Source organism: Callorhinus ursinus, unplaced genomic scaffold (assembly GCF_003265705.2).
Source record: "Callorhinus ursinus isolate GAN/ISIS: 27379988/994484 unplaced genomic scaffold, GSC_fseal_2.0 scaffold59, whole genome shotgun sequence".
Lineage (NCBI taxonomy): Eukaryota > Metazoa > Chordata > Mammalia > Carnivora > Otariidae > Callorhinus > Callorhinus ursinus.
In genome coordinates, this window is record NW_027397121.1 from 6,445,363 (window position 1) to 6,710,553 (window position 265,191).

Sequence of the window (265,191 nt, forward strand, 5' to 3'; positions counted from 1 at the left end):
AAATGGTGACCTCTTGCTGTCCTTCCCCCTGCTCTGCCTAGCATCGCTATGGGATTGTAGCACCCTTTCCTTTTATTTTGCTTTTAATGACAAATTTTGAAATATTTGAAACTTATGGAAAAATACAGAAAATGATATAACATATCTATCATCCTCTAACAAGGTTATTTCCTTGAAATATTTTGGCTTGTTTTTTTCAGATCATGTATATATATATTTTAAGATTTTATTTATTTATTTGAGAGGGAGAGAGAGAGCGCAAGAGAGCGCGTGTGCACCTCCATGAGCTGCGTGGGGGAGGGGCAGAGGGAGAGGGAGAAACAGAGTCCCTGCTGAGCAGGGAGTGCAATGGGGGGCTCCATCCTAGAACCCTGAGATCATGACCCGAGCAGAAGGCAAATGCTTAATTCAGCCACCCAGGCACCCCTCTCTCTATTTTTTTTGAAAAGAAAATGTCATGGAAAAGACTAAAGCCCACCCTTGACCTTCCTCTTTCTCCCTTCCCTGAAGTATTCTTTCATTCCCAAACATGCTTGACAACTTACCAGATAAGTATATATCCAAAAACAATACTGTTTTGTGTTCTAAAATTCTGCATGAATGGTATCATAACATTACATATCATTTTGCAAATTGCTTTATCTCAACATTACGCTTCTGAGATCTATCAGTGCTGATGTATGTAACTCGAATCCCCTCATTTTAATCTCTGTGTATCTTTTATCTCATGACAACCACAATTTATCTACCTTCCTGCTAAGAATAGTTGCTGGTAATATTTCATGATTATAATCAACACCGCAGAGAACCTTCTTGAACATGTCTCCGTGGACACACAAAGAAGAGTTTCTCTACAGTTGTTATCTGGAAGTAGAAATTTTGGGTCATAGTGTTTATGCATCTTCAGCTTTACTAAGAATTATCAAACTGTTCTCCAAAGTGGTAGCACCAATTTATGCTCCCACAACCAACTACAATTGGTTTCTTTGCGTGCTCCACGAGGCGTATTAGTCTTTGCCAATCTGTTGGGTATGAAATGGTATTTTATTCTTGTTTTAATTTGCATTTCCCTAATTAGTAGTTAGACTAAACAACTTTTCATGTGGATTGGCCATTGGCAGTTACTTTCTTTGAAAGGCCCATTTAGATCTTTTGCCTATTTTCCTTTTAAGCTATTTATCTTTCTCTTACTGATATGTAGGGGTTCTGGGTATCTTTCGTTGGGTACGCTGATTGCAAACCTTGTTACAGTCCTCTTTTCATCTGCTCCTGGGCAGGGACTGAAGACTGGTGCTGGGATGGATTAGTGATGTCTGCCACAGGTGTGTGAGAGGAAGCTAGAAGGGTTTTGGGTTCAGGCTACAGTGTGGAGGCCCAGTTATTAGAGAAGGGTCATTGAGGAAACTCCATCACAGGACAAAGCTCAGTAATGAGACCAGGGCAGGTCTAGGCAAGTCAGGCCAGCAGGTGAGGCCCTGGTCACCCAAGTCAAACCTCTAAATCTTTCTGAGAGACCTCGGAGAGGCCCATGGCTGGAATTTCTCTAGCCCCTTAAAACTTCGCTCGTTGAATTAAAATGTAGGATACATGTATCCTTCAGTAAAGGATACCGTGGGAAAGAGTCACAAGAGTCCTATTGTTAGATTTGTGGAAGGGAAATTGTTGAGGATGCTTGCACTACCTCACATGATGTTCTCTCAGAGAGGATCAGGGAAGAAATCTCTCTCCATGTTAGTACAGGAATGGCCAGCTTTCTTCTGAATAACCTTATTGTATTTGTGTTTTGGATCTGATGATGTTATTACTTCCCCTTTTGCCCTGGCCACCAGGAAACTCAGAGCCCAATCCAGAGACCTGTGGAGTAACAGGGTACAAGATTAAGGCCACTTTACCCCAATTTTGCCTCTTACTTGATTTAACAAATCTTGATTTACATGTATTTCTTTTTGTTACTTAGAATCCTTTTGGGATGAGATGGGGTAAAAATAAATAACATCACCCTCACTCTGCCACTGCTGTACTGTCTTGGGATAGAAGGAGGCTGTATTTTCAAAATAAACTTAAAATTGGCTTGGGGCCACTCTCTGCCTGGCTGGCAGGGCAGTGGGCCGCGAGTATTGATTCTCTATCCCCATTACGTTGGCTCATAGGAGAATCTGGGATTCCCCTGGTCCCAGAAAAACATGGGCGGGGGCTGCTCCTTGTCCTTGTCCCGCTGCTGTGGGGCCTGGCTCTTGACCATGTCAGGCGCTGCTCCTCTGAGAGGAGCTTGACCACAGGGCCTGTGGCCGCTGCTGGCAATGCCTGGCCTGCCCTGCCCTTGAGTTCCACGACACACATACCTTTGTTCTGGACAAAGGATGTTTGTATATGGAACAGTCGTGGAAGCTGGAGATAATGCCTGTCTCCAGAGCAGAGCAGGTTTGTTTACTGTCTCATATAATAATGGCTCCTTCCAGGGCAAAGGTTGGGCAGGTTTGCTTGTAATTCCTTATAAAAGACTCGAGTTCACAAGCCTGGGGGCTCCTCAGCTGTGATGCAGACCCACTGTGTGCTGGCACCCGCCTGGGCCGCTTCACGCTGCCCCCTGGGTCTTGTGGGGCAAGAAGAACAATGCAAACATGAAACTCACGATGCCTGCTGTGCTTTAAGTAATCAAGTCCTAAAAAATAAAAAGTAGTGAAGTCCTTTGTCTCTGACCCACGGATCTCCTGTCTTCTGCCAGTATCCATGAAACTGTGGCAGACTAACTTGTTAGCTTGCAAGTAAGGCGAAACTTCAGACTTTTCACAGCTTTTCCCAGGGTCCTGGCTAATACTACCTGTAGTGGCCCCTTGACATGCCTTTTGGTTGCTCCAGAATTAAAACATTTTTTAGGGGCGCCTGGGTGGCTCAGTCGTTAAGCATTTGCCTTCGGCTCAGGTCATGTGGGATCGAGCCCCGCGTATCGGGCTCCCTGCTCTGCAGGAAGCCTGCTTCTCCCTCTCCCACACCCCTTCTTGTGTTCCCTCTCTCGCTGTCTCTCTCTCTGTCAAATAAATAAATAAAATCTTTTTTAAAAATTATATATTCATATATATGAATATATATAAGATATATTCATATATGGGGCGCCTGGGTGGCTCAGTTGGTTAAGCGACTGCCTTCGGCTCAGGTCATGATCCCGGAGTCCCGGGATCGAGTCCCGCATCGGGCTCCCGGCTCAGCGGGAGCCTGCTTCTCCCTCTGACCTTCTCCCCTCTCATGCTGTTTCTCTCTCTCTCTCTCTCTCTCTCTCAAATAAATAAAGTCTTTAAAAAAAAAAGATATATTCATATATATGTCCCTTATATATATGTTCCATATATATATGAATATATATATATATAAAGTGTATATATATTTTTTTTAATTTTTTTTAAAGACTTTATCTATTTGTCAGAGAGAGAGAAGAGAGAGAGAGCAAGCACAAGCAGGGGGAGCGGCAGGCAGAGGGAGAGGGAGAAGCAGGCCTCCTGCTGAGCAGGGAGCCCGATGTGGGACTCAATCCCTGGACCCTGGGATCATGACCTGAGCCGAAGGCAGACGCCCAACCGACTGAGCCACCCAGGCGCCATATATATATATATTTTAAAGGTTTTATTTATTTATTCGGGAGAGACAGAGTGTGAGTGTGGGGAGGAGCAGAGGTGGAGGGACAGGGACAAGCAGACTCTGCCCTGAGGATGGAGCCTGATGTGGGGCTTGATCTCATGACCCTGACATCAGAACTTGAGCCAAAACCAAGAGTAGATCGCTCAACTGATTACACCACCCAGGCATCCCCTTTCTAGCACCTTTGACCACACTCCCTAAATTTGGAGAGGACTCCCTGTTCAAGGAAGAAGTTAGAACCATGAGTCTTTCTCCCAACTAGAGCACGGGCCAGGACCAGGATCTGCCTATCAGACACTTGTGAGCGGCTGTGAAGGGCAATAGGGTGGTGGGTGGGCAGGAGGGAGGCAGGCACTGGTGTCCCTTTCTTGGTGAGGACAGTGGTGAACTGGGCTCGGGCTCTCCGGGATGCAGTCGTAAGTGGCTGAGGTTCTGATGCTCAGCCCTAGGGTCAGCAGAGTGACCTTGGGTACCTCACCTGAGCTGACCTGGACTCTGCCTCCCCCACCCTGGGTTCCACAGGTGTCCTCACTTCCTTCATCCTTTCGTCTTCACCGGGGAGGGGACTTCCTATTTGGCACATTCCTCATTGTTTATTTGTGACTTCTCTCTTTTTCCCTTGGTCAGTCTCACCAGAGGTTTGCCAATTTAATTGGTCTTTTCACAGAACCAACTTTTGACCTCATTGGTTTTCTCTCTCTTGCATTGTTTTTTGTCTATTCATTTCTGCTCTTATCTTTGTCATTTTTTGACTCCTGCTGTTTTTGAATTTATGTGGCAGTTCTTTCTCTAACTTGGACCGTTAATGTGTTATTTTCAGTCTTTCTTCTTTTTTAAGGTTTCAATGTGATATGTTTCCCTCTACTCATTGTTTTCACTAAATTCCCCAAGTTTTAATGTATTTTCATGAATGTTTATTGTAAAGTATTTAAAAATTACTTTTAATTATTTGACACATACAGATTATTCTTGGGTATTTTTTAAAAAACTTTTTGTCACAGAAAAATATATATAAAAGAGAAGAGAATATATAATGAACCCCTAGGTACCTACAGCCAGGTCCAATTGTGAACATATGGCCAGTCTATTTTCATCTATATTCCCATGTGCTCTCTCAACTCAAACTTAGTTTATTTTGAGAGTGTGTTTTAAATGTATGGGGAATTTTTATTTATCTTTTTTGTTAATACATGATGACATAATTACATTGTGGTCAGAGGCTATGGTCTTCATGATACTGAATTATTAATATTTCTTGAGACTTGCTCTGACTAGTATGGGATCATCTTGTGTGAATAGTCTATGTATATTTGAGAACAGTACCTATTTTGTAGTGCAGGCTTGTTTACATGTCCTTTAGATTGAGTTTGTTAATTCTGTCATTCAAATCTTCTATATCTTTGCTGATTTTTTTGTCTTCTTGATTTGTTAATAATTGGAAAAGGTCTATTGAAATGTTCTGTTAAGATGGTGGATTCTTGGGATGCCTGGGTAGCTCAGTCAGTTGAGCATCTGCCTTCGGCTCAGGTCATGATCCCAGGGTCCTGGGATTGAGTCCTGCATCGGGCTCCTTGCTCAGCAAGGAGCCTGCTTCTCCCTCTGCCTGCTAGTCCCCTTGCTTGTGTTCTCTCTCTCTCTCTGACAAATAAATAAATAAATAAATAAAATCTTTTTTAAAAAAAGATGGTGGATTCTTTAATTTGTCTCATGGATCTGTCCATTTTTTGCTTCATATATGTGAAAACATATCTAATTAGGTGTTTAGCGTTGTTATATATTTGAACCAATTTGACTTTTATCATTATGTAATGACTTTTTATATCCCCAATGTTTTTTTATCTTAAAACTGATCTTGTCTGATATTATTAAAGGTATATTAAGTTTTTTGTGGCAGGAGGATGTTAATATTTGCCTGCTATATCTTTTCCATCCTTTTACTCTCAAACTTTCTTTGTCTTATGCCTTAGATGTGTCTTTCGTAAATAACACATAGCCGGATTTAAAAAATCCATATGTAGCTTAACAGAATGTATAGTTGAGCAATATATGAACATCCGTCTTGAATAATGCAAGAAAGACCTCAGAATCCTTGGATGCTGGATATCCTCTCCTGCCTGACTTATTTTTGTTCTGTATTTTAGGTCTGTCTTTTTTGGTTTGCACCCTCAAATTCTACCTTATTATTATTTTATATGATAGGGTTTGTTTGTTTTTTCACACGGTCATCATTTGATTTGCTCACTGTTTCCTCATGCCTTTTAGTCTCCTCTTCTGGGATCATATTCCTTTCTCCTGAAGTACGTCCTTTAGTGTAGGTCTGATAGTGGTATGCACTCCCAGTTGTGTTTTGTTTGGAACTTTTGAACAATTATATAAAAAATAACACTTGTATACAAAGATGCATGAGACAAAAATGGACAGAATAATTATAAAATGAGCACTAGATCCCCAACATGTTCCTTTTGAATCATGCCTCAGTAACTGTCTTTTTATATATAATCTAATGTAACCGAGGTTGGTTTTGCCAATTTCAGACTTTATGCAGGTGGAACCATACTGCACGTGTTCTTGTGTGTTTCTTTCTCTCAGCATTACGCTTGTACAGTTCATCTTGGTTGTTGCATGTCAGTACAATTCACTCATTTTTATTGCCATATTATATTTTACCATACTGATATGTCATAATTTATTTATCTAGTCCCCTGCTGATGGGCATGTGGATTGATGTTACATGCAAAGCTGCTGTGAGCACTTTCAGCACATCTCCCCTGTGTGTGTGTGTGCATGTGTGTGTGTGTGCGTGTGTGCTCGCAGATACATGTGCATGAACTTCTCAAGTCCAGTGTATTTACCTAAGAGTGGAATTATTGGCCTATAGATTAGGCATATTTTCAATTTCACTAGATAATGTCCCAGGTTACACTCATTTACACTCCAGCACCCACTTACATTCCCACCACATCCTTGACAACACTTGGGCTTGTCAGATTGTAAAATTCTCCCTGTTTTTGTTTATATGTAAATGATTTTATTTCAACCTGGTTCTTCTTTTTCTTTTTTAAGTTTTTATTTATTTATTTATTTAAGTTATCTCAACACCCAACATGGGCCTTGAACTCGTGACCTTGGGATCAAGAACCACATGCTCTCCTGACTGAGCCAGCCAGGCACCCCTCATCCTGGTTCTTGAAAGATGATTTTCCCAGGCACATAATTCTAACCTGACATTTATTTGCCCTTAACATTTTGCAGATATTATTCCACTGTCTCTGACATCTGTTGTGATTTCTGAGTCTAGGTGGATCTGTCCTTTTTTTCTGGCTCCTTTAAGATTTCTTTATCTTTGGTTCTGTGGTTTTACAATCAGGTATCTTGGCATGGCTTCCTCTTTATTTGGCTGGGTGGAATGTGTGCTTTCTTAGTGGCTTTATATTGTTTATCACTTCTGGAAGCTGCACAGTCATCTCTTTAAATATTTCATTTTCTCCTTTTCTCTATTCTCCCTTTCTGAGATTCTGAAAAATATATGTTAGATTTTCTTACTCTATCCTCCACAGCTCTTAAAATCTCTTTTTGAAAATATTTTGTTTATTTATTTTGAGAGAGAGGGAGAGAGCGAGTGCACACACAAGCATGGGGAGAGGCAGAAGCAGAGGGAGAGAATCCCAAGCAGACTCATGCTAAGTGTGGAGACCAACTTGCGGCCTGATCCCACCACTCTGAGACCACAACTCAAGCCAAAACCAAGAGTCAGACGCCTAACCAACTGAGCCTTAAAATCTCTCTCTCTTTTTTAGAAGTTCAGAACTTTTTGGGGTGCCTTGGTGTGGCTCAGTTGGTTAAACGTCTGGTTAAAAATCTGCCTTCAGCTCTGGTCATGATCCCTGGGTCCTGGGATCCAGCCTCTCATCAGGCTCCCTGCTCAGTGGGGAGTCTGCTTCTCCCTCTGCCCTCCCCTTGCACTCATGCTTTCATTTTCTCTCTCTCTCACATAAATAAATAAAACCTTTTAAAAAATAAAGAAGTTCAGAACTTTTTGTTTTTGTTTTAAAGATTTACTTATTTTAGCGGGAGCAAGCACGTGCATGCTGGGGGAGGGGCAGAGTGGGAGGGAGAGGGAGGAGCAGAACACTAAGCCTGAAGTGGAACTCCATCTCACAACCCTGAGACCATGACCTGAGCCAAAATCAAGAGCCGGATACTCAACTGACTGAGCCACCCAGGCACCCCTAAAATCTCTTTTAAACTCTTCATTTTCTTGCCTCTCTGTGCTGTTTGCCAGGTGATTTCTTTGGATGTAGTTTTAGCTCGCTAATTCTCTCTTCAACTGTCTCCAATATCTTTTCAGTAAGGTGTTTTTATTTTATTTATATTTATTTATTTATTTATTTTTATTTTTATTTTTTTAAAGATTTTATTTATTTATTTGAGAGAGCACGAGAGGGAAGAGGGTCAGAGGGAGAAGCAGATTCCCTGCTGAGCAGGGAGCCCGATGTGGGACTCGATCCCGGGACTCCAGGATCATGACCTGAGCCGAGGGCAGTCGCTTAACCAACTGAGTCACCCAGGTGCCCTATTTATTTATTTTTAAAGATTTTATTTATTCATTTGAGAGAGAGAGAGAGAGCATGAGAGAGCATGTATGTATGCACAAGTGGGGGGAGGGGTAGAGGGAGACGGAGAAGCAGACTCCCTGCTGAGCTTGATGCAGAGCTGGATCCCAGGACCCTGGGATCATGACCTGAGCCGAAGGCAGATGCTTAACCAACTGAACCACCCAGGTGCCCCTTCAGTAGGTTTTTAATTTCAACCATTATATTTTTCATTTTTTGAAGTTCCATCTTAAAATCCATCTGTTCATTCCTAATTGTTTTTTGTTGAATGACTTCTTTGTGACCGCATCTTTTATTTATTTATAACGTTTTTAAAAGATTTTACTTTATTATTTATTTTTGAAGATTTTATTTATTTGAGAGAGAGAGAGTAGAGAGCCCAATGTGGGGCTCAATCCCAGGACCCTGAGATCATTACCTAAGCCTGTCAGATGCTTAACCAGCTGAGCCACCCAGGCGCCCCCAAAGATTTTGTTTTTAAGTGGTCTCTACACCCCATGTGGAGCTCGAACCCACAACCCTGAGATCAAGAGTTGCACGTTCCACCTACTGAGCCCTCCAGGTGCCCTGCATTTTTATTTCTTTAAGTCTTTCATAAATGTTTGTTCTATATTTTGTATCTGAAAATCCTTCAATCTTTAGGGATCTAAACCTGCAGTTCATTGTTTCTGCTGAGTCACAGAGTAACTTGCCTCCTTACATTCCTGTGATCTTTGTGAGTTCATTGCTGGCTTAAAATTGGTGGGTCTCAGTTGAGGATTGAGGAAGCCGTCCTACAGACGGCATGTGTTTTTCTACTTCCGCTGGTACCAGAAGGGCCATGATCTGGGGTTACTTCATCTTGCCTGGACTGAGGGACTCTAACACTCCCCTTCCCTGTTTTGGGCTTGGCTCAAGGCTCAGCTTTGCAGTAACAGAAGGACATTTATCTGGCTGCCTGCCTGCTGCCCCAGCCCTGGCCAGGCCCCAATCCCTTGTCCAGGAGGGGGTGTGCTTAGGGACATCCCCTATCTCTTGTCAAATCAGCTATATTTCAAGTAGATGTTTTTTGGAGTTTAGCTCTTCTCCTCAGCCATGACGCTATAATGCTAGAAACAGAAGACTCCTTATGTTCTCTAATAATTTCCTCTCTGTAAACCCTCCTGCATGGGTTCTGTTGCCTACACGAAAGGCCAGATATTAAGAGTGATTTCCTCCTGGTGGTAGAAAGTGGTCATCTATGCTTCTGTCTGCAAGAAGAGCAGCGCCTTCTTTTGGAGAACTACTGGTTTCTCTCCCTGCCCAATTACATGACTGGTAATTACAGAACTCTGTCCCTCAGACAGCAGGGAGGGTCACATAACCCAAGATGGCCAATAAGAGTGCTTCCCTGGGGATTTCTGAATTTGAGCGGGAAAAGGAGCTTCTTCCACTTCGGGGCATGGTAAGGGTGTGAGCTCAGTGAGGCTGCAGTCATACGTCCCACACACGAGGAGAAAGCCTGCCGAGCATGGAGCCAAGGTGCTGAGAAATGAAAGAAGATGCAAGAGAGGGTGGGGATTGCATTAGTCCCGAGCTGTCTGTGGTCTGATCACGTGCGCCAGCAAATCCCCCCGCGCTGCTCAGGTTTTCTGCCTTTTTACAGTCTAGCCTCTTCCGCCGTGGGATGATAGATGGTTATTATTTTGTTTTCTGCCTCCCTGTATTTTAAAAATGTTTTACCATCTAGATTTTTTTTTAAAATAAAGCAAATGTATTATTAAAAAATCCTGCATTGACTTTTTTTGGTGAAGCAAATAACCTCACCCTAATTGTTTTGTTTTTTATTTTAGATTTTATTTATTTATTTATTTGAGAGAGAGGGTGAGCACAAGCAGGGGGAGGGGCAGAGCAAGAGGGAGAAGCAGACTCCCTGCTGAGCAGGAAGCCCGATGCCGGGCTTGATCCCAGGACCCTGGGATCATGACCTGAGCCAAAGGCAGACGCTTAACCGACTGAACCACCCAGGTGCCCCCCCCAATTGGTTTTTGTGAAATGAAATCTCCACATGTTGGATTTGGCTAAAGCAAGGACTCAGTGAGTGGGTGAGGAGTCACGTGTCCCTTCTGGTAATAGTCAGTGAGACACACAGGTCTCTCAGAAAAAAAAGTGCAACCTGGCTTTGGTTGTGCCAAGTGTCTGTGGTGGCCCTGATGGACGGGGCAGTGGTTTTGGGGCTCCCCACGTGGGTGCCGCCCCCTGCCTCACTGCATGGTGACATTTCAGGGACTGCCTCTGTTAGCTGGTATCCTCAGCACCCAGCACTAAACTGGCAAGAGATGGTTTTTGATGAAGTGACTTCAGCCAGGCCTCAGATTCCGAGTCAGGAGTCCCATATCCTTCTTTGACTGGTTCTGATACCAGCAAGCTGTGTGGTCTCGAGCAAGTCTGTTTCCTCTCCTGTAAAATGGGCTCCACGCTTGGTCTTCTGCAGGGTTGTAAGGACTAGGCAGAGTACAGAGTCAACATGCAATGAGTTGTCTTTTTTTTTTTTAAGATTTTATTTATTTTTCAGAGTGAGGGAGTGGGCGAGAGAGAGCACAAGCAGGGGGAGCAGCAGGCAGAGGGAGAAGCAGGCTTCCGCGGAGCAGGGAGCCCGATGCTGGACTCAATCCCTGGACCCTGGGATCGTGACCTGAGCCAAGGGCAGATGCTTCACCAACTGAGTCACCCAGGTGCCCCTGCAATGAGTTGTCTTGATGGGGGAAAGATCCAGTGGCAGGTGCTGACCAGCTGTGAAAAAGGATGCTGAAAGTCACTGTTCCTGCTGTCACTTTGGAATCAAAGTTGGGACAAAGAAGCATTTGGATTCCCATTCTAGAGAGAGGAGACACTCTTGGGCAGCAGACTTTCCCCTCCAGGGGCTGCTGTAAAGCTGCTGAACCTGTTCTGCTTCTCCCCGCAGTTCTGCCAGGTCCCGGCAGGGATGGTGCAGTTACTGAACCAGGTGACTGGGGAGCTACGACCTGCCCTGCGCCTCAGGTGCCCCGTCTGCAAGACGGCCCCCACCTCCGAGGGTCGCCGTGACGATTAAGGAGCAATATATGTAAAAGAGAACAGTGACCAGGACCTAGGGAGCAGTATATGCCAGCTGTTATTATTATTATTACTATCCCTACCCTTACCTGCCCCCCAACTCTTACCTGGGTCTGTATGAGCAGGAGCCTAGGAAATCCAGAGCAATCACTTGAGTCAAGGGCACAGAGGAGGGGGCCGGCCACGAAGAGGAACACCAGGGATTCCTCTCTCAGAGGTGGGGGGTGCCTGTGGGAAGGGGAGCCTGACATGTCACTCCCTGGCGGGACATCTTCTTCAGTGGCCCAGCTGAGCCTGCTCCTGCCCACCTGAGCAGGGGAAAGAGAAGTGGACATAGGGGTGGCAGGGTGGAGGCGGTAGCAGGCAGGTCGAGGATGAGTGAGTCTCCCCTGGACCCAGAGGGGACCCTGTGGGAGCGTGAGGGCCATTTTGCTTGTCACCTCTCCAGGAGGCCTGGCCACTGGGCAGAAGACCCTCAGCACCGGCAGTGGTGGGATGGGCCCCAGGTGGTGGAGGCGTGCATAGGGCCCTGAACAGGGACCCAGCCAGACCTCTGCCAGCCCACCGTGTGTCCTACAAGAGGCCCAATTCTGGACACCAGCCACAGGGAAGGGAGACTTTGAAACCCCAAGGAGGCGATTACACCAGGGGGCAGTGAAACACAGAGCCCCTCCTCATCTTTCTTCTCCCTCTTTCCCACGCAGCCTCCCCCCACCGTGAAGGAGGAGGGAGAGTAGCTGGGATTAGCTGGGAGGTGGAGTTTAAGTTGGCACTACATGGGACTGGACTCTTTTGTATCTGAAACTCAGAAAGCCACAGGACTTGCCAAGATGGTGGGAACGGGTGGGAAAGGGAAGCTGAAGGCTGGATTTGGGGGGAAATTGTGATAGAGTCCCGCTGAGCTGAGCACCTTGGGATCCAGTGACCAGAGCAGCCTCCTGGAGGGCACCCATTCTGTGCCTCCAAGTCCCCGGCTCAGCAGGGGGTCCTCCGTGAGGAGGGGCACAGAATCAAGGGGGTGAGTGGCCCCCTGGATGAAGCTGAGCCCCTGCCCTCCCTGGGCTCTGGGTGGCGGCTGCTAATGTCATCAAGGGACCTCTCCCAGGCTGGCAACCCCCCCCAGGTAGTTGTATCCTGGGGGGCCACTCTCCCTCCTGCCCTCCCATTCTCCCTCCACAGGGTCAGGCCCAGACGAGGGGGAGCCCACAGCCAAGGTTCTTGGAGCCCAAAGGAGCAAAGCCCCTGGACTCAGTGTGGAGGAGAGAGGCCCCAGCCAGGGCAGAGACACTGGGTGGCGGTTGCCCCGGTGATTCGGAGCCCAGGCCCAGGCACATGGTCAGGGAGCAGCAGGGTGGTCTCCTTTACTGCTTTTGCAAGGCCTTTTAACTTAAGCCAAATCCAACATGTGGAGATTTCATTTCACATTTCATTTGCATAGTGACTGAAGGTGGACCTTTTTCAGGAGCTGTGTACACCTGATGGACAATGTTTCTGAAGACAATCTTCCTGAGCCTGTTGTCTCCCTTGTAATTGGGGGAAATGAAGTGTGACGGATAATGAAACGGTGCACAGTGCCTGGGACACAGTAGGCGCTCAATAAATGGCCACCCCACCTGCGGGGGTCCTAGCACCTGTATAAGGAAGGAATAGGTAGAAAGGAGAAAGGACAGGCTTGAAATGGCCCAAAGGGATGTGAGAGCGCCCTCTGCTGGTCACTGGTGGTTGGAGGCCAAGTCGGAAGCTGTCAAGGTGAAAGGGGCAGCACCCACCACTGGAGAAACGGATCCGCGTCCTCCAGGGCCCAGCACCAGGGCCGGCTGGGGACAGAACTCTCCCATCCACTGTCCTGAGATCCCTCATGAGGAGGAGGGAGCAGCTTCCGTCCCTGTAGGGACAGGTATCAGTAGCCACCTGCACACATTTGCAATGGAAGGGATGCCCAGCCCCCAACCCTGACCTTTGCACTCTGAGGGTCTCCCGGCTACCAACACTCACTGCAGGTGTAGGTGGAGGAAAGGGGTGTGGGAGGTGAGAGAGGAGGCTCCACGTGGGTCTGGAACGCCCACCATAACCGGCTTCTCCAAGGTCTGGGAGCCTTCAAATGCCTGGGCCGCTCCCATTCACCCCTAAACCCATCCGGGCCAAGCCTGGTGCTTCTCCTCTTGGTGCCCGAGGTATCCTGGGTTCACCCCGCACAGTGGACAATGTCTGCTCAGAATCTCCCTGCTCTAGAAATTCCTGCTGTAACATATAGAGTAGCCATGTTCTTATACGACTCCAACCCCTGGCCACAGTTGGCTGGTTCTGGAGGAGGCACCTGATCTGGATCGGTCCAGACATAGTCCCTTACGCCTGGCCAAAGTTAACTGGATCCAGGAGAAGAGAATAAATCCCTTCCTTGTGGACTTTTTGAAACTGGAATCTAAGGAGCGGTAGTCAATCCCCTTTTCATGTGGGAAGCAGTAAGAATTCAAACTCAGAAGCTCTTGGAGTCCATGTGGGTAGAACATCTGTGGTTTCTCCCTCATCTTCAGGTGATAGCCTCCTCATCTTTTGGGAAGTGCTGGCCTCCCCTCCCTGTGGTCTGATAGGACTGACGGACCAGGGGCTGGGCCCATCAGCTAGGCTGATCAATCAGATTCTCTCCAAGGGCTCTGGAGCTTGTACAGAAATGCACAGGGAGATCAGATGGTTGGGGTTCAGCCATTCCCCAGCAGGGCCCCAAAGATGGGGATCCTTGAAGCCCCCGTTCTGTCTTCCCTGAGACCTGGTTAGTCAACTGTGTTTTTTCCCCAGTTCTCTAAGCCAGGAGTTTCCAAGAAATTCTGCCCTTCTTTCTCTTCTCCAAAGCCTCACCCACCACACACACGTTTTATTTTGAAAAATTTCACAAGTTGCAAAGTTGAAAGAAGAAGAGTACAACGGAATTCTTATTCCTTTTGCTTAGATTCACCACCTGGTAACATTTTACCACATTTGTTCACATAGACGCTCAAACTTTCTTTTTCCTTCTTTATCGTTTGCAAGTAACACTTCATCCCTAAGTCCTTCAGCAAATTCTCCCAAGAATAAGGACATTCTCCTCCGTAGCCATAATACCGTTACCCCATTATGCGGTCGTGCAAAGTTGTGCACGTCATTCTCTGTTCCACAACGAATCATCTCAAAACTTAGTGGCTTAAAGCAACAACTGTTTTATTCTCTACCTTGGTTCTGTGGGTCGATGAGGCTTGGCCAGGTGACTGTGGCTCAGATGTCTCTTGCAGTTGTAGTCAGACGGCTGCCTGGGGCTGGAGCTAGAGCTACCTTCTCCTCGCTCACGTGGCTGGTGGATGAGACCGTCTGCTGGCTGGGACCTCTGCTGGGGTTGTTGGTCAGAACACCTATGGGTCGTTCCCCATGTGGTCTGGGCTTCTCCCGGCATGGTAGCTGGGGCCCGGGACACAGTACGCGGAAGCTGCTGGGTTCTGCAGGCCTGATCCTGGCACAGCATCACTTCTACCATATTCTACTGGGCAAGCAGTCACAGAGCCCAGATTTAGGACAGAGCCCCATCTATTGCTTAGAGGAGTGTCAAAGAACTGGGGGGCTATGTTTTAAAACTACCACAAATCCTCGTAAATTTAACGTCGACACCATAACATCACCTAACACAGTCTCCTTTTAAGTTTGTCCCCTCGTATTTTGTCCTTCACGACATTGCCAATTTTGAACAGTCCGGCAGTCTCTGTAAGAGTATCTTCCAATCCATATTTATCTGGCGGTCTCCTCCTGAGCAGATTCAGGTGAAAGTATTCCTGGGAAGAATACTACCTAAATGGTATTGTGCACTCCCTGCAGCATACCTGGGGCACGTAATGTCAGTTTGTACCTTTGCTGGGAAGGCTGAGCTGCGTCACCAGGTTAAGGTGGGGCCCACCGTTTTCCCCCGGTAAAGGTACCTTTTCCTCTTTCTCTAGGTGTTATTAAGATTTACCGCACGGATGGCCATTCCAGGTCAACTTTCCTAAGTATGTGATATGCCCCTTCAATATGTAGATTATGTTGTGTATTTCTAGAAAGTTCTTTCTTTTGGGGGTGGGGGGGTTCTACCTTTTGTTTGATATGAGTTTTCAGTTATTTCGTTTCCTTTGGGCACTCCAGTGACTTGTATTCCCCTTGTATATCTTCTTCTGCCATGTCTTTCTCTCTGACACTCTACTTTTTTTTAAACTTTGTTACTGATTTTTTAAAAAAGATTCATATATTTGTTTCAGAGGGGGGAGGGGCGGAGGGAGAGGGAGAGAGAGGATCCCAAGCCAACTCTGTGCTGAGCAGGGAGCCCGATGTGGGGCTCGATCCCACGACCCTGGGATCATGACCTGAGCCGAAGGCAGACGCTTAACGACTGAGCCACCCAGGCGTCCCTACTTTGTTATTGATTTTACTTTTGTTTTCTTGGTTCTTTTCTTTCCTTCTTTGATATGAACGCCTCTTATTATATTCTCAGTTGGATTTAATTTGTCTTGAGTACCTTGCAATTTAATCATCACTTCTGAGAAGACTTCGACTTTTTTTTTTTTCAATTTCTTTCCTGATTTTTGTTAACTCTTATTTCGGTTTCTAATTTTTTGACCCATTTCTGCTGGATGCTCCCAAATTTCTGATTTAAATTGTTTTCTTTTTTTATTTTTTAAAAGATTTTATTTATTTATTCATGAGAGACAGAGGGAGAGAGAGGGGGGGAGAGAGAGAGAGAAGCAGAGGGAGAAGCAGGCTCCCAAGGAGCAGGGAGCCCGATGCGGGACTTGATCCCAGGACCCTGGGATCATGACCTGAGCCGAAGGCAGACGCTTAACCATCTGAGCCATCCAGGAGCCCTTAAATTGTTTTCATCTCTGCAACTGGTCATTTAAGAATACAGTCCAAGTTGAAGTGTTACGTCAGAGTTGTCCTCTGCCTGGTGGTGCTTTTCTGGAGGAGACTTTTAATCAGCTGAAATAGTTGTCTTTTAAAAAAAAAAATTGTGGAAGGGGCGCCTGCTGGCTTAGTCGGTGGAGCGTGTGACTCTTGCTCTCGGGGTCGTGAGTTTGAGCCCCATGTTGGGTGTAGAGATGACTAAAATAAATAAACTTTAAAAAGTTATTGAAGTGTAGCTGACACACAATGTTCCATTAGCGTCAGGTGTACAACAGTGATTTGACAATTCTCCGCGTTCCTCAGCGCTCACCATGGTGAGTGTAGCTACCATCTGTCACCACACAACGTTACTACATCATCACTGGCTATATCCCCGACGCTGTACTTTTCATCTCCGTGACTTATCTGTTTTATAACTAGAAGTTTCAGCTGAAATGTTTTGATTCTCATTTCCTGTTTTTCTCTTAGAGTTGGATTTGTATGGATGTTGTCTGCTTTTTTCTGTTCACGCTGAGTTATCGTCTATTTTCTTTGACCAGCAATAATCGGCATTAGCAGATCGGGTGAGAGGTTTGGGTGACTTCATTTCTTAGTTCAAGAGCACCCTCAGGGCACCTGGGTGGCTCAGTCGGCTCGGGTCATGATCTCAGGGTCCTGGGATCGAGCCCCGCATCGGGCTCTCTGCTCAACAGGGAGTCTGCTTCTCCCTCTGCCCCACCCCCTGCTCTCTCTCTCTGTCTCTCTCTCAAATAAATAAAATCTTAAAAAAAAAAAGAGTACTCTCTTCTGTTGGAAAAGTGAGGTGACATTTTGAACAAACCGATGAAACCTTTTGGGGAGGGAGGATTGATATGTTTGTTGATTTGCTGGCTCTTCTTGTTTCCATCAACTTACTCCCTTACTTCGAGCCCACAGCTCACGCCCTTCCCTCCATCCACCAGCAAGCCTCCCAGGGCTACCTTCCCCTCCCCAGTTGCCCCTGTCACCCAGAACTGGTGCCTTTTCAAGACAGCTACTCCGGCCCCGCACATTCAAAAACACCTTCCTTCCTTTCTTTCTTTTAAAAATTTTATTTTTAAGTAATCTCCACATCCAACGTGGGGCTTGAACTCACGACCCTGAGATCAAGAGTTGCACGCTCCTCCAACTGAGCCAGCCAGGTGCCCCCAAAACACCTTCCTTTCAATTCTGCCAGATGCTGGTGCTGTGATCTACTGGGCGTCAGACCTCTTCGCAGTATTTCCGCACCAGGGCAGGGCTCGCTTGCTCTTAGGATCATTTTATTTGTGTCCCCATCCAGGCTCTTGCTGCCCTCTCTTCTTTTGCCCGGAGTCTCCACCTGACCTTCTCTACTCTGTGGGGTCCAGACCTTGTTCTGCTGCTTTCGGAGGTTTCTTTCTCTACTTGTAGACTGAAGTTCCCAGCACTCTGTTTCCTGGTTATGCTGAAGGTAGGGGGCAAGGGTGTCTTTATTGCTGTCCTTCTTCCTTCTGTGTGGCTTTGGGAGGACGTGTGCAGAGAGTTGGATTTGGGCTGCTGTCATTATCCTAAGGGAACCTGAAACCCAGCTCAGGTCCTCTTATTGAACTGGCTGTGACCACTGGTAAGTTACAGATGAGTTATCAGGTCAGTTCCTATTAGTTAATTTTTGTTCAAGTTGGCCAGAGTTATCCTATTGCTTCCAAAGAATCCTAGCTGTAACATCCTGTTTCCGGCCACCCTGGATGGAGCTGGGTTGCAGGGAGAGGCAGATGCGAGCTGGAGAGAGAGGTAGAGGAGCTCTGGAGCCCTGATTTTAAGCCGTCCTGAGGTCCAGGGGGCATTTCTGGGAAGCGGGCGGCTTCATAATTCTGTATGTTTACTGAAACTTTTACTGAAGTAAAACACACTTTCACAGAATGAACACATCCATGCCATTAGCATCCAGATGAAGGACAGAACATACAAGTCGCCAGAAGTCCCCTCATGTCCCTTTTGGTCACTACCCCCCCAAAGGTAACCAGTATTCTGACTTCTCTCACTATAGGTTATTTGTCCTGTTTTTATACTTTGTATGAATGAAATCACCAGAATCACACAGTATGTATTCTCAGGTCTGGCTTCTTTTTGCTCAATATTATGACAGTGGGTTTCACCCACGTTGCTGAGTAGATTTGGGATCTATTTTGGGGATTCATCCAGTGCCCTGGGAACCACTCCCTTTGTCTAACGAGCATAGCTGTGACTGAGAGCCCTTGAACTCCGTGGACCCCCACCCCCACCCCACCCCAGCTTGAAATAGCGCACCTCTCGGTCCCCGCACCCCTTGCCATTTGCGCTTCCAAATTTGGAAACAACTCTCCCTGGAGTGCCCGCCTGCATCTGCTCTCCATCCTGTCCCCTCAGAATGCAGTCTTCGGCCCCTGGGAGGACATGGCTGTACTATTAGTAAAAATATCATATGGATAACTGCGTGTTGGCCACAGACTCTTTCAGTTATGCGGAGTGGAAGTCTGCACGGGAACGGCACGGGGGGGGGGGCTCCATCCCAGCTCTCTGTTAAGCTCTTCGGGATGGGGACCATGCCATGTACCTTTGGGGGACCATGGTGAGGATGACAGGGGCTTCCCCATAACAATGGCGTTGTCAATGTGCCCGTGATGCCTGACTCTGAGGTCCTGGGTAGGTCTGGACTTTGCATCACCCGGGATGAGGAAGCCTGCGCCCCCCACAGGGACTGATTTAATTGGTTTGGGAGGCGCCTGGACATGGAGAGTTTTAAAAGTTCCCCAGGTGACTCTAGTGGGCAGTAAGGTTGCCAACCACGGGCCCGGCACATAGGGAGTGCAGTCAATGCTGACTTTGGGCAGAGAGAGAGGTGAAGCTGGTTTGGAAGGCTGGGGCGTGCAACTTCCTGTGGCTGGCGCCCCCCTCACTCCCCTTACCTGCCTCCTCATTGCATTCCTCCCCTCCATCATCCCTCCCACCCCCCAGGCTTCTGCCCACCTAGGAATCCAGGACATCCCTCACCTGCCGCTTTCTGCCCCCGGGTCAACCCGGATCCCTCTGGACTTGGCGGGGCATCAGAAGAGGCCCCCTCCCTCCCTGCGGTCAGAGCAGGTGAGCCGGGCTGCCCATGAATCTGAGGGGGCGGCAGCTCAGCTGGGAAGCAGCCTTGAAATAGACCCCTCGCCGCCCCCGCTGCCTCGTCCCGGAATCCGCTCAGGTGAAAAACAGGCCTCTCAATGCGGGCGTCTCACCGGGCGTCGGAGGGAGGAGGCGCCGAGCCCTCCCCGCCGCGTGGATCCCGGCCTGCGTCCGGCTCAGAGCCGCGCTGACCCTCCCCGGGACGGGCCAGCGCTGCAGTGAGGGCGCTCGGCCACCGGGCGGCGCTGCTGGTCCGCGCTGCGGCGCCCTCGTGGCGGCGGGGGCTCCCGGCCGGGCTGGTCGGGGCGGGAAGGCCAGGGCGGCCGCTCTCCCGAAGGGGGGGCTCTTCACGCTCCTCCCCTGTCTGGAGCGCCCTGAGATGTGGTCTCCCTGAAATTCTGGGGTGGAGTGGGGCTGAATGGGCCCTTCCCGAGGTGGCTGGGAGGGCGCGCGTGCATAGGCCGGAGCGTTGAGCCTCCTGCAGGAGCCGGCAGAGAGAGAAGCGGGGCCACCATCCCTGCTCTCCTGGTTCTTCGTTTCGTTGCGCGTTTCCCACCTGCTTCCTGATTCTGAACTTTGGGATGGGGGGAGGTCAGGACCATCTATCCATCTAACCGTTCATCTGTGTGTCCGTGCACCCGTCTACTCAGGCACCCGAGGTTGCTCCGAGGCTGTAAATCCAGCGGACACAGGAAATAAGAGGGGCGAGAGATGATCCTTCCCTGCTGGGGAAGCGGACCACTGAACTGCAAGCTGGAGAATTCTCCACCAGGGGTGATGGTTAGGCTGGGCCTTGAAGGTCAGGGAGGGGGTCTCTGGACAGAGAAGAGAAGGTGATCCAGCCATGCAGGTGAGATGGAGGAGGAGGGCCAGGGTCTCACTTGGGCTGGAGGGTGCAGGAGAGGGAGGGCAGCGGGAGGACCCGTGCCAGGAGCTCCACCATCTCTGGGGCCAGTCATCGGAGCAGCCCTGCGAAGGGAGCCATATCAGCCCCTCCTTATCAGTGAGGAAACTGAGGCTGGAGTGGTCAAGGGACTTGCTGTGGCCCCGCAGTGACACAGTGAGTGTCCTGGCGGGGGCTGAATGCAGGTATATTAGGCTCAGGCAGAGAATGAATCTGGCCTTGAACCACAGAACACATTAACTGGCCATAACAGGCCAGGGTCAGCCGAGTCAGCTCACAGTCCTGCACACCCGGATGCTGGCCTGCCAGAAACATAGAGGGTCTTTCCTGGCCCTGGCTTCTACTTTTGTGCTCCTGAGGTTCCCCCTGGCCCCTCTCCTCCCCACTCACACCCTGCTCTTGGGAGGGGGTCTGCCCTCAGCCACCACCTCTGCATTGTGTGGGGAAAGCCTTTGGCCCTGGAGAGGCGAGTTAGGCTCTGCCAGCAGGCGGGGAACACTTGGTGGGACCAAGCCCGTGCCTCAGGGTGCCCACTCCTCCTGTGACCCCCAGAGGCTGGGGCCAGAGAAGCCTTGGGTCCAGAGGGTAGGGGCTCAGAGCTGGGGCTGTGCAGAGCTGGGTCAAGGACAGAGGTCAGACTAAACTCCACAGTGAAACTGGTATGCCGTGCTGGCCCAGTGCCCCCCCCCTTCTGGGCCTCCGTTGCTCCTCTGTACCCCAAAGGGGTGGTACAAGCCCCTGAAGCGGGGAGGGCTAGGGGAGGCCCAGGTGTGGGGATGTCGGGGTGGGGCTTCATGCGTGGGGGGACCCCAGGGTTCCAGCTCAGCTTGAGAGGCCCCTCCGCCCCACCTCCCCGCTCTCCCACCTTGCCCCTGCTTATCCCCTGAGTCTTCAATGGTGGGGGGGGTCTTAAACCCCACTCTAGCTGGTTGGAGTTCTATTAATATTTCAGTTTGATAAATTAAAGATTCTTTCTACCCTCCTTCGGATGTCCCAGGAGGGAATTAAAAGCACATCCGATCCAATCAAACGCCATTAAAATGCAGCCCACGAGGGGAGGAGCTGGTGGGTGTGGGCTTTTCTTTCCCAGCACTGCTTTGTCCTCTTTGGCGTGGGGGGGTGGGGGCGGGGGGGGGGGGGGGGGGGGTGGGGCCGAGGGGGGGGGTGTCTGCGTGATGTGTTGGTCTTTCGGAGGCGGGTACAAGAGGCAAGAGAAAACTGGAGCAAAGGAGGAGGGCAAAGGGGATTTTGCCAGCCCCCCCAGGAATTCGGCTGCCTTGGCGGGGCATCGGGTCCCGCATGTGGCTCACGTTTCCAGGATAACGGAGGGTGTGGGGTGAGGAGGGGCTGTGCCGCTGTGACCCCAGCCCCATGACCTGGTCACGACTGGCCCCCCAAGGGATGTTGGATGCGTTCCAGGTCAGCTCCGCCTCCCGGTGCAGGAGATACCTCGGCAGTGAGGACCAGAGCCTTGGAGACAGCAGGAATGGGGTCGATGCTCCTGAGGCTCTGATAGCCGGAGGTTCTGGGGGTCATTTCCAGTTTTCTGTCCCATCAACTGTCTGGGTCCCCCTTCAGAGGGAGCAAATGCTGGGGCTTCCTTCCAGCACTGTCTGGGAGTTTCCTAAGGCTGGACTGTGTTGGGGGGGGGTAGCAGGGACTGACAAAGGGGCTCGGGGGCAATTTCTAGCCCAGCTGTCAATCAGTTAGCCAGGCTGTGTGGCCTTTTCCTCTTCCCAGGGGCCTGGGGCCCATTTGGAGGACAATCTAAGGCTCTAATCACAGAGTCCCTTACACTTGAAAAGACTTTCTTCTCCTCTTCTTTCCTTCCACCCCCAAATTGGCCCGAGTCCCAGCGGCATCAGGATCCACATTTGAGGGGCGCCTGGGTGGCTCAGTCATTAAGCGTCTGCCTTGGGCTCAGGTCATGATCTCAGGGTCCTGGGATCGAGCCCCACATCGTGCTCCCTGCTCAGCGGGGAGCCTGCTTCTCCCTCTCCCTGCTTCTCCCTCTCCCACTCCCCCTGCTTGTGTTCCCTCTCTCGCTGTGTCTTTCTGTCAAATAAATAAATAAAATCTTAAAAAAAAAAAAAGAGGATCCACATTTGACAGGAAGGACACAGAGGCTCCCATGGGGCAGGGGACAGGCGTGGGACGCCTTTAGAACAGTGGTGCTGGGGCCGTCTGCGGCTGGGCAGTCCGCGGAGTGTGTGACTGAGATCGGGGAGCAGTGTGGAGGGACGCCCTGGAGAAGGCACTGCAGGTGGGGCACAGCCAAGCAAAGACATTCCCCTTCCAGCTTGGGCCTGTCCCCCTCCCACCACGGCCAGCTGGACTGCGTCCCCTCCTGCGCCTGTCACCTGGCTGCCCCCTCTGGGGCCCAGAGCCGGGCCACTCAGCCAAAGGAGCAGGCCCGCCACGAGGCAAGGCCAGGCGGGAGGGGCTTTTAAATGTTAATTGTATTTTGACATCCCGGCTTGTGACATCCATCCTAATGACATTTGGCTCACAGCTGACAGCCCCCGGACATGTGGAGAGAGAGGGATGATAAGTAGTTTTAAATTGCAGTGTGGCAAAGAGGCTGGAAAATCCTGAGTCTTAAGACAAAAAGAGAGAGGGAGAGGGTGGGAGAGGGGAGGAGGTGAAAGTGGAAATCAGGGAGGAAAAAGAGGAAGCCTCCTTCTCTCTGGGTAAGGGGGCGGGGGGTCAGCCGTTCATTTTGTTTAACAAACGAACATGTACTGGGCGCCTACCGCATATCCTACACTTACCCTACACTGTCTCAGCACCAAGGATCAAAAGCCCAGTTGGGCTGTGCGCCCCACTGCCCCGCCTGGCTCTCAGCTCTTGTAATTCCTGCTCCTCTATCAGGGTCTAGGTGACGCTCTCCCTGACCTCCCTTCCCTGCCACCCTTGAGCTTGAGGCAGCACGGATGCCTCCCCTGTTTTTCCTTTCTCCTCTCCCCTCCCTCTTCAACCATAAAGGTGGGGAAAACCAGGCTGAGGAAGGGAAGGGTAAGCTTCATCTTTCAGGCCAGGGAGCTCCAGGGCAGAGGGAAGGAGCTAAAATTGACCTTGGACCCTTTCTCTCCCTTCCTCCGCCCCACCCACAGCTCTTGACCTGCGCACCTGCTTGGTGAACCTCCCCTCCTTCCCAGCCGCCTCCCTCACCATGCAGGCAGGAAGAGACAGAGACCCCCTAGCCCAGTGTTTCACCTTCTGTTCTGTACCCCCATTCTCGTGGCGTGCTCCTGTAGCATGTGTTAAGCTCTCTCTAGCAAGCTGGTGCTGAATGTCCCCTAAATCCTCATGTACCTCATCTGGCTTCTGCCTCTGGTCCCACACAGTTGGGTTTAGCAGAGCTGTGTTCAGAATCTGCTTTTTTTTTGCTCTCTGCTCTGTCCGGTCCCCTCATTCCCTTGGCAGGGGCAGGTGGGAGGGCGTAGGTACGACTGTGCTGTGTAACCTGGAAAGTCCTTGGTCCAGATGGGATGGTTCCAGGCCCTTATCAGAAACCGTTGGGGCTTAGAAAGAATTTAGAAAGAAAACATGGCACAAATACTATATATTGTACAACACCTCAGGAGGCCTTGGAGCAGTATCCCCAAAACAAATATTCTGGCTCCTATTCCTGCCGTGAAACAGAGCATCTCCCACCGAGAGAGCCAGACAGTGGCAATGACTCGCTCTCACATCCGGTTTTGCAGCCAAATGAGTTTGTGGAAAACTTAGGGACAAACTTGTGGTTTTCAGAGCCTTCTGGACTTCGGAACTGTGGAAAGGAGATTGCAGCTTTAGCCAGCTTATGACTCCTGAGGAAGTCCGGAGCTCATCGGAGCGGTCCCGGTGGTTGGACCCACACTGGCCTATGGGAAGAGCAGATTCCTGGGCCCCTCTTCTGCTAGTCCCCAGCGGTGTCAGGAGGGGGTCACTCACACTTTGTCCTGGCCTGTCCCACAACCTGGGCTGGGGGAATTTCAGAGCACCCATGCCCTTGAGACTCAATATCTCCGTGGGGCAAAGCAGAGGGGCTGGTGTGACCCTGGGAGGCAGGAGAGGAATGACTGACCCCAGGATTCTTAACCCCAGGGTCCCTGCCTCTGACCCCAGCTCTTCTCCACTCCTCCCTGCCTGCAGCGTGACTTACGCCCTGCTAGAGAGGCCTGGAGCCCCGGCCGTCCTTATTGTCAGCTCTTCATCCTGGGAATGTTCTGCCGGGGGACGGTTATTGTTTAAACAGACTACCCCTTCATCTAATGGCCTGGTTTAGGGGAAACCAAAATTGAAGCCCATTGACGCGGGGACCATCTATTAGGTGTCCCAGGCCTGCCAGGCTCTCCCCTGGCCCCTGCACCTTCAAGTTCACTTTGATTGGATTTCAACAGATTCCAAACTTGAGGATTTTCAGAAGGCAATCGCCCTCTCCTGTTAGGCTTCTTTTGCAATGCAGAAATCAGAGGAACAGCTTGGTGGGTTTCAGGTGCCAGTACAGTGGGTGGGAAGGGGCAGGATGTGAGAATAAGAGCTGGAAGGAAGAATCTGCTGCAGCACGCTGGAGTTAGATCAGACTTCCGGAAGAACTTCCAGGTCACAGAGACGGGAAGCAGAGGTGTATTATTATTTGTATTACTATTTTCTTTAGGACTACCTGCCTCTTTCTCTCCTCCCCACTGAGCCCCTACCCCCGATGCTGAGATGGTGTCTCCTTTTCTCTGGGTAAAGCCTGTGCGCATGGGATTGATGGATTAGAATGACCACCGTGCTTACCCCCCTGGTGTCAATCAGGTCAGCCTTTTTAAAGGTTTCAGAATGAGACCCAACCCTGAATCCCAGCATTCTTAGAGAAACCTCACCCGGCTCCTCATCTCATTGATAAGGAACCCAATGCTCAGAGAGGCTGGGCAACTCACTCAGGTCACACAGTCTTAGCACCAAGGACCTAGCTTCTTGCTTCCAGCCCTGGGCCCCCTCCCCCCACCTCAGCCGCTGCCCGTCAGGGTACAGCTTGCTGAATGGGGCATCTGGGAATTCAGGCCCTTGTGCCACCTGGCTGGGGCTAGGACTCTTTGTTTCCTGACCCCTTGGGGTCACTTCTGATCTCTCTTCCCCTACAGAGGTGACTCTGTAGCTCCCTTGTTTCCACATGATGCCCCCAGCTCCCCCAGGTCGGGGGACACCAACTGAAGTTCCTTGAGGTTGTATGTATGTGTCTGGGTGTGTCTGGGCCTGAGGGTCTCTGCGTGTGTGTACCTGTCTGTATATATGTGTGTGTGTGTCTGTGTATCTGAATGTGTCTCTATGTGTGTGTGTCAGTGTGTTTCTGCGTCTGTCTCCATGACAAGTCCAGTCAGCCCAAGTCAGCAGGAGGGAGAAGGAGGGTGTCCCAGCTTGACCAAGCTAGGGCTCACCGGAGAGAGTGGGCGGCCAAGCACTCTGGGGAGGGGTGCGGGGAGGCCCGGAGTGGCCCAGGACGGCTGCCCAGAAGAATGAGGCTTCAGGCTGGGCACCTTCAAACTGGACGAGTCCACAAACCCAGCCATCTGCCAGCCAACAGCGTTTCTTTTTTTAACCCCTGAAAAATATAGCCTGCCCAGCCTTCTGCGACACAGCTGGTGGGGGGCGGGGGGGCAGGATAATTATGGCCAGAGTGAAGGCGACACCGAGGGGCAGGGGGTGGGAAGAATGGCTTCATTCGTTTGGCTTCTCCATAAACCATGGCCCATTTATTTTCAGTTTAATTGATTAACTAATTTTTTAATTAATTCCATACAAGGATATCGAGGACTATACCCTGTGTTAAAAATGTGGCTCCCACTTACTGGCACCTAAACACAGGACTGGGCGCTTTGCACACGTTCTTTCATACCCAGGTGGTTGCCTTTATGATAACTTTCCATGAATTAGACGAAGGACCCCCTTTTTGCCAGACACAGCCTCAAGGTAGGACAAGCCACTTGCCAAGCCCCAGGCAGGCTGAGTTTGAGCCTCCCAGCATTCCCTAAATGGGTGGCTTCTTGCACCCCAGCCCTGCCCTGTGAGGGCAGCTTCATGGTCCTTGTTCTCCGGGGGGGAAACTGAGGGACCCTGGGCAAGGAGGACCCAGGCAGCCTGTGCCCAGGGGCCAGGCCTCTCCAGGAGTGACTCGAGTGCCCACAAGCCCAGAGCAGTGCAGGTTTGGCTGGGCAGAGCCACTGGATGGCAGGAGCTTTCGTGGCCTTAGCTTCAGTCTCTGTAAAATGCGCCATGCTGAGGTGTGTGTGGCCACCGGGTGCACGCCTCAAGGGCAGGACGGTGTCCAGTCATTTGTGGATTCCCAGGGCTGGGAATGGAGCAGGATCTCGGCCAGTGCTGGTTGCGTTAAGAAAAGGCATGAGTGAATGCATGCTCTAGGTCCTTCCATCAGAGACTTCGGTCTGTCTGGATAAATGAGACATGTATTCGGGGCCATTACATGTGTCAGCAAAGAGAGTTCATGCTTTGCCAACATTTATTCTTTCACCGAACATTCATTGAGCTCACACTATGGGCCAGGCAGGGTGCCAGGCACTGGGTGAACCATGGTGAACAAGTTGCGGTTCTAGCTTGGCATAGTCTGGAATTCTGGAGGAGGGGATGCCTGAGGGGGTCTTCCGGAAGGAGCAGGGGTGTTGGATGAGGGGCATGGAGGGAGGAAGGGCAGGCCAGTAGGGGGAGGGTCATTCCTGCTATCCTCAGACTCCCCAGACATTCCCTTGACCTATAAGGGTGCTATCTGTGGAAATTAGGGGTTGGGCTGTAAGGGGTGGCTGAGTCCCCCCCAGGCCCAGGCACATTTGAGCGCGGGGGGTGGCACCCTGCAGATCAGCCAAGAAGACTGGGGTGCTGATGGGGAGGGAGGCCAGTGCCAGCCACTCTCCCCCCAGCTCCCTGGCACTGTGCTGAGCACCCTCCCTGGGACAGATCAGCCAGGACTGGGGTGCTGATGGGGAGGGAGGCCACTGCCAGCCACTCTCCCCCCAGCTCCCTGGCACTGTGCTGAGCACCCTCCCCGGGACAAGGACAGTCACACGTCACAGCTCTAATTGAAGCCGCTTCTGCAGTCTGGGACGAGATGCTCTTGCAATCCTAAGAGGGCTGCATGGCTCCCTCCCTCTCTTCTTCCCCTGCCTGACTCTAAGGCCAGCCCTCTCCTGGGATTTTTCACAGCCACCGCCCCCTCCCCCCCAAGGAGGATTGCTGGGGCTCCAGCTTCTCCCTGACTGAGGGATTCTTTCCCGGCTTGTGTTGGCCTACCCGCCAGGCCACCTGTTACACTTTGCAAACCAGTGCTGGAGGGAGACCAGCAGGCTGTGGACCATGGGCTGGGGTTTCCCCTAGCCTGGTGGAGTTCGGGGAGGAGGGGGCCTCAGCGGAAAGGGGCCCTCCAGACAAGCTGTGAGACTAGGGGCAAATGGAATTGCCTCACGGGGCCTCAGTTTCCCCCCTTCGTGCTAGGCTCGAACCGGGAGTGGTGGGGCGTGCAAATGAACATGCCACATGGGGGCATACGCCACGTGCATGCGGATGTGTGAGAAGAGGCCCTGCGGGTGGGGGTTCTAGTGACGCACAGGGGTGGGGAGGAGCGCAACCCCTTTGCATCGCCGCGCCTTGCTGTACTTCTCAGGGTGTGTGTCGGAGTCTGTGTTCCTTGACCCTCGACCCTTGGAGTCGGGAGGGCCCCCCCCCCCACACGTCCTCGGGTGGCTGAGCTGACACCCGCAGTGTGGGGGGGGGAGGGGGCAAGGAAGGGGGCTTCCAGGAGAGGGCGCCGGTGGGGCGTGGTGGGAGGGGGAAAGACTGCGGGGCGGGTGTGGCGGGGTGGAGGGGCGCTTTGCGAGCTGCGGCCTTCCGGCGGCGGAGGTGCGGGGTCGGAGGGTGGGCTCTCAGGTGCTCTCTCTTTAAAAGGCCGGCGGAAGCGCGGCGCGCTCGGCCCGCACTCGCCGCGCAAACTTGCCGGGCTGGGCTCGCGCCTTCCCCGAGTGCGGCAGCGGCAGTGGGCGCGGGGGCTGAGCGGCTGCCGTCCCCTCGCCCCCTCGTGCTCCCGGGCGCTCCCGCCCCCTCCCGCAGCCTCCCCTCTCCGCGTCTTCCTCGCTCCCCCTGTCTCTCGCTCGCTCTCCAGCGCGCTCTCTCGCTCGCTCTCATTTTTTTCCTGCTGCTGCTGCCGCCGCCGCGGCGCCGCCGGGCGCCTGCATCTCGGCCGGCTGCGCTCGCCGGTCGGCTCCCGCTCCACTCCCTTCCGCGCCCGGAGCCCCCGGCTGGACCCCGCTCCCCAGAGCCGCCTCGCCCGCTCCCTTCGGCTCGGACGCCGGGCTCCGCGGGGCCGGAGCAGGGCTGGCCGCCGCTCCCTAGCTCGCTGGCTCGCTCTCGCCGGAGCAGCAGCAGAACGCCGCGCGCTTGGAGGCAGCTCTGGCCGGGCAGCCTCCAGCTCATCCCCGCTGCGTCCGGGACTCCGGGCGGCTCCGCGCCCGGCTCGGTCCGCAGCGTCAGCGCCGTCCGCCGCGGCCCGGGCTCTGGGCAGCGCGAGCAGCCAGCCTCCGCCGCCGCCTCTCTGCGCCCCCGGGGCAGGCGGGAGCGCAACCGACCCCTCGCCGCGGCTCAAACCTCGCAGGCGCGCGGTGAGTTGTGGCCCGCCGGGTACCGGCGGAGGGGACCGTGCCCTCCGGCCTCTGGGGCGCGGGCTGCGGCGGGGACATCGGGGCTCGGGGAGGTGGCCTCTGACGAGCTCCCGCGCTCAGGGCTGCCCGGAGGAGGGCCGGCGGACCCGAGCTCTCGGGGCTTGAGGGCGCGGGACCGAGGCTGGAGGGTCTCCCTTCGGGGCTGGGGCAGGCTCTTCGAATGCCCCCGAGGGAGGCAATGGGGCAGCGCCTTTTTTTTTTTTTGGGGCCTGGGGGAAAGTGTCTCTGTGTAGGGGGGGTATGTCGGGTTCTGCCGGATGGGGGGTCGGGCCAGCTCTCAGGTGGGGGCGGCGGCGTTAGCGCGCCCCCTCTGCGGAGGGGCAGGGCAGGCGGGGGCGCGGGGCGTTATTTGCACCCCTTCCCCGCCGACTCCCGGCGGGAGGGCTGGCAGCGCCAGCCTCGCGCGCTCGGCTCCTTTCCCTTGCACCGCGTCCCGCTTCCCCGGCCGCCCCAGCGCCACCTTCGCCACCGGCCGAGCCCGGCAACCGCTCGCTCGGGGCCGCGGCGGGTTGGGACGGCGCTCCAGGGTCTGGGGTCTCCCCGCGGCCCCGGGACATCAGGGTCAGGTGCTCCTCGGATACTCGGCACCGACCCTCTCCGGGACCCTGGTGAACCCGAGCCTCTACCGGGGCCGCCGGGAGAGTGGCCAGGCCGTGTGTGCGTGTGTGTTGTGTGTATGTGCGTGTGTGTGTGTATGTGTGTGTTGGGGGGGTCCCCTCCGAGGTCGGGCTTCCCCGGCGCCCAGGAACTGGCAGCGCCCCCTCCCCGCGCGGGGGCGGGGCTGCGAGGTGGAGGCCCGGACTGAGAGCGGCGCCCCCGCACCGGGGCGGTCTGAGGCTGTTTGTGCTGAAATGGGGCGGCGGTAGCGGCGGCGGGAGTCCTGAGGCCCAACGTACGAGCGCCCCCTGCCCCCAGGCCACGAGTGACACCCCCTCCTTCAGACTTAAGGTCCTTTTTGGAGAAGATTCCTTGTTTCCTTACCCCTCTCGTCACCATGCCTGCCCCTGGGTGCGGGGAGAGCTGCTTTGCGGGACTGAGCTGGGCTTGCCGAGTGGGGTGCCCGAATCCACGTGTTTGTTGGAGCGGTGGTTAGTCTGTCTGACCCTGTGTCTTCTGTCAGAAAGCTGCCGTGATGGGGGAGGGAGTCCTGTGTGTGTGTGTGTGTGTGTGTGTGTGTGTGTGTGTGTGTTCCCATCATAGTCCTCCATTCTGGGGTGAGAGTGGGGGCCCAGGGCAGGCAAGGCGGCCAGTGCTCCAAGTCTTCATACTGCACATCCCCTTTCCACAGCCCGCTGCTCAGCCTCACATCCCTGGGGCCAGCTCATGGTGGAAATTAAGAATGTTCTAATTCCCATCTTCCCACTCCCCCAGGGTGCGCGCTGGGTCTGCCCCACATTCCTCCCTGAGGGTGCACAGGGGATGCGGGGCCTCAGGCTCTGGGTCTGCATGAGCTCCTCAGAGGCCAGTGCGTGGGTGGTGGGGGAACTTCAACCAAGAGGTGAGGAGCGGCAGGGAGCCTTTTCTGGTGACCTCTCCTGGGGTGGCAGACAGAATTCCCACAGAGGTGTCTGGAGGCTCCAGGTGTCACCTCTCTTGGGCAGGCTCTGGGGGCCAGTGGTGAGGGCCCCTGAAGAGAACATGTCTACAGTGGAGAGTGGGGGTCAGAGCCCTTGTCCCTTCCCCTGGTCCCCTCAGAGGACCACTTGGTGGGCCTCTTTAGGCATTAGTCAGCGTCCTGTTCTTGGTATGGGGTTGGGGGGCCTTTGGGGTTGGTGCCCCTGAGCCTCTGCTTAGCCTTGGATGGGCATGCCTGCCCACTTATGAATTAGGTGACCCCTGTCTTCACCTTCCTCCAACTTCTGTCTGTTAGCCATAAACTTTCCCCCACCTGTCACCACCTTCAATCTCTCAGAGGCAAAAATACCAAAAAGTTAGATCCCCCTGAAGTCCTGGTTACTACTCTGCATTTAAGAGAGGCCCAGAGAGGGAGATGGCAATGCTGAACCCCAAAGAATGCTCTACTGGCAGAGGGTCTCAGGAGAGAGATGTATGGGATGGCAGGGGGCAGGCAGCAGGCGCAGAGGAGTCCTGAGCAGGCAGAGGGGGAGGAGGGGAGGCGGGAGCACATCAGGAGTTGAGCTGCTTTCTCGGGCCCCAGTGGCCTAGTGTAGGCTGCTCCTGTCTTCCTCCCTCGTCCCTCCTCCCCCACCCTGCGTCTGGGCGGCTTCATTCTGTTGGAGGCGTGACGTCCCTGGGAGGAGCGGCAGACAGGCCCTGAGGTAGGTGAGAGCACCAGTGACGGGGTGAGCAAGAGTGAGCAGCAGCCTGCTGGCGGGAAGTGTGGGGGGTGGGCCCAGGCCAGGAAAGCTCTGAGGGGCCGTCCCCCCAACTTCCAGGATGCTCGGCCCCACCCGAACCCACCCTGCTGCGGGGGGCACTGCTGGCAGGAAAAGATGGGGCCGGGACCTGTGGGTTTCTGCGCTTGATAATTACAGCCAATAGACACATCCTCTTCCCTAGACAAGTGCGGAGCCGGCAGCCCCTAATTACCACCCGCCCCAAGACATCTGTCCACCCTGCTGTCCTCCTCTGCTCAGCCGAGAACCCAACTTGGCAATGGGCAGGCCCCACTGGCAGCCTGGGCAGCTGGGACCCGCTGACTGCAGGCGGGAAGGTTATCTTACTTCTGCAGAGTGGAAGCTGCCTTTGCTGCCCGGAGCAGGCGGCGGAGGGAGGGGGGGGGTGCATCGGGGCTCGGGCCCTGCTCGCAGGGGCTGCCAGAGAGCTGCCAGCTGGCTGGGCCGACCTGAGGGAGGAGACCCAGGGGCTTCCCATGGAGGGCCCCCCCGGCCTGGAGCCAAGGACGCTAGCTTTCTGTGGCTCCCACCCAGCCTGGTGTTGGCTCCTGGAAAGAGCAAGGAGGGCTTGTTTTCATGTCAACTCTGCCCTAGTTAGCAGGGGACTATCAAAAATTAATTGAGAGATTTCACTGCCTTTGGCCCTTGCAGCAGGACAGGCCGCCTTTTCCTGGCTCCTGGGAACTCATTGCTTTCCAGGCCGTCTACCGTCTCTGGCCTCCCTCTGGCCTCTTGCCCTGCCTCTCTCCCAGTGTCCCCCTGCTGCCTCCCAGCCCAACCCCAGGCCCGCAGCTCTGCATGCCAGGCAAGCTTCCTTCTCCCAGCCAGTCCTGGAGTCAAGCTCGGGCCGGGGGGGGGGGGGAGCTTCTGCCTCCGCTCCCCCCACCTCTCTTTCCCTGCCCAAGCCTGCTCCTGAGAAGAAGGCATATCAGCAGAACTTGCTTGGGAAAGACAAGCCTACCGTAGCCCTGCCCACCCCTCCTCCTAGCCCGCGGGCCTGAGAGGGCCTCTTGCGGCTGTCCCTTGTTTCTTTTGGCTCCTTGGAAAAACGAGCGCCACAAGGATAATAAAAATCACCCCTTCAATTAAAGCTGATGACTCCCGTCGAAATGTTTTATTATTAACCTCACCGTTTAGCAATCTCGAAGCAGCAGTGAGGCGTAAAGATGTGTGTACCCACGTATATTAAATAAATTGGGGAACGCAGTGCATAATGACATTATCTGGACCCCGTTCAATTAAGGTAGATATTATCTGCAGTAATTGGGAAATGCCAGCCCATGCCATTTTGGGCTAAGCCATGCTGACTAGCTGGCTGTGGTGTCTAGTGAAGCCTCCTTGTTCTGGAGAAAATACTGGCTGTGGCCGGGAGAGTCCCAGGAGAGCTCGGTCAGCTGCTGGTCCCAGTCTGGGTCCTGCCCTGTCCCCTCCCCTCAGGGGGACAGGAACTAGCCCCCCGCACTTGTTTTCTGGTGGGGGCTGTGACTTCTAGTAAAAACACTGTCATTGCTGTGGCTGAAACCTTTACTGGTGATTTTAGATCTTTGGAAATCAAGATTGGGGACTTGACCCGGATTCTTAGGTTTCTAGTGAGTGATTACTTCTCAGGTGTCACCGCCCCTTCTCCCTGCCTGGCTTCAGTGTGGCCTGGGGAGGGGGGTGTCACCCACCCCCGTGGTCATGTTTGTGGCTGTGCCAGACAGTGAGTCTGCCGTTTGACTTGCTAGGCCAGTCTGGGCCCTGGCCTTCCAGGGCAGTGCTGGGGGGGGGGGGGACTCTGATTTAAGGAGGGGGGACAGGAATAAGGAGAGAGGAAGAAAGCCCATTAGCCGGGAAGCCCACGATGGCACCGGCTGCAAACAAAGACACTTGCCCACTTGGATTGTGCCAGAAGACTGGGGAGGGGGGCGGTAGGAGGGGGGCAGGGCGAGTTGGGGCAGGAAGGAGAGGCCTGGGGGTCTGCATGGAAATGGGGGCTGGAAGTAGGGGCTGGCTCTGGGGGAGAGGGAAGGTCAGGGTTGGGCCTTTCATGGGCTGAACTGGTTGGGGGGGGGGAGGGGCAGGGCTGATGAGATGGGCCTGCTTTGCCCGCCAGGGCTGTGAGCTGCTGTGGCCTTAGCAGGTGGCCACTCTGAGTTTGTCATGAATCCTTGCCTGTCACGGTGCTCCAAGCCCTCCAGTGGGCCCCCATTTCTCCAGCCACAGAGGTCTTGTTAGATCTTGTACTCGAGGCCCTCTCTGACCTCCTCTCCCACCTCTCCCCCTTCCCGCTGCCCTCCAGGTCCTTGAACAGTGAATGCTAAGCATGAGCTCAGGGCCTTTGCACTTGCTTCCCTCTACCTGGGACACTTCTCTCCCAGAATGGCTCACAGCTTTTCTGTTTTTAGTTGCTGCTTCTATGCCACCTCCTCAGAGAAGCCTTTCCTGATTATCTTTTTTCTGAAAACGCTGCAGGGTCTTGACCTCTCTCCTTACCTGCCTTAGATTTCTTCCTAACCCCTGGACTCCCCGAAGTGCTGCACATCTTTGTGTGGGTTTATTTATTGCCTGTCCTGTGCCACCCCCTAGGTTGACCCCACAGGGCAGGTGCTGGTGTCCATCACTCCTAGCAGTTTCCCAGTGCCCAGAACAGAGCCTGCACACGGTAGGTGCTCATCACGTATTCGAATGACACGGTCAATAACCGGTTGGTCGTGGCAGAAGGGATTGTATTCTATGCCTGACCACACAGGGGCTTGTAAGAATTCGGTGCCAGGTCTGAGTCCTACTCTGCTGACACAGGATGCTGCTGCAGACCCTGCCCTGGGCATCATCTGTGGCTGCCTGCTGGCTCTGGGCAAGGACCTGCCTGTGTCTTGCTGCTTATTGAGAATTTCCTGCATTCCGAGCCTTGGGCTAGGCACAGGGGATACAGAGATGAGGGTGGCCCACGCAGGCCCTTTAAATCTTCCAGGCTTATCATTGCCAAATAAGAGAGAGAGAGGCGTGAATGTGCGAGAAGGAGGGAACAAGAACTGGAATAATCAAGGCAGGCTTCTTGGAGGAGGAAGGGTCTCAGTTGCTACCTGAAGGGCAGGAGTCACAGGGAGGAGCCTGGAGGGAGTCATAGGGTGGGGGAAGCGCAGCGATGGATTTGAAGTTTTCCCTTTAGTGTCTGTGGGCATTAAGCTGAGGAATGACTTCCGCATCCCTCCTGTCCTCCAGCCGTTTCTTCTTTCCTTCCCCACACATTGCGGTGCCCACCACAGGTCCAGCACGGAACCAGTCACTTCTGAATCAGGCCCTTGCTGTTCCAGTAGAGCAGGGAGAGGATGGCTTGGGAATTGAGATGTGTGGTTTATGCACTTGGGAGGGTTCCTGCTGCAGGCTGGTGAGCTGGAGCTGCTTGGGGCTGGGAAGGGAAGGGTCACGGAGCCCAGACCCCCACTGTGCCCTCCTCCTGGCTCTTCAAACATGGCCTGGCTGGCCCGGGGAGTGTCTGGGAGCAGGGCTTCTTCTCTATTAATGTTGACATTGATGACCTGGGAGAGGGGGTGGGAAGAGCCCAGAATCCTTCACTCACATCACATCATTCATTCACTTCCACAACCCCTGGTGGGGGGTGCCAGGCGCTTGCCAGGCTGGGATGCAGAGATAGCAAGTGGAGTCTGACACGATCCCCCAAGTTGTGGTCCCTGTGGAGAAAGAGTTGGGCTGCTGGGGTTTGAGGGAGCTAATTGGCCATCCCCCCTTTCCCCGTGGACCGGGAGTCACACGGGTGGAGATCGAACTATGGGCCTTGTTGCTGTGCAGCAAGGTGGGGGGGCAGCTTCCTATTACCTGCTCCCTGGGTCTAGGCCCTGTCCATTTGGGAGGAGACTGTCCAGCAAAGCACACCTCTGCTGGGCCAGTGTGGGGTCCCAAGGGGGATAGGAGGAGGTTCTCCCTCACTTTTCCCATTGGGGAGCGGAGCTGCCAGCCCCTTCCAGGGAAGTGTGAGATGTGGGCGATGAGGCATCTAAACAGCTCGGGAGATTCAAAACAGACTCCACTCATCCATCCACGATGCCTAGCTCTTCTGAGCATCTGGACTGGGCTGCCTGCAGAGGCAAAAGGGAAGAGAGAGAACTCAAGTGCTGGAGGGCGAGTGGAAAAGCTGAGGGGAGGGAGGAGGCCTGGCTCAAGGAAGGCAGAGGTTGGGGGTGTTGCTGGGGGCGCGGCAGGTGGAAGAGCCCAGAGCTTGAGAGCAGCTCTGGGTGTGGCCCCCATCCCCGGGAGCAGAGTGCAGGGTCATTCCCTCTGACTCTGTCCTTGACTCTGGGGTTTGGGAGAATTCTCTTTCCTTAGCTTTGGGAGAATAAAAAGCAGCTTAGTGAAAAGTAAATCAGAGGTTAGTAAATCACAGTGGCTCTCTGTGGATCTGGTTGTTCCGTGGTTTGTGGTTCTTCCTGGCTCCGGCCCTGGTTGTGGAGGGAAGGATTTAGGTTAGATGTAAGGAAGCAGGGGATCCAGCTCGTCGGGACTTGGAAGGGGTCACTGAGGCAGGTTGGGGGAATTTCTCCCTGCAGATATCAGAGAGGCCCTCAGATAGTGGGGTGCCTGGGCTGGGGGGGAGGGTAGACTGCAACCACCCCCCACCCCAGCTCTCCTCACATCCCCTTTCATTGAAGAGGATGTTCTGAAAAATACTGTTGTGTGTGGAGATGACCATGTGCTCTTCCCTCTGCTCATCCCTCCCTGCCTGTCTGGAGCCAAGGATCTGGCAGGGGGTAGAGGGAAGGAGAATACAGGGGTTGAGGGGAGAGGTGGGGGCGGAGAGGGAAGGAGAGAAGAAGCAGCCCCCTGGGAGTGGGTGGGCACACTGGTTTAGACCTGCGGCCTTCCTGGTGATTTCATCTGGGGAGGGATATGTCCCCCTCCACCAACCCCCAAACGTCTGAGGTGTGAGCTTCCCTGGCTGTTTTAGATTTGCGGGGGGGGGGGGGTGGTCTGAGGACTCGGAGCCTCCCCCTGTCTGGTCCCCCTTCCCTCAGGTGGAGTCAGCCCTGTGGGGTCTGGAAGGATGGCCTTGCCTCCCCTTGTTGCCCCACCCCCAGGCTCTGTTCCTGGTGGCTCCTTTCACTTGGAGTATTTTTACTTTTCCCTTGTTCCTGTTACAGGATCAAAGGAAGGAGGGGAGGCTAAAAGAGACAGTGGTTTGCCCAGCTCTTTGGAGATGTTCAGTAAAGGCAGACCTGGCAGGGCTGAGGGATGGAGTGGGACCTACTGTAGGCTGGGGCGGGGCCCAGTCCTGGTGGAGGGAAGCCTGTGAGCAGTCTGACCAGCTTGGGGCAGGGCCGGGGCCTTGAGGTCTTGATTCCAATCCTGCAAGGATTTGCTTTTCTTCTCTCCGAGGCCTCCTTCCTCCATGTTGCGGCTGACTCTTCCCATTGCGCACGTGCACGCGCGTGTGTGTGTGTGTGTGTGTGTGTGTGTGTGTGTGTGTGGTGTCTGTGGCGTGTGGTATGTGTCTGTGTGCCGTCTGTGTGTGCGGTGTGTGTGTGTGTACACGTGCCTCTGTGTGCACGTTGCTTCCAGGAGAAGCCAGTGTCGAGCCCTCACGAAGAATCTGGAAGCCTGAGCAGGGCCCGACTGTCGGAAGCTGCTGTTCGTCGGTTTCCCAGCCTGCACTGGCCCTGCTGCGGCCTCGGCACACAGCCTGTCGTGATGCCAACCATCCCTCCATTTTTCATCCAGGCCAACCAAGCCTGGACCTGCAGGGTGTTCGGGAGGACCCCTGGGCCGGCGCGGGGGGCACGGGGGGCATGGGGGGCCTGCACAGCGCTGTGTGCCTGGGGCGGAGGTCGTCGTGCGAGCATCGGAGCATCGGCTTCCTCATCTGTGTGGGAGGGGTGAGCATGCCAGCCGGCTCCTGGGGGTGGGAGCGCCACCCGACAATGTAAGCCAAATGCTTAGTATGGTGCCCTGCACAGCGCAGTACGCTGTCATTGCTCCCCAGGCCTTCCAGCCTTTGCACAAGACAATGCTTCTTGGTGCAGGCTGAGCCACCCGTGGGACGTGGGACGCACACAGGCTGGGAGGGGACTCCTTCCTATCCCTGTCACAGCTGAAAATGCCCTGCAGGGGCAGTAGGGCCCCCAGACCACCTCCTCCTCCAACACTTCTGTCCTAGAGATTTGGGAACCAAGGCCTTTCCAGAGGATGGCAGGGTGGGTGCAGGACTGTGGGAGTTGCCCGAGGCTCCTCCAGTTGCTCCTGTGGTGCCCTGAGTCCCCCATAGCCCCTCACTCCCTGTGGTCCCCGGGGTCCCCGGGGAAAGCGATCTGATAAACTCAGGCACAGGAAGGTGGAGGTGGAGATGACAGTTCCATCCAGGGGTAGCTGCCTCCTCCCAGCCTCTTAACAGCTCTTAATTCTCAGCCTTCCCCCAAGCCCTGATCCCCGCCCCCCCGCAACTGCTAGGTCACTGGCTCCTGGCTTCATGGGGGACAGTGGGATTAGGAAGCTTTCCTGCAGGCTCCCCCAGGTCTCTCCCCAAGTCTTGCCCCCTCTTCACTTGCTCTGTGACTTTGGGAGAGTTATGGGACGCCTCCGGGCTTCCGGTTCCCCTGCAGAATGGGGTGCCGGGGAATTAGTAGCTGTGTTCTTGGCCTCTGAGGACCTAATGGGTGAGGGAACATTTTGATGAGGGGTCAGAGGTGAGGTGAGGGTTCAGAAGGCGCTTGCCAGAGAAACCCAGGAGTTGAGGCTGGACTCTGGGGTGCTGTACCCTCCTCCCTCTCCTTTTCCCAGAACTGGAACAGTCAGGGTCTCTGCGGTGGGAATTACAAGTAGGGGACAGGTGGCTCTGAGACTGCTGCTTGGCCTGGACGCAGGGATCACAACTCTAGGAAAACCTCCCAATCCAAACGCAAGCCCTTCTTCTAAATGGCTAGGGAAACTGAGGCATAAGATGGGCACGTGGCTTGCTGGTCTTCCTTTGACAAGTCCATCAGGAGGGAAACCTGGGAGTCAGCCCCCCAGCCAATCCCTGATTCAGCTTCTCGCTTTTCTCCCTGTGGCCTTTTAAGTTGAGGGGAGGGAGGTTGCTGCTAGCTTCGAGCGGGAGGCTGGGGCAAGGGAAGGAACCCCAGGGGAAATTAGCCCAAATTAGCAGTGAGAATGAGGAAGAGCTGGTGTTCTCTCCTCTACCCTTGCAGATAAATATTTAATCACAACAACAATAATAATGACAATGATCATAATAATGTGCAGTAGCTCAGGCCGTAACCTGAGCCCCACTCTCAGAGGGAGGAAGTGGGGGAGAGAGGAGGAGCAGTGGAGAAATTGAGAGAGAAAGACTATGAGAAAGATGGTGGGGAAGGAGGCCAAGCAAATGAAAAGGAGGTTTGCCTTCTTGAGCTTGGAGCCCCTGGGGTTACCCTCTGTTCCGGGGTGGCTGGGCAGCTGGGGTGGAAATGTGAAATTTCATTGCCTGATTCAGGAGGAGGATTCTGAACCTGGACAGCCCCAGCTTCTCCCTGGCTGCTCACTCTCAGCGTGAACAGCTCCCAGCTTCGTTTCTTCTGCAGGGGGCCTTGCAGGCTTTCCTTATTCCTGAGTCCCCAAGGAGCCTAAGTGTCTCTCGTTCTAGAGCGGGGAGCTGGGTTCCGCGTCGTGTTTTGCTTCTCACTACCTGTGTGACTTGGGCAAAATGCTCTCTTGCTCTGGGCCTCAGTTTCCTTATCTCTAAAATGGGGTCGGACCCTGTGGAACTGGTTTCTTGCTACTCCTTCATGTGGGTGAGTGTTGAGGAAGACCCCTCTTCCTCCCAAGTCAGTTCCAGGCTGTTCCTGGGGAGTGTGCTCTCTGACGCCTGGATTTCTGACGGCAGTGGGTACAGACCTTGTGAAATCTTCGAACATGACCTAATTTCTGCCTCAGGCTCTCCCACTTGAACCAAAGTTGAGCAGCAGCTGAGAGAAAACCAAGTTCAGATTTGTGGAGCCTGTGGCGATAACCTCCAAGCATCTCCTTCTCTCAGGCTCCTGATGAGAGATCAGAATAGCTAATGTCTTCTTTGGGCTTCTGTTTGATTCTCTCTCTCTCTCTCTCTCTCTCCCTTCTAAGGTTGGTAGGAGGAGAGCATTGGAGCTGTTTTCTCCTTGATGCCAAGATACGTCAAGCTAGGAGCACTCTCTTTTCACACTCCTCCATCAAGAACAGGCCTGCAGGACGTGGGGACCAAGACTAGCGCTTTGCTTCTCCCTAGCTGCTCCCGGCTGCCTGGGAGCATGGCCCGTGTCGGCAACTGAGCACTGCCTGAGTGGCGAGGAGCACCAGCATGGGTTACCCCGTTGGCCGCCCTCAGCCACCCTGCTGCTGAAGCTGCCCTGGAGAGACTTGTGGGAGCTGACCCACCCATGCTCACCCAGGCTGTGGGGCCAGGGGCCTGCCAAGGCTAGGAGTGGGGCCTGCCGTTCATGGGTCTCTAGGGATTTCCGAGATGCCTGGGAAGACAGGCTGGGGCTGGTGGTGGGCCCGGCTGCCTCTTTGCCTGCTCCTTAGCCTTTATGGCCCCTGGGTTCCTTTCTCCCTGGGGAAGCCCAAGGGCCACCCCCACATGAATTCCATCCGCATAGATGGGGACATCACACTGGGTGGCCTGTTCCCAGTGCACGGCCGGGGCTCGGAGGGCAAGGCCTGCGGAGAACTTAAGAAGGAGAAAGGCATCCACCGGCTGGAGGCCATGCTCTTTGCCCTGGATCGCATCAACAATGACCCGGACCTGCTGCCCAACATCACGCTGGGCGCCCGCATTCTGGACACCTGCTCAAGGGACACCCATGCCCTCGAGCAGTCGCTGACCTTTGTGCAGGCGCTCATCGAGAAGGATGGCACGGAGGTCCGTTGTGGCAGTGGCGGCCCACCCATCATCACCAAACCTGAACGTGTGGTGGGTGTCATCGGTGCCTCGGGGAGCTCAGTCTCCATCATGGTGGCCAACATCCTTCGCCTCTTCAAGGTTAGTGCCTGGCTGGTTGGCCCCAGAGGTGGTCTTCCGACAGCCCCAGTCCTCCACACCCAGGGTGCTGGGCCTGGCTAGTTTCTTTCTCCTCTTCCCTCCTGGACTCTGAGGAAGAGGAAGAGAGTCCCCCCCCCCCTGCCCCGGAGCAGTATCTGAGAATTTGGGGGCAGTCCTGTGGTCAGAGCTTAGGTTCAGCAGAGTGAAGGTGTGAGGAGGGCCCCAGCTCCATGGTGCTGACCATGGTGCTGAAACAGCTCCGCCGCCTGGAGCTTCTTGATCAACTGAGCTGCTCTGTGGGGAATTCTGAACCAAGAGAGGAAAAGGAAGTGCTGGAAAACAACAGAAGGGAGGAGGAGATAGGTGGACAGATATGTAAAAAGACAGACAGATGGATACATAGAAATACAGGTAGACAGAAAGGGAAACAGAGTCGAAGAGATAGATAGGCAGAATGGAAATACGAATGTTGGAGATTGCCAGAGACATAAAGCCAGACTTTTGTTTTGACATTGTTTTCAAATAATTGCAATTCTCAAGAAAGATATGTTTTTCGTCTAGTAGTTGAGAAAGCCCAGTGTGGCCCTCCCACTCTACCCCAAGATTATGCTTATAAAATGTCTTGATTTTTTGGAGGGGGCATTGGGCTACAGCACCTGCAGAGGATGGACAAGGACAGGGAAAGGGCCTGGCAGGAGCAGGCAGTCTCTGTTTCTCTTGCTCCGTGACTGGAACCAAGCTTCCCTTGCTCATTTCCTTCCTTCTGCCCTTCTTTCTTGCACACCTTTCTCCCTTTCCTTCTGGAATCCTTCCCCACCCCCTCCCTGCTACCTCCCATCCTCTCTTCCTGGGGCAAGAGCTGCTGATTTGCAATTCAATTGAAGCCAAGTGCTTCGCTAAGCTGCTAAAACAACTGAAAGCTACCGGGTAGAGAGAAAAACATTACAAGCATTTTACCAATAATTATGAGCCGCTCTTCTCTTGGAGCCTGCCTTGTTTGCTCTGTTTGTGTGTGCTTGTGCTTGTGTGCATGTGTGTGTGTGTATAAGGGGTAGGTGTGTGTGTGTGTGTGTGTGTGTGTGTGTGTATGTGTGTGTGTGTGAGGAGGGGGTAGAATATGCTGGAGGAGGAGGAAGGAATGCACAGAGGAAGCCGCTGGGTCCCTCCTTCACCCTGGTGTCAGGTTCTCAGCCTCTGGAGGTGGCCCCTTCCCTCCTCAAAGTCTCCAGAATTAGGCGCAGTGGGCTGAGAGAGGCTGTCTGGGCCCATGCAGAGTGGGAAGTGCTGAGGCTGGAACCTTTCTAGAGCCCATTTGCCCAGTCCCATGATACATAGTACTTGGGGGGCATTTCTAGGGGCCTGGGTAGAAGTGGGGATGAATGGTGTAGAAGGCCATCAAGTTGGGCAGGGGGGTGGGGGTGGGTGGGAAAGAAAGGGAGTTAGAGTTGTCCTGTCACAGCATGGGGTGGGGGTTGGAACTTTCCTGGGTCATGTGCCATGTGGTCCTCACCTATGGGCCTTCTTCCTGGAGTGTTGGTTTTACGTGATGATCCAGATGGAAATACTATCTTAATTTTCAAGCAAATGGATGTATTATGAAGAATGCCAAATTAAGATGAAACAGAAGGCTTGAAGGAAAACTTGCCCTTGCAGTAGACAATCTGAACAACCCCTATGGGGCTGTGCTGCCAGACGTCATTCCTTGTAGATGGTTTGGGAATGGGTAGCCTGGTTCAGGTCTCCCACCTGCGCTGTTTTGCATTGAGGAGTGGAGACCCAGAGGGGAGGAGGAAGCAGGGCTCAGATGCCCAGGCCCTGGCCTGGCAGTGGCTTAGGCTAGCTGAGTCATCGCTTCAGCCCACCTGCCCCAGGCCTGAGAGGTGAGGCCACCTGGGGCCATCAGCAGAGGGGATGAGCCCCAGACTCCTTGTCAGTCTGTCTGGGTGGGGCCTAGACCCCTGTCTTAGAAAAGGCCAAGAGTTTCCTTATTGGAGCTTTTTATTAAACGCTTTTGGTGACTCTGGGTGTTTCAGAAGACAGCCTGATGGGGCCCTTGTGGCTGTGACCTCAGTGAGTGACCGCCCCCCCCCCCGCCATCTCCCAGGGGCGAGCCAGTACCCACTTCATAGGGAGGTGGAGAGGCTCAGAGGAGTGGAGAGATGTCACAACACAGGGTAAAGGCTCCAAGAATAGGACCCATGAGCGTTAGGATTAAAGCATGTTCTTGGAAATGTGGCTATTTTGGGGTGAGGCATCCAGTGACCCCACATGGGAGTGCACTGTGACTTCTAGTCCCTCTCTGGTTGGGGAAAGGTCTCTGGTGGGGTGAGGGTGCCTCACCAGCCTAGGGGCTCCCAGGTGTTCCTTTATCTCTGCCCATCTGGTCACCTAGGAACATGGCCGAGGCCTCAGTTTCATCTGCGCCTCCTCAAATTGCAGAGAGATGAGGGGGATGGGGCAGGGGGTCAGGAGTCTCCCTGGCTGCATAGAAAGCGAGATGGGACTGGGAGGTAGAGGCCTGGGGAGGAGAAAAGGAATGGGGGACAGAAGGGGGCATGCTGGAAAGGGCAGGGCAGGGCAGGGGAGATGGGGAGAGAGCCAGAGGGAGCCAGTCATCTGTGGTCTGCATTCCCTGGGTTCCTTTTAACAGCGTTAATGTTCCAGGCTGGCGACAAGAAGCCTCCTCAATAATTAAACTGATAGAAATGAGAGGCTGGGTGAGAAACTTAAAAGCCATTTATAGAGGCAAAAATGTTGAACTTTGGTGGTGGTGGTGGTGGGGTGGGGGAGTCAGGAGCAGGAGCCCCTGGCTGGAGAGCATGAGGGAGGGATGCCCAGGCCGGGGCAGCTGCTGTGTCGTGTATCTCTGTCAGACGGCACCACTGCGGCCCCAGCCCCGCTCTGCCATGGCCAATAAGTGGGGGCCTGCTGGGAGCTTCCACCTGAGGCTCTGATTATAGCTCCCCTTCCTCCAAAAGGTGAATTTCCTGTGCGCAGCTCAGAAAGGAGCTCTGGGCTTGGGGGTACAAGACGTGATTTCCTCCCTGGCGAAAGGTAACGGGGTGCTGTCAGGGTCAGGTTGTGAGCAAGACTCAAAACTGGAAGGGGCCAACTCCCCATCATACAGATGTGGAATCTGAGCCCCGATTAAGTGTCAGGGCAGGGCTGGAAGTCAGGTCCCCTGCTCCCAGGCCTGACTCCTTCCAGAATGTCTATCCACATAAACTGGGTTGGGAAGTGGGACCCAGGCCTTCACGGGGACCAGAAGCCCTGACTCTGGGCAGTCGTGAGTCTGACTTGACGGCTTATATCCCTTACTTCCTGTTCCCATCCCCTTCCTTCATCTTCACGTTGGCTCTCTCTTCCTGGGACCGGGAATATCGATGGGTGTACAGAATACGTTTTGGAAGAGATCCTAAAGGCTGACGATGTGGCCCGCGCAATACTATGTTGGGACAGCCCAGGTTCTGGAGCCAGTTCGGTCTGGGTTTGAGTCTTCTTTCCACCGGACTTCCCTCACCTCCGTTCACCCTATAGGTCATTTACACCACAGCGTGAATAAGCCAATAAGATCTTTTCCCGAGAGCAGCCATTGCTGCAGGGAGAAAGAATATATCAAGTGCCTTGGAAGGAAGCGGTTTTCAAATCCCAGACTTGTAAGAGCGAGAAGGATTCAGAAATCATTGCATTGAGTCCCTCATTCATTTGCAGCAGACAGAAAAGCTGAGGCTTGAAGAAGGGGGGTTGGCTATCCAGCATGGTTAAGAATCTGGATGCTGGGCCCAGATAGTCTTTGCCACTGTGGTTAATGGTTTCTCCTGTTTGTGCCTCTGTTTCCTCATGTGTAAAATGGGGATGAGAACGGTCTCGTAGGCCAGGTGGGAGAATTAAGAGTTAATGTCCAGAGCAGGCCTAGCACAGTGCCTGGCACACAGTCAGCCCGCAGGAAATGTCACTGCACAGCTTGTCGCGGGGCCTGAAATCAGCATGAGAGACTCCATTGATGTGGAAGAGGCTGGAGCGGGTGGGCAGTGACAGACGGTGACCTTTGAGGCTGATCCTGGAGAGGCCCCACCATCTGCTGGGTCTCTCATGTCTTCCTGCAGACCGAGCAGCCAACCTAACTTTCAGAGAACGAGCTATGTCTTGCTGTCACACAGTGGGGCATGGGAGGAAGGAGTGGGGTGCAGTGGAGGGAGGGTAGAAGGGGGCAGGCGGAAGAGGGGGCGGAGGGGACACCGGTGAGCAGGGGTTGGGGGGAGGGTGGAGATGGGCAGGTGCCCCAGTTTCCTAGGAGAGGCTGGGCCAGGGGCGCTGCTGAGCCATATTATCCCTTCTGTGCACCCCCCCTCCCCCGCCTCCCTGCCTGGCAGTGTGATGCTCTTGACCCACGTGGGGCTGTGAGTGCTGTAAAGGTTTGTGGCTTGCTTCTGGAGAAAGCTGCCTGCCTGGTGCTTGGCTCATCCTACTCTTCAGCGCCTGGCCCAGGACTCTGGGGGAAACTTTGTGGCTTAGATAACATAAGATGTTCTGTTGAGGATGTGGCTTTGTGTCTTCAGACTGTTTTCACTGCACAACCAGGAGGAACTTTTGAGAGAGTCCATCCGCCCTCCCAACAGCTTGCCCCTCTCCCTTGAAAACAGCTTCATCCTTCCAGCGCCCAGGCCAAAAAACTTGGTGACAGCTTTGACCACCCTTTTTCTACTGTCAGCAAACCCTATAAGGCTTTCCTTTCAGAACGTGTCCTGGATGTGACACCCCCACCTTCCCACCCCTGGGGCCTCTCCCTGAGACCATTGCAGGAAACTTCTCTTTTTCTCCCTGATTCGGGCCCCTCCACAGCCAAACCTTTGCTCAGGGGCCACAGAGATCTTTCTAAAAGCCAGATCGAATCTACTCACCCCTATTATACCTTTCACTGGTTTTAGATCAAAATGCAAACTTCCAAACCCCTGCCTCTCTGAGAGGCTCTGTGCTACCTGGCACCCTGGCCACACCTTTTGTCTCTCTTGGGTATACTCCACACACCCATACCATTTTCCTTGTGGTCCTTGATGACACTATTTTCCCTACCACAGGGCCTTTGCACCTGCTGTCCCCTCTATATGGAATGTTCTCCCTTGACTCTATGAGGCTAGATCCTTCTTATTCAACCTTAAGCTTAAATGGACTCCCTTGGGACGCCTTAAGTGGCTGCCTTCAGCTTAGGTCATGATCCCATTGTCCTGGGATCGAGTCCCACGTGGGGCTCCTTGCTCAGCGGGGAGCCTTCTTTTCCCTCTCCCTCTGCCTGCCACTCCCCCTGCTCGTGCTCTCTCTCTCTCTCTCTGACAAATAAATAAATCAAATCTTTAAAAAAAAATGGACTCCCTTCAGGGAAGGCCCCCCCCAATTATTCTGTCTTGTTTCTCCATCTTTCCTTTTATGGCACTCATCACAGTTGGTACTCCTGTCCATAGTTCCTCGTTTTCCTGTTTGTTGTTGGCTTCCCCCTCTAGACTAGGGGTTAGCAAACTACAGCTCAAGAGTCAAATCTGGCCCACCACCCGTTTTTGTGTGACCCATGAGCTAAGAATAGTATTGGTATTTTAAATGCTTGAAGAAAAAAATCAAAAGAATCATATGTCACGACACAGGAAAATCACGTGGGATTTAAATTTCAGTGCCCATAAATAAAGTCCTGTGCCAGGGCTCATCTTGATCCTCACAGCAACCCCTGGGGGTACAGTTGTTATCCCCGTTGTACAAATGGAGAACTGAGGCCCAGAGAAGCTAAGCAAGTGCACATGAAGAGGTAGCAGGAGAGGGAGAAGCAGGCTTCCCGCTGAGCAGGGAGCCCGATGCGGGGCTTGATCCCAGGACCCTGGGATCATGACCTGAGCCGAAGGCAGCCGCTTAATGACTGAGCCACCCAGGTGCCCCAAAGATTTTATTTTTTATGTAATCTCTACTTTTAAGTAATTCTCAGCGTGGGGTTGGAACTCACAACCCTGAACTCGAGAGTCACGTGTTCTACCAACTGAGCCGGCCGGGGGTGTCGGGCTGCTCTTGAGCTGCTGCCGTCTGGGAACCGAGCAGATGAGACAGAGGACATTGGCTGACCCTGCTAGACTCTCAGCAGCACCGGCAGGACCCCCATGTCCCTCCAAACTCTGGGATATCATCAGGGTCGTCGTGGTCTGCAGAGCCCTGCATAAGCCCCTGGTTGTGGGGATGCATGTAGCCTGGGCCCGTCTTACCATTGGGTCAAGCCAGTGCCCACCAGTGCCCACCACTTTGGTGACCCCAGGGCCCCTTGGATGTATTTCCAACCCCCAAACACCTCCAGCTCTTCCCTGACCTACAGAATTCCTTTCACCTAAAGCTTTGTTCCCTGTTGGAGGGTATCTAACCCTGTGCCATTTGAGTCTGTTACTAGAGATTTGTCCCAAAAAGCTTCCACAATAAATGTTTGGGGGTGAATGAGGGACCCTCCAGAGGAGGTGTCTGAGGTGGAGTCATCACAACATTTACATAACCCATATCCTGTGCCAGGGCTCGTCCTGATCCTCACAGCAACCCCCGGGGGTACAGTTGTTATCCCCGTTGTACAGATGGAGAACTGAGGCCCAGAGAAGCTAAGCAACTTGCCCCAGGTCACACAGCTGGTGTGGTGGAGCCGGAATACAAACCCAGGCTGTCTGGCCCCGAAGCCACCCATTTTGCCAGTCTGTGCTCCTATCTCTTGGCCATCAGATAGACTTGGGTTTTAGACCTGGCTTGATCCTCACTGTGGGGCCTTTCTGAGCCTCAGTTTACTCACGGGCATGCTAGTATTCACCTGGCAGAGGTACTAAAGTGTACAAAGCCCTTAGTAGGTGCTTAGGGGGGATGCTGGTGTTACCTGAAGGTTTTTTTTTTTTTTAAGATTTTATTTATTTATTTGACAGAGACAGACACAGCGAGAGAGGGAACAGAAGCAGGGGAGTGGGAGAGGGAGAAGGGAACCCAACGTGGGGCTCGATCCCAGGACCCTGGGATCCTGACCTGAGCCAAAGGCAGACGCTTAATGGCTGAGCCACCCAGGCGCCCCTACTGGAAGGGTTTTCATAGATGTTAGTGTTTGTGAGGTGCTGGGCCACTGGAGGGGTGGGGGAGGAGTGGGCAGTGGGGCTTGCTGAGGGTGACTATCAGGGGCTGCTTCCTCAGGTGGGGAGCACATAGCCCTTGCTTTTACTGCATCCCTCTTTCCCCCAAGCACTGGGTGTCCCTCTGTAGTGAGCGTCCCGGAAGGGGGACCTCAAGACATAAGGGTCAGGTTGGAGCCTGCACAGACAGGGGAGGGAGGTGGGGGCAGGGGACACTTGGCACCGGGAAGCAGCTGCAGCCCCAAGGGGGAGGCTCAGAGCCCCCCACCCCTGCGACTACTTCTCTGCCCATTCTCTCTGTGCCCTCTGAGTTCTGTCCAAACCACCTGGACGTTGCCCATGGTGGAGGGGTTCAGGGGTACCCCCGCCATACAGTCAGATACTGGGGAGACAGGTGGTGGGAGGACGGGTGGGTAGGGCTGCTGGGGTAGAGGCTGTGTGGCTTCAGTGGTTCTCAAGCCCGGCTGCTTATCACGGTCCCCCAGGGGAGTTTACTAGAGCGTTGAATTCCTCAGCCTCCAGGGGGCTGATGAGACCTGAAGGCCAGGCCTGTGTTTGGACACCTGCCGGGAGGCTTGGTTGACCACCGGACCCAGGTGCTCTGAGTCAGTCTAGTATTCCCCCTGCCTCCACCTGGCTTCCCCAGGGGACACCCTGCCCATCCTACAGCCTTCTCAAGCCTGCTGCCTCCCAGGTGCCCGCCCCCCCTCCGCCCCCGGGCTTGCAGACCAGCTCTGAACACAGGAGGTTTGGGGGTGGAAGGTGGGATTCTGCTCTGGCGACTGGACTGGCAAACAGGCTCCTTACTGTGAAACTAAAAGGAGGGAGAGGGGCCTCCAGGGCGACTTCCCAGAAATGCACGTGAGGGAGGCCTGGGGTCTCCTGGAATCCAGGTAGGAGCTGACAGGGTCCCTGGGCGAGGTGTGGGGCTTTGCGGAGGGGCTGAGGTGGGACTGAACCTGGGGATGCTCAAATTCACAACTGCTGGCATCTGGCTCTCTCTCCTGTCTGGACCTCGGCTTGCCCATCTCTAAAAATTAATTCATTCACTCACTCATTCACTCCCTGACTCAGTATTGAACGTCTCCTCTGTGCCCAGCACCGCCAGAACAGTGTTCTCCATCTGGCCGGACACTGAAATCACCTGGGGAGTTTTAAAAAAATCCTAGGATCTGAGCCCCACCCCAGGAATTCAGATTAATTGGTCTGAGATGGGGCTTGGGTTCCCCAGGTGATACCCACGTGCAGCCCAGGTGAAGAACTACCGCTCTAAGCAACCTTATAAAGCAGGACACAAAATGGAGTAAGGCCTAGCCCTAGTGGGCTTCCATGTTTGAGAGGGAAGGCAGGCAGTGAACAAGTAAAACAGATAAATATCTCACGGGGAGGGGCAGTTCCCTGCAGAATGAAGCAGGGAGGTCACTAGAGAGGTGAGGGAGAGGGGGACCAATTTAGATGGCATGGTTGGGGGTGGCATTCCTGAAGAGGGGACATTTGTGCAGAAGCTCGAATAGAGTAAGGGAGGGGGTTGCCCTATGGATATCTGGAGGAAGAGTGTTCTACGTAGAGGGAACAGCAAGTACAAAGGCCCTGGGGCAGGACTTTGCCTAGTTATTGACCTAGGAACTCAAGAGGGAGGACCAAGACAGTCCTGGGGACAGGGAGGGGGGACCAAGGGGGTTCCAAAACCCACATCCTGATCCTTATTACTGCAAAGCATGTTGTGGGAGGGGGATCAGCAGGAGTCTGATGGCCTTGGGCAATCCCTGGGCCTCTTAGGACCTCAGTTTCCCTACCTATAAAATAGGCAATTGGTCCCTGCACTGTCCTTGTGGAGCCACAGAGGCGATGCGGGAGGATCTACAAGGGCAGAGCCTGAGCGAGAGCTCATTCTTTCCCTGGGCTCCCATCCTGCTGCCTCCTCCCACCCATGCCCGCACTGTCCCCTTTCCACCCCACCCCCCACCCCAGCCTGAGGAAGGAGAGCTGGAGACAGGAACAAGGCAGGGCCAGCCAGACCAGGAGGCAGCAGGATGCAGTGGTGAAGGCATGGGCTCCGGGGCCAGGTGGCCTGGTTTCAAACCCCTGCTCTGCCATTTATTACCTGGGGGGGGGGGGCACCTCTCTGTGCCTCGGCTTCCTTATCTGCGAAATGCCGAAACCCACGTCACAGAGCACGGGGAAGATTACGTGAATGCATTGCAAGTGCTCGGGGCAGAACCTAGCATGTAGGCTGTAGATGGCGGCCGAGTGCCTGGTTGTGGCGGGCAGCCAGGAGTAGGTAGCTCAGATCTTGGCCCCAGGTCACTCCGCCTCTCTGGACCTCGCTCATCTCATCTGTGAAATGGGCAGAATCACATGTACCTTTCAGGGTGAGGATGTGGAATAGTGTAGTGAGGAGCTGGTGGTGTGGTGGGTGCTCAGTAGGGCTCGGGGATGTTAGTCCTCATCTGCTGACAGAGCATCCAAGAGGGGGCTCAAGCGGGGGGGTGTGTGGTCTGAGCCATGCTGGCTGGGGAGTTGGGCAATGCTGAGGGGCGGATCGCCGGCTTCTGGCAGAGGGATGACTGGTGAGTGTATCTGAGTGTCCTCAGTGTGATGGTCCTGGGGCTCTCCTGACCCTCACTGTGAGGTGTGGGGGATGCTGGTGTGATCTCTGGCTCCCCACTCAGGGGAGGGCTGTGGGGCCTCTTATCACTGAGGCCTCCCATAGCTCAGGGACCTGCCTTCTGGGTCTGGCTCTGCTGCCAACTCACTGTGTGACCTTGGGAGGAACGAGGGCGTTGGATCAGGCGGGCTGACCCCACTCCTCTACCCCGTGGCCTCTCCTGCGGAAGGAGCGCTGAGCTTACTCCCCAGTGGTCAGGTTGCCACAGGATTGCCATGGCCCCCGTGACCTTTCTGGTCGTCTCTCCAGGGGAGTCCCTCCTGCCTCAACTCTGCATGTTCTCTTAGCCTGTGTTGTGCTTTCCAAAACCTGCGTCGGGGATGTTCCTGGCTGTGTGCTCCTCCTGGAATGACCCTCTTGACGTCTGATGGGCAGAGTCAGACTCCTTTAAAACGCTGACTCAAAATCCAAGACTTTCCTGAGCCTTCCAGGACGGAGGTGATCCTGGGGCACATGGGGCCCTTTGTGTGGCTCTTGTGGGTCTCCCTCAAGTCCATGGGCTTGTCGAGGGCAGGATCAGGCTGGAACCCTCCTGGTCGTCCCTTTCCCCCTAGTGCCAGGCCCGGTCTGTCAGTGCCAGGGAGTTCCACCAGGTGTGGACCCGTGTGAGGGAGCTGCGCCTGCGGCAGGGGTGGGGCCCACACTGCCTGAGGAGTTTCGCTCACGGTACCTCCCCCTGCCGAACCCTGAATGAGCTGTGTGCTTTTCGTTTTCCTCCCAATTTATTAAACTAGCATTTTTATGACCCAGACATGTTGGAAATGAAAAGAAGGCAAATTCTACTTTATATTCCAATTGACCTTTACGCTTGCCACTTGGCTCAGGGGCCTGGGCTGGGGCAAGGTGATGAGATGCAGGCTCCAGCCTCCGGGCTCTGGGGTTGCGGGGCAGAGTGGTACCACGGAGCTGTGTTGGGGGCAGGGAGGCAGGGCCACCCTTGGTCCCCAGCCCCTGCCTCATTCTGTGGGACTCTGGCTTTCTCAGCTTCCCTCTCCTATTCTCCCCACATCTCTCTCTTTCCTGGCCCCTATACCTTCTCTGGCTCTGCCTGGGCCACTCTCTGGAGCATGTGGGGGCCTCATCCATGGTTAAGGCCAAGAGGTAGGAGTGGCCCCCGAGCTCACCTGGTCCTGCACAGGTGTGCCCCAGCCTCACGGCCACTCTGGCCACCTGCCTGCCTCACCCCTTGATTATGGCCATCGGCATCTCGGGACTGAGCGCTCCCTGGTGGGCACCTGACCCCTCCAGACCGCCCTTCCCTACTCAGATTGTGCCCCCCCCCCCACATAGTTCCAGAAATTTCCCCTTGATTGAAAATGTGGCCTGGCTGTGGGCAGCTGCGGCTCCGGGCTCTGCTCTCCTCGCCTGTGGGGTGGCCGTGGGCAGGCCCTGCGCGAGGCCCGGGGTGGTGGGGAGGCCGGCTCAGTCACTGGGATGTGACGCTGTTTCAAAAAGGGCACATCCTGGCTCTGCCCCTCCCGGCCGTGGGGCCTGGGGCAGGTCCTGTGAGCTCTTTGGGCCCACTTGCCGATCTGTAAAATGGGGAGGACGGTTGTGAGCATGAAATGGAACAAGGCAAAGTGACTGGCCCAGCGCCTAGTGTGTAGTAGGTGCTCAGGAAACAGTAACTGCGCGGAAGCGTGCGCACACAGGAGCGGGAGGCTGGATTCTTCTCCCTGCTCCCTTCTTTCACTCTCTCACTCCCGGACCTAGTCCCCCCCAGGCTTTAGTTTTTCCTGGGGCTCACTGAGAGGTGTCCCAGGATGACGCGGGAGGCAGGAAGCGCAGGCGCAGTGCAGGTGGGACCAAGCCTGGCTGCCTGCTCCCCAGCCATCCCCAGGGGCCTAGGAGGAATTTAAAACTCATTAAGGCTGAAGTATGCTGGAGGAGCCCACTGAGCACCACCCCCCGCGAGGGGCCCTAATGGTCCTCTGGTGTCTCTGGCCAGGGCTGCGGGGTAGAGAGACAGCACTTACATCATTCTCCATCCCTCCCCCCAGGGGCTTTTGGGGGAGGCCTGGGGGGAGACCCGGCAGCATTAACCTCAGTCAGGGTCAGGACTGTGGATGTTTGTGTTCAGTGCAGTTGCCTCCTGCCCTCTGAGTTCAGGTCCTGAGAGCTGTCAGGGGATCCAGTGTGCCCCTCTCCCCCCTCCCGCGATAGCAGAATGGAGAGGGGCGAGGCTAGACCCTTAGGAAGGACTGTGGGTGGAAGACAGCCCTCCCTCCCCCCTCAGGGGAGACATTTGAGGGTTAGGACTGGGCCCCGCCCCTCGGTGTGTGCGGGAGGCTTGGCTTCCGGGAATCAGGTCTGTTCTGAGGGGGAATGGGGGAAATGGGGTGCACAAAGCTTTCACAAAGGAGCCTTTTATCCAAGATGAGTGGCATCTCCCATGTGGGCCTGACAGGAAAGGGGTTCCTCTCTCTCACGAGGCATCATGAATTTTATTACCCCCAAATTTCAAGCGTATGGAGAATTATAGAGCCTAATAAACTACCTTGTGCCCACCACCTGGCTGGGTCAAATATTGATGTTTTGCCCCAATAGTATCAACATTTGTTTTCATTTTGAGAATGAAAACATGCCAAAGGTCATCAGAGGCCCTGCGTGTACCTCTGTGAGCCCCTCCTCTGCTTCCTCCTCAGGCAGCCACTGCCCTGTCCTGTATGGATTGTTTCTTTTTTATTTTTTAAGATTTTATTTATTTGTCAGAGAGCACAAGCAGGGGGAGCGGCAGGCAGAGGGAGAAGCAGGCTCCCTGCTGAGCAAGGAGCCCGATGTCGGGCTTGATCCCAGGACCCTGGGATCTCGACTCAAGCTTAACCGACTGAGCCACCCAGGTGCCCCTGTTTGGATTGCTTCTAAGTCTTTTAATTACTGTGCACTTAAACATAGTTTTGTTTTGCATGTTTTATGCTTGCTGAAAATGTGATCGTCTTGCATGTCCTGTGGCTTGCTGGGTTTGCTCGGTATCACGTTGCTCCTTGGTGGCCTGGTTCCTTTTCTTGGCCATGTAGTTCCCCGCCGGAACAGTGCCCTGTGCATTTACTTGTTCATTTGCTGTGGGCACCTGGCCAAGTTCCCTGATGATCTTCCTGGTTCCACCAACGGTGTTGCACAACCATCCTTGCCAGTCTGTCTTTGTGTTCTTGGGAGAGTTTCTTGTGGGTCATACCCAGGAGCGGAATTGCAGACTCATGGAGAATAAGCCTCCTGAACTTTTCCAGAGGCTGCCAGGCTGTTCTCTACATTGTATGCAAGGGCGCTGATTTCCAAACCTGCCTCCCCATTGGAACCTCCTGGGGCTTACTAAAACACAATTTTCACCAGGTGCCTGGGCCTACACAGCCCTGCTAAGAGGACTCTCAGGGTGTGAAGTCTTATTTCACCAAGCTCCTGGGGGCTTTGTGGACCTGCATTTGGAGGTGCCTCGCCTGGGTCTGCCACTCACTTGCTGTGCAACTTTGGGTGAGTTGCTGGATCTCTCTGAGCGTGGGTGTCCTCCTCTATAAAATGGGGATAATGATAAATGGTGAGGACTCAGGGTTGGCCCTTGCCTCCCCGGGGATCAGCTTGATGTTTTGAGGCCTGTGATGTGCCCAGGGTTGCCATAGCCTGACTAGGCTCTTGTGTCATCCAGGGGAGGGTCATACCTTCTTGACTCCATCTGTGAAGTCAGGCTTGGCTTCATTGTTTTACTCAGCAAACATGACGGACCTCTGCTTTGTGCAGACCATGCTTTAGAAACCCGGTGTATGGGTCAAGGCCCCTGACTTCGTGAGTCAAGGGGTCAGTAATTTCATGAAAATGAGATGAGGGCTTTCATGGGGTGGATGAGGTGCCCTTCACCAGCCTGGTAGGGGGTATCAGAAAGGATTTCCTGTAGGAGGGCAATTAGCCGAATAGCCAGGATACAGGGAACTGGGTAGGGGGCTGTGCTGGCCAGCAGGGGGCGCCTTCCAGGCAGAGGGACCAGGAGTCCAAAGGCCTGGTGGCGAGAGGGAGAGCCTGGTGCTTGTGTGGAGGTCGGCTGTCTCGCTCCGGGCGCTGCTGAGGCTCTGGGTGACACGGTAGGACCCGGGGCTTGACATGGGCGCCGACCTCCTGGCAGTGGTCGCTCTGACTGAGGCCTCAGGTGGCAGCTGGAAGGGGGTTTATGGGAAGCCTGAAGTGTGAGGAAACGTTAAGTGCCTTCTAAGTACTTTGCTTATTTTAAATTGCTTAAGTGGTTTCTAAGATGGTCCTAAGTATCCCGGGGACATAGACACAAAATCAATTAGGAAAGTACAACAAGCCTCGATGAAGGGAGAGTAGCCCCCTCGCCTGCCTGCCCTCCCCCACGCCCACCTAGGCCTCGTTCTGGCCCTGGCCAGTCAGCCTGGACCAGCACCTCTCCGCTCACCGCCAGCATCAGGCAGGGAAGCCCCCAGCCTCTGTCCTGGGCCTTCCTGGCCTTGAGTCCTGGCTTCTTTCTCAAGCATTTTGAGAGGTGGGGGGAGAGGAAGATGTGTGTGGAGGGGTAGGGGTGGGAGGCAGAGAGAGGGGTTGTATGTGGAGGGGCCTGAGAGGGTCTCCTTTAAAGATGCTTCTCTCTCCTGAGTGTGCCTTTTATCCAGGGGCCCTGGAGTCCCCTAAGCCTATAGTATTATTTTTGAAGTGCATCATACATTCTCACAGGCATTCGAAGGAAGCCAAGGACATACCCCAGCCCCACCACGGAGGCAGCCACTGCTTCCTTCCAAAGAGGGCTCGGGGCTGGACTCGGGGCTGCCGTGTTGCACACTCTGGGGGCGCCATTCACTAGTGTATCAGGGGAATGCTTGCACACTTCTGTTTTCCCTCATGTTCACATGACTGCAGCACCTGCTTGGTGACCTTGGGGATTGTTCAGCGGCGAGGAAGGAGCTTGTCCTTTGTATGACCACACAGTCCTCCATGCTTCCGGTCTCCTTGCGACAGACACTAGGTGGTTCCCAACCTTGCCAGTTTGTGAGCAGCCTGCGTTTGTGCATCGACCCCTCTGCACATCCCCAGAGTGCCGGCTCAAAGGGGCAGTTGTAGTTGTAATATCTTGGCCTCCTGCCAGCCAGGGTGAGGCCACGACTCCCTGGGGCTGGGTCTCCACCTTTGCTGGCTGCCGGGAGGGGCTGGGAGGAGGCCCCATGGCTGATGCTGACCTGGCCTCTGCAGCCTTGTGTAGCAGATTGTGGGGAGCAGGGACCCCAGTCCTTAGCTCAGGAGCTGCCCAGAGGAGTGAGTGGGCCCTCCTTCACTGTGAGTCTGTGTGGGGCAGGGTGGGGGCAGTCCCAGGCCTCTGTGCAGGTCCAGCAGGAGCAGGAGGCCCTGGGCCCCTGGGCCTCCATCCCACACATGCTCTGGGAAGGTGCTGAGAACTGGCGGGGGTGGGGGTGACCATCGCTGTCCCGGCTCAGCTGTCTGCCGGCCCATCCCCCCGCCCCCATCATTCAGGTGTGACTACTAGCAAAACCACTTTCATGCCCACACTCTGCTGCCTTTGGACTCCACGACTGCCTTGTGTATCCACGTAACAGATGCAGCTCGGAGGGGCGGTGACTCCTTGGGTCCCGCAGCCGCTCAGGGCTGGAGTTTGGCTGGTCCTTCGCCTCCCTGGCTCCTCAAGGAGCACTCCCGTCCCAGGCCCGCACATTATGCTCATCCCTCCATCTGCACCTTGGTTTAGACACTTCTGTCTGCTGGGCGGGCCCACCTTCTGTTCTAACCAGCCTTGGGCCCTTGACAAAATCACTGAGACTGTCAGCTTCTCCATTTTTCCATCTGCACAATGCATCCAGACCCAGTTTCACTGAATACTTTCTGAGGGTGGTGAGGCAGGAGCTTTCCCACTTCTTCCCAGAGGGCCTCAAAACTCTCCTTTTGGGGGGCTTGAAACTGTTCTTGTTTTCTATGTAAATTTTCCAGGTAATACTTCCTCTGAAGTATCAGGGAATCAGCTGCCTTCTTTCTTCCACCCCAAGGTACACAGTGATATGCAAGAAAAGCCTTGTCACCCAGAGCACATTGTACATATTTATTATATTAATTTTGCATAATTCACCGAACTGTCTTTGAAAGAGATGTGGCTTCCCTTATGGAAAACCTTCTTTTTTTTTTTTTTTTTTAAAGATTTTATTTATTTATTTGAGAGAGAGAGAATGAGAGACAGAGAGCACGAGAGGGAAGAGGGTCAGAGGGAGAAGCAGACTCCCCGCCGAGCAGGGAGCCCGATGCGGGGCTCGATCCCTGGACTCCAGGATCATGACCTGAGCCGAAGGCAGTCGCTTAACCAACTGAGCCACCCAGGCGCCCCGAAAACCTTCTTTATTCTTTCCCATTCTTCACATCCAGTTTCAAACCTCCTCCTCCTCTGGGACCCTTCCTGCCCTTACCAGTCCTCACCTGGACAGGCTCCAACTCCCCTTAGTCCGTGCTGGTCCCAGAGTTTTCCTTCCTTCTAGCCTCCCCGCCAAGAGAGACCCTGAAGTTAGGGACTGTGTCACCTATTTCTTTTGTGGGTCTCCACAGAAGCTAGAGGGATGAGTTGAAAAAATATGTTTTTTAAAGATTTTCTTTATTTATTTGTCAGAGAGAGAGAGAGGGAGAGAGAGAGTGTGAGCATGAGCAGGGGGAATGGCAGGCAGAGGGAGAAGCAGGCTCCCTGCTGAGCAGGGAGCCCGATGTGGGCCTCCATCCCAGGACCCTGGGATCATGACCTGAGCCGAAGGCAGACGCTTAACTGACTGAACCACCCAGACCTCCCAAGTCGAAAAATATTTTTAACAGAAAGGTGTCAATGTGAAAAAAAAAAAAAAAAAAAAGAAAATCTCTGTTCCTAAAAGAAATCAGGCACAGAGCCAGCTGGAACTGAGGCAGCAGGTACTTGCTTTGACAATGAACTTTCCCCTATTTCATGAGCGATCAAATGAGTGGGTTTTGCTCCAATTTGTACAGTGGTCTTTGGCAATGTTGAAGGAGGAAGTGGCTTTTTCCTTAGCTATTGTTGGGTTTCCAGTTTAATTAAAAATACATATGTTTTCTGTACAGCTTGAGATTCAGCATGTATGATTTTGGGAACTTTCAGGCACCTGCTGTTGGCAGCTTCTGAGCATTTCTCAGAAACTGTGGTAGGGCCTTAGGGCCCGGAGTAGAACAGGAATCAGGGAGACAGGGGTCACTCACAACCACTGATAGTGTACGATCTTTCACAGTTACTTCTTGGTCATTCCACATGACCGACAGTCCTACAAAGATGTCCTACTTTACATGAAGAAACTGAGGCCCACAGAAGTGAATATAGCTAGTCAGAATCAGAGCTGGGCTTAGAACCAGATTGCCAGCGCAGTGCTCACCCCTGCACACTCCTGAATGTCATGGGCAGGTCCTTTGAGGCCGCCCGCTTTTAGTGCAGGAGTCTGCGGGTGGTGTCAAGGGGGTTTGTGGGCTGGCATCATGTCGGTCTTCCCTGGGCTCCGTGGAGCACAGGATAGTCAGCCCTGGGTCCCTATGTATGAGTGTGGCCCCATGGCCCCTGACTCCTTCCTGCTGGTGCTATTATAAAAGCCAATGCATTCATTGCAGATTTGGAAGAAAACAGCAGAGCATAAAGACGCAAATGAAAATTGCCCACTCATCCCACCATCCAGAGTGACAAACCTGAAGCGTGTGTGTGTTTCCTTCTAGCCTTTCTTGTGTATAATTTATGAAGTTGCGACCATAACATCTCTGTGGTTCTGTAGCCAGCTTTTGCCCACAAGCCTACAGTTGGGAGCATTTTCCACTCCCCTCAGTCTTTGAAACATGGCGTGTAATGGCTATGTAATCCCCCATCAGGGGGCCCTATGGTGTTTTACGGCTGGCAGGGTGTGGTTTCTGGGCTGCTCCCTCGGCCCTGTCTGTGTGCTTTTCCAGTGGACTGTCTCTCCATGAGGCGAAGGGACAGTGAAGGCTTGGGTGCTGGGTGGTGGGGAGCAGGAGGTGGGTGGGTCCTACCTAATTGGACCGGTTATCCTGGGAGAGACAGGTGCTCAGGTGAGCTCTCTGAGAGGGCAGATGGGAAGGTGGACATGGCAGGTGGAGCGTGGGTGGCAGAGCCAGGTGGCCCCAGTGATGCTGTGGGCGTGGGACACCAGGGCCTGGAGAGACATGCTCAGCTCAACTACAGGCATGGGGCTGAGAGGCTGTGGCTCCCACTTTATTCCCGCTCAGGATGGAAACCCCCCGAAGCCCCAGAAATGAAGCTCAGGGATTCCAATCTAGGGTGGTGGAGGAGGGAGGGGGTGGGCAGGGGGCCAGGCTGCCACGGAGGGGAAATGACCTCATTTGTACCATGTGCTGTGGACAGGTGGGAAGTGTGGCAAGGGATGTCTGGAGAAGGAAGTAGAAGACCCTGGGCTCCCAGGGTGGCTTTGCCTCAGTGGCCCATCTGGCTGCCCTCGACCCCAGTTCTTCCCTCGGGCTCCTGCCCCTTCTGCTTCGGTTCCCCTGCGCCACCCCCTAAACCTCCCAAGGTCTGATCTGCTGGCTTCTGCTTCTGCTGTTCCCTCAGTCCCTGAAGAATGCTTTGTCCACCTTTTCTTTCCTCTACACTAAAAGAAAATTGGGGCACTTGGGTGGCTCAGTTGGTTGGGTGACTGCCTTCTGCTCGGGTCATGATCCCGGAGTACTGGGATCGAGTCCCGCATCGGGCTCCTGGCTCGGTGGGGAGTCTGCTTCTCCCTCTGACCCTCTCCCCTCTCATGCTCTCTCTCACACACACTCTCTCTCAAATAAATAAATAAAATCTTTAGAAAAAATAAATAAAGGAAAATTGAAGTCTAGCTTATATACAGTAAAATACACACGTTTCAGGTGTACCACTTGATGTACTTTTAATAAATGCATGTACCTGTATGAACATCAAGACCGAGAACATCCTCAGTACCCTAGAATGTTCCCTTGAGCCTCTCCTAGTCAATAGCCTTCCTTCCCCAAGGCTAATCACTAGCCCGACTTCTAGCAGCATAGATTATTTGCATCTGGCTTTGAGCTTCATATAAACAGAATCATAGAGTAAGCTTTTTGTATCTGGCTTCTTTCACTCACATTGTCTGGGAGATTCATCTGTGTGGTTGGTATTGTTCTTTATCCTCGCTCTGTACTATTCCATTGATTGCTTAGTTTATAATTTTTTTACCCATTCTGCTTCTGCTGGACATCTGGGTTGAATCCAGTGATTGGCTATTATGAATAAAGCTACTCTGAGTATTTGTATATACATCTTTTAGTGGACATAAGCACTCATTTCATATATATATATACATGAACACGCACATGTACATGCGCACAAATGCGGAATTGCTGGCTCATCAGCTACGTGAATGATTAGCTTAAGAGGCACTGCCAAGAGGCACCTGGGAGGGGTGCCTGGGTGGCTCAGATGGTTAGGCGTCTGCCTTCGGCCCAGGGTCCTGGGATCGGCCTCGTGTGGGGCTCCCTGCTCAGCAGGGAGTCTGTTTCTCCCTTTCCTTCTCCTGCTCCCCCTGCTTGTGCTCTCTCGCTCTCTCTGTCAAATAAACAAACAAAATCTTAAAAAAAAAAAAAAAGGTACCTGGGAGGCTCAGTCAATTAAGCGTCTGCCTTTAGCTCAGGTCATGATCCCAGGGTCCTGGGATCGAGCCCCGTGTCAGGCTCCCTGCTCAGCGGGGAGCCTGCTTCTCCCTCTCCCTCTGCCCTTCCCCCTGCCTGTGCTCTTTTGGACTCCCTCTCTCTCAAATAAATAAATAAAATCTTAAAAAAAAAAAGAAGGCACTGCCAATCATTTTCCCAAAAGGATTATACCTTCTTGCTACCTTTTTTTTTTTGCTTTGGAAATTATACCTGTGCTTCAAGGCCCATCTCAAATGCTACCTTTCCCATCATCTTGTTGGATAGCAACACTGGTCATTTGGGTGTCAGCTCTACAAGTCAGGGTTGTGTCTCTCTTCCTCCCGGTTGGAAACATAGTGGGTGCTTACTAACACAAGTGGTTGAATTTATGTGTCTGGCCCTCAGTCAGAGCTTCACAAAGGTCATCAAATGTGGGTGATCAGCTGGGAGATCCCACAGGTGAGGAAGCGGGCTTATCCAGGAAGCAGCAGAGGCCTGCCGCAGCGCCTATCCCCGAAGCCGGTGCTCATTCCACTGTTCTTGGCGGCATGTGTTTGCAATTTCTTGCTCTTTTTCAGCTCGCCCACTTTGATTTCACTCGGCCTCATATTCTAGTCCGGGGGTTGTTGAATTAAATCTCGTGGGTGACCTAGTTAGCTTGTGACCCAGCCAGCTCCTGAAGGATCTGCCAGCTTCTTCTTCCTCCTGAGACTGTGCCCCAGAATCAGGGATTTTCAGGTTGGGGTACAGGTGGTAAGGCTGCAGAAACCCACTCCTATGAAACGAAAGCCCTCTGCTAGCATGGCCCACATTTGTACCTCACTTTAACGTTTCCAGGTCCCTCTCCATTGATCGTGACACTCCCTGGGCATCACAGCCTGGGCATCGTCATTTGCATTTTCCGACTGAGGAAGGCAGAGCCCAGGGAGGTAGTGTGATGTGTCCAGAGTTCATCGTGGAGGTTGGAGAAGAGCTGGGTGCTCCTTGAACTCCTGCCTTCCAGCCACGGGCTATAAAGTGTTTCAGGGAGTGCTGGGAGCTGGTAGAGAATCGGAGTAAGGCTCAAACCCAGCCAGGCTTGTCCCAGGGCCGCTTTGGGAAGCTAGAAAGGCTCTTTTAGGACACTGATTTACTAAATGGTCTTTTCGAGCCCTGAACGTTTTGCCAGGTGTCTCAGGGGCAGCCTCCTAAAGGACGGGGGCACTGTCCGTGGTCCTGAATCAGGACTTGTCTGTGGGGAGGCGAGGGAGGGCAGCCGTGTTGGCCTTGGGGGCACTGATGGCTTCCCCGGGGGTGCTATCCTGCCAGTTTTGGTGGGAGCTGGGCATGTGGCCAGGCAGACGGTGCGGGTGCCTTGATATTTTAATTGAAGCCTGGAGACACGGTTGCTCTCTCTGCTGCGCTAACAATGTACAGAATAAATAATTCAGCGGTGGCTGTGTTGTGCCTGCTGTCCTCACCCATGGGGGTGGCCACACTTGTGCTCATGCACACAGGCTGCCAGGTGGGCCAGGAGCTGCTATTAAAGGCTGGGCCAGAGGCAGTGCATTGTCATTTTCACAGGGCCCTGGGCACCTCTCAACCCTGGTGAATCGGTTTCCTCCCAGGCATCCCCCAAGGAGAGGTTAGTGGAATGTGGGGCCGGCTGCTCCCATGTACTGCAGTTAAGTGGCACGTAAAGGTCTTGTTTGTCCTCAGACCAGCCTGAAATGCCAGCAAACTGGAAGAAAGGCACCTCTTAATGGGCACTCTCCCTGGACTGTGTTTGAACTGGTTCCATTTGATTCAGCAAATATTTATGGAGCTCCAAGTTTGTGCAAGATACGGGAGCAGGTGGTAGGGATGGGAGAGATTGCCAGAGTGAATAAATCTGGGTCCTTCCTGGATGGGAGGTGACATGCATGTGATTTGTCATAGCTCAAGTTGGGGTGTGGGAGGGCTGTGGTGGAGGAGCAGATGGGGGTCTGTGGGGCCTCAGAGGAGGCAGAGGTCACTTCTGACAGGGCATGCATGGTGGGGGGCTGCCTGGAGGAGGTGGTCAGTGTCCTGCAGGCAGAGAGGAAGCCATGACAGTGCTCTAAAGGGCAGGTGTAGCTGGAACTTTAGGTATGTCTGGTTGGATGCAATAAAGCTTGTGGCATTGTGGCGGGGGGAGTTGGGTGGTGGATAAGTGGAGAGTGGGGCTGGGGTAGATTGGGGGCTTAGACCAAAGGTGTGGACTTGATCCTATAGAACAGTGCCCTGGTTAGATTTGGGGAAAGAAGTATTCCTTTGGGTGTGGAGTGGAGTGTTGGCTATAGGCTGAGGCCCGAGTCTGAGAGAGTGCTTGGGAGCCAATGGAACAGTTCAGACTAGAGGTGATGGTGGCCTGAATGATGGCCTCGAGCATTCATTCGTTCATTCATTCACCCATTCACCAGTCAAATGGTGACTCAGATGCTGGGGGCCCAATTAGGAATGTATCAGTGAAGGAAAACACATACATACAGTCCTTGCTCACATGGAGCTGACCTTCTAGAGGGGGAGAAAGGTAGTAAACAAGGTAAGCAATAATTCAGGTGGTGACAGGCACTATGGGGAACATTGCATAGAGTCAGGAGTTTCGAGAGAGAGGAGGAGGGGAAGGGCTCTTTTAAACAAGGTGCTCAGAGAGAGGGTGTTTGAATATAGCTCCAGGCAAGTAAGGAAGGGGGCAGGTAGCTGGATGGTGTTTGGGCAGAGGGCACAGCCAGTGCCAAGTCTCTGAGGCAGGAACACTCATGGTGCATCTGAGGAACAACAAGCATGCTGTTCAGAGAGGAGGGGAAGGGGTTGGCAGGGCTGGATCGGCAGGGATTCCTGGGTCCCAGGACAGAGTTGGACTATTCCTTCCAGTTGTCATGGGCAGCCTTTGGGGGACTTTAAGCAGAGAGTGATGGGATCAGATATATGGTTTAAAAGGTGCTCGCTGGCTGCCCTGTGTAGACTGGATTTGTGGCATTGTCGGGGGCGGCTGGCGGGGAGGAGTTTCTTTGTAATAACTCTCCATCCTCCTCCATCCGTCTCTCTTCCATTCCTGCCTCCCCTTCTCCCAGGGGGGCAAGCAACCCCTAGTCCTCCTCCCCAGAAAGCCCCCGAAGAGGCTTCCTAGGCGCCTGGCAATTCTGAGGAGCCCTGCCCTGCACCCGGCTCTGTACCCCTGGTCCTCGCTCCCCCCCCGCCGCCCGCCAGGGCTGGGACCCTCAGCCACAGCCACATGTGCCTCGCCGATGGTCCTCTCGGAGCCTCAGCATTTCTCCCCTGTCAAGTGAGCATCAGTGACAAATACCTCCCTCACCTGGTTGATGTGAGGTTTAAATGGGAGAATGTATGTGAAAGCTGAAAATGGCAGGCGATTATTCTTATACTTTTCAAAGCTAGAGGGAAACCAAAGTGAGTGGTGGAGGGGGTACCCTGAGAGTAGTTATTTAGGAACCTGTGACTCTAAGAGGTGGCCTGGCAGAGGCATAAGTGGATTTAAAGGCTGCGAGGACCGCCCAACAAAGTGCCAGAGGAAGTTGGGGGTGCAGGGTGCATTCTTGCCCCGAGGGCGGTACGGTGATCTGTGGTGCTTGGTGCCTGAGTCCTGCACTCACGGGAGTCCTTCCTCAGCATCCTCTGTGCCCTGCGCCCCCTTCCAGCTCCTTCCTACCGAGAGGCTGGGGCCAGGAGGGTGTTTCCCGCTGGAACCGTGGGCATCAGAGTGTCCTCACTGGGGGGGGGGGGATGCTCATGCTTCCCGCCATCCACACCCAGGCCCTTCTCTCCCCACAGAGAAGCTGGTGAGTCCTCTGCCCAACCATAGGAAGCTCCCTCTGTCCCATCTCTGGAGGGTGGTTGAGTTAACTGCAGTTCATATTTTTGGCAGAGAGCTGGCAGTGAGACCTAAATTGGGAGTGCGCTAATTGAGGGGCTCCTTCTGGGGAAGCCCCTGTGAGTGGCAGCTGGGGGTCATGGCTCTGCCATGGTCCTCCCAGCGGCACGGCTTATAGAGCTGTAAGCAGGAGACACCGCCTCCCTGGGGCGGGGCAGAGGACAAAAAGAGAGAAGGCCTGTTTAATTTAATTCCATGTCTTATTGCTCGTTGGATAAATAACCTTCATTAAGATGGAAGGTGGGGGGATGGACAGGGAGAAGTTTGATTAATTTCGAGCTGGTTTCTCGTTTGTTAATTTTCTCCCAGTTCAGCAGGATTATTAAAACAAATTACAGACACTGCTCTCTCCTCCCTAGGCTGGAGTGGGGCTTGGCTCGCAGGGAGTGATCCCGCCCCCCACTTTCCACTATGGCTATTTAGGTGCAACTTGGGGTGAGGGAGGAGGCTTCCCCACCTCAGGGTCTCTGGGCAAGGCCCCCGTATTTCTTGTTTGGGTTTTCCTGTCCCCACAGCCTCATAGAAGATCTAGACAGCCAGGAAAAGGAGCATGGGGGTGCTTGCCAACGCATCCTCCTCCCAGCAGTGCCAGTGACCTGGGCAGTTGGTGCCTGGGGCAGGGGGCAGGCCTGCCAACCCCAGCCCCCACCCCCGGTATCCATGGGAGCAGGCCAGGCGGGCAAGCAGAGTAGGCGAGTACACAGCTTCTGGGCTGCCCCAAGCTAGTCCCTCAGTCCTCCTCCACCCCCAGGACCTGGCCACTGCCTGGTCTGGCCCTTTCCCGGCCCATCAGCTCTTGCCCACCTTGAGCTCTGCCCCTGCCAGGCTGGATCTCCCACTGGCTCCAGCCAGCCCTGCAGAGAAACTGCCACCTGTCGGGTGTTAATGGGCGATAGCAGGTCAGCACTTTTCCTGCTCACTCGTGGGCAGTTAAGAGTTCCAGCTGCTTGGTAGGCACCTGGGCTGGGCAGTGACTTTTGGGAGGGGGTTATGAACACTCTTTTGTGCTCCCCAAATGTACTATGAATGATGACGCCACCAGTTTTAGCTGTACCAGAGTGGTGTTGTGTGTGTGTGTGTGTGCGTGTGCATGTGTGAGCCTTTCTGGGATATCCCTGCGGCACGCCCATGTGTGCAGGTCCTCCGATTTGGATGGACTGACTCTGAGTCTGCTGGGCCTGCACTCCAGGGCTGAGTTCTAGCGTGTGTGTCTGTCCGGATGTGTGCGTTTTCTCTTTCCTGGCCCTGCCACCCTCAGCTGATATTCTGGAGCATGTGGTCGGACTGCCTGGAGCTGTCCGCCTGGCCATGGCAGCCCCCGGAGGACTGTGGAGAAGCCTCTCTCTACTTGGCTCCTTGTAGCCCGTGGGGCACAGGGTCCCCTTGGCGAGGGGCCATTTTCTGTGGGCTTCTGACTCTCCACACGCCCAGCCCACCCCTGCTGTCTTCCCGATCTCCAGGCGGGCGCTGGAGGAATGGGTCCGGTGAGGGACAGATGGCCTGCAGCCAGGGCCAGGGAGGGGAGGGGTACCATCTCGATCTCCAGCGTCTGGGGGCCTTGGGCCCTGTGGCTCTCGGGCTGTTGGGGCTGCCAATCCTGTGAGGCACAGGCAAAAGACTGAGCTAGACACTTACTCAAAGAGAGACACACGTTATATAAGGTTGGAGTGAGCAGGGCCGTGGGTAAGGGGACAGGGCATGGGGTGGGGCTGCCTGAGACGAGCTGTTCAGTGACAGCATCTCTGGGAAGGTGCCGCTTGATCAGAGGCGTGGATGGAGTGAAAGAGAATGCTCTGTAGCTGTGTGGGGAAAAGCCAGCGAGGCAGAGGGCTCTGCAGGTGCAAAGGCCATGAGGCTAGACAGTGCTCGGATGCTCAGGGGCTGTTTACGGAGGGAAGTGGGGGGGTTGGTCAGAGCTGAGGTCAGCAAGGCAGCAGGGCCCACACAGGTCTTGGCTTTCCTTCTAAGCAGGAGGCTGGGGGCTGGGGAGGGTGTTGGGGCAGAGAGTGATGTGGCCTGACGCATGTTTTAAGCGGTGGTGCAGCCTGGGAGTGCCCCCACTGTGCCCCCTGTGTGTCCACGTGGGCACACGTGTGACCTAGACCCCCAAATGGAGGAGAACAGGCCAGATGCCCAAGCAGGGCTGCAGGTGGGGATGTAAATATAGTAGAGTCAAGGAGCCCTGGGGGGCCTTCCAGCTGGGGGCGCAGGCTGGGTTTCTGCAGCTCCAGAGAACCACATAGAAACACATGAAAGTGACAGAGAGGCAGATTTCAATTCAGAGTCCCGAAAAGCCTGGCAGACATTGGAGCTGGGATGGGCTCCCTCGTGAAGTGGTGAGCTGCCTGTCCTAGGAAGTGGGTAAGCCCAGGTCCCTGTCAGGGGCACTGTAGGGGGGCAGTCCCACCGTCTTCATCTAAGAGTTTCTGGTTCAAGGCTCCCTCTTCCAGGTAACATGGGTAGGTTTGAAAGAACTCACTTTGATCGCAGCGATGGGGATTCTGGCCCCTGTAGCAGGTGTTAGAAAATGCTTGGAGGACTTGAGCCGAGCTTTATGCCCCTCTGAATTTACCTTGTAGGTGCCTGCTGCCTGCTGGTGCTGAGGGAGGGCCTGTGTTCTAGCTACAGGGGTGGCCGGACCCTTCGCCAGGCTCTGCTACCCGAGGCTGCCCCCAGTGGGACCTGCGGAGGCCTGGGTTAATGGGCAGAGCTTTGTCCACCCCAGAGATCCTGGGGCAGGGGCCTGAGTGGATGAGACAGGGTGGAAGGGGTCAAGAACCACTCAGGGCTTCCCTCCAGAGAGCGGTGTCAGCTCAGATTACCAGTTGCTGGAAACTGGACACATTGGGCCGGGACAGGCAGAGCCTGTGGGCATCTCCAGCCTGTCCCCTCATTGCCTGGACAGGACCCAGACGTGCTGGCTGTTCCTGCCATGGGCTCTGTCTCTGGCATTGGTGGGCCTGGGTTTCGATCAGTTGGCTGAGTGATTGAGGGAGGACGATTTCTCTCCTAGTCCCCAAGTTTTGCCAACAAAATGCAGATAGTAATGTCTCCTTGGAAGGATTTTGTTATGAGTAAATTAAGTGAGGTAATGGTAGAAAACAATGTCTGGGGCCAGACCCCTGGAGGTAACCTCAGAATGTACCAGTGACAGAGGAAAAGGGAAGGGGCCAGTACAGGTGTCTTAAACTTTTTTTTTTTTAATTTTTTTTAAATGTTTTATTTATTTATTCATGAAAGTCAGAGAGAGAGAGAGAGAGAGAGGCAGAGGCAGAGGGAGAAGCAGGCTCCCCGCCTAGCAGGGAGCCCGATGCAGGACTCGATCCCAGGACCCTGGGATCATGACCTGAGCCGAAGGCAGACGCTTAACCATCTGAGCCACCCAGGCGCCCAGTACAGGTGTCTTAAAGAGCAGGTTTGCTCAGTGGGGGGCCAGGGCCCATGCCACTAGGGACTGCTGGGACGCTGTGTAGAGCAGGTCCTTGGTCCTGGGCGGGGACTGTGCTCTCCCCGACTATGTCCGAATATCTGGCCCATTGTGGGCAGGTGGAATGTGGTCGCTGAACTGAATGGAACATCTGGTGGTTTCTGCAGAAGGTAGGGAGAAGTAGAAGGGTCTGGGGAGAGACCCACCCAAAATCATACCTGCCATCCTTCTGGAGATGCCGGGGCCTTCCAGGCTGGAGGCTGGATCTCTGGGCTGAGAGTCTCAGGAGGCAGCCACCCAAGAGCTCCGAGGGTCCCAGAGGGGATTCAGTCCGATCCTTATTTCGTTTGGTGGGGGGGCAGTATAGCCCATCTGCGAGGGCTCAAGGCCCTGCTTGGCCACCTGCCAGATGCCTATCTCTGGGCAAGTAATTTAACTTCTGTGGGCCTCAGTTCCCTCACCCGTGAAATGGGCAGAATTCTGGTATCTCTGCCTGAGACAGGATTCTGGGGACGAGTAAATAAATTAATGTTGAGAACTGAGACTGGCACACAGTAAGCGCTCAATACATGTAAGCTATTGTAGTTGTTACGATTCTTAGAGGAGAAAGCTGGAGCCCTGGATGGAGGAGCATCTAGTTCGAGGCCACAGAGGAGCATCTAGTTTGAGGCCAGGCGGTGAGTTGGCGACAGCCTGGAATTCGGATTCTTTCCATCACGGCAAGCGCACGGAGCTGTAGAGGGTGATGGCGGTGGAGGTGAGAGGCAGGGCTGGCCTTTACCTGCTCTGGGACTTCTCCTCACCCTGCCTGTCACTGGTGCCGCTGGACCACCCCTAAAGCGCCTGCTTGTCTTGAAGGAATGGGCTTGGCTTGGAGGAGAAGCCGGGATCTGGATAACCTGTTTGCCTGTCTTCTGGCTCCAGGCCCTTCCTTCGGTTTTGGTGAGCTTGGAGTTTAGCGAAGGGCTCACTGAGTGTCACAAGGAGGGAGACACTTGGGAGCCGGAGGGCTTGTGGGGAGGGTATACTTATCTCCATCGGCACAGGGGCTCCCTGGCCCTCTGCCCTCCGCTCTTCCCGGCACTAATGCAGTGGTGCTCTGCTGCTCTCCGTCTGTTTTCTGTACAGGTGCATCTCATGCTCTATTGTCCCATCCTCTTTGTGTTCTTGCTTTTCCTTGAAACTCCCTTGGGCTCTTGGCCACAGGGCCTTTGCTCTTGTTACCCCTTCTCCCCAGGATGCTCTTTCCTTCCCTCTTCACCTGGATATCCATCCTTCAGGTGTCAGTTTACTGTCTGTCCTCAGGAAGCCTCCTTGGGTGCCCTGACCAGATCAGGCCCTTACTCCAGGCTCTCGGGCCCCTTGCCTCGTCTTCCCAGCACATCTCAGAGGCTGTGATTGCGTCTGTGTTGGTATGCATATCTGGTTAGAGAGCATTTCTCCCACTGGACTCAGCTCCACGAGGACAGATAGTTGTCTGCTTTTGCCCACTCTGGCATGCCTGGTGCTTATCATGGTGCCAGACACATAGTAAGTGCTCAGTAAACATATTTGAATGAATGCATGTTGGGGTGGGAAGCCCACATCCCCTCTACCTTTGCCAGGGTCCAGAAGCCCTCATTTTGCAGGCTGAGATGGGGCTTCCGCAACAAATGTCCCCCAAGAGGGACCCCCAGGGTGGGACACCATCCGGAGTATGCCACATGGGGGCCCTTTCCTGACGGTGCTAAAGAAAGATGCTGGTTCAGGGTGAGGGGCTGCTGGTGCCTGAGGACAGAGGTGGGGGCAGTCAGGGATCAGAGAAGCCCTGGGAGAGTGGTGGCACCCCCTGCAGGCTGGGTGCTCAGCAGCCTGCTCACCCCGGGGCCCCACTGCACGCAGGGCTGGGTCAGAGGGGAAGGCAGCAGAGAGATCAGCTCTACTCGCACTCGTGGCTGGCCGGCAGCCCACCTTGTGGTCTTGGCTAAATTGTTGCCACTTGGCCTCTTCACTGCTGGGTTTCTTCATCTGGACCAGGCCAGTGCTTTGCAAACTCTTTCTTTAGAAACAGATACATGTCACCAACAGAATCATGTAGAGAAACTCATTTATGAGAATCAGGTGAAAGCAGACTGCTGCTTTAGTTCATCTATTCATTCGTTGGTCATTCATATTTATTCGCAGAATCCGTAAAATTAGGGCTTTGGTGCCAGGCACTGTCCTAAGTCCCGGGGCTATGTAAGTGAGGAAGGCAGACAAAAACCCCCATCCCTGTGGGACTGACATTCCACTGGGGAGGCAAATGATCAAGAGGACACATGAATGAAATGTATAGTATCAACAGGTGGTGATGAATGCACAGCCAGTGCCAAGGTCCTGAGGCAGGCTCCTGCCTAGTGTGTTGGGAAGAATAGCAGGAGTCCCAAGTGCCTGGAGCAGAGCAAGTGAGGGAGAGAGGGTGGGTGGTGAGATCCGGAGGCTCAGGGGGGTGGCTTGCGTAGGGTCTGGTGAACTCTGGCTGAGATGGGAGGCTCTTGAAGAGTGGAGGGACATGATCTAACTTGGGTTTTAAACGGGTACCCGCTGGGGAATGGGCTATGTGATGGGATAGGTCAAAGTGTGGGAGGTGGGGGACCAGTCAGGGGCTGCTGGGACTGTGCAGCCCGGAGACGCTGGAGCTGTGGCCTGGGGTGATAGTGGCAGCGTGGTTGAGCCGTGGTTGGATTCTGGGTTTATTTTCAACGTAGAGCCACCAGTATTTGCTGATAAATCAGGTTTGGGTGGTGAGAGAGGAATCAAGGACATGTCTGATCCTGTGGACTGAGCAGCAATTACATGGCTAGGAAGGACTTTGGGAGGATCTGGGGTTCCCAGTAGGTGGCCAAGGGGAGCAGGCAGTGGGTGGGAGCCTGGAGTTTGGGGGTGGGTCAGCAGGCTATAGGTGGCCTGGGAATGAGTGGAGAGAGGGGCTGGAGGACTGAGTCCTGGGGTTGCTGGCATTCAGAACCAGCCAAGGAGGCTGAGGAGGTGCTGTCTTAGCGGAAGGAGAGCACGAGTGGAGCAAGGAGCTGGGCAGCCAAGTGGGAGGGACTGCATGGTCAGATGTGCTGTGGGGTCAAGTGCTGTGAGGACTGGTCGCAGGCTCAAGCAAGAACCCCCAAACCACAGGGGATCACCTGGCCTTGCCTGCTTGGTGGCATGTCCCTCTTGCTCTGGTCTTGCCCCCCCCACCCCCAGGTCTCAGGCTCCCTTTCTCCCCCGCGGGAGCCCCAGAGCTCCAGTGGGGCCTCCCCTCCCCCGCCAGCCTGGCTCTGGCCCAGGCTGTGATATAAATTACACGGAGTGATGGTGATGTGACTTTTATCGGCTCATGTGTTCAATAATGTTAATACATCCCATTATATCATATTATATTAATACAGAGCCGTATATTACACGCGGCTCAGCACATTAACTCCGGAGAGCACTGGGGCAGCCGCTGTGGTTAATTTCCCCCCAGCCCGGCCACGCCCCCACGGCTGGTGCTCCGCGTGCATGAACTGGCGGCGGGGCGCGGGGCGCAGCCGTGGTTCCAGACGTTTCAGGTGCACCCCACTTGCTGAGCTTGTCCCAGGCTTGCGTGCACTTCCCGCGGCTTGTGGTTGTGGGCAGATGTCATTCCCGTGCTGTGGAGGGCCTTCCCTCTGACCTGACCTTATAAATCCAGCGGGCAGGGGTCGTTAACCCCTCCCGTCTTGAGCAGATAAGGAAACTGAGGCTCGGAGAGACGAAGCGGTGTGCTCACGGGTTGTGCTGGGGAGAAACCTGGGGCACAGACTCTTGACCCCCCATCCTGGCTGCCCCCCCCCCCGAACGTTGGGCTGGTGTGGACAAAGGGCAGGAGCCCGCAATGAAGGTGGAGGGCGGGCCAGGTGTGGCATAGGGCTGCTTATGAGCTCTCAGGGGCTGGAGTCAGACAGCCCTGGGTTCAGGTCCTGCTTTGCCACTTGCTCTAGTTTTCTGCCCGTGCTTTCATAGGCCTCTGTTTTCTCTTCTGAAAAAAAACGAAGGTAATGAATAGCATTCTCTTCATGGGGTTATTGTGTGAGGATTAACCGAGATAATCCCTGTGAAGTGCTCATTAAGGCACAGTTACCACCAACACCTGAGCAACCTCTTGCCTGCTGACCCTGCCCCCACGTCCAGCCCCGGCTCAGCCCCTCAGGTTGGCTTCCTGGGGTGCCGGGCCACTCTGGGCCTCCCACCCCTTGGAGCCCCTCACCCCTTGGACACTTGAGTGTGGCCCAGTGCCGCCCAGCTGCCTGGCTTGTGGGCAGTGCTGTGGCACAGAGAAAGCCCAGCTTTGCCATCAGATGGGCCTGGGTGACCCCGGGCATGCTTCTCAGGCCCCTGAGCCTCATATAAATGGGGCTACGGCTTCCTGTCCCGGGGCTGTGGTGAGAATCAACAAAGGGAGAGTCTGTATCAGCTAACTGCCCCTGGTGTGCATGCAAGAGGTGTCATCAGGACTCCTAGTGTCTTGGACTGCTGCTCTCTTTCTAAGATTTAACATCCATCCTCCCATATGAGCCTCGGAGTAAGGCTTACAGAGCCCAGGCTCTCACCGCTGTGCCCATTTGACAGATGAGAAGATGGAGGCTCACGGGGAGGTGACTGGCCCACGGTCACACAGTGAGGAAGTGGGCGGACGGTGTGGCAGCCTGTTTCCTTGCCTCTGGGAACTCGGGCTTTGAGCCCTTCTTGGAAAAAGGGATGCAGGCCCTGTGGCCCCAGGGGCTCCACCAGGCCCCTGGCCCTTCCTCTCTAGGCCTCTGGGCTCCTCTGTCCCCTGGCCTCTCCCGATATGTATCACTCTTGACAAGGTGATGGAGTCAGCATGTAAAACCTGCAAAAGTGAGTGTAATTTATTGATCTACATTTTGCTTATGAAACAGGACAAGTGCTGATTTGAGGATCTTGTTTGCTCTTGCCCTGGCGCCGCCCGCTCCCCCGCCCGCTCCCCCGCCTGTGCTCTTATCTGCGGTAATTCCCGCGAGCCTGCATCTGAACGGCTCCTTTGTCAGCCGGCCCAGGCCCTCCATTCTCGGCCCTCTGTTCTTCTCCAGGCTCCGTGCCTTATCGGGGCCCCATTTTTTCCTGGGCTCCGAAGAAAACATATAATGTTTAAAAGGGTGAGACAAGGGACTGAATAAAGCACTTTCTGGGGAAATATTTGTTCAAAGGCCTGTTGCCTGCATCTGTCTGGTTCTCTCCTGGAAAACATAATTCAGAACAGTCCTGGAAATTAATCCAGGTGTCCACGTGCTCTCCTGATAAGAGGCCGGGTGGGCCCTGGGGAGAGGGAGACAGAGGTGGGTGTGGGCCGGCTCCACAGTGATTGCCTTCTAGGGTGTCGTTGAGAAATCAGGGGGCCGAGGGGGCTGGGGACAGGGCTCAGCAGGCCCCAGGAGGTGAGGGACGCCCCTGCTGAGCCCTGGGGAGGGAGCAAGGAGACCTCTGAGCACTATCTGTGCATGCCAGGCACCGTCAAGGAGAGGCCTGCTTACCCAGGCAAAGCGTCAGACCACGTGAGAACTGGACCTCAGCCAGTGACCGGCTCTGGAACCCGGGCAAGGCCCCGGGGCTGTGCGGTTGGGTCTCCACAGCTGCCTCATGTGCTGGCGAGACTGCGGAGCTGGTCCTCAGGCTGCTTCTGGGGCAGGAATGCGGGGGGGCCCCTTTGCTTATGGGGCACCTGCCCTGTGCTGAGTGCTGAGCGCTGAGCGAGGCCTCCTGGGGGGAATAAAAGAAACGTCCCTGGATTTGTAGAGCTCATGGGTCGCAAGGAAGTGGATGTTAAGGGAGAAAGTAAATGCTGAGCGCGTTAGAAAGCGATCGTTGTTCTGGGGAAAATCAAAGCAAGGAAGGTGGAAGTGGGGTGCAGGGGCGCGAGGGAAGCAGGATGGGTGTTAACTAGGGCGGCTGGGGAGGGTCTTCCCAGGAAGGTGACGTTTGAACAGTCTGCTCTTGAAGGGAGGGATGTGAGGGAGCGAGCCTCGTCCGTGTCTTCGGGGAAGAGCATTAGGGCCGACAGGACGGCTGGCGCAGGTGCCCCGAGGCAGAGCGTGCCTGGTGTGTTCAGGGTTCAGCAAGGCCGGTGTGACTGGAGCCCCGTGAACCGAGCAAGGCCAAGACGGGAGTGGCTGGAGATGAGGTCAGAGGTCATGTGTTGGAAATGCTTCGTTGAAAGGCCAAGTGCTGCTGCTAATTTTGACAGACTGCCCCGAGCCGAGCTGTAAGAGGTATTTTATTAGCACCTGGCAGGGGCTCCCAAAGGGAGGCTGCTGTGTGAATTTTGCATGAAGAGGGGAGGTCTGTTGTATCTCCCGTCTCCTGCTCACCTTCAACACCCCGGTCCTTCTTGCTGCAAGATGATATGAGTTCTCGCCAAGCTGTTTCCCCCATTATGATGAGGGAAGAGGCCACTTGTGACTGTGGGGCCGTGTCACCCCGTGTGGGGTGGGACATGGGTAATGGTCCTAGCGAGGGACCCTGACCTGGCCGGAGGCGGGGCGGGGGGGTGGTGGTGGTCCCCGGCGATGGTGGAGCTGCCCACACATCCTGGCTCTGCCTGGGGCCTCGAAAAGAGAAGCAGGGGCCAGGAGCCCACTTTCTGGCAGGCTTGGGTGGGGTTGGTGATCCTAATTAAAAGCTTGGATCCGAAAGGCTTGATGATGGAATTTCTAATTAAATCAATTTCATCTCGTCTGGGAGACAGAGGTTTGCATATGATAAGCATGAAATTAATAATTATGTTTAGAAATTAGCTGTTGCTCAAAGCAGAGCCATTTACACAACCCTCTGGGGCCCCTGGCCCCCACCCCAGCCTGATCCTTTGTGCTGGAGACAGATGGGCCACTTCAGCCCAGCGTGTGACAGCCAAGAGTAGAGGGGGTGCTGAGCACCGGAGAGGAAGTAGGGCTGGCTCCCTCTGCTACTGCCCTGAGGACCCCACCCCACAAGAGGTGTGGGCAGCCCTCCTGGTCCCTGGAGGCTGTCAGCATTGCCCTCAGATTCTGTGTGTGCACTAGTGTGCATGTGTGCATGCACATGTATGTGCGGGCCTACTTGTACAAGGGGGAAGCTGGGGCTCTACATGACAGTAGCCTGGGCTCTGGAGCTTGTCCTTCTGGGTTCAAATCCTGCCTCGGCCACTTGCTAGCTGTGTGGTCTTGGACAAGTTTCTTAACCTCTCTGAGCCTCAGTTTTGGGAAAACGGGAAGAATGAGAAGGTCTACTTCATATGGTTGTTGTAAGATCAAAGGTGTGAAGGCATTTGTAACCATTTAGGAGAGTTCCTCGCACATAGTAAGCACTCAATAAATGCTAGTTTTCTTTTCTTTCTTTCTTAAGGTGTTATTTATTTATTTGAGAGAGAGAGAACGAGAGAGAGAGCATGAGCAGGGTGAGGGGCAGAGCCACAGGGAGAAGCAGACTCTCCGCCGAGCAGGGAGCCCGATGTGGGACTCGATCCCAGGACCCCAGGATCATGATCTGAGCTGAAGGCAGATGCTTAACCGACTGAGCCACCCAGGCGCCCCTGAATGCTAGTTTTCATGATGTTGATGATGATGACTGTGTGCGTGCATGCACGTGTGTGTGTGTGTGTGTGTGTGTGTGTGTGTGTGTGTGAATGTAATTCAGTTCAGCCCAAACCAGCATGTGCTGAATGTGGACCGGACATCTCCAGGCTTGTGAGGTGGAGATAAGGAAGACCTGTTCCTGGGCGTGCCGGGGCCAGAGTGCGATGCTTCTGCCACTCTGTCAGTCATCACTGGTGAGGCTGTGCTGAGAACAAACCACCCTCATGTCTCTGTGGCTTAAAATACATAAACTAGGTACTTACCGCCTCACACATCTGTGTGGGTCAACTGAGTGCTCTGGCCCATCTCCTCAGGGACCCGGGCTGGTCTGGAACGTTGCTGGTCTTGGTAGCAGAGGGAAAGTGTACCCTGTAGGGTCTCACAACTGCAGGAAAATGCTCCGGCCCTGAAGGAATGGCATTTTCTGCTCCGGCCTCATTAGCCAGAACATGTCACAGCTACAGCCAACCACAGGGGTCAGGGAGTTGGATTCTACTGCGTGATGCCAGGAGGGCAGGGAGCTGGACATGTCTCCCGTGGCTCTAAGGACGACATCAATTGTGTGTGTGTTTGTTACTGGTTATCCCTCCCACTAGAATGTCTGTCCCATGAAGGCAGGGATTTGTCTCTGTGTGTTCACCCCAGAGCCACAGAGTGTGCAAGTGCTGTGGAAACCGTTATCGGGCGGGCAAATGAATGAATGAATGAACGAATCAACGGGGTTTCTGAGGAGTGCGGGTGGGCTGGGTGAGTGTGGGAGGCGAAGGCTGGTGGCCTCAAGAGCAGCTGGGCGGAGGGATCACAGGGACCTGGTGGGCAAATTTGGCTGTCTTTTAAGATAGCGTTTGGCTCCTGGGAAAATCTGATGCCCACTTCTCAGTTGCGGTGAGGAGATGTCACAGGCCACAGTGTGTGTGTGTGGGAGAGGGCGGGGGTCTCCAGGCCTGGGGGGTGGCAGAGCCAGGGGGGCTGAGTGCCCCGGGCACTCAGGTGGAGACAGAGATGAGATGGTGGGTGCAGCCCCCAGCAGGGGCCGAGTGGCTGACTGGTGGTGCTGGGACACAGGCCAGCCCAGGGCCCTGCAGGGGTGCATGGCCAGGCCCCCGAGTGACTGGACGCATGGGGCTGGGAGTCGGTGGCAGGTCTGTGTCAGCAGAGTAGGGTAATGAGATCTGATTAATGAGGGCATCCTGAATTGAGTAGTGCAGGCCAGCCTGACCCGAATTCCCAGACGATCTGTGGGGAAGTGGCCAGTGGGCCCCAAGTGACCTACTGAGTGTGGGGAAAGGCCCCCAGCTTGGGGGCCAAGAGGAAGCCCTGGGGCAGGCCTATCAGGGTCTATCCTAGGTCCTTCCAAAGACCGCCCAGATGCCAGCCCAGCCCCGTGCCCAGCGTGCTCCCCCACCGCCCCCACTTCCCAGGCCTCAGAAGTCCGCTTCTCTGTTCTTTAGGGGGGCATCTCCATGGGGTGTGGGTGTATGAGGCCTTGTGGCTATCCTAAGCATTAGGGTCACTCTTTTTTTCTGCTCTTAAACCCTGGGGTCCTTGTCCGAGGTGGGCCCAGTCAGGGCCGAGGGTGGGGGGCCATCCACACCCCCCCATGTGCTGGGTCCACACCCCCCCACTCCTCTTAGGTCTCCCTGCACCCCTCAGGCATATCCCTGGCCTCTCACTGTGAAGGCGCTGCCCAGCTGCTTTGAACCTCCCTTGACCCTGGTCCCCCCTCTGTGCACCTCTTCAGCCTGTCCAAGCCCTCATCCTGCACTGCCAGGCTTTTCTCTCCTTACAGCTCCCCCGCGAGGCCCCCAGTGAATCTCTTGTTGTCCCAGACCCGGCATGTCAGCCTGGAGGCGTGTCTGAACCACCTTTTCCAGCCCCCACCAGGCTAGTTCTCAGCACCTGGCTGAGAGGAGGTGCTTGGTGCCCCCACACGAGTGGGTGAAGTGCCTACTGTGGGCCCAGCTCTGAGGGAGACACAGTCTTCCTCCTCCCCTGCCCTCCTGAGGCCCCGTAGAGGGAGGAAGAGGGTGGCTGGCAACACCTCCCGCTCCTCTGGGCACCGTGTCCGCAGCAGAAGCCCCTTGGGAGACGGCGCATGGCTCAGGCAGGTGAGGGGGCTGGGGACGGGGGACCGTGTCCCTCGGCCCTGTCCGTGCAGACCAGGCCTTCGCAAGCTGGCCTTCTCTCCTCTCACCGGCTCTCTGAACTCCTGTTCCTGCTCGTGCAGCTTTCATGTACCTAAAAGCCTGGCTGCCTTTCATCTGGGAGGAAAATAATGGACGCTGAGAGCCCGGCAGTCGAGGCCTCGAGCAGCCAGGATCAGAAGGGCAAGGAGCAGGAAGCCAACCGAGGGTTTGCCTGGTTTACTGCAGGGCCTCCCCGCTTCCCTGGTGAGAGAGGGGCCACAGTTAGCCAGCTGGGCGTCCCGAGGTCTGCGTGGGCCCTGGCCAGGGCTGGCTGCCAGAGGTGGCAGCAGGGTCCAGCTTCAATCTGTGGCTGCCCGGCCTGGCTTGTGGGTACAGCAGAAGGGGCAGAGTCAGCTGGGAGGGTGGGCAGGGCCTGAGGCCAGGATTCGGAGATGGTGAACAGGAAGGCAGAGCAGCTCAGTCTCTGCCTTGTTTCTGGTATCTCCTGGCTGCGATACTCAGAGGGTACTTTCATCTCTCTGAGCCTCCATTTTCTCATCTGCAAAATGGGCACAATGGTCCTAGCCTCGCCTCCCTCTCTCCTGCTAATAGCTAGCATTTGCTGAGGGCCCGCCTCTTCGGAGCACTTTGCATGTATGTGCAAATGCAGTCTTCTGTGTTGTCACTCGGGCTTCTTTATAGGGGAGGAAATTGAAGCCCAGAGAGGCTGCTTGCTTGCCTAAGGTAACAAAGCTGGATGACAAGGCTGGGTCGCCACACAGCCCCAGGCAGGCTGGCTGCAGGTTGTGCTGGAAGCTTCTGTGCTGTGCAAAGCATTAGGGAAGAGACAGGCAGGGGAGGTGCTTTTAAACACTAAAGCACACAGGAAGAGGGTTGGTGTTACTGTGGGGTGGCCCTGGCGTGGCCATGGTGATGGTCATGGACACCCAGCTGCTTGGCTCGGGGTGCTGCAGGCCTCGTGGAGGTCAAGGTAGAGGTTTGATCCCTGGCTGTTCTAAACAGCCTTGAATGAAGTATCGGCTTTCAGGGAACTATGCCCTCGGTGGCTCTGGGGCGCGGGGCAGGTTTCCTACCTGTCAGTTCCCTTCTCCTCTGCTGGGTGGTGTGGGACTTGGAGCAGCCACTCTCAGGGAGTCCCTTGATTCTGCTAGTCTGGGAGCCAGTGAGCCAGAGCCTGAGCCGTGGGCATCCTGGGGCCCGCCAGTGTTGCTGTACCTAGTGGGGATGTGGGGCTGCTGGCCGGGCCTGGGACAGCCTGAGAACAGATTCAGGCTCGAAACACACACGTGTGTGCCTGGACACACAGGCATGTAACATACTTACACATGCACACGCATGTGCACACCCACACGCGCACATGTATGTGCAGGGGCCTTTGCCTTGGCTGTTCCCTCTGCTTGGGATGTCCTCCCTCAAATACCCACATGGCTCCCTTCTTCACCATCTTGAAGTCTTGACTCAAATGTCGCCTGGTCAGAGAGACGTCGCCTGGTCAGAGAGACTTCCCCTGGCCCCTCTAACAGTCCCCTGCTCTGTTCTTCCTTTTCCTCCTGGGTCCTTATTTCCATCTAACAGCTTAGGATCACCTTTCCATGGCCTGCCTCTGTGTCGATTGGGAGCCCCACGAGGACAGAGTGTCCACCTGTCTGTCGCCAGCACTCAGAACTATGCCTGGCAGGCTGTCAGTACTCAGTGACTATCGGTAGGAGGAGTAAATGAATGAATGTGCTGGGTGCTCACGCGCTTAGGGCACATGCTCCAGCACATGCGCGCGCACACACACACACAGATGCACTTGGCATTCATCTTCATTGCTGCTCAAGCCCGGAAGCAGCTTTTGTCTTTCCCCACGTGGCATGGACCTCCTTGTCACTCCAGAAGCCTGAGAGAGAGAGAGAGAGAGAGAGAGAGAGAGAGAGAGAGAGTGCGATCGCGCGCACGTGCACGCGCATGGGTTTGGGTCTGGCTCACTGCCTCCCAGGCACGGGGTTGGGGGGTGAATGCGCATGGAGCGGGGAGAGATTTCTTCACTTCCTCCCTCTCTCCCGTCTCAGTCACTCATCCCTTGGGTGGGAAGTTCTGCTGGGTGCCAGGTCCAGCCACAGTGGGTCCCTCTGGGGTGCCCCACCTGGCCCTTCCGGGGATGCAGTGGGTGTTGGGAGTAGTCTACTTTTCTTTGTGTGTCCACAAAGTGGCCTTGCCCAGCATGATGGGGCCACCTTAGGATGCCTGCTGAGTTGACAAGTGGGCCAGGCATCCTCACACCAGGAGGACATGCCCAGTGCCCCTGCAGCAGCCCCACTCGGTGCTGTGGGAGGTCTGAGCAGGCTCTCTGGAGCTCAGGGAGGGCTGCCTGGAGGAGGTGACATGGGCTCTGTGGGCAGAGGAAGCCAGGCAGATGGGACCGAGAGTAGGCCAGCTGAGGTCGGTCAGGTGCCCCTGGAATCTGGGTTCTGGTTGACGCTGTGCTGGCATTGGCATGGGTGTGGCTGGAGGGAGGAGGACCTTGGAGGGCCTGCCCGGCCAGCATTCCAGAAGGAGGCGCCCCACCCCTGGGAGCATAGCTGTAACTGGGCTGGGAGAGAGCTGGCAGAGGGGCTGGGAGGTGTGGGGATAGAGGGCTAAGGGAGGTGTAGCAGGAGGGATTATAGCTCACCTCAGAGCTAACTTTTCAAGTGCTTACTGCCTGCTAGCCGTTCATGAAAATTCCCTCATGTGACCCTTGCAACCCTATGAGACAGGGATTGTAATTATTCCCATTTTGCAGCTGAGAAAACCGAGGTCTGGAGAGGTGAAGTAACTTGCTGGAGGCTTCCCAGCTAGTGGGTGGCTGAGCTGGGATTTGAACCTGAGCAGTTGAGCTCCCCAATCTCAGCTCGAAACCACCCTGCTAGGAAGTTTGGAGGGCCTGGAGCTGAGGAGGAGCCTTCGAGGGCGGGGGGAGGTGGGGCTGGCAGGGGATGCTGGCTTATCCCCCTGACCCTACTCAGGAGGCTCTCTCCTCCTCTCAACCACCTCGGGGCTGGGTCCCTTTTCCAGGGTCTGGGGAGTTGTTGGGGGCAGAACAAAGGTCCGTCCTGTGCGCCTGAAATCTGAGGCCAGGGCACCCCTGCAGACTGACCCACTTACCCTGCAGGAACCCCATGCTTGGCCCTCCTACCTTTGTGGGAATGGGGGTGTGCAGTGGGGCGGAGGCCTGGGTCCTAATATCTGGACATCCGTCTGTCCATCTGCCATCCCGGCCCATGCTGAGTGCCCGAACTACAGGAGAGGTGGGAGGAGGCTTGGAGGGAGGAATGAGGTGGTGAGGGAGCCGTCTTCTGTGTGAGGGGCCCTGAGACCTCCCTGGGCTTCCTGCCCCTCTGCTGGGTACAGTCCCTTTTGACTCCAGTGCCGTGTTGGGAGAAAACATCAGAAGTAGGAGACAAGCTTCTCCTAATCAGGAAGAGAGTGTGTTCCTGGGCGTGCGATGAGCCCTCTTTGCTGAGGGCCAGGCACCGAGGGAAGCTGACAAACAAATCTGTCTTCTCTCGGGACCTGCTGGGAAGGCAGGTCCTGGCCCCGCCCTCTCCAACACCTACTCTGGCTCCAGCTCCAAATTTGGGGCTCTTCTGTTCAGCGGCATGCCCCAGGGGTGCTGTCGATTTTGTTTTGTTTTATTGTTAAAAATGTGTTAAATCCAGACATTTCGGCCATGTGCAAAACCAATGGGGTGGTGAGCCCCCAAGTACATGGGACTCAGAGTTGTCTGCTCTTGGCCATCGTTCTTTCTTCTTCCATGTGCTCCCATTGTGATGCTTTTGAAGCGAACCCCAGACCTCATCATATCACCGCCCCCCTCAGTGTTTCAGTACAGACCTCTAAGGCAATAGGTCTCCACTGGGGATGGTTCTGCACCGCGGGGGGCCCTAGGCAATATCTGGAGACATTTTTGATTGTCGCGACTGGGAGAGGGGTGTGCTACCGGCATCTATGAGTAGGGGATGGGGATGCTGCCAGACATCCTTCAGTGCACAGAACAGCCCCCCAACAAAGAATCAGACCCCCAAAGTCTTAGTAGTGCTGAGGCTGAGAGACGTTGCTCTGAATGACAGACACTTAAACACCAACCAACCCCTAAAACCATGATACCCCTTGGCAGACGACGCTCCTAAAATTAACCACCAACTGTCCAAACAGAGACCACGTTCTAGAGGGTGCTGTGTGCATGCTCAGCGCTCTCCACGGCAGAGGGGACTGGCTAGTTTTCGGAGGCCACAGACACAAGTAGGAGAGGGGACGGATGCAGGTGCTCGGGAAGATTGTAGTGTGGTTTTCCAAGCAGGTGGTATGTTTGCATCATCCTGCATGCAAAACATACAAAGGGTACCAGGGGAAGGCTCTCCCCTCAACCCTGTCCCCCAGCCACCCAGTTCCCTCTCCGGAGGCTGTTTTGTTTCAGAGTGGGGAGGGTCCATCCTGCCCCCGCCCATGATAGGCAGGGTGCTGCTCACGCGCGGAGCCGGCCTCGCTGCTTTGCTTCTGCTGTGGGTCTTGGAGAGCTGTCCGAGCCTCGCCTGGAGAGCTCCCAGGATCTTTTTCACGGCTGAGTAGTATTCCTTGTAGGGCTGTGGTTTTTTTTTTTATTTGTTTGTTTGTTTGTTTTACCAGATTATTTCCAAAGGTTTGCTCTTACAAACAGTACCATGGGGGTTATATGCCATCTTAGAAAGACCACAAGAGCTACAGTGAGAGGGCTTGGGGTCACCCTTAGTTGCTCAGTGAATCTGGACAAGCTATCATCCGTTTTCCCCACCCCCATCTTTCCCTTTCTCCTGAGTGAGTTCAGTGAGGGGAGACAATGAGGGGCCTTCTGGACCCACCTGGGGGGCGTCACGGGGGGCCGAGCTGGGCTATGTCCTTGTCCTCATGGGCGTCCTTTGTGGAAGGCGGACCCCTGCTGTCCCTGGGGATGGGGACACCCTAGGCATAGGCCAGGTGGGCGACCACTTGTCCCGGGGGCACCCAGATCCTTTCGCCCCCTGGAACATTTCCCACCCGCAGTGGCCACAGACTGGCCAGGAGGTTTTTGTCCTTGGGTTGGATGTCAGCCATAGGAAGAAGGACAGCTTAAGGGCTCTGCATCTCGCCTTTGCAGGGAGAGGGCCCACGTGAGGTCTGTGGGGGCACAAAGGTGCTCTGTGGCTGGGAGCACCAGGGCCGGGGGCAGGGGCCTGGAGTCTGCTGTGGAGGCCTGTCTGGACCCTGTGTCCCAGGCTGTGGAGAGAGGGCCTTCCTGGGGGCCCCACCCACTCTGTCTTCCTGTGATTCCATCCTCAGGGTGGCCAGGGCTGTGGGATAATTGTGGGGACCCAGGTTCTGTCTCCTCTGAGCTGGGCAGGACGAAGGAGCTGTGAGTTCAGGGTCTGCTGGGTGCTGACATGAGGGGCTGCCTGGGGGAGGGTGATGGGCCAAATGACCTCTCAGGGCCCCTCTTGACACCCTCATCCCAACCCCATCCATAGGCTGAACTGTGTCATCCACCTAGGGATCTTCCCCTGCTGGGATCTTCTAGCCCTTTTGTAAATGGAGGCACCCAGAGGCTCTGGTGCGTGTTTATGTGTGTAATCCTATATGATCCCCTGGTGTGTGTGTGTGTGTGTGTGTGTGTGTGTGTGTGTGTGTGTGTGTGTTTGGGGGACCACCAGCCACAGGACCCAGGTGATGCTGGTTGGGACACTTTTCTGGAAGAGGAGGGCTTGATGCTGATGCGCCAGTCACTTCTCACCCTGATGTCAGTCTCACTCCCACTGGGGATGGGGGAGGACATGGGGAGGCCCCGGGGTGGAGGGAGCTGAGAGGAGGTGGGAGGCATTGGGACTCTGGGCTGGAGCCAGGGGAGGGCCACCCAACCAGGTGCTCACACTTCTGGGCCTCAGTTTCCTCCCGTGTCAAGCGGGCTAGGACCCACCCCGCCCACATCACAGGGTGTCCCTCAGGACAAGAAGGGCTGGGGCAGTCCCGAGGCTGTGCGGATGGGCAGGAGACTGGTGTGGAGTGGTGTGGTGCTGGCTGGGCACGGTGGGGGTGCCAGCCGCCCCCATCAGCGGCCCCTCTCGCCCCCAGATCCCCCAGATCAGCTACGCCTCCACAGCCCCCGACCTGAGTGACAACAGCCGCTACGACTTCTTCTCCCGCGTGGTGCCCTCAGACACGTACCAGGCCCAGGCCATGGTAGACATCGTCCGCGCCCTCAAGTGGAACTACGTGTCCACACTGGCCTCAGAGGGCAGCTACGGCGAGAGCGGCGTGGAGGCCTTCATCCAGAAGTCCCGGGAGGATGGTGAGTCATGCTCGGGAACGGGGATGTTGGGACAGTGGCCCAGCGCTGCCTGAGAGGCTCTCTGGGTCCTGCCGTGGGCTCTGCCTGCCGTGGGCTCTGCCTGCCCTGGGCCATTCCCCTCGTGGACCTCCATCTGTCTCCTGGGCCCTGGGGAGCCGTCCGTGGCCTTGCTGGCCAGCTAGGTAGCCCCCAGGGCTAGGGGGTGGATGGGAATGACTTTTGCCGACCAGGCCAGGCAGACGGAGGGACTGTCGATCTTTCTGGCATGGGAGCCAGTGGAACAGTGCTGTTCTCAGGCAGAGGGAGAAGGGGATGGGGTGGAGGTGGCTTTGTTTAGGGAGGGTCTCAGGGACCCAGGAGATGGGGCTCAGCCAGCAGGTCCTTGGAGCCAGGGTTGTGTGAGGCATTGGCTGTGTGGTGGGAGGGAGAGACCGGGGCGGGCAGCGTTATGCTGGTTCCTTGTGGCTTCAGGGAAGTAGGTGCCCGTGGTTGGGATGTGAGGAGCTGGGAAAGGGATGTGCTGTCCTGGAGGTCTCCCCCAACCGCCACCAACCCCTTACCACAAGCCACCTTTCCCCCCATGAAGCTCCCCACCTTCCCTTAACTGTCCTCAGAAGCTCCAGGGATAAAGTTTTAGATATCCACAAGCAATAAGAGGCTGGCACAGCAAGGGTTAACACTCCTGGCAGCCTGAAGCCTGGCCTGCTCAGAGGGTCAGTTCTGATGGCTGTGCTGAGGAAGGCAGCCTGCACACGGGGCCGTGGTGGTGGGCGGCCAGCCCAGCAGTCAGGCCCCTGGGTCGGGGGCTCCACCTGGGTCTGGGTGAGCCTTGCCAAGCGGGCCAGTTCATTGAGGGTGGGGTGTTTGGGGGAAGCAGACAGGCTTCTCCCCTCCTGACAGACCCAGCTCCTGGCAGAGGGGCCCTGGGCCTCTCCCAAGGCTCTATCTCTAAATAGCTCACTGGGTATATTTATACCCGCATGACCCCGGGACTCTAATTGCTTTTCCTACGGAACCACAGAGTATCCAGAGGCTGACGTTGGTAACACCCTGTGGGCATAATCCTGCTATAAGTCTCAGATAAGCCCCTTTAATTGTACAGCTAGAGCAGCTCGGGTGCCTGCAGCCTGGTAGACAGGACAGAAGTGGGGTGGCCCTGACCGATGGCCGGGCTTCCGGCCACTTGCCACGCCGGCGACTGGCCAGGCAGAGGGGAGCATGGGCTGGACGGGCTCCCACTCCCACCTCCAGGCAGGTGGGCGGCAGCTCCCTGGGGCCCCCTGGTAGTGCCACAGCCCCCTCCCTCTGGCTGCCCATATGTCCTTTACTGCTTTGCTCCGACACGGGCACCTCTCTCTGGGCTGGCCCCACCCACCGCACTCTGCCGGTTCCTATCCTCAATGGCTGGCATCCTTTCCCAAGCAAGCCCACCGCCCTCTGTTTCAGGTGCAGTCTCTGCAGGATTTGGGGACAAAAGTGCTAGAAGGAGGGACAGAAAGCCTAGAATTTTAGTGTTCAGTGGTATTCAGTCCCGGGCACGAGGGACCTAGAAGCCACTCCCAGTACTTACATGGCTTTCCCTCTGTACCTCACAGCTGCTGAGCACACGTTTGACCCCTGTTGTCCTGGGTAATCCTCCCTACGCAGTGAGGTGGACACCCCCCATTCTACAGGGGAGGCATCTGAGGCATAGAGAGGCCAAGTAATAACCAGCCCCAGGTCATACAGGTAAACAGGTAGAGAAGGGATTTGAAGCCGGGCAGTCTGGCGCCAGGGCTAGAGGTCATACCTGCTTTTGTAGTCATCACTCCATCTTCTGCCCCCGTTTCCCACAGATGGGGGCATGACAGACAGACTGATACACACACACATGCACACACACACACACACACAGCCTGGAGGGACACCTGCTGACATCTTAAGAGTGGGAGAGGCATGGGATTGGGGTGAGGCCTAGGTATTGCATTTTTTTAAAAAAAGATTTTATTTATGTATTTGTCAGAGAGAGAGAGAGAGAGAGAGAGCATAAGCAGGGGGAACAGCAGGCAGAGGGAGAGGGAGAAGCAGACTCCCCACTGAGCAAGGAGCCCGACACGGGGCTTGATCCCAGGACCCTCTCGATCATGATCTGAGCCAAAGGCAGACGCTTCACCGACTGAGCCACCCAGGTGTCCCGAGGTATTGCATTTTGGCTGAAACTTAGACTATTGTTTGAATTTTCCACAAGCATCTAATCAGGCATTTGGTGGTCAGAAAATATATAGTCTACGCAAGATTTTACAAAGGAATTCTAGAAAAAGAAGAGAACTAGCTGCGCTGCTAGGGCCCGTGGCTCGGGGCACTCCTGGTCTGGCACAGGTGTCCCTCACAGTGCCCCCTGCACCCCATCCCATCACCGAGGGCCTGACCTCCCATGTCCTGAGACCCTCCTCCTGTCTCCCCTTGCAGCCCCAGGGCCCTGGCTGGGCCCACTCTCGTGTACGGGCCTTTAGGCCTCCCTGCCCCCCCCCCCCCCGCTAAATGAAATTTGATTTGGAGGAACGTCTTTAGGTGGGTGAAAAGAAAAGGAGAGAGAAAGCCGTGCTCCAGCTGGTCAAATTGAAATCAGAATTGAGCGGCCTGTAGAAAGAGGCCGCTGTACCTTGTAGCCTAATCCCTGTGAAAGATTAAAGATGTCTTTGGCCGTATATAGTATTGATTCGTCCTCTGAAGTATAAATCATCTGTGAGTTGCTCAGAGGAGTGCCAGGCAGCAGGGTAGAGGGGAGGGCGTGCTTGCCAGGTGGAGGATGCACATCAGAGCTGAGGGGAGAGCTTGGCCAGTGAGTCCTGGGTGCCTGCTGTGTGGGCTTGGGGTCCTGCAGGGGAGCACCATTGCGTCCATTTTATAGATGAAGAAACTGAGGCCCAAAGGAGTAGGTCATTTCCCCAAGGCCATATAAGCAGGATGTGGGGGACCAGGGACTGGAACCCAGCTCTCTCTTCTGGGTGGGGAGCTCTTGTGTAGCACTCAGCATGGGTTGGGCCATTGGCACAGGGCTTAAAGAAAGCCCTGGCCAGCGTTTCCCAGCCCCCATCAGCGCTGCCCTCTCCCACCCCAATCATTCAGTCGTGTGGCTCATGCCCCAGGCCATGCTGTGGCCCTTGACTGAGCCCTGCCCTGTACTAGGCACCCTCCCTGCACTATCGTGAATCCGGGTAACAACGTTGTGGGTCCAGTGTTTCTGTTCCCATTTTACAGAGGGGGGAACTGAGGCTCCAAGGGGGGAGGTGGCTTGCCCAGGCTCACACAGCGAGGTATTGGAGCAGGACTTGGAGCCAGGCTGTCTGTCTCCCCTCACCGAGGTGGCAGCGTGTGGTTAACGGGCAGCTTCTGGAAGACAGATCTGGGCTCTGGCTTGGCTGCCTCTTGGCTGTGAGAGCCCAGGACAGTCACTCAGCGGCTCAGTTTTGGTTTTCTCACCTGGTCGCTGCCAGAATGGAACATGCTTCTGGCCCACGGGTGTGGGAGCTCAGAAACACACATCAGAGGGCTCTTTTCCAGGGTCCCGCTGCCTGGGCTGCAGCCCTCCCTGTCGCCTGGCCGCTCCTAGGGAGGCCCAGGGAGAGCTGGAGGGCCCGCAGGGACAAGGCTGGGCACTAACGGTAGCTACAGGTCATGTTCAGGGGCGAGGCTAGGATAGGACAGCTGGGCTGGTGGCGCCCGCGCAGCGAGGTGAGCTCCAAAAGCAGCTAGGGCGGGACACGCATCGGGGTGAGGGGTGCATGTATGTGATTTTCTGGACATGTGCCTGGGGGACCTGCCTCGGTAGGGGTGTCCGTGGACAGGCCTTTGTGCGTGTGCCTGCTCATGTGAGGCGTCTGGTGCATTTCCCCATCTTTGAACGCCAGGACTCCCTCCTCCTGGCCAGGCTGCTGAGTAAAACCTGGGATTAGGCATGCAGAGCAGGCCCCGCCTGGGCTCTGGAGATAATGGGAGTGAGTCACCCCAGGAGGGAGAGACAGCCTGAGGGGGTGGTACCAACGTGGCCCTGTGCTCAGTGCCTCCCTCCACCATCCTGGGCCCCCTCAGGGTTGGGGTCTGGGGTATAAACTTTTATACCCCCACAGCATCTCTCTGCCCATGGGGCCCCATGTGAGCCTCAGTTTACTTCCCGTAGTGCTCCATTTCACGGAGGAGGAAAACAAAGGCTCAGGGAGGTGAAGGGGCCTGCTCAAGGTCAAACAGAAGTGTGAGTAGCAGCCCAGGCCTCCTGCGTGGGTGGTGGGAGAATGCATGATATTAGGTAATATTGATGGAGTCCTTCAATGGACCAGCTCTTGTTTTATGTACTTCATGCATGTTAACTCATTTAGCCCTCAAGACAACCCCATTATATGGATGGCAAAACTGAGGATCAGAGAGGTTAAGCAACTCCCCTGAGGTCACACAGCTGGAAAATAGCAGGAGTGGAATTTGAATCCAGCGGGTGGCTCCCCCACCTCTGGTGCATGCGGCAGGAAAGACACAGGCCAGCTCCTGGCAGGGGCTTCTCCATGGGGTCACCTGGGGGCTTTGGTTCTGGTCCTCTCTGGTGAGCGATTCCAGCACCCTAGGCACATCCAGGCCTGTGCTCCTAGGGTGGGAACAAGATGGCCGCTCTGGGTGGTGACAGGGCAGGAGGGGGTGGGGGTGGATGGGTCAGCCTGCTCCTTGGAGGACGTCCTGCCCCTTGCTTAGTGAGAAGTTCCAAAGTCTCATCTCCCCGCTGTGTCCCTGTGTCCCCTATTGGTATTCCGGAGACACTGGTGAGTCAAGCTGTTGCTGGTCTGACCTCCAGCTCCAGCTCCCAGGGCTGAGCGTCAGACTTGCATTTAGATGGCCCGGGTCAGCGCAGCAGCACGGATGGAGACTGGCAGGGCCGGCAGCCGAGGCTCAAGGCTGGGGCGCCTCCTCATCCCACTGCGTTTGTGACATCTCTGGACTCATCTCTTGCTGTAAAAGGAACACTCTCCTCCTGGAGGCTCTAAGGGGATGGGGGAAGAGCTCGGCCAGCTGGAAAGATTGTGGCACCGGGTTGGGGGTGCTGACTCTGCTTATGTATCTGGGAAACCAGAGAGGAGAGGTTTGTCCCAGGGTGTCCCCAGGATCCAAGGCCTCCTAAGGGTGGACAGAATGCCTGCTTCCCTTCCCGCTGCCCCTGGCCTTTTCTCCTTCTTTTCTCGTCCATCTCTCTGCTGCAGCCACACCTGCCTCCTCACTGCTCCTCTAACACTCTGGACATCAGCCCACCTCAGGGCCTTTGCACTGGCTGGCCCCTCTGTCTGGAATTGTCTTTCCCTGAATAGCCACGTGGCCCACATCCTCTGTGCATTCAGGTGTCTTCCCAGCTGTCCCCTCTTCAGAGAGGCCTTTCTGACCACAGTATCTAAGACAGCCCCTCCTGGCCGGTTACTCTCCCTTCCCTGTTCCTGGCTCTGTTTTTCTTATAGCACTTGACAAGTGAGTTTATATTTGTTTATGGTCCACAAGGGCAGAGGTATTTTGCCCATTTTGCTCTCAGCTGCATCCCTACGTCAGTCCCTGGCACATAGTGCTGCCTAGTAAATGTCTGGGGAATGGGTGACCATAAAGCCCAGCCCCCAGCTACTTACTTCCTTAGCTCTTCTCCCAGGGGCCTGAGGTTGTTCTCCCAGCCTGCAGAAGGGCAGACTGAGGCCGACAGAGCAGAGGCACCTGGGGTTGGGTCGGGTGGCCCCGGGATCCCAGCTTCCAACTCCCCACTGAGCTCCCTGGCTGGCCCCGGCCCTCTCCTGACTCCCCGAGGACAGAATCCTTTCCTGGAGGCAAGAAGCAGGGATATGAGAGCCCAGGGCCGCTCTGTAGCTGCGTCAGGCTGAGACGCGGGGCTCCACTTCCTCTCATTTCTTGCGACAGTGCCTGTCTTGGGATTCTTCGTCCTGAGGGGAAGAGGCTCAGCCTTCCAGACCTGCTTGAGCTTCCCAGCTGGCTTGGGCTTCGCACCCCCCGGGGTAGGCAGCCCCGGTGTGAGAAGAGAGAGAGTTAGGGGCCCTGCTGGCTCTCGGTGGGCACGGGAGGAGCGGTACACCACCAGACCTCGCGCCCTGCCCTGCGTGCAGTAGGGCTCAGTGGAGTTTGCCCGAATAAGGGAATGAAGGGATGTGATGATGCATCTGTTAAAGGAAGAGCTATACTGCAGGGCTGCGCGGGACCTGGCGCAGCGAGACGGGCTTAGACAAGTGAAGAGGAGGGGAAGGGCATGCCAGCTGGGGGAACAGCATGAGCAAGACGCTGGCGGTAGGAGTGAGTCAGGCAGATGGGACCCCGCTGAGGGGCTTGTCCTTGTGGCCATGGGACAGGGACCAATGTGAGAGAGAGCTGAGCAGGGTGTTTTCAAGCCAATGCTGTATTTAAAATTTTTTTGGCAGTTGGGGTCATGTCTGCTTACCCCAGGGAGTGGATTAGCACATACCGTTTCCACCTGCTGTGTCCCACTTGCTCAGGGCCCTGGAGGGTCCTCTCTGCCCTTAAGGCTCAGACCAAGGCCCTGCCTCCCTGCAGGCTTCCCTCATCTGCTCTCCCCCCATGCAGAGAGGCTCACCTGGAGGGAGGATGATGGTCCCCAGGGCTCACCACCTGGGAAGCCTCAAGTACACCCACCCCAATGCCTACTGAACTTTCCCTGAGCCTCTTCCATATGGCTCTGTGCCCCCTGATGCTGGGGAAGGACAGGGCTCACTTGGCTCTGTGCTTCTCACCCTCCCTTGCACACAGCGGGGCCTTAATAGAAGTTGATAGAATGAACACGTGGGCCAACAGATGACCAGCCCTCTGTCCTTGGGTGCGTCACTGCCCTTCTGGGGCCTCCTTCTCTCTTCTGTAACAGGAGAGTCAGCTCATCTCCAGCGTCTAGCTCTGCCCCCCGTAGGCTGTGTCCTCACAGTCCAGGGCGCCAGGCTACAGACATTTATTTTTCTCCATCAGCAAGGGCTCTCAGAGAAGTGCAGGAAAAGAAGACATCCCTCAAGACCTAAAGGAATGGGTGTCAAATGGGGATGCTTCAGAGTTTGGTCTTTTGGTTCAGGGATGATTGGGACCAATGGCACAGGGACAGAGCCTGGAGCATGCAATCTTCTCACCCCCAGTCAGATGAAATGTGGTTGACATCAGCCAAGGGACTGGGGGGCCGGAAGCAGGGAGGAGTCCTGCCACTGGTTTAGCTTGGTGTGTATGAGCTTGCAGCATCTTCTCAGGGGGAGACCTCTGGACTCTCTCCCCAGCTGCTTCCTGAAGCCACAGCACAGGGACCCGGCAGCCAGGGCCCAGGATGCCCTGCCCACTGGCCGTGCGTTCTCCAAGGATGCGGAGCGGAAGTGGGCCCCACCTCGCAGCCAGTCGCCACCATTCTAGCTTAGCAACCAGGCTGCCCTGGGCTTGAGACCCATCACGTCTTCCACTGCCTTGGTCTGCTGCCCGTCACTCTAATGTAGGTGGAAATTAAGTGGGCCTGGCATGGGCACCCCCTGCCGGGCCACGAGGCCCACTGCGTGCCAGCTGGGTCTCCTGGCCGGCGCTTGGAGATTGGCAAGGTGCTGGCATCAATGTGACTGCTCGGTGATTGCCAGGTCCATCTTCGTACTGCTGTGAAGACGAAGCCCGAGCTTGCCTGGCCCGCCTTGGGGACTTGGCCTGTCCACTCTGATTTCTCTGCCACTCTGGCCTTTGGCAGGGCGCTGACACTTCTTGATTCTGTGCGTCCCCTGTGTTGGGTGTCATCGGGTCACTTTTCCTGCTCTCTGCGGTTCGTCTTTGATGTGTTCACCCTGGCCTATCACAGCGGGGCCGGGCTCCGTTCTGGGTTTGGCTCCAAGCTTGACGGGAATGACAGGAGGAGGAAGATGTTAGCCGCCAAGCCCTTGTTGCTCTGAGTTTGCATGCCTGCCCTCTTGGGCAGGAAGCAACATTTTCTCTCACCAGCCTCCTTTGTGGAGCACGTTTGAAGATTTCTTTGAGGTTTAAAAAAAATTTCCCTTTGGGGCGCCTGGGTGGCTCAGTTGTTAAGCATCTGCCTTCGGTTCAGGTTATGATCCCAGGGTCCTGGGATCGAGCCCCGCATCGGGCTCCCTGCTCTGCGGGAAGCCTGCTTCTCCCTCTCCCACTCCCCCTGCTTGTGTTCCCTCTCTCGCTGTGTCTCTGTCAAATAAATAAATAAAATCTTAAAAAAAATTTTTTTTCCCTTTGTTGGTGGCAGACCCGTTGTAGCTTTGACCTTCTGAGTGCTGTCCCCTGGACGCTGCAGTAGGGCAGAGTGGTTGAGAGTCCAGATGCTGGCTCTGCCACCAGGAGCTGAACCACCGTGAGCGGTCCCTTAGGGTCTCTGGGCCTCAGTTTCCACCTGGTGAAAGGTGGATATTGATAGTACCCGCCTTTTAGGTTGCCATGAGCATGAAGTGAGTAAATCGGTGTAAGACCCTCAGCACACGAAACACCATGCTGCCAAAGGTGTCAGTTGTTGCCATGACTAATCAGAGTGGGGGCGCGGGGGCCCAGTCTAGTTCTGCCTCCGTCTCTGGGTGGCTACGTAACCCTGGGCCTGTCACTTTCCCTTGCGGAGTGTCAGCCTGATCACCAACGCGGAGGTGATGGGTTAGGGGACCTCTGAGGTGCCCCAGCGTGCAGCTCTGCATGCCTCACTCACCTCTCTTGGCTTTTTTTTTTTTTTAAGATTTTTTTTTTTATTTATTTGAGAGAGAGAGAGTGAGTGAGTGAGCGAGTGAGAGAGAGCACAAGCCAGGGGAGGGGCAGACAAACAGACTCCCTGCTGAACAGGGAGCCCGATGTGGGGCTTGATCCCAGGACCCTGGGATCACGATCTGAGCTGAAGGCAGATGTTTAACCGACTGAGCCACCCAGGTGCCTCTCTCGGCTTTTCTATCTGTCCTCGCCACATGGAAGTCCAGGTACCATAGGGTTGGCCTCTAGCTTCCAGTATGTCTCTTGTTCCTGGGCCCCAACCTGAGCCCACAGAGGAGCCCTGTGCACACTAATCTGATCCCTTCTGAGCTCTTCCCCTTTGTTAAAGAGCAAGCGGTGAAGGCCAGTGACCTTCCCTGCTCGGGTTTGGGACTTGACCTCCAGGGACCCTCTTTACCTGTTGGCTGACTGCTGGACTTTAGCCTGTTTTCCTATCAGAGGTGGGGTCCCCAGTACCCCCCACTCTGAGCTCCTTGGAGATGTAGCTGATGCAAGCCCCATACTGCTTTTTCCCTGCAGCCCTGGAAAGACCCTGTGAGCTCACCGTTTTCTTTATTTGTCACCCTGAGACTTCCTGCTTCAGGCCTGTATGGGGCTGTTGAGCGTCCTGAGTGGGGTCTCAGACTCATCCTCTACTCCTGTGTGACCTTAGGCAAGTCCCTTTCCCTTCCTGAGCCTCCTGTTCTTCATCAGCAAGTCCAGGAAGGGGCTGGGTGCCTTCTTCAATGGGCTCACACAGGTGGACACACTGAAGGAGGCTCGTAGCCATTTTTGCTTGTTATTCCGTGTCCACCAGCCCTCGTCCCAGAGTCTTTGAGCCCCAGTAGGCTCCAACTCCTGCCCTGGCCCATCAGCCAGCCTGGCCTGGGTGAAGACCCCTGAATCTCCTTTTTTTTTTTTTTTAAGGTTTTATTTGTCAGAGAGAGAGAGTGCACAAGCAGGGGGAGCAGCAGGCAGAGGGAGAAGCAGACTCCCTGCTGAGCAGGGAGCCCAATGCAGGACTCGATCCCAGGACCCCAGGATCATGACCTGAGCCAAAGGCGGACGCTTAACTGACTGAGCCACCCCAGCGCCCCTCTTCTTGTGTTTTAATATACATATTTCTTGGGGACATCTCATTAACCATCCTCACAGAAGCTGCCAGGCCCTGGCCCTAGTGTCAACCCCTACACAGCCACTCTGAGAATTTTCCTTTTGTTTTTTTTTTTTTTAATAGAAGTGAGCGTGGCTCAGCATGCCCACAGGAGAGCCTGGGCCCCCACTGCTTGTCCGTGGCTGAGGTGGGGTTGGCACTTAGGTTTGTGTGACTCGGGAGCTTGAGAGAAGGAAGGTGGAGCCTTCCTTCAATGAAGTATTTGTTCCTGTCACCCGTCTTTCTCCAGGGAGACACTGGTGGGTCAGCTGTGGGGAGGGACCTAGGAGGACTGCCCCCAACAAAGGCCAGAGGTTCTGCTCAGGGCCAGGGGAGAAGGAGGAGGTGGAGGGGCTCCTCTGATGGGGAGTGTGTGTGTGTGGGGGGGTTGGGGGGATGGATCAGGAGTCACCAAGTCATGGTGGTTGTGTAGGAATCTGTGAGAGGTCCTGTCTAACAGGCCCCAGAGGTGGGGAGGGACACATTCCTTGGTGGTCACTCCTTCAGTGCTGGTTTCCCTCATGTTCCTGGGGTTTTGGAGGACTCAGAAAGATGGAGTCCGGGCCTCTAAATCACATAGAGTCAGCTTTGTGGGATGTAGCTGGTGAGTAGGGGAGGGACATTTCTTCTCCTCTTCAGTCACTTCCTCTCTCGCCTCTGTATGGTAATTCACTCATTTGCTGGATAAATATTTATCGAGCACCTACTGTGTGCCAGGCATTGCACCAGGATACTGGGCATATGGCAGTGGACCAAACGGATGAAGATCCTTGGCCTTGTGAGCTCCCATTTGGGGAGAGGGCCAGAGGAGCTTACAGCAAACAAGTAAATGCATCATTATATGATACAATAGATATAATTGTATATATATATATATATATACACACATATATATACATATATATGTATATATGTATATATACAATATAATATAATGCTGATGGCATGTTATGGAGAAGAATAAAGCAGCATAAGTGGGCAGAGAGGGCCAGGTAGGGGAGATTATCTCATATAAGGTGGTCAGGGAAGGCCTTTCTGAAGAGGTGGCATTTGGGCAGAGCCCGAAATGCAGTAAGAGAGTGAGGCTTGAGATCTCTGGGAGGAGTGCCCCAGGCAGAGGAACCAGCAAGTGCAAAGGCCCTGATGTGGGAGCCTGCTTGGCATTTGGGGAATAACCAAGAGGCAGGAGCAGAGTGAGTGAGGTAGAGGGAAGTAGAAGAGGGGCAGATCAGGTGGGGCCTTGTGGGCCCCTGGGAGGATCTTAGCTTTTGTTCTGAATGAGATGGGAACTAGTGGAGGATTGTGAGCAGGGGAAGAATGTTAACAGACTTGGGTTTAACAGGAGCTTTCCAGCTGTTGTGTGGGAGCAGGGGCTGAGGCAGGAATGCCAGTGAGGAGGCCACTCCTCCTCCACAGGTGAGAAATGCTGATGGCTTAGACTGGGGGTGGGGAAGATGAGAAGGGACAGATTTAGGGTGTATTTTGAAGCTCAAGCCGGAAGGACTTGATCCTAGATTACATGGGGATGGGAAGTCGCCCATGTGCTCCTGAGTTCAGCACCACGGACAGTGGCAGTGGCCCCCAAGGCCGGACATCTGGGGGTGTCCAGGTTGGCTTTGGTCCCAACAGACTGCCAGTTCTCTGCCAGTCTGTGGCTGCTGAGCAAAGCTTCATCTGTAAGGTGGAGGTTCCTTTCCCTCGATTCTGTTATCAAATTCTTTTTTGCCAAGTATATTTATTTCTGGGCACTGCTGTGAATTCTTTTTGGGATGAGGCAGGTCTAAATGTAATTACAATTGATCCTTGCACAGCACGAGGGTTAGGGGTGCTAACCCCTGCGCAGTTGAACATCTGCATATAAGTTTTGACTCCCTCAAAGCTTAACTATTAATAGCCTCCTGTTGACCGGAAACTTTACTGATAACATAAACAGTTGATTAACATGTATTTTGTATGTTATAGGTATATACTGTGCTATTCCAATAAAGCAAGCTAGAAAACAGAAAATGGTATCCAGAAAATCCTAAGGAAGAGAAAATACATTTACAACACTGTACTGTATCAAGAAAAATCCACATACAAGTGGACCTGCATAGTTCAAACCCGTGTTGTTCAAGGGCCAGCTGTTTATAGCTGGGAGAAGAGGTTTGGACACTTTTGTCTCCAGAAATCTCTGCATCTGGCTAAGCAGTTGTTTTGGGGAGGGGGGCTTCCTCGAGGAGGGGGTGATGGGAAGAGAGTTAAAGAACAGGTGGGCCTGTCCCAGAGGAGCAGGAGGGTGTTCTGGGTGGGAGAACTGCATGACTGGTGTGGCTCTTCCTGACATCTTCCTCCTGAGAGTGAGGAGGGGCAGCCTTCCTGGGAGAGCCGCAGGCCTACGTGGGTTGGGGGAGCCTGGCCCATGGCAGAGAGTGATGCCCCCCCGCCCCCGGAGTGCCGCAGACTTGCTGTGTGTCTTTGGACAGGTCATTCTTCCTCTTTGCCTCTCAGTTTATCCATCTGTAAAATGGGGATAATTGCAGTCCCTACTTGGCTGGTTACTGTAAGAATGACAGAAACAGGTGAATTAGCCATCAGAAAGGCCAGGAAAGGGCCCAAGGGGGGCTGATTTTGAGGCCTGAGACCCCAGTAGTGAGCTCTTGGCCTCTTCCTGATTGGGGTTCTTACCCCTCCCGTTGTGACTGTCCTCCCCTTTCTTCCTGACTTGCGTGGTGCCTTATATCCATGTCCCATTTTGCTGTAGACAGAATGATCATATGGATATTCTATGCAAATTCTCATTTTTAATGAGCCAGAAGGAAAGCTAATGACCATTTTACAGACATTTTGGGACCCAAGGGAGGCCTTGGGATTGGGGGAGGAAGCAAGACAAAGTGACAAGCAACAGGAGAGGGGAGGGAAGGAGGAGCATGAAGCTGGGGAGGGACGCAGTTCTGGCTGCTGAGGGAGGTGGGGGAGAGGGAAGCACAGGCCCCGTTTACCAGCTCCCAGAGCCTGCCTTGCCCGCCTCATTTTACAGATAGGGAAATGGGCTCAGAGAGAGGAGGCAACTTGCCAGTCACCCCAGAAGGTGGGAGAAAGATGGAAAAGTGGAGGAGAGGGGGAAGATAAGCTGGAGAAAAGGAAGGTGGAGGCAGCCAAGACAAGGCTCCGGCTTGTGGGTCTTTATCTGTAAAATGGTCACCTAAGTCATGGGCTGATGGGGAGGAATTAATGAGAGAACATGTGAGCACTGCATGAACATAAAGGGCTGTGGAATAATGGGGGAGTGTGCGTGTGTGTGTGTGTGTGTGAGAGAGAGAGGGAGAGAGAGAGAGAGAGAAGAGACAGGATGGGGTAGGGGAGGACAGAAGAGGAAAGCAGGGGGACAGGAGCTGAAGATGGAGCCAGGAGACTTTCTGGACAGTAGGCCAACTCTTAATTAATTAATTAGTTTGTTCCTCAGCTTCTGTTGTCTACTTCATAAATGGCTATCAGCTCCATGAGGGCAGGATTCTGGGTTGTCCTATTCATAGCTGTACCCACAGTGTCTAGGACAGCGCCTGGTGCTTAGTAAGCGATTGCTGAATCAGTGAATGCTCTGAGCCCGGCAGCGGCCATCTCCCATAATTTTCATTCACTGTGCTAAGTTCAGTGATGGAGATGTTGGGATTGCTATGGGTGCCCAAGGAAGAAGGAACGTGGGGATACCCATGAAGGCTTCCTGGAGGAGTGGGCCATGCACTGAATCCTCAAGAATGGTCAGGGGCTGACTTGAGGAAGGAGGAGTTTGGGAGGGGGAATTGGGCAAAGTCAGAGAGAAGAGACTGAGCAAAGGGGGGAAGAGAGGGGCACCTTGGTATGTGTCGGAAACTGTAGGTGCTGTTAGAGGTGGGGAGAGATGGGTGATGAGGGTGCAGGGCCTCAGGCGGGACTGGGCTGAGGAGTTTGAACTTTGCCTTGAGGGAGGTGAGAGCCACTGGGGCAGGCGAGTAGTGGAATGGGATTGGAGTTTGGGTGGAGAAGTAGGGGGCCGGGCTGGGCAGGCTGGGGTTTGTGTAGGTGTGGGGCTCTGGTCTGGCAAGATGGTGTTGACAGGAATGGGGGTGCACAATGGGTTATGGCTGAGGGGTCAGCTGGCTGCTTCCAGGTGAGGCTGGCCCTGCCCAGGAGCACTGTGCCAGCCTGGAGAGGGGCCAGGGCGGTATGGGTGTGGACTGCCTTAGGCGAATCATGGCCCCTCTCTGTGCCCTGGTTTCAATCGAAAAGGAGCACTCCCTCCCTCAGCTCTGCTGTGCGGGATGAGGGTCAGCTGAACATCCCTTTCGCAGCTCCCCTGCTCCTGGATGCCCTCCTGAGACCCACTCAAGGCTGTTCCCAGGATCTAGGCCTGGAGCGCCTGTCTGGGTCCCTGTCTCTCTGCTCTGGGATGTGGACTAACAGTGTTGGGAGAGCCTGGGGAAGTTTTCTGGGGTGAGGTGGGCCCTGCAGCTCAGGGCCCACATTGGGGCCTCAGCCCCAGATGTTTGTCCATCAGCCTCTACTAACCTGAGTCCTAGGCAGCCCAGCACCTCAAGAGAGTCTCTCATGGCACGCTGGGTCAGGCCGGTGTCCACTGCTGTCCTTCTACTGTCCTCTGCCGAAGCCAGTTAATGGGGCACGTACACATTCACCGTCTGGGTCCTCCCTCCCAGGCGTGGCTCAGCAGTCCCATTTTCTGGCTGAGGAAGCTGAGGCCCAGTGGGGTGAAGGGATTGCTGGGGTAGATCAATGCCAGGGCTGAACCAGGCCCCCCGGTTTGCTGCATGTCCTGCTGTTCTGCCACCCCTGCTGCTGGCCTGGCCTGAAGAGGAGGGGGCAAGGACTGGTGTGGGAGAGGGTCCGGGAGGACTTCATTACCCAGTGCCTGCTTGTAGCAGGTGGGGGGGCGGTGCAGAGCCCGCCGCCAGCGGGGAGACATGCTTGGCCTGCCTGGGTAATTACATCTCAACATTTCATTTTGCTTGTCAGTTTCCACTTCCTGGGGATGTGGGCTCCTAAATATTTTATCCCGGCCTGCAGCCGCCCGTTTGTCCCTGGCCAGACCGCAGGCCCGGCAGCCGGCCCCTCGCCCCGGCCCCTGCCTGCCCCGCTGAGCCTCCGTCCCTGCTGTGGGGGTGGAGGTGGCCAGAGGTCATCTTCTTCACACCCCTGCCCCACACAGCGGTCCCCACCACCAGCCCCTCATTGACCTCTTCTCAAGGGGTCTGGTGTGAAGAGGCTAGGCAGACAACATTGCTGGAAATGAGGCTCTGTTCAACCACTGTTGGTTAGTACCTACTGTGTGCTTGGCACTCTGCTGGAAATGGGGGAGTTAGAAAGGAGAAAGACACAGCCTCCCCTTAAAGGGGCATATGGACTGATGGGGGAAGCCAACAATAATACTACAGTACAAACACTTACTGAGTGCGTGTGTGCACTCTGGCAGCGTTCAGAGCACCTTTCATATATTCCCTTATTCTTCACACTCTAGTACGGGACATAAGGCCCGGAGAGGTAAGTAACTTGTCCAAGGTCACCCAGCTAAGAAGTGGCAGAGCTGGGAGGCCTCACGCCCTGAAGCAGGGGAATTACGAATGGGCCCAGCCCAGGCCGAGGAGGGGCGAGCTGGTGGAGAGGGTGTGAGGCGAGCCTAAGTGGGCACGGTGAGTTCCGGCTGGGGCAGAGGTCTGGCATGTTTCCAGGGGGAAGAGGAGGAGAAAAGGAGCCCCAACGGGTGTCGGGCGGGTAGAGGAGCAGGAAGGGTATTTCCAGCAGAGGGACCGGCTGGGGCTGAGGGTGGGAACGTCCGAGTTGACTTGGAGAAAGAGGTCCTGCTGTGGTAGAATGTGGAGTTTGAGGCCAAGGAGGCAGGGGGTGTCACTGGAGCTGGGGGTCTTGTTCTGGGTGGGGCCGCTCGGCAGAGGACTCTGAGCACACACTCGGCAGTCCTGGGTCCGCCTGACCCCTGACTTGCTGTGTGAGCCTTGGGCAGACTCTTTCCCCTCTGAGCCAAATCTGAGAAGTGGGTAGGATTCCTTCAATCAGAGGATGCCGGCCCTGGCCACTGAGAGTCGGAGAAGGTGCGGCCTGGGGGGCTGGGTTGGGGCAGGGGTCTCCTGGGGGAGAGGAAGCCCTGGGTGGGGGGCAGGTAGGAACCAGCCTCTCACCACCACCTGCCTCGAAACTTCTTTGCTTCCTTTTCTATTTTTTTCCCCTGCCTTTCTCGCTTCAAAGGTGTTTTGCCTAAATGGGTTTGTGTTAAGACATTAGGTCGATCACTCAGCAAATTTCCCTCTGCTCAGAGCTGAGCGCCATGAATAATGCAGCTCTGAGCAAGGCTGCCACTGCCCAGTGGCCTCTGGGGGGGTACGGCAGCACTCAGCTCAGAGGCACTGAGCCCCACGGCTGCCCTGATGAGTCCCCCCAAACCTGCAAACCTTTTCTCCCCCCAGATATCCCCTCGGAGGCCGAGCCTGTCCACGGGGTGACCCCTTCAATCCTCACAACAGCCCTGCGTGTCTGGAGGTGGGGGTAATGCCATCCCGTGTTACAGACGCAGAAATGGACGTTCGGGGAGGTTGGGCAAAGGAGCTTTTACCACGAAGCAAGTAGGTGGTTGAAGTGGGACATGGGCCCTGCTGTGGCCACACTCAGCCTCCTGTGTCACACCAGGACAGCTCTTTGATGCCTGTGTCCCCTGCACCCCCAGAGCCAGCCCCGTTCTCCACAGGGTGGAGGCAGAGGGAGAGGGTTTCAGCAGGAAGACAGGATTTGCCTCAGTTGGAGGGGCCACCGAAGCCGCTCAGTAAATGGTTGTTGGATGACGGAGATGCTGGATCCCGCCATCAGTCACTACCCCCCCAGTGGCACTCCCCAGCCAGGCCCCCCTCTGAACCAGTAGCAGAGGGTATGCGTGACTGGTGCTGAGGTGTGGTCCGGCTGGCCTGGCAGCTTCGAGGACGTGCGGACACACGACTCGTGTGCCGGCATGCAGAACTTTGTGGCCGTGTGACTGTGGGGGGCCAGGTGTGGCCAGTGGTCATGTGAGGCTGTGTGGTCGCCGTGGGAGCTTGCGTGGCTGTGGGATTGGGTGAGTGGCGCCTGTGTATGGCCAGGTGTGTGTCCTGGTGGCCGCGAGGCTGCACACAGTTTTCATCCGTTCGTGCCTGTGATGGGTGGGGCTGTGTGTGTGTCCTCGTGAGGGTTTGTGGCCTTGAGGTTGTGTGAGATTGTGATATGTGATCTGTGAGGGTGTGTGTTGCTGTGTATGCATGTGTGTGTGTAAGGAGGGGGCGGCTGGGAGCGGTGGGAGGTGCTGAGATTATTCTGGAAGAGAAACGTGCATGTTCTGCTCTGGACAGTCCCTGGGGACAGTTCCTGGTTTAGCATGGTGCCCCTGGTCCCCAGAGCATACCTCACTGGTGCTGGGTCCTGGCCCGGGCTGGGTGAGGAGGCCTCTGTCTTCCTGGCTCCTGCCCTCCTGCATGAGCAGCTCCTACCCCCACTGGCCTCACCTGTTCCACAGAGGCCTTGACTCTAGGAGGCAAACCCAGGCCTTCACAGACTCCACTGCACTTGACCCTCACTCCAACTCCACCCCGTGCGGCTTCTTTAAGTCCTTTCCCATGTTGCAGTTGGAAAGTCTGATGCTCAGAGAGGCTAAGTGACTTGTCCAAAGTCACACGGTGAGTAAGCTGCGGAGCCAGCATGCTCTGCCTCAGGATGGAGGGGCGGAGGGAGCTGAATGCAGGTGCAGTACTCATGCTTTGCACAAACCTTTGGTGGAGTGTGATAGGGAGGCACCTCCAGGTGGGAAACCGGGGGACTGTCTTCCCCTCCTTGTCCCTTGGTACTGGGTCTTCCTGGCTCTAGCCAAATCTCTCACAGGCGGCCCCGCACTTCCCTAGGGCTGGAGTCATGCTGGCCACAGCAGGGAGGGTGAATATTCTACTTTATTCCCTTCTCCACTGGCCCTGCTGTCTTCAGACTCTGAGGACCTGCCAGTTTGCATGGCTATCTTATACTTTTCTTCACTTCTTCTTTTTGTTGTTGTTGTTTTTTTTAAGTAAACTCTACCCCCAACGTGGGACTTGAACTCACAACCCCAAGATCAAGAGTCGCGTGATCTACCGACTGAGCCAGTCAGGCGCCCCTTCACTCGTTCTTCTTTTGCACATATATTTCCAAAGCGCTCATAGCAAGGAATTTGCATCTAGGTGGAGAAGTAAAATCTCAAGGCAAGGCAGGACTGAGAGAGATGTCTGGGTGTGTGTGATGTCCAGGCCCATGTCCAGGCGTGTGCATGGAGTTCACGAGTGTGTCCTGCAAGGGCAGATGCCGTGAATGGATTGTCTTTGTAGCCTGGCATGACGTAGGTGCCAGGTGCAAAGTGGGTGCCCAGTGCCTTTGCATACAGATGTCTGGGCACTCGGTGTGACCAGGCGGTGGCTCAGAGCGGAGGTCATAGTGGGTCGCAGGGCTCGGAGCTCCCAGAGGAGGTAGAAAGGTTTGAGCAGGTGCAGGTGTCCACCTTGGATTCCCACAGAGTCTCTGCCCCAACATCAGTGCCAGCAGCTCAGGCCGCTTCCATCCCTGTCATTCGGGTACTCAGTGGCTCATTCATGCAGCAAGGATGAATCAGTGCCCGTCTCTCGAGCAGGTGCGGCATGAGTGCTGGGCCCCTTGAGGCTCTGAACGGAGTTACAGACACTAAGGAGATAACCAAGGCCCAGTGAGGGAAGGCTGCAGAGGGTCACTGCAGCGCCAGGTGGGGGCCCTCCCCACTGGGGGAGCAGCCTCTGCAAAGGCCTGTGGAGGTGGCAGATGTGGTCGGATGGCAGGTTCTCATAGGGAGCTGGAAGGCTGGATGTTGTAGACCTCGAGTCCCTATCTCTGTCTCTCTGTCTCTGTCTCTGTCTCTGTCTCTTTCTCACACACACACACACACACACACACACACAGCCACGGAGGGTTGTAGGCAGGGAGCTGTGTGTCAGATGGAGGCTGGAGTAGACATTACATAGTGGGGAGTAGGTCCGGGAGCAGGAGCAGAAAGGGACAGTGGCCATGAACCAGGCCTGAGCTGTCCCCTGCCCTCCCCCCACCCCACCCCACCACCCCAGAGGCCTTGAGCCCCCTGTGGAGCCCCAGACCCAGCTGGAACCAGGGCTGGTTGGAGTCTGGGCCCATCCTCACTGTCTCCCACAGCCTTACTCAGCCTGCAGCAGCTACGGGTCAGGGGCATTCTCTCAGAGCCTGGGCTCTTCCCGCCCTCAAAACCTCTCAGGCCACAGGTCTGCTGCCTGAAAACAAAAGTAGCGCTGGATTAGTCACTGACCCCTCTCAGTACCTCCCTTTCCTGAGAGCGGATTTGGGAAGAGGGCCTGGCTTTTGGAGCAGAAGGAAAGAAGGGCAGGGCCATGTGCGTGCGCATGTGTGTGGCCATATGGTCCAGGGTAACTCCCAGCCTTCCCCCCACCTCTGCTGGGAACCTGTGGGAGCCTGGGGGCCCCCCTTGGGTTGTGTAACTCCCCCCACCTTTCTCTCCATGTTGTAATTTGCTGCCTTCACATTTTGCCATAATGTAGATTTTTCCACTTGATTTCCCAGGATTTGTCTTTTCATTGTTTTTCTCCCTTTTTAAATTTAGAAGGACAAACAAAAGAAAAAGCAAGGAAAAGAGAAAGAGCAGGAGGAGAGGAGCCCACGTCCGTGCCAGCCCGCTGCGGCTGCTTGCCTGCCCTGTGAGCGGACAGGCCTTCCCGTGCCACCTGCACACTTCAGCCGCAGGGAAATTTCTCCTCCCTGGTCTGGAGCCCAGCACCCGGGTTATAGAGTGTGACCCCGGGGCCCTGGGTGCTGGAGAGAGACCGGGTGGCTGTGGAGTCCCCCTGGGGAGCCGTGGGTGCAGCGCCCTGTCCTGGCCACTCTGCCCCGTGGGGCCCACCCCACTGCCTGTGTGCTGGCCGCTTAGCTCCTTCCTCAGGGCCTGGCAAGGGTAGGTCTCCTGGTGAATGAATGAGAACTGGATGCGGAAACAGATGTCCAAGCTGGGAGCGTGAGACCCCTGGGGAGGAACCAGAGAGCCCAGGTCCCCTGACTGCCCCCTCCGTGGGGGTGGGCTTGGCTGAAAGCAGGCTACTCTGGTGGGAGGCCTTTTCTCTCCACCTGCCCTGGCTGCCAGGGTGGGCACAGCCCCCAAGTGGGGGTGCTTGGGGGGATGGCAGAACGGTGGGGAAGGCTTATTTAGACAGGTGGAGTGGGGAGAGCCATCTGGTGGGGGGGCAGGGAGGTGTGGAGAGGAGGAAGCTGGGCGCAGGTGCAGTGTGTGTAAACCTGAGTCCCCTGGGGCATTAGGGAGACCCCCCCCCCTCCAGGTGGGAAGTCTGGCTGACTGACTCCCCCCGGGTGTCCCTTAATGTAGTGCCTGCCCTGCCGGTTTCTGCCCGTCCCCATCCTCAGCCAAGCTCCCCGGATCGTCCGTGCTGATGGAGGGAGCCAGGTGTGCACCATCCTGGGCAGCGGAGGACAGACAAACGAGGTCATTTCAGCAGCGAGCTCTCACTTGAGGGTGGGATTTACAGGTCCCAAGTGTTTTCAATTCCTGGCTCGCAGGCAAGGCAGCAGCTCCTAGGGAAACGTCAGAGCAGAGTCCAAAGCGGCCTCTGCCTCCTAAGCTGCATGGCCTGGCCTGAGCCCCCTGTCCTCTAGGACACACCAGAGTGGGCCGAGGGGATGCCGCCCCCACCTCCCGCCCTCACTTCACCCTGCTGGTTTCCTCCTCTGCCTCCACGAGGTTTTCTGCCACTTCGAGTAGGCTGTCTGAGGGTAGGGGCTCTGGCCCCCTCACGGCTGCGTCCTAGTGTCTGGAACTTGCCAGGCACCTGACGAGCTCAGTAAACATTTGTTGACTGCATGAAGGGACAGCAGTGGTAGCACGCAGGCGGGGTGTGTTGGCCAATGCGTGGTGAAGCGTGGAGAAGCAGGCAGTGGGCCCCGCACCCAGGGAGCTGTCCCCTGCCACTGTGTGCTCCTGCCGGCCAGGAGGGCTGTCCCCTTGCGCTCCTCCTTTGGCCGATCCTTCTCTTTTCTGGTCTTGTTTTTCCCAACTAGACCGTGAGCTCCAAGGGAGGGAGCTTCCTTGCTATCATTTCTCAGCATCTGATTGTGCCGGGAACTGAGCAGGGCACTTCTCGAATGGGAACGCCTGAATGAATGCCTGAATGAATGAATACACCAATGCACAGACCCAGCCTTGCCCTTGGGGAGTGCAGTGGGGGGCAGGCACTGACACAGGTACACCGGCTGGACCTGGAGAACACCCGGAAGGGTTATCGGACCGCAAAATGGAAAGGGCTCAGAGACCACAGATACAGCAGGAAACCAGGATCAAGTTTTGCTAGTGGAGTCTCTATGTCACATTCAAGTCAGGGCAGGTGCCTGGAGGGGAAGATAGGACTTCAGGAGCCAGAAGGCTGGCGGGCACCCCACCCGCCTCCCCTCCAGCGCACTATGGATGCCACTGGGCTGGGAGTGGCTGAGGGGCTCCATTTCACAGACGAAAAATGGAGGCTGGGGTGTGTCCCGGTGTTCTCCATCAGGCAGCACACATGAGGCCCAGAACACTGTCATTGCGGCTTGTGTGTGACAGGAGTTTTGTCTGGTTTGGGTTCTGGGGTCCACGTTCACTAAGCATTGACATTTTGCCATATTTGCCTCTGATTATTATTTAAAGAAAGAAAGTGCGGATTGTCTAGAAGCCAACTCCCCCTCTCCCCGCCCCCCTTGCCCTGTGGAGACTTTCTCAGTCTCATTATTTTGCTTCCCTCCCTTGAGGTGACCACGACCCTGAAGGTGGTGGGTTCCCTTCTTGCCCTTGCTTAGTCATTCAGCGTGCATTTATTGAGCACCTACGTGCCCAGCCCTGCTCTAGGCACTGGGGAAGTTGCAACATGTGCCACGGACAGAAGCTCCTGTCTTCGCACAGCTTTTGCTCATATGGGTGTGTATCTCCGTATATGCTAAGTCTTATTATAAGTGGCCTTTAAGTTTCTCATAAACAGGACAGATCACTTTGCGATTTGCCTTTTTGATCAACTTCCGGTTCTCAGGATTTTTGTTGTGCCAAAACGTGAGAGCTGTTTTCTTTCCATTTACAAACACCACAGTTTATCCGTTCTTCTGTTGTAAAATACTTAGGTCATTTCCGTGTGTTTGCTGTTTCAAACAGTGCTGTGGTGCCCGCCTGCGTGGGACTCCCGGTGCCCCCGTGCGCGGTCCTGCGGGAGGAGCGCCGCAGGGGGCGTGCCACCACACTCCACTTTACTACATGTTGCCATGTGGTCTTCAAGGGGTTCGGTGGACCCTCCTCCACTGAATGGTCCAGCTTTCCGGGAGCAGCCGCAGGGCCTTGAGGGATGGGATCATCCTTGGTCCGTTTTGACCAGTGGGAGGGGAAGGTGTGGAGAGAGGGCGGGCTGGGCACTGGAGGTGGGGCCCAGGGAGGTGAGGGGATGCCCCAGCATTCACTGCTGGTTCAGTTGGCGTTGTGACAACGCCGGCCAGAAGCCACAGAGGGCTGGCCTGGATTTGAAACCCCCTGGTGCCGGGGCGAGAGCCTCAGCTGGAGGTTGGGCTCTGCCCCAGCTGCCGTGTGCCCCTGGGCCAAGGGCCGCTCCTGTCCGGCCTCCTCCTCCTCGCTCCCTGCCCAGCTTTGGCCCGGAGATCTCTGAGGTCCCTACGCCTCCATGTGCTCACATGTGCTTGGCAAGTGGTTGTGGCTTCGTGCCCATGGCCCTGCGAGTGGATGCACTGACCTGGTGGACAGCCGAGCTTGTAGTTGGCAGCTGGGTGCTTGCTGGGGATCTGGGAGGTTGGGGTGTGGAGTGAGGGGCTTGCTAAGGGGGGCTTTTGGGGAACCCCAGACTCATCCATGCCCCTTGCCTTCTTGTGATCCTGTGCCTGGAGTCTGAGAGAGGTAGAAGGTTCTAGCTTCTGAGCAGAGATAGGGAGTGGGTTTGTTCCTTGTTCCTTAGGTTTAATTCAATTCCGTTTACTGTCCGTATTTTATCCAAAGAGAGAGGCCACGGGGGGAAAGGAGTAGGGGTGCAGAGAAGGGTGCCCTCCCTGGTAGAGAGGTTTCAAGAAGGAATCCCAGGCGGGGGTTAGCCACGGCCCCCACGGTGATGGTGATGGATCTGCAGCAGCAGGGCTGGCGGGCAAGAGGGCTGGCGGGCTTGGCATGTGATTGGGGTCTTTTGGGGCCGGGGAGGGGCTGCAGGAAGTAGGGGTCCGCAGAGACCCAGTGACCCAGGCCTTTTCTTTCTCTGCCCCAGAGAGGGTCTGGACACAGACCCCGATTGCAGCCCCACTACGGGCTGTGTGACCTCTGGGGGGCTACCCAGCACGTCTGAGCCTCAGCCCTCATCTGTAAGATGGGACTATTAGCCCCTGCCCCGGGGGGTGTGAGGACTCCCTGCCAGGCTTGCAGGGGCTGCTTCAGTAAATGCTGGGCCCTCCGGGGCTGCTCTGGTCCTCTCTGGCTGCAGCGGGGGCTGGGGGGGCAGTTGAGGTAGAGGCTGTGCTACTTGCTGCTGGGAGCTTGGGTTTCATACTCCAGCAGAGCCCGTGGTGAGCCAGCCGTTAATCCCTATTCTGGGGTCCTTGAGCAGCCAGGCTGACATTTGGGCCACAGTGCACCAGGGTCCTGTGGGTACTTGGCTTCTCACCTCGGGGCAGTGACAGCAGTGGGCACTTCCTCCAGAGCAGGCCATGTGCCCAGACGTGCCCACGTCTACGGGCCACAGGTGTTTCCTTGACCTTGTCCCCCAACCCCTTCCCCACATGGCCTGAGCCGTGGCACAATAGACTGGCTGAGGGGGTGGCTTCGGGAGCCAGATGGCCTGTCTTCAAACCCCCACCCTACCCCTGGCTGTCTGCGTGACCCTGGGAAGGCCCTTAAGCTCTCTGTGCCTCAGTTTCTTCGTCTAGAACTTGGATGTGCCGATGACACCCCAGTTGAATGAATCCATGTAAGATTTGCAGAGTTACATTCAACACGCAGTAGATGCTTCTTAAACGTTCCCTGGTATTTTCGAGCTCTGCCGAACCCCCCAAACTCCCCTCCAGTCGCCTCCTTCTCTTGTGGTTGTAAGAAGTATCCTGCTCAGACCATACTCCCGTCTCAAGTACCTCGAGGCTTACTCACATTCTAGCTGACGGAGCTGTGGTCATGTAATTCTTCTTCCCCCCAGAGAAACGAAGCGTGCAAGATATGACCTGGGCTGTCGGTGGGGGTGGGGGGGCAGGACCCCCCCCCCCCGCGGATCCTCCTAGGGGGGCATGGCCCAGAAATAAAACCTGATCTGTAAGTTTCTTTCCGTTTGAGGACAATTAACTCCCATTCCATGCTTCCCTCCCTTCTGCCCCTGGCCCCCCTCTTCCCTCCTGGAGCCAGGTGGCTCATCCTCACCCCCCATCCAGCCGCTTCCCCTTGTCCATCTGTCTCTCCAGATGGGGGGGAAATGTCACAATTGGCCCACTTTCTAACTGGAAAGGAACCATATGGAGGGTTTAGACAGAAGCTGAGCGTCTGCCCAGCCACCATTAGGGCAAGGCCAGAGCCGTGGGCAACAGAAGGGCTCCCCTTGGCTCTCTCTGTGGGACCCACGTCTGGAGAGACCAGTCCTGCCCAAGGACCATCCTTCCTTCTTTCCCTTCCCCAGGAGCTCCTGGTGGCCCTGGTCTTCTCTACTGCTTAGGACTTCTTTGGTGCCTTAGGAGAGAGCCAAGGAGCTTGGCCAGCCTGCAAGAGGCAGAAAGTAAGGGAGGTGGGTTCTAGTCAGGGGCGGGGGCAGAGGGCCATGGCTGCTTTGCCAGCTGGGGAGAACCGGAGGGTCCACTTCCTGGGGATGGGGATGTGAGTGCGTGTGTGTCATTTGGCCCCAGGCCTGGCAGGTGCCCGGCACAGAACAATCCCCCTTCTAGTGGGTGTACCTTGTTTCTCCCCAGAATGCCCCCTATCTGGCTGTGTATGCCTCTTCCCTCAGACTCAGCTCAGGGTCACCGCCTTTGGGCAGCCTTCCCTGGTCGCCACCTCCCTGCCCAAAGGTAGAGGCTCCTTCTTGAGTGGGGCTGGGTGTTGGCATTTCTCCTGGTGGGGCCAGTGGCTGGGCCTCCCACAGAGGGGCATGGAGCCTGTGCAGGAGCATCAGGGGGCCCCAGCATGCGCCAAGAGACCATTTGGAGGCCCAGGGGTAGCAGCCAGGTACCCAACCGAGGTAGATGGTTTGAGGCATTGCTGGGTCCCCGAGGGATCGTGTTTGGGGTGGAGCTGGGCTGAGACCTTTGAGTAGGACCCGGAGGAGACTGACAGTCTTAGATAAAGGATCGGCTTCATTAAGAATAATCCCCCATGCTTTTCTATCAGCTGAGTCCTGACTCTGCCACCTGGGGCGCTGGGGTTCTTAATCCAGGGAGGCTCCCTGCTCTGTATCGCAGTAGGGGCAGGGGACTGTGTGGCTTTGGGCAAGCTACTTCTCCTCCCTAGGATCCTCGTCTGTCCAGGGCTGTTGATAACAGCAACAGTACTCCTCAAATGCTTTCGTACCAGGAGGTCAGCTGGGATTTCAGTGCCTGGAGGACACCTGTCCCCCGCCCGCACTGGACGCATGCCTAAGGCTAGGAACTGGCTGGGTGAAGTCTAAAGTGCTCCCAGGGTTTCTGTGAGCCCCACAGCCTGGGTGTGAATCTGGCCCTCGAGGTATTGACTCTGTGTTCTGGATGCTTCCGCCGGCCTGGGGGCTGGGCTTCTTGTAGGGGAACGAGCTCAAGAGATAGTCAGGCCCTGGCCCCTGGCCCCTCCTCCAGGAGCCAGCTAGGTGGCAGTGGGCTAGAGGAGGAGAGACGGGAGGGCTCCCAAAGAGCCTCCCCCCGACCCCTTCAGAACTCCTCCGGTCACTCCATTAGAATGGCTTTCCTGGGGGCTCTTAAACTGGGACTGGGGGGAGAGGCGTCAAGGCACGCTGTGGGAGCTGGGGAGCCCCACCTACTGAAGAGCTTGGAAAGGAGAGCCTAGATGACCTGGAGCGATGGGGCTGGGATGGACGGGTGTGAGTCAGCAGCTGTGTGCAGTGCTCTTGTCAAGGGCCCTGTTGATGAGCACGTGATCCGGGGACAAGAGCCTTGGGAGGTGCGTGTGGATGTGGGTGCATGGTGTGCTGATAGCCCAGGGTGAGCAACGTGCTCTCTTCTTAGATATACTCCTCCAAAAAAACCTTATGAGGTGGTTTCAATGAAAATAACCATCATTTACTAAGTACTCCCTGTGTGCCAGATATTCTTGTATTTATGTGCACTAACTCGCTTAGCTTTGTAACGACCCTGTGAAGTAAGTAGTATTACCTTCACTTTATAGATGATGTATTTGAGGCACAGAGAGGCTCAGTAACCACCCTGAGGTCACACAGCAGTAAGTTGCAGAGCTGAGATTTAAATGCAGGCCGTCTAGCTCCTAAACAGGATGCTGTATTGCCTCTTGCTGGCAGCCTCTGTTTTATATAGGGGGGATACTGAGGCACAGAGAACTGAAGTGACACGCCCAGGGTCATCCAGCTGGTGAGTGGTGGAATCCTAAGTTGTACCGTGGCTGTTCTCCAGCCTGGGCCTGGAGATCAGGACGTGGGAGCTAGGAGTCTGGCTGGGGGGCCGTGGGCAACCCCTGGCCTCCGTCTCCTGGAGGGAGTGTGTGTTGAGGGGTGTGGGGTGAGACAGGGAGAGACTGGTGCTGCCTGGCTTCCCCCGGGGCTGACTGGCACCCCTTCCCACAGGGGGCGTGTGCATCGCTCAGTCGGTGAAGATACCGCGGGAACCTAAGCCCGGGGAGTTTGACAAGATCATCCGGCGCCTCCTGGAGACCTCAAACGCCAGGGCGGTCATCATCTTTGCCAACGAAGATGACATCAGGTGAGAGCAGGCCGCAGCCGGGTGGGGGTTGGGAGCCGGTCACGGGGAGAGCTATGGGTCCTGCTGGACACCTTCCTAGACAAGCCCGACCCCGCCGTAGGATCCAGAGAGGTGGGGTGGGAGACCCCTCAGGTTGGGACACAGGCTGCTGCTAATGGGCACCCCTTCCCCCGCCTCCCCGTTTCCTGCATCCATTCTACCAACTGGGGATGGTAAGCAGGTACTTTAACAGTGGAGCTAAGGCCCTGGGCTTTCAGCCAAAGCACCTAGGTTCTAATCCTGCTCTCCCTCCTCCTAGCTGTGTGACCTGAGGCAAGTTTCTCAACCTTTCTGTGCCTCTTTTCCACTTAAAAAATAAGGGGGGGGGCGGCTAAAGATGCCTGCCTGATAGTGTTATTTGAGAACTGAATGCAGGAACGTGCATAAAGGGCTTAGAGCCGAGTCCGGCACGCAGCAGGTGCCCAGGGCATGCAGAGCCGCTGTCAGCCCCTGGCTCCCCTCTTTGGATAACGCTTGGAGTAGTGGGAAGAGGCCTGCGCTGTGGGTCCAGTCCCGGCTTGGGTACACACTCACGGTGGGCAGTATCGTCCCCTCCCGGGGCCTCAGTCTCTGCATCTGCAGAGGAAACAGGTGGACTTTTGTGTGCCAGGATTAGGCAGTGCAAATGCTGGGCCAGCCCCGCTCTCTGCACGTCTGCTTCTGGCCCTGAGTCAGAAGCTCGGGTGCACTGAAAAGCACCCGTCTTAACCCACTTCCCTTCCTCCTGCCTCTTCCCTTGCTACTACCTCTCAGACTGATGTCAGAGCCAAGACGGGCCAGGCGTCCGCCATTGTCCTGTTCGGCGGGGAGAGACACAAGCTCTGAGCTCGGGGAGCCCCAGTCTGAGGGGAGACATAGCCCTGTCCTCAGGGAGCCCCAGTCTCAGTTGGGGGAGACAGCCTTGCCCTCAGGAGCCCCAGTCTGACGGGGGGTCGGAGGCACAACCCCTGCACTTGCGGAGAAGGATCAGACAGTAGATGTGGTCCTCCCCAGACCTCGTCCCTCAGTTGGCTGGCCTGAGGTGTCAAGCCTGCTGTGCCCCCGGCCTCCCCTGCCCTCCAGCCCAGCCAGAGCTGCCTGTCTGCCCCTGCCCCCATGTGTCTCCCTCCCTGTTGCTAACCAGTGTCCGTCCGGGTCCCATTCTTTCCAGCACTTTCCCCACTTGGTAAAGACCCCATCCTGAACCTGAGTTGCAGCAAAACATATCTCCCCCTTGGAGACATTGCCAGGTCCCTGCAGGGATAGAGTGGGAAGTTCTGGAAGATCATTAAGGCCACAAAAGCCAACAAGACCAGCTCTAAGGATGGTGTCTCAGGCAGCGAAAGGCTGGGAAGGGGGAGTCAGAGGCTGCTGAGCCCAGGGGCTGCTCCTGACCCCCTCAAGGTTTACAGACCCCCTACATTCTGCCTCAGGACATTCCTGTTGCCCACAGGTCTGCCAGCTCCTGGAGCAGGAGGGTTCCTTCAGAAGTCCTTTCCCTCACTTAAATCACTGGTCCCTGCACTCCTGTCCCCCCCCCACCCCCAAAGCCCGGCACTCAAATCCCACCCCCCACCCAGAGGTGCGCCCCTCTCCAGGCCTGCTGCTTAGCTCAGATGGACCCGTGTCCTGGGAGGGGCGGATGAAGTCACTGGGCCTCGTGTCCTAGACAAGAGGCACCTAGGGGAGGGACTGACTCCAGAGGGAACTGGCAGCAGGAAGTGGGGGGGTAGGCAGAGGCATTTCTGGAAATCCACTGCATTTTCAGAAGCAAACAGAAGTAAAAATAAACCCAGGTGACTTTGCAGGGAGGGAGGCCTGGGAGCTCTGGTCGGCTCTGGCAGGCCAGATGCAAGTGGGTATTTATAGGGCTGTGGGTGTGGCTTCTGGGAACAGCCCCCCCCCCATTTTTGTGCCCTGGGCGGTGGGGGCTGCAATAGGTTTGGGAGTCTGGGATTGTCAAGAGTCAGGAGCTACTGGAGAAGGGGCATGAGCTCTGGGGCCTGGAAACCTGTTTCTCCCTGACAGCCCTAGGCTGTCCTGCCCCTGCCCCGGCTCAGCAGCCACTCCCAAGCCCTGGTGGCTGTGTCCCAGTTTCTAGTAGCACAGCCTCTTGCTTGCTGTGTGATCCTGAGCAAGGTGCTCCCCTCCTCTGTGTTCCAGTCTCCACCCCTCCCCACCATGGAAGGAGCTGGGTTGGGGGTATTCTGCCCAGTCCTTGCTGGTTTTCTCCTCCCTGAGTGCCTCCTGTGGGCGCCTCTCTGTGCTGGGCTCTCGGGTGCCTGATTTGATGGCAACGGCTGTCACAGTAGGACTGTGGAGGGGGTGAGCACCTGCCTCGCACCCTTTCATCCATCCAGGAGGGTGTGGGAAGCAGCTCTTCAGAGGCCCTAGGCTTTTGGCCCAGAAAGAGGTGGGGCGGAGAGGGCTCTGCTGGGAGGGGAGCAGCGAGAGCAGAGGGCTAAGGCATAGACAGGTATGTGTGTGTGTGTGTGCGCGTGTGCGTGCACACATATAAATGTGAGGAGACCAGATGTGGCTGTGGGATTAGGGCCAGGGTGGCAATGAACCTGAGGACACAGACTGAGTAGGTGTAGTGCCGGGGGCCTGAGTCAGATCCGGGGTGTGCACGCACCTAGGGAAACAGCTATGGTCTTACAAGGACAGATGTGGCCCTAGGGGCAGGAGTGGGTGTGTGGGGGGGGGGGGCTAGAGAAAAGTGTGGGCCAGGGGCCGGAGGAACCATGGGCCTGGGGGAACAGGCATTGGCTATTCGGGGGACATGTGTGCGCCTGGGGGGAGTTAAGCCAAGGGCCCCCGCGAGCTGGGGGTGGCCAGGGCGGGGCAGTGGCGGGGCAGACACGGCTGGGCTGGGCTGGGCTGGTGTGTGTTCCCACAGGCGTGTGCTAGAGGCGGCGCGGAAGGCCAACCAGACGGGCCACTTCTTCTGGATGGGCTCGGACAGCTGGGGCTCCAAGAGCGCACCCGTGCTGGACCTGGAGGAGGTGGCCGAGGGCGCTGTCACTATCCTCCCCAAGAGAATGTCTGTACGAGGTAAGCCCGGCAGCCCCGGACTGCGCCCCCCCCACCTGCCCCCACTGTCCGTGTGTTCCCTAGCTGTTCCTTCTTACTGTCCCCCTACTCCACTCCTCGCCCACTCCTCATCTTCCCGCATCCTGTCTTTCCTCTTCCTTGGCCCACACCCTCTTTGTGCTGATGCTCGAGGCTGGGTGGCCTTACTAGTTACACTTGACCCAGCAGGATTCAAATCCAGATTCAGGAGCTTTCTTCTCCCTTCTCAGATATTTTCGGGTGTGGGAGGTGTATGGCACATACAGGAAGCTTATCTACCAAGGACTTTTCCTTCATCTCCACACCCTTCCATCCCTTCTCCCATCTGGGACTGAGAGCCAAGGCCCTCACCCTGCCTGGGGCACGTCCTCTGTCAGAAGGGCCTGGGAGCTGCCAGCAGGAGAAAAGAAGAAGGTGATGTGCCAGGTTCTCCCTGCAGGTGCTGCCTGGGTCTGGCAGGCCCTCGGTGGTGTCGGGGTTGGGTCTATCCTGTCTGGCATCCCTTCCTCTTGGGGCAGAACCCACAGTCACCCTGGGCAGGACCGGTCGGTCCGCTCTGGCTGGAACCTCACTGTGAGTGAGGCGTGAAGTTCCCATTAGTGGCCCAATTTGGCAGGGACCTCCCTGTCCTCACCACAGGGGAGGCAGGCTCCCGGGGCCTTCTCCCCTGCTCCTGCGTCATTAAATAGAGGCCAGCATTGATGTTGCTGGGAAGGCCTGCAGACATCTGTCTCTACCGATCTTTCTAAGAGACCAAGGCCTGAGCACGGGAGGCCCTTGCTCAAGGTCACAGGCATGTACTCCCTTTACCCCGAGGTAGAGGCCGCAGAAGTTCCCACATTACCCTTCTCAGCCTCGAGCCATAATAAACACAAAACAGTAGTGACTATGGCTACTGGGAGACATCTCATTTAGTCTTTCCAGCGACCCCATAAGACACTTTTTCCCACATTTAGTAAATGAATACATTAAGGCTCAGAGAAATGGAGCGACATATAGTGGCTATTAAGTGGCATACTTGTCTGACAAGTCCCTTTTCTCTCTGTGATATTAGAGAAGACTTTGAGCAGTGGTTCTCATCCAGGGGGTGATGTGACCCCCCCAAGGGACATATTACAAAGTCTGGAGACATTTTTGGTTGTCTCAACGAGGGAGTGGTGCTGCTCGACATCCTGCCCCCCACAACACATAATGATCCAGCCCTAAGCATCAATAGCGCCAAGGCTGGGAAAGCCTGCCCTCGCCCAGTCCCTCACCAATGTCAGCATTCTCCTACAGCTCCCACAGTCACAGAGCCCCCACTTGAACCCTGCCCTAGTGTGGACCCTACTGAACTTTCAGGCCTTCTGGCCCACCCCCAGCAGCTCGGTCCATGATGCGCGTTCCTGGGAACGGTCATGGATGCAGAAGGGGCACTGGGTGGGAGAGAGCAGGCACTTTTCACTCGCCAGCCTGCCCGCCTTGGGGTGGGGTTTTCTGGGCTTAGAGCAGAGGCGGTGAGTCCGCTTTGGAACATCTGGAGGAAGAAGCTGTGTCTGTCATTGATGGAGAAGTTCTGGACTGGAAGACAGAAGATCCAGGCCCTCCCTGGTCTTGCTGTGTGACCTGGGTCATCCCCTGCCCTCTCTTGTTTGGTCTCCTCTTCCCAACCAGAGAGCACAGGTGCTCCCAGCTTTGGTCACCACCCCCACCAGCCTCTCTGCTCTAATCTCTGGACCCCCAGGTGGCTCCTTCTCAAAGAGGCCCGATATTAGCATTTTGGTGGTTAAAAGGCCAAGCAGGAGGCATCCTCACCGCACACTTCTCTTCCATAAAGGCAGCAGTTGCAAGATTACACATGCTTCCCCTGGGACTTAATACAGTTCTTTTCATTTTGAATGAAATGAAGTGCTCCACATTTTGTTTTTGCCGGCTGGGCCCTGGATCAGAGGCTGTGCTCTCCCCTTCCTCCCTCCCTCTGCCTGGGCCATCTCTAAAGGGGGGGGGGGGGGCGAGTGGAAGCAGGGAGGGCTGGGGGCAGGTGGGGAAGGCAGGGCGCGAGGCCCTGACGTCCTGGTTCCCTGCCAGGCTTTGACCGCTACTTCTCCAGCCGCACGCTGGACAACAACCGGCGCAACATCTGGTTTGCGGAGTTCTGGGAGGACAACTTCCATTGCAAGCTGAGCCGCCACGCGCTCAAGAAGGGCAGTCACGTCAAGAAGTGCACCAGTGAGCACGCGCGGGGCGGGGCCAGGATGGGCCCTGGGTCGGGGGTGGGCCTACCACCCGAGCGGGGCGGGGAGAGGGGCTGGTGCCTGAGGGCGGTGCTGGGGGACCCACGGGGCGGGGTCTGAGGGAGCGGGGGCGGGGCCTTTCACACCCTAGGCCTCCGGGGTGGGAGGGCTTAGAATCCTAGGAGCCGTGGGCTCTCAGCCATCGGTGATGCTGCTGGGGGGAAAGCAGTTCTGTCCGGCCTGTGGCCACTTTGGGGTTCATCTGAATGTACCTAGGATGAGCCCACAGAATTGACCCCAGCTGCCCCGTGTGGGAGTCCAGATGCTCACTGGTCTGAGCATTCTGCAGAAACCATCTCTAACCCCCTCACGGTTCCCGCAGTCATTCAACAAACGCCAGTTTGACTTTCAGGGTGTGCCCGGCCCTGTTCTAAGCACTGTGGATATAGCACTGAACGAAAGAGTCAAAAATCTCTTGGAATTTTTATCCTAATAGGAAAACGTTTAAACAAGATAAATAAGTGAACTATATAGAATATGTCAGAAAGAAAATGTGCAGTAGAAACAACTAAAACAAAGAGATGGCTTTCCTGTAAAGGTTACATTTGAGCAGAGTCCTGAAAGGGATAGGGAATGGGCCACAGGAGGATGGGACAATGGGTCCATTCTACAGATTGGAAAACAGAGGCTCAGGTAGGTAAAGGGACCTGAGTTCCCATAGATGGAAAGTGGTGGAGCCCGATTTGAACCCAGGTGGGTCTGAGCTCTAGGCCCTAAGTCCCCTAGGGTAGCCGTCAGGGTGTGTCCACATTTGGACCCATTCAGATGTGGGTCCCTCTGTACTCGTGGTCTGGGCCGCTCTGCAGCAGAACCTTGCCTCAGTGACTTTGAGGGAGCTCTGGGTGTCTTCAACATGAGGAGTGGTACCTGTGGGAGGATGGTAAACTCCCTTTTGTATCCTCCTGGACTGATCGGTGTAGCTTGGGCAGAGGGCCAGATGAGCAAGGGGCCACTGGCCTGGGTGTGGGGACACGCTGTGTGGAATCTTAGGTGGTGGGGAGATCCCCCCCAGGGCCAGGGGAGGAGGAAGCTGGATGAGGTCGGTGGGCATGTGGGGAGGATGCTGCCCTCTGGTGGCCAGGGCCCTCTGGGAATCAGAAATATTGGCCATTTAGGACCGTGGGTATCCCCCCTCTCCCCTCTTCCTCCCTGGGGCCCAGCAGGCATGCTCACGTGTGGGTTGTACGTGGTAGTGTGTGTGCACACACGGGTGTGTGTGACTGTGTGTGCATGAGTCAGTATGTCTAAGAGAGAAGGGGTATGTGTGCGTTTGTCTGATGTAGGGACTTATATTTCTGGGTTAGCCAATAACCATAAATACCACTGCTTGTTGTGCATCTACTGTGTTCCAGATGCTTTAAAGGCATTATCTCATTTTGCTCTTACAACAGCTTTAGGGGCTTTTGTGATCCCCATATTATAGAGGAGCATATGGAGAGTCAGAGAAGCCAAGCTGCTTGCCGAAGGCTGCACAGCAAATGCCTTCATCGGGCAGTAATCACAGCGGAGGTTGAAGACGTGCAAACTTGACAGCATGGGAGACTGAGCGTTCGTGGGTAGGGTGACCGTACATCTTGGTGACTCCTTTTCTCCTGGCCTAATTTTAGAAAAATCCCGTTTATCATTATTTTTTAAAGATTTATTTATTTATTTGAGAGAGAGAGAGAGAGAGAGCACTAGCAGGAGGGACAGAGGGAGAGGGAGTGAGAGTCTCAAGCGATTCCATGCTGAGCACGGAGCCTGATGCGAGGCTCGATCTCCTGACCCTGAGATCACGACCTGCGCCAAAACCAAGAGTTGGATGCTTAACCATCAGCGCCGCCCAGGTGCCCCTAAAACCATCCCTTTTATTCCTAAAAGTGCCTAAATGGGGTAGAAAATTGTATAGTCACCCTGATTATAGGTCACCAGACCTGGCTTGAAGATGGGGATGGGGGAGACTGGAACTGGGGTCAGGATGGGTCACTGGGGTCTCCTGTAACCTGCCTGCCAAGGGCGAGGGGCTTTCTGGAGTGACTTCTCGGTCTGGGAGGGGCAGGAGCGGGGAGGGCCTTGGTCAGCCCCTGTAGGCTCTACCCAGACTCGAAGTCCTCAGGTCAGGATTCGCAACTGTCTCCTACCTGGCTGGTGAACTGGGGAGAGGGGTACCTCTCCGCAGCCCTAAGGCGGGATGTTTGGGTTCTCAGAGCCGGCAGAGGAAGGAGGGCGAGGGCACAGTTCAGAAGAGTGTAGAGCTTCACTGTGAGCCTAAGGCAAACTCTGTGACCTCTCTGGGCCTTTGCTTTCTTATCTGAGGAATGGGATTGATGGTGAGCCAGCCCAGAGGGTGTCTCGGGATGGAAATGAGAAAGTATGGAGGCACTTTGTGAACTGGAAAATGGTGGCTCTCAGGCCTGGCGGTGCATTGGAATCGCCAGGCAGCTCTGAAAACTATAGTGGCCCTCCACCCCCAGACCCGTTCAGTCAGAACCTCAGGGGTGGGGTCTGGGCTATGGATTTTGTGAAAGCTCCCTGGATGATTTTATGTGTATTGAGGGCTGGGAAGTCCCCAAGCCTGGTTCGCAGTAAATGTCCTGGGGCTTTTTTTAAAGCTACTGATGCCTGACCCCCAGACCTTGTCAGTGAATTGGTCCTGGGTGCAACCTGGGCATCGGGATTTTTTTCAAAGTGCCCCAGGGGGTTCTACTGTGCAGCAAAGTATGGGAGCCCCTGGCTGGGAGGGAGAGACAGTGATGGGAGGGAGGATGTATGCACATTCCCTCCCAGGCAGGAGGGAAGGTGTGAGCAAAGCAGCAGAAACTGGAATGAGGAGGGGGTATGCATCACAGGGAGGGGTGGAAGGACAGTGCCTTACAGCTGCATCTGAAGCCCCAGCAGGGGCTGGTAAGGGTCCTGGTGTGACCCCAAGTCAGGCGCAGTGAGCCCGTCCATCTTGGGGTAACGTGAGGAGCAGGGCTGCTGCTGGGAATGTTTGTGGGACCTGAAGACCACCCTGGGTGAGGGCGAGGCAGCTCTGGCTTCCCATGGCCCTGCCCGGGTTTGAGCCGAGCCGCTCCCTTGGGAGAATGTCTTAGGCCAGGAGGGCTGGGGTGACGCCCACGGAGGGCTGGCTCTGCACTGGGCACCTGGTGGGAGGCAGGGGAAGGACTCGCCCCGGGTCTGGATCTGACTCTGTGTCCTCCCTGCTGTGTGAGCTTAGATGGGTCATTTAACCTCTCTGAGTCTCAGAGAAGACAGGAAAGTCACCACCCATCTCAGTGGCTTGTCTCGAGGATTGGAGATGAAGGTATGAAGAGGCTGACTGAAAGATGGCATGCGTGATGGGTGCTGGTAAAATGGTTGTTGATAGGGAAAGGGAGTGGGAGTGATGGGATTTCCAAGTCTGTTGGGACCAGTGCTGTGTGTCAGCTGTAGGATCCTGGGTGAGGGAGGGCAGTTGGTATAGGCTGTCACAGGTGCAGCCCCCATTCTACAGAAGAGGCTCCTGAGGCCATTTGAGAACATCACAGCCCTAGAGAATTGGCAGAACTGGCTTTATACCCAGGCAGCCTGGCTCTAGAGCTGGTGCCCTGCCCTCCCCCTCCTCCAGCCCCCCCTCTCTTGCCCCCAGCCAGCCCAGGCATGCTCTGTGTTCTCCTCTGACCCCTGCTCTGTCTCCAGAGCCTGGCTTCCCACTCACTTCTTCCAGGATGCCTGCCTCTCCACCCTGGGGGCCTTGTATTGGCCCACTCTGGTCCCCTGGATGCTAGCAGACTCCATGGTTGGCCTCTGCCTGTTTCAGTCCCACAGGCTGCTCCTGGAGGGCACTAATTCCTTGGCACCTCCAGCCTGCCTGCCAAGGGCTGGGCAGAGAGCTGCTGCGACCTGAGGAAGCCTCAGAAGAGCCACAGAGGCCGGCGATTGGCGATTGGGCTGGTGTGACTCCAAGTGGTAAGAGGGAGAGGGTATCACACGTTCTTTCTCAACCATACAGCCAGGAGGGTCCGGCAGACCTGTGTGACCTCGGCAGGGCATCATACCTCTCGAGGCCTCAGTTTCCTCATCTGTAAAATGGGAATCGTATTACCCATGTCCATCCCCCCAGAGCCCCACCCCCAGCAGAGCTACCTTGCTCACCTTTTCCCAGAGAAGGGGTCGGAGGTGATCTGCAGGAAGCACCTGCAGATTGCCCAGGGACCGCCCCACACCTGAGCCAGGGAGGGGTCACTGAGTGGGGGGTGGTCTTTGCAGCCGTCAAGGCCCAGGGGAGGGCAGCACCTGCCTCCATCTCCGTCTCCCGAGGAGCACGCGGAGAGGGTTTGGGAATTAAAGCCGTAAACAAGGCAGATGTGGCATCCATCTTTTTGACAGCACAGCCAGCCAGGTGATGGCTGAGCAGAGGAAGGCCCAGTTTATGAGGAAACAAGAGAAATTTACTGCCTGCTCTTCCCAGGGGCTGGGAGTTCCGACAGGGAGGGGGGCTGCATGGCAGCTGGGGATGTGTCGGAGACTCCTGTCACCCGCCCGCACTAGCAGCCACGACACCACCACCAGTAATATTAACAGCTAGTAGTTATATTGCATTTATCACTTGTCAAGCCCTGTTCTAGTGTTTGGCATTTAACCTTCACAGCAACCTATTTTACAGATGAGGAAACTGAGGTACAGAGGGGCTGAAGACTTGCCCAACGTCACAAGATCATAAGTAACAGAGCTGGGATTTGAACCTGGGCAGTCTGGCTCCAGAACTGTCCTGCCTCAGAGCAGCTGATAATCCTAGCCTCAGCGCCCTCCTGGCTATTCCAGCCTGGCTTTGAAGGATCTGCCAATCTACACATTCCCAAAGGCACCTGAGAAAGCCTCCTTCCTGGGGAAAGGAAGGGGGACCAATATTTGAAATTGCCCGTTATCTCTGGTGGGTGCCAGGCTGTGCCGCCCATTAGAGGAACTCGCCTTTATTCAAGCCATCAATCCCATGGAGCCCGGAGGGATCCTGGGCCCGTCCCTTCCGTGCTGCTTCTCCCTTGTTCCAGCAGGTTTCACTAAGAGGCTGATTGCGTGCCCGGCCCCTTGCTGGGCTCTGTGAGGGGGAGCGCCCACTGCCCCTGGGAGACAATTCGGCTCTCCAGACAAGGGGGTGGGTGGTGGGGTAGCTCTGGCAGTCAGTGCCTCGGGTCTCCAGGGAGGGCCCAACCATGAGACCAGAGAGAATAGACCCCAAGGAGCCCCTTGGAAGGAAATTGAGAGTTCTGGGAGCCCAGGGAAGTTGCACTTTTGAATAGGGAAGTCAGAAGTTCTCATGGAGTAGGTGATGCTGGAGCAAAGACCCAAAGCTAGTGAGAGAGCCCGGCATGTGGAGACCTGGGAACGAGCATGCCAGGCAGAGGGCACGGCCTATGCAAAGTGTGCCTGGCAGGTCAGGGGAGCAGTGAGGAGGCCCGTGTGCTTGAAGCAGAGCGGGTAACAGGAAGGAGATGAGGTCAGAGAGGCGGGGTGGGCCAGCCCATCCTGGGGGGCCTGGTAGGCAATTTGTAGGGATTTAGTCTTTTCTGCCGAATGAGACAGAGCCATTGCAGGGTTTGAAAGAGGATTGACATGATCCGATTTCTGTTCTAAGAGGCTCACTCTGTCCGTGGCCTGGAGAGAGGAGGTAGGCGTATGGGCAGAGTGGGAGCCTGGTTCGGACGCCTGTGCTCTAGTCTGGGCAGGAGGTGACGGGGTCTGGAGCAGGTGGTGGCCTTGGAGGTGAGGAGGGGTCAGACTCTTTGCCAGTTTTGCAGAGTGGCTTTGGAATTTGCTGAAGGATCGGAGGTGAGAGAAAGGGAACAATAAATCAAGGATGGCCGCATGATTCTTGGCCGTGCACGAGACAGGGGGAGGAAGGTCGGGCTGCAGAGGAGAGTCAGGAGCTTGGTTTAGGCATGAGATGTCCGTCCGGTGTGGGAGTGGGAGCAGGCGTTAGGGGGGACGCCTGGCTGGCCTTAGATTTGGGGAGTTGTTGGCATATGGATGGGGCTGGCTGGAGACACCAAGGGAGGGAATATAGTTCAGGATCCTGGCACTGAGCTCTGGACAGTGGGAGGTCAAGGGAGTTGGGGAGAGGAGCCATCAGGGAGGCCAGAGGGAAAACAAAGCTCAGCCCCATCACCTGCTGTCATGCTGTGGGGTGGGGGGTGGGGTGCAGAGAGAGCAAGTGAGATGGGAGGAAGAATGGGTGAGGGGATTTGGCAGCGTGGGACTCCTTGGAGAGATAGGTGCAAAACCCAGATTGTAGTTGGTCAGGAAAACAAGGGAGAAATTGATGACAGGTGAGTAGGGACAGTGCTTTTGAGAGGTTCCATTGTACACAGAGAAAGAGAAGGCATGATGCTAGCTGGGGGCAGGGGGTGTCAAGAGAGGGTTTTTGTTTGCTTAAATGGGGGAAATGAAGGCATATTTCCATGTTGAGGGGAAAGATCCACTGGAGGGAAGGCCAGGCGCTGCTGGAAGGGGAAGGATGATGGGGTGATGGGGTGATGGGGTGATAGAGTGACGGGGCATGAGAGGATGTCCCTGTGGGACAACTGTGATTCTAGTCCCTCCCCCCCCCCATCTGGAAGAGCTAAGCCCAGGCTCCTGGGTGCAGGCCTCAGAATCAGCCCGATGCAGAGAACAGCCCTGCCTGGGAGCTGGTCTGTGCAGGTGGCAAGCGTGGCTTCTTGTCTAGTGGTCTGGTGTCGAGTGGTCCTGGGGGCTGGCCTCATTTCACAGACAAGGGGGCCAAAGCTCAGAGATGCCAAGCAACTTGCCAGGACTGCAAGAGACCCAATCCGGGAGGGTGGCAGGCTGCTCCCATCGAGCCGTGACACCCATGTCCTGATTCTCAAACTGGGGTCTGTGGACATCTGGGGACACGCTCTGGAAGTCAGACTCTCAGGGACCCAGGAGTTCCAGGATGATTCTTGAACTTGGCATTTTCATTCAGGGGCCATCCAGAAGTGATCGCTACCAATTTCAGAGACACAAACTTCTCTGCTGCTGTGAGCATTTGCCATCAGAAGTCAGGGTCATAGTCGGACTTCAACTTTCAATATCCTCAAGAATATGACCCCATATTCTTGAAGGTCTGAACTGTTTTCCTTCAAAAGGGGTCTGAAGCTGGCTCAAGGTTGAGGAGCCATGGGCTGTACTGCCACAGAGCCAGAGCGAACCCCTGAGAGAGTCAGGAGCCCACCCCTGCTGGGCGAGTCACCGCCCCTCCTCCCCGCTCAGGTGGTGATCCTCCATCTGCCCCAACTGGTCATCCCCAGAGACACCTGAGCTGGCCCCAACTTCCCTGGGGCACGAGTGGGTGGAGAGCTGAGGCTGGGGTTGGGAGTTTGGGTAAACAGATAGAGGGGGCCAGACGGAGTTGGAGCTGCCTCAGACTGGAAAGCAGGTGTCTTGATGGAGGGGAGGGCATGGTGTGAGGGTGAAGAACAAGAGTGTGACCCTAGGAAAGGGAGAGCCTGCCATGTGATTTTGGGGCATGACGGGCAGGACTGGGGAGCGTGGAGCCCAGCCTCAGGAGCAGGACTCATGGGGCCCTCAGAAAAACCTGCGTGTTTCGGGGAGGTGACGAGGAGAATGGCTCAACCACAGGTGAGGGAGGATGGCCTGGAAGCACAGTGTGGCAGCTTTGTCCCCCCATCTGTATATCGGCAGGCAGGCTGACCTGGGCCCCTGTCTGCGTGGGGTAGGTACCCTGTACTCATCTCGTCTTGAGGGGAGGAGAGCCCACATGCACCAGGCTGTAGGCAGGATGGAGGGGGAGGCCCAGGATGTGGGATCTTCCCCAGTGGAGGAGTGCCCGAGAGGAGAGGAAACAGGTTTACGAAGCGATTCTGCGTATAAGGTATGATGCAGTGTGTTATCTGCCTATTCCTCCTTAATCCTGGCAGAGACTCCACAAGGTCAGGATCATTACCCTGAATTTACATCTGAGGAATGGACATTTTGCTTGACCTGGGTCATCTAGCTGATCCATGGCAGAGCCAGGAGAGAGGCCCAGCTGTGTTTGCTAGACTGTAGCTCCTAGGGGGATCTCTTATCCTACTTCTTGGAAGTTTGCCCAAGGGATGAAAACTGGTGTGTACTTTTGCATATTTGTATGTAAGTGCAGGCTTCTGCATGCAGATGTGTGTTGTGTGTCCATGCACCTGTGCTGGATTGTACGTGCGGGCGTCTGCCTGTGAATATAGACACGCTGGCGCCCCCTGGTCCCCTCAGTGCTCACCGGCCCCGTCTTTGCCAATGGACTTTCTTAATGCCCCTGGGAGCAGGTCTTGGCCTAAGATTGGTGGGAGCCCAAGTGTTTGTCTCCTCAGATGGGCAGCCCTGAGGTGTCCTCCACGTCGTCTCCTGGAAGGCCCCAGCGGAATTGAGCCCCACGCCTCGTATCCTGCCTCCCTTCCCCAGCCCAGGTTCCTAGCCCCAAGGATGCTTCCAGGTATCACCTCCCAGAGAAAACACCCGTGGGCCTCTCAGCCCGACAGTGGGTGAATCTGGAGGACCGGATGCTTGGATGCTGGTTGAGTAGCGGTGTCTAAGTTACCTGTGTTTATACGTATCTGGACATGGGTGTGTGTATAGATGTGCATCTCAGTGCCCTCAAGGTTGTGTGTAGCCACCTGGATGTGTAGCTGTAGAAATACATGCCTGTGTACATAATTGATTTTTGTCTTCCTTTATGCGAGGGAGCCTCTTTGAGAACTGTGCTTGCGCGCGCGTGCAAGCGTAACGCTCAGGGGGGTTGCAGTTGGGCGGAGTGAGTTGTGGCGAGGTGATGGGGGAGACAAGGAGGAACTCTGATTATTTCAACCTTGAAAACTCATTTCAATTACAATTTACAACCTGCAGACAAAGGCTGCAGTCACCGTAGTAACCATAGCTGCGGGGTTTTGACGGAGAAAATCCTTTCCCGATGGTTTCCCCCGGCTGGCTGTCACCCGTGGCAGAGCCAAACGCATCTCTGGCTCACTGTACCCCGGGACACAATTAGGACATCTTCAAACTGTTGCTGCTGTCATTGCCACCATGTGTCTGGGATTTATCTCCTCCAGTAGCGCTCAGAAATGTGTGTCCTGCTTCCTCCCAGAACTACCTGGGCCTGGGGTTCCTGCCCACCCATGAGGGCATTTTCTGGCCCCCTCCCCCCTTCTCTCCATGACCCCCACCTGCTTTGGACCTGTAGCAGCGCTCCCTAACTCCCAATTAGGCCTGGGCCCCAGAGAAGGGGCAGGAGGTAGACCAGGGGCTGGATGGGGGAAGAAGATGGGGAGGGACGGTATGGGGTGGTGGAAACTCTTACGGAGCCATAGAGATCCAGGTTCAAATCCCAGCCCTGCCACTTCCCAGCCAGGCCCATCCCCAGGTATGTATGAGCAGGTGCTAGGTGACAGGATTCCTGGGAAATTCTGGGTACATCACTTGACCACTTGCAAACCTCAGTTACCTCCTCTGTGAGGGGGGCCAGTTCAGCCTACCTCCCAGAGCCTCAGGAAGGAGAAAGGCCAGGCATGTGAAGGCTCTCGGTGAGCACCAGTCATGCTGTGGGGTTATTAGCTGAGGAGTCAGGAGGTGTGCGGAGAGCCGTGCTGGTTATGGGCACAGCTTCAAACATTCAGGACGGAGCAGCTTGTCCTTGTTTAACTTGTATTTATGATTCCTGCTCCGTCCTTCCCACCCCGCCCACACCATGTGAGCCACTTGGGCCCTGTCATTGTTGCCTCCTGAGGGGTTCAGGGAAGGGCCCTTGGGGCTTGCGGGGTATCTGTGTATAGAGGGCACACTCGAGGGCTGGTGTCCCCTTGTAAATAAAGGTCCTTGGCAGGTCACCCCTCTGCACATTTTCTCATCTGTAATTGGGGCTGGACTTGAGACAAAAGTCAAGGATGTGTGTCAAGAAGTCTCTAGAAGTCCGTGGCTGTCACCGTGACAGCTCTGGGGCAGAGATTCTGGAGGGGCAGCGCTGCTGGGTCACTGACCGCCCACAGGACCCCAGAGCCCCTCTCGTGGGAGCTTCCCCGGGCAGATATGGATTCTCCTGGTGAGGCTTGTCCTCACTCTGGCCTTGGGGCAGGTGGCTCGTGACCCCACTTGGTCCTGGACCTGAGTGGCCCGGGAATGGATACTTCAGCTGGACCCACTGAGGACGGACCCTTGGGGGAGGAGAGGCTGAGGGCAGCTCAGGTTGGGAGGTGCAGCCAGATCCCTCAGCCCAGTGTGTCCTTGGCTTTGGGCGGGAGCTGCCTGCTCTCTGCCGTTGCCTCAGCCTCCCCTCCATCCTGGTTAATAATTCAGTCTCTCGCCCGTATGAAATGAGGCTGTGATGGCAGCGCAGGGTTGTTGAGTGGTATTTTATGTTTTCCGTTCTTCAGGCTGAGGGGAGCAGGACCTGGGGGCTGGGTGGGGTCCAGGGCTGGGGCTGCAGCCTGCAACCTGCCCCAGCCCCCTCTGTTGCCCTCCCTTTAGGGACAGGGTTGTCCCTGGGCTTCTCTCCGGGGTCTCAGAACCTTGTCATCAGGAGCTCAGACAAGAGGGCAGGCTGGTGAAGCTGGAGAATTTACCTTTCATGTTTATTCCCGTCTGTTTGTGCCTTGGCCTAGAAATAGTGTTGTTTTAATAGCAAGGCTCTGCTGGCCCAGGAGCTCCGAGGCAGGGCCGGACTTACACCTGTCTGTGCCGTCAGGTGTTTGACCAACCTCTGTAGCACTTGGCAAAGCACCATGCCTCTCTTCAGGTCTTGTGACTATTAACCCACTAATCCTCATTAGGGACCCTATCCCGAGCCCGTGAGGCAAGTACCATCATTATCCTCATTTTGTAATTGAGGGAACTGAAGTCCGAGAGATGAAGTGACAGGTCCAAGGTCACCCAGCTGGAGGGGTTGGTGGAGCTGGGGTTCCAGCCGAGACAGTCTGGACTTCGAGTCCAGGCTCCTGCAAATGCAGGGCAGTGACAGCGGATAGTGAGGACCTTTGCTGACCAGGAGAGAGCCAGGGAGACAGCTCCCAAGCCCGCCCTGCCTCCAGCCCCGAGGCCACGCTGTAGGAGCTGTGGGCCTGTTTGGACTGAGCGGTGTCCTCAGGGCCAGTGGGGCATGTGCCCCAAACTGTCCAATCTGAGTAGTGGTGACTCTTGATCTCTGATCCCGAGCTTGGGGTACCTGGGGTCAGGTTCTACCCTCAGTGGCTGAGGCAGGCATATGAAATATGCCCCCGGCTCTGTGGGAGTTCCGGGCAGGCAGTTGTCTCATCTGTAAAATGACAGAATTGCCGCAGATGACCCCCTTGGTCCTGCCATTCCTAGCACTGTGAGCCCATGATTTCTGTCATCCACTCAGCAAGTGCTGAGTATCCACCCTGAGATAGGCTGAGAATGGGATGGGGTCCCGGCCACCTGACCCAGCCATTCAAGGGGTGACAGCTGCACAGGCTGGTCATCCCCACATCCTGGTGGGGCAGCAACTGTCCTTCCCGGTGCGAGGGGATTAGATGGTGGAGAGACCCCAGGCACAGCGGTGTGTTGCCCTGTATATACATATACCCTGTGTCTGCCTCTGAGGTGTGCAAGCAGAGGGATGGACGCAGTGACCTCTGGAGTTCCCAGGGGAGCAGGGCCTGGCACTGACCCAGCCCAGCCTGGCCCCCACACAGTAGGCATGGGAGGCTCTGGCTGTGGCCCATGGGGCTAGGCTGGGGTGCAGCCACTCATCCTGCTTTCTGCTGGGGAGTCACCTCTGCAAGGTGTGGCACTGGCGCCCTAGCAGGGAGGCAGTGGATGTACGTGGCGGGGGTGGGGGGTTGATTTCTTTGTCCTGGTCTCTAGGGAGGAGGTTACAGGCTGTGATGGGGGCAGGGACTGTGGCCTCAGTAGGAGAAGCCGGCTTCTCTAGCATTCTGCCCTTCCTCTCCCTGCCTCCACTTTGCATCCTCCAGCCCCCTCCTATCCACCCCTTCTCTCCCCCCTCTGCTTTCCTGTCCCCCCCCACCCCAATTCTGCTCTTAGACTCCCTCAGGCATAGAGTGGCACACAGGCTGGGAGCTGGAGTACTGGGGTTCAGGGTCAGCACTTCATGGTTCTGGGACATCACTGGGCTTTACTGTACCTCAGTTTCATCTCTGATAGGGGCATAATCACTCACCTCATGGCACCCTGTTGGGAATTCAACGAGTTAATGTGCATAAAGGTCTCAGAACAATGCCTAGCATAGAGCAGGTGCTCACTAGACCTTAACAGCCCTTATTCTTCATTATGATTGCTAGCCTGGGCCCCTCTGGTAGTGCCTCCTCTTCCAGAAAGACTTCCTGGCCTGCTCTGGCCCAGGGACCTCTGTTGCCGACCTCAGAATCCCCCCCATTCTGATCACTTAGCACAATAATAATGTGGATCAGTTGCCTACTCGGTGCCAAGTGTTTTCTGTACCTCATCTCATTTAAGCCTCTGTGGGGCAGGATTACGATCCCTTTTTACTGAGAGGACACTGAAGCCTTAGGCAGCCAGGGAGCTTGGGCCCAGGGCCTAGGGGGTGAGGATGGGAGGCCAGAGCCCCAAGGCCATGGCGGCCTAGGAAGCCACTGCTGTTTGCAGTGAGGGTGGGGGTGGGAGTGGTGCCCCACTTGGCAGAGCTCACTCACCCTGGCTAATGGGGAAGGAGTTGGTGGGGATGTGGTGACTTCTGGTGTGTGGGGCAACTGGAAGCCACTGAGGGCACCAGGTGGCCTGGGTCCTAAACCCTGAGGGATCTGCAGCCAGGTTCTCACCCTCCCTGGGCCTCAGTTTCCCCATCCGTACCCTGTGGCAGGGGCAGCGTGCCCTGGCTGGTGTGGCTGCCCATCCATGAGCTGCGGTAGGGTACCACTGCAAGATACAGCCCTTGTCCTGGTGATTTCCCAGCCCGTGTGAGGGCCAGCGGCTCCCGCGATCAGTCTAGGCCAGGCCGGGGGAAGGCAGGGAGGCTCCACAGCCAGAGGGAGATCCCCTGGCCAGTTGCCTTCTGCAGGCAATCGTGACATGCGGGCCTGCCTGGCTGTTCTGGGGCCTTAGGGCACAGGGTCTGACTGTACAATGGCAAGAGCAGTGGACACTCCCTGTCACCTTTTGGGATTGTCCCCCGTAAGACCACTGCCTGGGTGATAGAGCGAGCACTGGGCCAGGAGCCAGGAGGCCTAGGTTTGCAGAGATGGGCTGTGTCACCTCTCTTGGTTCTGGTGCCCACCACGTGGTCTGTGAGCACGGCGGGCCTCATGGACGCTGCCACGCTGGGTGTTTCGTTGCAGACCGAGAACGCATCGGGCAGGACTCGGCATATGAGCAGGAGGGGAAGGTGCAGTTTGTGATTGATGCCGTGTATGCCATGGGCCACGCGCTGCACGCCATGCACCGTGACCTGTGTCCTGGCCGCGTGGGGCTCTGCCCACGCATGGACCCCGTGGATGGTGCCCAGCTGCTCAAGTACATCCGCAACGTCAACTTCTCAGGTGGCTGTCCTGGGCCGTGCACTGGAAGGGGTCCTGGGGTTCCTTGCGGGGGAGGAGTCGGGGGTCTCCTCGGATATTGCCAGGGGGCCATCTCAGATATTGCCTGAGAACCATGCAGGGGCCTCCCCAGAGGTGTCTCTGCCCTGGGCTCCTGATCCTCCCTGCTTCTTGGTGAGAGCTCAGCAAAGATACGGAGTGTGTAACATTCACTGGCCCCTACAGGCATCGCGGGGAACCCCGTGACCTTCAATGAGAACGGAGATGCCCCTGGCCGCTATGACATCTACCAGTACCAGTTGCGCAATGGCTCTGCTGAGTACAAGGTCATTGGCTCCTGGACGGACCACCTGCACCTCAGAGTAAGTGCATGGCGGGAGGGCAGAGAGGGGCCCCGGGAGGGATGGACAGAGTCACTCGTGCCACCCAGCCCCTGGGAGGGAAGAGCAAGGGGAAGCAGCCGCTGATTAGCCGGGACTAGCCCTGACTTCCCATTTGCTGCTGCCAAGCCCAGGCTTTCTTCCGTGCCCCACTCCAGGCCTTAAAGGGCCCTGGGTGCCACCCCTGCCTGAAACAATGGGACTTCTGCTGTATGCCCTTTCCCTTGGCCTGGGGCCTTCCTGCCTGCCACCTGCTGGCGGGGGAGGGGGGAGGAAACTCTGGATAATCCAGACAACTCACCCTGGAGTGAAGGGCTCAGTGGGTGTGGGGAAGCCAGGCGAGGAGGGGGAGGGCTGCATCAGGACAAAGGAGGACCGTGTCTCAAGGCAAAGGGCACATTACTGTGGGGTTTCCGGTGGGGAGTAGAAGGCTGTTTGAGAGTGTTTCCTAAAGCTGTCAAACTACACCTGGAAGGTCATCATTTTTCTGGGTATTTTGGGCAGCTGACGGGGGGGGAGGGGGGGTCTTCTCCTGAATCTTCCTAGCCACATTTTTCCCAGCCCCTGATTGTGCCAGGGACGTGGAGGCTTTCCCTCCCTGGCCTCAGTGAACCTAGCTGTGACTAGAGCCATGTGTTTAGAGAGAAAGGACCTGTGGTTCATTCCCCGAGGAAATGCCAGTGGACGTGGCCCCTACCTTGCAAGGTGAAGGGGCGAGCTGTGCTCGGAGTGGGCACAGTATGACAGCTGGATGGATGGACCAGTGGGACACGGGAGGCTCAGGCCCGTGTCTGGCCTCAGCTACCCCTGTTCCAGATCCCAGGAGAGTGGCATCATGTGCCTGCTGTCCCCTGTTGTAAGAATCTCTTCCGGCGACGAGCCCCTTGAGCTCCTCAAAGCTCTTCCTGCCCATGATCCCTGAGGAGCTTTTCCTGCCCGTGATCCCATTTAGCTCCCACAATCTTCTGAGTCAGGGGAAGTAGCTCCACAAGCCCAGCCTGAGGGGTGTTCCAGAGGCCACATGGCAGGGGGTTGGGGGGCAGAGCCCATTCCTGTGGTGATGCTCCTTGGGTGGCTGAACGGAGACAGAACAGGGCAGGTAGGAGCACTTGGCAAATGGGGTGATACCCCAAATGGAGGCATGTCTCTTTTGGGTGCAGTGGGAGGAGCAGGGGGGGGGGGCAGGGATTCAGTTCACTACCAGCAGCAGCAGCTCATCCCTCCTGAGCGCCTGCTGTGTACAGCTACTGTGGTAAGCATGTGACCCTACTGTGTGGACAGCAGCCCCGTGAGGCAGGCACAGTTCTGATCCCATTCTACAGCTGTGGTAAGTGAAGGCAGGGCCTCGGTGTGGGGTGGGCTGTGGCCTCCTCCCTGATGATACAGGCCTCTCAGCCAGCGTGGAGTTGGGGCGGCGGGAAGGTTAGGGGGGACGAGGACTTCAGCCATCACAGCCTCCCCGCCTTCTCCTGAGGGCTCAGTTTGGGCTGTGCTGTGGCGGCCACAGAGCAGGCCGGCCTAGGGTGGCGGGGGGGCCCTAGGAAGAGAATTCACCCTGCCCGCCACCGTCTTCCTCCAGGGTCTGAAAGTGAGGTGGCCTCTCATGGCCGGTGCCTGGGCCTCACTACCTCTGTCATGGATTTCACAGAGAGTCCCGGGGTCCCCTGTGTGCCAACCCTGTGCTGGGGGCTAGACACGTGGCAGGGAACACGCACAGAGACCCTGCCCTCGTGGGGCTGACCTTCTGGGGAAACAGTCAGAATTTCCGTGGTGCCTTCATCACACTAAGTAGCCAAGTGGCCTCATATCTGCCGTCCTTGGATCAGGTGGGAAAACAAAGGCTCAGAGAGGTTGAGGTGTTCACAGCAGGGCTCACAGCCAGCTAGCAGCACACCTGTGATCCCAGGATTTGCCCGCATCTGAGGCTGCCCACGGGAGCCAGAGTTTTCTGGAACAGCCACCATCGCCCTGTGTCCCTCTGTGGTCTCATAGCTTTGGCACACGGGGTTGTCCCGCTTCATTGTTCCTGCGGGGACAGTGGCCCCAGTTGCTGCTGTGCTCTTGGGCTTCTAGAGGACCACATGGCCCTGTCATGCCCAGAGCCACAGGCCAAGCTCCTTCCCTGAGCTTTTCCTCCCACCTCCCATGAGGCCATCTTTGGGCTCCTCCCCTTTTCCTCAGCTCTGAAACCATCCCCTTGCCTAGCTGGTTATTCCTTCTCTGGGCTCCGGGACCGGCACAGAGGAGCACCTTTCTGGCCAGGCCCGCTGCTCCCTAAGTGTCAAGTCCTCCTACGAGCCACTCTATTTGGGACAGACGCTTTGAATATGGCTCCCAAGTGTAGTCCAACTCCCATTCCTCAGGGCCTGGGGCTCTTCTGGGCCTCTTGCTTACTTTCCAGACTTTTCTGAAACACTGAACTCGGTAGGGTGTGCCAACATAGTTCCTTTGTTCACAGCAATTGTGTCTTTGGAGACACATAATGGCGACTAGCACTAATTTAGAGCAAGATGTAAAGAAACTCTAACCCCTGGGCAGATTCCGTATTCTCTGCGCCAACTTCTGTTCATTGCTCTCTGCTGAGCACAGCTTCCTGTGCAGCCCAGAGGAGGTCCCGTGGGCTGAGCCATGGGGCAGCGCATCTCCCAGCAAGCACATAAGTCACCTGCAGGGTCTGCTTACAATTCAGATCCTGAGACAGTGGGTCTGGGGTGGGCCCCAAGGTGGCACTTACAACAAGCTCCCGGGTGATGCTGATGCTGGTCTGGGGCCAGGGCTCCTGAGTTCCCTGTGCTTCCCCGTGGGACTCCCAGTTCTCACTGCTGCTCTCTGGGCTCAGCATCTCCATATGGTCCTTGAGGGTTTTGGATTTGCCCAGGATGCCTCATAGGTCAGCCGTGTCTGAATCATGTGGGTGGGCTTATTTAAATCCAGCTGTTGGGTCCAGCGGGTTGTGGCTGGGGTGCCAGCCAGTGGGGTGGCCCAGGGCACCGGGCGGCATAGCCTGAGGCCAGCTCCCCTGTGCTGTCATTGCCAGATAGAGCGGATGCACTGGCCGGGGAGTGGGCAGCAGCTGCCCCGCTCCATCTGCAGCCTGCCCTGCCAGCCGGGCGAGCGGAAGAAGACCGTGAAGGGCATGCCTTGCTGCTGGCACTGTGAGCCCTGCACGGGGTACCAGTATCAGGTGGACCGCTACACCTGTAAGACCTGCCCGTATGACATGCGGCCTACAGAGAACCGCACGGGCTGCCGGCCCATCCCCATCATCAAGCTGGAGTGGGACTCGCCCTGGGCTGTGCTGCCCCTCTTCCTGGCTGTGGTGGGCATCGCCGCCACGCTCTTCGTGGTGGTCACCTTCGTGCGCTACAACGACACGCCCATTGTCAAGGCCTCAGGCCGCGAGCTGAGCTATGTGCTGCTGGCCGGCATCTTCCTGTGCTACGCCACCACCTTCCTCATGATCGCGGAGCCCGACCTGGGGACCTGCTCTTTGCGCCGAATCTTCCTGGGGCTAGGCATGAGCATCAGCTACGCGGCCCTGCTCACCAAGACCAACCGCATCTACCGCATCTTCGAGCAAGGCAAGCGGTCGGTCAGTGCCCCGCGCTTTATCAGCCCTGCCTCGCAGCTGGCCATCACCTTCAGCCTCATCTCCCTGCAGCTGCTCGGCATCTGCGTGTGGTTTGTGGTGGACCCCTCCCACTCGGTGGTGGACTTCCAGGACCAGCGGACGCTCGACCCCCGCTTCGCCAGGGGCGTGCTCAAGTGCGACATCTCAGACCTGTCGCTCATCTGCCTGCTGGGCTACAGCATGCTGCTCATGGTCACGTGCACCGTGTACGCCATCAAGACTCGAGGTGTGCCCGAGACCTTCAACGAGGCCAAGCCCATTGGCTTCACCATGTACACCACCTGCATCGTCTGGCTCGCCTTCATCCCCATCTTCTTTGGCACTTCGCAGTCAGCAGACAAGGTGAGTGGTGGGGCCGGGGGCGGGGGGCGGGGTGGGGGAGTGAGGGCCCTGAGCTGCGGGTAGCCTTCGGGGCTCGCTGGCCTTTCCCCCTGCTCCGGAGATGTCTTCTTCCGTGCCTCACTGCCTCCCCTATCTCCCGCCTGCTCTCTAGCTTCCGGCTTGTCCCTCCTCTCTCCCACCCGTTCTCCTTTCCTGCTTCCCCCCCCACCCATCCCATCTCCCTCCTTCTGTCTTCCTTTTCTCTTTCCCTCCCTCTCTCCTCTCTGTCAGCTTTCACTCTCTTCTAGACTCTTCCCCACTTCTCTCCCTACCCAGCCACGTCTTCTCCGCCATCCACTCCTCTCTTCCTCATCCTCTCTCTGTCCTCGCAGGATCCCCACGGGTCCCTGGGTCGGGGATGGACCGCACTCACTCCTCTCCTCGTCCCCAAGCCTCCGAAGCCCGGGAGCCTCGGGTGTCAGATGAGGGGCCTCTCCTCCAGCAGCCAGAGCTGCAGAGGGCTGCCTCCTGCTGGCTCTGTCAGGCCATTCTGTGGGCCTGGACGTGCCCCAGGGCCCCGTGCACTCTGCCCACATCCCAGCCCCAGCACTGCCTGGCTTCTGCAGGGTCTTATCTGGAAGGATTGAGGGTCACTGAAGCCAGAGGCTAGAGACGGGGGGCTGGGTGGTGGGGACCAAGGACCCCAGCTCCTCGTCCGAGCTCCATATCTGGGATCCTGGGCAAACCAGCTGGCTTCCTTGCCTCAGTTTCTTCGTCAGCATATTGGGGCCATGATCCTTCCCTTGCAATCCTTAAGGTGTTATAACAATCACATGGCCTGGTGGGAGTGAAAGCTGTTTACCACTGCGGGGCGGCTGGGGCTGAGGAACGCAGAGGAGGGTGATGGCGACAGGGGTCAGAAAGGTGACAGGGCAGATGGTGGAGGACCCAGAGGCTGTGGGAAGGATGCTGGCTTCTACCATCAGCGAGAAGGGAGCCACCGTGGGGTTCTGGGCAGCGAGGGACATGATGTAGTGTAGGTTTAGACGGAACCCTCTGGCTGCTGGGTGGAGCCCTGAGGAAGGTGAGCCAGGAGCCGGACGGCCAATGTGGAGGTGACTGCAGCGAGCCCGACAAGGGGCTGCTGGGGCCAGGGGTGATGGGAAGCGGGGGCTCCTCGGTGTGTCTGCAGGGGGTGCTGGCTGGATTTGGGATGGATTGCATGTGGGGCAAGCAGTGCAGAGGAGAGTCAAGGATGACTCTGGTTTTTGGTGTGAGGATCGGAAGGAAGGAATGTCTGCACCCTAAGGTGGGGAAGACCCCAGAGGAGCCAGTTTGGGGGCCGAGATCGAGTAATCGTTTGGATGTGCTAAGTTCGGGCTGCCCATTAGAGGTCCGTGTGCTGCTGTTGAGCCAACAGTTGATTATACAGAGCTGGGGTTCAGGGCCGAGGGCCGGGCTAGAGCTGGAGCTGGGGGAGTCGTCAGCCCATGGCTGGCATTTGAAGCCAGAGCCTGCCCAGGTGTGAGTTACTAGGAATGCCTGGCTTTCGGTGTGGCTGCTGCCAAAGCCACGATGGAGGGAGTGCTTGTCATGTGCCTGACACTCTACCTAATGGACAGCAGGCTCCACAGTAGCAGGGCAGGGTGGATAGCACCGTCCCTGTTTACAGATGAGGACACAGAGACACAGAGAGGCCAAGTGACTTGTTTGAGATCACACAGCCAGTACGTGGCATGGCTGAACTTGACCCTGCTGTGCCTAACTCAGGAGGCCCCCCCACCCCCAAGCCCGGTCCACACTGCCTGCCTGCAGCCCTGGGACACCTTCCCGTCCTGGGGCCTCCTTGGTAGGTGCCACATCTGCTCCAACAGCTCCTCAAGGGCAGGAGCTGTGCCCTCCATCCTGAAACCCTTGGCCTGGCTCAGGGAGGCCTGTGGCCTGCCTTCCAAAGGTGGCCTGTGGGCTGAGGGGCTCTGGGAAGCGGACCTTGGGGTTGGCAGTGAGTGCCCTGAGATCAGAGAACAGGTTTGGCTCCAGGTCACCCCACACACCTGAGCCAAAGCAGCCACCAGGCCCAGCTCTCACTGTGAGCCAGGTCTCCTGCCGCTACTGGCCCTCATGCTGAGGACAGGTGCAGGCAGAAGCTCCATGCCCCGCAGTGCCCAGGGGGCCCACAGAGCCAGCAGGGGAGGCCACCCCTCACTCCAGGAAGCTGGCAGCTTGAGAAATTTCCTTCAGCAGCACCAGGAGGCTCCTTCCCCTGCCTCCTCAGGGAGTAAAGTGCATGGCTTAAAGGCAGACAACATGGTGGCTGAGCCCCTTACTCTGCCTTCCCATCGTTTCCTCAGTGGGGGCCCTGCCCTCCCAGGGGGTGGGACCCTCCCCTGCCTCCGGCTGCTGAGGCCCCACCCTCCCGCTCAGCCCCCCACATCTCTCCAGGCCATCCTGCCTGCCTCTGATTTCTCCCTTTTTAGGAGGCTCCCCTCAGTATGGATGATGAAAAGGAGCCTCTGAAATGATCTCTTCTGAAGCCCAGAGAGAGGCAGAGACTTACTTGCTTGGGGTTACACAGTAGGCTAGCCTCCCAGCCACAGGTGGCACTGAGACACTGCTCTGCCCCTGAGGGTTGGGGGGGACGGGACACATGGGACATGCCCCTCCCCTCTGGGCTTCTGCACGAGGAGGGGCGGGAGATGAGCTCTGAAGTCCCTGCTGGTTCAGACTACCTGACTTCCTAGAGACTCAGGCAGCCCAGGGGCTGAATCTCTGCCCAGCTCTGCCAGCACTACAAAGGCGCATAGAGAGAGTGGGGTGGGGCTGTGGTGGGGAGTTGTGTGTTTATAGAGAGGTGTGTGTGCCTTGTGCATGGTCAGTGGGGGCCGGGTGGTGTGTGTATCTGCGTGCAGGTGGGTGCGTGTGTGCGCATGGAGTGGGAATGGGCAGCTGTGTATGCTGAGAGCTTCATGGCTGCTGGTATGTGTGTGGGTGTGCAGAGGAGTTGTGTGTGTCCGGCCATGTACGTGCAGATGTGTGTGTGTGTGCAGTGGTATGTGCATATTCAGGTATGTGTGCAGATGTGGGTGAATGCCTCTGTGTGTGTGCATGTGAGTGTACCAGGTGCATGAAAGAGTGCGTGTGTGCGTGTGTGTGTGTGCGCGTGCCCCCAGGTGTGAGCCTGAGTCAAGTATGAGTGTACAGCTGTGAGTTCAGGCGTGTGTGTGAACGCAGAGATGCACGTGTCTATGGGCGTTCATGTCCGTGGGCATGTGGGTGTGTCCAAGTGTGTGTGCACACGTGCTTGCAGGGGCTTGGCGGCACCCATTTCCCCCCAGCGTGCAGGTGGCGGTGCGGAGTGAAGCTGTCTGTGCTGCCCGGGTGAGCAGGCAGATGGGTTTCCCCACACTAGCCCGGATTTCCAGGGGTTGTCACGGCCGCCGTGTGGCATTACTCTGAGCCGTCTGGAGCGTGCTTTCTCTACCGCGTGGGGTTCCCGCTCAGCTGCACTTGGGCAGGACCTAGCCACAGAGGCTGGCCAGGTGGTGGGTACGTTCATTTATCTGATTTGTACAGATTCCAAGCTTCTCAGTAGCCACAGGGCCCCTTGGACCCTCTGCCCACCAGGCCTTGCAAGGAAACAGGAAACTCCTCATCTCCCTCCACAGCGGCTCCTTTCTGTGCCCTTTGCCCCACCCACACCCATCAGACCCAGCTCTGACAACCTCTTCACTCTGGGGAGCAGTCACTTGTGAGGCTAAGGCAGAATTTCTTGCAGAGGACAGAGTGTAGCCAGGGCCTGACCAGAAAGGGGAGCAGGAGTTCAGGCACCTCTGTCTGGAAGATGGGTTGGCTGGGAAACAAGACGAAATCAGATCCTTGAGGTCACCTCTCACCCCCCTGGCCTTTGAGACCTGCACCTGTGTCTGGGCCCCTACCCTGGGAGGGGGGGGGTGCCCGCTGGGTTCTAGAGGTTCTAGAGGACCGCTGCTTCTTTGATAGAATCAGCATGCTACCACCTCCTGGTGTCAGTGAGCGCCTTCACACAGAGGGCTCCCGGACAATGCCGGAGTGGGTGGGAGGGCCGGAATTCCAGACCCCAGAGCAAGGAGAGGGATTGGGGGTGTGCAGCCCCACTTGTGCTTGCACAGGGCCAGCCACTCCCAGCCTGCGATGGCTAGAGGAGCCCCCGAGGCCCCTGCTGGAAGGGCAGGGCCCCAGTGGGTGGGGGCAGCTCTGCTTAGGTTTGATCGGTTTACACCCCATCTTGTGTTTTGTTTGTGAAAAGGCTCCTAGGCTGAAAAGCAAAATACAACACCAAGGACTGTACTCTTTTCCGTGCTCACGGCTGGCTCCACGTTTTTCAGGGCCTTGTGCAAAAAGAAAGTGAAGACCCTTGTTCAAAAATGATTCAGGATTCAAGACGGTGGCAGCAGGGCATGACAGCAAGTGTGTGTGTCCACGGTTCTGCCTCTGCCTGTGTTAGTGGAGGGGCCTAGCATCCCACAGTGGGTCCAGGCGGAGTGGCATCTGGCCCCCAACACAGAGCTGTGTCCACCGCAGGCCTCACTCTGTCCAGAGAGGCGGCCTCTATCCCTGGTTCCACCTACTCTATATGGGCCCCACCCCCCCCAATCAACAACGTGGGGGCGGAGGGCCTAAGATGGATATCTGACTTAGAAACCTGACGCTGATACCCAAGAACTCCCATTGTGAGAGGGGAGACTGCCCTTGCCCTCAGGAAGCCCCCAATCTAATGAACAAAGACGTACTCTCACCCAGGGAGCTCCCAGTCCAATGGTGAAGATCCAGAAAACAAGTCTCATCTTGATTAGCCCAGACCTTCATTGTTTTCCCCAGTGGTGTGGAGCCTGTCCGCCCCCACCCCCCGGCCACCATCAGCCCCATCTCAGAGGGTGGGAGAGGTAGCCAGCACCCTCCCACTGGCCAGTCATGCTGGGAAGCAGCGCTGTTACACAAGAGAGTGTGGCTTGTGTGTGAGGACAGGGGATGACTGTGTCCAGGGGGCTGTGTGCTCCCTGGGGACCAGGCTCTCATTTCCCTGGGCCTGTGACATTTTCTGAACAGTGACAAGTGAAACTGCCTCTCCACACTCCCAGCCTCCTTCCCCATGGTACTGTGCAAGCTCACAGAGCTTCACAGTCTGGGTTTGGCTGACCTCGTGGGTTGGGAGAGGTAGCAGCTATCATCCCATTGCACTGATGAGAAAACTGAGGGTCAGAGAGGGCTTGGGACTTGCTCAGGGTCACATCCGTCTTTCCTTTCAAACCCTAGGGCTTCTCCAGCCTCTCTCTCAAGGGTAGCTGGAACAATAGCCTTCAGATCCAGGTCATGAAGCGTTTCTGGATGAGGGCAGGAGATGGGGTAGAGTATGAGAATGGGTGTCAGAGGGGGTCGGATGGAGCTGGGGGTCAGGGAGAGCTTCCTAGAGGAGGTGGCACATCAGCCAGGCCCCAGGAGAGGGGGCCCAGGCCTAGAAACGTCAGATTTGGGGGGCAGAGCATTTCCTGCCTTCCCCATGCCCAGACCTGGGGACTACAGCCTGGGCCTCCTCTGGCCCCACGCAGGCTGAGGGAGGCTGGAGGGACAGCGGAGGCCTGGAGAGCTGGGAAGGACGGAAGAGGTGGGGAGGGGACCCCAGGGGGCAGTGGGAATTGTCAGGCCCTGCCTGGAAGGCCCCACTATTGAAGAATGGATTATCCGACACCCAGATTAATGGACTTTCATTTTGCTAAACATCTGTCACTGTTAGTGCTGGCGAGCGAGCGTGAAATGAGCTTTGACTGTGCTGCCATTGCCATATCTCGCTGGGCACGGTGGCTCCCATGCCAGTGGCCTGCTCTGCACAGGGTGGCAGTGGGGGGCACAGTCACTGAATGGGGGCCTGGTCAAGGGGCTGCGGCACGGCCACTGGGAGTTACTCCAAGGCACCAACAGACGTTCATTTGACTCCCAGCCCTGTGCAGGGGGCTGCTCCTGGGAGGGTCAGCTGTGGTCTCCTGAGGGCCCTTCCTTAGGGGTGCTCCCCCCACATAGCATGTGGCAGTGGGAAACACTTCCGTGCACGTACCATGGGCCGGACATTGTACATACAATCACCATTTACCAAGGCATTTCATGCTCACAGCGGCCCTATGAAGTAGGTACTATAATAGCATGCCCACGTGGGGAAACTGAGGCACAGGGTGGGGCTTGTCCAAAGTCATATAGTTGTAAGTGGTGGAGCCAGGATTTGAATCCAGAGAGTCTGGTCTAAAGTTCCAGCTCGACACCACGACTCCCTTCAGCCCGAAGTCAGTGGGACATGGGGCAGGGCTCCCGGGGTCTGTCCCCCTGTGTCTGTCCCTGGGGTCGGGACCGTGAGGCCGGGGCAGAGCCCTCTCTGACGGCGCCCCTGGCCCACCTCCAGCTGTACATCCAGACGACAACGCTGACAGTCTCGGTGAGTCTGAGCGCCTCGGTGTCCCTGGGGATGCTCTACATGCCCAAGGTCTACATCATCCTCTTCCACCCGGAGCAGAATGTGCCCAAGCGCAAGCGCAGCCTCAAAGCTGTCGTCACCGCCGCCACCATGTCCAACAAGTTCACGCAGAAGGGCAGCTTCCGGCCCAATGGTGAGGCCAAGTCTGAGCTCTGCGAGAACCTCGAGACCCCAGGTGAGTGCCCGGCCCCGCCCCCTTCCCTCTGGCCCCCCCCCCCCCCCCCCCCCCCCTTTGGGGAGGGCCCCCCCCCCCCCCCCCCCCCCGACCCTGGCCACGCCCCTCCCTGAGCCCGTCCTCTGGGGGTCCTGGGAGAATCCCCGAGGCCGCGGGTGAGTGGGAGTTCTGGGAGAACCTTGAGAGGCCAGGTTAGTGCCCCCTCTGCCCCGCCCCATCCTGGTAACCAGGAGAGAACCTCAAGGTCCCACCCCACTAGCCTTAGCTGCACCCTTGCAGGGATCTCTGGCCACCAAGGGTGAGGCCATGGGGGGACCTGGATCATGCAGGGTGACCGGGGACTCTGGGATTTCTCTGCCCTGGCACCCACATCTGGGCCTGTGCCCTTGCAGTCCCTCTGGGAGAAGGGGTTGTCGGAGGGCCCCTGCCTTCTGGCCCTTTAGTAACCTGGGCACAGAGGCTCTGTGGCCAGCCTGGCCACCCCCTCCCAGGGCCCTGAGAGATGGGGACTCAGGAGATGGGTCCCCAGGATGGGTAAGGGAGGAAGTGGTTTGGACGGAGGAGGGCCTCCAGAGGCCTCAGTTCTCGGGTAGCTGGGTGTTCCCAAGGGATTGTCCAAGGAGACCTCCACAGTAGAGGGTCATGCTCTGAGAGGGACCTCGGCGTCTGAGGGGCAGGCCCAAGCGCCTGGGCAGGAACGTGCATGGGAGGGAGTGAGGCTGCCGTCTTTGCCAGCTCCTCTGATCCCCCTGCAGCCAGCCCTCTGTGAGGAGAAGAGATGGAGAGGAGAGACGGGCAGGGCAAGTGAGGGACAGGTGGGGCCTCCGGGGCACCAGTCATAGTGGTGACCATTTCTTGAGCCCTGATCTAGTGCCACCCTGCCATGCAACCTTGAAAGGCAGGTTTTTTATCATCTGTGTAATACAGATGAGGAAAGGGAGGCTCAGCAAGGTTAGGGACTCACCCGGGTCACACAGCCAGCAGGTGGCTGGGCTGGACTTGACCTCCGCGGTGGTATCCCTACTGCCTCCTCGGAGAGACGGAGGCCTCTCTGGGCTGAGCCGTGGGGTCTCCTGCCTGTGGGGTGGGCCTCTGGGGGCCTCCCAGCTGCTCTGGTGGGGGGGAGAGATGGAGGGGTGGCTGTGGTCACCCCCTCCCCTCTGAGACCTTGGCTCCCTCCTTGGACATCGTGCAAGTGTCCAGATAGTTTAACTGGCAGCTTCTCCTGCCTCGCCCGCTCTCTGAAAGTCCCCCACCCCAGGGAGACTCTCAGTCCCCATGGGACCTGGGAGTTAGCACTCAGCTTCTTCCCTCTCGTCTTGGGAGAAAGGCCAGAAATGGACATTGTTGATGGCAGCAGGAGGGATATGGGTTAGACTGCAGGAGGGACTGGAGCACATGTTCCAGAGAGGAGGCCCTTTGTCACCCACCAGGAGGTCAGGAGAATGGGAGACCAAGCCTCCCTGGTGTGTTTCGGCTGGGGCAGCACCTCTCACAGGCTCCCCACCTCGTGGCCCTGGGGAAGCATCTTCCCTTCCTTTCTCAGCATGGCTCCCACATGTTGAGAGACTGCCATCTGTGGAAAGAAGGAAAGTCCCTTCTTACATCCAGATAGGATTTTTCACTCCCAAAGCCCTCTCCCTTGTTGAGTGATCTTCACAGCAGTCCTGTGAGGCCAGGGTAGGGCTAGAGGTTTGATTCCCCAGCTGAGGCCCAGAGAGGGTGAGTGACTCTCCTGAGGTCACACAACAAGGTGGTGGCTGTCTGGACCCACACAGTGTCTTTCCCTTGACCTTGACTTCACACGGCCTCCCTACCTCTGTGCAGAGTGGTACAGGTGGCTTCTGACATGCCCCCTTCTTTGATGTGCTGAAGATAATGTGTTGCCCCCCTCCCCCCATCTTCTGCCAGATGACCTCTGGTTCCAGTCCTGTTCCTCCTCCCAGAGCTTCCCTGGACCTACAGCCCTGGGACTCCCTTCAGGAGCCACCTGGGCCCTCCACTCTGAGATGGGAAGGGGCACTGTCCTCCCAGGACTCCCCACCTCTGGCCTTTTGTGTCCAGATCAGCAGAAACCCCAAATGCAGCCCCTCACCAGACCCTTCTGTCCTGAACAGGGGCCCCTCGCTACTCCCCATCCACACTCCTGGCTTCCTTTTTCCTCCTGCCCATGGAGATTTACCCGTCCCGGGTTCCACCCTCCATGCCTTACTCTGCTGGTGCAGGAGCAGGTGTGTCCAGTGAGCTCTGCTCCAGGGTTCATCCAAGTGGGGCATTAGCCCTCCAGGGACCATGGGCGTCTAACTGGAGATAACACCCTGACTCCAAAGGGCGACCGTCATGGTGCTGTCGCTGGCCAGAGGGAACCAGAGGGCAGGGCCTTCCCAGACACCTCTGATGGCTCCTCACTGACATGGCTTCTTCTGCCTCTGTTGAGGTTGGTCCCATGGGGACAGGGTAGAATTACCACCCCTTTCCACCCCCACCCCTCCACCAGACAAGGAGGGGAACAGAGGCCCGGGGAAGGGAGACACAGTGTTCCCAGCCCCGCTTCCTGCAAGGGAAGGATGAGAGCTGTTTGCCCCACTAGCCTGCCGTGGGAGCCAGAGACCGGGACCCCGCGCCCCCACTGTCCCTTAGCTCGGTGACAGCAGGAGATGTGGAGGTGCTGGGTGGGAGCCAGGTGATTAATTCTGGGGATGCCAGACTGAGGGGGTGTGAGCAGGAAGAGTGGGGAGATGTCACTCCTGTGGAGCAGGGACATTTTTTACTCTGTCACTGGCAGGTCATGTATCTTTACACAAACAACAGAATAAATAATTCAGGGGCCCGATTGTGGGCAGACTGGACACAAGAGACCCAGGGCAGCAAATGGGGGCTGTCCGCTTGTGCTTGCCACGGCCCGGCTAATTGTTATCTGAGGCAGCAGGGACTAAAAACCAGCAAGGGCCTATCACGGACAAGGGATGGGTTCGGGGCCCTTGGCTTATAGCCCCCATCCCTCCCTTCGGGCTGAGGATGCCCCTGGAGCGTCACTCTCCACACCCTGTCCTAATTGCTGTAGTATTTCAGCCCTGCCCCTTTGCCCACCTCTTCACAGGGCTTAAAGAGTATGTCCCTCCACCCTGTGGCTGAGAGCCACCCATTTTACAGATGAGGGACTCGAGGCTCTGAGAGGTTCAATTTGGCGGAAGGGCTTCTTGGCAGGTGCTAAGATCCCCTATACTGGGGAGGGCAGGACTGGACCTGAAGTCTCCTGACTCCTGGCCACAGTGTTTCCTTTTGAGCCTCACAGTTAGCTCCCGGGGGCCCGGGCAGACTCACTGCTCCCATTTTCCAGATGGTGAGACCGAAGCTCCGCTGAAGGACTCTGGGGCCCCTGGCTTGTAGCTGAGGGCCGAATGCGCTTCCAGGTTCTGGAACCCAAGGATTGGATTTTCTATTGGAGACAGCTCTGGTCTTAGAGGGACAGCAGGGTCCAACGGTCCCTCACCTCCCCGCCACTTTCTCTCCTTCCGTTGCCTTGGTGCCCCTGGCCCAGGTGCCCGTTTCCCTACAGCTGGTGAAGGTTTGGCTGTTCCTGCTGCAGTTTTCCTTCACCTCTGAGCCACTGCTGCTGATGGGTTTATAGGTTTGGAAACTCAATTTTATCAGTTCACCCAGGGGGTGATGGAGCCCTGGGGAACTGATTCTCACCGACCTGGCCTGAAGCTCATGATTCACAGAGCCGGCTGCCGCCTCTTTTTCTGACCGTGCGGGAGAGAGCGGGGTGGAGACGTGGGGCTGGGGAAGCCCTTCAGGGACAGAAGTCTGGGCCAAAGGGCCACTGCTCTCATGCCCCAGGTGGGGAAATGGAGGCGTAGCAGGGCAGGGGGGAGCTGCCAGAGGTCACAGAGGGAGGGAGTTAGAGGCTCCTGTCCCCAGAGCGCTCATCTGCCTACCCTCCCACCTCCCTTTCAGCACCTCTGCCTTCGTGGCCCAGCTCCTTTGCCCAAGTGTGCCCAGCCCAGGCCCCTCCGGGGTGCTGCCCCCTCAAAAAAGCCCTGTCCACAGTCCTTCTTCCCTCGTGGTCAGTCGGCACCTTGGAGGCACATGGGTCATTTTAGAAACAAAGGTGGCAAGTCTTGGCACGCTGTAAGCCTCCTCCTGAAGTCATGGGCCCCATTTCCTTCCATTGTACCTGTCTGGGTGGCACCTAAGACTTGCAACTTCCAGACTATGGCCCAGCCAAGTGACTGTTCATGTTCTGCTTGAGTATTTCTGCTGACAGGGAGCTGAATTACCACATAAGGCCACCCCCTGCACTCAGGAGAAAGTTCTTCCTTTAGCTCCCCTGCACTCCACCCCTCATGCTGCCCCGCTGGTCCTACGGGGTACCCCTCTGCTCAGCCCACCCCCCACAAGTTTGCTTCTGGCCACACTTGATGGACTCTCTGGGAGGGGGACCCAGCAATCCTGCCTATGTTGGTGGGCTTCCAGCTACACTGATGTGGTGGGTGGGCAGGATCGGGTACCCGGGTTTCTTCCCTCTTGCCCCATCAGCTCCCAGAGGGTTGTGCTGAGGCTGGTTGCTCTCAGTGTCTGTTCTGTCCACGGAAGGCAGAAGAGAGGAAGTATGGGAGCAGCAGTTTTAATCAAATGATATGCAAGTGGCACACAGCCCTTCCACTCACATGTCATTAGCAGGAATGTCATCGAGCAGAGAGTGTGGGAAATGTGGTCTTAACTCAGCCGTCATGGGCACGGGGTAAAGAGGATCGGAGGGTCCAGCGTGCAGCCCACCACACTGCTCCCCCTCCATGTCCTCCACTCTGGGCCGGCCACCCTGGCCAAGCCTGGCAGAGGCATCCCTTTTCTGGGGGACAGGCCCCTGATGGAGTGTCAGGGCAGCTGTGTGCACAAGGGCACCGTGACCGTCTCCCACCCGGCCGCCTCTGCGCACCAGCACTCAGCTCCCACCCCAGGCAGCAGTTTGGACCTTGATTACTCTCCACTGAGCCGTTCCAGGCTGTGGAGGGAGACCCTGGATCCAGACAAGACAAAACCAAGGGCCTGGCCAAGCTCCTCACCCCTCTGGCCTCAGGGCCTCATTTGTCACAGGAGGGTGGCCCTTACCTGGCCTTGTCACTAGGCTACCGTGAGGCCCCGGCGGAGGTGGGGGAGGCTTATGCTGCCCGGAAAAGCTTGTCACCCAGCTGTGTGTGTTTGTGGGGGGGAGGGCCCCAGGGGGCTGAGACTGGGAAATGGGGGGTACCCAGATATGCAGCCCTGGTCCCAGTGGTGGCTGAGCGAGGGCCAGAGTGATGGGTGCAGATAGGGGAGACTCAAGGCTGAGGTGAGACACGGACACCCAGAAATGGGAAAAGTAGCCACACTGAGGCCTGATGGGACCTCCTTCCACCTTCCTTGGGTGAGGGGCGGGGGCCGAGTTACTCAGAAGGCCAACTGGCCAGCTAGTCAGTGTCCAGCCTCGTCAGGCCCTGCCGCTGGTTCCGTCATTTATTCCCTCTGTCCCAACCCGCCACTCCCATCCCCTAGGCTGCCAGGCTATGTTTAATGTCTGTTCTTTGCATGTGCTCTTCCAGAATGTGTGCTGTGGACCTGAAACACTTCTGTTGATAATACTTTAAGGCTATATATAATTATATCACAAATAAAAATGATTCTCCTCGAGTGTGGTGGAGTTGGGAGGTGGCGGGGGCTTCGTCGGGGGCGGGGTTTTGGGGGACCCTCCCAGAGAGGTGGGGTTGGGAGGGAGTACTCCTCAAAGGAGGAGTCCTAATTAAAGTGACAGAGTGAAGAGGGAAGGGCACTCCAGGGAAGCAGCCTAGCCCCAGCAAAGGTGTGGAGGTGGGAAGGATGTTCAGACACTGGGTGAGTCCAGGGAGTGGGGGAACTTGGTGCCGGGGGGCGGGGGGTGCGGCGGTGGGGGGGGGGGGAGGAGATGCAGGGTGGGGGAAGGAAGGTGGGGAAGCAAGGGAATGGGTGGGGTGAGGCCACCATGCAGTTTGCAGGATGTGAACTGCTTGGTTCAGGGGTCTGGACTTGATGCTGCGGGCACGGCAGTGCCTGTGCGGAAGGCGGGGGGGTGTGTGGTTGAAGAAGCCAGCCCCTGATGCCTGGGTACCCCTGGTCTCTCTCCTTCCAGCACTGGCCACCAAACAGACCTACGTCACCTACACCAACCATGCAATCTAGCTAGGCCACCAGAGCCGAACAAGAGGAGGAGGACCTGAGACCCTTGTGGCTGATGCGTCGGGCCAGGGCCACTCCCAGGGGCCCAGCTGATGTCCTGCCTGCCCGTGGGCGCCCACGGATGTGGCTTGGTGCTGAGGACAGCAGAGCCCCCGGCGGTCACTGCTGGGCAGCCTGGGCAAGCCGGGCAGGTGACAGGAGGAGAACAAGGGGCCGGGCCAGCTGCAGGCCACCCCAAGGGCCTGCATCTTGGACCACGGCCCCTCTCGGCCCCAAATGACAGGGGCTCAGGCTGCGTGGGCCCCGGAGCTGGTTTTCTCTCTCCCTTCGTCTCTGCTATCCCCTTGGTGACTGTCCCAGTCTCTTTCCGTCCCTGTCTTTATTTATCACTGCCTTTTCTGCGTCTTCACCTGTCTGAGTGATCTGCTTTTCCCCATCTTCTTTCTGCCTCCGCCCCCTCTCCCTGGTGCATCCTCCGTCTCCAGGTCGCTCCAGTTTTCTCTCTTGTGCTCCACCTGGGTCTCCTGTGCAGTTTTCTTTCCTGTCCTAGCCCCCTCCTCGCCTTCATTACACCCAGCCTTTGCTTTCTCCCTGCCACTGTCGCCCAGTTCACCAAATCTTACGTGTCGCAAAAGAGAAAAAAAGGAAAAAAAAATTCAAAACACAAAAAAAGCCAAAACAAAAACAAATCTTGAGTGTGTTGCAAAGTGCTGCGTCCTCCCGGTGGCCTGTGTGTGTGTCCCTGTGGCCCGCAGCCTGCCCGCCCGCCCCCGCCCGTCTACCGCGTGTCCTGCCCGCCTGCCCCCGCCTGCCCCTCCTGCCGATGACACGGAGTTCAGTGCCTGGGTGTTTGGTGATGGTTATTGATGACAATGTGTAGCGCATGATTGTTTTTATACCAAGAACATTTCTAATAAAAATAAACACATGGTTTTGCACCCTGCCTCCACATCCGCTGAGGGTCCTGCAGGGGGACCCCTGTCTCAACCTGCAGCAGGAGAGCCTGGAATTAGAGGCAAGGAGAAAGTGGGTGATGATGGAGACCTAGGGCTTCAGGGCAGTGGGGGCTGCCCCCGGGGTTGGTATGAAGTGGGAGCACGGAGAGGCCCTGGGCAGCGAGGGACCAGGACTTTGCAGCAGATTCCAGAAATCAGCCCCTGGGGGTCCCCTGAGGAAGGGGGATGTTCTATTCCTGTCCCCTGCCCTGCAGCCCCTAAGGTAGGTACCATTTCTGCCCTGTCTCTCCCCTGACTCACATTCCTCACACCTGGGACTCCGACCCCCACCCCATAACCGGAGCCTCTCCTTCTCTGTCCAGCCTGGAACCTCTCCTCTTGAAAGATTGGCTTCCAGGGCTCCCAGCACCCACAGCCCTCCCCTCCTGCCTGGCCTGTCTCCAGGTTGCAGGTGCTAGGATGATATGTGTCTGTCCTGGAGCCTGGAGTGTGGTGTGTGTCCGTGTGAGTCAGGGGCGCGACACAGGTATGTGTGTGGCTCCTCCAGCCCTGGGTGAGTGTCTGTTTTGGCTGCATGTGTGTGTGCTCCTGGCACCTCCATAGGCATGCTTGTCTGTGTAGTGTGTCTGCCTCGGCCCAAGTTGGGGGAGGGGGGAGACCACAGAGCACCCACCGTGAGGATGCCAGCCACTGGCCGGCAGCAAGTGTGCAAGTGGTGTTCACAGCTGCTGGCTTCCTTGGCGGGTTGGGAGGTGGGGAGCAGGAAGCAGTTTAGGGGTTGGGCCCTGCCAGGGGTGAATTACAGAGCCGGGGACACAATGAGACCACATGCAGCAGCTGCAGCCCAGGCTTCCCGGCCCCGCCCCCAGGCCGCTGTCCCCCTCCCTGGCCAGCGGGCGGGGTGGGAGCTAGGCTGGGACTGGGTGTGTGTGTGTGGGGGGGGGTGTATGTAGAGGTGGGGCTGGTAGTGCCCCCCTGGGAGAGGACGGGCATCACGCACACCTCTGCTCAGGAAATCTGGTCCCCTGGAGGGTCAGTGAGACTGTGCGCGTGTGGAAAGCACCTACTTTACACTCAGTATTTGTAAGGGAAGGGAGAGGGAAGGGTGTTTCTCACTCATTGTCTTGCTTTTGCAGGACGGTTCCTAAGGCTGCACCCCAGAATAGATTCTACCCAGTGCTCTAGCCTAATCAGGCAAAACTAGGTTGTCAGACCAGGAGTGTTTGCCAGAAGCTCCCAAGGAAGTGTGCGTGTGTGGTGTGCATGTGTGCGGGTATGTGTGCACGCGTGCATGTGTGTGTGCGTGTGCACGTGTGGTGGGGGTGGTTTGGATGGAGAAGGGGAGTGTGGCATCTCCAGTGTGGGCACCTTCTCTGGTCTGTTTCCCTCTCAAGGTGATTGCCATGCTAAGGCCCAAGGCTAGGAGGAGGGTTGGATGCTCAACCCAGGACTTTCCCAGCTGCCCTCCCCACATGTATGGAGCCCCTCTTCTAGGTTCCAGTGGGGAGAATCACCTTTCCAAGGCGGGTGCTGCCCCCTCTATTCCCCTCAGCACCCAGAGCCAGGGGAGGCTCTTGGTGAGCCTCAGACCCATCACGTATTCCTGAGGCTTGGCCTAGTCCAGTCTGCCTCGACTCTAAGAAGGGGCAGGTGGGAAGGAGACACCCAGGCCCTGCCCTCGGGGGTACCAGTCAGATGGAGGAGACATAGCTCCACCTTCAGGGACTGCCCTGTCTGAGGGGAGAAACACAGCCTCTCTCCCTCAGGGAGCTTCCAGTCTGACGGGAGAGATACCGCCCCCGGCATATTACTACAACCTAGAAATGCTGAGTATCCCAAAGCAACATCATTATGGGAATAGGGTGGGTTAAGTGGGGAAGTCTCGGGTGGGGTGTGAATTCTAAGCAGCTATGTCAGGTGAAGAGAGGAGAGGTGTGTAGGCTCCATGGGCATGAGGTAGAGAGGAGGCACCAGTCTCCCCAGGCCTTCTGGGAGTCAGACCGGCTGCAGCAGACTGGGAGGGCGGGTGCCACCCATCACCTCGAAGACACCGCCAGCGAAGCCTGGGCTGGGATCCCACAGGTGGGCCCGGGTGGGACCTGTTCTGATGCATGGGTGGGGAAGACCCAGGACTGCTCCCCTTTGCTCCCTATGCCATGCTATTAATTCCCTGGGCTCATGTGGGACACCCAGGAGAGTGGACAGATGAGGAGTACCTTCAGAGTTTTACACTTCAGTAAGATGGGGGGTGGGTTTGCAATGTTTCTGGTTCCCTGGAGAGAGGGCTAGTGGCCCCCGGAGACCTTGGCTCTGCAAGAGGGGTGATGGGGTCTCCCCAGGCTCCCAGGGAGAGGCCCAGAGGTGCTAGTAGTGGTGGTCCCCAGGGCTGCAGTCTCCTCCTCTGTGGGTGGGGCCGGTGAGAAGACATTTACCAGCTCCCCAGGTGTGGGCTAGGTAGCCCAGTGGGCCAGGTAAATCAGTGGTTTTCAAGCTGTCCCAGCACCAGAACCCTTTCTTTAAATCAGCATCAGCAGCGCTGGGAACTTGTTAGAAAAGCAAATTACGGGCCCCACCCCAGACCTGCTGAACGGGAAGCTCTGGGGGCCGGGTCCTGCGATCTGTTCTATAGGCCTTCCAGGTCCCTGCGAGGCAAGCCCAAGTCTGAGAACCACTGCTTAAAACTAACCGTGTGTGGGAAGGCCAACAGGTGTGGTTGCAATGTGTCTGTTGGGGGGGGGGGCGTGTGGGAGGAGGTGGTGTTCAGGCCTAGGGTTATCAGGGACTGGGGTTTGGGGAAGGGTGGCAGAGTTCCTGGGATGCCAGACCTTCAGTGCTAAAACCAAGAACGTCCTGGAAAAACTAGAAAAATTGGCCACCCCGTCAGACCCTGTTCTTAACCATCCATCCAACAGGTATTAAGTACCTACTACGGGCCAGGCTCCAGATGTGCAGTAATGAACAAGACGGATGTGGTGCTGCACCTTGGGGTTTCTGCAGCCAAGAGGGAACAACACCCACTCAAGAGCTTTTGGGGCCGAAAGCCAAGACTGGGTTGCTACCAGCCCTGGGCAGGAGGCCACGAAGCTACCAAGCCAGCAGGGCACACAGGCCACCTCTGTGGAACGCCGAGGTCCCTGGGGACTCAGCTTGAGAGGCAGATTACAAGTTTGAGTCTCTTCCAGCCTCAGCTGGGGAGTTCCAATGTCTCAACGTCTGCTTTTCTATACTGCCTTCTCAGGCCCCGGAGGAAGAGGCAAAGGGGACCAGAAAGTGGCCTGTTAGCACCATGCCAGTTTCCCTCCGCACCATCTCAGCCTCCAGGTCCAGGGAGGGGCCCTTGGGAGCCCACAGAAAGATGCCGAGCTTCCAGAAGGCTGTGCAGCTCCTCTCTGGTCAGAGGACAGGCCGTGGGCCCTTTCCTTCAGATGCTCTCACTGAGGCCTGCAGCTTCCTCCTCCCAGCCTGGGGTTTCCAGCTCCCCAACTCAACATCTAGGGGAGCTGGGGCGCTCTCCCTGGCATCTAGAGCTTCTCTCTGCCCCCACCACCTGCCCTGCACGGCTCTGGGTGCCCAGCCAGGCTTGGCCCTGGCACTCTGAGCTTCCCAGGGCTCGGACCTCCCGGCAGACAGCCTGGCACTGAATGGCACATGGTGCCCAAATCTCACTTCGGTTGGCAAAAGCAGCAATTAGCATTTAATGAGGCTTCTTGCTTTATTTTTAGGTAACCTCCAAGGCCCTGCCTGTGTAATTCAGCCCGCCATTGCTCGGCAGATAATTAAAGCATGTCACCATAATTTGCCTTTTTTTTTTTTTTATATAAAGCCCGTAATTATGTTTTTATTGCGAGTGTGGTGGGGGGGAAGAGGAGGGAAAGAAAACAAAGAGGTGGAACTGGGGCAGGAAATGGGGCTTGGCTCCCTCCGCCAGGCTCCTCTACCCCATTGGCAGAACCAGGACCCCCATTCTGGGTGCAGCAGCCCCTTGGCCTCCTCGGCTTCAGGGTCCATCTGGGGGACTGCCTGTCCAAGACTGCCTCCTTGTTGGCTCGCCTCGCGGGCACTTCTGCAGTCCTCCTCTTCCAGGTTTGGTGGGGAGGGCCTTCCTGTTCTTCCCCTTTCCGTATAAAAGCAGCCTCAGTTCCCTTCAGAGCATCCCAGTGGGCAGGAAGAGGGTGGGGCTAAAACCAGAGACGGCCTCGAGTTGGTTTCCTGAGCTGCACACAGGCACCTGGGAGTGCTTTATGCTACCCTCCTGTTACATGTTTGAAGATTTCCACAGGAAGTGAAATAAAACTCCCCTCCCAAGAAGGGATCTGCTAACAGAGCTTGGCATCTGGAATCTGCTCTTGGGGGCACTTGTGACTTGCTGTTCTTTCTCACTCTGAGCTGAAGGGCTGTCTTTCTGCACCGGGAACTACCCTGTGGTCAGTATTTTGATGTTGGCGAGTGGTGGCAGGCCATCCTTCCGGGGCCTCTGAAATCCGACTCTCAGCCTGCAGGCCACACTAGGAATGGGAAGGGCAGCCGCCCACATCAGGGAGCCCACTGCCCCCAAGCATCTTCCCAACTGATACCTATGCCTCTACCGGTGAAACCTCAGGCTCATGGGCCAAGGTGTGTTTGCCCAAAACACATCAATTGGTTGGCAATCTTATTGGAATCAGCTATCAAGACACCAGCTGCCCTGGGGTGTGGAACAGGGGACAGGTAAGTTGTGAAAGAACATGCAGATTACCTTAACTCAAGTAGCAAGTTGTCCCTCCACCACTTCCTGAACACCACATCAACCCAACATCACATTACGTTTGTGTGGTTTGTTCATCTTCTTCATCCTCCCGCAAGACTGTCGGCCCTGCTAGGGCAGGGATTTTTGTCAGTTTGATCACAGCTGAACCCCCAGGGCCTAGAACAGTACCTGACACCCTGTAGGCATATAATAAATATTTGTGGAATGAAGAAGTTGGGCAGGAGGGGCTGGGCTGGAGACCCAGGGGGACCTACTTAGTTGTAACCCTACCTCCACAATCCCCAGTGCTTGCTTCTATCTCTGAGTCTCCACCCAAAGTCCAGTGGTCATTTCTTCATTGTAGCTGCCCAAGGTCTTTCCCCCAGAGGCATGAGGTAAGCGTGGATGTAGCATGCTGGTGACCACCAGGGTAGGGAGCTGACCACCCCCAACCCCCCCCCCCGAGGGTGACCGGCACCCTTGGAGTTGGAATGGGGCGACCCGGATTCTGGGTAAGGTTCTGCTGCTAACTCACAGGGCACCCTTGAGCAAGCTGCCTTCCCCTCTCTGGGCCTCAGTTTCTTCATCCATAAAATAAGGGCTTAAGCTCTGAGCCCTTCGAGCCTGGGTAGGGAGCCAGCATTCCAGCAGTACAGGAAAGGGAGGTGACTGCCAAGAAGAGTCTTTTGGGGCATGTTGCTATGGCAACTGTGCACACACCACGGGGTGGGGGAGGGGCTTGCTACGCAAATCAGGCCCTTGCTTTGGCATCCCCAGTCTCGGTTGTCCCCGTGTGATGGGAGGAGGCCTTGTTAAGATGGCGGGGCAGGGAAGGAGGATGGCGAAGCGGTGGGCCTGCCGGCCCTGCACTCTACCGTAGTGTGTTGTCTGGGCTTACCTGGGAAACAGCAGCAGCAGAGGAAACTGGGGCCCAGAGGGTCAAGAAGTTCATCAGGATCTGAGAGGCCCCGGACAGACCCTCCCCACCGACCTCCTGGTCAACCTAGGACATTAGGGAGGCACGGTTTTCAGAGGGCCGCGGTAAACCTCTCGCTGGGAAACACGGTCCCTCCTGCGGGTGCTCTTGGGAAAGCAGGGAGCAGAGCTGGGAGGGAAGAACCCCTGCTTTGGTCTCTGCCAGGTCCCTGTGACTCGGGCGCCTGAGACAACTCAGTCCTCCGACCCTGGGACTCTGCATCTGCGAAATGGAGGTGTAAGTATCTACTGAAGAGGATCTCAAGCCTCCAAAAGGACACACAGCAGGTCAGGACGGGCCTCGTGCCTGCCCCGGAGCCTTGGCTGCCTTACCCTCCAAGACCCTGCTCACCCTCCTCTGTGGTTTAGGGCTTTTCTTCCCCCCACTCCTCAAATGCTGGGGCTCCCTCTGGGGCTCCAGGCCCCTGTCCACGCATTCCTCTCTTCTACGTCAAAAGTTCCATGATCTCTCCCATCTAACCTCGCCACCTCAGCGCTTCCCCAATACTCTGCAACCTCCCTCTACATTTCCCAGCCTCCCTTGCAGTTGGGCCGAGGTCACGTGACAGTTCTGACCAATGAGCTGTGGGGGCGACCACGCCCATCCCTTCTGGGAGGGGCGCAGGCGCAGGTGTTCCTGGACCAGGCCTCTCTTTTGCTGTGGCAGTCGCGGACGTTGCGGTTTGAGATGGTGGCATATAAGATGGAGGGCACCTGGGTCTCAATCACTGGTCAGAGCATATCCTCTGTCAACCCACTGTGAACTTCGTATGAATAAGAAATAAGCTTTTTTTGTTAAAATGCTGAGATTTCAGGATTTATTTGTTTCTAAGTTCTAGCTTTTCCTGTTCTGACTAATGTATCATCAGGCAACTGCCAAAATTATATTTTTCTCTCAGCCACCAAACCTCCTTCTGTGCACCCTACTAGTCACTCAGAATCATCCACAGAGGAAGCCATAGCCTCTCCTAAATGTGTTCCTCTCCCACGTTCCCCATTTTGGTGATCCAGCAGCCTCCTGGGCCAAAAACGCCGCCCCTTGCGCTGCACCCCACTTCGCACCTTGGGTCGGTGGCTAAGTCTCCACCGTTCTCCCTGCCGTCTCTGGACTTCATGCCCTCACCGCCTGTCTCCCTGGACGGTGGGACAGCCCCCCGCGGCTCCCCCAGCTTCCAGCCTTCATCTCGGTTCCGTAAACATGAGGTTCCCTGCCTTCTGGCTTGTGTCTTTCCTGGGAGAAATCTGCCTTTATCCTGATCTTTGTCCTTTCGTATACAGTGTCTCTTTCCTCTGGCTGCTTTTAAAGATTTTTCTCTTTACCACTGTTTTAAGCAATTTGATTATGATGTGCCTCGGTATGGCATTTCTTCGTGTTTCTCGTGCTTGGGTTTTGAGGAGCTTCTGGGATCTGTGGGTTTTTACGGTTTTCATATTTGGGAAGTTTTTGGCCATTATTTCTTCGAAACTTTCCATCCTGTCTATCTTCTCTCCTTCGGGGACTTCTATACACATGTATTAGGTCTCGAAGTTGTCCAGTGACGCTCTATTCTTTCATTTTGTAGACTTTTTATTACTATGTCTTCAAGTTCACTAACTTTTTTCCTGGGGTATCCAGCTGCTGTTAATTGTTTCTAGTGCATTTTTCATCTCAGTACGCAGCTTTCATCTCTAGAGGTTTGAGTGGGTCTTTTTCATACCTTACATGTTTCTAGTTAAATGTTCATTTTCCTCTGGCTTCCTGAACATGTGGAATACAGTTACAATAACTGAATATCCTTGTCTACTGATGCCATGTCATTTCTGGGTTGGTTTCAATTGATTGATTGATCTTCTCATTATGAGCTGCATATTCATCCTTCTTTGTGTACCTGATAATTTTTTTTTAAGATTTATTTATTTGTTTTAGAGAGAAAGGGAGAGCAAGAGAGTGAGCGTGGGGAGGGGCAGAGGGACAGGGAGAGAGAGGATCTTCAAGCAGACTTCCTCCCGAGTGCAGAGCTCAATCCCAGGACCCTGAGATTAGGACGTGAGCCGAAATCAAGACTTGGACGCTTAACCAACTGAGCCACCCAGGAATTCCATACTGGATGCCAGATAATGTGAATTTTATCTCATAAGGTGCTGGTTATTTTTGTATACACATAAATATTCTTGAACTTTTCCGGAATGTGGTTAAGTTACTTGGAAACAGTTCGATCCTTTTAGGTCTTGCTTTCAAGCTTTGTTAGGGAGGGCCGGAGCGGCATTTTGTCAGGCCTCGTTCTGCCCCACTATGAAGCAAAACCTCTAGGCTTCCTGCTCTGGCTGGTGGGGCATGCGTAATCCCAGGGATCGTTCCCTCTAAACAGCTTCAGCCTGCTTCCTGCTGGAACATGATTGTTCTCCAGCTGAGCTCTGGAGGGAGGACTCTTTGGGATTCTCTCTATGTAGCTGTCTCCTCTCTGACCTCTGACCTGTGAACTCTACCCACCTTAGCCTCTCTGTCTACCCAAATGCAGGAAAGTCCAGGCTCTGCCTGGGTCTCCTCTCCTCCGGCCAGAGCCTGGAAGCTCTCTCTGGGCATATGGGGGACAATTGCAGGGCTCACCTCATTGTTCTCATGTCTCAGGGACCACTGTCATTTGTTGCTTGATGACCAATGTTTGAGAACCAGGGTTTCGTGTGTTTCGTGCATTTTGTTGCTGTTTCAGACAGGAAGGTAAATCTGGGCCCTGCTACTTCAACTTGGTTGGAAGTGGAAGTATCCTCTTGTCTTTCTAAGATGCAGATAGGCCCAGGCTATTCCCTGCTCATTTTTATCAGAGGTTCCTCAGTGATGTTGGCCTAACAACAAGAAGGGCTAACTCAGTGCCAGGTACTACTCTAAGTCCAACACGCATCGGATCGTTTCATCTTTGCAAAGACTGTGTGAGGGGAGTACTGGTTTCGTTGTCTGCTTTATAGATGGAGACACTGACTCTCAGAGAGGTTAAATAACTTGCTCGGGCGCACACAGCCAGGAGGTGGTGGAGCTGGGATTTGAACCCAGGCGGTCCAGCTCTGGTGCTCGCCCTTAGCCTCCAATCTGCATTGCTTCTCTAAAACCCACCAACTGGCTTCTGCCCGCCGTTCCTTTCTCCCTACTGTTGTTTCTCGAGCACTGCCACGTGCCCAGGTTCGCTGCTAATTACTGGAGATGTGGAGCAACGAGTTGGATGAAATAATTCTGAACCAAAGGGGAAGTGGAGGGTAGGTCCGTGCACCCGGAGCTCAGGGGCTCTGACTCCATTTCCTGAAGGAGTAGCACCTGAGCCAGTCCCAGAAGGATGAGAGGTCTGTAAGCTGGAAAGAGGAAAGACTATTTCAAGGATGAGCAAAGGGACAGAGGTGATAAATAACATGATATTTGGGAGGAGGAGCCAAGTGGGGCATTGAGAAGATGGGGATGAGCACTGTAGGGGTGAGAGATGAACCTGGAGAGGTGGGCAAGGGTGAGGGGAGGAGGGCCTTGTAGGGTCTACCAAGTGGCCTGGACTTTCTTCCAAGGAGGGAGTGACCTGGTCAGAACTGCAAAGTGGGATGGGCATTCTAAGGATGATAGTTTGGAAGGGCCTGGCCTGGAGGCTGGGAGACCTGTGGAGGCCACTGCCTTGAGCCTGCTGAGAAGTGAGGACCTGGAGAAAAGTGAGGAGCTCGAGGGGAGAAACTTGGTTGGATGCAGAGGGTAGCTGAGGGGAAAGAGTTGGGGCTGAGGCTGGATTGGATGACTGTATGGTGGAGCTGCTGGAACGGAAGAGTGATAACTTGTGTTTCTCGGTTATGTCTCTATAAGGAGTGGGCATGCACTCCACCCAACACTTTCCCCTTCCCTCTGAATGGGATGCAGATGTGATGGCAGGAGCTGGAGCAGCCACCTTGGACTCAGAGATCGGAGCCAAGCTTAAGGGGGCAGAGCCACATTACAGCCTAGGGGCCAGCTCTGGACCATCTGTGTGGGAGAACTCAACTTCTGTCTTCAAGCCATTATATTTTACAGCCTCTGTAACAGCACCTTAGTATGTTCTTAAACTAATGTACCTATATGTCGCTGATTCTCCATCATGCTGCTTTGACTTTCCTACCCTTGTCTTAACTGTTGCCTATGTTGGTCCCTGTACCAGGGATGCCATTCCTTCTGCCACCTCCACCTGCACTTGCTTGGACAATGGTCACCATCAAGTCAAGATTTTACCTTGGTATTTCTTCCTCTGGGACAAGACTTGCTGTGCCTCCACTCCACTCCACTCCACTCCACTTTCTTGTGTTTCCTTGACCACTTCTGTATCCAAGACCACAAGCTTCGTAGGGGCCGGCCATGTCTTATTCCTCTTTGTGTGGCCAGTGCCCCCTTCTAGTGGGGACTCAATCAATACATGGTGGTTGAATGATTCTGAGAAGTGGGAGTGGACAGTGCATCACGGGGCTGTTAGGAGAATTCAGTGAGCCCACTGGGACAGTCAGGTGGACTAGATTATGCTGTGTAACAAACGACTACAAATTCTCAGGGACTTAAAAGCACAAAGATTCTGTGCCTTGCTTGCAGGTCAAGGGGAGAGGGCTCTGCTCCTATCATAGTGACTCAGGGACTGCAGATGCTGGAGGCTCGTCCATCATCTCCACACACGCTTTCTTAGCAGGAGAAGATCATGTGCAAAATTTGCATAACAGCTCTTAAATGTTTCCACCTGAAAATGAAGCAATCCTTTCTGCTCATATTGCATTGGTCAGAGCAGATTCTATAACCCCATATAACTCCAAAGGGACAAGGATTTGTAATCCCCTGTGTCTGTTAGGAGAAGAGAACTGGACATGTTGGTTAGCAGTGGTGATGTCTGCCACAGTCGGTTATGTAAAAGGTCTGGTACAATATTGAGAATGCAGTGCAGTGATCAACCAGGGCTTGGTTTTGCTCCCTAGTCATTCATCATTCAACATGTATTTCACCATACACTGTGGTGAAAGAGAGGTAATGTTCCTTGTCTCATGGAGCTTATGGTCAAGTGTGGGAAGAAGGGCAGACATTTCTCAAATCATCACACTCATATATAAGTAATTACAGTTAGTAATAAGTGCTCTGAAAGCAAAGAACAGGGTCCTATGAAAGAGAATAATGGTGTGTGTGTGTGTGTGTGTGTGTGTGTGTCTGTCTGTCTGTCTGTCTATATTAGGATGGAGATTGAAGAAAGTGAGGCTAGAGAGGCCCAGGACCTGGTACCATGCAGTCAGAAGGCTTCTGGAAAGCCTTTAACCAGGATGGGGCCTGACATGCACTTTTAATGACTTCTGAACTGTTTGTACATCCAGGGCTCAGGCCACAGCCTCCTTAGCTTCTCCAACTGTTTTCCTCCCAGGGGCTCTCATCAGGTCCTGTGACTTTGACTCCCAGATGTGCATCTTTAGCTCTGTTCTTGCATGTGAACTCGACCCCTGTGGTCCCCTGCCTGCTCCTCAGCTCTGCCAGTATAAGGGAGGGAAAAGTTTTCCTCCACTCTCTTAGGGTCCCTGGCTGGGTCTGAAAATTAAAACAAAGACATATTAACAGGAGAAAAGCATACAAATTTACTTAATGTAAGTTTTACATGATACAGGAGACTTCATAAGGAAATGAAGACCCTGGGCGCCTGGGTGGCTCAGTCGGTTAAGCATCTGCCTTCATCTCAGATCATGATCTCAGGGTCCTGGGATCGAACCCCGCATTGGGCTCCCTGCTTAGTGGGGAGTCTGCTTCTCCCTCTCCCTCTGTGCTCTCCCTCCCTCCCTCCCTCTCTCTCAAATAAATAAATGAAATCTTAAAAAAGGAAAGGAAGACCCAAAGAGACAGTTAGACCTGAGTATTTTTCTGCTAGGTTTAATGAAGAGTAGACAGTCCTGTAGAAATAGGAGGGGTTAGAGAGTGCGAGGGAAGCGCAGCAAACCACAGGAATGTAATAGGCTTGTTTGTTGGGATTCTTCTCATCATTGCTTTGTCTTCAGAGATAAGGAAGCTCCTTTCCTCCAGGTGTAGGGAAGGTACCTCTCACCTGAGGGTTTTATGACCTGTTCACAGGAGAGAGTTGTTCTCTCAAAAACATTCAGTGTAAAACATTCAGTATGCATGATGCCGTGTTCTGGGGTAGTGTGTCCTGAACCCCATTACCAGGTACCTCCACCTTCGCATGTGCAGATCCAGACTTTTGAGCACCCATCAACCTGTTCCTCCCTCCTCTCCCCTCTCGATAAAAGACCCCACCATCCTCATGGTCAGAAGCCTTGGGCTCAGTCTTGACCCCTAATCCCCACCCTTCATCTAATATGTCAGCAAATCCTGTTGGCTCACCTTTAGGATGTCTCAGAATCCAACTGCTTCTCATCGGGTGCAAACCTCCATGACCCTTGGCCTGGGTCATTCAGACGTCCTCCTAAATGGCCCTCAGCTTCAGCTCTTACCCCCTAACTCTGTTCCACAAGCTGCGGCCAAAGGGGTGTTGGGAAAATATAAATCATATTCTTTCCCACTCCTGCTTAGAAACCTCCAGGTTTCCCCCTTGGACCTCTGGCCAAGTCTGGGAGACTCAGGAAGTGGGCCCTAGGTGCTTCTCCTGCCTCATTTCCCTCCTTCCTTCCTTCCTCTCTCCCTCCCTTCCCTCCCCTTTTTCACTCTTCCCAGTGTTTCAGGTACTGCTCTTTCACCATGGAACCTTCTTCCACCTAATTCCGGTGAGCTTCACTGAACTAAGTTGTCTTCAGAAAGAAGTGTTTCCAGATTGGCCCTCAACAGCACATCCATCACTGCTGGTCACCCCACTTCATTTTTCCTCCTGGACCTTGTCACTCCCTGGCATCACATATATACTGATTTTCTCTCTTCCCTGGCGGGGGAGGGGGCAAAAGCGCTGAGTGGGCAGGGACTCTACTTTGTTTTCTAAGAAACTTCTAATGCCCAAAAGAGTGCCTAACCATGGAAGATGTTCTGGAAATATCTGTTGAATGACTGAATGGCGGGAATGACCTTGGAATTCCAGGCACTGCTGGGGCAACAAAGACCTTGTTTTGTTTCAGGAAGAGGCTGGTTGCGTGCAGTTTGGGTTTTTGGAGGTGGAGAACTAACGGCTTCGGAACAGGCTTCATTTGCTTTCTCTTCATCCCAGACTGGGCCCTGTGGTTACAAACAAGCGAGAGCCCACCCCTATTTGTTCTCGGAGGAAACTATAAAGTCACCACAAATTGGAGTGCGGATGTTGCAGTTTACGAGGTTAAGTGCACTAAGCTGTGTAAATTGGGAGTGTTTCTAGCCTGGCTGTGCCCTCAAAGCATTAGAGAGCCATTTTCCCTAAATGTGTGTTTGGGGAACTCAGCTAAACTGTGGCTTTCGCAACACAGTGTCACGTTGAAGTTGAATAATCCAGACTATGGGAAATCTATGTGCAGTTACTATGGCTGCCTTGTCTGGGCCCAGAAACCAGGCCCCATCCGTCCATCCGTCCATCCGTCCATCCATCCATTTGACAAGTCCATACTGAGCGCCTCCTGTGGGCCAGACACCAGAGTGGATAAGGCCAACACAGACTCCAAGAACAGGATGAATATTCCTGCTGTGGGGACTGCTTGGGCCTGGGGCTGGGAGGAGCAAAGGGCACTCTCTGTGGGTCACGGAGGCTGTGGGTCAGGGAAGTGAAGAGACCTGGAGATCTGGGGAATGGGGAGGTCATAGGAATCAGGCCTCAGCCTTATGGAATCAGGCAGGGGCCACGAGGGTAGGATTTAGGGGTTTGTGAGCCCCAAGAGTCACTGCTGCTGGAGGGCATGTCACACCTTCTCAGGACTCTCTTGATGGTCTCCCAAGCCTTCAGTAACATTCTTGGGGCTTCCAGGTACACACAGGTGCAGGGAGAGGGGGAGAAATAGAGAAGGTGGTTACCAGACAACGAGAGGTGAGCTGGAGCAGCAAATGTTAGAGAGGTGGATGCAGACAGGGTGACAAGTGGATATACAGGACACCTAGAAATACTCCCTAAAACAGACAACTATCCTTTCAAATGAATGAATGAATGGAAAAGCTTTAGAGTGTCAAACATAAAGAGGGTCCTGGAAGCCTGGGTGTTAGGGAGCTCCAAAGCTGCAGGGAGTCCTCAGGTCATTTGCACATATATCTTCATGATCTAGATCAGAGTTTCTCAATAGCAGCACTGTTGACATTTTGGGCAGAATTATTTTTTTGCTGGGACGGGACCTGTCCTGTGCATTGTAGGATGTTTGGCAGCAACCTTGGCCTCTACCCAAGAGATATCAATAGCAACTCTCTCCTCTAGTGGTGACAACCAGAAATGTCTCCTGAGGGAACAAAGTTGTCCAGGTCCAGAAATAAAGGTCTAGAAGAAGAAGGAAACAAGCTGTGGGCTCTCATGGTGAGGAGTTGTAACTGAGACCTCTGTGAAAAACCAGGGCTTTCAAAGGCTGCACTTTGGGTGAAAGGATAGAGAAGAAAAAGTCCATCCAGTGGCAAAGAGAAATGGTAAGAATAATTGTCTATTTCAGCATGTGCTCCAGGTAGAAAAAAAAGCCTTTACATTTGTAACAATATGCCCCCACACACAGGGGTTTAGGGTAAACGTTTGCATTACCTATGTGTTCCAGGAAACTCCCAAGTGGTGAAATTAACCCCAAGTATGTTGGTAGTACCTGAGGCACCTGGCAGAAGCAAAAGTTAATTCTCCCTGGAGAGATACACCCTTGACTCCTGCTGTAAGTGTTCTCAGGGATAGAGCTCAACCAAGCTTGAGTTTACAATACAAAATTACAAAGCACATGAGGAATCTCATGAGTGAGTCGGTGAAAACAACAAATGGTAGAATTAGCCTTCAAAACTTAAGATATCTAGATGATCAGATCCGGGATATTAAAAAAAAATTGCTTGTTTAAAATGTTTAGAGAAATAAAGATGCTACCAGGAAAACCAGGCAAATATGACAATGAACAAAGACTCAGAAATGAAAGTGGTAATGTTGAAATTTAAACCCAATGTTTGGTTAAACAACAAATTAGATACCGTTGAAGAGATAGTTAGTGAACTGGAAAATAGATTTGAAGAAATAATTGGCCATAACGCAGCACACAGAGAATACGAACAAGTGGGAAAAAGACATGGGATATAGAATGAGGAGTTTAACAAATATCATCTAGGAATTCCTGCAGAGATAGCTGAGAGAACTGGGGGAGGCAATTTTAACAATATGTTGATGAGAGATTTTTCCAGAAATGATAAAAAAAAAAAAAAAGACAAATGCTGGGAAGGAAGCATTAAGAATTCAAGCAGAGTAAATAAGGAGAAACCCAGACTTAGAAACATTGTGATGAAACTGCAGAACTCCAAAGAGAAGACCTTAAAAGCATCCAAACAGGAAAAGTCAGATCACAAATGGCCCAGGATGGAATGGAAGAGCATGAACACTTGGCCTTGGGAAGCCGGGCAATCACCTGGGGAAGGGTACCTCATGAGGAATGCCCAACTGCTGCCTGCATGAGGGGTGGGGCCTCAGACTGTGACGGTTCAAATATTAAAAGACATATAATCTCAGTATCCCCTTAGCCAGGGCCTGGTGCTTGCACAGCCCAGGGTGTGGGTGTGTGGGGGGCTCACTCAGTCACCTCTGGGCAAAGGCCTGGCCCACAGGCTGCAGGAGGTTATTTCTGCCAGGAGAAGGGGGAGGGCCACCTTTGGACACAGCCCAGAGAGGGCAGTGAACAGGAGTATGAGTTGGGGGTATCTGGAATGGCTCTGGGAATTGACTGCCCCTCCTCCAGGCCTATTTGGGGTCAATACCCTCAAGAGACTCTGGAGGACATCAGAGACGGGGTGCTTGAGGGGGGGTGTTGTTCATCTTTCCAATCCACAAAGGTGGTGGAGGAAGGATAAGAATGGTGGGTTGGGGGAGAGGTGGTGGTGGAGTGTGCTCGGGAAGCTAGGGGTGAGGGGGGAGCAGGAGAGAGGCTCAGAAGGTTGAGGGGAAACTCAGGAACTGCCTCTATTTCTGGATAAATGCAGCGTCTTCTGCCCTTCCACACACACACACACACCCTTCTCTATTCTTGCTATGAATTTCTCACCAAACAAGCTTCATTAATCGTCTAATAACCAGATTAATTAAGGACGTTGAAAGTAAACAGCAAGAAGGTTATTTGCTTCTGATTACTGTGTAATTGTAGGAGGATGAATTCATTTGCATATGCAAAGAAGGCTCCCTACACAGCGAATAACAATAGAGAGAAGTAATTGTGTCCCTGACCTGCACCCTCCATCTCTCCCTGCCGCTTCCTGCCTCCTCCAGCCCCCTCCTAAGCCTCTCTAGAAAGCTGATTGAAAGGCCCGCAGCCCCGCCAATCAGGACCCCTGTCCCCAGGCCCGCTGGCCCAGGCCGGCTCCTGCAGCTCCTTTCGCTCGCAGAGAGGCGCGTCTCACAAAACAGGGATAGGGGAGTCTAGTTTTGGCCCTACCCGAGTGATCTAGGCAACATGCTTCCCCAACCCAGATTTCCCTAACTTCAAAATGGGCTCGCACACCCGCACTCCGCAGTCCTCAAGACAATTCCACTAAAAGCAAGTGAGGGAGCGTTTTATAAATTGTAGAGCGCTCAGTCAAAGCTTGCTGGGCATTATTTTTTACCTGACCCCGGGATGGGTTGAGTGTGTGTCTTCAAAGGCCCCTTAGAATCCTGCCTCATCCAGGAAGCCTTCCTGGATTGTGCCCTTCCCGGGGACTGGCTTTCCTCTGGGGCGGCAATTTGCTAGTTTCTGTAGACGCGCTGGCTCAAGGCTCGCGCTAAATCCCCAGTACCCTGGGGCCTGGAGGCGGGTAAGGGCCCCCAGAGTACCCCCTTCCCCCATCGAGGCTAAACTCAGGCTTGGGGGTACCCCATGCTGTGGCGCTTCTTGTCGCCCAGAGCCTCAGACGCCAAATTGTCTTCTGATGGCGGCCTCCGTCTCTCCTGAACTCAATTTGCGTTTGCAAAGCAGCTAATAGAGGCATTAAAAAATCCATTTTCACTCGGGATTGAATCTGACTGGAGCAAGATCAATGCTCAGAGGCCTCCCTCCTTCTCCCCCCACCCCGCCCCCGCATCGCCATGGAGACCGCGGTAGCAGCCGCACCCACCTCGGCTCCAGCCAGCCCCTCTGCTCCCCCACATCCTTCCGGCGCCCCGACCCCACCCCCGCTGTCCTGGCTCCTCCACACTCGCGCGGGTTAGCTCACCTGCACCCACCACGCAACCTCTTCCAAGTGTGCGTGTGTGTGTGTCTGTGTGTGTGTCTGCAGGAGGTTGCTGGTTCATCGATTGAACTGCACCCCAAAACTTGATTTCAACCCACCACCACCTGCTCAGCCAGCTGCGATAATTGCCTAGCTCTAGGAACCCGGCAGCTTTGCCTCTGAGCTGCTGCATCCATCATGTGCTGGGTTCACATTCCCTTGCCCCCTCTGGCTCCGAGACCCTGGGGCAGATCACTTCCCCCTCTGGTCCTCATTCATTTCCTCCTCTGTAAGAGCAATACTGATTCCTTCCGTGCAAGATTGGGGTGAGGGTGTGGAGGAGGAGGAACCATGCTTCTGATGGCAGACAAATATATTTTCAACCCTGAGCTGCTTTGGGGAGACACACTGTGCCTGTTTACATGCTTGGTGGGAGACAACCCCGCAGCAGCATCGGGGAGCCCCTACACTGCGATCTATCTAGGGCTGGAGCTCTTTCTGCAGTAGACTGTGGTGCGCTGCCAGCCTGACAATGGCGTGCCCTTTAATATGCGTGGAATTCTCAGTGATGAAAGAGGGACCCCACATTCTACCGTGGTGGATATTGGAGAACATGCTAGCTTGGCTGCTTGGGTCTGAATCCTGTCTTCCCCACTTACTGCTGTGTGGGCTTCGGAATGTTCACATCTCTGTGCCTCCCTTAGCTCATCTGGGAACGGAAGAGAATCATTGTACTGACCCCATAGCGCTGTTGTAGGGAGTAACCCAACCAACTATAGGAAATTTTAGAACAGGGGTGACATACACTAAGTCTTCAAGGAGTGTCAGCTTGGATTCTTCAAACCTTAGACCATGGGTTTTATGGGAAAGAGAGGCCCTGGCCCCAGCCCTGTCCCTCCTTTTCTCTCTGTCCTCTGAGAGCTGCCCCAGCCCCAGATCAACGGGCCTCCTGCAAAAGTCTTTGGTGGTTTCCTTCCGTGTTTCGTCTTTGGGGATTAGCACACCAGCGGGGGCATGGAGGTCAGCTCTTTGTTACCAGTCCATGGCCACTCCCCGGCCTCTGGCCTCCCTGATCCTCAGCTCCTGTGTTCCCTCATTTCCGCCCGCAAGCCCTCTCGCTACCTCTGATGCCTCTTGCCGCTGCTCTGGTCTCCAGAGAGACCCTTAGTGGACAAGTGGGACTGGGAGGCAGGATGATGGGGCTGGCCTGGGTTTTGGACAAAACAGATTCTGGAACTGGAGGGATGTGGGGTGTTCCGATCAGCGCTCCTGGTGACAGCAGCTCCTCATTAGCAAGCACCATTGATTTTGCGTGGCTCAGCCTGGCATGGCAACAGCCCGGTTTCCCTTTTGGAAAAAAATGCCTTTGAAGGCTCAGGAAGGTTCTCCGGTCTCACGGCCTCCCCAGGCTGGCCAGAGTTCCCTCAGGCTTTCACCTCAGTGAGTGGGTCCTCCAGGCCTTGTCTTAACAGAAAGATCGTCCCTTTTAAACACACACACGCACGCACGCGCGCGCGCCCAGCCCCTCTCACCAAAAGCTGGGTGAGTCTCCCCTGTGCCCTAGTTGCCTCCTCTCCAGCCCACTTCTTCCCTCTGGTGCCCATCATGGGACCAGGCTGTCTGGGGTGGGGTGGGGGAACAAAGCTGTTGAGATGGGCAGGGGAGCCTCAGGCTCTCAGTGGTTTCCAGCGGAGGAGCGGGGAGTTGCTGGCCTGTGTGAAATAGATATTTAAACACTCAGTGGTTCTAATGAATTTGAGGTCCTGGCTCTGAGGCCTGGCTCCACTCTTGAGTCAGCTAGTTCACTTCTCTGGGTCTTAGTTTTTCTACCAGTAAAGTGGAGATGCGAATAACAACATTAGTAATAATGATCACTGCCAGGCGCCTGGGTGGCTCAGTCTGTTAAGCGTCGGCTCAGGTCATGATTCCAGGGTCCTGGGATTGAGTCGCACATGGGGCTCCCTGCTCAGCAGGGAGTCTGCTTCTCTGCCCCTCCCCTGGCTTGTGTGCATTCTCTCTCTCTCTCTCAAATAAATAAATAAAACCTTAAAAAAAAAGATCAATGCCTTGAAGGGTCATTACAAGGACCAAACGAGGTCCAGGAAACTCTTGTAAACTGGTTAGGTCTTCCCTCCTGGCTTGGGAGGGCAGAACTGGGTACCCCTCTCTTGTATGTCTGCAGAGCCCAGCCAACACCAAGTGTTGAACAAATGTGGGTGGATTTGAAAAATCAGACACTCCAGGAAACCCAGGCCTGAACTCATGTGGGAGATGAAGAGAGGCCAAGATTTTCACCCAGAGGAAGCGGGGGGTGGAGAGGGAATTGGGGCAAGAGAGCATTAAAAAATCATGGCTTTCATACAAATAATAAACACATATGAAAGACTTAGTGGAAACCAGTAAGATGTTACAACCGGTTCAAAGGAGAATCCAAGGATCCATATACAGGACACCGGGAAGTGAATAGATGAGAACCTGGTCAATAGCCATGGGTCAATAATCATCTGCACCCCTACCACACAAAAGTCATCTGCATTTCTATGGAAAAAATAATTTGCTTTAGCATCAGTTTAGTACAACTTACAGGGTTCTACACACTGCTCCAGGGCAATGAAAGGCAGAGGACCCTATAGAATCATAACCCCAGGCTGCACAATAGACAGGGTAGTGAGAGGTTTCCCCCCATTTCAAAGTCTTTCACCATTTTTTATGGGCTGGGAATGAGAGGTAGACAGAGGAAGGGCCCAAGGGCAGGGCCAAGGACTCAGCTCATCAAAGGCCTACACTTCATCCCCTTTCAGGTTTCCGGGGTTTTCCTGGGACTTGGGGCTCTTGCGGGGAGAGAGCCTGAACCCCTGGGAGCCCTCGCATCCATCACTCTTCTTTCTTTTTATTCGTTTTAAAATTGCGATAAAACAGACTTACAGTCAAGTGCACAAATATTAAGCCTAGAGCTGAGGAGGGGAGGGGCAAAGAAAAAAAAAAGTCTACAGCCTGACGAATTTTTACACATGTATACGCCCACATCACTGTTACTCAAATCAAATCATAGACCTTTTCCAGAACTTCATAGGGGTCCCTCACACACCCTCCTAGCCAATAACTAACCTCCACTGTTCTGTTACCATAGGTTAGTTTTGCTTGGTTTTGAACTTCCAATGAATGGAATTGTACGGTCTGTACTCTTTTGTGTCTGCATTATTCCAACCAGTATAATATCCACGAGACCCATCCCTGTTGTCATAGACCTCAGACATTTGTTCCTTTTCTTTGCTGTGTAGTACTCCATCAAATGATAATACCACAACTGTCTATTCTTCCCCCTCCCGAATGTGGACATTCTTGCATATGCCTTTTTGTAAACATACATTTTTATTTTTCTCCAGTAAATGCCTTGGAATGGAACTGCTTGGTCTTCAGTTTGACATGTGCTTAGGTTTAGGAGATGGAGCCAAATAATTCTTCAAAGTGGCCGTACCAGTTTCCATTCTTCCCAGCAGTGTGTGAGAGGTTTAGTTGCCCCGCATTCTCACCAATGCTTGGTGTTGTCAGATTTTTTTTTTTTCTTCATCTTAGCCGTTCTTGTGGGTGTACGGTGGTATCTCATTTTGGTTTTAATTCAAATTTCCCTGGCAATTAGTGATATTGAGCACTCTCTCACAGTTTACTGAATATTTGGATATCTTCTTTGTGAGGTGCCTGGCAAAGTCTTTTGCCCATTTTTAATTGGGTTGTCTTTTTCTTTTTGATTTGTGGGAGCTCTTTATATGTTCTGGATGTGAGTTGTCAGGTATGTGTATGAGTAGGTGGCTTCTTCTGCTCTGCGGCTTGCCTTTCCACTTTCCTCATGTTGCCTTTTTTTTTTTTTAGAGACATTTATTTATTTATTTATTTTAGAGAGACAGAGAGAGGGTGAGAGAGAGCGAGTGGGGAGAAGGGCAGATGGAGAGAACCCCAAGCAGACTCCCTGATGAGCGTGGAGTCCGACGAGGGGCTCAGTCTTGGGACCCATAAGTTCATGACCTGAGCAGAGACCAAGAGTTCATTGTTTAACAGACTGAGCCACCCAGGGGCCCCCTAATGGTTGTCTTTCTATGAACAGATGTTTCAAATTTCAATGAAACCCATTGTTTCTTTTCTGGTTAGTGCTTTTGTGGTTATGGGTAAGATATCTTTGCCTATCCCAAGGTCATGCAAATATTCTCGTATTTTTACCTGGAAGTTTTATTATTTTACTCTTCACATTTAGATCTATGATCCATTTAGAATTAGGTTTTGTTTATAGAATGATGTAGGAGTCAAGCTTTTTTCCCCCATATGATCCAATTGAGCCAACTGGTCCAGCACCACTTATTGAAAAGACAGTCCTTTCTCCACTGACTTGTAATGGTGTCACTGGGGAGGAAAACTTTTCTCTCTACCCTTGTAGGTTCTTTGGCTGGTCTAATAATTAAATTGAAATAGGACAGATTAACAAGAGAAAAACAAATTGGGTCGCCTGGGTGGCTCAGTCAGTTAAGTGTCTGCCTTCAGCTCAGGTCATGATCTCAGCGTCTTGGGATTGAGCCCCGCATGGGGCTCCCTGCTCAGTGGGAGGTCTGCTTCTTCCTTTCCTTCTGCCCCTCCCCCTGCTCATGCTTTCTCTCTCTCCCCACCAAATAAATAAATAAATAAAATCTTAAAAAAAAAACAAATTAAATTTTGTACATATAGGAGTCCCATAAAAATACGAGCCCCAAGGATAAGTCAGTGAGTTGAGGTTTTATAGGCTATTCTGAGCTAAGGAATGGGATAGGGCCCTGGAGCTTCACAGGGGAGGAGGGTAATTCACAGGGCAATAAGAAAAGCAGAAGTTTGGTAATTAGATGTTTACCCTGCCATAGAAGTAGGCCCTTCAGATAAAAGTTATCTCTGGGAATAGCTCTCTGAGTCAGGCTCCCTATCAAATCCTTTCAGGTAGTTAAGGGAGAAATACAAGTTTTTCTTGAGTCTGCTGTGTCTTGATTGCTTTCAGTTCAATGTAATCTACATGCCAAAATGGCATATTTTGGGGTCATATATTCTGCTCCCTTTCAGTGCCCTTGTGATAAAGCAGTTGACCATGTATGTGTGGATCTATTTTTGGATTCTCTCTATTATATTAGTCTCTTTGTCTACCCTTAAACAAATATCACTGTCTTAATTGCCATAGCTTTATAGAAAGTTTTGAAATCAGTTTGTTTAAGCCATTCATCTTTGTTCTTCTTCATGATTGTCTTGGTTATTTTAGGTCTTTTGCATTTTTTTAAAGATTTTTTTATTTATTTGAGAGAGAGAGAGAGCACATGAGAGGGGGGAGGGGCAGAGGGAGAAGCAGACTCCCTGCTGAGCAGGGAGCCTGATGCGGGACTTGATCCCGGGACTCCAGGATCATGACCTGAGCCGAAGGCAGTTGCTTAACCAACTGAGCCACCCAGGTGCCCCTAGGTCTTTTGCATTTTCATACACATTTTACAATAGGCTGGTCGATTTCCATAGAAATGGGCCTTTGACTGGGCTTGTGCTGAATCTACAGATAATTCTGGGGAGAATCGACACTACCCATATGCAGTCTTCCAGTCCGGGAGCATGGTGTATCTATCCATTTATGAATGTCTTCCTTAATTTCTCTTGGCTTCCTGAATTCTTTTTTAAGCCCCGCTGCATTCTGGCACTGGGCGGGAATTAACTTCCATCCCTGTGACCACAGTCACTTGAAGGGAGTTTGGTGCCCAGCTGCAGCCCTTCTGAGGGACACCCGGGGATAAGGCCCTGAGAGAGGGAGAGGGTCATGTGGCGGGGTCTAAGGAGGGAAGGGGGCAGTCGGGACTCTAGCCACAGTCCTGATCGCTGAACACCGCTCTTGAGGAAAATCTGCTCCGTGGGAGATCTCTGAGCTCGGCAATTTGCAGAGTGGCCATTTCCAGTGTCTTCCTGTCTGTGAGGTGGAAGTGGCAGTGTGGCCTCGGTGCGGAACAGCAGTTGTGAGGAGTGAAGAATATACAGTGCAGGACACTTAGTAGATGCTCAATTAATGATATTGGTGCTTGTTTAGGCCTCAAAGGAAGACTGATGCCACCAGTGGGGACATAAGACTGGAAAGGACCAGGCTCAGGCCCAACCCCCCCCGGCCCCCCGCCGAGTCCTGCTTTTTTCCTATTAAGGGCAAACTAAAAGTGCTTTAGTAATCAAAGAGCTGGAAAAAGAAAGATGAAATCTATCCAGAAAGTTTGAACAGATAATGGAGGCCCGGCTCGGGTGGCTTGTTGAGGTACTCCTCTTGTTATCACCAGACTGTTCATTCTCTCGATACACTTGTATTTTATTCTGTCACCCAGCTTCAAGGCCTGGGCACCCACAGTCCCCCTCACTGTGGGCCTCCCTGGCTGTTGAGGGGCAGATGCCTACAGGCTGAGCTTCTGGACCACAGGCCCTGGGCTCTGTCAGCTCAGTTCAGCCCGCTGGCTGAGGCTCAGGTGGCGGGTCACTGGCAGCTGGTGCCCCCAAACCAGGGCGCTCTGGCTCTCCCCAAGCTGGCCATCACTCCCACCTGTGCTGACCTGAGGGCTTGGCTTTAATGCTAAGAGGAACTAATTAAACCATTGGCAACTCTTGCTTTGGTTCCTAATCACTGACTTTGTGCTGATAAAAGCAGTTTCTTCCCAGATTATTCTTAAAGGGGGCAAACCCTTTTCTTACTGAACATTTTAAATACAATTACATGGAAGAGAGTGATTTTAAAATACACTTTACTAAGCATTTTCTTTTTTACTTAAAAGATACTTTCATAGCACTTGTCATGGGCCACATATTATCTCATTTAGCCCCGCTCTGACCCTGTTATTACCATCCCCAGTTTGTAGGTGAGAGGTACCCACAGGGTGATTAACCTGCCCAAGGTGGACAGCTAGTGAGGGACAGAGCCGGGACTCAGGCCCAGGCAGCCTGGCCTCATAACCTCATGGTTCATCTCTAGCCTGGGTGGCCTGCTGGGAGTACACGTTCCCTGGGCAGCTGGCCTCAGAGCCGCATCATTTTAGAAGCACCTGGGGCATTCCCCCCTGGTGACCCTCCACCGGGCCTATAGCCACAAGCTCCAAGCCCTCTGCAGGGCCCTCATTAGCCAGTTGCTCCCAGGGGTTGGGGGTGGGGCATCTACCCGTAAGGTTTCCTCCTTTCTCCCACACCTGGACACTAAAGAGGCTGCCTAAGGGTGGGCAGGGACAGGACCTGCCCCTCTCTGGTTCCTGGCCCATAGCATCCAGGTTGGGGAGTGTCATTCCAGGCAGTCAGGCATTATGGTGTTTGCAAATAAGGCATGCTCTGGATTCCTGGCATGAAGCAGCTTATGTGACTACCTGTTACCTAAGGAGGGCAGCCAGGGCTGGCAGGGGGCAGCCAGGGCTGTGGTTTAGGGGAATGCAAAGGGAGGAGGCAGGGCAGCCCGCCTGACTTGCTTCTCTCGAACCTGGTCCAATATTGTCCTTCTTAGCTGGTGCAGAGTGAGACAGAGAGATCTCAGTCTTGGTCCCAGCTTCAGCTAAGTGCTAAGCAGACTCTACCTCAGGACCTTTGCACCTGCTATCACTGCTGCCTGGACCACTCTCTTCCCCGATACCCACATGGTTCACTGTTCCACTTCCTTCTAATCTCTACTCACATGTCCTCTCCTCAGAAAGGCACCCCTGACCACCCCATCTAAAATAGCACACACTCCCCAGAACTCTATCTTCTGGTGTTGCTTTTTCTTTCTTCATAAGTGCTGTAAAAACATTCTATGTATCTGTTGCTTTTTTATTCACTGCCTGTCGATTCCTTGAGGGCAGGACTTTCGACCCTTGTTCATTACTTAGTATTCTCAGTGCCTGGAACATGTCTGACACAGTTCAGGCTCAATAAATACTCACTGAATGATTGACTGGTGAGTGTGAAGAGGCTGAAAGTGCTGTCTTGTGTCTCTATGACCACCTCTCCTTGTCTTTCTAAAGGGAGATGGAGGCTGCTCTCCTATCTGATCCTGCAGTTGTCAGGATAGGCCCAGTTATGCCACAATAACAGACAAGCCCAGAACCTCAGTGCTGAGCTCTGGCTCCCCTGGGTCTTCCCTCTGTCTTATCTTTCACGATGTGCCCGTGGGTCTTTCACCTCTCTTCATGATGAGGAAACATGGAGTAGTCACATGCTGTCGGTCTCGCTAGATCAGTCTTATCCGTAGGTTGTGAGTTCTTGGATGTACCCCACCCCAATCTGGCATCGAGAAACTGAACTCCAACCACTTGTCCCGCCCAAATCTTTACACCCTGCTTGTGAAGGCTGTGTCCACCTTTTATTTTTTTTTTTAAGATTTTATTTACTTATTTGAGAGAGAGAGAGAGAGAGAGAGAGAGCACAAGCAGGGGGAGTGGCAGGCAGAGGGAGAAGCAGGCTCCCCGCTGAGCAGGGAGCCCGATGTGGGACTCGATCCCGGGACCCTGGGATCATGACCTGAGCTGAAGGCTGATGCTTAAGCGACTGAGCCACCCAGGCGCCCTGGCTATGTCCTCTTTTAAAGGAAGCATAGACATAGACCATTTTACCAGCAGGGTGCAAACCTGCAGTGGTGGCTGAGTAGCTACCAGTGAATTTCGGGCCTAGGAGGAAAGAAGGTCACCTAGAAGCTAGAAGAACCTCTCCCCCCGCACGCGCCTCGCCTACGCCAAATCGCTTACAGCTCATGGGGCCCTGCCTTAAACACAGAGATGGTTGCGGTGGTGGAGCAAAGCCCACACGGAACAGCACACAGAGAAGGGGCTCTCACTGCGCGGGTGGGGTTCAGGCAGGGCTTCCTGGGGAGAAGTGCAGAGGCTGGAGCTGTGAGCCTGGTAAGGGTAATGGAAGGGGGGGGCGGGCAGGCAGGAGGACAGGAAGGAAGGGGGAGGCAGGGGGGCCGGGATTTTGGAGCAATGCCCTCAGTGACCCCAAGCTTGAGTGAGGCTTCTCTCCAAACCCGCTGGGGGAAGATCAATACCTGGTTGGGTCTCCGAGCCCAGGGCTTGAGGACCCTTGTTCAGAAGCCCCATGAACAAAGCAGGTCTCTCCAGCCTCGCTGGAGGCAGCCTGAAGTTGCCACAGCCCCCACGGAGGGGAATTTGGCAATGCCCTTCAAAAGTAAAGTGTCTTTTCTTCCCAGTCCTGGTGTCCTACCACTTCCTGAGGGCCCAGGGGCGGCTCTGTCATCTTCGACTTCTCCTTTTTTTTTTTTTTTAATAGTTCATTTTTTTTAAGATTTCATTTATTTATTAGAGAGGGGAGAGGGTCAGAGGGAGAAGCAGGCTCCCCGCTGAGCCGGGAGCCCGACGTGGGACTCGATCCCAGGACCCCAGGATCATGACCTGAGCCGAAAGCAGTCGCTCAACCAACTGAGCCACCCAGGTGCCCCTCGTCTTCAGCTTCTGATGGAGTGGCCACCCTCCCCCATAGACCACCCTCCGGCCTTGAGCAAGCTGCCATTCCCTCGCATGGTCTCAAGGCCCTGATTCCCCTCCCTCTGGGGCCTCCTGCCCCTCTGTTTCTCCCTCCCAACCCCGCAGGCATCACCCCACCAGCGCGGCCCACTTCCCTGTTCCCTGACCGAACCTGCTCTCCCCGCACTGCCGGCCTTTACTTGTGCCATCCGCTCAGCCTGGAATGCTGTTCCACTCTCCATCTGTTGAAACCTGGGTCACGTTTCAAGACCTCACCAAGATGGCACCTCCCTGAGGGTCCTGTCCAGAGCCCCAGTCAGAGCCTCTCCTCTGTGCAGTGGGTCACCAGGACAACTACTGGAAAGTTTGGCAAGGAAGCTCAGGGCCAAGAGCCTGAAGGAAAGATCTGGCCCAAGAGACCCAGGAGAAAGCAAAGGAGGATATCTTCCACTCCCATTTATCCTGAAGTAGGGGCGGGGAGGATGCAGGATCGCTTAATGGTGGTACTGGGAAGGAATCATCTGGATTTTACAAGGCCTTGTAGTGGCAGGAAGGCTCTAGGAAGAGGCAGATGGTGATAGCCAAGGAGAGGTTGGGGGAGGGAGAGGATTAGAGCTGATGGGACTCCCGGGAGCAGGTGGGGGGTGGGGCAGGGGCTGGTGCGCAGCCAGGAAGCCACAGGGATTTGAAATGATGAGGGGAAGTCTCTAGAGGGGCCACCATTTTTGATTGCCTGGGCTAGCTCAGGGGACATCGGCTCCCAGGAGGGTTTTGATCCTGGGGTTTCTCTCCATCCAGGAACAAACAGCACACACACCAGGCTGGCGATGGATAAGACAGACTGCTGCGTAGATGGTAAGTTTGCACATGTCTAGGCTTTTGCCACTGGTATCCAAGAGAAGCTGGTAGGAGGATTTGGTGGCTTGAGGATGGGAGCGGGACAGGGGGACTTTTTTTCCCTAATATTTTATCATGATAATTTTCAAGCATATGGAAAGATTGAAAGAATGAAATAGAGAACACCCATCTATCTACCACCTAAGTTCTACAATTACCATTTAGCTAGATTTACTTTATCTCACAGGTCTCCATCCATCTTATTTTTTGATATATTCCAAAGTAGTTGTGGGCACCTGGGTGGCTCAGTCGGTTAAGCATCTGCCTTCGGCTCAGGTCATGATCCCAGGGTCCTGGGATAGAGCCGAGCCCCGCATTGGGCTCCCTGCTCAGTGAGGAGTCTGCGTCTCCCTCTCCCTCTGCCCCTACCGCCCACCCCCACTGGTGCTCTCTCGAGCTATCAAATAAATAAATAAAACTTAAAAAAAAACCATTTCAAAGTAGTTGCAAGCATCAGTATATTCCACCCCTAAACACCACGGGGTGTGCATCATTAACTAGAGTTCAATATTTGTTTACAGGTTTTCTGTTTTATGTTTGTGTGGGGATGTTTGGAGATATTTACACAAAGTGAAATGCACAGATCTTAAGTGGAGCATCCCTAGAGCTCTGAGAAATGGATACACCTGTGTAATCCAACTTCCATCAAGATATAGAACATGACATCACCCCAGAAAGCTCCCTGATGCCCCTTCCCAGAGAATCTCAGCCAGAGACTCTTCACTGTACCTCTTTTGTATGACTGATGTTCACCAACATCCATTCTCCCCTTGAGCTTGTGGCTGCCCAGAGAAGACCACATTCCCCAGTCTTTCTGGCAGCTTGACGTGGTTATGTGATTAAGCTTTTATCTATGGAGTGTAAGTAGAAGCATCATGCAGCTGCTTCTAAAAACCATCCTTAAAAGACAGCTGGTGTGCCCTTGGCCCCAGCCTCCTTCCTGTTGCCTGGGACACAGCTCTCATGGCCACCAGGCTGGACCACGGAGAAGGGGACACACCACACCCAGGGTTGGGGGAGCAGTAGGCTGGAGGGAGCCTGGGTCCCAGAGCTCTCGAGGGAGCACACATGATCTGGATTGCTTGCTCCAGACTTTTCAGGTGAGAGAGAAATAAACAGCCACCTGGTTTCAGCCACTGTCAAACGACAGTCTCTGTTAGAATCAATCTATTCTTAAAGGCAAACTTGCGCTTTTTTAAATGTGGTATTATGTGCGCGTATCACCTATTCAAAAAAGCACATCATAACACAAGAGTAAACATAAAACAAATAAAAAGGACGCCGTTGTAGAGACTGTTCTCTGCCCTTCCCGCCCCAGCAGGCTGTGGTGACACTGCAGCTGGTTCTATTAGTGACAACTGCAGATTGGTGTCGCACAGCAGAGACCCAAATTAACAGTGGCTTCAAACAAGATAGAAATGTATTTCTCTGCACGTAAAAACTGGAGGCAGCCAATATTAGAGATTTCTGAGCCAGCCTCCCACTCTCCCAACATTCCGTGTTAGCGGGATGGCCGCAGTTTCTGAACACAAAGCTTGGCCATCAGGGCTCACACTTGAGGTGACCACAGGACGTTGTGCCTTCCCGGAGATGTAGGTACCCCTCTGGTCCACACAGTGGTGAACCCTCTGACGTCTGCCTGTACGCTGGGCAGGGGCCCCTCCAGTCTGCAGCAAAACCTTCCAAATGTGGGGCGCTCCCAGCACCAGATATCTTGGGGCTGGGCCAGCTCATGGGCTGGCTCCACGTCGCCCTCTCTGTCCCCAGACAGCCTCTCAGCCTCCAGGGCCCTCCTCCTGGGGCCTGGGGATTTGGAGGCAAGTTCTCCTTATTGGGCCCCGCAGCAGGTTATCAGCCAGCCTCCTGTCCTCTTGCTGAGGTCCGGGCCATGTTCACACACGAAATCTTAATCTTCTTAGGCTGTCCTCACTCGGAGCTGTCGGCTTCTGTGCCCGCTGCCCTCTCGGCCTTCGGCTTCTGATCCCAGCTGTCACCGTTCCACGCCCCCCACTCTGCCAACCAAGTCATAGCAGGTGGCCATCCCAGGGGCTGTTTATCTGGCACAAGTATCCCTTAAAAGTCACTCTTGGATTTGGGACTTTCACTAGACTGGCAACAGTAATAACTTCAGTAATGGTAGCAATTACAGTGACTGCTTTTTTTTTTTTTTAGAGAGAAAGATTGCGCCGGGGGGCGGGGAGTGGGGGCTGGGAGCAGAGGGGGAGAGAATCTTTTTTATTTTTTTTAAAGATTCTGTTTATTTGAGAGAGAGAGAGTGCGCAAGCACAGGCAGGGGGAGGGGCAGAGGGAGAAGCAGACTCCCCGCTGAGCAGGGAGCCCGACTTGGGACTTGATCCCAGGACCCTGGGATCATGACCCGAGTCAAAGGCAGCCACTTAACTAACTGAGCCACCCAGGCATCCCGAGAGAGAGAATCTTAAGCAGGCTCCACACCCAACCTGGAGCCCGACACGGGGCTCAATCTCAAGACCCTGAGATCATGACCTGAGCTGAAATCAAGAGTCGGACGCTTAACTGACTGAGCCACCCAGGCGCCCCTACAGCTACTGCTCTCTAAATGCCTAGTAGGTGACAGATGTCATGTGTCCTGAGGCAAAGATTGCTTGCTTCCATTTTACAGATGAAGAAACTGAGGCTCAGAGGTGTTAACAGACACTTCCAAGGGTTGGATTCCAGGTCCTTCCCCAAGTCGGGGTAAAGGCTTGGAGTCCAGTCCAGCTCAGCCACTCACCAGCCATGTCACCATGGGCAAGGCCCTTTGCCTCAGCTTTGCTGGGTTTCTGAACCCGTCAAGTGGGAAGAAGGATGCATGGGACGCAGAGATATGATATGTGTGACATCTTGTCTGTGTCCTAGGCTCTCCGGGGCAGGGATGCCTCAGGCCTGGCCCTCCAGGACCTTACTCAGCGCTGCCATGTTGGCCTGCGTGGCCAGTGATTCTGTTGACTGACACGGAGGGACCCAAGGTTGGGAAAGGGAGAGCCACGGGGGCTCCTTGGGGTGGGGTGGGGTTGAGGAGGTAAGAACAGGGAGCGGTGGGGACACGAGCGTAGCAAGGGACAGAGATGTGAAGGAGCCAGGATGACAAAAAGTTGGGGACAAGTGAAGAGAGTCTTAGAGCAGGGCAGAGGGACCTGGGAAGCCTTGGGGAGGTGACCCCTGGTGGCACACCACTAAAGAACCGGCAGAGATCCAGGGGGCCAGGGTTGGCTCCTGTGTGAGCCACTCTTTGGCAGAGAGTCCTTGGTCTTGGATGGCTGCAGGTCACTTCTGTCCCTTCCAATCTGCACCCCTCAGGCCTGCGCACTCCTGAGCTTGCGAATGTCACAGTTCTGAGCTCCCCTCAGGGAGGCCGTTCCCACCACCCCGGAGCCCCCTGCCCCTCCTGCCCTGAGAGCCTGCAGCAAGGGGGTGGGGGTGGGCAGTGGGTGACAGGGGGATCCAGGGCAACGAATTACAGAGAAACCTGTCAGCCCTCAGGGCAGCCTTTGGAGGTGGGGGCAGGTGGCAATTTGAAGAGCAAACTCTAGGCTGTTTACCCACTGAAACATCTCCGGGTAGGTATTTACTTTTCTGGGATTCTGGGAGGGGGAGAAAAATGAGCATGGGGCCTCCAAGGGCTTCAGCAAACAGTGGAGAGGCGTCTGTGTGTTAACTGATTCTGTCAGCTGGCTAGGCACCTCCCGGAGGCCATCGGCATGCACGCTGGGTCTGGGCAGCTTGACGACAACTAGGAGGGCTCAGCACTGGTGAGCCAGAGGGAAACGTGGAGGTCAGTGAGGCTGCACCCCCACACCACTGTCCAGAGAGGGGAGGTCACAGCCCCACCAGAGGGGAAGCATTTCTGGGTGAGGGACTGGGGCCATGTAGCCACTGGGCACTCGGGGCTGGGCTGAGCATGGTCGTCGGTGCCCTGGAGTGGTCCTCCAGCTGATCTGGCAGCTCTGGGGTCCAGGACTTGAGACCCGGGCAGCCCCTTAACCATTTGGGGTCTCTTGTTTCTCTGGCTGCAGTGTAGGGAGGTGAGGGCTCCCTGGGAGGTTCCCAGGTATTGATGGAACTTTGTAGAATTTGAAGAGCTAAGTAGGAACACAAGAGTGTCATCATTTCCCAGCCTATTTCTGGAGGTCGGCTGGTTCTCTTTTTAACAGAGAGGAGGTAGAGAGAGGCACCGTTCTGTGCCTTGTGCCCTCCCCTGGGGAATGGGTGTGATAGCAAAAGTACCCCCCGCAAAGGTAGTTGAGGGGAATGAGTCCGTCCTTGAAAGCTCCTGGGGAGTGCTCAGCAGTGTTGACTATTATTCTGTGAATGTTTGTTAGGCATTATCTCTGTGCCAAGGACCCAGGGACAAGATTGCCCAGGCCCTGGGGCGCCTGGCTGGCTCAGTCAGTGGAGCGTGTGACTCTTGATCTTGGGGTTGTGAGTTTGAGCCCCACACTGGGTGTGGAGATGACTTAAAAATGAAATCTTAAAAAAAAAAAAAAGATTACACAATCCCTGTCCTTTAGGGGTTCAGATCTCAAGATGTGGTTCCGAGACTCTTTGGGGGGGGCCTCATGATAATACTCAGGTGCTATTTGCCATTGTCATTGTGTGCTATATTTGCAAGTGATGGTACCCAAGCTCTGGTGCTTAAAAATGCTGGAGCCTCAGTAAATGTCTAGGGAGCGGCATCAAACTGTACTAAATGAACAGTGGCCATGGTTTTCTTTTCTTGCAGGAAGGGGAGGAAAACTTTTCCCTTCTTCTCTTCTAGGTTGTTCTGCTGGTCTAAAAATTAAATTGACAGAAGACAGATGAACACGAGAAAAACAAATTTAATTTCATATATGGGAGCTCATGAAATAGAAGACTCAGGGGCGCCTGGGTGGCTCAGTGGGTTAAGCGTGCGACTCTTGATTTCGGCTCAGGTTGTGATCTCAGGGTCGTGAGATCGAGCCCTGTGTTGGGCTCCACGTTCAGCAGGGAGGGTGCTTGAGATTCCCTCTCTCCATCTCCTTCTTTGGGCCCCCTTTCCCCACCCTGCTCTCTCTCTCTCTTTCTCTAAAAAAGAAATGAGATTCAGAGAAGTGACCAAAGCAGGCAGCTTTCATTCTTTTTAGGCCAAGAAACAATACATTTGTGAAGAACTGATAAGACAAAAGAGTTGGGGCTTGCGACAGTAAATTAATGATGAAGTAGCAGGTTTTGTTTATACAGCCTTCTTGGCCCCAAATTCCCTACCGCTGGTAATAAGACTGTTTCTCCACCTCCTGGTACAGGGAGGGCACCTTTCACGTGGGGGATTTATTTGCTGCTTTCAAGGGGACAAAGGAGGGTCAGAGTGTCCCTCTCCTGGCTGTTTCCCAAGTAACTGTCATTCAAGATAATCAATATATTTGGGGGTGGTCTGCCCTGAACTCCATTCCCAGTTTCACGAAGAGTCCTTGATTTGCCAATAAAAATCGTTAACTTTATTAAATCTCTATCCTTGAGTACACATCCTTTTCATTTTCCGTGTGATCAAGTGGGAAGTACATATATATATATATTTTTTAAAGATTTTATTTATTTACTTGACAGACAGAGAGTTAGCAAGAGCAGGAACACAAGCAGGGGGAGTGGGAGAGGGAGAAGCAGGCTTCAGATGCTTAACGACTAAGCCACCCAGGCGCCCCAGGAAGTACATATTAACCATCCTGAAGCACGGTCATTGTCTCAAAGAATCACACTTCTGTGATTGTCTGAGTCGGAAGCTAGAACAGCCATTTTCATTTTTACTTGGAAAACAAAACAAACTTGTTATTTTTCTTGGGTATTTGACATACATTTTCTTGAAAATGAACAAAGCGAGTGTGTTGCTCCAAGGAAAACAACTGTCAGTATTTGTTGCCAATGATAAAATCCGAGCTTTCAAGCAAAATTTGGAATTTTGGACCACTTTTGTCTGCAACCAGGAGCTTGACAGCTTCCTAATATTTTAAGACCTCATTTCCAAATGGCCAATACGTGGTATTACAAAATCTTACACTGGTAAAAGATCCACTCAAAGTGTACGATAGACCAACGGATTTTAATGTAACAGAATAGGAAAAGTTTGTTGGTAAGGTTTCAGATTCCAGACTTCAACTCACCCTCAAGAATCTACAACATGTGGGGGCACCTGGCTGGCTCAGTCAGTAGAGTGTGTGACTCTTGATCTCAGGGTCATGAGTTCAAGTTCCATGTTGGGCATGGAGACTACCAAAAAAAAAAAAAAAAAAGAATCTACAACATGTTGAGGTTTGGTGTAATATCAAAGAAAAATGTCCACAGTAATGGAAGAGGCTACTAGAATTATCCCTTTCCCAGCTCCCTAACTGGGTGAGGCCAGATTTTCTTTTTTTTCTTTTTTTAAGGTTTTATTTATGTATCTGACAGAGAGAGCACGCAAGCAGGGGGAGTGGCAGGCAGAGGGAGAGGGAGAAGCAGACTCCCTGCTGAGCAGGGGGGCTTGATGCCAGGACCCCAGGTTCATGACCTGAGCTGAAGGCAGACGCTTAACCAGCTGAGCCACCCAGGTGCCCCCCAGATTTTCTTTATCTAATTCAATCAAAACAGCATATTGCAGGAGATGGAATGTAGAAGCACACACAAGGATCTAGCTGTCTTCTATTAAAAAGGTTTGCGAAAATGTGAAAAATTCTGTTCTCTTTTGTTTCCCCAGTCATCTTTCACAAAAATATATTACTTATATTAACATGTACTGAGTTTATTATTTTTATCTTCACATGAGTTAATAAATGAATACTTACAATTTTCTCCATTTTAATTTCAAAATATTGAATAAACCTCCATAAACAAAAGCTCTTTGGGGTCCTAAATAATTTTTAAGAGTGTAAAGGGGTCCTGACACCCAAAGATTTGAGAACTAGTGGTCTAGTACATGTGGGGTGGGGAACAAGCAAACAGTGATACCCAGCCAGGTGAAGGCTAATGTGGGAGACAGATGGACTGACTGCTGTAAGTCAGGAGGGCTCCCAGGAGGAGGTAACCTTTTTTTTTATTATGTTATGTTAATCACCATACATTACATCATTAGTTTTTGATGTAGTGTTCCATGATTCATTATTTGCGTATAACACCCAGTGCTCCATGCAGAACATGCCCTCCTTAATACCCATCACCAGGCTAACCCATCCCCCCACCCCCCTCCCTCCAGAAAGGAGGGGGTAACCTCAAAATCCAACTAAATGTGGCTGGCAGATTGTCCTGGTTACTAGAACAGAGGCTGGTATGAGTGTTACGGATCCATCTATCATAGCCGCTAACTCAGGAAAGAAACAGATGAGCCCAGGTGCCCTGCTGGGGCAACGGCTCTGGCCTGGGGAATCCCGTGGGGTCTGGAGAAATCGAAAGCAAACTCCTGGCTGCATTTGCCAACACCTTTGCCGGACAAACTCAGATAAACTCATTTGTCGTAAATGAAGCCAGTAACTCAAGATACGGGGCTTTGGAAGAGGGAAAGAGAGAGATTTATTTCGGGAGTCGACCGTGGGGATAGGTAGCAGGCTCAAGCCTTAACAACTGACCTCTCAGCCCGCGAGAGGGATGTCTAGCATTTTACGGGAGAAGTTCAGGGGAGTGTGTGCAAGAGAGCAGGTACGGGTTAAGTACACGATCCTGGGAGGGGAGGGGACGTGTGGGGTGTGGTCTTCCAGGCCGTCAGTTGCTATAGGACTTTCCTGGCCTGGCTGTTGGAAAGTTCCAGTCATTACAAACCAACGATTTGAGCTGTTTTCCCCAGATCAAAATGTTCAGGCTTTTATGGACTCCTCCCTCCTAGGGTGCTGGGTGCAACATGGACACTCTGTGGTCAGATCCAGCCGCCCCCCGCACAGCCCCCTCACCTCTGACCCCTGGCAGAGAGGCCCGTGGACACCCTGTCCACCCCCGCCCCCACACCTCCAAGCCGGGGTCAGCACCCACCCACTTTGCTGGCCCCCCACATCTCCACTGCTTTTGCTAACTCTCCATCCCCCTGCTGTCTCATGTCTCAGGGACCGCCCTTGACCCCCGGATCCGTCAAGAACACGCACAGCTGCTGCAGCAAGCAAGGAAGACTTCACTGACAGCCACCTTTTTATTTTTCTCACAGAACAAGAAGCCTGGAGGGCCGGCTCAGCGGCCCACGGAGGTCACGTGGCCACCACCAGCTGCAAGGGAGGTTGGGAAGGGTGGTTTTACCGGTGTTCTGCGCAGAGCTCCTAAAACTCTTGGAATTTCCTAATCCACAAAGGCAACAGAGTGTCTTCTGTTATGTTAATGAGGTAATTTTGGGACCACACCTAAACCTGGGGGCTGATTGCCTGGAGAACCAACCCAGGGGGATTAGAGGGTTGGAACTTTCAGTCCCACCCTCAGACCTCCAAGGGAGGGGAGCTGGGAGGCGGGAGGTTGAATCTCCAGGTTGACAGTGTCCCAGTTGAGTTAACTCGACCCCCAGCTGCTGTCACAGAGCGCTTGGGGTGGGGAAAAACCCGTTCCAAATGTTGGAATTGGTGTCAGAATTGGAATTGGGTTCAGAGGGTGAGCGGGCAACCAGGCCTAATGGGCACAAATATCTACTCTTGGAGAACTCTTCTCCCGAGGGTCTCCTGCCTGCCGATGCCTCTGAAATTGTTTTCAACCAGTGACTTCTCTCCTGGGCTCTTGATCAGTGATTTCAGTTGCCTGGTCCGGTTTCACCTTACAACCACAGGTCCCAACTCCATCTAACCAAGACGAGCTCTCTTCCCAGGTTGGGAGCCCTGCGGTTCTCTTGATTGGCCGAGTTGGAAATAGGACATCCAAGGGCAGGCTTCTCCCCTGGTAATGTCCTCCCAGCTTGGCCAGATCTCCTCCTGACTCCCACTGCCCCATCCTAGCTCTGTGTGCCATCTCTGTCTCTAGCCTCCCTTCCCGTTCCACTGGGCCAGCTCTGTCAAGGACACACATCTCCCTGCTCAAGGTACTTCCTGCGGCTCTGGGCGCATCCCCCATCATCTGGCCCCAGCCCGCTCTTCTGGCCTCTTAACCCATTCGATATATATATACCTCTAAACCTGGCGGGGACAGGTACACATTTGTGCACACGTGTGTATACCGTGCTGTGTTCTAGCTCGGCCAGACCACCCACCATCCTCACTCTGGGAACACCTCGTATAACTTTCTTGCCTTTGCATCTTTGCCTACACCGTGCTCAGGGCTGGGAATGCCCTTCCGGCTCAAGTTCTAGTTCCGATATTTTGGCTTCAAAGAGCAGAGACACTCAAGTTACCTTCATCAAAGGTTTAGTGAAAGATGTATGTGGCCTGGAGCCCGAGGCCCACTTGATGAGTGTCTCCAGTCCTTCCTGGGCACTCCTGCCTCTGCATGGTCCCCTTTCCTTGAGCCACCAGGCAGCTGCCCACTCCCCCATTCTTCATAGAACGTGCTGGGCTGTCGTGTGGGTTCGTTTCCACAGGGCCCGTTGTGGCCTCTCCTCGTGCTTCTCCCTTCCTGCTCTGATAACTGCCTGGTCTACTGCGTTGTGGTCGAGATCCTGAGCGGATTCCAGCACAAGCCACATAGGTCAAGGCAGCCTCATAATGTGCTTGGCTGCCCCCAGTCAGGTGCTTGCTCTGGCCCACCCGGGGCAGGCATGAGATCATGTCACCCGGCTGACCTTCCCAAGGGGCTGGGGTCGAGACACGGGGGCAGGGGGATGACCCCCAGCAGTCCTGTCCCATGTCCGCAGGTCCTCTGCTCTGTCAAAGCCCTTCTCAAATATAATCTCCTCCAAGAAGCCAAACTTTCTTGCAGTTTCCGGCTGCCCGGCACAGGGACTGGCGTGGAAAGAAGGCCCATGTCAGGAAGGAGGTGGGTCAGCGCTTTCCTGCAGAGGGCAAAGAAGCTTCCCCAGCTACAGTTGAGTCAGAAACAAGGGGAGAGACAAGACCTGGGGCAAGACCAAGGGAGCAAGTTGCCCCCTTTGGGCAGGGTGCCAGCCCCAACTCGCCCCTTTCCTTTATCCTCATTGCCTGCTGCCCCGAGGGCTGCTAGGTTTGTGAGCCTTGCCGGCCGCACCTGATCCTTTTATAGAGGACGCTGAGGCCCAGGGACAGGGAAGGCCAGAAACCTCAGCCAAGATTGCCCTGCTGTCCTGGGCTCGGGACCCGACTCCCAGGGGAGTATTCCCAGCCGCCTGCTCTCCATTCCCTCCCACTGCAGGGCTTGCTGGTGGCTGATTCTTTCTGCCTCAGGAACGCAGAGGCTCTGCCCAGGCCCCTCTCCCCTCTTCCCAGCTGGCTCAGGCGGATTCCAGTAAATAACATGCTGCCCATCAATCAGAGGTCACTCAGGCCAGGGCCGATCGATGGCCGCAGACAGCTGGGCAGGCGGGTAATGAAGTGCCAGCTCCTTGGGGTTGGGGGCAGGCCTGGCCCTGGGATTTAATCCCCTTGCCTCCGGGACAAGCCTCCAGCTCTGGTGACAGGAGGGAAGACAGATGAGGCTCCAAGGACAGGGAGGGGAGGGGCTGGGGCAGGGGTGGAGTTGGCGAAGCTATAGGGGGGCGGTGTGTGTGGTGCACAGTGCTCTTCTCAACCTCTCCAAGCAAACCTCCCTAGGGATCTCCCACGGTGGGTGCACACGCCCCACCGCACCCCACCCCTGCCCACTGGGCAAAACACATTCCACACCATGTACTTACCCCCGCAGACATAGGCTGTCTGTTCCTCTAAAACGGGGTGCTCTGGGGGCAGAGAAGGACACAAGCATTGTTGCACATTTCGTATGTGTCAGCTCTGTGTCATCTTATTTGGTGTTCATAGCAGCCCGGCTTGATGAATACTATTATGTCCAACCCATAGACAAGGAAAGAGGCTCAGAGAGGAAGCCATGTTTAACAAGTAGAGCTGCCCTATAATGGACCAGGCCAGGCAGCCTCATAAGGTGGTGAGCTCTCCATCACTTTGGGCATTCAAGCAGAGGCTGGAGGAGTAGCTGTTGGGGGCTATGGAGGAATTCCTGCAGAAGATGGGCTTTGTACTACATAGCCTTGGGGTCTTTCCCAACTCTGAGCTTGTGTTAGTCTTTGGGAAACAAGGAATGAACTGGGTTTGGGGGCAGGGCCCAGGGCCCCAGGTGGAGGGATTGTGAGATGTGGCTGCGAAGCTACACTTCCAAATCATGTCTGCATGGACCCCTTTGGGTCCTCTGGAGGCACTGCAGAGCCCACAAATGTTTGACTCAAGTTCATTTCCGGTATCGTTTTTTATGGTAAAACAGTATTTAAAAATAGAGGCTGGCAATTAGGTTACACAACTTATAACCCATTCGAAATCACCAAAAGGTTTGCTGTGAGTGGACCTGGGGCTAAAGATTGTCCTGCATCTGTGTTTAATTGAAGAGTATTGCAAGGAGGGATAATAGAGGAAACAAGCCTCTTTTAACTTGCAATTACTTATCTGCACGAATAAATTGTGTACAACACAAACAAAATGTGAAACAAGTTGGAAGCGAGGACAGAAACCGTCATTGATAAGCCCTTTGTTTTATTTTATAGTCAACAAAACAACCTTGTTCTCATCTTATCTAGTCTTGTTATAATTATTCTCTCTTATTACAATAAGAATATGGCATACGTGTGAGCCTATCAAGTACACTTATACCAGCAAAATACTTTTCTCTGTTTTGCCCATTGTAATTCTACCTCGGTTTCGTTCAAGAAAGGAGCTCTTCTGTTGAAAACGCTGGAATGTCACTACAGCAAAGTGACCTAGGCTGCCACCCCCGCACCCTGTCCAAGCAAGGTGGGGTGAGGGGGTCGGGATTCACATTCACAGCCTCTGCCTCTCTGGATACACAGACCACAGGCTCAGTGAGCAGGACCAGCGGCGAGAGAGGAGCTTGATCTGTGCACTGTGGGTGCGGGGATAAACAAGGGGCAGCTGGAACATTCTTGCTGGTTCTTCCCTGGGAGGGAGGACTGGAGGAGAGGCCGTGGTGGTGAGGGGGGAGCTCAGTCACCTTCAGAGGCTGTGTGCAGGTCTGATGCAGGGAGCCATGGGTGAGCAGAAATACCGAGGGTGAAGAGGTCACAGGTAGGAGAAAAATACACGAAGATCGTGGTGTCTTCCATTGGGAACAGAGGGATCGGCACATGCGACCTGGTCTCCATTATTGATCCTGCTCTGTTCTGTAATCTGACAAAGAGGCCCAGAGGCTGTGGCTACCCTGGGCCCTGAGCTGTCTTCTCTTCCAGAATTCCCTTCTGGGCTTTAAGGCTATTTAGGGGGTCACATAGATGCCTATTGGCTTCATTTCTATCATGTGTGTCTGCCCTACAGACTCTGACCTTGATGTAGAAAGAGCCCATTTAGCCTGACCAGCAAGACTCAAGGTCCCCTCTCCAAATGGCCCCCAGACATGGCCTTGATTGAGTGAAGGTTTGGGGATCAAAATGCCAACCTCATCTCTTATCACTCACTCCTTCTCTCCCTACCTTTCAGCAACCCCGGCCTTTGGTCTGCTTGTCCAACCCCAACCAAGCACACTCCTACCTCAGGACCTTTGCACTTACTATAGGCCCTTTACCTGGAAGTTCCTTCCTGCAAACTTTTGCACAGCGGGTTGCTTCTCAGTCTCAGGTCCCACCTCAGGTGTCACCTTCCCAGACCGCCTCCCCTGACCTCCTCATCCAGTGTAGCCTCCCCTGCCCCACCACCACCCGTTCTGTCATTGGGTTCTCTTTTCTTTGTAACACATGTCATGTCTTATTTACTTACTTGTTTCATGGAGTATTTTGCTTCTCCACACTAGGATGTCAGCTCCACGGGCAGGGACCTCATCTGCCTTGTTCACTGCTGTGTCCCTTACTCCTAGCACTGTGCCTGGCACACAGTAGGTACTCAACAAATGTGTGTGTCATCCAGGAGCTCAGAGCTTTGGAGCTGGGCATGCTTTTCAGAGATGATTTCCCGAGAAATGGGGGACTTCATTTTTAAGCACAGAAGCTTGGAGCCTTGAATGGGGAAATGGAGAGAGGGGTTTGTGATGGGAAAGTAGAGGGGGAAGAGTGGCTATGTAGACAGTAAAGGCTTGGTATGGGGGGGCAGGGGGCAGCAGGAGTTCTGGTGTGTGGGAAGACCTAAAACTTGCTCTGGGGGAAAGACAGCTGGAAGGCAGAAGGTTCTGGATCTCAATGATGTGACAGGAAGACACCAGGGCAAGGGGGCACACAGGAGGGGCCCTGTTTCTGGCCCTCATTTAGACCCTACTTTCCAGGGGAGTGAGGCCCAGAGCTGGCTACTTACTTAGCTGAGAGAAAGATGGAAGGAGAAATGCCAGGGAGGGAGAAAATCGGAAAAAGAGCTTTTAAAATAGCAAACTATCATCCAGTCACAGTGTTAGCCAGTGGCTGCAGCAGACAAGCAGCTTTGCTTTGCTCAGAACCTGAGGGGAACTCCATCTTTCCTTGCAGGGGTCCCACTCCACAGAGGATGGGGCCACTGGCTCTGTCTGGGGGGTGTGGGAGAGCTTTTTTTTTTTTTTTAAGATTTTATTTGTTTACTTATTTGAGAGAGAGAGAGTGCGTGGGTGCAAGCTGGGGGAGGTAGAGGGAAAGAATCTCAAGCCAACTCTATGCTGAGCACAGAGCCCAACATGGGGCCCGTTCTCACCACCCTGAGATCATGACCTGAGCCAAAACCAAGAGTCAGACACTTAACCGACTGAGCCCCCCAGGTGACCCTAGGAGGGCTTTTGACAGGTGGGGGGAGTTTGCTTGGTGCAGGGAGAACCTCACCTTAAGGGACGGGCCTGCACAAGCAAAGGCTAGGAAGGGCAGGGAACTTTCCGGAAAGGTGTCTAGACTGGTATGACTGGCCTGGAGGAGCCTGTGGGGTGGGGAAGAAGGGGCAGGATGGCAGGCCACCAGGGAGCCAACGCTCTGCCAGGTGACGGGAGATTTAGCAGGACTCAGGTCTGGGCGCTCCCCCTCCAACTCCCGTGGTCGGTCCGGGAGGTGTGCGATGCCAGGCCCACAGGGGCGGACAGAAATGTGTTTGCTGTGTCCCCCTCACCTCCTGAAACCCAGCCGTCCTTTCATCTGGGCTCACCCTGCTCACCTCCCCGTTTCTGATCTTGTTTACTGGAGCAATTAAATTGTAGAGGCCCATCAGCACGGTCCTTCGAATGCCAGGTTCTTCCCAGATAGCATTATTTAATAGACTGGATGGTAAGTCCGCAGGCTCCGGCTGGGACTGCCGACCCACCGAGGCAGAAAATTAATAAACACGGTGCCTGCCCCTGTTGCCCTCTCTCGGCAGGGCCTGGCCGGCCTCTGCTCACTCTCTCCTGCCCGTGGGGGGCTGGCAGGGACAGCTTCCCCGGGGAAGGGGGCACTGGAATTTTTGGGAGGAAGGACAGGAAAGCCTCAGGGACTTAGCAGACCATCTCGGGATACTGGGGCCAGTCTGGAAGCCCGTTTCTGCCACACTGTGGGACATGTTACTTAACCTCTCTGGCCTCAGTCCACTCATCTGTGTAATGGGGTCAAGGTGAGGCTCTCAGAGGTGATAAGTGTAAAACGCTCGGCGTGATAACCAGCCCGTGGCAGGAACCCAACAGGCAACAGTTCCTTCCCTCTCCCTCGCAGGTAAGCATGGTTCCTGTGCTGATGGCAGGGCCTCCTGCCTGGGGGTAGGGGGGAGGAGGGCTGAGTGGGGAATAATAGTTACCAGGCAGCTCCTGACTTACAGGTCACGGAAGTGCTGTAGGCTGATTGGAACTTGGATGTGTGGCTTCAGGAAAAGAGGCCCCCATACCCGGCATCATGGGTAGGACTCTCACTCTCTGCATGTTCTGGGGCAAGTCGCTTAGCCTCTTGGGCCTCAGTTTCCTCACCTCTAAAATGGGCACAGGGAGTATGGTAAGGCCTGGTGGAGTATTGGGAGACCATGCTGAACCCCTGGCATGGCAGCAGGTGTCCTGACAATTCTGCTCGTCTCCCCACAGTGTGCCGGGCAGCCCCCAGGGGAGAGGAGCAGCTGGGGAGAGGTGGAGGGGGCCCAGGACAGGGTGAGGCACATTGCTGAGGAGATGAGGAGCATGATTCTGGCGGACAAGGGCCCGATGCCCAGCTTGAATCCCAGGCGCGGGGGGGGGGGGGGGGGGCAGTGGCTCAGGCTCTTGCTCCCTCCCCGTACTATTCCACACCCAATGGCCCTCCTTGGTGGCTGGTGGGTGGAGCTTGAGGGGGAGGAAGGGAAGAGGGAGCCAAGGTGTGCGGGGTGGGGGTGGAATCCTGACCTGGGTTCCCATATTCTTCTAACAGATATGGATCGCGCATCTACTATATGTGGGGACACACAGTGACGTCAGCAAAGATCCTGTCCTCAGGGAGCTGATGTTAAGCCAAGGCTTAGGTGCTGGTCAGCATGGTGGACAGAGAGGGGGACACTGAGTGTGTGGTAGCAGGAGAGGGGCTGCTACTTCTCACATGGGGCTGTTATGGAGGGCCTCTCTGAGAAAATGACATCTGAGCAGAGCCCTGAAGCAAGCAAGGGAGCACGTGGGTATCTGGGTAAGAGCATCTGGGCAGAGCGTAGAGCCAGTGCCAAGTCCCTGAGGTGGGAGCAAGATTGGTCTGGTTTTCTTTTTAAGATTTATTTATTTATTTATTTATTTGACAGAGAGGGAGAGACACAGCGAGAGAGGGAACACAAGCGGGGGGAGTGGGAGAGGGAGAAGCAGGCTTCCCGCCGAGCAGGGAGCCCGACGCGGGGCTCGATCCCAGGCCCCTGGGATCATGACCTGAGTGGAAGGCAGACACTTAACGACCGAGCCAACCAGGCGCCCCAAGATTGGTCTGTTTGAGCAGCAGAGGCGGAGTACGTGGAAGTGTGGTGCTTGAGGGGAGGGGGGGGGCGGGAGGAGGTCAGGGATGCGGGAGGACACAGGCCTTGCGTGCACCGTTTTCACTGGGAAGAAATGGGGGGCAGGAGAGGGCTCTGAGCAGGAGAGTGACAGGATGCGACAAGGTTTTACCAGGGTTTCTGTGGTTTCTGAGGGGAAACTGAGTACAGAGGGCAAGCGAAGATGCCAGGGACCAGTGAGGAGGCTACTTGCGCTGCCCAGGTAGGAGGTGATGGGGTCCTGAACCAGGGTAGGGACAACAGAGGTAAGAAAAGGGCTGGCTATGTTTGTTTTTTTTTTTTAAGATTTTATTTATTTATTTGACAGAGAGAGAGAGACACAGTGAAAGAGGGACCACAAGCAGAGGGAGTGGGAGACGGAGAAGCAGCTCCCCGTGGAGCAGGGAGCTGGACTCGGATCTTGATCCCAGGACCCTGGGATCACAACCCGAGCCGAAGGCAGACACTTAATGCCTGAGCCACCCAGGCGCCCCAGACTGGCTATGTTTTGAGGGTAGAACCAACTGGAAGCACAGACCCAGGGTTGAGTCCAGGATGGTCTGTCTTCCTCAGACCTCTGGCCAATTCAAGTCTCCCACCGAGCACATTTCCTATCCCTCAGTGCCTTGACTCTCTTTGGATGACTGGTCCCTCTGCCCCTTCCAGGAACCTTCTGGGGCCTTGGGGAAGCAAGCTATGGTCGGGGGAGAATCTTCCACTAAGGTCTTTCCCTCCCGTTCATTACCCACCCAGGGCATCCTTGCACCCTGGCTCTACACCCTGGGGTCTGAAGTCTTGAGTGGGGCTGGGAGGAAGGCGCCGCCTCCCGGTGGATGAGAAGGGTGTGTGTGTGTGTGTGTTTCTGCCACAGTGGGAGATCCTGCAGGGGTGGTGAATGGCCCTTTAAGGCTGCGGAGGGGGTGATGGGCAGGCACAATGAGGAGGTGCCGCCTTGGGGGAACGTGTCCCTGCGGGTCCTCAGCCTCCTTACCCCAACCTTCTGTCCTTCTGTCGGGCGCCCGCGGCCCAGGTTCCAGGGTCCCAGGCGCGGAGGCGGCACAGTGCCTGGTGCGCTCCAGCCTGCGGTTTCCCGTGCTCTCCTGAGCCCCAGGAATCAGGCGGAGAGATCAGCCTTGTTTTCCGTTTTCCTTTTAAAGTACTACGAAAAGGTTCCCGATTGCCTGTAAAGAGGGGCTCTGCCTCGCGCTTCCCAGCTTCCCGCGCAGCTAGCTGCGCTGCGGAGCTGGGGGTGCAGGGACCGCGCTGGCCGCTGGGGCCCCACCTCCCGTACTACCCGCATCTGCACTCGGCAACCACCCTCCCCGCTCCCCCGTGTTTCTGAGGTGCCCAAATACGAAGACCGCCGGCGAGGGGTGTGTTCTGAGGTTTACTTAACAATCTGCGCCTTTAACTTCCTGGTCCTTGGGGACCATGGCAAGTTCAGGGGCAGTTGGAGCAGGGGAGGGGTGGCAGGGTAGGAGGGGGACACGCGCGGAGGGAGGTTCGAGGGCACCTCCTCAAGCACTCCCTTCCCGCAACTCACCCTTGGCGGCAGACAGGCAGAAGGAAGCCTCAGGGATGGACACCCAGCTAGGCAAAGGCCCTGAGGCGGGAGAGAGCCTGCACTTTAAAAGAACTGAGAAAAGAAAGGCTCGTGTGTAGAAGGCAGGGCTGCTGGTGGGAAATGAGGCTGGCCGGTAGGAGCCGAGGCCTTGCCTGGTGAGGAGTCTGGCTCTTGCTGGAGCCCACTGGGAAGCCTTTAAAGATTTTCAGCAGCAGAATAACATGGTCAAATTAAGAAAAAAAGATTTTTTTTTAAATTAAAGTACCGTAAACTGGACTTTTTTGGGGAGGGGATTGTGTACGGTTCTATGAGTTTTAACACATGTATAGATTCCTGTGATCACCACCACAATGGGTATACTGAACAATTCCATCAGCCCCCAGAATTCCCCTGTGCAATCATCCTACCCTCCACCCCTAAACGCTGGCAACCATTGATCTCTTCTCCGTTGTTACAGTTTTGCCTTTTCCAGAATGTTATGCAGATGGACCTTACTCTGTCACTTGGCATAATGCCTTTGGGATTTATCTCAGTCCCTTTTCGGTACTGGGTAGTATTTCATTGAATGGATGCACCACAGGCTGTTTATCCCTTCGCTTATTGATGGGTATTTGGGTTGTTCCCAATTTTCCATGATTAGGAATATAGCTGCTATAAACATTCATCTACAGTCTGTGCGTGTGTGCCTATGAGTTTTCATTTCTCTAGAATTAATACTCAGGAGTGGGACTGCTGGGTCCTATACCTGTATATTTAACTTTATGAGAAACTGCTAACCTGTTTTCCAGAGTGGCTGTGTAATTTGTATTCCCACCAGCAACGTAGGAGAATTCCAGTTGCTCTAGATCCTCATCTGCATCAAATGTTTTTAATTCTAGTTGTTCTTTCAGTGTGCAGTGATATCTCATTGTGATTTTAATTCGCTTTTCTCTAATGACCGATGATGTTGAGCATCTTTTCATGTGCGTATTTGCCATTCATATATCCTCTTTGGCGAACTGTTAAAGTCTTTTGCTCATTTTAAAACTTGTTTTGTTCTTGTTGTTGTTGTTTACTGTTGAGTTTTGAGAGTTCTTTATATATTGGAGATGCAAGTGATTTGTAAATATTTTCGTCCCAGTCTGTAGCTTGCCTTTTTGTTCTCTTAATAACATCTTTCACAGAGCACAAAAATTTTTAACTTTGATGAAGTTCATTTTATCTATTGTTTTCATTATGGATTGTGCTCTTGGTGTCATATCTAAGAACTCTAACTTTAGGTTGTGAAGATTTTCTCCTATGTTTCCTTCTAAAAGTCTTATAGTTTCACACTTAACATATAGATTTATGATTCACTTGGAGTTAATTTTTGTATAAATTGTGAGGTTGAGGTTGAGGTATATATTATATATATGTATATATATATATATCTCCACTTGTTCCAACACTACTTGTTGAAAAAGCTACCTTTTCTCCACTGAATTGTCTTTGTACTTTTATCAAAACCAATTGACCATATTTATGTGCGTCTATTTCTGAGCTCTCCATTCTGTTCCATTTCCCTAGTTGTTTATCCCTTGTTAATACCACCTTTCCTTTATTATTGCAGCTTTATTAAGTTTTAAAATTGGGTGGTGTGATTCAACCAACTTTTTCTTTTTTCAAAATTGTTTTGGCTATTCTAGTTTCATTGTCTTTCTATATAAATTTTAGAATCAGCTTGCTTGTATCTACCGAAAAATCTTACTAGGGTTATGATAGGAGAGAATTGACGTTAAACTACGTTGAGTCCTCCAGTTCATGAGCATGGTATGTCACTCCATTTATTTAGGTCTTCTTTGTTTTCTTTCATCGGCATTTGTAGCTTTCAGCGTACAAATGCTGCACGTGTTTTGTTATATTAATACCTGAGTATTTTATTTTAGGGAACTATTGTAAATGATACTGTTTTCCAAAATTTTGGTCTCCAAGTATTCATTGCTAGTATATGTAAATATAATTAATTTTTGCGTATTGACCTTATATTCTGCAACTTTACTCAACTCATTTGTAAGTTCTAGGAGCTTTTTGGGTAGATTCCATATTTTCTACAAAGACAATCCAGTTGTCTGCAAATGGGGACCATTTTATTTCCTCCTTTCCAATCTGTAGACCTCTTATCTCTTTTTCTTGCTTCATTGCATGGGCTAGGACTTCCTGCATGATGTTAAATAAGAGTGTTGGGAGTAGACACCCTTGCCTTGCTCCTGATTTTGGAAAAAAGCATTTTGTTCTTCATTATTAGGTCTGATGTTAATTGTGAGTTTTTTGTAGATATCCCTTATCAGATTAAGAATGTTCCCTTCTATTCCTAACTTGCCGAGAGCTTTTTACTATGGATTGATGTTGAAGTTTGTCAAATGATTTTTTCTGCTTCAGTTAATATGGTCATGTGATTTTTCTTCTTTAGTCTATTAATATGGTGGATTATATTGATTGATTTTCAAATACTGAACCAGCCTTGCATTCCTGGGATAAACCTCACTTAGTCATGGTATATTATTCACTCTATTTATTGCTGGTTCTATTTGCAAATATTTTGCTGAGGATTTTTTTTAAAATCTGTGTTCTTGAGGGATATTGGTCTCTGGTTTTCTTTTCCTTTACTATCTATATCTGGCTTTGGTATCAAGGTAATGCTGGCCTCATGAAATAGGTTGGGAAGTGTTCCTTTTTCTATATTCTGGAAGAGATAGGTGTTATTTCTTCTTTAAATGCTTGGTTAAATTTGCCAGTGAGGCTATCTGGGCTGGGAGATTTCTTTTTTTTGTAATCATTGAATTGAATTTACAAATTCAATTTTTTAAAATAGATACTCTTTGGATAATCTGTTCCTTCTTCTTCTCCTTTCTCCTCCCCCTCCTCTCCCTCCTCCTCTTCCTCCTCCTCCTCCTCCTTTTCTTCTTCTTCCTCTTCCTCTTCCTCTGATCTGTTTCTTCTTGAGTGAGTTTTGGTAGTTGGGTCTTTCAAGGAGTCAGTCATTTCATCTCCCCTGTTGAATGTAATGTGTGTAGAATTGGTAAGAATATTCTCTCATTATCCTTCCAATGTCAGAGTCTGTAGTGACATACGTCTTTCATTACTAATATTGATAATTTGTGTCTTCTTTTTGTTCTTTGTCAACTTGGCTAGTGGTTTATCGATTCTATTGATCTTTTAAAATAATGAACTTTTGTTTTATTTTTTTCTATTGCTTTTTAAATTTTCAATTTCATTGCATTCTGCTCTTAATTCCTTTCTTCTGCTTGCTTTGGGTTTATTTTGCCCTCCCCCATCCCCACCTCCAGTCTTGTAGTTTCTCAAGATGGAACTTGGATTGATGTTTTGAGACCTTTCTTTTAATGTAAACATTTTAAAGCTATGAATTTCCCTCGAAGCCCTACTTTAGCTACATGTCACAAATTTTGACTTGAAATTTTATTTTTGTTCCGCTCGGGTGTTCTTGAGACTTTTTCTTTGACTTGTAGATTATTTATAAGTGTGTTGTTTTATTTCCAGTGTTTGGAAATTACCAGTTACCTTTTTGTTATTGACTTTAATTTCATTTCATTATGGTTGGAGAACATACTTTGTATGACTTCAACTTTTAAAATTTGTTAACATCTGTTTTATGACCCAAGATATGGTCTATACTGGTGAATGTTCTATGTGCACTTGAAAAGAATGCATATTTGGCTGTTGATGGGTGGGTCCTAAAAATGTTATTTAGATCCAGTTTGTTGATGGTGTTGTTCAGTTCTATATCCTTATTGATCTGTATGCTTTTTCTATCAAAGGCTGAGAGAATGTTGAAACCTCCCCCATACTTGTAGATTTTCTCTATTTTTTGGTTCAGTTCTGTTAGTTTTTGCTTTATGTATTTTGAAGCTTTATTGTTGGGTTCTTACATATTTAGGAATGTTAAGTCTTCTTGGTGAATTGACCATTTTATCAGTATAAAATGTCCCTCTTTATCCCTGTTAATTTTCCTTACTCTGAAATCCACCTTGCCTGTTATTAAAATAGCCACTATAGCTTTCTTTTGATTACTGTTTACAAGGTACATCTTTTCCATCCTTTTACTATTAACTATCTATTACAAAATGGGTTTTTTTAAATAGACAACATACTGTTGAGTCTTACTAGTTTTTTATTCATTCCAGTAATCTCTGATTTTTAATTGGAAATTTAGGTCGCTTGCTTTTAGTGTAATTATTGATATGCTTGGATTAGAACTTCCTTTCTTAAAAAAAAAAAAAGATTTATTTATTTATTTTAGAGAGAGACCATGATGGGGAGGAGTAGGGGGAGAGGGAGAAAAAGTCTTAAGCAGATTACTTGCTGAGTGTGGAGCCGGATGAGGGGCATGATCCAATGACCCCAAGATCACGACCTGAGCTGAAACCAAGAGTTGGCCGCTCAACGAACTGTGCCACCCAGGCGCCCCTAGAACTTCCATTTTATAATTTGATTTCCATTTGTTCCCTATGTTATTAGTTCCTCTGTTTCCCCCTGTCTGCTTTCTGTTGGATTATTTGACTATTTTTCTGTATTCTATTTTAATTTATTTATTGAGAGGTTTTTTGTTTGTTTGCTTTTTGTTTGTATTTTTTACTGTTCTCGCCTTGTATACTTTTTTTTTCTTTTACCTTAGGAAGGCTGAGTAGATTCTAAATTATTTTCCCAAGTTTTCACAAAGCTCCTTGAGACAATACAAATCTTTAGACTTCTGAGAGAAACATAGGCTATCACTTGAAAACACATTGTATTATTTTACTATGTGCATGCCTTCAAGGAACTGGATCCACCTGGATTTCCCTGAACTAGGAGGAAGGTGCTCTGCTTGAAAGCTGTGTGAACTTTCTTCAGACTTTGGCATCCCATTTCATAGATGTTGGCTTCAGTAGATCCTGAAGATTTTCTTCAGGGACCTTTGCCCTTGGAATCAATGAGATCTAATGTCTGCTCTGTCCTCGGATTCCTGGGGACCCTACAGAAATCTCCTAATCCATTCCCATTCTTCCAGAATCATAATAAATTGACTCTATTTTCTCTGGTCCAGTGAAAATAAATCTTTTCCTCTCAAAGATATGAAGTTATGGATTTTTTTTCATTTTTATAGAAATATAGTGGAAACTAGTATATTCAGCATTTTCTCAACAGAAACACCATGAGGCAGCACTTCTTCACTCTATCACCCTATAAGGTGATTGAATCAGAGCCAGAAATAGCTTTTAGAGATCATTTAGTGTAGCCCCTCGTTTCATAGAGGAGGAAACTGCAAGGGAGAGAAGTAAAATGATTTGCCTAAATCCAACAATAAGGTAAGAATGAGACCGGGCCCCAACTCCTGTGTCCCTGGCACTCAGTTCCATGTGCTTTCCAGATTCTAGGCTAATGTTTCTGTGCTCCTAAGGTATTTTATGGTGGTGCCTCTGAAACATCATATGGTCTCAAAGTGCTGAATTAAATCTTATTCGTGCTTATATTGCTATATCCTTGCAAATAGCGATGCCAAGTGTGATGTATATTATCTATGATAACTTGACTAATCAGAATTTTTGGTTAAATGGAACTTTTCATTTTCCAGGCATTTCTGGAACATAGTGGACACTCAAGATAATATTAACTGATTTAAGTTTTTGCCATCAACAGAATTTTTTTATTTTTTTATTTTTTATTTTTTTTAAGATTAATTTATTTATTTGAGAGAGAGAGTACATGGGAGGGGTGAGGGCCAGAGGGAGAAGCAGGCTCCTCCCCGAGTAGGGAGCCCGATGTGGGACTCGATCCCGGGACTCCAGGATCATGACCTGAGCCGAAGGCAGTCACTTAACCAACTGAGCCACCCAGGCGCCCCCAAATTTTTTTTTAATCAGAATTTTCTGTACCTACATTTTTTCTGAAAAAGAAAATTTTAATTTTAATTATTATTTTTTAAAATGGAAATATAATTGATATGTAACATTAATTTCAGGTGTACAACATATTGATTCAATATTTGTATATATTGGGAAATGATCACCACAATAAATCAAGTTAACACCTGTCACCATACATACTAACGAATTTTTTTTCTTGTGATGAGAATTTTTTAAGTGTACTCCCCTAGTAACCTTCAAATATACAATCCAGTTTTATTAACTATAGTCACTATGTTGTACATTACATATAGCTTTTTTTTTTAAAGTGGTGGATCTAGTGATTACAATACTTAACTTTTCTGACTACTCAGCAAATTTTGTTTGAACAAGGTCATCTGGCCACAGTGTGGGGTTGCAAGGAGGTCAGTAAGGATCAGGATTACCAGATTTAGCAAATAAAAATACAAGATGATCCTTGAAATACTATGAGAATTTCATAGAATTTTTTTCTTTTTTTTTAAATTTTTTATTGTTATGTTAATCACCATACATTACATCATTAGTTCTTGATGTAGTGTTCCGTGATTCATTGTTTGTGCATAACACCCAGTGCTCTATGCAGAACGTGCCCTCTTTCATACCCATCACCAGGCTAACCCATCGCCCTAGAGAATTTCATAGAATTTTAACTAGAAAAGAATTTCAAATAAGCAATGAAAAATTGTTCTGTATAAGTATGTCCCATGCTATATTGGGATATACTTTAAAAGTAATTTTTAAAAATCTGAAATCGAAATTTTATTGGGCATCCTGCATTTTATCTGATAACCCTAGTTAGGATGTTATTTCAAGTGAAGGTGCCCAGGATGAGGGGTGGTGGCGATGAGATGGGTGCAAGTAGACTGATCCATAAAGATTTAGGAGGTAAAATCTAGAGGACTTGGTGATGGATGCGACATGGGGGAGAGAGAGAGAGAGGAGTCAGGATGGCCCTACGGCAACGTGTGACCTGTGCCTCATTGCATGGAGACTGGCACCCTCGCTGAGATGGGGAAGCCAGAAGGACTGGGTTGAGCTGCAGTGGGCAGTTGGGATGTACTGATTAGTGTGTCTTTGAGACATGCAAGTAGAGGTGAGAGGCAGGTGCTTGGCTCTCAGATGCAGGTGTCTGTGGGGTCCGCTAGGCAGAGAGCACACTGTGCAGGGATAGGAGGACCAGGGCCCCGCCTAGGAGTCTGACACGAGTGGCCACATCGAGGAGGAGGACCCGGCAGAGGAAGCTGAGAAGACGCATCCCAAGAAGGAAGAGGGGAACAAGCAGAGAGTGTGTCTCAAGGTATAGGGAGCGGGCAGTGGTACCAAACCCACCTGAGAGGCAGAGCAAGCTGAGTCCTAGAAGCCAGAGGGAGGTGGGGTTGAAGGATGTTTCATTTTTCCTTTGGATGGGAGAGACTTGAGTCTGTTTAAACGTAAATGATGGGAGAGAGAGAGTGAGCGGGGAGGAGCGACTGGTGGCCGGTTTGTAGAGATTCTCCAGAAAAGGGGAGAAGTTATATTGCACAGGTGGGTGGTGGCAAACGTGACCTTGGCCGGAGGAAAGACCTGTTCTCCAAACCACTGGGACTGGCTTCATTTGGGTTCCCTGAAAGCAGAGCCTGAGACAAGACTTGGTACAAGTTGAACTCCAAGTTTAACTCGGAGACAGGTTTATCTGTGAGGTGATCCTGGGAAATAAAAATGAGGGAGTGGAAGGAGTGAGAGAGAGAAAAGGAAAAGCTAAGGTGGGACAGGATTATCGAGCTGGTCACCACGATGGGCAACGGGAGGCTGCTCCCTCTGAGACCTCAGAGGAACCTGCAGAAGGCATCTCAGCATTGTCCCTCAGAAGGACATTTATCTGTCTGCACCCATCTTCCACGAACGAGGTTGCCCCTGGGGTGTTGACCCCCTACCCCTCGGTCTGCTGTGTCTGCAGGCTGCATGAGTGCTGTCCCTGCCCTCTCCCCGCAGAGAGAGTGGATGGGCCCCAGGTGGGGTGCTTGAGTATGGAGAGCCCTCTACAGCCAGAATCCCAGGAGGGCCGACGGGATATGGAGCAAGGTGCTCAGATCATTATCACAGGGGTGGGGTGGGCAGGCAACAGGCAGGAAGGTGAGGGGATCAATGGGGGTTACCCCGGGAGGAAGGAAGGAGGTGCTGTGTTGAGGAGGGAAGGAAGTGGTGGAAAAGCCAAGGAGAAGGAAGCAGAAGACCGGGAGGGACGGACCTATTCATTGAAGGGATGAGAGAAGCCAGAGTAGGTAGATCCAGGTGGGTGGGTTTCAGGGCCAAGGGGGACTGGACGGGGTTTCCATTGCAGCCTATAGGGGCCCCCAAATTCCTCCTTGATCTCATCCACCTTCCATCTTCCCCCTCACTCACCCTGCTCTGGCCACACTGGTGCCTAAACTGTCCCTGGGACTCACCAACATTCCTGCCTTTACCCTCCCTGTCCCTTCTATTTGAACACCCCCCCAACTCCCTATACCAACAGGGGTCCCTCCTCACTTCCCTTGCCAGAGAGGCCCTCCCGAGAACCTGATAGAAGGCAGCACCACCGTCCCTCTCTGGCCTGCTGTGGTCCGTCTGCTCAGCACACATCACCAGTGGACACTGTCACGGATGTTCATTCACCTGTGCATTGTTTATGCTTGTCACCCCTCCTGCTTATCTCACTCCTTGAGGCCAGGGTTTGGGTCTGGTTGGATCCGGCTGCATGGCAGGTGCCTGCTTGGTGCCTGGCACAGCACCTGGCACAGAGTAAGTGCTCAGCACCTCTTGCTGAACGAATGAACCTGAAGACTGAGGCCCAGAGAGAAGTGGCTTTGGCGCCCCAGGGGTCAGCTCACCCCTGCTGCACGGGGAGGCTTTGTGCTGGCTGCCGAGGACACCGGGAGAAAGACAAGTGGATGATCAGGGCCACCACTCTGAGAGGTCCTCAGGGTTGTGGGCACAGGGGGAGGATTTCTGGAGAGGTGGCCCTTGAGTTCCCAAGGTGTCAGGAGCTGGCTGGCCGAAGAACAGGAGAGGGAGCGCTTGGCAGCAGAAATGGTGTGCGCAGAGGCACCGGGCATGGGACAGGCCTTTCTGGGAATTGGAAGCACACTGTATGTACGGTGGGGGGCGGAGGGAGGCTGGCGGGGAGCAGGGAGGGCATGGTTTGGGGTCATTTCTAGATACATAGGCAGGGGCTGGATTAGGAAGTGCTTCATGCCCTGGACCACAGGGGCTTGGGATTTATAGCTTAAGCTGCTGGGAGCCCCTGAGATGCTATAAGCAGGTGAGGGACATGATCCGATTTGTAATTTAAAAAGCTCTTGGTGGCTGCTTTGCAGAGGAGGGAGAGACCTGGAAGCCAGGAGACCAGTTAGGGATGATTACAGTCAGTCTTCCAGACCAAGACGGGAACCTGAACTCAGGCGGTGGCCGTGGGGAGAGGTGCCTGGGAGACTCTGCCAGGGCCGGGGAGGGGAGGCGTCCAGGCGTCCATGTCTGAGGGCAGCACCTGCTGGCGCCCGGGGAGGGACATCCGTGTGCTCGGGGCTGTGGTGGCAAGAACAGAAACCCCAGTACAGGCAGCCGGGATGAAGAGCAGGGCTGGCTACATAATTTGTAGGGCCTGATGGGCTCCCTTGTTGGAAAATCATGAATCATTTCAAGGTGGCAACAGCAGGTCCTCAGGCTGGGTGTGGGGCCTGTGGGACTGCCCAGGTCACACAGGTGCGAAGCCGGCCTGGGAGGGGGTCGGCTTTGGCTCACAGAATCTGGCAGAAGACTCGAAGTTAGGAGAGTCAGGGAGGCAACGTGGCCTTCAGACAGCTGCCAAGAAGACACTGAAGGGCTCCCAGGACCCTCAGCCACCAATATGGCAGTTTAGGGGGAAACGTATGGGCCTTCACAGCAGAAATAGGGGAGGGCATGTCAAGTTAGCGAACTGGCTCTTAGATGGTCCGCAAGGGAAGTTGAGGTGCACAGAGCCTCACCTCCTGCAGCTCCTCGCTGACAGGACATCCTGCTTTGCTCGCTGTTCAGGCTCTAACCCCTCTGAAAAGAGCATAGGTTTGGCCCTTTGAGCCAAGACTGGAGGGCGCCGCTGGAGACGAGGTCCCCCCCAACCAGACCATGCAGATATGCTGGAGGCCAGTGTGCCACACCATCCTCCCAGATGTTCCAGATCCTTCCAAGTCTGCATATTTATCCTTCCCCTCCATAGAGGCTCCTCCGTGTCAGCTTTTTAGCCCCAGCCTTCTGCTGAAGGAGCTCATTCTTCACCATCCAAGTGTCAGAAAAGCCATTTCAAAGGGGCTTAGTTTTCATTATTTTTATGTATTTAACACCAGTATTTCCAGGTGTATGTGCAGGCATATATCTAAAGGGTTTACAAATGATTCACTTTTATCCACATAGCAACCCAGTGAGATAGGTCTTCTCCTTCTCCCTGCATGTTCTGCTCCTTCTGAATTTGACAAATTGGGAAAGCTGAAGTAGGTTGCTTAACAAGATGTCAGGAGGTTGAGCAGATCCAGGGTAGTACAGTGGCTCAGCACATTATCTTAGACCACATTTCTGCTTATTATTCCATTCAGCTATTCTCAGCGTGTCAGCCATGTTTCCCCTCATGGTCACAAGGTGGCTGCCACATCACATACTCATACCTCAACATCCAAGAGCAGAAAGAAAGAAGGGCTCCTCTTCTAGCACAGGGCTTTCTTTTCAGCAGGGAGTAAAACCTTTCCCAGAATCCCCGGGCGAACTTCTCTTTATGACTTATTGGCCCAAACTGGGTCACATGCCCATCTTTAAACCAATCACTGGCAACGAGGAGCAATGGGCTAGCTGTGATTGGCTTTGGCTTTGGGGGAGGAACCTTCCTTCCCTGAGCCCCCCAGCAGAAGACTGGGCAGCTGTTGGGTGGGTGTGACCGCTTTGCTTCTCAAAGGGTCAAACCTTTTTTCTTCCCCACTTTCTGAAACCATCAGAGGAACTCGGATAAGTGTCTAAGAATCAGAAATGGCGGGGCGCCTGTGTGGGTCAGTCATTAAGCATCTGCCTTTGGCTTAGGTCATGATCCCAGGGCTCTAGGATCGAGTCCTGCGTGGGGCTCCCTGCTCAGCAGGGAGTCTGCTTCTCCATCAACTCCCCCCCCTTCTCAGACCTCTCCTTGGGTCGCTTTTCCACTGTTCACCCCTTAAATATCAGGGTTCCTCAGAGTTCACCCTGGCCCCCCCCCTCAGTCTACATCCTCCCACCCATCACCCCTCCCGACCCGCCCCCTGCCCCGGGGCCGGAATCCCCACCTCTGGGCCAGCGTCTCCCAGTCTTTCCCCTCCAGACTCCAGTTTGTACCTGCCTACTGGTGACACCTCCACCTGGACATCCCCCAAGTCCTCAAACCAATGGGCCAACTCAGAATCTTCACCTTCCTCCTCGTTCCTGCTCTTCCTTTCTTCTTCCCTGTCTTGGCCAGTGGCTTGCTTCGTCTTCTCCCGCCAGGCAAACGAGGACATCTGGAGTCATTTTTAATCCTCCCCCCAACCTCCAGTAAATCAATGAGCCAAGTGGTCTTCGCAATTGTCTTCCAAACCTATTCTCAAATCCGCAGCCTGCAGCCACAGCCCTGGTTCAAGCTTTTAGCCATCTCTCTCTCTCTCTCTCTCTCTCTCTTTTTTAAGATTCTGTTTATTTGTCAGAGAGAGAGTACAAGCAGAGGGAGAAGCAGGCTTCCCGCTGAGCAGGGAGCCTGATGCGGGGCTCGAGCCCAGGACCCCGGGATCATGACCTGAGCCAAAGGCAGACGCCCAACAACTGAGCCACCCGGGCGCCCCGCTTTAGCCATCTCTGCCTAGAGCACTCCTGAAGCCCCCTTGCCGGTCCCCCTGCCTCAGGCTACCAGGTGCTGATCCAGTCCTTGGAAGTGCTGGCAGGGACGGTGGCCACACTGCACTGCAGAACTGGCCCCCAAGAGAGCGGTGCCTCTGTCTGATCAGGAAGCCTGATTCCCAGGCCAACATTAGAGCTGTTCGTTTAAGAACACATCCTGCACCCTGGAGCCGAGAGTCGGGTCTGGAAGCCGGGAGGAGGATGCCCCTGTCTCCTGCAGTGGTCTCTGCAGGATGCTGGAGGCTGGACCCTGGATGCTGCAGAGCCACCCTGTGTCTTTTCTTCCTTGCCAGCTAGAAACAGACAAGGCAAGAGAAAGATGGCCACACCTCACTGCGCCTTTCAGGTCATGGGCGGCTGCTTCCACCTGGTAGAACCTAATTCAGATTTTTAAAAATATATATTTTATTTATTTATTTGAAAGAGATCGAGATCACAAGTAGGGGGCAGGGGCAGAGGGAGAGGGAGAAGCAGGCTCCCCACCGAGTAGGGAGCCCAATGTGGGACTCGATCCCAGGACCCTGGGATCATGACCTGAGCTGATGGCAGACGCTTAACTGACTGAGCCATTCAGGTGTCTCCCCTAACTCAGATTGTTTTAGGCAGAACTTAATTCAGAAAATTCAGATTTTATTTTATTTTTATTTTTTTAAAGATTTTATTTATTTGACACAGAGAGAGACAGCAAGAGAGGGAACACAAGCAAGGGGAGTGGGAGAGGGAGAAGCAGGCTTCCCGCCGAGCAGGGAGCCCGTTGTGGGGCGTGATCCCTGGACTCTGGGATCACGAGCTGAGCCAAAGGCAGACGCTTAACGACTGAGCCACCCAGGCGCCCCAGAAAATTCATATTTTAAAACTTAGCTGCAAGGGAGTCTGGAAATGTAATGTCTAGCTTGCCAAGCCCTGCCAGAGCGGCAGGCGTGCCATATGGGAGTGAGAATGGTTGCTGAGGACCAGTCCACGGCTGTTCCAATCCACCCTCCTTTTTGCACCCAAGGAACATTCTGAAACATCAGTCAGTTAATATCACTTCACTCTGCTGACTTCCCCCAACCCCCAATGCTCCTGGGAGAAAGTTGGTCTCTCCAGCCTCGATTGGTGTCTGTCCTCATGATGTGACCAGGACTACCTGTCAACTGCCACCATTCCTTAAGACCCCACCCCCACATCTCCTCCCAGCCCCTCGCTTCCACCCAGCCATGGTGCCTTGAATGCATCTCGGGTGTGGCCCCTTCTGAATTACGTGTGGGTTGTATGGGACTCTCCTCTGCCCCCCTCCTCTTTGGGTCCTCACATATAGGGAGTGTGTCCTTCATCTTGCGATCCACAGAACCAAGTGTGGGAACACGGAGACATCATAGCAATTGCTTACAGGATACTTACCACGTGCCAAGTGCTAAGCGGTTTATACTTATTAACTCATTTGATCTTCCTTAACAGCCCTCCGAGGGCATGTGGCAGAGGCCGCTCTCCATCCGTCATTGTCCCCCCGTCTCCTCCCTGGGCACGTGACTTGACCCATCTCCCGGCCTGCCTTACAGCCCAGCCAGTCCGTGTAATACTTTCTCAGCGAGGGAATCTGAGCCGAAGGGAGGTGTGCCTCCCCGCCCCTTCCCCTCGGCCAGCTGGCTAGCGGGACACAGAGGAGACCCCGCTGAAACCAGGGGGACACCGGCAGGGCCCCCTGGGCCGGGGGAAGCCATAGGAGGGAAAGAGCCTGACCCACCTGCTTCCATGAGTTACCCTTCCCGGGCTAAAATGTGAGTGGGAAATAAGCAGCCATTGCATTTGGGGTCAATTATGGTAGTTTAGCCTGCCCTGACTAATGCGGGGGATGCTGCTGTCATTCCCACGTGATTATCTGCATTCCGGAAGTGGGGAAACTGAGGCACGGGGCCTTCGGTAACTTGCCCGGGGTCACACAGCTAGTAAGTGGAGTGCCAGGATGAATCCAGGCAGCTTGGTCCCCATGCTCTGTGCCCTCAGTTGGCTCTGAGGAAGGTGGGGGCAGAGGGGGGCAGTGGGGACCTGGAGGCTGCTGGCTGAGGGGCTGGACTGGGAGGCTGGGAGAAGGCAGAGGTTGGTAATAGTAGCAGAAGGGGGACCTAGCTCCTGGGAACAGGGGAGGGAGCAGGGGAAGGGGGCTGGTGAAGGGGAAAGAGGTGCAGGGGGTGTGGTCAGCAGCTCCCCCCTGAGATGGGGCCGAGTGGAGTGAGGCGGGCCTTGTGTGTGGAGATGGGAGGGGCCAACACAGATCTGAGTATCACAGACGGAACCCAGGCGGTCAGGACTCCAGGGAGCCTTGGCCATCCTCCGGCACACCTGCTACTGAGGAGGAAACAGGCTGGGGTGGGGAGGGCTTAAGCGGCTTGCTACAAATCCCAGGGGGTGTGTGTGTTTAATTCCAGAAGATAACTTGTGTGATACATGCTCAGCTCCAGACTCACATCTGGAGCCCGGGGAACCCCGGGCACCCCCTCCAGCCCCCGGCTCGTCCTGGTGTCACAGTGCTTATTTAACTGTTGCACTCGCAGAGAAATAACTGCTAGCATGTTAAAGACGGCATTCATTAATTAACCAGGCACTTCATTGAGAGTCAGTGGTGTAATTGTTGTTCGTGGTGGATAAATACTAATTGAATATTAAGAACATATTTGTGCAGAAGGAGTCGCTTCGGGAGCAAGCCTTGCCCTTTGTCAGCCAGATGTTTGGACTCGTTATGGAGGCTGAGTCATTAGCCGGGAGCGCCCCGGCATTCAGGCTCTGCTGTTCCGTGTCAGGGAAGGACAGGCTCTCAGGCGGTAAAAGGTGGGGGGTGGGGGGTGGGGTGGGTTGCGGAGGGTGTCGCCACAGACAGACCTGGGAAATAACGGTTTTATTAAGCAGATGGCAAATATGTATTGAGCTTTAACTTAGGCAATTCTAGGTGTGATTTTAGGCGCTGGAGAATACCTCCTTCCCCTTGAAGTCCTTAGACATCTGGTTTAATCCCGGCCAGGGAGACAGGCAGGGTGGGGCCTGTAAACTCCATTTTACAGGTGGGAAAATCGAGGCTGTGTGAGGCCAGGTGACTTGCTCAGGATCACGAAGCCACAGAATTGCAGTCTCCTTGCTTCCAGCTATGGCCTCATTCCTCGTGGCAGGTAGCTCAGGCTCGGGCCCCAGATCCCTGGTCTGTCTCCCCTTGGTTCTTTGGAGTCCCCATCTCTTAGGACTGACTTGGCCCTCCCCAGCTTTCCAATCCTCCTTACTGGCTCAGTCCTGCCAAGGCTGCATGAAGTCATATAGTAAGGATTGGAGGCTCTGAAGCCAGGATTCTTGGAATCAGTCCAACCTCTTACATACTAAGCAATCTTGGGGCAAATTACTTAAGTTCTCTGTGCCTCAGTTTCCAAATGATGAAAAGCTTTCCTCCTTTTCCCCTCACCACCCGGAGAGACAAAGATATGTGCCAGGTATGCTGCTTGCTAGGAAGAACATGTGCTGTCCTCTTGGCCAGAGGCTATTGGGCAGTGAACAACCTACCCGACTGTATGTGGCAGCCTTGCTTTCAGGGTTGTTATGAGAGTAAATAAGATATCACACCTAATTTATGTTTGTAATCCCCCAATTTTCTGATTCTACCTCCTCAAGAACTGGGCATGACTTTGCTGTTACCACATGCTGCCAGCAGCCTCCTGCACAAGGGCTGATAAAAGGATGTTGACACATGGAGCAAGAACATGGAAGGAGACAGCTCTTATCACAGCACCAAAAACAGCAGAAGGTCTGCAGGGCCTGGTAACAAAGTCCTGGTCCTGGACCCTCAGAGCCCCTGAAGGAGGAGCCCTCCCTCTGACCCAGGTCCAGCCTCTGAGTCACTTGGTCTTGGGGAGAGCTAGCTCAGAACCATGTGAAACTCTCAGTTTGGGCTCCCCCAGAGGCAGGCCCTGAGACCAGAATTCAAATCCAGCTACACTCAAGTTTAATTGGGAGGGATCCCAGAACAGGCGGGAGGGCGGGAAGGCAGCGGGAAGGCAGTGCCCCGGGCAGAGAGGGCTCAAGCCCCCTAGGGGCCTCTGGGAGGGGTGCAGAGCAAGTCCACAGTTACCCCACCAGGGGCTTCCAACCCGGGGCTGCTGTGTAGGAGGGCGGCGCTGACCTGGCATCGTGCTCAGAGAGACTTCTGGCTTGACATCGAGCCAGTGGGCACTGACTGGAAAGGGCCTAGGGGATAGGCAGCAGTCATGATCAGCCCCACAGCAGAGCACCTTGTCACTCTGTGTGAGTGCGTGCGAGGCGGGCAGGGCCGGGAGGGCCTCTTCCAGCCAAAGAATCGGAAGAGGAGACCCCGGGGGCTTCTGGCCTAGGGACCGTCCTTGCTGTGTGCAGGCACCATTGTATTATGTCATCCCCATGATGCAGGTCCTCTTAGGAGTCCCCTCAGAGGAAGTGAGGCTCAGAAGGGTTTAGTGCCTTTCTGTCATCACAGAGTTACTGAGTGCAGAGTCGAGTGGCTCCAGAGCCCAGGCTCCCTGGCCTACATGATCCACGCTGTTGGAAACCCACCAGGCCCAGAGGGGTCCACAGCCTCTTGCACGCTTGTCCCAAGCCTCCCCATTGCCTCCTCTGAGGACATTTGAACCCATTTCCCCAGGGCGAAGGAAGGCCCCCAGTCACTGCCCTGCTGGTCTTCCCCTCGTACCCGACTCAGGCCAGTGGCGGGAGTGGGGGCAGGGGACGGGCGCTGGCCTTTAACAGCTGCCTAGGTCCTTTCTCCCGCTGCAATGCCCTCCTAAGGCCGTCCTTATTAGTCAGGGTCTGGGTGAGCACCAGCAGCCTCCAGGGCCCCCACAGGGACTTTCAAGGACAGATCAGCCCCTGGAGACAGAATCCCAAGGGGCACCATCAGCAGGCCAGCAGGACCACCTTCGTATGAGAGAAACTCTGGTCTGAGGACAGAGACCGAGCCTCCTGCTCTTAAGGACCAGCACCCTCCTCCACAGTTCTGTTGTGGGGAGCAGTCCCTGTCCTCTGGGAACTCCCAATCTGTCTCCTCTACCTTCTTGACAGGGTAGCAGGGTCTGAAGAAGCCCACACTGATGCTCAGAAATACCAGACAGCAGCTTGGCACTTGGGGCGGGTGGCCGGTGGTGGCTATGAGTGCTCTGCTCCCCGAGTGGACGAGCCCGGTCCCGGCAGGGCCAAGCTGAGGAGGGTGAGGCCAGGATGGCGAGAGCCAGGAGACATCTGTCTCCCACCAAAATCTCTGTCATTTCTTGTGCTTGGACCTGGCTCACAGCGAGGTGGGGATCTAAATGAGGTGGCCATCTCCTCAAGGTCCCCCAGGGCAACCTCCCAGAGTCCCTGGGCTTGGTGAGATCAGCGGAGTGATCTGGGCGTGATGTCAAGGAAGAGACCTCAGGGGGGCTCACGCCATGACCCGCACAGCCTGGGGTGTTGGGTCTCTGGCAACCAAGAGGATGCTTGAGAGGGGCCAGGACCGCCCAAGGCATTGGCCCCAAGGCACACTGGGGGCCCCCCCCGCCGCTGCAGTCTCCTCGTCACAGGCCCCCCCACTCTACCAGCGGAGCTCTCCTGGGAAGCTGATGACATCAGAAGTGCCCCAGGAAGCCACCCACCCCCAGGGAGACAGACAGACGGGACTATTTATATGGAGGAAATGCAGCCCTGTCACCCTCCAGCTCCAAGTTGCCTTCTGCTTCCCCTGCTTCCCCTGCTCCCCCGCTCTGCGCCCCGGCTGCTGATGCCTATATTAGGAGCTTGGCAGATGGAAGGAGCCAGGACCCTCCCCCACGCCCCGGGCTCTCTGCACGTGCCAGGATGGCCCTGAGCCAGCGAGGGCCTGGCCCACCCTCCCTGGGCTGCCTGCACCTGCCTCAGACCCTAGCGGGTAAGGACTCCATGTCGGGATGATTCCGGGGGGCGGGGGGGGGGGACAAACCAAAGGGACCCATAGAGAGAGGATACGGAGAGGTAGATAATGGCTGGAAGATGGGGAGCAAGGAGGGGTGCAGGGACACAGTGTAGAGACATGGGGGTGGTGGGGGACCAAGGAGCAGGGAGGAGAGGTAAGATCTGAGAGGGAGGTGTAGAGCAGAAGAGAAGTCTGAGGTCTCAGGGGTACACATGCCCCCACACGCCAGCACAGTGGCAACTGTGTGCAAATTAGGAAAGGCGCCCTCTGCGGGAAGATTGAATTAAGAAAAGGGTGTAAGTCAAGTGTGTCTGTGTGTGAAGAGAAAGACACCCTTCTTCCCAGAGGATGTGGCCCCATGCAAGGTTACCCAGCTTGGGGAGCAAGGCAGAGGCCCTATCGCAGCCCCACTCATGACCTGGGCAGGTGTGCCTGGCAGCCCGCTCCTGAGTCCCCAGCGGGAGGAGGGGTGGAGGGAGTCAAGCCTGCCTTGGGGCCTGAGCTCGGAGCTGGGGGCTGCTTGAGGTGGACCGTGGTGCTCTGCTCGCTGGCAGCCAGATTCTAACCATTCAAGAGGCGATCCGTTGAACCATGTTGCCAAGTAGACAAACAATTTTTACCATCTCCCTGTGGAGGGCTCATGAGGAATCCAGCCAGCATGTTGCCCCAGCCAGGCAGAGAGCCAGCAGAGGACCCATAGCAAGCTCCAGCCTGGTCTACTATGGGGGCAACAATCCAGACCTCCGGCCCCCCCCTTCTGGCATCAGTAGCTGTTTCTCCCGGAAGCCCTACGGGCAGGACGAGCATCTGGGTCAGCATCCCAAGCCCACCTGGGGCGCATCCTCTGTCCCCCATTTCTTCCCGTATCCAGCAAGCGGGGCCCCTCACCATCCCAGTGATCTGATTGCGGGGGCGGGGGGGGGGGCGTCCTGCAGCTTTGATTCCTGATTGTGTCTCGTGGCTTTGGCACTGGGAGGTGTGAGACTGAAGTACAATTTGCATTTTAATAAAGTTGTATTTCAGCCATTTGCATTTAAGTAAGGTGCTGCTTCCTCCCTCCCTGCCTCCCCTGCTGATGGTTCCCAGACCTTCCCTGCACAGCCTCCTCAGCCCTTCTTCAGTGGGGGATGATGGGAAAGCAGGGATCCTCCCGCCTTTACTCGAGTACTCTCTCTGCGGAGCTCTTGAGCCCAGGCCCGCATGCGTGCGTACGCATGCACGGACACAGCACGTGCGCACACAAACACACGAGGGGGCCCTGCGCAGACATGCACAGACACAACTGAGTACACGCATGCACACCCGTGCAGGAGCACGCGCACACGCCCAGCCACCAAGAGTGACAAGTTGCCCCCTTGCCTTGTGCTGGCCCAGCTCCCCCCCCCCCCCCCGGGGAGCCCAGCCCTCAGAAACTTACACCTGTCTACCCGCAGACCCAGTGCGTCTGATCATCCCCGGCTCCTAACTGTGCTCCGCAGGACAGGGTGTGTGTGAGTCAGGAGGGGCTGAGATGCCTGGTGGAGCAGGGATGGTGAGTGGCGGGGGTTCAGGGCCTAGCACCTCCCCAGGGTCTCTCGGGCTCTGCTGAGCACACCTTGGGCTCCTCAGAGGGCACATGTGCTGGCAGCTTCCTTCTTCCTCTGGCCTGCTGGGTCGCTCCCCAGTGGCTGCCAGCTTGCCTTTCCTGGCTAGAGCGCGGTCTCCTGAATCGGCTGCCCGGTCCTGCGTCCCCTCCCGCCTCCCAGACTCTCCCAACTCAAAGTTTCTTCCAGACAGCATTCCGTCTCCTTTTGGTGCCCTCCTCTCTGTCCCCGCTCCCCGGGGCACAGACTTTCACAGCACGACGACCAGCAGCCTTCACTCCGGGCGCTGGAGCGCTTCCTCGGCTCTGCACCGGACAGCCACGCCTATTCCCAGACGTGTGAGCATTAACAAGTCCCAGAGTCAAACACCTGGCTCCGGATTGGGGCTCAAGAAATGCAGATTATCTGGCATCGCTGCAGAGCCCTGAATTCACACGGCCCTCCCCTGTGGAGTCCAAACACAACCTCCGAACCAACCCCCGCCACAGTCCAGTGCACAGGGAGATGGCCTGGACGCTGTGTCACCTCCCCTCCCGGGGCCTCCAATTCCCCATCTGTAAAATGGGCACTATGACGTCTGCCTCACCTCCCTCGAAGGACAGTAGAAGGAGCTGATCAGCAAAAGTGTGCTCGTGCTGGGGAAGCTATAAGGCAGAGTGGGAAGGCATGCCAGGTCCGCTTGGGGCCCAGGAGGGATAGGCCCCTTGCTGGGTGGACATCCCAGCCCAGAACAATGGGCATTTCTCTCCCCAGCAGCCAGGACACCCAGGCCGAGCCTGGGCCGGACCATTGGTCATCCTGGGGCCCAGTCGCCATGTCCCTACTCCACCCAGGAGGGCCCAGACTCTATCTCTGTCCTCCCGGCCAACCCCAGGATGCTGATGATATTGTCCTAATCACAGATGAACAGACCTCAAAGCCAGGATCCTTCCATCACCTCAGAGTCCTGGCAGGCTGCACAGAAGGTTAGAATCTGGGCCGAGATGAGAGGAAGTGCTGGTGACAAATCATGTAGCTATCTGGACTAGAGCAGAGGGGTCTGGCCAAGGCCAAGGCCCGAGCCCCGAGGGAAGAGTGTGCCGGGCTGTTTAGGGACAAGGAGCCTATTGTGGAGTGTGTCCTCAGCCCTCGGGGTGCTGGCAAGCCTGGTTGCATCTAGCTCCCTTGACCTCTCTTCGCCACCATGGTTCTCATTTTCTGTGTGTGCTGTAGTGGGCAGAAGGTTGGGGAGCAGGGCCTTAGGCAAGAGGTGCCCCAGGGAGCCGAGAGACGCCAACCCAGGCCTCCCTGAGCAGGAAGGGCAAGGAGGCTGGCCTCTGGGTTGAGTCGTAGCATAAAACGGGGAAACTCGGACTGCAGAGCAGCTAGGATGGAGCTTGGCCAGTCTCGGGATCCCCTGTCCTAATGGTTTGCCCCAGATGCCTTCCTGGCCTGGCCATCCTCGTAAATGCCTCCAGACTCACCAGTTAGGGTCCTGGAGGATTTCCCCTTCTAGGCGCATGATTAGAATTCAACCCCACTCCCGCAGACAAGAATGCCCATGCAGGCATGACCCCCAGCCCAGCCTCGATGGACACGTTTCCCTGTTTCCGGACACCGTCCATGGCCCAGCCCTGGCTAGTCTCCTTAGCATGCTCCTAGACATCTGCAGGGGGAGAGCTCTGTGGAATGCCTTTGCCTTCCTGGCTGAAGAGCCAGATTTTTGGGCAAAAGCCTAGAACTGGGGAAGCCACAGCATTGATTAGAATGTGCTATACTTTATGGAGCATTCACCATACGCCGGGTCATGCACCAAGCACACTATTTTATCTCCACAATGACCATATGAAGCAGGTACGACTGCCGGGCTCACCCAGAGCACTTTGACTCAGGCCCCGCTCTTGCCTGTGAGCTATAGTCACTTCTTCCCTCCCTCCCTCTCTCCACCCTCCTCCCCAACCTCCTTCCTTCCATCTTTATTTGTTGAGGTCTTGCTTTGTGCGGGCCCTCTCTGCATGGAGTTTACATTCTAGAACGAAAGCCCCTCACTGTTGCTATGCAATGGACCCTACGGCATCTGAAGGAGCCGAAGGACCCCTTCTCAGAATAACATTTGTACATCCACACAATAAAAGTTATGAGTCAAAGGAAACTGATTATATAAAATGCAGTTAACAAAATATTAAGAAATTGGGATGGAGTAATACATGGGCTTCTTTGTTAATGCACTAAATAATAAAATGGAGCAGTGGGTCTAATAAATTTACCATCACTTTGAAGTAGGGTTGAGCATAAATGATATTTCAAGACTGGTGCGGCAATTATGATATGATTTAAAATTATCTGCGCTTTCCGTGTGTGACAGAGCCACAGGGTTCTGTGAAAACTACTATGGTTTGTCGCTAACAGGCACAATGAAGGAAGTGCTAAATTTCAGCTAAAAATGAGTAAAATAAAGATGTGATTTTTTTTCCCCATTCCTATTCACTGACTCCCTGAATTCCCAGGGATCATTGTTAATCCCTGGACCCGAGGACCTTCTTAGGAGCTGGAGACAAAGGGAAACAAACAGCTAAGAGCCTGGGGGGGGGGGGGGAAGCAGGGAGAAACCAGGGGGGAGGAGGTCAGGGAGGGAGGGGGGGACCCCTGCGGGAAGTGAGGGAGGGCACCTGGGGGCATCTGGGGGGAGAGGAAATGGGGAGGAGGCCAGTGAGGTGGAGGTGCCTGAGTGGGTAGGGAGAGGCGGCCATGAGGTGGCAGAATTTTGAGCCATGCTAAAAACTAGGATTCATCCCAGGAATGGCAGGGCAGTGAGACCGCGGAGGCAGGTGGTCTGGCCAGTGCTGTCACAGGGGTGCTCTGGCTGCATGAGAAGCACCCACTGCATTCCTCCAGGCGGCAGTGGGGGTGGGAGGAGTGGTTGGATTTGGGGGCACACTTTTCAGGCAGAGTCGGCAGGAGTTCTGGTGAGGGTTGCAGGTCAGAGTGAGAAAAGGAGAGGCGTTTCCGCCCTACTCCCTGACCCCACCCTGAGGGCTGGCGGCAGAGTGAAGGCTCTGGGTGCTCGTCCCACTGCACAAGATGGGGTGGTGGAGCTCTGGTCCCACCACCGGTCCCTACCCCTCAAGGTGCCCTGTGGGAGCAGAGGCAGAAGGCAGGGACAAGGGGGAGCCCCCACCAGGGGCCAGATTGCAAACTCACCCCTCGGGCGTTCCAAAGCAAATGCTCTCCCTCTCCCATCAATCAGTATTGCCTTTTACAGAAGTCTTTGAGGACACCTTCCTGCTTCCTCTGCATAGTACTGGCTTTGCTAAATTACTTGCTTTGCCAACATCCAGGGAGTTCCTCAAGAGATTACTTCTCTGCTCTGTTGACACGGATGTCCTCTATTTATTCTCATTTCCCAGGCAGTTCTGAACATCCTCCAACACACCTCCCCCTCCTCCAGGGTCATTTCCAAAGACAACTGCAAGACTAGGAGGCTTTGTCCCAAACTGAAAAACAAGCCACCCTAGTAGATGCTCAGAACATGCTTGTTGACTGAATGAATGAGGTGAATAATAAGGAAAGACACCTTCTCAGCTCTCTCCGAGTCTGTTCTCTCTCATTTATCTTGAGGTCCCAGAACATCAGATGCACCCACAGACCCAAGTGAGATCAGGGGACTGTCCCGGGTCCTGATGCCTTGGCTTGGCTGCCATGTTGGATTGTCCATGACTTGCCCTGTAGTCAGCTGGACGGTGGAAGAGCTGGTGGTAAAGTCCTTGTCTGTCTCTACACTCACACCCATTCCCATCTGTCTCTGCATCACATCCTGTCTCCTGGCCTGTCTCTGTCCCTCACCATGGCCATGCTTTGTGGCCATTTGGTTCTCTGGTGAAACAGGGTCTGGGACCTAATTTTTTGCCTTCCTAGCTCTCCCCCAATAAGGCTGGTTCATGGGACTTCAAAATCCCTGCCCCAGGAAGGGTCTTATCCCAGGAAAATGCCCTTTGGGATGCTCAGGGAGTCCAGAAGATTCCTAAAGCCTAGAGCAGGGGTTGGCAAACTATGGCCTGTGGGCCCAATCTGGCTCACCACCTGTTTTTGGATGGTCTGTGAGCTAAGAATGGTTTTCACATCTTTAAATATGTGAAAAAGAATCAAAATAAGGATAATATTTTGTGGTGTGAAAATTAAATGAAATTAAAATTTCACTGCCCATATATAAAGTTTTATTGGCACGCAGCCATGCTCATTTACGTAATGTTTACGGCAGCTTTTGCACCATGTCTGCAGAGCTGGGTGGTTGTGACAGACTGTATGTGGCCTGTGAACCTCAAATATTTATATCTGGCCCTCTACGGAACAAGTCTGCCGACCCCTGGCCTGCAGCCCATGGCCGGTGGAGCCTAAACCCAGGGGCAAGTCCACGCCCCCCGTCCCTCACCTGCTGGCTTGGGTCACATAACCAAGCTCCCTTATCCCTCAAGGCATGAGGATTTTCCCACCAGTAATTCATACCTCCTGCTAAGGTCAGTTTGAGGATTTCACGAGATGGGTTTGGGTGGCATGTGGCGCTAATGGGCACAGAGTGGAGGCTCACAATGCAACCCCTGAGAATTGCCCTGAAGAGGCCAGGTGTGCAGGGCACCTGAGGGTGGCTCAGGTTATGATCCCAGGGTCCTGGGATCCAGGCCTGCATCGGGCTCCCTGCTCCGGGGGAGTCTGCTTCTCCCTCTCCCACTCCCCCTGCTTGTGCTCTCTCTCTCAAATAAATAAATAAAATCTTAAAAAAAAAAAAAAAAAGAGGCTAGGCGTGGCCCATTTCATCCTGGAGAAAGCAAGCTATCAGCTCCACCGCCGGGCCAGCCTGACAAGTGAGGCAGGATCAGCTGGCTTCTCCTCAGAGGTGCAGCACCATGGCTTTGGGTGGGAGAGGAGATCCATCAGGGTGGGCGACCACCTGGCCAAGGAGGCAGGTGGGGGAAGAAGGGTGTGGTTCAAAGAGCACTGTACAGGTGGCCCTGGGGGATTTGGGCAAGCCCCTGTCCTTCCTGGGACTACGGTCTATTGGTATCACTGGGGTCAACTTGCAGCCTCCCCCACCTCCAGATCTGAGACGGGGCAGACCCTGTCAGCATCTCCCTGCCCCCTCCCAGGTGTTTATTACCCCTAACCACCTGCTCCCAGGGCAGGGCCCTCAGAGTGTGGCTGGGCCCAGAGGGGGGTGGAGGGGCGCTCAGGAACAGGTGGAGCTTGTCCAGGCTCTCGCCTCCCACAGTGGCTTTATTAATTGTTTATATTGAAGTCTGTTAATTGGCAATAACCAGCATGCTGAAGTGTCTTTTTAATCACCCCCTCTCAGGGCCCTGAGGCTGTGAAGAATTGGTGGATTCAATAAAGTGAGAAGGAATTAGCACCCCCCCATCCTCTTCATTATCACAGTTAGATAAACTGCCAACACCTGTCACACAAATGGAGCGGGAAAGAAAACTAGCCCCTCCTCCTGGCCCTGCCAGAAAATTCTGTGGGTGACGTGCAGGCCTGACCACACTGGGCATTGCACAGCCGCAGCCCCTCCCACCCAGGCGCACACACATGCCCCCCCCCACAGGTGTGCACAGACCCGCAGTGCTGTGCTGTTCTAGAGCACACCCATTCAGTCAAGAGGCATTTCTTGAGCACCTACTCTATGCCAGGGGCTGTGCTCCCTGGGATACCATAGTTATCTGTCATTGCCCTGGAGGAAACTGCAGACCCACAAGGAATCAGACCAAACAGGAACATTAGGACAATGAGAGAGGCCTGTGTGGGGTGCTGTGGGAGGCCAGAGGGCCAAGGACTCTGTTCTTGGGCGGCACAGGGCCTCTAGTTCTTATGACCTGGCGCAGGTGCATTTACGTGCCCCGTTGCATCTGCCGAGGCTCCTGGAGCCCCCATCTCGGTCCTCAGGTGAAGCTCTATCGCACCCACACTTCTGCGGTTCCCAGGTCTCTATCGCTGGGCTTGGAGGCAGGGCAGCAAGGGGAGCTTTGTAAACAGGTGGGGTCTGGAGCAGGGGCTGCTGCCTGGGTGGGAGGGGCCGCAGTGGGAAGCTCTGGCCGGTCGGGGCAGGGGTGGGGGGGTGCAGTGTGAGGCCCCACGCACACCGTCCTGAGTAACATGCTGTGGCTCCCCGTTACCAGGGTCTCGGGCTTGTGTTGAAGCCCCTGTGGTGTCTGAGCGGGGTGTCTGCCTCTCTGCCTGGTCTCTCCCCAGGGCCCAGCCCTCCCGTGGCCTCCTGTAACCCACTCCAGCCACATGACCACCAGCCCTGCGGGGCCTTGTCTACAGAGCCACTGCTCTGTGTTGCTCCCATCCCTCCTGCCAGGCTCTGTTTGGTTTCTTTTCATGGGGGAGGGCGGTGGAGGGGGCCTGCACTGTTCAGCCTTGTGCCAGATGGCGAAGGAGCCGCTTCCATGAGGGACACGAGAGCGTCTGCATGCGGGAGAAGCGGGTCAGAGAGGGGACCATTCTGTGTCTTTACACAGGGGACAATGGTGTCTTGTTGATGGTGTCACCACAGTGCCTGTGGAGGGGACATGGCCCAGAGTTGCCAGGACTTGAGAAGGTGCTGCCTGCAGCCCACGGGGGCCATCCCTTTGGTGTCTCCCTGGGGATGGGGCCGCTGTGAGAAGCCGATAGAGCCCGAGAGCAAATGGGGGGGCAAGAAACAACCAGGGGCTTTAACAGTTGATGTGACCATACTTGTAGTAGGGAATTGCCACAGGAAATGCGCCCCCTCGGCGACTGTCTACACATCCAACTTCTCCTCCAGAGGATGGGGACTGGGTTTTATTTATCCCCGTGTCCCCAGCCAGGGTCTGGGACCATGGAGGAGCTGACGGGGACAGTTCTACAGCTCGTCCCTGACACTCCGGTGCCTGACGGGAGCGGGAGTCAACACGGACCTTTGGGCCTCGGGGCCTGGGCAGACCCTTCTCCTGAATGACATTGCTCCCGGGAGGCCCTTGATCTTCCTCCCTGGCTCCAGCTCCTCAAGGGGACCTCCTGTAGCCCAGCAAGGTGGGGGCATGACTGTACACTCATACTTAGGCCGGGGCAGGCATCTGGGAGCAAGGACAAAGGAGAAGCCAAGCCATATATCTCTCCCCTTGAGAGCAGCCTGGATTGGCCAGCTGCGGGGAGGGGGACAGCTCTGCACATCTAGGGCTCACGTGTACCCAGAACCTCTGATAAACGAGTGATTGGACCCCAGGGATGTCACTTCCTCTCTTTAGACTCCAATTTTCTCATCTATCAAATCAGCATCCTAGGTCTGACCTTGCAGTTTCCCACCCAGAGAGCTCCAGGGGGCTCCCATTACTTACAGAATGAAGCCCAGGGTCTTCTGTGGGCCTACAAGACCCCAGGGGGCCTGGCTCAGCTGCCTGCCCAGCCCTGCTCCCCATCTTCCTGCACCAGGTGCCCCACATTCCTGCTGTGGGGAATTCCTCCCTGTTTCCTGAGTGTGCAGCTCTTCCACATTCATCTGGGCTCCTCCTTCAGCTTAGAATGCTCTTTTCTGTCTAGCAACATGCATTTCATCCATGAAGACGCCACTCTTTGACCTTCTTCTTGTACCGTGCATCCACCCCATCTATGGTGCTCCCAGCCTATCATCATCCCTGTGACACAGAGCTTCTGCAGGAGCCATGCCATGGTGGCTATATACCCCCAAGACCTACATGGAGTCGTGCACGGTAACTCTTTGCCAAGGAAATGAGGGGGCAAAAGTGCTTTCTGAGGTCCACTGCAACTTCTGGATCCTGATACGGGGGCGTATGTGTGGGAAAGGTGAGAATCAGTAGTTGGGCGATGGGGAGGTGGGGGAAGCTGTGTCCTTGAGGAATGACCTCAGGCCTCGGAGCTACAGTATACCCCCAGTACCCCACGGGCCCCACAGCTTCCATAATGGGCTCACTAAGAGAGTCATAGGACCAGGGCACCTGGGTGGCTCAGTCGTTAAGCGTCTGCCTTCAGCTCAGGTCATGATCCCAGAGTCCTGGGATCGAGCCCCGCATCGGGCTCCCTGCTCAGCGGGAAGCCTGCTTCTCCCTCTCCCACTCCCCCTGCTTGCGTTCCCTCTCTCGCTGTGTATCTCTCTGTCAAATAAATAAATAAAATCTTAAAAAAAAAAGAGAGAGTCATAGGACTGAAGCATTCAATAGGATTAGGTTTGACCGGGAGTAATAGAGACAAAATATCAATAGGTTAAATGATATAAAAGTGCATTTCTCTTTCATGTAAAAGTCCAGGGTCAAGTAGTCCAGGGATGACATGGCAGTTCAGCTCTACAGTCCTCAGAGACCTGAGCTCTTTCTTATTGCTTTGCTATCTATGGTTTCCACTCCAGGATCACCTCATGGTCCAAAAGGGCTGCCACAGCTCATCAGCAGAAAAGAAGAAGGGATGAAGAAGGGGCAAAGTGTGTATGCCAACTGTCTTTAAGCAAAATTCTGGAAGCTCTATATATGTCCCATTGGCCAGAACTTAGATAATCACTCCTAGCTGCAAGGAAAATGTCTTTACATTCCAGACAGCAACTGAAAGACAGGGTGAACAGATATTGGGGAATCAGTAGCAGAATTTTCCCCAGGGCTCAGCTCCTGCATTCGCTGTGTTCTCCCTTTTCCATTGTTCTTGGCTGAGTCCCCAGAGGCACATGGGCTGGGAGTTTGTCCCTGTCCAGCCTCTCTGTGGACATAACCCTACGGCAGACAGTGCCAGCCCGCCTGCCGTGGCATCCCCTGGTTCAGGGCAGGGTGAAGTGGGGAGAGGACAGCCTGAGCTAGTAAGGCCTGCTGGGCCCAGGAGCCAAGCCGCCAGAGGGCAGCCTCCCGGGCTTTGCTGGCTCTCTCCCCATATCCCTGTTCTCCAGATGCTGTGCTCGCTCCAGGAGGGCAACTTCTGGTGAGGGCAGGGCCACCACCTGCCTTTCTTTTCAGCGGTATTTCCCAAGTACCACAGGTACTCAGCACCAGACCAGGCGCCGGGTGTGCAAAGGAGCTTGAGGAGCCTGTAGGTGAGTTAGAGAAGGTGTACACATACCTGTCACCGCAGAGAACAAAGAGGACTCAGGGGGACTCTGTCCCTGGTCCCGGAGGCCCTGGGCTAGGCACCCCCCCCTTACCCTGCCCACAGAGGCCCCACATCCCACCTTCTCCTCTCACGGCCTGGCTGACGTCAAAGCGAAGCTTGTCTTCAGCTGCTCCTCGTCCCCGCCAGCTCCTTCCTGACGGGTCACATTTCTACCTTCTTTATTCTTCACGCTAAGTGCTCCACAGAGGATGGCCTCAAGGAAAGTCTCTGCTATGGAATGCTTTCCTCTCTGCCTTGGGTTTCCGGACTTTGTCTGATAGCTTAGCTTGATTGATTGATTGATTGATTCATTCATTCATTCATTCACTCAACAAATATGTTGGAGGCCATGAGGACACAGCAGACACAAACTTCCTGCCTCCAGGAACTCCTGTGCTAGGGTAAGGGCCTTGTCTCCAGGCCTCCGCTCCAGCCACAGAATCCCAGTTTTCACTTGGGGAGCTCCCACCTCTTTTTAGTCTGTGTGGAATGAGCGGACCCCACTCCCGGCTCAGGTGGCCACATGACCCCAGCCTCACCAAACCCATCAATACCAGGGCTTTGAAGTGGTGTCCCCTTTCTGTGGGAGTTTTCCCACTAGTAGAAGGCAAAGCTGGGCTGCCAGGGGTCTTCCCTGCCTGCCCGTGACTGAAGCCAGCTCACAGGAGTCAAGACAATCCTGATGACATTGCTTGAGCATCTGGATCCAGCTGTATCTGAAGCTCCAGACTTTTACCTTGACTTGAGGAAATAAATCCACCTCCCCCATTTTTATTTTGCCTGAGCTAATTTGAATACAGTTTCTATGACTTACAACTTGATGAATACAAGGGTTTACAATGTCACCTCTCCATGGGTATTTGGATTTAAATAGGAAGAGCTCTGGAGGTGGAGACATATTTAAACCGTAAAAGAATAAGCTAAGGAAAGGAATATATTAGAATATTTAGAATAGGCTTGGCCTCTCCAGTGAGCCTGGGCAGCTAGTTCCATCCTCTATCTGATTCACTGCTGAACCCCAGATCCACTCTATCTCTGCCCAGACCTCCCTCCGGGCTCCAGAGCTACCAGCTCCGCCTAGCTTCCTGCCGGACATGCCTGCCTAGACAGCCCTGTACCCGCCGCACCTGCTACACGTCCCAAATTCAATACATTCTCCCCCGCCTGCCTCCACTGTAGCCCTCTGTGCCCTTCAGCACCGTCAGCCCGGGTCCCAGCCCCTACCAGTCCAGCGCCCCCCCCCCCCTCGCCCCCCCCGCCGGCCCCCCCCCCTGTTCCAGCTTCCTTCACTGCCTGTTGCCTCCTGCTCACAGTGCTAGCGCCCTCTTATTCTCTCCCCAACTTCCAGGTTTGTCCTCTCTCCACCCATTCCTGGCACCTGCCAGGGCCTCATTCTAAACACAGGTGTGTTTGGGACAGACTCTCTTTGGTCCCTGATCTTCAGGTGGGGTGCTGTGGTCTGGCAGGACTGCTCTGAATGGCCCAGAAGGGGGAGGACAGGGAACCCTGGGAAGAGCCTGGTTCCTGGCACCTTGGAGACAAGAGAGGCCGTGGGTCCAGTCTCTGGCGGAGGGAGACGGAAGTCCAGTGCCATCTTAGAGATCCCCTAAAGGGTGGCACTGTCCAGAACGTCCCACTCTGCCCAGTGCAGGCTAGATTTGGCTGAACTTTGTCGGGCCACACTTACCTCTCTACCCTTGAGGCCCGGGAGTGGGTGGGTGGGTACGGTGGGATGACCAACACTCTCATGACATGAGGGGAAAATGCGGGGCCTGGAAGACCCCACCGCGGACGGCCCCTGCCTTCCCAAGAGGCCTCCTTAGCAAAATTTGGGTTTTTTTTTTTTTTTTTTTTTAATCAGGAGCAGAGGCGCAGGGAGGAGGCAAAGCTCTAGGGCGAACACACCTATCTCTCACTCGGTGACTTTAATTAATTTCTAAAAGCCCTGCCCCTGGCTGAAAAGCCATAAAGATGAAAAAATGTTTTCATTAATTTTAATGAAAAAATTACAGTGTGTTCCATCCCATACCAAGACACCGAATTTCTCACAGAAAAACATAGTAATTGTGCAAGGGAAACATGTTTATGGAAGGAATAAACAGCGACCTGAAATTAAACACTGTGGTCAGTAACTAAAATACAACGTGATGAAGGTTTCTCGGTCCCGCTCGGGAGGCGGTAGGGCCCTGCTAGGTGGGGAAGGCGGCAGGGGGCGGGGCGCCCTCGGGGGACGCACTTCCAGGCAGCGCCTTTGGGGGCTCACGGTTATCTTGCGCTAAAAAGTAGTTAGAGAAAGTGGACTTCGGGCCGAAGTCAAGGCTTACCAGAGTGCGCTTGCGAACAGATGTTTGTGGCTGTGCGGGGAAGCTGCCTCCTGCCTCGGAGCCGCTCTGTGTTCACCGTAACCGACTGAAGCGGTTTGGTGCGTGCAGACGTGGTCCCAACTCCGAGGTATTATTCCACAGGACGACCTCGCCCGGAGACCACAGAGGTGAGTAAACAGATGGCAAGAGTGTCTTTCTCTGGGGCGCCTGGGTGGCTCAGTCGGTTAAGCGTCTGCCTTCGGCTCAGGTCATGATCCCGGGGTCCTGGAATCGAGGCCCGGATCCGACTCCCTGCTCCTTGGGAGCCTGCTTCTCCCTCTGCTTCTCTCTCTCTGTCTCTCATGAATAAATAAATAAAATCTTAAAAAAATATATTTTAAAAAAGAGTGTCTTTCTCTGAAAACAGATTGCAGAACTCTACTTTTTAGAGTTGGTTTAATTATTGGGTTTGGGGGTGAAATGGTTTTATTACAGAAAAAAAAGAGGAGGCATTGTTGGCTGAAAAGTTATGTACCTTGTTTAAGAGCCAGTAGGGCAAAAAGTCTCCAAGTGCAGAGCCTGAGGCAAAGGCCTGTGTCTTCCCAGGAAGCGGTTCCCAGGTTCCCAGCCTTGTCGGGAGGGGGCTTCTATGCCCCCCACGTGCCAGCCAGAGTGGGGGGATTTGGGAGGAGAAAGCCAGCCCTTCTGGTGGTTGACGGTGTTTGGGAATTCAGGAGAAACAGAGTTAGGGCTGAAGCAGGTGGGTTTTCCCTTCTACCCTCCACCCCCCGGGGGCCCCGGCTCGATCCCCTCCAAACAGCTAGCTTGAGGGCCCAGAGGAGGAAAAACCTCATGAACAGGGTTAGAGTCTGAGCTTATAAGCTTCAAGCCAAAACATGGGCCTGTGATTCTATGATCATGTGGGGAAGGGCAAACCTGATTCCTCTCCCTGCACCCCCCCATTGTGGAGTCTGCTGTTTGTGGGGCCCAGCATCCATTCCCCCCACTTTATGGCAACAAAGCCCCTTATTTCCTTTAGAGGAACGCCCCACTCTACCCTTGGTCATGCTGCTTGGGCTCCTTTCAGCCCTGGGGTGGGTGTGTGTGGTGTACTGGATGTCTGCAACCAATCAGTGAAAATCCCTGGCCACAGAAATTGGTCCACCAAATGGGTACATGACCCAATTAAAGCCAAGGAGACACAAGGATGCTGGGGGATTCCAGGAAAGGAGACTCTTCTGCTTTTCCAAGAGTTGCCAGCAGAGTTGTGTTTGCTCCCAGCAGAGTGGAAGGCAGTGTGCAGAATGCTGACGGCCATTCTGTGGGGGCCGGAGAGGGCAATGTTAGGATAAGGTCAATACCATGGAAGGCAGAGGGGAGTGGCAGGAATAAGGTCTTTAGTGATATCACTGGGCTGCTGGATCCAGCCTCGTCTGAAGCAGCTAACTTCATATTTTTTTAAAATTGTGTGAGCCCTTCTACTTTTTAAGCCAGTATTTTCTGCTACTTGCAACTAAAATATTCCCTCCTGATATTCCTGGTTTCTGCTCCAGAGAGTATAGAGGGTCACTCCCACGTGGGACGGAAAGGAGAAGCCCTGACACAGGGTTCATCATGGGGTTACTGAAGATGGAGCTCTGCTGGGCACAGCCCACATGGGGCCAGGGACACCAATGGCATCTGATTCATGATGGATAGTTCAGGCTGCCAAGTGCTTGGTGACTCAGGGTTAGGTATTCAGTCTCTGTGGAACCTGAGGCAAGAACCCATTTCCTCAAAGGAGAAAGCTCTAGAGACTCCATTGGGCCTTTCCCACTGGAGAAGTGTCTGCCTGCAGCAAGCTCCACGCAGCACTGAGCCCTGCCCCAGACACTCTGAGCTCCGCTGGGCAAGCACTGAGGTCGGAGGGCCTTGCGCCACAGCCCAGGCCCCTGCAGAGCCTCCGCTTGCTTGGGACCCCCCCAAAGCTGGACACTTCCCACCTGCTTAGAAAAGGTGTTGGCGGAGTTGACCTCAAGGCCGCTTCCAAAATCCAAAGAAGTCCACCAAGCATTGTGCCTCCTTTCAGAGGCGGGAGGTTCGAGTTGCAGCCAATTCTCCTTCACTTTGGAGAGAGTATTCCAACATGCCTCAGACCATGGGCCTGCAGGATCCTCACCAAGGTGGTGGGCCCTGGGTTATGTCCCCGTCTCTGTCACGTGCATCTTACCGAGACGTCTAGGGCACCTGTGACGACCTTCTTGTCGGATGCTGTCAGTGTGATGCTATCCCTTCAGAGCACAGACCGTGGGCAGGGGGATGCCCCGTGGGCAGGGGAGGGGGTCCAGAGAAGAGCTGGAAGGCCAGCACCCTGGAGGCAGGACCGTGACATTCTCCTACTGCTCTGGTCAGGAGCAAGCGACCTGCTTCCGGTGTGCTCTGTTTGTCAGATGGAGTGCGTTCCACTTTCCAGACCAGCCGCTGAATACCAAGCGCCGGGGCTGAAGTAGTTTGCTTGGCCACGGAGACCACATCTGGAACAGCAGCTGCGAATGGAGTTGGTTATAGCACGCCGTTGCGGTTTGCCCAGATCTGGGATAGAGTGAGGGTGCCATCGGGAAAATCACAGCCCCCTGTTTCCGGTGTTTGAGGGTGGCCCTCCGCTCTGCCGTCTCCTCGGGGTCGTGGTGCTGCTTTGGTTCGCTGTGTCTGTAGGTAATGGGGGTGTAATGCCTTCCTCCTGGCCGGTCCTCTTGGAATAGGTCCTAGTCTTCCATTTGGGAAGCTGATGGGGGTTTTCTGTCACCCACGAGGACCTCTATTTCCTCTCGGGAACTGGAGACGTAACCCATGGTGGGGGTTGAGGCCCCACTGACCTAGTGTGGGGTGACTCCAGTGGGGAACACAGTGAGCCCTGAACTCCCGAAGTCAGCTCTGCCCTTGGGCCACGTGGCATTCCTGTCCCCAGGAGTGAGACTTAGCCAGGTACTCGTCTAACCACCTCTCACTTCCGTGCTCAGCAACCCAGGTAAAGGGAAGCAGTTTCCTTTGGGGAAGCCAGTTGGAAGACTTATCACGTCGTCTGTGTGCTGTTGCCAATGAGGTCCTTGCTCAGAGGCACTGCCCACCCCTGCATTTGAGAGGCCCTGGGTTGGAACCAGCCCTGGACTGGCAATTCTACCCCAATTACAGGTCCCCAAGGGAGCCCAGTACTCGGCAAACCCAGAGGTGAGGAAGATCTCAGTGGGCTCCTTGCTCATCCCGTCCCAAGGGACCCTTGAGCAAGCACCCATGCTCAGGGATCTCTGCCTCCCAGACGCCTCCCGCCTCTCAGGGATGACTATGCCTACTATCTTCACATGATGACTTTATTGGGCTGGGCCCCCAAAGCTCCTTCCTTCCACCCACTCTAAAATTAGAAACCCCCCTGCAAGAGCAGCCCCTTTGCCAGAATTCCTCAGCTACGGAGAGCAGGTAGCTGAGCCCATTTTAAAGACTTGGAAGGTAACGGTTAATAAGGAGTTCGACTGGTATCGGCCATGTTTCATGTGTGGCCATGAAAATGCACTTGGCCTACCGCGGGGTTCCTAATTGACCATGGCCCTCGCTGCTGCGCTGAGTCCTCCACTGGATTTGCGTCAAGGCGACACATCCCCAGGTGGCACCCAGCCCTGCTGTGCCTGGCAGCGACACCAGGCAATCCCTGTCTTGTCACAAGCAGGGCTCCTCCTCTTGCGAGTGACTTTGGCTCCAGGACATCCCATTGGCCTTGAGGAATGTATCAGAACTGCACTGCTGTCTGGGATTCTTCCTAGCGAGCCTTCCTCCCTCCCCTCCGCCCTCCCCAGTGGTCAGGCTGCACTGCAGTCTGGTGGCCCTGTCCCCCCTTCCACCTCCCTCCCCATTTCCCTTCACAGACGTTTCCGGGTGCCCTCCTGATGTCTGCTTTCCTGGAGGACTCGAATTCACTCATTCCATATGTTAGGTTGGATAAGAGGTTCATGGATGTTTGTTACCTTATTCTTTATGCCTTTGTCTGAAATATATTACTGATTTTGGTTAAAAAAAAAAAAGAAAGCTTATGTGATCTCTTTTCACTAGAAGTACCATCCCGTGGGGCAGGAAGGGAGCGTCCCGCCAGGGATGGGGATTGATAGATCGAGTCAGCATCCTTGTCTCTTTTCCTCCATGACTCTCATTATGCCAGGGATTTTCTAGGCCTTTTTGCCCAGTTAGTGACCATCATCATTTGGCCCAGGTTTGCATTGGTGACTTCAGCAAAATGTCAGAACTTGTGCCAACTGCCCGGGAGAGCACGCTGCGTGCAGAATTTCTGGTGACTACACCCATCTCCATCAACGTAGCCAAATCCACGCTCCCATCCTTCCCGGCTTGATGGAGGCACCCTCAAAATTCATCCCCACGTGTATCCCTCATACCTTTGAAATACAAACTCAGGACTTCCTGCAGATCAGTCCTCTGATTCTGCATTGTATCATTTGGACCACATGGGGCCCAGATCCTCAAGATTCTGGGAGAAACCGAGGGCGGGTCATGAGGGAAGTCAAAGGTGGGAACAGTGAGCCACCTGGGGGCTTAGGGTCCTCCAAGTTCTCATAATCTTCCCAGATATCATCATTCCAGTAGGATACGAGTGTTTCCTGACCAATGCCTGCCCTTCCACCGAGGGGAACTGGTGAGGTTGGGAATTCAACAGACACTGTCATTCAGTAACTTCCAAATCCATCTGTAAGTTCAGTCATCTGTAATTTCAACTCCATGGCTATCTGCAATAAAAGATTCCTTCAGCATGGTCATCTAATGGCCCTAAATTGTATTCTGTGCCTTGGGGCAAACATTTTGATTTGAACCTGTCATTTTCTGGCTTTAAATGATCCAGTGTTAGGAACAAGCATCCAGCCAATGGGTCTGGCGCTCGTCATCCTTTATACAGCGGCTGTGGCCACTGCCCCTCTTTGACTTTCCGCTGGGACATGGTCCCGGTGGCTGGAGGGTAGAACATGATTAGCTGTTCACCACCGGTCCCCTTGGCTAACGTCTCCTCTGTCCAGTCTTATGAACCCGAGGCTTCCGGATTTGGGCCTTGTGGAGTTACGAAAAGCAATTCCAAGTAGCTCACGCAGCCCTAAGGGTTTTCATGAATCTCACTCCTGGTACTAATTTCTGAATTGGGATTATTTGGTTGCAAGCGCCGAAAGTTGTGAAACAAGAGTGGGCGATTTACTGAAGAGGCGGCGAAGCAGGTCACAGAGTGGGAGGAAAAGCTAGACCATGGGCCTTGGGATGGAGGGAGCGTGGGCAGCTCTGTGGATCTGAGGAGCATAGATAGTCTCTCTTAGGTACTGCCCCAAACTGCCTCAGCTCTTACCACCTTCTAGCCCTGTGGGTCTCCAATAGAGATGCAGATTCTCAAGAGAGGTGCTGATGGGTCTAGACTGGGTCACAGACCTAACCCTATGGTGAGGGACAGGGTGATGAGATTGGCCACCTCCCAGAAGCAGCACAGAACCAGGGAAGCTGTGCCCTCCCCTCCGCCAACCGATGAGAAGATGCTGAGCAGGTAAAACCAGCATGTGGGTTCCATACGTACTCCCTCAGTTCTGAGCCTTTTGGCATTCTCTTCCCTCTTCCTGGAGGGCTCCGCTCTCCTGCAGGCCTGGGCAGAGATGTTGCCACCCCTAGGAAGTTTCTGTGAGGTTCCACACCCAGGATAAGTGCCCCTCCTAAGTGCTTCCATGGCACTTGGGTCCCTGCATTTTCATTGTTTGTTTACTTGTCTTTTTCCCTCACTGGATTGGGAGCTCAATGATAAGAAGGATTATTATGTTTGCCTTGCTTACAAGTTATAAGCCTTAAAGCGACAAAATTCATGGCACATAGTAGGACCTCAGTAGCTATTTGTTAACATGAAGAGAGGATGAAGAGCTGGCTCTTTCACTAACCAGCTGTGACCTCAGGGAAGACCCCTTTCCTCTGGGCTTTGGTTTCTTATTCATAAAACACAGAATAACAGCCTCTCCTGTTCCAGGGGAGTTTGATGGCAAGAGATAGAAATCCCCTCAAGCTAGCTCACCACAGGGGGACGGGGCATTATGAGACATTGGGGGTGTCTCACAGAACCCGAGGGCTTCACCAGGAGCTGGGCAATGTCAGGCATCAGCACATACATGGGCTTTGTCTTGTTCCCTCCCTGGGCCGTGGGGTCTCATGCCTGCGGCTCACTGTTCCAAGTTCCTGCTTCTTGTCTCTGTTCATGGATGGCGGGTCCTCTTCAGCCCACACATCTCAGGTCTTTCCAGCTCTGGCGTCGTGGGCTGGGTTCCCAGGAGGCAGACTCCGAAATGGAGAAGGCGGGTTGATGATAGCTTTTGGATGGCTCATTCACTATGTGGGCCACAACCTCTTACTGCTGGCGAAACCTTGGGCAGGTCACTTAACTCCTCCAGCCCCTGTGTCTCCATCAGTGAAATGGGGATAACTACAATGTCTACACCATTAGGTGAGCTCGTAGCACCTGGTATATGGGAAACGCTCAACAAACGTTAGTCAGTATTATTACCCTGAGGATCAACAATTCCGATGGTGGCATTTGAGGCATGGCAGCAGCGTGTCGGGGGTGAGGCGTCTGTTGTGCCCCCGTCCCATGGGGCTCCGCCTCGGAGACTACAGTTCGCTGAGCTAGGAGTGATGCGATGAGCTCCACAGAGGCAGGTGGGGGTCAGGGTTTGGTTTCAATTTGAAATGTTTGGGGCCAGAGAGCGGAGCATCTGAGTTTGGGCGTGCCCCATCTTGGTGCAGGGGGGGTGGCCAAGATGGCCTTCAGCTTGGGGGGACGGGGCAGCTCAGTGGGTCAGGGGGGAGGGGGGACTGGCATGTGGCAGGCTGGCTGGGCCCCCTCGGACCAGCTGGAGTTCACTGCAGTGAGTGAAATTTGGCCCTGGGGCCCCAGCGCCTCATTTGTCTTCTTCACTGTTACGGAATCAGAACAAATCGATTGTGAGCAACTTTAATAAAATGATTCAATTTGGTGAACAAAAAAAGCAAAAGAGAGGGAAATATGGATTGCTTCTAGTCATAGGGCCAGTGGTTAATCTCGGCTTCCTAACCCTGTCCCGGTGGTGGCTTAAATAATGAAGCAGAGCGCGCATGGACTAAATGATTCCTCCTCTCTGCACTGGCTTTCCTAGGGGAGCCAATGGCCCGTGTACCCCGATGCCCTCGGGGACCTGGGATGGTGTGTGGGCCAGGCCCCCAGATGGGCTCAGGGCATGCGTGCACCCCCGCATGCCTGCAGACCTGCACGCACACCGTCCCCCCCAGGCCTGCCCCCCCATACACACATACACGCATGTGCATACATACTCACACACGTGCACGCACACGCTCGATGAGCCGGGGAGGCAGCCCTCCAACCCCAGCGCTCTGCACATTCTCACATGCACCTCGCCGCACGCACGCCCTGGCCTGAGAAGTTGGCCTGGCCCCTCACCACTCCTAGCCTTGGTTTCTCCACCAGTGACGTGGGCTTTGGAATAGGTAACTGCGGCTTGAGCCTTTTTCTTCATCAGATCCCTGGTGCAGGCACCTGGCAGAGTGACTAAGAGCCTAGCTTTGGAGACCCACCACCTGCATCTGTGTGACCTGGAGCCAGTTACTGAACCCCTCTGTGCCTCAGTTTTCCCATCTATAAACTAGGGCATCGCAGTTGGGTCTTGGGGTTGTTGTGAGGTTCCAATGAGTATATAAAGCATGGACAACTGTGCCTGGCCTGCAGTGAGAGCACACACAGGGTTAGCACTCTGGGTGGCGGCGGGAGCAGCGGGATGCTGGGGAGAGGGGGGAGGGCCCCCTAGGTCAGGCACATGTTGGTATCCATGACAAGGCCCTCTCTCGACCGTGTACATCAGGGTCTCTGGGCAGGACATCAGGATTGCCAAAACTTTCCAGATGACTCTCCAGATGACTCTACTGTGCAGCAGACCTTGGAACCACTATGTCAGACAATTACTGGGAGGGCAGCAGGTCTGGGGTGACAGGCACAGCCCAGGTGGAGGCCACCTGGGAGTCCCAGCCAAGCATGACTGCAGGAAAGCTTCCTGGAGGAAGGGGCAGAAAAGGTGAGGGATGAGGTTAGGGGATACGTGGTGGTGTGGCTGAGGTGGGAAGGGGCCTGGGGCTCAGGGGGCACCTGGGGGCACCGTGGGGCACCCCCTCAGCTATCTACCTGCTGCCCCACCCTCCTGGCTAGGATGCTGGCTCCTCCCAGCTGCCTCTGCTCTTCCGCTCCTGTCTCCGGGGGCGCCTGCGCTCCAGCTGGTGCCCGCCTCGTTAATAAAGGCAGATTGCTGCTCAGCTCGTCCCCAGCACTCCTGACGGGGCCATTAATATTCCAGGGAAGATTAACTCCCCCTGCTCCCTCCCCTGCAGCCGCTGGGCCCTGCCTGACAGATGAGGGCCTCTGGCTCAGGCGGCGATGACACCTGGAACCCAGGTAGGGGTTGCCGGAGATGACCTCTGCAGCTTAGGTGCTTTCCTGCCTCTGTGGGCCCTTCCAAGTTTCCCCTGTGAAAGTGGGAGAGCATGAATGAGAAAGCCTGGAGAGGCGGAGTGGGGCTGTGTTCAGTCCTGGGACTCTATGGGCGGGAATCTTAAGGGATCTAATTGGTCTTTTTATTTGGCTCAGAGAAGGCACATGACCTACCTGCAGTCACGTGGCAGGGGTGGAAGCCAGGACGCCAGACTTCGGGCTCAGTAACCTTTGCACATCAGACCCTAGGGCTTGGGCAGGTGGACAGCACCCCCACCCTCCCCAGAGGACTTGGCGTGGGCAGAGGTATGACAGGAACGGTGGCCTCTGGGCGCTGCCAGCAAGGTAGGGGCCTCCGTGAGCCCTGCCGCCTCACTGCAGGGCCTTCACCTGGACCTGCTGTACTCAGGGAGTGGGGTGTGTGGGGGGGGGCCGGTGGGCAGGACGGGACCAGATATGCTGCCCCAGGGGCCCTGGACCGGGCTCCTCCCTCAAGGTGATCTCTGGTGACTTCTTCCCTGCCTGGCAGTGGCTAGGGGGTGGGTCCAAAGGAGGCAGGAGCTTTGAAGGAGGAGAGTGGGAGGCAGCAGAAAGGGGAATCCAGTCTCTGAAGACTCTAATTTAAGGACACACCCCTCCCTTGACTCCCATCTCTTCTCTGCCAGCCTCCCGCTCCCAACCATGTAACCATGTACACGCACCCTCTCCACACTACACCTACTACACAGCGCGTGTCACTAAACACCCCTGCGTATATACACACGACGCACAACACACACCCACACGTGCCACACACACACACTCAAGGGCGCATGGAACTCATCCATTCCTGGGCTTCCGATTAGCATGTGAATGCTGCCGACACCCAGTCTGGGTCCGGCCCAGCCTCTCTCTGAGCTCCAGACTCCTATCTCTGCGATAGAGCGGCCTCCCATGAAACACCTCCTGGTATTCATGTCCTGTCTAGTCCGCTATTCTTCAACCTTGGTCACATGGCAGAGGGGATGCTGCGCGGCTTTGGAGACTGGGGCATTACAAGCCTTACTGCTGGGACAGTCCTTGGAATCCGGCCTCCATGCTGTGAGGAACCCACAGCCCCAGCCCACGCCACCTGCCAGTGGGGTGAGGAACTCATCTTGAACCTCGAGCCTTCAGATGGCTCTGGCCCCAGCCGTCACCTGACTGCAACCTCACAGGGGACCCCAAGCTAGAAATGCGTGGCAAGCCCAGAAAGCCCGTGAGAGAGAAATCGTGTGTGAAGCCACTCTTTGGAATGATTGGCAATAGATAATCAAAGCCAAGATGAGTGTGGATGAGACCTAAGGCAGAAGAGCCTGGACTTCGGGGAGTCCCCACTGTGGCGCTTCTGTGGGTCGTCTTGTGGGGCCACCGTCAGGGTAGGGTGACCTTTCTTCTGAAGGGAGCAGACAGTCACTCATCCTGGGTGCAGGGGATCCGGGCAAAGGAAAGGGGGACATGGGATTGGGTCTTAGACCAAGGGTGTTAGGAGTAGATCCCACTGCAGATAGCAGAAAATTCTCAAATGGCAGTTGCTTGTAATGGAAGTATGTTTCTTGCTTATACAATGTCCAGAGGTAGGCAGTTGTGATAATCTGATTTACGATAAAAAGTATATATTTTGTCTTTGTCCACTGTGCCTGGCACAGAGCTCCTGACGGTGTCTTTTGTTATGTTAATGAGGTGAATTTTGGACCCCCACCTAGGATGGGGGCTGGTGGCCAGGAGAACCCACCCTGTGATTGAGACCTCTGGGGAGAAAAGGGCTGGAGATTGAGTTCAATCACCAATGGCCAATGATTTAATCAATCATACCTAGGTAATGAAGCCTCCACAAAAAAAAGATGGGGTTCAGAGGGTTTCCGGGTTGCTGGCCATGTGGAGATTCTGGGAGAATGGCACCCTTGGAGGGTATGGCATCTCCAAGCCGTCTTCCCATGGTTTGCCCTATGCATCTCTTCCATGTGCTGGTTCCTGAGTTGTATCCTTTTATAATAAACTGGTAATATAGTAAGTAAGTGTTTCTCTGAGTTCTGTGAGCTGCATTAGCAACTTAATAAAACCCAAGGAGGTGCTCATGGGAACCTCTGATTTGTTGGGGAAGGACAGGTGACAGCCCAGACTTGTGACTGGCATCTGAAGTGGGAGCAGTCTTGTGGCACTGAGCCCTTAACCTGTGGAATCTGATGATATCTCCAGGTAGACCGTGTCAGAATTGAGCTGCATAGGCCACCCCGCTGGTGTGTTGGAGAATTGCTCGGTGAGGTGGGGAAACCACACCCGTTGTGTTGAAATTGGGTGCAGAACCCTTAGCAGTTGAGGCTGATGTGGCATGCTGGCATCAGGGGCCCAGGTTCCAGCGCCACTGCTTTGCAAACTCCAGGGATGCCCTTCACATTTCTATTTGCCATAGAATACAGTGGAAAGGGTGCCACCTGGATTTGGGCCATGTAGGGTATGCCAGACTTTTTGCTCCATTGGGTGTGGCTTCCATTCCCGAGGTCACCCTGCCTCGTGATCCAGGGTCACTGCTGGAGCTCCAGATATTATATCTGCTTTCCAACTGTCAGGGAGGAGGGACGATGAAGGCCACACCTCCTCCCTGTGTAGACACTGCTTGGAAATGACACTTACTTACACCCCATTAGCCAGACTTAATCACATGACCATATCCAATGGTAAGTAAGATTATGCTGGATGGGTATATGCCTAGCTCAATCAGGAGCTCATAAAGGAGGGGCGTCTGGGTGGCTCAGTTGGTTAAGCATCTGCCTTTGGCTCAGGTCATGGTCCCAGGGTCCTGGGACTGAGCCCTGCATCTTCACTGGGAGTCACCCCCACCCTCCGTTGTGCTCTTGGTCTTGCTGGCTCTCACTCTTTCTCTCTCAAATAAATAAAATCTTAAAAGGGAGCTCATAGAGGAGAGTGGATACTGGGGACACCAGCAGACTCTGTGGTAAGGGGAACCCTTGTTTTCTGGGTACAGGGCTCAATTTGGCCCAGACCCCCAGGTTTGGAGAGGTGGGGGTAGGAGGCCTGTGGCCACTTGGAAGGAAGCAGAGGGCAAGGCCAGAAGTAATGCAGGGAGCTGGCCGCAGAAGAGGCCCTTTCGTGTGGTCACGTGATAGAATTATTCCCAAACCTTCAGGGGCTTGTCGAAAGCCACGGCTGGGACCCTCCAGGGAGGCGGGGAATCAGGGAATAGTTTTTCCCATGCTTGGAACAACATGGATGAGGAAGGAGACCAGGCCCTTCGGAGGTCTGAGGCCCCAAGATGTGTTGGTGGCAAAGAGCCTAAGGGGCCCACTCCTGAGGACACCCGCGTCCACACTCCGCGTCTCCCAGAAGCAGGATCCTCTCTTCTGGAAATCAGCCAGGCCTCCAGTGGGCGCTCTCCACAGACACCTCACACCCAGTGTGTCCAAAAAAGAACACCTCACTCCCTCCCCGCCTCTTCATACTCCAAGCCTGCAGTCCCCAGGCTTCAGTCTTCCCCTGTGTGTTCAGCCCAAGTCAGACACCTGGAGACAACTGGACTCCATCTCATACCCCCCAATCCAGTCACCAGGCAGCCCCTCCACCCTCTCGACCTCCTCTCCCTCTGCCTCCACTGGGCTCCTATTACCTTCTCAAGATCACCGAGGCCACATCAGGACCTGTCCCTCCTCTGCCTGCCTGCTCTAAGCTCATTCTCTCTGACAGGCTCATTTTCTTACTCTCGCAGGTGGCTCAGTACACAAAATCTTACCCAGGTCCTCCGAGTGATCCGGCTCCTCTATCTGGTGGGTTGTCACTGTCCTGGGCCCCAGGGCCTTCACATGGGCTGCCAGGCCCGGTCTGCCGTGCCGGGAATGCTCCCCCACTCACTGCAGGGCGGGCACCTTGTCATCTGTTAGGTTCAGCTTAAATGCCACTTCTCCACAGAACGTAAGGTGCTGAGGCTTCAGAAAACAGTTGTGGCCATTTTTTAAAAAGTTACATTCACCAGGGGACCCAGCAATTCCACTCCTAGGAATTTATCCAAGAGAAATGAAAAAATCACCCATCCACGCCAAGGCTCACTGTGAAATGTTCAGAGCAGCTTTGTTCATAAAAGCCAAAAATCAGAAGCAACCTAGTTGTCCATCACCTGGTGAATGGATGAACAAAATGTGGTCTACCTGTACAGCTGAGTGCTAGTCAGCAGTGAAAAGGCGTGAAGCACTGCCACATGCTGGAACATGGGCCTTCACAGCCTGCTTAGTTGAAGGAAGCCAGACGAACAACATCACATATCATAGGATTCCATTTATCTGAAATTTCCATGGAAGGCCTCTCTACAGGAACAGAAAGCAGATTAGTGGTTGCCAGGAACGCTATGAACTGTGTATGCATTTAAAGACTTACTGGGTGATGAAAATGATCTAAAACTGGATTATAAAGATGGATGCACAGCATAGTGAATTTACTAAACATTGAATTGTCCCTTTGAAAAGAGTGAATTTTAGGATATATAAAATATAACTCATTAAAGCTGTCAAATAAAAAAGATATTTTAAAGAGTCGCTTCCCCAGAGCAGGACACCTGGTCCCCGTTAAATGTAGTGCTCCTCGCCTAGTCTCAGGGTCACTTGCTTTTCCATGACAACCCTTGTGTCAGGGGAAACCATACCTTTGTGAGGTGATTGGCCTCAGGCAGACCTTCTCGAGGAGGGAGACTCCATGGGGAAGGGCCTGGGTCTATTTTCTTTCAAGCAGTTTTATTGAGATATAATTTACATACCATATATTCACCCAGTTAAAGTATACAATCCAGTAGTATAATGAATTGGTATATTCACAGGTAAGTACAACTATCATAGACTCCATTGACTGTGGAGTCAATTTTAGAATGTTTTCCTCACCTCAAAAAGAAGGCCATACCCATTAGCTATCACTCACTGCCCGCTCCCCCCATCCCTCCACCTAAGCAACCACTAATCTACTTTGTCTTTAGAGATTTGCCAATTCTGGACATTTTATATAAATGGAATGACATAATATGCAGTCTTTAGTGGTTGAGCTCCTTTGCTTATTAGCATGTTTTCAAGGTTCATCCATGTAACAGTATAGAACAGCCCTTCATTCCTTTTATGGCTGAATAATATGCCATTGTACGGATACATCACATTTTGTTTATCCAGTCATTCATCAGCTGGTTGGGTTGTTCCCACCTTTTGGCCGTTATGAATAATGCTACATAAATATTTACATATATGTTTTTGTGTGGACATATATTTTCATTTCTCTTGGATATATAACTAGGGGTGGAATGGCCAGGTCATATGACAACTCTTACGTTTAACTTCTTATGCCAGACTACTTTCCCATGGGGCTGAACCATTTCCATGCCCACCAGAGGGTTTGAGGATTCAGATCTCGCCATATTCTCCCCAAAATTTATCTGACTCTTCGACCATGGTCATCCTAGTGTCAAGTGCTAGCTCATGGTGGTTTTTTTAAAGATTTACTTGAGAGCGAATGCTCATGTGTGTGTGCGCGAGGGGGGAAGGGCAGAGAGCGAGAGAGAAACACAAGCAGACACCTCGCTGAGCACGGAGCCTGATGTGGGTGGGGCTCGATCTCATGGCCCTGAGATCGTGAACCTGAGATCACAACTGGAGCAGAAACCAAAAAGTCAGGCATTTAACTGATGCACCATCTAGGTGCCCCCTCTCTCATGGCTTTCATTTGCATTCTCTTATGACTAAGGGTGTCAAGCATCTTTTCCTGTGTGTATTGGCCATTTGTAGCTCTCCCTTGGGGCAATATCTATTCAGATCTTTTGCCCATTTAAAAATCAGGTTATTTTTCTTTTTACTATTGAGTCGTAAGAGTTCTTTATTCTAGATGTAAGTCCCTTATCAGATAGCTGATTTGCAAATATTTTCTATTCTTTAGGTTGTCTTTTCACTTCTTTGATAGCGTCCTCTGAAGCACACAAGGTTTTAATTTTCATCTAATTTACCTTTTTGTCACTTGTGCTTTTGGTGGCATATCTAAGAATGTGTTGCCAAATCTGAGGGTATAAAGATTTATCCCTATCTTTTCTTTCAAGAATTTTATAATTTTTTCTTTTTTTTTAAGATTTGAGAGAGGGAGGGAGGGAGGGAGAGAGAGAACATGAGCAGGGAGGAGGGGCAGAGGGAGAAGCAAACTCCCCGCTAGGCAGGGAGCTCGACTTGAGGCTCCATCCCAGGATCCCGGGATCATGATCTGAGCCGAAGGCAGACGCTTAACCCACTGAGCCACCCAGGTGCCCCTATAATTTTAGTTCTTATAGTTAAGTCTTAGAACCTTTTTGAGTTAGTTTTATGTATGGTGTAAGGTTAAGCATCCAACTTTATTCTTGGGCATGTGGCCATCCAGTTTCCCCAGAATTATTTGTTAAAAAAGACTCTTTTCCCTTTGGATGGTCTGGGCCCCCTTGTTGAAAATCAGTTGACCACTAACACATGATTTTATTTCTGGACTCTCAGTTCCATTCCATGGATCACATTATATATCTGTCCTTAAGCTGGCGCCACACTGTTGTGAATTCTTTTTTTTTTAATTGAAGACTAATTGACATACAATATCCTACTAGCTTCAGGTGTAAATCATAGTGACTCGATATTGTTATACATTACAAAATGCTCTCCACAGTAAGTCTAGTTAACTGTCTATCACCACACAGTTGTGAATTCTGTTGCTTTTCGTCACATTACCTGGAACACTGCCTGTTCACATTATCTGTTGGATGTTCAAAGCCCAGCCACCAAATGCCACCAGGAACACACCTGTAATTTAAAAAGTTAGGTTTATTTAGCTTGCTGCAGGCAAAGGAGAAGACACCCTACGGGAACTCCAGAGAATCTCAAAAGGAAGTTTCTGAGAGAGTCCTCAGGTTGGTGCTGAGTGATTTGAGGAGATGTTGGGAAAGCAGAGGCAGGCTGGGGGTGGGTGCTGCCAAGCAGTGGGCTGATGCAGTGGTAGGGATCTTCATTTATATCTAAGAGGTGGGAGGATTCAGTGGGACTAGAGCTGTCACTAGTGGAGAAGCACCATCACTCAAAGTGGCTGGCCCGAGTGGCCTTGTCTGTGTGTTCTTCTGAACATGGTCTTCGTTCGTCCGGGAACTCCTGGGTCTGATTGTCAGCAGGGCTGTCTTCTATTTTCTGGGAGTCAACAAATGGTCCCCTCTGCAGAAGAACTAGAGCTTCAACAGCCAACCAAACCAGACCCTGCATTTCCTATGACATCTACTCTCAAGCTGGCTTTAGGGGCCCACACAGGGACAAGGGGCTGGCGGGAAAGGTGGGAGGTGTGCACTGGCCAGAGTCTAGACCACTAACTCACCATGTGGCTTGGCCCAGTCGTTTTCCTTCCCTGGGGCTCAATATCCTGTAATAAAGGGAGATGGGATGGACAGCGCCTGGACCTCCTTCCAGTTCCTTATCCGTGATGTAGCCGTCTTCTTCTGCTATTTCAGAGAGAGGGAAATCTTCGCTGATACACATCCCTATTTCACTGCCCCCCACCCCACCACACACACACATTCTCTCTCTCTCTCCCTCTCTCCCTGCCCCCCCCCCACAGCTGACTCATCTGGCCTCAAGTCCCTATTCAGTCTTTTAGCTCAGCGGCAACCAGACAATTGGATTTTATACCTGGCAAAATTTTCTGAAATGTCTTTGGAATCCACATAGGGTTGCTAACATTTTATGCCGTCAAATAGGACATTAAAAATCACAAGGACTACTGCCTGTGGCAAGCATTGTGTCATAAGAGAAAGGATGATAGATAAAATAAAGGATCATACTCTCAAACTGCTTTCACCCCCCTCATTTCTTGGACAGTGATGGAAAGCCCTCTTGGGATGGACTATTCTCACCTGGGCTTGGGCCTGGATGCCTCATCTCCTGGCTTTGACTCATTAAAATGCAGACACCGTGGAAGAGTCAGCCTTGATTTTCCATGAGGGAGTGATGGGCTCTTGGAGGGGTTGATGGCAGGCAGATGTGGGGGTGGGAAGAACTCGGATCTGGGCTCTGAACACCAGGGCTCTGGAAGCTGCACTGACCTAGATGGGAAGGACCCGTGTGTCCAGACGCATCTCACCACCTCCCTAGTTGTGAGACTGGAGACACAGGCCTGGGAGGAGGTGTTGAGAACTTGTGAAGCTCTGATCAAATGAAGGCTGAACTAGACGATCAGTCGTCCCTCTGGCCTTAATACCTCCCCAGCTGGCCCCTTCTATGTCCAGTCGTTTCCATCTCCAATGTTCACCCAAAGCCTGTGAGAAATACTGTGTGCGTGCGTGCGTGTGTGTGTGTGTGTGTGTGTGTGTGTGTGATATTCCTGTAACCTCCTTAAGTGTTTTTGTGGAAGGGAGTAGGAAGTGGAGAGTAAGTTGTCTACCCCCAGAACAATGTTGTGGGTCTGATTTTTAAACTCTTTAGGGTCACAGAATAACACATGGCATCTGTGGGTTCCCTCTGGACTGTGAAGAGCTGCATTTAAAGATGGGACCCCTCCCACACCCCAGAGCATTCTCCCAGGGCCTAGAGGCGCGCTCTGCTACTGTGCCTTTAAAAAGTACTCCTGTGTCACAGATGAAACCAATCAGCAGGTGGGGGGAGGAGCTACTTGGGAGCCTGGCCAAGAGTCCTGCCTATAAAGAGTCTGTAGGAAGCCCCAAAAGTGACAGCCTCCTGAAGGAGCCTGAGCAAACTTGTTTAAAGGGACAGTGTCCCAGATGGGCTACTCACATGGTGTAAGAATCCAGAGCCCCCTGAACTCACCGTTGCATCCTGAATGGCGGCTGCCCCCCCTCCCCAGGATGATAATTTGCTGGGAAAGACGAGTGATTTATCTGTCTAATTGGGCTTTTATTTGCATTTTAAATCACGCTCTTTTGCTAAACTAATGGACCCCCTATTTATAGATGACTCCAACACAAAGTGACTACTAATTACTACAATTAATATCACGTTAAGGGCTTGCCAGCCAACTTCACAGCAACTTGTATCGCCTACTCATTTTCAATTAAGGCACATTGACAGGGAGAATACGTGGTTATTAAGAGCGGGCCCTGGGGTGTAATTACTGCTCACAAGGTCGTTAAGCAGCTCCCCTGCAGGGTTGGCACCTTGGTGCCTGGGGGCTGGGGCCCAGATCCGTGTCCTACCCTAGGGCCATAAAGCCTCAGTGCCCCAGGCTGCCAGGGCAGATGGGGGCCTGGCTCTGAGCTGCCTGGAGGTGGAGCAGATCATGCCAGAAGGCTTGGGCCTGGGATCCGAGAGCCAGGCAGGGAGGCTGAGGGGGACGATCCACCCTTTCTCGAAGACAGCAGTTTGTGGCAGCCGGCAGAGAGCTGACAGAACCGCAGCTTTCCTGGAGCAGCGAGTGTCTACGGAGGCCTTCTCTGGGACAGGCAGGGGGTTGGCAGCCAGGAGGCCTCCTCTGGGACAGGCAGGGGGTTGGCAACCAGGCGGTGGGACTGAGAGGGTGGGGGCCTGCGAGCCGGGGGGGGGGGGGGGGGCGGTTAGAGAATGGGCTTCAGGGCTGGGAGGAGGCCCAGGCTCCAAATGCTGGGGAATGGTCCCTTCTGACAAGGGGGAGGAGAGTTTGAAGGTGAGGAAAAGCCATGGAAGAGAAGGAAAGGCCTGGAAGGGATGCAGGAGGGGGGGGGGGGGGGGGGGGGGAGGGCAGGGGCTGAAGTCAAGGAAAGTGAGCACCTTAAGAGGGTGCTCTAGTGGCCGACTGTCCCCTGGTTCTTCTCTACCCATCGGCAGAGGCCAACCCACCAGGGACAAGGTTCAGGCCGGTGGGAAGGCTCAGAGGCCCAAACCCAGGCCAGTCAACCTGTGGGCTCAGGCCCAGGACACCGCGGTAGGTGAGGAGAAGCCAGTCCTTCGGGCCTGTGGAGGGCCGTCCCCCTTCCGCCTTCTGGCACTTCATGTTTATAGCTCAGACATTGCCATAGTGGAGGATTCAGACCACAGAAGTCTGCAAAGACTACAGAACAGGGGCGTTTTTTCCCTCAGAGACCCGGTGGTTAACCACGTACCAGCGTACCACCATCCTGGGGCAGCCTGTCAGGGCAGTTAGAGGACGGGCTTCGGGGCTGGGAGGAGGCTGTGGTGTAGCGGCTTCTTAGCACTAGGCCCCATGTACGTATAGCATACGCAGTAGGACGGGTATATGTTTCCAGAACTGAGTTCGGCAGGGACCCAGTAGAAGCCCACTTCTAAGAAGCAAGCCATGTGGATAGTATGGGGGCCTCGGGAATGAGGTGGGATCTCTGTGCTCAACTCTAGACCCGTTGTCTTGATTTGGGAAAGATGTGTAGGTCTGAGGAGACACTCCCTCCCTGTCCCCAGCCTCAGGCCCTCACTCAACACCCCTCTCACCAGACTAGCACCCCCGACACACACCTACCGCCTCATCAGGAAGGGGCACTGGCCTTCACTGGCCAGTGGGGAGGTGAGGGAGTGCACTGGGCCTTTCGGGGGAGGACTGGGGTGGGCATGGGTGGGTAGGAAGTTCCTGCTGCCCCTGCTCTTCCAGAAGGTTCTTCCCACCGCCCTGCACTGACAAATCCCCCCGGGCTCTGTCCTCCTCTTTCTGTGCCGCCTCCATTGTCTTGTTTCTTGGCATCCTACCCTTTCTAAATCGCTTCTCGAAGCTTCCACATTCCTCCTTTGCTCTGCACGCGGTAGATGCTTCATCAGTGTTGGTGGAGAGAAAGGGAAAGGCAGGGAGAGGGGGTGGGAGGAATTACAGTTGTACGTATCGGGCTCAGGTTTGCCCGCCCGAAAATGATGGGGGGCAGAGAGGACAGATGTTTCTCTCTCACCTTAACATGGGCAATCCAGGGCTGCGTCTTGGTGGTGCCATGGTTAACCGTCGGCTCTTTCATCCTCACGACGTGGCCCCCGTCTCGTGGTCGGAGATGGCAGCCATCACTTGTCTGCCTTGCAAGGAGGGGCAGCAGGAAGGGCCAGGAAAAGGACCATGCTGGTCCCCTTGAGGTGCTTCCGGAAATCCACACGTGTCCATTGTTGGCATGTCCATTCACAGGACATGGCTGCCAAGGAGGGCTGTGGGATTGTGCAACCACTTCATTTCCCCTTCACGGCAGGGTTTTATCAGAATCGCAGGGCTGGATGTGCAGGGGCAAGAGCAGTCTGTCACACAGGGACTATGGCGCTGCCTGACAGGATGGTCAGGGCCGGTGACGGGGGGAGGGTTCCTGATCCTGGACAGCCGCTACCAGCTGCCACGCCCCACAGTCCCTTCGGCGATGCTCAGAAGCGGGGCAGACTGCAGGAGCCTGGAGGACCAGGGCCGACTTTGGCCTCCTTCCTCGGCCATCGAGACACTCCCCGCTTCTAGAGCTGGGACTCGGCATTCTCACCTGGTCCTCCGTGGAGCTGGAGAACTTGCTTCCACGGCACAGGTGTGCACAGCGGAGGCCCCAGGGCTGTCCCGACGGTGAGCAGGGAGGAGATCCTTCGATGGAGAAGAGGGGACTGGCAGGGCGACACAAAGCTAGTGCCCGGGCGGTTCAGATCCACAGAACTGAGACGAACACAAAGCAGAGGCCACAAAGGGGCAGGGCGCATTTGGAGAGAGGTTGGCAGTTTGGTGGGACTAGGAGCGTGGGCTGAGTGCGGAGCTGGGGTGGAGAGCACTTGCCGTGTGTCAGGCAACTTTCTTAGAATCGGAAATGCTTCATCACATGTTTTTTCCTCTCAGAGATCCTATGAGACACATGCTGCCCCATTTTACAGGAGAGGTTGCTGAGGCTCAGAGAGGTTAGGTATTTGCTTGAGGCCCTGAGCTGCCAAGCATGGGGCTGCCATTCATTCATTGCTGAGTCACCTGCTGGGATGTCCAGCTTAGGGGCTAAGCGACCTTGCCATGAAACCCAAGGGAGACGTGTCATGGAGGGCAACCCCAGAAGGTAGGGTAGCATACAGCCCTGCCGACCCTGGGGCTGTCTCCCCGTGAGCTGTGTCACACCTCCCCCTGCCCCACCCCTGACTCAGGCTCAGTCTCTCCCGTATTTCAGTATAACTTCACCCAGGCTCCCTTGGGCTCCCACTGATCTTCCCCCACCCCCACCTCCCTGGTAAATGAAACCTCCACCTTCTCCCACCACTCAGAGCTCAGAAGGCAGTCAGAAGAGGGAGGCAGTCTGAAGGGGGAGGCAGTCCAAAAGGGGAGGCTGTCTGAAAGGGGAGGCCCCCAGGGCTGTGCCTCTGTTCCTGGGCCTCACACAAGACAGGATTTTTCTCGGGGCAAAGAGCACGTTCAGTGGCTGTCCCTTGAACCCACCAAGCCATCTTACTTGGGAGTGGCCGGGAACTTGGTGGGCTGGGGAAATGGGGGTGGAAATGGGCTGTTGCTGCCAACCAGTGAAGAGAGGGCATATAGTAGGCACTAAATAAATGCTAAGCATTTTTCTTGTCTTTGCCATCATAACACACAGGGCCTTAGGTGCAGGGGCTCTTCTGGGGCCTCCCAAGGACCCCACGGTGCCGAGGGACTGCTCCCCACGCCGCTCCCAGGCCAGTCCGGCTGGCTTATACCGCTCTTGGGTCCATGTCCTGCCCCCCACCCACAGCCCTCAGACTTCCTTTGGTTGGCATTCGTTTTGTTCCCCCACCCTTTCGGCTGGAACATCAGCTCCAGAAAGGTGGGTGCTTGTCTGTCTTGTTCATAGATGTATTCCCGAGGCCTCAGCCACGTGGTTTTGGCCCGAAAATATTTGTTCAATAAATGAATGAGTGAATGAATGAATGAGTGAATGACTATTCTCATCCTGATTCTACTTAAAACAGCCCCGCCCCTCCCGGGGCCCCTCAAGTCTTCCAGCTTTGACCCAGCACCCTGTTTGCCATCCTGGGCTCCTTTCCTGTCTCTGCCTATGCCTGGCTCACCTCGTCAAGCCCCCTCCTCTGGGGGGCCAGCCGGGGTTCTTCCTCCCCCCACTGCTGTTCTTGTGTGGGGTTCTTCACCAAAGCCCCTTGGGGTGGTTCAAGACATAAGGGGATTTATGAAGGATGCCCCGTAGCTCTCGGGACAGGCCACCAGGCGCTGCTGAGCCAGAAGCAGCGTTCAGCCACCCTCTGGGTCCGGGCTGGCTGACCACACCCTTCTCCCCACTTGGCATCTGGGACACTGGGGCTGGATGCCAGAAACCCTACTGTGCCCCCCAAACGCTCGAAGACTCTTCATTTTCTGGAAGATGGAACTTCCCAGGCGGCCTCACAGCGGCACATCTGCTGACGGAAGCCCCGATCACTGCCTCCAGATGAGAATTCTCTGGATTCCCCTGAACCCCTAACAGGAGAACTGATCCCACTCTCACCCTAGAGGGGAAGGCGTCTGTGACAGGTCCCTGCATGGGAGGGTGTGGTCTGCACCAAAGCCCATTCTGATGGAGGCAGGGTTGCGCCCCTTCTGCATCCTTTAGGAACAGTCTGAAAGGCCCAAAGGTGCTGCCCCCCCTGCTACCCTCAGAATCTTGTAATCTGAGTCTCTCTACAGGGGAGCTGGGCCCCTGGGGGTGCCGGGAGCAGGAGGGAGGCTGGGGTCAAGAGAGTGGGATGGGATGGGTGGGAGCGGGGGAGGGAGATCCCTGGGAACTCTCCCAGGTGCCCACCCAAGGCTGGCTGCCTGCACTGGACGGTGGCCCAAAGGAAAGCAAAGACCCACTTGTACATCCCTCGTCCTTTACTTGTCTCCCTGGTGGACAGTGGTGGGAAGGTTTCGTCCCGGCTGCTGGCCTCGGCCAGGGGGCAGCAGCGGGTCCCAAGCCACAACTCAGCGGAGCTCCTAGACCACATACCCACATTTCCATCTCTTCCCCCACGTGCTTGAACCCGGCTTCTCCAACCGCTTGTGGCCTCTTCTGCCTACAGTCGCTCCTCCCTTGCATCCCCTCCCTCCCTGAAGGCCACCACCACACGCCTGGCCTCCCCAGGCTAGGAGCCACTCTGTCCAGACTGCGTCTACCCCTTTGTGGGACTTTAAGCCTTGTATGGTCTCTGCAGTCTCTCTCCATCTCTGTCACTCGGTGAGCATTGGCCCCTGTCATCCCCGCCTGCTTAACTGCCATTGTCTCCTAACTGGCGCTGGTCCCCAGCCTGGCCTGTGCCACTGGCGGGCCGAGACCTCTCTCCAGCCCGCCCGGGGTCCCCTCTCTGCTCAGTCCTCGTGGCGTGGCCCTGTGTGTCCTGGGCCTGCTGTTTCTCCAGCCATGGCTCTTCCCCGACCCTCCGGCTCACTTCCTGACTGTTCCTTATCTGTGGCATTTTGACCCACTTACTTGCTCCTTTCCGTCCTTTAGGCTTCAGCCAGGACAGCGCCACCTCCTGGAAGCTCTCCTGCCCGTTGCCTTGTCTAGACTGGGAGTCATGCCTCTTCTATGTGTTTTCCAACCTGCCGCGCTGTCCCCAACCTACACCCATTGCACCCCCGCCCACTCGGTGGTGCCAAAGGCCATATCCACCTGTTTTCTGCCGAACTGCCATAAAATCCTAATCCACTCTTCAGGACCCAGCAGGAAGGCCGGGGAAGCCAGGACTCTGCCCCCAGCATGAGGGCCTCTGGCGGGATGGAGGAGGAGATAGGGAGGAGATGCCAGGATGCAGTTCACTGGGGGGCTGGCCTGCACCCCAAGGCCCTTCTTCTTGCCTGGCCATCCTCAGTGACTGCATGTAGAGATGGCATGGGAGGTGGTTCTGGCTGATGAGACATAAGCCAAGGGGATAGGCCCCAAAGGGCCCAGTCTACCCCATCAGGGCTTCTGTCCCTTTCCTCTGGACCTGGTGCCCAGAGGAGCATTAGCATTTGGTGGGCATGAGGGTAGAGGGGACACGCTAAGGTTGGCAGAAAGATAGACAAGGTCCCGATAGCCTGGGCCCCCATCCCAGCTTGCCAACTTCCACACTTCCTCTCCCAGTGGATGTGGGCACTATGCCTGGGCCACTGGCCAAGATCCTGGGGGAGACTCCTCCTCCGCTCCTCAGATGTCCTGGCTGCCCCCTGGGGACCTGAAGGTACCTCCTTTCCCTGCCACCGTGCCCTCACCCCTAGCCAAAGAGACCCTGCTCCAGACACACTCCTGGCCCACGAGCCCGGTCAAGACATTCCCAGGCTTACAAGCTTTTATGATACTGTGTTTTAAGCCTCGGTCTGAGCTGAGGTCCCTTAGTCCTCCTTGCCCCCCTGGAGGAAAGGCCACTATATACTATATACTATACACTATATACTGCCTGATCTCAAACTCTGGTTTGTCTGGCTCCCCTATCTACCTTGGTTGTGGCTGCCAGAAACCCCCGGCCCTGCAGGCCTGTCCCCTGTTCCTGGAGGGTGGATTAGGAGACCCCAAGGAGGCACTCCGCTGACCCAGCCTCCAGGGATCATCCGGACCTCGAGACTGGCGGTGCGGATAGGGGCGGCCAGGCCCACCTGTCTGGGATCCAAGCGCAGCTGTGTGTATTTGGCTCCTCTGTCATAGACTTTGGGCCCAGAATGGTCTTGTAGGCACAGGATGCTCAGCCCAAGGCCACATGTGGGATCAGTCATTATCAGCACCTTGCTCTCTGGCTCTCAGCGCTAATGACCCAGTGAACACCTTGGAAAGGACCAGGGATGCTGGGAGCCAAGGAGCCCTCCTGACGGCAGAAGGGCCACCTCCCTTGACAACACGGTGGCTGATGGGGCAGGGCTGCGACATTTAACCAACATGACAGTTGGGCAGAGAAAATGACATTTCTTTTATTTGGTGTATAGCTTAAAAAAAAAAAAGCCTGCCCAAATGCTCAATCTGGTTCAAAGTTCAGTCCCATTCAATAACGGAGCATCTCTCCGAGGCCCCACATGGGGCCTGCTCCGGTCTTCAGGGTGGGGCTCTTTGCTCGGCCAGGGGGCAGGGACATGGCTCCTTCTGTGGCCCGAGCAGTGTTCCTGCCAGCGCTCTGGGCCAGCTGCCGCCTCCACATGGTCCAGCACAGTATTGGCGCTGGAGTGACCCTGATGCCAGGTACCTCCAACAGAATAGCCAGCCACTTCTGGGTCTTTCCTAAAGCACATGGGAACCAGGGCAGTTCAAGAAAACTCAGACTCAGTGACCCCTCAGTCTGCCAATGAAAGGTGTCCCATGAAAGGTGTCTGTGGGACACTTGCCCCTTGTTTTGGCCGTACTCTGTTAGTAATGCTCTCCTCCAGATGCTCTGGGGCTGAATCCTGGGAGAGGGGTTTCTCTTTCTCGCTTCTCCTTCCCAGAATCACCTGGGCAGGCGGGATCTGCTTTGCCCCTTCCTTTTCTATCTGGACCTCACTTAAGTAAAAATTCCGTAGTCCAGTTCACTTAGCCTGGCCCTCAACATACTACTGAAGATGATCGGAGAGTTAGACACCCTTCTTTCAGAACTAAAACCTAGTTTGCTAACTCCTAGGGTTGTAGCTCACGTACTGCGATAGAACCAGACACCGGTGATTATTTCCACTGCCTCTTTTGTTCTTTCTAGAACCTATTGGAATGCTCCCATATGCCAACTTCAGCTGTAATGCTGGGCCACTTCTCTATCTGGGCTTTATTCCTGGGTTTGCTCCCTTGTTCCTGGATGGCTTTTTTTTGGCATGGAAACTAGCCAGTCCACCATGGGAGTTGATGTCACTCTAGTCCATTAAGAGCCCAAAGTCCCATCCCATCCCCAAACCACCCCCCGTCCCTGTTCTTGCATATATTTTCTCCCTGAAAAGTTGAGGCTGGTAGAATGCAAGTGCCCTATAGACGAAGAGTCTTCTGCCATCCAGACCAAGTTCAAGGCCAGGCCACCGTCCTGAGGGGCCTGGCCCCATGGACAGCCCTGTCACCAGCTCCTCTGTACCTCCAAGCTCTTCAACCAGGGACAGTGCTTTAGGCCTAAAGCACTTCCTGGTTCCAACCCAGACTCTTAGGAAGCAATTCTCCCACTCTCTCAGCTGCCCCTTCCTGCTAGTAAAGGGCATCTCAAAGCTCCACCGTCATTCCTGCACCTTCCCCACTGTCAGGATCCCAAATGCCACACACACAGCTTTCTGCTTTCGTGGCTATTTGAGGCTAACCCTTAGCCCTCCATCTGCTTAACTTTATTTACTCTAACCTCCTAAGTTTATGTACTCCCCAGAAACCAGAACAGCAGTGAGGTCAAACCTCAGAAACCCTAATATCTGATCCTTACAAAAATGGCATTCCCAAAAACCTTTGCAGCTGGATATCCCAGCTTGGATTCCATTCCCTTAGCTTATGAACCAGACTATCAGGCAGGATCAGTCCCAAAGGGGACTGTTCCTTTGAAGTCCTTCAGTTTCTAGGCAGGAACCCCCCTCTTCCAGTACCAGTGTTACTTGGTCTTCTCTGACTGATGGGGGCCTGGGGCCTGGTACATGGATCTGTCATGGCCCCCCATCGATCTCAGGCTGTCTCAGCTCCCATCATCTGGGGGTGGTGGCCCCACTTTCAATGGGGTCTTCCTGTGCTGCTTTAGCTGGTTGATTGTGGCCCCCCATCATTCCCCCCGACTTCCTACAGCCTGTGAATGCACATACAATACCCAGAACAAACTGGATCACAGCTGACCTCCAGGAGACTCAAGAAAATCCAGAGAGGTATGAAAGTGAAGTGGGGGCCACCAAGAACCAACCAAGAGGATGAGGCCCTCCCAGCCATTGACAATTCTGCTTGGTCAGGGACAAATGTTTCATGTCATTTCTGGGATTTCTTGAATATCTTTTAGGGGATCTGTTACCGCTCCCCCACCCCCCGCCATTCTTGGGAGAGAAGCATTTAAAATGGACAGGACTCCATGCCTGACCAGGAGGTGATTGGCCAGGGGGCAAGAGCGCCCCTCCGAGGCCGCTGCTGAAGGCAGGGATAAGAGCCAACGAAGGTTGGGCAGGTGGTTGCAGCTGTGAAGGAAGGAGGACGCTGAACCTGAGACCCTGAGGCTCAAGCAAGAGGGGGACCCACGGGGATGGACCCAAGCCCGGGAAGCAGGACCGGGCTTCTGTGGCAAGAGCCCTGCTACAAACACGGGGGACTGGGGTAAGGAGGGGGAACTGAGTGGGCTAGGGAGTTGGGGGTGATATGGGGGAAGCAGATGTGGAAGACGGTGGGTCCCTGCAGAGGAAATGCCCAGTGGGGCACCTTGCTCTGTGGGGACAGCAGCACGGGGAGGCTGCAGAGGCTCATCAGATTGGTGCCCGGTGGGCAAGTGAGGAGAGTCCAAAGCCATGCCTCACTCTACAGCTCCTGGGCCCAGACAACAAGCCTTAGAGGTTCCCCCAAGGCTCAGCCTTGAATGCTCTTTGGGGATGCTCTAGGACACTTCCAGACCTTCCATGAGGGGGTGAGGGGCCTGGCCAAGGCCGGACAGGCCAAGAGGACATAGATGGGGTGAAGGGCAATCTGCCCCCTGATCCTTGCTCTTTGACTAGTTTTGACCAGCCCCAAATATCCCCAACTCAGACTGGTATCAGTTTGGGGCTCCTCTTTCCAAACCCAGATATTTTCTCTCTTAAAAATAAGAGATTCAAACTCCCTCACAAGTATAAAAAGAGGGAAGGAGCCCCTTAGAAGAGAGAAAAAGGCATCATCAACCTATTCTAGAACCCAACTTCAGTGAAGTTCTTAAGTTCCTCTGTGAGCTTCCCTGTCCCACTGTCTGATATTTCCTGAACTTTGAGGTGGTGGGACCCTGTGAGCCAAGGTGAAATCTCAAGTTGCCTTCTACTCCTTCTCATTGCATTGGCCATGCTGGGGTCTTGGAGGTAGCAGCGGCGGTGTGGTTAGCTAGGAAGGAGAACAGGACTAGAACTGCCTATGTTAAAGTTGAAAAGAGGACCAGGTTAGAGTCCCCATCTAGAACTCCTGCATTTGGCTGGGGGGCGGGGGAGGTAGCCCCACCTGTTCCTGCACCTAGCTCAAGGCCCTCCCGCTGCCCCCCTCATTGGACTGACTGCTGTCACCCAAGGGCTGTGACACCCCATAGGCTCTGTGTGCACAGCACCACACCTCCCACTCCATCAGACAATCTCAGGACCATGCTTCTCCCTCTCTGACCCTCAGAGACCCCCTCTGGACTGTCTGGCCCTTAAGAGCAGGCCCCATGCTTAGGCCGGGGCAATAGAACTACACATTTTTGGTCCTTCCTTTCCCTGCCTCCAGGGGTTCAGGCTCAAATGAAACTACGCTTGTATCCTATTTCACAAATCTCTCAGCATGCCCTCTGTCAGGGAGCAAACACTGACCAGCCCAGGCCCAGAATGCATTCTCTACCCCAGCCAGGAATTCCCCCAAAGGGGGTCCTGGGATGAGCATCAGGGAGGTTTGAAATGACTCCCACCCCAGAGACCTGGTGTTCATCCATCTGTCGTCATCCACCCATTCATCCATTCAACAAATACTCATTGAGTGCCCATCTGTGGCAGGCCCCATTCTAGAAGCTGAAGGTACAGCTGCAGTCAAGAATGACCAGAACCCCGAATGCATGGAGCTTACCCTCTAGGGAGGAGAGAGAGAAAGCCAATAAGGAAACAGAGATGGACAAAATCAATCCAGATAATGTCAAGAAAACAGGACCAACAGGGTGGCAGCACACTCCTGGGAGTGGGACGGTGGGGTGGGGGTGGGCATTGGAGCTAGGAGGCATCCCAGAAGGCTTTTCTGAGAGGACATTAGCTGAGTTGGAGGGAGGAGGATGAGCCAGCAGTGCACAGAAGAATAGAAAGTGTTTCAGGAGAAGCCAGGAGGTTTCTATTCTGGAAACCAGTCGGGGGTCAGAGGAAGGCGAGATCTCTGCTCCCTAGGGAAAAGCCACTGGCCTCCAGGGCTCCCTGGAGGCCCCTCTGCCTAGTGTCTGTCGGGCTCATCTCTGATGGGAACCCTGCTCCCAACACCCCACCAGGAGCCTCCCCTGCTACCCCACTTCTAGCTGGCTGTTACTGCAGAGGAAGGGCAAGCACAGCCCAGAGTAAAATCACATCGGAGTGCCTCTCCCCTGCTCCCCACTCTGTCTGTCCTTCCCTAAGATGCAAGAACATCTGAAGGATGATTTATCACCTCCATTGTGCAGTTCAGTTTGGCCTGTATTCATGGCCCACCTGGGCTGTACCCTGCTTCCAGCCATCCCGGAGACTGGCCACGGTCCCCAGCTCTGCCCTGAGAGGGACGTCCTTCCTTCCCCTCCCTGTGCCCCAAACCCTAGCCGCCCCCCTCCACAGCCCTCCCTCTGAGCTGCCCTGGCTGGGGCTGGACTGATCATGGGGCCCTCGGGTCCCATATGCAAAGCAGTGGTTCCAAGGTGCAGCCTGCCCATTTGAGGCAACGGTCTGGCCTCTAAGTCTGTCCCCTCAACCCAGAGTCCAAGTCCACATCCTTCCTGAGCAGGTCTTCCCTGCTTGGCCCCCTCACCCCACTACCTCACTCCTACTGCACCCATCTAAACCTTTCCTACATTCTCTTGCTCCCAAGAGCGTCCCAAGCACCAGGTTTAATTCCTTCATTGCCCTTGAACTGCTCTCTTCCATCCCCACAGAGATGTCATCGGTTGCTGGAGCCAAAGCCATTGCTGTCTATGGCCTGTGCCCAGTACGCCGCACTCAATACTTTTTCATACTGGACCACCAGCCACCATTACCCAGGCAGCCTGGCTTCCCTGAAGCTCCTCGTTTATCCCCCAGGGCGTGGAGGGGTGCTTTACATAAATGCAGTTATCTTGCTAGATCTTGCTTTAGTCTTAGAGATTAAAACCAAGTTAAGCCATAAATGGAGTATTATAAAGTGCTAAATAAAATATGGGATGCAGACAATAAAATGTCTCGTCGTCAGAGGACTGGGGAGATGGTGGCGGGCTGGAGCGGAGGAGAAGGGCCCAGGCAGGCCTGCGAGAGCAGGCTGAGAGTGCTATAGGAGAAGCGAGGAGGGGGGCCGGAAGCTGCAGGTATTTAGATACACCCCGCCCCCACCCCCAGAATGAATCCGGGGAGCAGGGAAGAAGGAGGAACCTTTGGAGGCCTGTTTCTGGCTGCTTCCTTGTGTCACTGAAGGCACTGGGGAGACCAGCTGAGAGACCTGGGCAGCCGACCTTCTCTTTGGTCTTTCCCAGGGGACACCCTGGCTGAGGGCTGGCTGGTTCTGGAGAGTTTGCTGGGGTTGAGGAAGCAAGTGGGGAAAGGCCCCGGGGGTGGGGGTGGGGGTCTTCAGTAATTTGGATGTGGGGGCATGCAGGAGAGTGAGTCAGGCAGGGCATGGCCACCTCCATGCTCAGGAAAGAGGCCCTTTCAGCCTGGCCAGAAGTGGGCTGACTGCAGGCTCTGTTGTTGGTGCAGGTGGAGGGTCCGGAGGGGAGGGGAGGGGAGGGGAAGGGGAGGCAGGCGCTGCGGCTGGGCCAGAGACCAGCCCTCCAAAGGAGGCTGAGGCAGTCTGCCAAGCAGCGCAAGTCTGGCTGTAGAAGAGAGGTTCCCGTCGTACTGCCGATCATTTGCTTAGATGTGGTCCAAGAGAGTGGCCACTTTTTCCCCTACTCCCTTCCCTGCTCCCAAGGCCCGGAATGCCTGTCCTCCCCACCACTCCATGTCAGACAGAGCATCCTGCCCCAGCATGACTCCACACCTCTCCGTTTCTCCTGATACGTTGGGTATCTTCTTCACCTGCCTCCCTCTGCCTCATCCTCTCCATCTCCCAGCCCCTCGCTAACTTGCCCTGGATTCTGGAACCTCCAATTTCCAGGTCAATCCACACATAGCAAGTGCTTGATGCCACCCTCTTGGCCCAGCCTCTTTCAGGCTGGTTCACCGTCTCGTGCTACCACTCCCACTCTGTTTGCTGGATTCATTTTCCTCTAATTCTCCTGTTCCTCGGAGGATTTCAGCTCTGATGCAGGACACAAGACAGGTAGGGCCTCTGAGACCGCAAGCATGGGCTGCCCGGAGGGGCTCCAAGTTGCTGGGGGTGGGATTCAAATGGAATCAGGGTGGGTTTTCCGACTAAAATAGGAGAAAACGACAATTGGAGTCACACTGTACTGGGATTCTGGCTGGTACCCACACCAGGGCCAGTCAGTAGTCACGAGGACATGCTCAGGGATCGGAAGAAAATGGTAAGGACATAAGAATCCGACCCCGGGCAGGCCCGGGAAGTGGCAGAAAAGCAAAGACAAACATGTAACTGTGTCCACACACCTATCACAAGTGGAGAAATCAGATGGGGTGGTTGGCGTAGTCGCGACAGGAGTGAGTGAAAGAGAATTGGTGGAAGGCAGCTTGGACCATGGCAGCGGCTCCGACAGACGAGAAATTCTACAGGAAGGAAGAAGCTAGCAGGGGCTGCACCCTGGGGGCGGCTCAAATGATTCTCCTGTACGTGGAGAAGCAAAGAGTCGACACATAGCTATAAAGTGCTTGGTTTCAAGAACTAAATCTCATTTTACTAATTGCCCCGAGATGTCCCCAAAGCTTTCTTGAACTTTCATCTTTTCCAGTGGTACCACTTTTCTGGATGATGAGTTCCGCATGTTATTTCCATCAGTCTGTTGCCATTTCACACCTCAGAATGAAACTCCCCTCTCTGGGCTCGGGCTGCTGACTGCCTCCTCAGGACCAGGCGCCGAGGTGAGGCTCTTGGTGAAGATAAATGGCTGCTTCCTGTGAAGATAAATAGCTGCTTCCTCAAATACAGAGTTTTCTCATCCATAAAGATAGGAAATAGGCTGGGTTCATTCTTCAAGGGGACGGACGCTGGAGTGGGAGGGGTCCTCAGGGCGGCGGCGAGGCTCTGGACGCCCATGTGATGTTTCATGCTTCGTGGCAGAGGGCGGGCCCCAGCTCTGCCCCCTCAGGTACTCAATTTCCGGGAAAGGACCTGGGATGAAATGTGGCCATCAATAAGGGGAAAAAAAAAAAAAAGAAACTGAAGAGCAAAAACTCCATAGAAAGGCTTGGAGAATACCTGAAAACAAGAAAAGAAAAAAAACCCAAGTGTCTTGTAGAACAAAAAGTCTCGGGCCATGACCAGATACCACGGAATGCCCATTGCAAAGCCGCTGTGAGGAGAAAGCCCGCTGGGGGGGGGGGTGCTGGGGGCCGGCAGCCTGGGGCTCCTCACGCACCCCCTCCTCCCAAGGGGCCCCTCGCAGACATCAAAAGCAGGAACTAAAGGGTGATTGGGGCCGCAGGGGGATTCCATCAGCGATAGAATGACAGCAGGACGCACAGAACCCTGGACACATGTCTTACCAACTAGCGGCAGGCGCCCGCCTGGTCTGCCCATGACACACAGAGGAAGAAGGACCGCTGTGCCCACTGGCCCCCCAGCCCTCCCTCACAGCCATCCAGCGGGCTCCCCGGGAATCAGAGCAACTGTGGCCAGGAGAGATGCTTCGATCCTTCTTGCCAGGACTTGGGCAAAGCCCTGGCCACACATAATGTTCATTCAAGGCCTTGAACAAGAGAAGCTTCTCTGCCCCACCACTGTTGGTAGCGTAACACTACGGTTAAACCCTCACACTCCCTTCTTTCTGGGCCTGATGTCGTAAGACCTCCAGGTTTGTTTGCCCAACAACTTCTAGCAGGGATGTTGAGGATCGCTTGGGCACCTTGGGACAAATTAGAAAAAGGCACCCCCCACCCTGGGATGGATCCAGGGCAGCTGGACCCTGATGGGCCTGCTGAGGGCGGCTGGTACGCACCAGCGGAGGGATAGCCCCCGAGACAGCCCTCCCAGGTCCTCAACTTCAGGCGAAGAAACGGTGCGGTCCCATAGTTATAGGCCTTGCTGCAGGAGACACTGGACACAAAGCCTGGAGCATTCCAGAGGGGAAATGGCCTTTAGTATTTATGATGTGGTTGGACATCGGGAAGGCCTTTCGCCATGACCGATGAGGGTAGGGGGAGAAGGCGGAGGTGGTGGGCCCTTCCCCCAGAGCACTAGACAGGAAGAGTCACAGCCACTCTAATAGCTCATGTGTCCCCCTGGCCAGGAGGAGGTCCAACTTCCGTGACAGGAGGCCATCTCAGAAGCGACCGCCCTTGCAGCCCAAGGCAATTGCTTCATGTTAGATAGTCTCTCTTTAAACTTTTTATTGAAGTAGAATAAACACACAGAAAAATGCCCATGTCATAAATGTATAGGCAACGCATTTGACTGACCGAACGGGTCAATATCAATATCAATATCAATAAGGGGGAAAAAAAAAGAAACTGAAGAGCAAAAACTCCACAGAAAGCCTTGGAGAATACCTGAAAACAAGAAAAGAAAAAATACCCAAGTGTCTTGCAGAACAAAAGGTCTCGGGCCATGACCAGATACCATGGAACGCCCATTGCAAAGCCGCTGTGAGCAGAAAGCCCGCTGTGGCGGGGGCGGGGGGGGGGATGCTGGGGGCCCTCAGCCCGGGGCTCCTCACGTACCCTCCTCCTCCCAAGGGATCACGATCAGCAGGTGGAACAGTTAGCAGCCCCTGGGGAGCAGTTGGTACCCCTTTCTAGGGACTTCTCTCCCCAAGAGTCATCACTATCCTGAAACCTAACACCACAGATTACTTTTGCCTGTTAGTCGAACTTTTACAGAAAAGATTGTGAACAGCGCCTGGTCTTTTGTGTCTGACCTCTTTTGCTCAACAGGTATATGTTTTTGAGGTGTATCTATGCCATTGCGTGGAATTGTAGTGTGTTCCCCTGTAGAAATATACCACAATTTATTTATCCATTGTACAGTTGATGGGCATTCAGGCAATTTGGCTTTTTTAATTGACCTTTTCTTTTTCCTGCTGATTACAAAGATAATCACATAGTCAAAGAGTCATTTTATTTATTTATTTATTTATAATTTATTTATTTTTTCGTCAAAGTGTCATTTTAAAACAGGCCCCCATTTTTCAATCTCATGGAGAATTCCAGGCCCTGGGAGTCCCAATGGGGGTCTCGGCATCAAGGATTCACTTCCTTCCTTCACTGCTTAGACCCTGGTCTCACCAAGATCCAGCCCTCTGGGCTCTTGCCTCTTTGTCTCAGCCTCTGTGGAGACCTCTAAACGGGGAACAGTCTCCAACTCAGGCTGTCAACTTCAAATGCTCAGGCCTCTACGTACCTCAGGAAAGCTGCCCTCCAGGATGGTCTGTGCCCTCGGTACCTACCCTCCCCCTCTCTCACTTGGCTGTGAAGTCTCCAGACTCCTTGCCACCACTAGCCAAAACCTCTGAAAATGCCCTCACAGCAGCTGTCTTGCGAGGACAGAAGGGCCCCGGAGCCCGGTGGCCTTCACCTGCCTCCCATCCCTCCCATGTGCTCACCAACTGCCCCTGCCTCTCTCCCGAGGTCTCTCAGATCCCCCGACCGGGGCCTCGGGGCCCCTCCCCAGCCCCCCAGGACTTGGCCTTCAGTCTTCTCCCTCAATCCATAAACCCTCAGGCCCTCCGGCTCTGAGGGCATCTCCCCCTCAAGCTGCTAACTGGGCAGCCCCTTCCTTCCCTGCGGGGCCACACAGCACCTCCCCCACGCCACAGAAGCAGCCCCAGCGGAGCTCACTCCCAGCCTCGCTAAGTCCACAGGATACAGCTGGTGCCTTCCAAACGTAACCTCCAGGCGGCATCTGACACCTGACACGGGTCACGGGCGTGCTCTCTCTGTTGAGACGCTTCCCTTGATTTCTGGGGCAGCGATCTTTCCTAATCTCTCTCCCTGCACCCCTTCACCCCCACCCCGCCCTTCAGAGTCCTCTCTCCCTGGTTCCCTTCCTGTGCCTTCCCCTTCAGTGTCCACTTTACCCAGAACTCTGGGTAAACTCCCCCTCTCAGCAACACCAACTACGGGGACACCCCCCCACCTCTCGCCATCCCTGGTCCCCCCCCCCCCCCACCCCGGAGGAGTTCAGGCTTCCCACCCAGCTATTCCATCTGAAGATCCCAGAAGCCTCAGAAAGAGACCTTTCAAATAAAAGCGCATTCAGATGAGGAAACAAACCGTGTTTTCACAACACAAACCCCACAATGTAAAGCCCAGCAAAATCTTGGCAGGTGGGTGGCAGGGCAAACAGTCTGTCCCTCCTGAGCATGCATGGTGCCTAATCATGCGGGGTGGGGGGCCTCCCGCTCTACCCAAGAGGTGCATCAGAATTCCCGGTGGAGGGCCAGATTTGTGTGCTCACGGACAGGAAACAGGGATTTCAGAAGCTGAGAAACCTCCCTGGAGAGGAGGACTGTCCCAGCCAGGGAACCAGCAGGGACAAAGGGCCTGCCACCCCAGGTAGCTTGAGCAAAAAGCTCAGTGATCCAACTGTTTACAATGACAGGATTTAGAACACGCTTCAGTAGGACATGGAAGACCTTAGAGCAGGGGAAGTACACCATTAGCGCACCCGGGGAGAGTCGCTGTGTGCAGAGGGCAGCCGACACTGAGCTGCGGCCTCCCCCAGAGGGACGTAGCCTGTCCTCTCTCCAGCTTCATTCTGCTCCCCGTGGATGGGGTCAGTGCCTTCTGGCCCCCCTGGGGAACACCGCTGCAGTCCATTTAGGTCAGCCTCCTGCCACCCAGAGCAGGACAGAGAGGCCTCGGATGGGGTTGGAGCGTGGCTCTGGAGAAGAATGTGAGCAGGTGATGGGTCAGCTCCCCTGGGACATAAAATGAAGACAGAGGACCGTCCCTTACACTGCGATAGAGACCAGGAAGTAAAACCGGGGGGGCCCCCAGACATCACTACAGCCTCGTCCCCCCACCCCTCCACCCCCCCACCTTCTTGGTCCTCCTTTCGTATTGCCTGGAACAGTTACCAATCAAACCTGCCCTTCACTAGAGAGGATCTGTGTGCTCACATCCATACAAGAAGAAAAGCGAAGAGCAAGGCGGAGGATGGCAGGATCCTGCCTCTAGGATTTCGTCTTTGGGAGGTGCCACCCAAGTTAGAAAGCTGGTCGAGGCGGTGGGTGAAAGATAAAATAGGCAGGTCCCTGGGACTGGATTTTAAGGAGGAAGAAATCTGAGACAGAAGATGCGTCATCAAACACTTGTGCAGAGAAAAGAAATGAATCACCAAAAGCAAAACTCAAAGCAGAACTGAACGTGGATGTTTTGGGTTGGAGAACCTTTAGCACGAGGGCAGTCTGAGGAGCCACACTGGGACCTGTCTTATTTCCTGGGGAAATGGGGCACACAAAAGAGAGTCCTGACGCCCAGCCACCGGGGAGGGCTACAGAAGCCTCAGCCGGGGCAGGGGGGGGGGGCGGGGGGAGGGAGGAAATGGCAGACTTGAACTTCAGGGTAGACAGATGATAGTGCCCGTGGGGGAAGCGTGGCTTCCGGTAACGCCTCGCAGTGAGGGGGAGGGTCTGGGCACCCCCAAGCAGGTAAAGCCAGTGAAGGGGTGAGACCACCAACAGAAAGCATCTGACCCAGCTCATCTGACCCAGACACAGCAAGGAGCTTCCATACCTGACCCCACTTGAAGTTCTGTTCACTCTACCTCAAGCAAGACAATACAAGGCTTCTTCTAGTCCAGAGAAGGGAGCCAGGAAGCTCAAGCGGTTCTAGAAAGAAGTGGACTGTCTATAAATCCTGATGTAGCATCTGTGCATAAGGATTTGTCAGCAGAAATCATGAATCAGCTCAAGAGATAATGCCCTATCAGGACTAGGGCACCTCTGGAGCTGTAAGGGCCTATTTAAGGAAGCGGGTGGTTTCTCTCGGGAGAATTTGCTAAGTTGAAGATACATTTAGAGTAGGCCTTAGGCACATGGAGAGCACGGGGAAGCCCCATAAAAGTTATTGGGGGGGGAAGCTCTGGGAGCCCCGACTGTGGACCCAGCCCCAGAGGGGCCACGTCCTGCCCCTTGCCACAAGTCAGCCTTCGGGGCCCCTGCCCTGGGCAGAGGGCCCAGGTGTGGCCTCTCTCACACTCCCTGCCACCCTGGCGTGTGCACGCATTTGGCCCTGTCATCTGCAAGCACTTCCTGAGGCCCAATCAGAACCCAGGGTGCTGGCTGGGAGGCCATTCTGGGAAGTGCGAGAGCGAGGGGACACCCCCCCCCACCCCCGGCGTGCTCATGGGTGCAGGGAGCAGGGTGGGTTGTGGGAGGGAACCTGCTTTACACGCCCCCTCCCCCCCACCCCCAAGGAACCCCAGCAGGGTTTCACGGGTGGGTGGAGGGGAGCTTGTGCCTCTGTCCCACACCATCAACCCCAGAAGGGGATCTGTTTCCAGCACTTTGCCACTCTCCTGCCTCGGGCCCTCTTCTAAGGAGTTTCAAGCTTTTTCGCCTCTCCCATTGTTGTCCCCTAGAGTTATGGGCTGCTACTCACAGGTGCCCCTGGGGACTACATGGATAGAGTCTCCTCCCCACCCTTCTTTGGGGGGTGGGGGCAACAGCATCCCTCCCCGGGGCGTTCCTGCTCCTCCCTTCCCGCCATCCCTTCCCAAAACTGCTTTTGTTTTCTTTCTCCAGAGGCAGCAGTTGCTGAGCGGAGCGCCCGGAGCAGGAAGAGAGGCCTGACCACCGGCCGGTGGGGCTGACGGGAGGCCCCAGGCCTCGCTGTCCTTCCAGAGACTTTGACGGCAAAAGGAGGAAAAAGACCTCAGGAATTCAGCTCTCCTCCCTCCCTCCGGCCAATGGCCTCTGCCTCTAGCTCTTCCGGAAAGACCATTCCAGACTCAGAGTGGCCCTCCACTTGGGGCAGAGCCTTCTTGGCCGTTAGGGGAAGCTGAAAGCCCTAGGTCATCCTGCCTCACAGCTTTATCTGGAATCTAAGAGAGAACAACTTGATTGTTCCAGGCATGCCAATGGGCAGGTCCCCATTTCCCAAGAGAGGGGGAATGAAGACCAGGATGCTCAAGTCAAATGACAAGGTCAGGAGCGTAGGGAATGGGACAGAGTAAAAGCAGGCGACCCTAGAAAGAGGAGCTCAATTTGGAAGGTGGCATAATGGCTGAGAGCCAGGGTGCTCAGGGAGAAGGAAAGCATCCTCCCTTAGGATGGGAGCGAACCCCGGTCTTTGGAGCATCCCCACCCACCTCTCTCCAGGCCCTTTCTGCACCACTGGCCCCGACCACTGCCCCTGGACCTCTCCCTCTCTTGTGACTTCAAGGTGGCCTGAAGGACAGAGGACAGGAAGAAGCCATTGGAAGGAGGTTTGCTGGCTAACAGGAGCCCCTAAGACATGGCAGAACCAGATGTGCCTGGTGGTTATCCCATAATACCCTCTCTTCCTTTTGGTCCCATTTGGCTCTGTGCTTGATTGCCTTCCTCCAATCCAGTCCTGCATCCTCTGTGTGCATCCACACCCTTTTTCCTCGGGAATATCTTTTAACTCCTCCTCCTTTTTCATCCCTGTCTCTCTCCCTCCTGGACTCTTCTCTCTCCTACCACTGTATCTGGTCTTGCCATTCCTCTCTGACCCTTCTTGTGTCTCCACCATTAACACAGCAGATGAGGGCCGGAATCTGGAGCTGAAGTCACAGAAAAGGGGGCCACAGTCCCTGGGTGGAGCCTCACGGTGTCTGAGGAAAGACTTGCTTCTCCCCTTCCACCAGCCCTCTACCATTCTGAGAGACCCGAGGTGTGAGGCGGGCAGTGTAGGCTGCCAGGAGGAAGCTGCAAAACACGCTAGCTTCCCACCACCCCATCCAAAGCCTGCCCTTCCACGACGGCGCTCCTCTCCCAGCTCTTCTAAAGGAGAGAAGCGGCTCCTCTCCTATCCATCCTAGCCAGCGGCACCCTCCTGACTTCCTGCCTCATCTTTCTGACCATTCTGGCCCCTTCCTCGGTGACACTTCCTCTTCTTCTTGGAGCTCCGCGGCCCCCTGCCAACATGAGCCTCTTCCCATCTCCAACTATCAGCAACCCAGTCGACTCCCAACATTCACCTCCCCGCCAGGGCGGGGAAGAGTGCCCGGCACATAGTAGGTGCTCAATAAATATTTGTTGAATGAATGAATTGAGAACTCTGGCCTCAGGCTCACGGGTTTTACCTTTGCCCCAATCCTGCCGCCACCTAGACAATCTTAACAACTCCCAAGTGGAAACAACGTTGTCTACTTCTGCAACCCCTTCACTGCCATAGCCAAGCCTTGAACCTAGACATCACCTACGAGGCTCCAGGCTGGCTCTCTACCATCCCCTTCTCTCCAAATGCTTCCGTGGCTGCTCATCCCATCTCTAGTTCCGAATCCTGTTCCTCTACCTCATGTTGCTTCTTTACATCTTCCGTTATGCTGGGCTGGCGTTGTTGGCCTTGCCTGTCCCCAACCTTGAAACAATGTGACCTTTCTCTCTAGTCTTACACTTGAGCTCTGCTAAAAGAAAAATGCAGAACAGCCCACTTGTTCTATTTCAAAGGTGTGAAGACCTGTTCGGCTGGCCCTCCTCTCCCACCAGCCAGCGGTCGGTTTACTAACCCTTTCTCCCATTCCCAGAATTTCCCGTTGCCCTCAGACGTTGTCCTTAAAACTGTTTCTATCCCTAGTCCACTCCTTTCGGTGACATATCCACTCTCAGTTCAAAGTAAAAAAAACGGGTCATCGACTGGGAACTCCCTCCCTGGTCCTCTCACCCCCTGTTATCTGCCTATACTCTCCCCCAAACCTGTTCCGCACTCTTTTTTAGGATAATTCCTCCACTCGGGATTTGGGATCCCACAGACCATTCTGCATACACCAGGCTGGCCCTCCAGCCAAGTATCCCTCTCCTTAGCATCCTGTGAAATTACTTCTGCTCTTGCTTCCCTCCCACCAGCCTACCAGCAGTCAACAGCTCCCAATAGATATAAACCTTCCCTCCACCATGCCTCTTCCTTAAGCTAGCATCCTCTTCCAAAAATGTTGTTCACCAGAAAACTTCTGGAAAGATCTTCGCAGTCTGTAGACAGCTTGCCCATCCCTCCTGTCCATTCCACCCAGTGCGATTGGCCCCTGCTCCCCGCAGTCTAATGAATCTGAGCTCCCAGAGGGCAGGAATCCGTCTTCATCAACATCTCCTACAATCTTTTTCCTTTTTATCACAGAAGAAACACACGCTCATTTGCACCATACCACAGGGAGAGTCAGATAGTGTGAGTCCCCCCAATAACCCTATACCCTGAATCCCATTCTCCAGAGGAAATGGTGTTAAAGGTAGAATGTGTATGTATCCTTCCAGATATCTTTCTGTGCACAAACATATATAAAGTTTTATGCACACAAATAGTTGTAAAAACTTAGATGGGAACACAGGACACATAGCGATCTGTTGTATGCTTTATGTCATTTAATGCATCAACATGTTTCCATATCAGTGCCCACAATCCCCAGTGCGTTTTTGGTGAGGCTGCATCATATCTCATCACACGGGATATTTACGTGAATTTAGCCACTCCCCAGTTAACGACTGTTGGGTTTGTTTCCAAATTTGCTTAACGTCATAAGGCTGCTGCAACTATCCTTGCATGCATAACCTCACAAAGCTACTTGAGCATTTCTGTTGGAGAGACTGCCAAAAGTGAACCTGCTTTTTATGTTAAAAAAAAAAAAGGTCCCCCAAAGAGGCTGTCCCAGCTCCCCTGCCCACCCACAGCACCAGAGGGTGATGCTTCTATGCCTGGGCACGTGCCTCATAACCATTCCCTCAGGACATCCGTAGCATGGCCTCACCGCACACTTCTGTCCCTTGGATTTCTTCTGACCTTTTCTCGAGTCTTACCCCATCCCTCCACATTGGCCCGTCCTTCCCCCACCGCCCCCCTGAATGCTGTCTCCTGAATTTCCTGTGTTTACTTTTTGAGTGGCCTCCTGTATCATCTTTATGCTAATGGGCCTCACATGGGTCTCTAACCAGCCCCTGCAGCCCCAGACCCCTTCTTTCCAAATGCCTCAAGGAGCTGGGAAGCCAAGCTCTTCAAGTGAACTGCCCAATGAATGAGGGTTGCACAGGTGAGTGTGAGGAAAAGGAGAACTCATTTCGCCCCTCTCATTCATGCATTCTACAAATATTTATTGAGAACCTATTAAGTGCCAGCGCATTGCAAGAGAAGCAGGGTGGGGAAAGGGTGGAAATGGTGAGCCAAACCAGGCAAGGTCAGGCTTGGGGGCGAAAGAGATGTAAATCAAATAACCTGCACAAAGAAATGTATGAGTTCCAACTGTGCTAAATGCCACAAGGGAGTGATTCGTGGGACAGCTGCCAGGTCCAAGGGGCCCGGGAAGCTGCTTCCCAGGGAATGACATTAGAACGGAGGTCTGAATGATGGGCAGGGCTTTGAGCAGATGAAGCAGGTCGGGGAAGAGCTCTCAGCATTGGAACAGAAGGCCTGGCACATTCCAGGGACCTCGAGGCATGAGGACAGAGTTTGATACATGGCTGAGGGCTTGGGAAAGACTTGGGGCTGAGAGGCAGGCAGCAGGGTAAATAAGATGTGTGTTTTTTGAGATTCCTGCTCTTGACCTTGCCTGAATTTCTAGCCACAAGAAAGAACAGAAGAACACTTGTCCCCCTGCTTTGCCCCTCCCAGACCACGGGACCTGGGATTTAGGATGTACTGATTGGGGGGTTGGGGGGGGGAGAGGGAGAAGCAGAAAGCAGAGGCCTTCACCCTGCCTCTCTCATTAATTGTCTTTGTTCTATCCCTGTATTCTGCCTTTGCAGATATAACCCTTCCCCTTGGCTGGACACTCAAAACTTCCTACGAGTCATTGGCGAGCACAAGTTAGCATCTAAGCCACAGCTAAGGGTGGGCGGAGGGGGGGTGTGGAGGTTGGCTTTTGACCAATGAGTCTACACTTCTGTTCTGCCAAGCCTCCCTCTGGCTTCCAGAGGCATGCTTTTCTCAACTCTGGGGATCTGTGCCAGGCAATGCTTTCTCATGATGGTGGGGGGTTCGATTTTTTCATTCACTGGCATTTTCTGCTCTTGCAATCTGGGCACCTCTCAATTAAGGCTAAGAAATGCTGATCCTTGTGGATAAAACAGAGCCACTCTTAACTCGGCCACTGGCCACTGGCTCCACCATCCATCTAACTTAGATCTCTCCAGATGGTGGTCTGACCACTGGCTGCCCTATCTGGCTACTCAAGCGGCTTCCACAGGCACCATCTTAAATGAAAGAAGAGATGACATAGAGTCTCTAGACCCACCCTTCAGCCTGTCAGCCAAGAACCACCCACTCCTTGCCCAGAGAGTCCCCACTGACCTCCAGCCAAAGGGACTCCCTTTTGTCTCCCTAGGAGGGAGGCCCTGCTTCCATCCCCCAGGAGATTTACCCTCCCCTGCCCCACCTCCACTGAAGTTTGAAATATGGTAGGTGGTGGTTCTTTTCATAGCACCTGGCCAATCCTGTATTTGATGCCTCAAACCCCCTTGGCTAACGCAAGAAATGCCAAGGCCCAGCCTACTTCCCTGGCCACCCCAGCCTCTTGTCTGAAGCCCACTGCCCATGGTGTGAGGACTTAAAAGTCCTCCAAGAAATAGGCCAGGGAGGGCGCCTGGGTGGTTCAGATGGTTAAGAAATAGGCCAGCCAGCTGCCACCCCCTTTTCCCAGCAGCCCTACAAACTTGAGCAAGCCCCCTGTGACCTCATTTCAGTTTCACCCTCATGCCTATCCACACTGATTACCAACCACTAAGCCTGGCCTCAGGAGTCACCACAGCACCGGCCCCGGGGCCAGGTCTCTGACTTTGAACTTGTAGCAAAGGAGGGGGTGGTTCTCCATAAGGTGAGACCACCCCTTCTTTCTGGATTTTGGTTCTGAAAGTGTGGAATAAGAGCTCAACAGCTCTCTCCCTTCTCAACCTGAGGCACCTCCATAGAGTTGCATACCATTTCTTTTTTTTTTTTTAAAGATTTTTATTTATTTATTTGACAGAGAGAGACACAGCGAGAGAAGGAACATAAGCAGGAGGAGAGGCAGAGGGAGAAGCAGGCTCCCCGCTGAGCAGGGAGCCTGATGTGGGACCGATCCCAGGACCCTGGAATCATGACCTGAGCTGAAGGCAGACGCTTAACAACTGAGCCACTCAGGCGCCCGAGTTGCATACCATTTCAAAGACCTCCAAACAGAAGGAGAACGGCCATTTGTACTAACAGCACCGGGAGATTCCAGAACAAAGAACGAATGAAGCCAAACCCTTTAGGAGAACAAAGCTTTCAGGTATGAAACACTCAGTTCCTTCCTGTAGAAAAAGACGTGTGGGTGGCTTCCGGACTCCTTCCACCTGGGCAGCCACGTGGCTCCCACCAGAGCTTCCCCACCTGCTG

The 265,191-nt window shown here is 54.5% G+C and overlaps 1 protein-coding gene and 3 long non-coding RNA genes across 7 annotated transcripts; 1 reads left to right on the plus strand and 3 right to left on the minus strand.

Moving 5' to 3' along the window:
• Positions 1-28,733: 28,733 nt before the first annotated feature.
• Positions 28,734-146,913, plus strand: GRM4 (glutamate metabotropic receptor 4). 3 transcript variants are annotated; one of them, XM_073884789.1, is made up of 12 exons: positions 28,734-28,862; positions 39,368-40,262; positions 82,872-83,088; positions 109,801-109,936; positions 112,854-113,008; positions 115,094-115,234; positions 128,577-128,777; positions 129,000-129,136; positions 132,192-133,127; positions 139,534-139,566; positions 139,645-139,780; positions 145,929-146,913. In XM_073884789.1, exons 2-12 carry the CDS (start codon positions 39,744-39,746, stop codon positions 145,976-145,978), a joined length of 2,661 nt encoding a protein of 886 aa, XP_073740890.1. In that variant the 5' UTR covers positions 28,734-28,862; positions 39,368-39,743; the 3' UTR covers positions 145,979-146,913. The 3 variants fall into 3 exon arrangements, with proteins under 3 accessions (XP_073740890.1, XP_025718203.1, XP_073740891.1); XM_025862418.2 differs by having other exon boundaries at positions 139,534-139,780; XM_073884790.1 differs by lacking the exon at positions 139,534-139,566.
• Positions 146,914-150,614: 3,701 nt separating this feature from the next.
• On the minus strand, positions 150,615-153,149 carry LOC112816183 (uncharacterized). Its single transcript, XR_003206130.2, has 4 exons — positions 152,985-153,149; positions 152,556-152,660; positions 151,667-151,783; positions 150,615-151,109 (listed from the first exon to the last, which is right to left on the minus strand). It is a non-coding gene; the product is annotated as an uncharacterized lncRNA (long non-coding RNA).
• Positions 153,150-185,744: 32,595 nt separating this feature from the next.
• On the minus strand, positions 185,745-191,772 carry LOC112816086 (uncharacterized). The gene is made up of 5 exons (XR_003206115.2): positions 191,693-191,772; positions 191,141-191,308; positions 188,993-189,141; positions 187,021-187,256; positions 185,745-186,438 (listed from the first exon to the last, which is right to left on the minus strand). It is a non-coding gene; the product is annotated as an uncharacterized lncRNA (long non-coding RNA).
• A 45,705-nt stretch (positions 191,773-237,477) lies between these two features.
• On the minus strand, positions 237,478-244,094 carry LOC112816185 (uncharacterized). Of its 2 annotated transcripts, none has more exons than XR_003206133.2 (3): positions 241,781-244,094; positions 238,279-238,399; positions 237,478-237,719 (listed from the first exon to the last, which is right to left on the minus strand). It is a non-coding gene; the product is annotated as an uncharacterized lncRNA (long non-coding RNA). The 2 variants fall into 2 exon arrangements; XR_003206132.2 differs by having other exon boundaries at positions 238,279-238,402.
• Between the last annotated feature and the right edge of the window lie 21,097 nt (positions 244,095-265,191).

What these genes read in the sequence shown, in the direction of transcription:
- GRM4 (XM_025862418.2), top strand. Translation starts at nt 39,744, where the DNA reads ATGCCTGGGAAGACAGGCTGGGGCTGGTGGTGGGCCCGGCTGCCTCTT. An exon ending in ACATCCTTCGCCTCTTCAAG is followed by an intron (nt 40,263 to 82,871) that starts GTTAGTGCCTGG and finishes TCTCGCCCCCAG; the next exon opens with ATCCCCCAGATCAGCTACGC. An exon ending in CCGCAACGTCAACTTCTCAG is followed by an intron (nt 128,778 to 128,999) that starts GTGGCTGTCCTG and finishes TGGCCCCTACAG; the next exon opens with GCATCGCGGGGAACCCCGTG.